Source organism: Chlorocebus sabaeus, chromosome 21 (assembly GCF_047675955.1).
Source record: "Chlorocebus sabaeus isolate Y175 chromosome 21, mChlSab1.0.hap1, whole genome shotgun sequence".
Lineage (NCBI taxonomy): Eukaryota > Metazoa > Chordata > Mammalia > Primates > Cercopithecidae > Chlorocebus > Chlorocebus sabaeus.
This window is the reverse complement of record NC_132924.1, coordinates 36,903,280-37,135,010: the sequence shown is the minus strand read 5'-3', so window position 1 is coordinate 37,135,010 and position 231,731 is coordinate 36,903,280. Positions and strand designations below refer to the sequence as shown.

Sequence of the window (231,731 nt, the reverse complement as noted above, 5' to 3'; positions counted from 1 at the left end):
CTTCTTTTGCTAACTTTCTTACATTAAAAAGCAATTTAAAAAAATCACCACCACCCCAAACCAAGCAAATCCCAGTGTCAGTGTGGGCAGCCGACTAAGACATGGCTGTTTGATGATTCTGGAGTTGGTGCAAATGCTACATTTGAGTTCCATCTCTGCCTCCTACTTGCTGTCACCACTTTTCCAAGCCTCCATTTCCTTATCTGGAAAGTGGGAATAATCACGCCTAGCTCAGAGTTACTGTGATTAGGTATACCAGCAGACACTTGATAAATGGTAGGTATCACTATTAGTTTCTGACTCCCTGGAATTCCATTCCATTTTACACATATTGGTGAGTGCCTAGTGTGTACCTGAATACATCTGGATTCCTGCCTTTAAGAAGCTTACAACCACTAGAGGAGTGACGTGATGAAAAAGCTTTAAAAGGTCCCAGCAATTCTGACCTGGGAGAGGGAGTTTTGGGAAAACATACCATGGAAAGACCAGCCTTTGATTAGGGCCTTACAGAGAAGGCTGAGCAAGCATGCTTCAAAGTTCCCCAAATCCATTTCTCACCTCTCCTTCCTCGCCAAAAAACCTGGCCCTGGGTAACACTGGGCCTCCTCTCTAGGAATGATTAGCCTTACATCCCAGAATTAGAAATAGATTGGAGGTATAAATAGCCCCTAGAGGAGTCACAGTGCGATAAACAATACCATTAAGTTATAAATGTCGATGCGGATCCTTTCTTGTTGAAAATACACAAAAAGTTTACAAACATAAAATTAATATGAAATTATTCTACAGCTTTGCTATTTTTAGCTTAGTTAGAACAATGGGCACTGTTAAATTGTTTAGCCTAAAGCTCCCTCCTTAGTATTTCAAGTTCAGCCTAAAGGTTGCTCTGAGTATAGTGAATTGTAACCTCACTGGATGTGTTAGGTTACAATTCAGCCAATCACAGGGCCAACTGCTCAACCCAGTATTGAAGTAAGGTGGATGTGGAGCTGAGCCCAAACCAGCTGTTTCTGAACCTCACTCCCCTTTTCTGTACGTCACTTCTCTTTTTCTGTCCCTCAGTGTTATCCAGACATGTGGCAGCCCCAGAGTTGCTCCGAACCTGTTCTGGTTCTGGGAGCTGCCTGAGGCAAGAATCATTCTTTGCTCAATTAAACTCTGTTAAAGTTCATTTATCTAAAGTTTTTCTTTTAATAGCACCAAGTTAGATATCTATAATACACACATTTTTTGGATTGCTTATTTTTGTCCAGCATGATCCTTTATATATATCATTTCATTGGATCTTTGTACAACTCTATAAATTATTACTGTCCCTATTTTACAGATGGAAAAAAACTGAATCCTAGAGAGGCAGCCTATAAACCCGGCACAATATATATGAGGATTTGAACTCAGATCTGAGTTCCACACCCTAACTTTTGACTACTGCATAATGGGTAAATCTGGGGAAGATGTCAAACATTTAAACATAAACGTCAAAGTCCATATTTTTACCTTTAGGTAAATTAATATTCATTCACTGAAAACAGACTATTTCTTCTGTTCTTAAATGTTCTCTAGGTTAGTGACTCCTAAAACAACTGCTGTAGTTCAGTCTAGTGATTTCTATGACCATGATATTGAATTACATTGTGTGTGTGTGTGTGTGTTTGCATGTTTGCACAGTCAACCTATACTCATTCGTTTTGTTTTTAATAAAATCCAGATCCTGCACAACACTTTATTTATTTATTTATTTATTATACTTTAAGTTCTGGGGTACATGTGCAGATGTGCAGGTTACACAGCTATACATGTGTCATGGTGGTTTGCTGCACCCATCAACCCATCATCTACATTAGGTATTTCTCCCAATGCTGTCTCTCCCCTAGAACCCCAGACCCTGACAGGCCTCAGTGTGTGATGTTCCCCTCCCTGTGTCCATGTGTTCTCATTGTTCACCTCCCACCTCTGAGTGAGAACATGCAGTGTTTGGTTTTCTGTTCCTGTGTTAGTTTGCTGAGAATGATGGTTTCCAGCTTCATCCATGTACCTGCAAAGGACATGAACACATCCTTCTTTATGGCTGCATAGTATTCCATGGTGTATATGTGCCACATTTTCTTTATCCAGTCTATCATTGATGGGCATTTGGGTTGGTTCCAAGCCTTTGCTATTATGAACAGTGCCACAGTAAACACACGTGTGCATGTGTCTTTATAGTAGAATGATTTATAATCCTTTGGGTATACACCCAGTAATGGAATTGCTGGGTCAAATGGTATTTCTAGTTCTAGATCCTTGGGGAATTGCCACACTGTCTTCCACAATGGTTGAACTAATTTACACTCCCACCAACAGTGTAAAAGGGTTCCTGTTTTTCCACATCCTCTCCAGCATCTGTTGTTTCCTGACTTTTTAATGATCACCATTCAAACTGGTGTGAAATGTTATTTTTAACATTTAAAAAATTATTATGGGCCGGGCACAGTGGCTCACACCTGTAATCCCAGCACTTTGGGAGGCCAAGGCGGGTGGATCACCTGAGGTCAGGAGTTCAAGACCAGCCTGACCAATATCGTGAAACCACATCTCTACTAAAAATACAAAACTTAGCCAGGTGTGCTGGTGGACACCTGTAATCCTAGCTACTCAGGAGGCTGAGGCAGAAGAATCGCTTGAACCTAGGAGGCAGAGGTTTCAGTGAGCTGAGATTGCGCCACTGCACTCCAGCCTGGGTGACAAAGTTAGACCCCATCTAAAAAAAAAAAAAATTATGATGAAATATTTGTCTCATATAAAGGTATATAAGAATAACATAATGAACACATGTACCCACTACCCAGTTAAAAAATAAAACTATACAGAATATACAGAAGTGTCTGTATATTCATGTCCAGTCTCATTATCCTCCCTCTCCCTCCCCCATCACTGCAAGAGGAAACCTCTATCTAGAATGTTTACATTATTTTTATGAATTCTAGGGGTCTGTGTTTCTAAAAATGTGAGAAGAGTTGGGTAGCATGACTTTGGTTGGGTTTTCAAAGGAAAATGGAGTTGTAGAACTTTTTTTTTGTTTCTACTAAAGTTTTTGTCATTTCTTGCAAACTTGTTATAAACCACAGTTGTGGTAGGGCTAAGAAATCTGGGATAAAGTTAAATTAAAAATTTTGTATTATCCAAAATATCTGCAAAAAACATAAAGACATTTTCCTAGATCATAGTTTAGAGGCCAATTTCCCCCTTTTATATCTTCTCTAATAATTCTCCATTATTAGAAAGTGCAGAAAAAATGCTTTTGATGGCTCTCGGGCATATTTGTGTAATACTTTATTAAGTGCCATCTGCCTTTGCTTTATTAATGTTTTATTAAGAGTCATCTGGTTGTTGCTACTGATCATATAGACTCTGCAATGAATCAGTTCTCGCCCATTAATAAATTATCAAGTTTCATCATTAGCAAAAGAAATTAAACTGAGCAGAACAAAGAGCAGAGGGGCAGGACACCCATGTCCCAAGGCTGCCCCCATCTGGTTTTGTGGTCAGCACAGTTCCTCTACTTCTCTGATCCCCTGTGTTTCATCTGAAAACTAAAGATTAAACCCGGCCTCTGAGGTTACTCAAACTTTAAAATTTGGAGTAAAAAACTCAACTGCAGTGCTGTGGACCAAAAACTCTGGTGTGCAGGGGAGGGTGCCTGGAGCTAATAGAAGAATGGTAAGATTTAGCATAGAGGGAGAGGGAACAGCGTAAGGGGAGCCAGGTGAAACACCATGGAAGGTGTAGGGGAGGGAAGGGAACTGAGATTGTAAAGATCAGCTGAGACCAGACTGGGGAGGGCCCTGCATGTCAACAGGGAGGTGTCATTTAGAACTTTTTTTTTTTTTTTTTTTTTTTTTTTTTTTTTTTTTTTTTGAGACGGAGTCTCGCTTTGTCGCCCAGGCTGGAGTGCAGTGGCCCGATCTCAGCTCACTGCAAGCTCCGCCTCCCGGGTGCATGCCATTCTCCTGCCTCAGCCTCCCGAGTAGCTGGGACTACAGGCGCCCGCCACCACGCCCGGCTAGTTTTTTGTATTTTTTAGTAGAGACGGGGTTTCACCTTGTTAGCCAGGATGGTCTCGATCTCCTGACCTCGTGATCCGCCCGTCTCGGCCTCCCAAAGTGCTGGGATTACAGGCTTGAGCCACCGCGCCCGGCTAGAACTTTTATCTACACCATTTTCTCCCTTCTTGCCCTAAGCTCTCTTTAGTCGTTGGGACCCATTCAAATGGGCCTAGCCAAATGGATTGGTATCTTCCGTAAGTTAAGTGTTACCCTTAAAGCAGAGCTTCCCAAGTGGTACAGCATACAAGTGATAAGTGGAACTAGAGATTGAGGTGTCAACCCTTGAAACCTGAGCCTCTGGCTGGTTGCTGAATGAACGCTTTTATTTTCTATGTGTGCCATGCTATGACAAAGATTGGGAGCACCACCTTAAAGCAATCTGGTTCACCAAATTAATTTGCTTATGAAATGGCTTTCATCAGCACTTCCAGCAGAAACAGCATTTATATTACATTGTATTACACTGTTTTATTCTGTCATACTGTGGTATGTTAGTTAAGTGAATGAGTGAAGATAAAGAGAGAAAATTCACTCAACACATTCACTGAGCCCCTGGTATGTGCTTGGCACTGTCCTAGGCACTGGAGATACAGCCAGGAACAACAGACACAAACAGACTTAAGTGACTGCTGTTATAAAGCTCGTTCTCTAATGGGCAAAAAATATACTTCTTGTTCCTGGTACAACCTGAAAGGGACCTGGAAGTCGTCACTCAATCCTAACAAGTTAAAAAGCTGGACAGACTCAGTCAACAACTCTTCTTAGAATTGTCAGAGAAATGAGATCACAAGAAAAACCACTGTCTTGGAGACACAGACACAGATTCAGAGACTCACAACTTACCAAAGCAGAAACCACAGGAACCATTGCTTGAGTGGAAACCCTGAACTGTAACTGACGAACTGCTGGAAGCTCAGAGTGGACAAGTCTGAGAGTTAGAAACTCTCCACACTTCTGTGAGTTTTACCTCCAGGAGCTCTAACCAGGTTCTCACAGGGAATATCAGAAAAAAACTCCCTTCATTCTTGCAGCGGGAGGCGGGGAACGTAGCCATTTTGAAACATGCCAGAGCATTCTGTTCTTAATGAGGCCTGTCTTCAAGAGAAACTGCTTCACCAAAGCCTAAACTATCGGGGTTTTATCGGAGCCTAACTCAACTCCAGTCCCCTGTAGCCATTCTGCCCCACATAAGGGGTGGAGAGAACTGAGTTTCACAGCCCAGGACATAGGCTTACTAAAGACTGATTAACAGGACTACAGAACCCCTCCCTCAGCCCTATACCTCACCACCACATCACTAAAAGCTTATTTTCCACAGTTCCTCTTTCTCAGTACATCATGTTCAGCTTTCAACAAAAAAATTACCAGGCGTGCTGAAAAGGAAAAAACAAAACAAAACAAAAACACACACACACAATTTGAAAAGACAAAGCAAGCATCAGCACCAGACACAGATATGGCAGGGATGTTGAAATTATCAGCCCAGGAATTTAAAATTCACTATAATTAATACGGGAAAAGTAGACAACATGCAAGAACAGATGGGTAATTTTGGCATAATAAAATAGATTTGGTCTACGTCCCTAGTTCCTGGCACAGAACTCCTAAAACTCTTGGAACTCCTGCATGATAAGTTTGTTTTTGGTGTTTAATGACATGGCTCTTGGCTAAGGGTCCATAGATGACTTCAGAATGGGACTTGTCCCAGAAAGACCAAACCATGTGATTAGAGGGTTGGAACTTTCAGCCCTACACCCAAGCCCCAGGGAGGGAGAAGGGGCTGGAGACTGAATTCAATCATCAATGGCTGATGACTTAATCAACCATGCCTACATCATTGAACCTTCAGAAACACTCCTAAATGATGAGGTTCACAGAGCTTCCACATCGGTGAACACATTGAGATACTGGGTGTGCCTGGAGAGGGCAGGGAAGCTTCATCTTCCTCCCTCCACCCATATCTTGCCCTATGCATCTCTTTGGACTGTTCCTGAGTTGTATCCTTTAAGGTAAACTGGTAATAGTAAGTACAGCCCTTTCCTGAGTTCTGTGCGTCATTCTAGAGAATTATTGAACTTGAGGAGAAAGTCTTAAGAATCCCCACATTTGCAGCCCAGTTACACAATCGTGTGGGTTCCTTGGAAACCTGATACTTGCAACTTGTAAAACTCAGCTCTTCACCTGTGGAGTCTATGCTAACTCTGGGAGTTGATGTCAGAATGGGATTGAATTGTTGGACGCCCAGCTGGTGTCAGAGAACTGCAGAATCAGAGAACTGGTTGGTGCCAGAAAACACCCCAGAAGGAACCTGAGAGTAATATAAGCAGAGAGATGAGAATTCTATGAAAGAACCAAAAAATGCTAGAGATCAAAAATACTGTAACAGAAATAAAGAATGACTTTGATGGGCTCATTTGTAGACTGGACACTGCTGAGAAAAGAAGAAATCCTCTGAGCTTCAGTATATATCAATAGAAACTTCAAAACCAAAAAGCAGAAAGAAAAAAGGCTGAAAAAAAAAAAAAAGAACTCAATATTCCCAAACTGGGACAACTGCAAAAGGTGTAACATTAGTGTAATGGAAATATAAGAAGAAAGAGAACCAGGAGCAATATTTGGAGCAATATTTAGAGCAACAATGACAGAATTTCCCCAAATTAACATCGGACAGCAAACCACAGACCCAGGAATCTCAGAGAACACCAAGAAGGATAAATGATAAAAAACTAAAGCTAGGCATATCGTACTGAAACTTCAGAAAGCCAAAGATAAAACCTCTTGAAAAAATCAAATATAAGGCATGTCAGGTAACTGTAAATGCTAAAAGGAACAAAATAAAGAAAAGGCCAAAGAGTTACAGGGGGCAACTTTTGGAATTTTTGATACAGTGGCCAAGGAAAGAGTCCCTAGAAAGGAAACCTTTCAGTTAGATTATTATGAGCTCTTGAATTTGTGGTGGACACATTAATGTTTTTGTTTGTTTTTCTTTTTTTGAGACGGAGTCTGGCTCTGTTGCCCAGGCTGGAGTACAGTGGCTCGATCTCGGTTCACTGCAAGCTCCACCTCCCGGGTTCATGCTGTTCTCCTGCCTCAGCCTCCCCAGCAGCCCAGACTACAGGTGCCCACCACCACGCCCGGTTAGTTTTTTTTTTTTTTTTGTATTGTTAGTAGAGACGGGGTTTCACTGTGTTAGCCAGCACGGTCTCGATCTCCTGACCTCGTGATCCGCCCGCCTCGGCCTCCCAAAGTACTGGGATTACAGGCATGAGCCACTGCGCCCAGCCATGTTTTTGTGTATTTAGAGTCTGAAATAGGTCCTTTGGTTCAGTAGGAGTGTAACCGGGCTTGCATCCTGGCTCTGCCACTTACTGGCTGTGTGACCTTGAGCAAGTTGCCTGAGTTTTGGGGCCTCTATTCTACTTCTACAGATTGTACCCCTAGTTGGTATTTACAGGTTACAAAAGGGTACCCAGAGAGCTTGGAAAAGAGTGTCGAGACTGTACCGCGAGGGCTTACTTGGATGTTCCACACTCACTTGATGTGCAAAGGTCCCAGATGGCTGCAAAACCGCTCCAGTGCCTGCCTGGCTGCAGGAACATTGCTAAAGAAAGGAAAGGCCAAGAGGAAGGGAGGCAAGGGACTCCTAAGAAGAATCTCTGAGTCCTGTCCCAGTCAATCCTGTTCCAGCTCCACTGGACAACCTGAGAGCATCCCTGACGCGAATGGAGGTAGTGGCCTGGCTATTGTCATCCCATTTGAAAAACTTCACCTCATGCAGTCCCCTTGTCTTCAGTTCACACGCAACAGTCCCTTGTTCATGAGGGCTGCCGGCAGACATAGAATGAGCTGGTGACACGAGCTTTGGGTATCCCATGCCTGGAATGGGAATTCTCCCATTGCTCCTAAATACAGAATCCCAAGTCCTTGCATCCTCTGGCCTCTGTCCACCTCTCCCTTTACTCTGTGAGAAAGGTGCCTCGCTGGCCCACCCTCCGTTCCTCAGAAGTGCTGAGTGCCTTCCATAGGGGCTGAATCCGCAGGGACCATTTCTGTTCCCAGCTCTTCATGTGGCTGCCTCTTGCTTATCTTCGCATCTCGGCTTAAACTTCTCTTTCTCTAGCCAGCATTCTTTGACCCACAGGTTTAAGGTCTCATTTACGTATTCTCATAGCTTTCCTCATAGTAATTTTCTTAATTGTAATTAATGAACTAGTTGTGTGTTTGTTTACTGTCTGTTTTATGTAGGCTCCATAAAGGGTAGAGTGATGCCTGTCTTTGCTCACTGCTGTGTCCTCAGTGTCTCACACAATGTCTAGTACAGAGCCGGCACTCCACAGATATCTGCTGAATGCATCAAGAATGAACAATCAACTGTGGCTGTGGGTTAGAGATAACTCTTGGTTCAGTCATTGGCATGGTACCTGGTATGTATTTGGTGCCTAATAAATGATAGCTGTTGATTTCATGGGCATATTTCTTGTCAGATTCTAGTAGTTTCCATCACTAACTTGGTTTTATATCTTTGCAAAGACTGTTGGGATTATAGGAACGGATTTTCATATAGTTCAGTAATATTTCGGAAATCTAGTTGTAGAACTTAGAAAGGTGTTTCTTTCTGACTGGTTCCCTCTTCCTCTGTGTGCTAATACATCTTTTATTTATAAAAGAGGCTGTTCAATGAGATTTGATCTTAACAGACTTTAATTGCTATGGACTTGGCAATTACAGCCAACGAGACACCCAATAGCATTCAAGGACCTATGGGGTTGGGGTGAGGTAGATGTAGTAGTTACTGATTATAGACAACGGGAATTGCATTGTTGTAGAATACCATGCTCTTAACCCAAGGTGGGCGATGCAAGCCAAAACTCAACAACAGGTAAACTTGTTCTTCTCACCTCCATCCCTGAAAAGTCTGTCTTTAGTCTCCTGGAAACTTGTCAGTGACAATAAAAAAATTTTTTTTTCCATCTTCTTTTCTTTACAAACTCAATTCCATTAGGCACTTTAAGCCCTTGTATGTAGACCAATTCAGTATTTACTCTTACATGGCTGTTTAAATCATTTGGGCTCTAATTCCGTTTTACGATTTAGACATTTCACGTTATATACATCATCATCTGAAACACATTGAGAAACATTACTTCATAGCTTAGGATAAAGTGCTATTATTAATCTTTTACATTTTAGTGCAAATCATAAATCCAAATATTTGTAGCCTTCATTTTAATATGGTTTATGACTAGTTCATTTTAATTGTATTCCTATTTGATGGCAATTCATATTCTTTCATCTACCAATTTGTTATCGGTTCTTATTTTTGTATGTTTTATGGAGACTCAGCTTCAGATACATTATGCAGATCTAACGAATTTTTAAGACTAACAGTTACAGTCATGTTGTAACTTGTCAGTATAGCTCCCCCTCTCCCCCACCTTTCTAAGAACCTGTGTCTTCTAAAATAGTGATGCTATGGCCTCTTAGGTTTTGTCAAGTGAGGGAGCTTAAATATATCTATGAACACATCCCCTGAAAGAATTCTCTCTAGAATCTGGTGCTCTCCTTCTTAGTGTAACTCTACTCGTCTGCTATGGAAAGCTCTTGACCCCTCCTTCCTGAGGTTACCAGAAAGCTCAAATGCTGCAACCACATCTTTCCTAGTTCCCAGCACAACCACATCCTTGCTTTTCCACCTTGTGTTTACATAGAGGTGTGTCTCTTAGACGCACAAATGTCTTTTGAAGGTATGTGAAATCTAGACTGTAAAAAAAATTATCCTGCTTCCTTTAGGAGGAAAAAATGCTGTCTTTCTGAGAGACTCCTGTATCAGTACAGTCTGAGCGATGAGGGACTCCCAGGCCCTGCTCATCCTCCAAATCCTTTCTAACTCCATCATGGCTGCTCCAAAGAAGTCATCTCTTTCCAAGTCATTTCCTGTTGGTGTCACTCATTTGCCCCTTAACATAAACAGTATCATAATTACTTTATTGGTCTGTCTTCCCTCTCTCCCTCCCTCCCTTCTTCCCTTCCTTCCTTTCTCCCTCCTTTCCTTCCTTCCTGTCCATCTTTTACCTACCTTAAGCCCTCAAAGAAGGCTCATGACCTCCCAAAAGACATCATGCTTTTCCCACGACTTCAATTTTGTGCCCATTTCTGGCTTTAAGATCCTGGGTCTGCAAACTTACTCATGCTTACCAACTCCTTCCTTTTTTAAAAAAAATTTTTAAAAATTATTTATTTATTTATTTGAGATGGAATCTCAATCTGTCACCCATGCTGGAGTGCAGTGGCACGATATCTGTTCACTGCAACCTCCGCCTCCCGGGTTTAAGCAATTCTCCTCCCTCAGCTTCCTGAGTAGCTGGGATTACAGGCGCGTGCCACCATACCTGGCTAATTTTTGTATTTTTAGTAGAGACGAGGGTTCACCGTGTTGGTCAGGCTGGTCTTGAACTCCTGACCTTGTGATTCACCTACCTCGGCCTTCCAAAGTGTTGGGATTACAGGAGTGAGCCACTACACCCGGCCATAACACATTCCTTTCTTTAGAGTTGATCCAGATGTGAAACCCAGCCCCTGTCTTTCATTTACACAAATACTACCCACACAAAGCACTTGTATATGGAGGATGTTTCTGAATGCTGGGGGAAATGGAGTTTGCAAGGAAGCAAAACAAGCAACTAAATAATGCATAGTAGGTGGCCGTGGGATTTTGCCATCTCTGTGGTTTCTTTGTCTTCTGGTGATCCATACCTTTGGGGTGTCGTATTTCACCCTCAGTGTTTCATCAAATTAAATTTCCCAACAAAAACAGTTCCTTTCCCGAGAGGAAGTCCAATACCAAGTCTCATGGTATATTTTTCTCATGCTGTTACAAAATATTATATGGACACGTTATCTTCTGAACTCTACTGTAAGTCTAGGAAAGCAAAGACCTTCTTTCCGATTTCTTAGTAACTCAGGAAACAGGAAGGTGATGAATGTTGATCATTTGCTATGTCTAACACACTGCTAGATAATTTTTCAATATATGCTATTTTATTAATTTCTGTATTATAAAATCAGTGTGTGATATCCACTTAACTAATTAGGAAGCTAAAGCTCAGAGATGTTAACTCTAAAATTTGCCTAAAAATCATATTGTTTGGAATGCAAAATCAACACAAACGTGTGAAGTGACAGGATTTGATGATACTTCAAGCTTGCAAGGAGCTGCTGGGGATGCCTTGAGGTTGCTGTCCTCCTTCCCTTTTTTTCTGAGAGACCTGCCCTAAGCAGCCTCTCAGAATCTCTGCTAAGGGCCAGCGCAGTGGCTCATGCCTGTAATCACAGCACTTTGGGAGGTGGGAGGCCGGGGCTGGGCGGATTGCTTGAGGTCAGAAGTTCGAGACCAGCCTGGCTAACATGGTAAAACCCCATCTCTACTAAAAATACAAAAATTCGCTGGGCATGGTGGCAGGCACCTGTAATCCCAGTTACTTGGGAGGCTGAGGTGGGAGAATCACTTGAACCCAGAAGGTGCAAGTTGCAGTGAGCCAAGATCATGCCACTGCACTCCAGCCTGGGCGACAGAGCGAGACTCTATCTCAAAAAAAAAAAAAAAAAAAAAAAAAACGGCCAGGCACGGTGGCTTACGCCCGTAATCCCAACACTTTGGGAGGCTGAGGCAGGCTGATTGCCTGAGGTCGGGAGTTTCAGACCAGCCTGACCAACATGGTGAAACCTCGTCTCTACTAAAAATATAAAAATTGCCGGGTGTGGTGGCGGGCGCCTGTAATCCCAGCTGCTCAGAAGGCTGAGGCAGGATAATTGCTTGAACCCAGGAGGTGGAGGTTGCAGTGAGCTGAGACCAGGCCAGTGAGCTAGCCTAGGCAACAAAAGTGAAACTCCATCTCAAAAAAAAAAAAAAAAAAAAAAGAATCTCTGCTAAGAAGGAGTTGTGATATAGAAGAGCTCCTGGGGTCCAGGCCACAGTGGACATGGTGGCATACTTCTAAGAAAAGAGAAGTCTTCAAAATGAGAAGATGCAGGGACCTGAGTCAGATTGTGTCTGTCACCAGGCCAGTTCTGGGTTTAACTGTCACTTGTTTTAACTTTTTATTTTGTAAAATCATCAAACCTATACAAAAAGATAGACCAGTATAATAAACTCCCCTGTGTCCACCATCCTGCTCGATAATTATCAACATATGAGCAATTTTGTTTCATCTGTACCCAGCTCCCCATTCCCAACTATTTTATTTTGAAGCAAATCCTAGGTTTTGTCTTATAACCAGGTCTTCAATATGTGATCAGAGTTTGTTTTTATGTCATTTAAAAATTCAATTAAAATTAAATCCTTAATGGATTGCCTTAATTAAAACTTCCTGCAGCAGACAGAAGTTCTATTAAGCAAATGAGCCTGGTAATATGAAGATCAAAAGGGCACTCTGTCAGCCTCCTTCTCTTCTTTCTTAGGTCACTATTCCCACTTCCTGCTCTTAAGGTGATTTACTTTCTGAAGCAATTGGATGCAAATTATGTCCTTTCATTTCTTAAAAGACTGGAAATTCATTTATATGTATGTGTACAGATAGTCGTAGAAATGGTGCCAACAAGTAAAAAACCGTGCACCAAAATATTAACAGTGTTTTCTTGGGGTGGTGTGAACCCAGGAAATTTTCATTTTATTCTTTCCTTTGAGCTTATAATTATTAAAAATGTTTCTAGTTCTATAAATAATATGTCATATTCACTGTTTGCTATTTTAATAATTGTTTATATTTTCTCTATTCATAAAAGTAATGAATTACTTTTATGATTAAGAAAATGAACAAAAATGCCCACCATTAAAAATATATGAATTCGAAAGAAGGTTGTAGAGAAAATAACACCTTGGCTTCCTTTACACGGGTTGAACTCTTCAGTAAAAATCTAAAATGAGAGAAGTATTTTAATCAACACAATTTGGACACCCTGAAATTGTCCACATAGGCCATTCTCTAGTGTGCTTATGGATCAATCAAAATCTGGCCCTGTATATTATCCGAACCAGAGACCACACCCATGGGCTGACCAAGGCTTTTAGGGATGCTTTGGGATGCAAGAAGAGGTGTAGGAAATGAAGTTTTGGAATCGAACCACTGGAAGTTTGGGGTTTGATAGATGGCTCTTAGGGGCAGAAAGGGTATTTGAAAGTAGAGCTCTTCTAGAAAAATGCAGACATACAGAAAGTCACTGGCTCTTTTCGGAGCCAACCCTGCAGGTGATGTCATTGAACAGCAAGCCCACACCTAAGTAAGACTGAGCCTGAATTCCTCTGCCTCCAAGAAGCACCCCTCACCTAACCTCAGATCATTAGCTCAGCTCAAGTGTTCTTCCAGGCTCTGATGTGAGAGTAGTGTCTCATGGTGTGACAAAAGGAGATTAAATCCTAATGTCCTGTAGTTCCAATTTATTTTGCTTTTTAAAAAAAGTTTATGAAAGCCAGGCACAGTGGCACGCACCTATAGTCCCAGTCCCAGCTACTCAGGAGTCAGAGGCAGGAGGATCGCTTGAGCCCCGGAGTTTGAGGCCAGCCTGAGCAACAGAGAGAGATCCCATCTCCAAAACAAAAGCAAAAACAAAGTTTATGAAAACATACTTCTTCTTCCAGTTTTTCTGCTAAGAACGTGTATTGTGTGATTTAAAAAAGAAAAACAAATATATTGTACCCTTGAATCCACTCCAGCTTCCCATCTGTTTCCCATAAAGCCTCCCTCTAAAAGGCTGGGAATAGGAACAGAGAGAGAGAGACAGAGAGAGAGAGAGAGAGAGAGAAAATGGTGGGGCAGAGAGAGAGAGAGAGAGACTGTATGTGCATATGTGTCTGTAGTGGCGTTAGAATGGATTATCAAAAGGTTTCAAAAAGTCCCTTCTCGCTCAGAAAGGGAATGAGAGATCCAAGCAGAAGGACCAGGTTAGAGCTAGCAATCAGGTCTCAGCCTTCCCGGGCCTTTGTAACAAAAGGCTGGAACCCAGACATGGAGAGACCAGACACGGGGGCCTAGAAGCCTCGTCAGGGAGCTTCAGACCTCAGCATCAGACCTGAGGCTGAGCAATAACAAAAAAGTAGTCATCAAAGATCTTTAGAACAAATGTATTTTTATTAAGAGACAGGCTAGTGTGAAGTAAACAAAGAAATCACAAATGGAAGACTGTTGCTTTATTTTGTTTTGTTGCACTCTTGTCCCAGTGTGTCCGAGGCTGAGGAGGTCCCTGGTTCACAGGACTTCCAATGGTAGAATCGGGAAAGTCCGGGACAAATTGGTTGCTCCAGGTGGTTTCAGGGCCCATTGACCTTGCTGGCTGGCGGACGTGCAGGTTCCATCTTGGGGCATGAGACAGCTGCTCCAGCTTCCATCCTTATGCCCATGGGCCAGCCAGCAGGAAAGGGGGGGTGAGCACGGAGGGGTGGCCTCTTTCATTTTAAAGGGCCGACACAGAAGCTGCACATACCACTGCTGCTCCTGACTTTCTAGTCAGAATCAAGTTACGTGGCCACTCCTAGCAGGAATCTGGGAAATGCTGTCGTTAGTTGGATAACCATGTAGCCAGTCAAAGCTTCTCTATCTATTGTTTTGGATTAAGAAGAAAATAAATTTGGAGGGCAGCTAGCAAGCTGCCATAGTGCTGAACAGATAAACTTCACAACACCTGCCATACCCCACAACTCCCTCCTAAGTGGTCTCCCTGGGTAATTGTCATGCTGGTCCCATGTCACCTCCACCTAAGCCTCAGCTGAGTGGACTGGAGCTCATCCCATGACCCAAGTGCAGCCAGCTTCCAGCAGCTGATGAGACAGCCTGATGCAACAGCCTTAACACACGAGGATGTGACTCTTTCCCAAAACAACTGAAAGGCAGATACGGGACACTGGTTAGTCAGCTGCAGACGCTGAAAGATATCCAGAAAGAAATTAGGCAGCAGAAGCTGTGAGCAAGTAGAAGCCATGAGGTAGAGCAAAGACATTCAGGTAAGAAAGTGGTTAGTAATTGCAGAATGGCAAAGGCAGAGGCAGCCAGGCCCTGTGGAGAGGATTAACTTGTCCCTGAGAAGGATAAGATAATCTTATTGATAGAAGTGGGTGGGTTCCTGAATAATCCTCTGGCTTCATAAATGTATTAGAGTCTCTGGAGGCCCAGGAGTATGGCTATTCCTACATTCCTACACCTTAATCTCAGTTCCCAGGGTGGGGAAGTGATACATGGTGTGTGTGTGTCTGTGTGTCTGTGTGTCTGTGTGTTGTGCCGTCAATGGGCTTTCAGCAGGAAAAAAACCAGAAAACCCCACTAAAAATGGCCTAACCAGAAAAGACATACATCTGTCATTTCACGTATCAAGACGTGCAGAGGAAGAGCAGTTCTGGGGTGAATGGATTCGGAGGCTTGGCGACATTGCCAGTGGCCTGGGCTCTTTCCACCATCTCTCACTGCCATCCTCAGTGCCCTGAGGCTCGCCCCTTCTTGGCCTCAGGATGACTGCAGAAACAGTCCACACAAACAGCATCCCAAGGCTGGAAAGGAGATGCTTCTCTCTTCGGCCCCTTTCTCAGATTGTGGAAAATATTTCCAAAGCTGCCAGCACATTTCACCCTCATCTCGTTGGCCAGAACTGTATCCCGTGCCCATTCCGAAGGCAGCTGCTGGCAGGAGCAGGAATGCTGTCTAGGCTCAGCCTGATCAGGGTGTTGGGGCTGGGAAGGGGCTCTGCCCTGCTTCAAGCACAAGGCTGCCCACATCCAAAGAGAATTAAAGTTCTGCTAATAAGTAAGAAGGAGGATGAATAAATGGCTGAGGTTGTCTCCAGGATCCCCGGCAGGACGTCTGAGAAGTTGGCTGGCCCCTCTGGCAGGCCCCATGCAAAGGCTCCCGCCTTATGAAATCACAGCCAGGGCCTAGAGTTACATATTAGAAACTTAATTTTGCCATCTGATACACTGATTAAGTTCTGGGGTATTGATACACCCTAGCCAAAGGTCAGCTTATAAACCAGGATATCAGTTTATTGATTTGTAACATAGGATGTGCAAATCTCTCTCCAATGACTAGAAAACTCATGTTTATCATCTGGTACACAGCAGCTGAAAAACCAAATTAATATTCAGGAAGTTTCTTAGATGAGCATAACCAAGAAACATAACATCCAAGCAAAGGATTTCAGCTGTTTTCTGCCCTTCTCTGTTGGTGCCACACATTTTCACACTCCTACCCCTTTGTACATACGCTTCTTGCCTAGATACCTTTGTGGCCCTGCTCTGCCTGAAAAACGCCCATTCAGACCAACTCGAATGTCATGTCTTCTGTGAAACCCTCCCTGAAATGGAACTAACTCCTCCCTTTGTTAAGTTTCCATGCGTTGTAAATATTCACGGGTGGTTACACCCTCTCCCAAACCGGTATAATTCTCCCAGAGAGCATGAACTCCGCAAGGCGCAGAGTAGGGTCTTAGTGACACCCAGTGGATGGCATGCTGCCTCTTCTGGAGCCTAGTAGGATCTAGAAGATTGGTTCTGAGTTTGGTGTATGTAAGAATCACCCAATTGCCTCAAGAATTTGGTTTAAAAAATCCTATTTCCAGCCCCTACCCTCAGAAGGCCTAACTCACCCAGGACTCTGCATTTTAACATGCATCCAAGTGACCTTGACTCAGGGACTTAGGCCCCATTTTGGGAAACACTGGCCTGGTCCATGATGTTTCTTCAGCTCTTGCACACATTGGTCTAGTGACGGGGAAATTGTTATGTACCATGAAAAGGGCATCTTTCTCAGATGCACTGAATGGGTAGTGACAAAATCTTCCTCTCTGGTCCCTTTCCAAGGACATCAACATGACCTCCTGCCCAAGTCAGCGTGACTACAGACAGGCAGGAGAGGTGTACAGCCTAACTCCAGACAGGCATCTAGAAGGTGTGGGTGCTGGAGCTGAGTCTTAAGGGGAAGCAGATGTGGGAGGAGATACTTCTCAAAGAGGAACAGCGTGCACAAAGGCATGGAGATCTGGGCTGAGAGTAGTTCAGTCTAACACAGAAGAGAAGTGCACGTGGGGAAGCCGTGAGACATGCAGCTTACAATACTCACAGCCAGTGAATTTATATTCATGACACAGCACCTCATAAAAGAGTAAAAACCACCTCATTCTCCACTAGGAGCATGATAAGCATTTTACGTATATTATGTACAGCTGAGGACTATACATTTCATATAGTATGTATAGGTTAGGTCTGTGTTTCTCAAACTACTTGATCTTAAGGCACCCTTATGCTTTCAAAAACTATTAAGAATCCCAAAGAGCGTTGTTTATGTGGGTTAAATCTATTGATATTTATCATTTTAGAAAAATCAAACAGAAATTTAAAAATATTAATTCATGTAAAATATAAATAATAACATATTACATGTTAATGAAAAAACTCTTTTGGGGGGTAGGGGGTGGGGACAAGGTTTCACTCTGTTGTCCAGGCTGGAGTTCAGTGGCTTGATCATACATAGCTCACTATGGTCTTGAATCCCGGGCTCAAGCAATCCAACCACCTCAGCCTAGCAAGTAGTTGGAACTACAGGTGTGTGCCACCACACCTAATTATTTTTTGTTTTCTGTAGAAATGACATCTTGCCGTGTTGCCCAGGCTGGTCTGAAACTCCTGGCCTCAAGCAATCCTCCCACTTTAGCCATCCAAATGGCTGGGGTTACAGAAATGAGTCACTGCACCCAGTCCAAAAACATACTTTTAATGAAATATAGCTAGAGTCACCAAAACAAACAAAAAAAAAAAATAGAGGGAAGAATAGCTTTGCTTTATATTTTCGCAAATCTAATTGATGTGTAGCTTAAAAGAAGACAGTGGGATTCTCATACTTGCTTCTGCATTAACCTGTTGTGCTCTCACATGTCATGTAGCTTCTGGAAAACTCCACTGTATACCCATGGAGAATGAAAGAGGAAAAGGCAAACAGTGTCTTAATATTTTTTATGAAAACACTTGAGGCTTTGCATACCTCATGCATGGGTCTTGAGATTTCCAAGACCACACTCTCTGAGAACTGCTGGCTTAGAGGCTCAGAGCATTCATATCCTGGCTTTATCAAGTACAAGATTGTAGCTGTAAGCAAGTTACCTAACCCAGGGCTCAATTTCTTCCAGTATAAAATGGGGACAGTAAGGGAGCCTTAGAACAGTGTCTCACACATTTATGGAGTGAATGCTCCAGAAATGGCAGCAACCAGCGATGCCCACAACTACCCTTGGGGATTTGCCCCAGTTTAGAACTGAGGACATGGAGGCTCAGAACAGCTGAGCTGAGATTCCAATGCAATTTCTCTCATTCAAAGGCCAAGCTTGTGACTGCAGTATTATACACACATCACGCTGAAGTGTTTAGAGCAGAGAAGGATTATAAGCAGATTAATGATAAGACCTGATTTTAGAAAAATGACTCCGGTGGCAGCTAAGAGTATGAACGGGTGGGAGTTGAGACTGCAGACGGGGGCTCCATTCTAAAAGTTTGACCTGAGGAAGGGGTTCTGGGGCTGAGGAAGAGGAACTTCATAGGTAGGGTGGGCAGGACTTAGTCCCCATGAACTTGGGGATGAGGGAGGGGAGGAGTCTAGAATTACTCCCAGGCTCCTTGTGTGAGCTTATGGGTGGTGGTGACATTTGCGGAGACAGAGAAGAGAGGAATGGGTTGGGCATGGGGAAGATGATTTCATTCTTGGATGTGTTGAGTGTGAGATGCCCCAGGGGATTTCCACAGGCAATGGGAATGTGGATGGTGAGGTCAGGAGAGGTCAGGCGTGGAGAGGCTGCAGCAGACACTGGCGTGCATTCTCTGTGGAGGAAAAGCCACGATTTTGGATAAGCCTGGCCAAGGTGTTTGCTTTTCCGGTGCTCTCATTGCCAAGATTCTATGAGCCTAAGATCCAAAGAGTAGTTTGCCTTTCTTTACTTTGGTTAAATTTCAGGTGTGTGTTTCTTGGAAATGTGACTTTCTTCTATGATGGCTTGAGAGAGGACTTATCCATGGGCGCTGTATTAGTCAGGGTTCTCCGGAGGGACAGAGCTAATAGGATATATGTTATCAGAACGAATAGGCTATATATAAAAGGGAGTTTGTTAAGGAGAATTGACTCATGTGATCACAAGGTGAAGTCCCACGATAGGCCACCTACAAGCTGAGGAGCAAGGAAGCCAGCAGTTGCTCAGTCAGAGTCCCAAAGCCTCAAAAGTAGGGAAGCCAACAGTGCAGCCTTCAGTATGCGGCTGAAGATCTGAGATTCCCTGGCAAACCACTGGTCTAAGTCCAAGAGTCCAAAGGCTGCAGAACCTGGAATCTGAGGTTCAAGAGAAGGAAGCATTCAAGCATACAGCACGAGAGAAAGATGAAAGTGGAAAGACTTAGCAAGCCAGTTGTTCCCACCCTCCTCCCCCTGCTTTTTCTTTTTCTTTCTTTTTTTTTTTTTTTTTTTTTGAGACAGAGTCTCAAGCGATTCTCTTGCCTCAGCCTCTCGAGTAGCTGGGACTACAGGTGCCTGCCACCACTCCCAGCTAATTTTTGTATTTTTAGTAGAGATGGCATTTCACCATGTTGGCCAGGCTGGTCTTGAACTCCTGACCTAAAGTGATCCACCTGCCTTGGCCTCCAAAAGTGCTGGGCTTACAGGTGTGAGCCACTGCGCCCAGACTGCCTTTTTCTAGCCTCGCTGGCAGCCGATTGGATGGTGCCCACCCACACTGAGGGTGAGTCTTCCTCTCTCAGTCCACTGACTCAAATGTTAATCTCCTCTGGCAACATCCTCACAGACACACGCAGGGACAATACTTTGCACCTTTCCATCCAATCAAGTTGACACTATTAACCATCACAGGCACCTATAGATGGTGCTTTGGGTGGAGTAGGTGTCAGCAAACTGTAGTCTGCAGTTTGAGTCTCGCTTGACGCCTGCGTTTTAAAAATAAACTTTTGTTGGAACACAGTTATGCCCATTCATGTACTTATTGCCTCTGGCTGCTTTGGGCTACAACAACAGAGTTCAGTGTGACAGAGACCATGTGGTCTGCAGAGCCTAAGATATGTACTACCTGACTTAAAAAAATTTGCAGATCCTTGGGATACAGCACTGTACCTTGAGTTGCAATTTCACTATTTATTTCATAATGTGCTAATAGCATAGTTCCTGACCAGAAAATACTAAAGAGATATCAACTAAATAATTATCACAATCTCTCTTTCAACATAAAGGGGTTTCAATATTTATTTAATCCATAATTCACTTGTTTTTTTTTTTTGTTTTTTTTTTTTTTGTTTTTTTTTTTGAGACAGAGTCTTGTTCTGTCACCAGGCTGGAGTGCAGTGGCACAATCTTGGCTCACTGCAACCTCCACCTCATGGGTTCAAGTGATTAACCTGCCTCAGCCTCCCGAGTAGCTGGGACTATAGGCGTGTGCCACCATAGCCAGTTAATTTTTTTGTATTTTAGCGGAGACAGGGTTTCACTACGTTGGCCAGGATGGTCTCAATCTCCTGACCTCATGATCCGCCTGCCTCGGCCTCCCAAAGTGCTGGGATTACAGGCGTGAGCCACCATGTCCGGCCAATTCACTTGTTTTAAACATGTCAAGCACCCTGTTTTTAGGCTGCCACTTCCTATCTTTCCAGTTCCTTCCTTCTAGGCCTCTGTCTCCAGCAATTCTTCAGTCCCAGGACTATCTGCAATCTATTGATTCTGCCATCTCACAATCCCTCAATATACATATACAATATAATTCTTCCAGATGGCCAAATAATTTCCCTTTTAGGATTAAAAAGAAAAGAATAATTGAGGGTAGATCTTGCAATCTATAGGTAAGCTCCATGAGGGCAGGGCAGTGTCTGGCACATGTCTGGTGGTCACGAATAGTTGTTGATTGACTGCAGAACATTTCTACCTATTCTCAGTCATAGAGTGGCAGTCTAGAGCTTTAATGATAATCTGTCCATCTGCTGTTGGGGTACATGAGATTTGCAGAGCTAAATGGCCTACCCACAGTCTCCCCACTAACTAGAGATAGGTTCCCCAAGTCCTATCCCGGGGTTCTTTTCTGTGCACTGGGTTGCCTGTGTCTACTTCAAAGACCCAAGGAAAACTTTGGAATTAAGATTAAAGAACAAACATTTAAACTTGGAAGGGAAAGGGGTATGGGAATCATGCTGCTTATATCTTGTGTTGCAGCACAAGGAGGTGCCCTTGGAAACACGCAGACACATTCACAGCCTTCACCACCAGCAATGAGTTGTGAGAGTTTGGTCAGGTTACTTAACTTCCAGTCCTTGCTGAATGCTTCTGACAAACGGGGATTGTCTAAACGGGGTTGTTGTGAGGCTTTTGGAGTGGGGTTGCAAAACTCACACTACAACACAGAATTGAGAAAAATATTCTGTCATCTTGTCAGTGACCAACCTGGTCCTCACGAGCCCTTCACATATTGGTGAGCAAGAAAAAGTGAACTGAAGTTCGAACTTTGTTTAACATTTAGTCTAAATGGGTACAGAGTTTCAGTTTGGGATGGTGAAAAAGTTTTGGAGGTGGACAGTGGTGATGGCTGCACGGCAATGTGAATGTGTTTAATGTTGCTGAACCATGTATGTATGTATTTTCATTGTGATGAAATATACATAAATTTACCATTTTAACCATTTTTACCACACTTAAAAATGGTTAAAATGGTAAATTTATGTATATTTCATCACAGTAAAAAAGCAGCCTAATCTGATCATGTAGACAGTCGGCTGTGGTCATGCACAGTCGCTTCTGGAGAGATGACCTCTCTCTTAATTTCCTGGGTTCTGGCCTCATTGTTCCTCCCTAAGATTGTATTTGGATGTGGTGGGGGCACTGGAGGTGGTGGCTTATGTGATCTGTGGCACAGGGAAGAGCTGAGGGCCTTGGGCATGATTTCCTTGGCCTCCTCTGGTTCCCTTAACCAGCCAAGTACTGCTGGCATCTACTCTCCGACCTTTGTCTCATGCCTCTGGGCTGAGGAAACAACAGATATTGTGACACATCAAAAATTCCATTGTGACCTAAGTTGGGCAGCAGCGTTGTGGCTTATTTAGCATGGAGAGGAACCATGAGTCACACATGCCTCTTGTGTGTATCCACCAGGCATCACAGGGGAAGGAGGGAACATGGCCCCTACCCACATATTTCAAAGACAGTACAAAAGCAATAAATGCAACTCAATGAAAAGCAGCACATCGTTGTAAACTACATGCCATTTTTGAGGTCCTGGAACAATCATGAGATTAGAAGGTGGTGTCCCAGCTATGTGCTGATCAAATGCTGATCCACAAACCGTATGGTGCTATCTGGGTCTGAACTACCTGGTGGGACTTGGTGGTACTGGTGGTGGCAGTGGTGTGTGTGTGTAAATTACCACCAGAACATTAGCCAAATCTGAGAATCACTGCTTATATCGATATACCTTTCCTAGTCTAATATTTGTTTAAATTACGGCAGTTAATAAAGAAGACAGCATGCTCTTGGCTCATTAAAGCCATTACAACAGTAATAGTGTCATGGAGAACCAGAGAGGTTTTTTTTTTGTTTTTTTTTTTGTGGGTTTATTTTTATTTATTTATTTTTTTTGAGACAGAGTCTCGCTCTGTCACCCAGGCTGGGGTGCAGTGGCACAATCTCGGCTCACTGCAACCTCTGCCTCCTGGGTTCAAGCAATTCTCCTGCCTCAGCCTCCTGAGTAACTGGGATTACAGGCACGTGCTACCATGCCTGGCTAATTTTCGTATTTTTAGTAGAGATGGAGTTTCACCATGTTAGCCAGGCTGGTCTCGAACTCCTGACCTCGTGATCTGCCCACCTCGGCCTCCCAAACTGCTGGGATTACAGGCGTGAGCCACCGTGCCCCACCCAAAGAGTTTTCTAAAAGCACAGTTGATCATAATTCGCCTTTGGTAAAATAAATGGGAGCCGAAAGCACTGAACAAATTCTATCCTCTCCAAGGCTCTTATGCGTATCTACTTATTGAAAATGCCTCCAAACGCTCAGACATGAACTATTCTGGTGAATATAAAGAGCTTATTTTTCTATTTGCCCTGGCTCTTCCCCTGCCCCAGGGACTGAGCCCTAAGAATTGCATCCTGGGGCTCTGGAGCTCTCTCGGGTTCAGCCACTAGGGGGCACTGCAATAAGAGTGGTGCCCTGAGGAGACAGGGCCTGGGATAGTTCTTCCTCACTCTGGGCTGAATTTTTCTGGCAGACTCCACATGTCTCTCTACAGCTGCAGCTCCCGATGGCTGTCCCCTCCTCAGGAGCCCCAGCTACTGCTGGGCAGTACCCACTTCCCACTGTTGCTAATCTCTCAGTGACTTCAGCCTGCTCACAGCCTTATAAGTAGTCCCTTCATTTAAGTCTCTCAAACCGTCTGAGTTGGATTCTGTTTCCTGCAGGGGCACCAACTAATAAGCCCATAAAAAGAAATCCTTTACTGCTATCATGTAAGGGGACAGTGATGTCCTGATGTGCTAATCACTGATGGACATTAACTGTGATAATGCTGGTATTTCACTGGTATGACTCAATTTCTAAACTAATGGTTTGGAACTTATACCTTCAAATTGTATTGCCTTCTCAAAGCTGACACCTTAGGATGTTTCAATACCATCATGTTAAAATATTCTGAGGCTGCCTTTAAAGACATTCTTTAGTGCCCATAACACATTATTTTGAATAATGGTGAAAAACAGTCCTCCTTTAATGGCAGATTTGATTCAGTTCAACAGAAAATATCACAATATGTATAGGAAAATTGGCAATAATTTCATTATGTTCATATGCAAATTCCACTGTTATCCAAATGTCTTTTATAGCTTGTTTTTCCTTTCCTTTTAAGCCAGGATCAAGGTTCATGAATTGCTTTTGGATGTCTCTTTTAAGTGTTTTCAGGGATGCAGAGATGTGACTTTATGTCAGTAACTCTGGGGTATAGTGCATTGTGTAACACCATTAATATATCAATGGAAGCAAATGGAACTAAGGGTGTTTCTGGTATTGCAAAAGACACAACTCAGGTATGGGAGATGAGTTAATTATAAGGGCGATTATATTGGTTTGAGTAGTAAGCATTTTCCTCTTTCACATTAGGACACACACACACACACACACACACACACACACACACACACACCTGTGAATGCAGCAGGACGAGCCGCAGACAAAACCCCTCAGACATCGAGTTGAGGAAGGAAGGGCTTTATTCAGCCGGGGGCATCGCCAGACTTATGTCTCACAAACCAAGCTCCCTGAGTGAGCAATTCCTGTCACTTTTAAGAGCTTACACCGGGGTTCGCGTGAGAGGATCGAGATCAATTGAGCAAGTAGTGGGTACGTGACTGGGGGCTGCATGCAGCAGTAATCAGAACGGAACAGAAGAGGACAGGGATGTTCACAGTGCTTTCCCATACAGTGTCTGGAATCTATAGAAAACACAAGCAGTGAGGTCAGGGGTCGATCTTTAACTACCAGGCCCAGGGTGCGCTCCGGGCTGTCTGCCTGTGGACTCCATTTCTGCCTTTTAGTTGTTGCTTCTTCTTTATTTGGAGGCAGAAATTGGGCATAAGACAATATGAGGGGTGGTCTCCTCCATTATTTTCCCCATTGAGAACTTCACTCGTTAGTGGGAGTTTTCACTTTCATCCTCACTACCCATGTCTTCTTATAGGACAGATCAATAGTGATTCATATAGTCCACTTGTGCTGAAGCATTCTGGTGAACTATGGTAGCGATGAAGCTTTTTATCATTTGAAGGAGTACAGGGAGCAAACAAGGGAGTAGTAAGCAGGTTCTCCTAGTGCTGAGAACCATTTTCCAAATATGGTCCCAGAATCAAATCCATGCCACACTTGCACAGGCACATATGCCAGTTTTGTCATATCTCTAACGATGTCTTCAACTACTTGCCCTTGATCATCTACGTGTAGACAGCAATTAGTAAGGTTAAATTTCCCACAGACCCCCTCCCCCAGCTGCTAGCAAGCAGTCGAGAGCCAATCTATTTTGATAGATAGCATTTCTCATCTGAGTTTCCTGCTGGGCCAGAATAGTCAAGGCTCTGCCAGTTTTATTAGTGATTATTTCTAAGACAGCTTGTAACCGTATGATTCAGGTGAGCATGTAAATGGGGGTCCCATATCCCCACAAGCCATCTTGTGCCCAAGTAGCAGGTTCACAGCACTGTATGATTCTCTCAGGGGGCCATTCATCATCTTTCCAATTTCCTATAGCTTTGCTTCTCTTTTTGCGGGAAGCATAGACAGGAAAGCCCAGGAGTTCACCTGTTTTTATGGGCAGTAGGAAGAAGGACTATTTAATAGTGCCAGTAACACAACTACCTGCCCACTGGTTGGGTAATCTGGTGTAAGCTCTATGCCCGCATATCCAGTATAATCCAGTGGGAGCTGTCCAGTCCGGGTGGAACTCCGGGTGGGTCCACATGGTTTGCAACTTTGGGAATTTACTAAATGGATTCTTTTTAGTATGGTTTAAACCCCACCAGGTGACTGTTCTTAATTTTATTTTAAAAACTGTAATCACAGGGGGCTCAGCTCAGATGGGTTATAACACACATCAGGCTGGTGCCTTCCTGGGATACATACCTTGTACTGGGTGGCATTATGCAAACCTGTCCCTTTTAGAGTTCCAGCACACTTATAATAACTATAGAACAAAAAGACAGTTTTAACTTTTTGCCCTACCTTAGTGACCTGATGTATACAATGAGAACAGTCGTTAGTTTGAGGAAGGTCAGTTGAAGTCCCTACTGTACAAGTCCAAAATTTAAGGAAAATAAGTCCCATGGTGAGTTTTTTCATGCTTCAGCCATACATGGACCAGTCAGCTTCCGGGTGTGACTGGACCAGGGCTTGTCGTCTTCTTCAGAGTCACTTTGCAGGGATTGTCCGGGCTTGGTCTCACCTCCCAGGTCTCAGGTGCTGCAGGTTTCACGCAGCGAGGGTGGATCCAGGCTGGGATTTCTTCTACTTTCATGGCTGTGGGAGTGGTCAAGACGACAGTCTGGGGTCCTTTTCACCATGGCCACAAGAGGGCTATGTTCTAATCCTTGATCTACACCTGATCACCCTTGCTGTCTTCTGTACCAAGGCAGCCACAAACGCCAGCCCATTGTCCAAGCCGATTCACAAGGGCAGTCCAAACCTAGGGATGAGATCTCCACATTTGGGCATCTTGGTGAAGTCTGCTTGAAGATCTTCAAAGGGGGCTGCTCCATAAGCCTGTAGGGCAGGACAGTTAGACCTTGCCTAGTATTGTGCTGCCAGGTGGTGACACACTGCTGTGCCACTGTTTTGGCAAGGGCTGACAGATGCGAGATGTAGAAATACTGGCCTAACAACTTTTCAAGTGACTCTTGGCCTAGGTGAGTGGTCTCATGTACAGCCAGTATGACTGCAGCTCCTAGCAGGTGTGGCATAGCTACTCTTCTATCTTCTATCTGATAACCGGATCCATCCCTCTTCTATCACCTACCCCCCCTCTGGTTGATAAAATGCCAGGGTGAAAGGGATGGTCAATTGGACTAAAGCACACGTTCCACTCCAGTTATTTGGCAGAATGTCCAGTAAAGGTCCATCACAATACCATCACACATCTGCTTGGGGATGAACAAGGGCTGACTTACTGGTAAGCTCTTAAAAATTCTTAAGCTCACTGCATCCCTTCAGGTCTCCAAGGAACGCTAAGTTTCCCCCCTGTTGTGAGAGACACGAAGTGAACTTAGTGTTGGAAGATGGAAGCTGGATGGGCCTCAGGGGCTGACCCGCAGGGTGCCTGACTTTGGGATATAGCAGAGAGAGTTTGACACAACCTATTACTCTAGGCTATTGAATCCTGGAAAAGAGCTACCATGAAGTCCACGCCTGGTCGACTGAAGGACCACCTTAGTGGAAAGGGGACAATCTGGGCCTCTGGCCTGCCATGTGCACAAGCATAACAATTGCTTTTGTTTAACAGGCCAATGGTATATTTGATTCATTCCAACCAGGCATTTGCATCTTGGTATCCTGTCTTAATTGTCAACGTTTGTTTTAAGTCTTTAACTTCTATGATCCTCTAATAAAATGAATGTATGATTTTAGGAAATTACAAAAACTGGTTGGGGCGGTCCATCCTTGCTCTTTAGTGGCCCACAGAATGTTGGACCAACTATGGCATAAAAGCTCTACACTGGGGAGTGAGACTCCTGGTTGGCACTGGGGTCTTTGTTGAAATCTCCTCAGATAAAATGGTCCTAATTTACTAATGCCTAGTCTGAGGAGAGTCAGGAGGAACAGAGGTACTTTTCTGAAGTGGAGGGCTGTCTTTGACTTGGCAAGTACCCACAAGGTGTAACAAGGCAAGCATTAAATGCGATAGTTTGAGGCGAAATTGACTTGGTTATGTTAATAACTAGATGGTCAGCAACAGAGCGAGGAAAGAAGATGAGTAATAGAATAGATGAAAGAGTTAAATTTTTCTTAGCTTTAGTTTGGTAGGGTTTTCCCCAGGACTATGGCCCATGACTCTTGAGCGGTGGCGCTTTCTTGACTCGGGTGTGATGAGTCCATCCCTTTTTTGCTGTACAAACAGCAGTCTCGGTGGTTAGCAGCACAAGGTAGGGTCCTTCCCAGGCTGGCTCAAGTTTTTCTTTTTTCCACCCTTCGATGAGAACGTAATTTTCAGGCTGGTGCTGGTTTAACAGAAATTCTAGGGGTGGTACATGTGCTAAAAGACTTTTAGTTTTGAGGGAAAGGAAAGTGCAAGATAAACCAAGTATATAATTTCTAAGAAATTGACCTTTGGTTTTAAATGTGGGGACATCAGCAGCGGACTTTATAGTACCTTGGTGTCATCTTACTGAGAAATTTCCTTTAGCAACTATTTTTATTAGTTTTTAGACCAAAGAAAGCCAAACACCATTTTATATTTGACAATGCTTTCTGTATGACTTTTATACCAGATAAGCTAAATTTCACCTTTATATTAGTGTGTTATTAATGTTAAACTTAGTTTTAATAAAACTTTGTAGATATATTTAATTTTTAATGTCTGAGCATAAGGTAAGATTTTTATAGACTCTTTTTAACCTTTTATAATTTTTGTAAAAGAGCAGGTTAGTGCTTTAAAAAAAACCCGTTGTGTTTTAACTTTAATGTCCAGTTCACTGAGAAACTGGATGATACCGCTTTAACTTTAGCTCATGTTTACACACAGAATTTTCTTTATAGTTAACGTTTTAAAACTTGCTTAAACCTTCAAAAATTTTTTAACCTTTTAATGTAGGTAAAAATTCACATTTTTATGCCTCTTTATAATCCTTTTACTAAAAGTATATTTTACTTTACTTATATATCTTGCATATAAACTGTTTCTTCAATAGTTTTACATTCAGGAGGCCTAATTACTTTTAAATTATACAACATTTCTTGCATAAATTCCTTTTTTATAACATACATTTTTTTTTCTTGTTTCACTACTTTCACAGACAATTCTTCGACACGTCTCAACTTTCTGACTTATTGCAAACATCCCTTTCTTTAAACAACCAGTTAATTTATTTTAGGACAAGAATTTACTACATAATGTTCTTTTTACATAAATTCTACCCCCCTTTTCTCTCTCTCTCTTTTTAACTTAGGATAGTTCTGAATTGGTGAGGTGTGCTCACAATGAGGTTTCCTTTAAAAGTTATTTTTCTACTTTTTTCTGTTAGCAAAGCTGTTGCCGCTACAGATTGAGTGTATTTGGGCCATCCCGGGTTACTGGGTTAAGGAATTTTGATAGGAAGGCTATGGGTTGTCAGTGGCCTCAGTGCTATTGGGCTACGCCCTTGTTTACACTGACAACAAAGTGGTACTGGGGTGTTATATGGTCATGAAGACCTGTAATTATCAATTATAGGTTCTAAATTTACCTTGGCTTTTAAAGAAATAGCATACACTGTTTTTTTCTTAACTACTTGTATATCTCTCTTTCTCTTTCTTCTGTGTCTGTCTCTTCCTCTCTGACTCCCTCTTTGTCTCTTCCTCTCTCTTTTTTTCTCTTTGCCTGTTTTCCTCTCTCTCTTTCCCCCTTTGTCTCTTTTCCTCTCTCTTTTCTCTCTTTGCTGGTCTTTCCTTGCCTCTGTCAGCCGCTTCTGCTGCTGTTCTCCTCTCTCCTTCCTCTTCCCCTAAGGGAGGGACCGGCGGGAGTGGAGCTACTCTTTCTTCCTTGGCTGTCTGTCCCTTTGCCGCTAGTACTACTGCTGCCTGTCCTCTTAACCACTGTGGGGGGTCTAAAACTAGCTGCAACCAAATATCTGTGTATGGAAACTGATCTGGGTGTCCTGATTTACCAGTTACTTTGTGCCATACCTTTGAAACTAGGGACCTGTCTAGGCTTCCTTCTGATGGCCATCCCACCTCTAATGCCGGCCAATCTATCTCATACAAAGCCTTAAGCTTTCCAGGTGTCATAGCGATTCCATAGTTCCCACTGAATCCTTTCTTGAAATTCTTTAACATAGCTCCTAATGGGGTAGACTTACCTTGTGTTTTACTCATTTTCCTCTCTCAGGAGACAAAACAACACTCTTACCACAAAGAGGGAAGGGAAAAGGGGGCAGTCACTCACTCCCCAAGCAATTCACACTAAAACCAAAGTCTGGATAAGGAGTTACTCATTCATCAAGCAATTTGAGCCAAGTCAGAACCAAAATCAAAGCCAAACAGTTCAAATCCAAAAGTCAATGCCGAAATCTAAACCAAAACAGTGCAAATCTAGTCAAAATCAAAACCAAAACCAAGGCACCGATAAAGGCATGCCATGGGTGATCAGGCCAGGCTTCCCCTCAGATGGAGTGGGCAAGTTCCAAGACCGGTCTTACCTGTTGCAGATGTCTGGACTCCAAGCGCCAATTCCTTTCTGGTGTTCAGCTGCTGTGTTAATCCTCCATGGGGGCCTACCATGAGCTGCTGTGGCGAGGTGTTCCACCAGGGCAATTGTCCACCCAGGAGTGCTCTCAGGATTTGCGTCACTAAAGCCGGCTGGAGTCCCCTGCAGGGATGCTCCACAGCATAGGCCTAAGCCACCTAAAGGGCTGCCTCCACCTCCTGCTAATCACCTCACTTGCCCATCAGGGAACTGAGAAATGTAGCAGGACAAGCCGCAGACAAAACCCCTCAGACACCGAGTTGAGGAAAGAAGGGGCTTTATTTGGCCAGGAGCATGAGCAGACTTACAAAACTGAGCTCCCCGAGTGAGCAATTCCTGTCCCTTTTAAGGGCTTACAACTCTAAGGGGGTCCGCGTGAGAGGATCGAGATCAATTGAGTAAGTAGCGGGTACGTGACTGGGGGCTGCATGCAGCAATAATCAGAACGGAACAGAAGAGGACAGGGATGTTCACAGTGCTTTCCCATACAGTGTCTGGAATCCATAGAAAACACAAGCAGTGAGGTCAGGGGTCAATCTTTAACTACCAGGCCCAGGGCGCACGCCAGGCTGTCTGCCTGTGGATTTCTGCCTTTTAGTTTTTGCTGCTTCTTTCTTTGGAGGCAGAAATTGGGCATAAGACAATATGAGGGGTGGTCTCCTCCCTTATGAACAACACAGGTTTGAGCTGTGTGGGTTCAATTATACTCAGATTTTCTCCTGCCTGTGCCACCCCTGACACAGTAAGAGCAACCCCTCCTCTTCCTTCTCCTCAGCCTACTCAACGTGAAGCCGATGAAGACAAAGACCTTTATTGTGACCTTTATTCCACTTACTAACAGTATATTTATTTTCCCTCTAATGATTTTCTTCATAACATTTTCTTTTCTCTAGGTTAATTTATTATAAGAATACAGTCTATATTAAATATATCGTACAATAGATCTGTTAATTATCTGTGTTGTTGGGAAGGCTTCTGGTCAACAGTAGGCTATTAGTAGGTAAGATCTGGGGGAGTCAAGTTATATGTGGATTTTAACTGCATGGGGTATTGGCACCCCAGCCCTGTGTTGTTCAAGAATCAACTGTAATATTTTCATAGCACTCTGGAATTGACAGAGGGGCTCCTGGGGTTGGAGGTGTCCTGTCTGGGGCTCCAGTTGCCTCAGTTCTCTCTTCCATGGGCTGAGGGGGATCTACAATTGTGGCATGCCTTGGGAATGTTAGGGGAAAGGTATGGTGACTCTATGGGTTCCAAGTGTTTTGTGTCCCAGGATATTCTTATCTCTAACCCCCATCACTTCCAGTAACCTGACGTGTTCCTCCTCGAAAGAATTCAGGCAAGGGTCCTGTTCTGTTCCCTTTTAGCAGCCAAATAACCTTCCCATTAACCTGGAAAAACAAAGACAAAAGTGGCCTCTTTTCCATGTTATTTATTCACATTCAACTAGCTACATGAGGGGGATAAGCAAATTAACAGGAGCTTTTTGGGGAGGCACAGAGGTACGGATGGAAGGGTGGGATTAAAACAAAATAATTTTCAGTGGTTAAGTGGAAGATTTACAAATATCTATTAAAAAAGTATCCTCTGGATAAAATCATCAGAAATAAAATAAATTAGCCACTTCTGATCACTGCATTTCCCCAAAGTCTCTGAAAATGGTTTGCACTTTAGACCGTCATGATTTGCAGATATTTACATGACACAGGTTTCCAACATAGAAAAATGAAGACTGAGTAACAGATTAGTACGATGCAGAGGAAAATCGAGCAAATAAAAATAGCTATCATCTGGTAACAAAAATAGATTTATGCCGGTGTTAATATCAAAATCAAAGACATTCAAACCAATTATGCCAATACATTGGAATCATTATTCCTAAGACTATGAGGACAACTTCTTATTGCTTCTACTCATAACCAAAAGGTCTGCAGAGATTCTGTGGTAGCCAGAAGGCGTAACTTGTAGTGTATGTAGTGAGGGCTATATCAACGTTCAACAGCCAAATAAAAACTTTATTATTTTTATTTTAGGCTTGACATCTTTAACAGTAGAACAAGACCACTCATGATAAATCTGGAAGATGCAGATGGAGGACAGTGCTTGCAGCCCAAGCAAATGATATACTGCAAGTAATTAAAAGCAGAATATGAGAAAAGCAGCAGTGTAAATGAAGTAAACATTTTTTTAAAAATTAGTTTGTATATTTCCCCCAAAAGTCTCATAGGAAGCACAGGACACCTGTGCGGCTGTTTGGGCATCCTGGGTACCTCTTGCCCTCAAGCGAACTCTCATCTCTTTAGTTAGGACCAGAATCCACCTGGCTTCTAGGAGAAGAACTACATGGAGAAGCTGCATTGAGGCTTTTATTATTAATACCTTTGACTCAAGGGAATACCAGCCTTGGGGTGCTTTAGGGCCTGGGGAGGGAACTGATTGGCTCTCCTGCTACACTGGAGACTGTCAGCTCATTTCTGAATGGATTTCCTGCAGCATGGGGTAGTCAACAGCTTTGACAGGAACATCACCTGAAGTGCAGGGTGGTTACCTGCACAAAGTCCCATTTCCAAGAATTTCTGTGTAATTCACCAGAACTTTTGGATGGAATAATTAGGGGGGAAAAAAAGAGGTTAAAACATGTAACTCAAATGGTACAGTGATTAGCATTATTTAACCAGGAGACTAAAGTCCAGAAAATTAAATTCTACCTTAGGTCTTCCCAAATGATGCCATGTTTCTGTTTTCTTCCTCTTAAAACTATAAAATGTCCTAGAGACATAACATTTGGGGGAAAGATGCTTTTGAGAAAATGGACAGAAGGAAAAAAGAAGTCATTTTCCCCTCAAGATAGTTTTAAGCTTATAGTATCAGGATCATCACCAAGCTGTTTAAATTTCAGAAAAGCCCTTTATAGATGCTAGTCCTGACTAGATTTTAAAATCTGCATATAATTCTGTATCATATTTTAATTCATTCCCACCCCCATCTCAAACAAGATGACTACAGAGGTGATGTTTCTTCCAGTTGTCCTTGGGACTCTAAAATAAAGCATGAGGGCAAGTGAAACAACAACATTAGGATAATTAAAGAATTTCCAAATGCTGCATGACAGTGCTACATCCCTTCAGCCTGTACATTTTGTTTTCGTTGCTTCTTTCTTTTTTGAGCCAGTCTCTGGAGCAGGCCAGTGTAACAGCCAATATTACTAAGATTCTACATTTACCCTCACACTGTGGAAACTACATTTGTTTTCCCCTTGAGTGCCCTTAAATCTACAGCCTGCTTCCTCATGCCTGTGAGCAGAATTTGGATAAATGCTTGAAATGGAAAGAACAAAGCACACACCAAAGAATCTGACTGTGTCGTTCAACTGCTTAGAAATGGAAATGATATTCACATTGTGTTCATCTTGGCATCTCGATAAAATGAATCCCATATTTAATGAGTTGTTTTAAAATGCCAGTCACGTGCAGATTCCAGAAGGCTACAGATCCACTTTAAATAACTCTCCATTTTGAAAATGCAATATTGTCCAACTGGTTATTTGGTATGACAATGAAAAATCACACATTCTTTTCCTGTAATTATTTTACTCTTCATTCATAACATTCGATATGCTCTGAATTTAAGTATCTAAAAGTGTTTTCTGGAGAAATCTTTTTACTACATCATTATACTTGATATTCCATAGGATTGCTATGGACTTTAGAATAAAAGGCTTAACAATCAGGCTTTGGTTTTAATGTCATCTGGGCAGAAGTTGGAATTGCTTTGATAACACAATTCAACTACTACACATATTATTGTAATGTGAAATAACACATTTAAAAAGACAAAGGTTCCCCTTTCAGTAGTTATAATCTGTATTATTCAAGACTGCTGCAAAACTCACAAAAGAATGATACGGATAACAAGGAAGTATAGGAAAGGGGTAAGACACTTACTTAAAGCTTTACCAGAACACAACACAAAGCAAGAACATCAATTCTCTACATTTGTCTATAAGGCAGATGGCAAACTTTTTATACAAGATCTAAAATATGGTGCTTATTAAGAGGTAGAAAATACTAAAACAGCATTTAAGAAAAACATGTTGAGTTATCCAAAACAATCAGTTACTTTACTAAACTTTTACAAAGTCAAACTGCTGTGTGGAATAAACCATACGTTTTATATTAAACTGGGACATTCCATACTCATAAGGGAGGTGATCAAACGGAGGGTCAAAAAACTAGGAGTAGGGTGGGAAGCAGGAAACAGTCTCTTAACTTCTCAAGGACTCAGCTCTCACTAAGGAGAAATTTCCTACTGTCTCTCTGGGATGCTACTGTGATATTTAATTAATTGGAATTTTTTCTCTTATTAATGATAATTTCTCTGAGCAAGAGGGTATAATTTTGCACACAAGGCAATAGAACTATAGGGAGAAACAAGTTCAAATGTTTCCTTTTCAAGAAGGTGCCATATTCATCTTATATAAAAATATACATTCCATTAATCTTATATCCTCTCCCTAACCACTAAAATGCAAATGAAGATATTCTTCAGACTCCAGCACCAGCAGAATTGTTCTGTATGAGCAATTCAAGAGCTGTCTGAAGCAAAAAGATATCTCAGCTACCAAATTAAACTTGGGTAGCTTACGCGTGGGTGAGTAACCCTGGGTATTCTCACTTCTTAATGCACCTGGGAGAGGTTGATTTTTTTTTTCTACAACATAATTTTATAAGGCATAAATTTAATTGGAATCTTCCCTAAACTTTGGAAAATTAGTGCTAAAGCTTCTTTTTGTAACCCACACATGAACATTCAATCTTTCATTTTTATTAAATAGTTTATATATAAAAAGAAATGTCAAGGTGTTCTACATTCATATAAACAATCAGGGTAACATTTGAAATTGTAAAGAAACGCACTGAGGAAAATATAGAATTAATGAGTTACAATGCTAAGCTAAGCACAAGTGATCATCCTAGAGTACTGTTTAAATATATAAACACAGGTTTGTGCCGCTTCAGAAAGCGAGCACGGGAGAAATACACTAACGTTATCTTTCTTCTTTACTTTTTCACCATAAGACAGGATGGTCCAGTTTGGAAAAACCAAGATCTTTTCTAAGTTCCAAATAGGTACCGTTGCTCAACCACGAGTCATCATCGGATTTCCTGTGAAAGAAGAAACAATTTCTTGCAGACTCTTGAAACCAGCGTCATGTTCTCAAGTCTTTTTCCTTCCTAACCTCCCTGCTTTCCCCATCCTCATTCGCACACACATTCAGCGTCCCAGAGTGTTGGGACTGGGAAATCTGGGAATTAGAAGTCCAGAAATAATTTTGTTACCTTTTTTTTTTTTTTTTTTTTTTTTTGAGATGGAGTCTCTCTCTGTCATCCAGGCTGGAGTGTAGTGGCATGATCTCGGCTCACTGCAACCTCTGCTTCCTAGGTTCAATCGATTCTCCTGCCTCAGCCTCCAGAGTAGCTGGGACTGCAGCCATGTGCAACCACGCTCGACTAACTTTTGTATTTTTAGTAGAGACATGGTTTCACTATGTTTGCCAGGCTGGTCTCGAACTCCTGACCTCAGGTGATCCACCCGCCTCGGACTCCCAAAGTGCTGGGATTACAGGCATGAGCCACCACGCCAGCCCATTTTGTTACTCTTGACTTTAACTTCTCAAACTTAGAGGCTATGAAAAGTGGTGCTTCTGACAGAAGGAGGGTGCAGGGAGAGGCTGTCATATACAAAACATGACTTGTATGACTGTCAGCACCTTGGGAATGACTGCACAAAAGCTACACATCAACCAGGTTGTGCATAGGAAGTGGTTAACATTTATTTATTTATTTTTAAAGGAGGCTGGGTGTGGTGGCTCACGCCTGTAATCTCAGTACTTTGGGAGGCCGAAGCGGGCACATCACAAGGTCAGGAGTTCGAGACCAGCTTGACCAACATGGTGAAACCCCGTCCCTATTAAAAATACAAAAATTAGCTGGGCATGGTGGCGGACACCTGTAATCCCAGCTACTCGAGAGGTTGAGGCAGGAGAATCACTTGAAACCAGAAGGCGGAGGTTGCAGTGAGCTGAGATCACAGCACTGCACTCCAGCCTGGGCAACAAGAGCGAGACTCCGTCTCAAAAAAAAAAAAAAAAAAGTAATTGGAAGCCATAAGAAAGTCTGGAAAGATTAGTCCTGATTTTTTATTCTTTGAATAGAGAATATATGACACAGAACAAAATTCAAAGGGCACAAAAGGGTATACAGCTTCAAGTTTTTATCTTCCCCCTCTCTGCCAGCCTCCTGATTCTTCTCCTCAGAGGTAGTGATGTTATCAGCTTCATTCTTTCAGAGAAATTCCGTGTGTGTGTGTGTGTGTGTGTGTGTGTGTGAACACGCACTCTATCCCCTCTCATTCTGACATAATGTTGCACCAGACACTGTTCTACTCTTTCAGCTTTGACATAATGAAATATATTGGAGATCATTTCCAATTAGTACAATAAGGCAAGGGTCAGCAAACTATGGCCCAAGGGTCGAATCCAGCCTTCTGCATAGCTCTGAAATCTGTTTTATTGGAACATGGCCATGTCCATTTGTTTAAATACTGTTTATGGCTGCTTTCAATGCTGAACAGCGGGGCTGCATAACTGCTACTAAATGAATTGAACCTGATGGCCCGTAAAACCAACAATATTTATCATTTGCTCTTTATAGGAAAAGTTTGGTGACTCCAGCAATAAAGGATTCCTCATTTTCTTTTTATACAGTTGTATGATTTTCCATTGTATGGATGGACCACAATTTACCTAACAGGTACCCGACTGATGGGTACTTAGGTTATTTCCAAACTCTAGCTCAGCACATGTTATTTTGTATGTGTGTGCATATAGTTACATTAACAATTCCTGTAATTAGCATGGCTGGGTCAAAGAGTATGTGCATTTGTGATTCTGACTGATATTACCATATGGTTTAGAAGCAAAGTGGAGCGTGCCTGTTTTCCCACACTCTCAGGAATGTAGATTTTTATCACACTTGTTTTCCTATTCCAGTAACACTATGTGTTTAAAAATGAGTCAATCTGTGTATCAGACAGTTCACTATTTTAAAACAAAGAGGCTCAGTTTGGTCTGAGCTACAGTTTCCACTTAGAATTTTCAGTGATTTTGTTGTTGTTCCTCAGTAAGTGTTAATGACAACATCCAAGTCCCCATATTCCTCTCCAAAATCTCTTTGCCAGGTTTCTAATTTGAACAGTCCCATGGAGGACTGCTACTGCTGAACAACTCTCACTCCTTCTCCAATTTAAAAATATTTCCCCATCTAATACTATGATAATTTTATAGACAGTCAAAAAGAGAGCGACGGCTGCCCAGCTGAAGCGGCTGCCCTTTTTCATTCCAGACATAATTCCTTCCTGATGGCAATGACAGCATAATCACATTCTGTATCTTGCATTTACATGGTAATGTGTTTCCAGCAGAGCTCCGCAGGCTTCCTAAGGTCATCCTTAATGTCTCATGTTGGATTGAGTTGATGAATCTCCTTAACTAGTCCTTCAGACAGTTTGGTTACCTACCATTTTTAATGATCCTAAAAAGCACTGTAATGAACATCTTTATAATTGTAGTTTTTTTAAACGAAAACAGACAATGTATGAAAGAAAAAGAACCAACCTATTTAAGGGTGTAATGTGTTTATCTATTAACTGATCAGTAAATCAACTGATCAGTCTGTTAATCTATCCATTTTTCTATTTCTTGTCTTTTTCAAAAAAGAATGTAACATTTCCATCTTATTCTTTAAATGTTGAAATGAAGCCTGAATATTTCAGGATGAAATTTTGGCCAGTTGATTTTCAATCACTGATATCGTGAATTTGTGGAAATGATCAGAAGGGATCTAGTAGAATCTACATCAACCTTAGGGAAAAGAGCATCATATTCTTCGAGACAAAACCTTATTTGTTACTATTTTGATGTTTTGGAATACATATTTTATTACTGCTGCTGTTATTAATAACTAAATCCTCATAATAGTACTTCTGTTGTCCACTAAAAACAAACAAAAACACAAAAAACATCCTTAAACAATGAAAAGACACTGGTGGCCCTGGAAGGACTTGGGCAGATGGAGCAGAGCAGGAACTTGCTGCTTTTTCACATATGCCTATTTAACTTTTTTAAAAAAAAAGAATAAACAGAAAAACTAAAATGATATAGGCCCTGGCCTTGTAGTGAGGAGAGTCAGGCCCCATTCCAGGGTATTATACCAAGTCCTTCACAAGATCCCCTCCCTGCCTTAGGCTTTCTCTTCTACTCAGTTATAGGAGGAGATGGGGAGGTGAAGGGTTGAAGATCTCTCATACCTCCTTTAAAAATTTAAATCTATTGGCCGGGCGCGGTGGCTCACACCTATAATCCCAGCACTTCGGGAGGCCGAGATGGGTGGATCACAAGGTCAGCAGATTGAGACCATCTTGGCCAACATGGTGAAACCCGTCTCTACTAAAAATACAAAAATTAGCCGGGCATGGTGGCGTGCACCTGTAGTCCCAGCTACTTGGGAGGTTGAGGCAGGAGAATGACTTGTACCCAGGAGGTGGAGGCTGCAGTGAGCCAAGATGGCACCACTGCACTCCAGCCTGGGCAACAGGGCAAGATTCTGTATTCAAAAAAAAAAAAAAAAAAAATTAAATCTATTTTAACAAGACCTTCTTGGCAAGTTATTTTAAAGATAACAGTAAATGCAAGCCCAAGTGTCTTGGAACTTCTACAATGCAAGAAACAGACTGCTTGGAATTTCCATACTGCTTACCTGTGGAGTGATCGTGAATGATCTCTGTCATAGTGTAAAATGTGCCTATGGGGGTGACCAACCTTAGCTGTGAATTTAATAAGCTGGCCTGGCACTGGCACCCAGCTCTGGCAGGCTCCCTGACTGAGGGCCTCCTCTGCAAACTCACTGGTTGAGGCACTGGGAAAGCTCAAGGAATGCAAAAACACAGGCCCTCGTCCTGCCTGACGTCAGAAAGAGGGAGGCCCTGAAGGCAAGTGCCAGGGAAGGGCCTGGCACAGAGGAGCAGTTCCCCCAGGCGGAAGTAGGAAAAGCCTGGAGAATGCTCTCATCTGGGGACAGCGCTGTTTACTTGCTGTGAACCAGAAGCATAACGTGCTGGCACCACCTATCAACCAAAAACCTACTCAATCCAGGCACGAACCTGAAAAACCGAGGCTGGTGCTCCACGTGATTTTCTTCTAAGACCCGCCGCCTTTCTCTCTGTAGTTGTTCAATCCTCTGCTTTTGTATTTCAGCTTCTTCTAAGTTCCCTTCTTCTAGAAACCTGAGGCATTGAGGAAAAAAAAAAAGGAAAGGATATGAATTCAAGAAAACAAAACAATCATTACTACGCAACTTGTATGTGTCTACCACTGGATATTCAAAATCCGTTCCTATACGTAAGACCCTGCCCCCAACCCTTTAATTAGTATCTTGAAGTAGTCAGAGAAGACATTTTTTGAATTGGTGATATTTACATAATTCAAAAATTATATCTACAAAAAAGAATTTGGGGCAAAGTCTTCCTTTCTTCCTGGTCTCTAATTCCAGCCACCTTTACCCTCCCACCCTAGAAAACCCACTTTATTATTTTCCTCTGCATCTTTCTAGAGATTCTTCATGTGTATATAAACAAATATTAATACATATTCTTACCCTTCCCTCCATTTAAAAAATATAAATGGTAGCATGCTATGTATCTCTTGATTTTTTGTTTTGGTTTACTTTTTATTTAACAACATATCTTAGAGATCTTTCCATGGACATACACAGACATCTTCATTTTTTAATAGCCACATAATATCCAGTTGTGTGGATGTATCTCAATTTAGACAATTTCCTATGGATAGACATTTGAATTGTTCCCAATTTTTTAATGTGACAATGCCGCAATAAATGTCCTTGAATAGCCACCATTTTACATGAGTAAGTAGGAAAAATCTGCAGGAGAAACTTCTAGAAGTGAAACTGCTGGGTGAAAGTGTGAGTGTGTAATTTATATATTACTGAACGGCCCTTTGTGGGGATTACAGCAATTTATATTCCCATCAGCAATGCTGAGAGTGCCCTTTTCTCCCATCACCTCAGAATGTATAAAACTTCTGAATTTTTGTCAATCTGATAGGTTAAAAAATGAGATGTCGACATGATTTTTAAATTTGCATTTTTCTTATTATGACTAAGGCTGAGAATCTTTTCAGATGTTTAAGGGATAGCTGCATTTCCTATTTTGTGGACTGTTCATTTTCCTACGTCCGTTTTTTCTTTTTTTTTTTGTTAACACAAGCTTAAGATAAATTTAATTGAAAATGTTCATTATAGACATTAACAATGCTTACCATTCTTTAAACACCATATACGTTATTAATATATAGTGTATATTGCAAATTAACTCCATTCTTAGGTTTAAGAAACACAATTGTAACAGATTTTATACAAAAAAATACTTCCCTAAAAAAGTAGACAAACTGCATGAAACAGTACAAGCATAATGTGCACAGCAAGATAGCTTGAAGCATTCTGTGTGTGGCATTCTTTAAAATAAATTACAGGAATGGGCCCATTTGGGACCTACTGTTACAGCTGACATATGTAAATGGTTTCACATCTTTTTTAGGCGCTTGCTAACGACGGTGTTCAATCCCTGCAAAATGAATTTACCTCCGATCTATTACTAGATTTCTAGAGGCAATTCATGATATGAGTTGCAGATATGGACTTCTCTGTTTATCATTTATCTTTTGACCTTATATAGTTTTATTTATTTTGCCATAAAGAAGGGCTTATGTTTGTTTTTTTGGGGGGGGGGCGGGGTCTCACTGAGATACCCAGGCGTGGTCTTGGCTCACTGCAACTTCCTCCTCTTGAATTCAAGCAATTCTCGTGCCTCAGCTTCCCAAGTAGTTGGGACTCCAAGCACGTGCCACCATGCCTGGCTAATTTTTGTATTTTTAGTAGAGACGGAGTTTCATCATATTGGCCAGGCTGGTCTCAAACTCCTGACTTCTAGTGATCCACCCGCTTCGGCATACCAAAGTGTTGTTTGTTTTTAATAAAGCCAAATGTAACAATCTTTTCTTTCCTTGGGCTTCTAGATTTTCAGTCTTAATTAGAAAGACCTTAGGGGAGATATTATTATTTCCATTTTACAGAGTAGGAAACTGAGGCTGGGAAAGATGAAAAGACTTACCATATATCACACACCCTGTAAGCAGCAACCTAGAAATCAGTAGTTAGATCTCAGTGCACCAAAATCATTTAAATCTGAGGGCTTGGGGAGCTGGATGTTGTTCACCCTTTGAAATACACACTAAGTTCTTTATGATTGCATGCAGTAAAACTCTTCAAAATAAACACTTTTTTTTGGCATTTCAATGGAAATGGGGCTTTACGGATAACAAAGGTCATGCCACACATGGATTCAAGTTGGGCCCCAGCTCCTCCGTGACACAATTGTTTAAAGCGTCCCCACCTCTCAACTCCTGATGACATTTTCCACCTTTCTCAGGTACCTCTGGTGGCCCGAGGATTGCTAATAAGACTTTTTGTAAAGGGTTTTACATCTCTGGAGAGAAAAATCTTTAAAAAAAATCCTTACCTCTGGTCTGGCCTAAATCGAGTGTCAGTAGGTGGTAATAAAGACTTTGATGACGGATCCATTTCATTTAATTCCAACGCAAACTGTGTGAAGCCATAGTATTGCTCATAGCCTTTCGGCATGGGATCTAAGAAGAAAATAAATCATTCACCCCTAACTTGCATGTCGCTTATGTTACATTTTAATTCCTTCACCTTTTTCATCTCAGCCTCGCTACAATTTTTCTCTCTCAGCTCCCTTTCATTTCTGTTAAAATATTCTGACTAATGAACAGGCGCCGAACATTTCTCTATATATTTTCTTTTCTATAATTTTTCTTCTGTCTACAGGGATGTAGCCTCCTAAGTGTATTCAGAAGGCAAATTTATACAATGCTGTGAAGTTTCTGTAGTGCTTAAGCTATGAAAATAATTTGATTTTAAAATAAACATGCTAGGCTGGGTGCGGTGGCTCACGCCTGTAATTACAGCAGTTTGGGAGGCCAAGGCAGGCCAATCACCTGAGGTCAGGAGTTTGAGACCAGCCTAGCCAACATGGCAAAACACTGTCTCTACTAAAAATACAAAACTCAGCCAGGCATGGTGGCGGGTGCCTGTAATTCCAGCTACTTGGGAGGCTGAGGCAGGAGAATCACTTGAACCTGGGAGGCAGAGGTTGCAGTGAGCCAAGATTGCACCACTGCATTCCAGCCTGGGCGACAAGAGAGAAACTCTGTCTCAAAAATAATATAAAAATAATAAATAAACATACTAATATAAGCTCTGGGTCCATTTTTCCTGATTCTCACTCTAGAGAATCTGTTTTTAAGTGATGTCAAATTCTCCTGAAACTCTGTTTAGTACCTAGAACAGTGCTGAACACACAGCAAGTGGTTCATAAGTGTTATTCTTTTCTTCCATTCCTGCCCTTTTTACCAATTCTTGCCTCCCCCTAATCTTACATCTTTAAACCATTAGGTGCATTGCCCTAACTGGAATTCCAGCTTTTCAAGCTAAACATACCCAAATTTATATATTGAATAAATCCAATGTAGACTACTAAGATCTACTTATAGTCTAAGCTCTTCACACATAACAAGAGAAATGTTTTCCAAGAACTCTTCTGCAGACCTTTTCTTTTAAATTAAAGGGTCTCAGTCCACCCAGGTTGGAGTACAGCGACAGGATCTCAGCTCACTGCAACCTCTACTTCCAGGGTTTCAGTGATTCTCATGCCTCACCTTCCTGAGTAGCTGGGACTACAGTAGATGCACACCACCATGCCTGGCTAATCTTTGTATTTTTAGTAGAGATGAGATTTCACCATGTTGTCCAGAGCAGTCTCAAACTCCTGGCCTTAAGCAATCTGCCGCCTTGGCTTCCCACAGTGCTGGGATTACAGGCGTGAGCCACCATGCCCAACCGGGACCAATTTTTTGAATCTTCAGAAGTCCTCCTTGTAACTAGTCTAATTCTCTGTGTATCCTAAGCATAAAAATAGTAGCAAAGTTTCCTGTGGTGTCTTGGTCAGCAACCCAGTAACCAGGGAGTAAAGATAGTGCTTTTTCTTAAAGATGGGCCAGAGATGCTCATTGCCATCAGAGAGACATAAAGTCAAGGAATAATGACTAACAAAAATTTAAACAGTGTCGCTTTATCAAGGTGGTACTTTAACATTGAGACAGGATGGTAGTTCTCATCTGTGATGCATACTTTAAGCAAAGGAGACAGATTGTGCCATTTGCAAAATCTCATGTGTGCCTCTGAAGCTAGGAAGGATTCCACTGGTGCCAGTTCATTCTAACTTCATGGCAACCTCTGCAATGGTGGGAAATGTGGCAGCTACCCATCGAAAGAGCCACTGCTGGCTGCCGACTTGACCATCATTTCTCTTTCTTGCTTGCTAACAGAATACTGATTCTGTTCAAATGGCATTGTTCCTTACTGGGGATTACTCCAAGACATCTAAATCTCTCTTGCCCACCCTGTTGCCCATGACTGGTTCATGGATGGGTCTGAACCCACTGCAGGCTGACATGATGTCAAGTCCTATTTGCTGGGGGATCCTAGGAAATGTTCCTGAGAAAAGAGAGGCACAAGAGAGAAAAGCTCTTTTGTCCTCTCAATACGTGCTTGGTACGCTGTCATGCAGGGGTATGACACTGAATGGTAACAACCATTTTGCATCCATTATGGAAAACAGCATGGCACACTGTGAGTGGCAGAATGTATCTGCACTGATCCGTGTGCCTTGACACAGGTAAGTTGCCTGTGTAACAACCCTGGGGCCACCCACCACCTTACTTACTGTTACGTAATAGCGCATAGCCTAACAGTTGAAGCCACCAGTCAAATGGTTTTCTGTTTGGTTTTTCACCAACCTAAAGCATCCTAACAAACAATGGTTTACCATATGGCTGTGACTTGGAAACAACATAATTTTTGGACCTAGAAGATGGAATAAGATGTTAAAGTGTGGTGAGGACATACTGATGCAAGCTGGGGTTTCCTAGCTCTTCTGCCCGTATCTGCTCCAAGAGCTCAGCACCCTCTGGAATCACAGGAGTGATGAGGATGGCTTCTGGGGTTAGGTCAGCCTGGGGATAGCTAACTTTTGTAGGTCTCCTGGGTCACTGCTTTTCCAGGAACACTTTCCTCTTTGTCCTTGCTGTAGAATGACTTCTTGCATCTCACTGATATTCTTTTATAGTACCCAGTATAGTTACGCATGCGGACTGCAAGATTCCCTCGGAGAATGCCCATGGATTAGCAATGCTTGTTCTGGGGTTAAGAACCTGGGACCCAGCAGCCCAACAGAGGTGTTGCTATAAGTAAGCATGACAAGTAGGTGAAGACTGGATGAAGGAAGAGGGCCAACACCTCTAACCGAGTTCAAAGCAGAAGAGGCTGGAGATGCTGAACAGACACCACTCCTGTCCTCTGTGGCTTCTTTTGCCATGCCCACTCACCCACCCACTCGCAGCCAGGGGTCCACAAACCCAGACACTCACTTGCTCTCCATACACAAGGAGAAGAGGAGGAGCCACCGCAGTAGATGCTTTCATGCCATTTCCCAAACAGCCGATGAACTGCGTTTCCACTCCTGTCAAACACTGTGCCTTCAATCTCATGGGCATTAGTGCTCCAGTATTTTGCCTAGGATTCAAATGAGAGTTGTCGGCTTAGTCCTTTAGCATCAGCTTATTACAGATATTAAGGAAAGAAAAAGGGAAAAGCTAGAGAAAGAACTGTAAGAGTGGTTCCATACCACACATTAGTTTGCTAGCTCTGGGTTCTGTTTTACTAACCGACAAATTAAAAATTTATATATTTATCACATACAACATAGTGTCTTGAAACATGTATACCTTGTGGAATGGCTAAATCAGCTGATTAACATATGTATTACCTTACATACTTACTTATGATAACACTTAACTCTCTCAGTGGCCGCGTATGGTGGCTCACGCCTGTAATCCCAGCACTTTAGAGGCCGAGGTGGGTGGATCACCTGAGGTCGGGAGTTCGAGACCAGTCTGACCAACATGCAGAAATTCATCTCTACTAAAAATACAAAATTAGCTGGGTGTGGTAGCACATGCCTGTAATCCCAGCTACTCAGGAGGCTGAGGCAGGAGAATCGTTTAAACCCAGGAGGTGGAGGCTGTGGTGAGCCGAGATCGCATCATTGCACTCCAGCCTGGGCAACAAGAGTGAAGCTCCGTCTCAAAAAAAAACAAAACAAAACGAAAACAAAAACAAAAACTCTCTCAGCAATTTTCAAGTATACAACACATTGTTATTAACTATAGTCATCATGTTGTACAACAGATTTCTTGAACTAATTCTTCCCGTCTGAAATTTTGGATCCTTTGGCCAATATTTCTCAATCCTCCCCTCTGCCCCTGGCAAACCCATGTCAACCATCATTCTACCCTCTGCTTCTATGAGACTGACTCTTTTAGATTCCAAATATAAGTAAGATTATGTGGCATCTGTCTGTGTCTGGCTTATTTCACTTATCCTCCAGGTTCATCTATGTTGTCACAAATGACAGGGTTTCCTTCTTTTTAAAGGCTGAACAGTATTCCACTGTTATATGTTATATGTACCATATTTTCTTTCTCCATTCATCCATTGTTGGACACTTAGGCTGTTTCTCTATCTTGGTCATTATGAATATTGCTGCAATGAACATGGAAATGCAGATATCTCTTTCACATGCTGATTTCATTTCCTATGGATATACACCAAGTAGTGGGATTGCTAGATCATATGGTAATTCCATTTCTAATTTTTTTTAGGAACTTCCATTCTGTTTTCCATAATAACTGTGCTAATTTACATTTCCATGAATGGTGTGGGTTTCCTCTTCTCCATATCCTCCTGAACATGTTATTTTTCATCTTTTTGATAATAGCCATTCTAACAGATATGAGGTGATATCTCACTGTGGTTTTAATTTGCATTTCCCTGATGATTACTGATGTTCATCATTTTTTCCTCATATATCTATTGGCCACTTATATGTCTTCTTTTGAGAAACGTCTCTTCAGGTCCTTTGTCCATTTTTAAATCAGATTGTTTTCTTGCTGTTGAGCTCTCTATACATTTTTTATATCAACCTCTTAGGGGAGGTATAGTTTACAAATATTTTCTCCTGTTCTATAGGTTGTTTCTTTACTGTATTGATTGTTTCCTTTGCTGTTTAGTTTGATATAATCCCATTTGTCTATGTTTGCTTCTGTTGTGCTTTTGGGGTCATATCCAAAAATAATAACTGCCCTGACCAACGTCATGAAGCTTTTCTCCTTTTGTTTTTGTTTTAGTAGTTCTACAGTTTCAGGTCTTGCTGCAAGTCTTTAGTCTTTTTCAGTTGATTTTTGTATACAGTATAAAGTTCTAATTTCATTCTCTAGCATGTGGATATTCAGGTTTTCCAGCACCATTTATTGAAGAGACTGTCCTTTCCCCATTGTGAGTTCCTGGCACCTTTGTCAAAAACCAATTAATTATAAATGTATGGATTTATTTCTGAGTTCTCTGTTTGTTCCATTGGTCTATGTATTTGTTTTTATGCTTGGACTTAGGCTTTAAAAAACTCGTACCTTTAGTTATTTATTAAAAATGAATGGTTAACTATCTGCAGTTTGTAACTCAACTCGTATTTGTGTAAGATACATTTGTATTACTACCTTTGCTACATACAATGTAAAAGAAGGCTCAGTTCTCGGCCGGGTCCAGTGCCTCATGCCTGTAATCCCAGCAGTTTGGGAGGCCGAAGTGGGTGGATCACTTGAGGTCAGGAGTTTGAGACCAGCCTATCCAACATTGTGAAACCCCATCTCTACTAAAAATACAAAAATAAGCCGGCTGTGATAGTGGGTGCCTGTAATCTCAGCTACTTGGGAGGCTGAGGCATGAGAATCACTTGATCCCGGGAGGTGGAGGTTGCTGTGAGCTCAGACTGCACCACTGCACTTCAGACTGGGTGAGAGTGAGACTCCATATCAAAACAAAACAAAAAAAGAACAAAAACAAGAAAAGAAAAGGTTCAGTTTCTATACATCAAGCGAGTAGCGTGGGTATTCTCACTATGTATTGGTCCTGGTCTGTGAGGCAACCTTGCACTCTATTCTGCTCAGTTCAGCTCAGCTCAGGCCAGCCCAGTCCAGAGGATTTTATACAGTTCCACACTGCAGCCAGCAGAGGGAGCTCTAGCGCCCTAGAGTTGATTTTTTTTTTTTTCCAAATTACCTGGCTGCCCTAAAAGTTTCTATGAAAGAACGGCAAAGGCATTTCTCCATAAATCAAAAAACCCTAGTACTATTTTCAGCTTAAACAGAATCCATATTTGGAAACCAATAATGTTGAATGGCATTTTCAGGTCAGATTCTGGTCATTCAGCTTCTGCATTTCAAGGCTGTGGTAAAAATGGTGGGGCACGGAAGTGTCTCAGAGCTGAATTAAAAATTTAAAGTTAAGTTCTCCAGCCATGTAATAATGAGGGAAGAGCAAAAAGATCTTAAGTTTGTTTATTTATTTTTTGATGATACAGGGTCTTACTATGTTCCCCAGGGTAGAGTGCAGTGATGAAATCATAGCTCACTGCAGTCTCAAATTTCTGAGCTCAAGTGCTCCTTCTGCCTCAGCCTCTCCAGCAGCTGGGACTACAGGTGCATGCCACCATGTCTGGTTAATTTTTAAATTTCTTTAGAGGGATAGGGTCTTGTCATGTTGCCCAGGCTGGTCTCAAATTTCAGGCCTCAAGTGAGCCTCCTGCTTCAGCCTCCCAAAGTGCTGGGATTACAGGTGTGAGCCATGGCACCCGGGCTCTTAATTTTATTCTGAATCAGGTGTCAGATTTTCCCTTAGAGATATATGCCAACAAATCCAGTGCTGAGAATTTGCTGGAAGCCACCAAGGGACACTATCACCTTCCACAGGCGAGTGTGGCATCCACTTGCAGCATCTCTTTCAACACCAGACATGCCCAGTGTTCATCTCTCATGACTATACAACCCATTTTCTGCATGTAAGTGGATGAGAACCAGGTAGGTGGTAGATACGGGAGTGGAGCATGTGTCCTTGGAGAAAACGTTGAGAGCAATGTGGCTTTCACCGGGGACACAGGTAATATATCCCTGCTTCAGGCTGCCTTTTGTTTCTGTTTGCAGAGAGCTCAGACAAAGCTTTCAAGGTAGGGTCATTTTTATTTTGTCCCACAGGTAAGGTCATTATGGGCTTTATGTCGGTCTATAAACCAGTTTGAGGTTATAATAAAGACCCCAATCCACCTCTTCCTAAGTATTCCCTATAGGTTACAGGTGGTGCAGAGAGGCATTGCATGAAGTTCCACAATAAAACCTCAATTCTCTGCTTATTATTTCCATCTTTGTTAAATGCAAATATTCCTTGAGGAGGATCATGTTTTAAAGCTATTTTAACTACATACAATTTTTAAGAGCATGAAGGAATCTAGGAGAGAGAGAAAGCAGGGAGGGCTGCCCAGCAAGGCTGTTAAAATGATAAAGAGACTATTCCAAACTTTTTGCCTCTGGCCAATCTTTCCATTTCTTCTCTGAATGTTTATGAGTCTCTCATGTGTGCCAGATGCCATTTCAGGTATCAGGGCTACAGAAGTGAGCAAGATAGACTAGGTTTTGCTCTTCTGGAGTCAAGGATGAGGAGGAGGGTATGGAGAGCAGAAAATAAACACACACAGCAACGATGAGCAGGCTGACTTCAGATGGTGATAAGCACTCTGAAGAAAATGGGACAGGATAGGGAGAGTATGACAGGATGGGGCTAGTGATGGAAAGATCTGGGGACAGCTCCCCAAGCAGAAGGAAATGAAGAAAGAGAAAGAAGGCCGGTGTGGCCAGAGGACAGTGGGGTAAAAGAGGGAGGAAAAAGAGAAGTTCAGGTTGGAGGGGAACGAGGTGGTGTGTATCTGCAAGTGTGCAAGTATGTGTGTGAAACGGTGGGGATGGGGCGTGTAGCCTGTGCAGGGCCTGGAGGGTCACCATAAGGATGCAGGTTTCAACTCTGAGAAAGATGGAAGCTGTTGGGGGATTTTGCTCAAAGGAATGATACAGCATGAGATTTTTTTTTTTTTTTAAAGTCTGTGGTAAACCATACCTAATGTAACATTGACCATTTTAACCATTTCTAAGGGTACAATTCAGTGGCATTAAATACATTCACAATGCTGTGCAACTATCACCACTATTTCTAGAACTTTTTCATCTTCCCAAACTGAAGTTCTATACCCATTCAACACTAATTCCCCCTTCCTCCCTCCTGCAGCCCTGGGTGACCACCATTCTGCTTTCTTTCTCTGTGAACTGGATTCCTCTAGGGATCTTGCAGAAGTGGAATCATGTAATATTCGTCCTTTTGGGGCTTCAAGGTGCATCCACACTGCAGCATGGTGATTTATGTTTTAAAAGGGTCTCTCTGGCTGCTGTACTGAGGACAGACCCTAGTGGCCCCCAGCAGGGGCCACTGCCCTGGTCTAGGTGACAGAGGTGCAGCTGGGACCAAGGAGTTCCAGCATTGCTTGCCTGCTGGCATAAAGGTGAAGGTGAAAAATCTCTCAAATGCCCTGTGCTCTGGGGCCCTGGCTCTGCCACAGCCTTTCCAGGGACAGAGCTCAGAGAGTCACTGGAGTTACCTTTATAAAATTCACTTTGCAGTAGCAGGAATCATCATTCAGATTCTTGATGACAATCTCTCCATAGTGCTCAATCCACCTCTGCCCGCTTAAGATGTTATGGATGCAAGAGGTCACTTTGTTCCACTCAAAATGATCCCCGAAACTAAAAAGGAGGAAAAAGTAGAAGTACCAATTTCCAGAAGAGCCAGCAGCAAATGCAAACAAACTCTGCTCTTTTATAAAATAAGTCATGTCGTGCATTACTCATCCCTTTATTCACAGAAGCAACACTGGCTGAGTGTCCACGCCACGCTGGATGTTCTAGGAGCCTCCACTCTCCAAGGAGGCGTGCATGCCACAGAGAATGACAGCATTCAGATTCTGCACTCTGGAAACTACCAGAGGCTTCCCTAGAAGCTGGTGGTCTCTGGGAACAGCCCACCCCCTGCTTTGACAGAGGGGGCAGTTCAGAGCCAGAGGGGCTTGTCTAATGTTGCTGAACTAGGAAAGGGAAGCTTGAGGAAGGGATGAAGATTTTATACAATTTGCTGAACATATATTGCCTGCATCCTTTATGATGAGAAAGTATTCAGATATTACTTATGGAATTCAATAATTATGAGGAAAATGGTATTAATAATATGACCAGATACTTACAAAACATATGCAGTGTGCTAAGTACTATTTTAGGTGTTTTATGTATATTATCAGTTTAATCTTCACAACAGCCCTAGGAAGTAGGTGGTTTATTATTCTCTCTTTCTAGACGGGGGAACTGGTGATGAGAAAGGTGAAGTAAACTGTCCAGCGATTTGCTGTCAGTAAGTGCCAGAGTGAGCAGGTGAATCTCGGCAGTCCAGTTCCAGAGTCCCTGCTCACAAGCATCTTGCTTAATAAATAAGTATCAATCACCCCTATCAGATCAAGGCCATACCTTTCTTCAAAGGGATTTTGACAGCAAAGCAGCACAATAAAGGAAAAACACTTTTTTTTTTTTTTAAATTTGAGACAGGGTGTCACCCTGGCTGGAGTGCAGTGGCATGATCACAGCTCACTGTAGCCTCAACCTCCTCAGGCTCAAGGGATCCTCCCACCTCAGCTTCCTGAGTAGATGGGACTACAGGTGCGTGCCAACACTATGCCTGGCTAATTTTTGTATTTTTTCTAGAGACAGGGTCTTGTCACGTTACCCATACTGGTCTCAAACTCCTGGACTTAAGCAATCCGCCCACCTTGGCCTCCCAAAGTGCGGGGATTACAGATGTGAGCCACTGTGCCCAGCCAAAACCACCATTCTTAATCTTGTTAGGAAGTGGAAATGAGTTTTTAATAAGCATCTATTCGGGGAACTTTGGTCTCCAGGAGGCATTTCCATTTGAGGGAGAAACATTTTTTAAAAGTGAGCTTGCCAAAAGGAGGAACATTTAAACCTACTGTCAGATAGATTACAAGAAAAGACACACACTCAATGCAGCTGGCGGGGGGTTGGGCATCCGGTTCCCAAAGCAAAATCTCGGCCCTAAATTCCATAAAGCTCCTTAACCACAGAAGAAGAACTTACACTGGCAGAGTCACGTGGGTTGTGCCAATTGGAACAATTTCCATGGATTTGCCCCAGAATTTGTTTTTCCATCTCACATCTGAAATGAAATACCAAATATTACATTTTTAGCAGGAGAGTTAGGTAGATGAAATAGTTCCTAGGCTAGATAAATGATCAATCACTATATAGTACAACCTCTTCACAATCAAGTCAATTATTATATAGGATAACTTTTCATAAAATATAAGTACCAACCCCATGGGCCCCTGGCGCAGAATCAGGGAAACTGAAATGATAAGATAACGTCCTTTCCATGAATGCGTTAACAGCATGACAGGCAGACAGAAGTGAAAACAAGTAGTTAGCACACAGAGAGGCCCAGGTTATAACTAAGTGTGTTATAAGGTAAAATGAAACCTGAGAAGAAGGAGTGACGAACATGCTTGGAGAAAGCATCAGAAGAGGCTTGTCAGAAAGGGCCACCTAAATGGGGCTTTGAGGAAAAAGCAGGAGTTCACTAGGCAGACAAAAAGCAATTTAAGGCTAAATAGCTTGTCCAAGGGGACAGAAGTATAGGAAAACATAGTCACATAGTATGGTTCTATCCTACAGGTCGCAGACTGTCTTATCTAGAGAAGAGTAGAAAGGTTGAGAACAAAACCAGGTGCAGTGGCTCATGCCTGTAATCCCAGCACTTTGGGAGGCAGAGGTGGGTGGATCACTTGAGGTCAGGAGTTCGAGACCAGCAAGGCCAACATGGTGAAACCCCTTCTCTACTAAAAATACAAAAATTAGTTGGGCATTGTGGTGGGTGCCTACAGTCCCAGCTGCCCGGGAGGCTGAGGCAGGAACCCAGGGTGGAGGTTGCAGTGAGCCAAGACTGTGCCACTGCACTCCAGCCTGGGTGACGGAGTGAGATTCTGTCTCAAAAACAAACAAACAAACAAACAAAGAAAAAAAAACTGAAAACGAAAAACAATGGGCTCTCCAAGCCTGGCTAAGAGTCTGGTTTGTGTGCAATGAGTGGAAACAATCAGGCCACTGATGGGATTAGACATGGACCTTGCAAAGGCAATTGGAAGCCATACAGAGAATGGAACAGGAGTAGGAGAGAGGAGAAGCAAGGCGACAAGTTAAGAGGCTACTGCAGTTGCCCAGGGGATAACAAATGGGGATGAAGGGAACCAAGACAACAGACATGGGGAAGCGAGTGAGCCCAGAAATGCTAAAGAAGAAGAAATGGGCACAACTAGGTGACAAATTAGACACAGACTGAAAAAGAATTTATGAACAATGTCAGATTTCTCTAACTTGTGTGAATGATGGTAACAACAGAGAAGCCAGGGAATAGAAAAAGAACAGCAAGAGGATCCCATCTGGCTGCTGCACTGAGGACAGACAGACTACAGGGTGGGAGCAGAGGGGACAGTGGGGAGCCCTGGCTGGGGTCCAGGTGAGAGAGGTGGAGGTGGGGCTGGGACCAGCGAGCACAGTGGGCCTCATATTATAAAATCGTATTTATATAAAATGCCCCAAACAGGCACATTTATAGGCTGGGGAATGTTGAGAGAAAAGGGGCAGGGTAATATTTGCTAAAGAGGATTCTTTCTGGAGTGATGAGAATGTTCTAAAATTAACTGTGCTGATAACTGCACAGTTTACAAAATTCACAATTCTGTGAATAAAAACCATTGAATTGTACACTTTACACGGGTGAATGATATGGTCTACAAGTTGTATGTTCATAAAATTGTTACCAAGAGAAAAAAAAAAGATAGCTGACTGTTTAAAGCAAAAGTAGTAACAATGTACTACATGATTTATGGTATGCAGAAGTAAGACGTACGTCAAAAATGGTAGAGAGGCTGGGAGGGGAAAATGGAAGTATACTTCTGTAAATCTCACTATATGTGAAACTGGCATAATATTATTTGATGATATTAAAAATATATAACATAAATCCTAAAGTAACAACTTTAACAAGAAACAAAACGGGTAAGTATAGCTAATAAGCTAATAGGGGAGATGAAAGAGAATGATAGAAATTATTCAATCCAAAAGGCAGAGAAAGAGGAAAAGGAGAACAAAGAACAGATGTGACAAACAGAAAAGAAACATCATGAGGGCAGATTTAAGCCCAGCTACATCTACAATCACAACAAACGGAAACGGTTTACACAGCCTACATAAAAGGCAGAGAAATGTCAGGCTGGGTTACAAACCAAGATTTGGGAATCCTAGGCCCATGGAAATAGGTGGATTGCTCAGGAAAAGGCTGATGGGGAAGGATGGCCTAGGAGAAGAACGCTCAGGAAAGGGAAGGATGTAATGTAGGAAGCACAGAGAACTACTTTGAGAAGACCCCTCTCATTGAAAAAAAAAAAAAAATCCAACTTTTGGCTGGGCGAGGTGGCTCACGCCTATAATCTCAGCACTTTGGGAGGCCGAGGCAGACAGATCACAAGGTCAAGAGATCAAGACCATCCTGGCCAACATGGTGAAACCCCATCTCTACTAAAAATACAAAAATTAGCTGGGCATGGTGGCTCATGCCTGTAGTACCAGCTACTCGGGAGGCTGAGGCAGGAGAATTATTGAACATGGGAGACAGAGGTTGCAGTGAGCCGAGATCGCACCACTGCACTCCAGCCTGGCAACAGACCGAGATTCTATCGCCAAAAAAAAAAAAAAAAAAAAAAAAAAAAAATCCAACTTTTGAAACAACAAAGAAGAGGTGCTTATAGCATGAGTGAGATTTATCAATTAGGAGGTTAGGAACCTTATGAGAATATTTCCAGAGGGTTTTGGTGAGAGAGCAGTTTCAATTTTAAACTTTAAAGAAAACCATGGTACTTGTCACTTTAAGCTGGAAATACTGATTGCCTCCAGGGAGAGAAACTGAGTGGCTGGGGAAGGGGGTTACAGTGTACTGTTTTGTACTTTTAAACTTTAATAGACTGCGCGTGCGCACGTGTGTGTGTGTGTGTGTGTGTGTGTGTGTGTGTGTGTAAAGGCAACATGTGATATCAGTGGTAGCAGAGAAAAGTATTTTTAAAATGTATATGTGCTTACTGTCTAAAAACTTAGGATGCTTATATTTTCCTTCTACAGTACACTTTTTTTAAATAAATTGAGAGGTTAACAAAATCCATCTAGGAAATAGCTATAGCCTTATTTATTCTTTAGAAGATTTACCCACCCGCCCCCAACTCAAAATATAAACTGAACAAAATTTTAGGAACAATCATCTCAAAACTGAAAAGAAGTAAGCAATGTAAAACACGACTTCGGAAATAAAATTTAAGTCTGGCAAAAGCAGAAAACCCTTCTGCTGTTTACACTCTGATAAACGACTGTAAATATTTAGTGTCTCTTGAAATATGTGAGGCATTTCAAATGATTTTTAAATACGATAAAGTTACAGAAATAAATGGAGGAGGCTCAGATAAACTAAGTGAGAGATGAGCGGCAAGAACAGGTGACGCAGATCCTTCCAACCAGGCCCAAACCCAGGGACCACTTTTGATCTCAGTAAGAACTGATAGCAATTCTTGGATAAAGTAAATAGATAACATATTACACAATATGATGGAAGTAAAATGTATTAGCACATTACCTTGCCAGAAAACAAAATTTCTAGACTCAGCATGGCATGCAGAGATAGGCGGATGGTGGCTGACCTGATGGAAACAAAGGACAGAAAAACAAAAAATGAACTTTCGCGTCTCATGAAATCCATTCTTTCTCCCCTGCACTGAGATGTAACACAGTGTGCAGTGCTGAACTGAAGGAAAAACTTCTTTAGTTTCCCTCAACAAGTCTGTCCTCAAGAGGGCGCTCCTGATACAGTCAGCTCCCACTTGCTCAGGTTGGTCAAGGGTGAGGGGAAGGCCCTTGAATGGAAGCCTCCAGAAGCCTCTGTGGGAGGGCGGCCAGGTGGTGAGTGATGAGGATAGAGGCGCATTTTGAAAGACATAAAAATAAAAACAGGGACATGTGAGGATTGCTCATCCATAACATATAATCTGACATTGGCTACCAATGTGTCAACATCTCTGTCAGCTGTTCTGAAAGTAGCTGCAGATGTTTTAATTAAGATATCAAGTAACAAGTATTCTAACATGCAACCCAAATGCTCTTCCTCAGGCTCAGCCAATTTAACTCTTGAAAACTCTGCATAATAAAGGCCAGCCTCTTTTCAAATCACCTACAAGAAGACCGATGCAAGGTAATTTTTTTTTAAAGAATGTTTCTATTAAAAAAAAAGGGGGGGGGGGACACAATTGTTGAGGAAACGTTAGTCAACTGTTAAGAACATTTTATTTATTTTTTTGTCAAGATAAAAACTATCTTGAGCAAATAGGTAACCTCATTCCAGAAAAGAGAATTCCCTGGAGCAGAGACTGCTTTTTGGCAAGGAGTCATTACTCATTTTATTCAGTAATGAAGAGGCTGAAGAGAAAATGGCTCCTCCCTCTATTTCCTCATTATCTCAGTTGCACTCAGGGAACGCTGAGAGGTGTACATGCTGTTATTCTAATTCAGTACTGGTGAAACCACAGTAATGCTTTCAGGGTTGTTTCCAGAAAGTTCTCTGATGTAGCTGATTCCTAGCAGAGGTGTCTTACATTGAGAGTATCTAGCTCAAAGCCTGCACTTTATAAACAAAGAGACTGAAACCAGAAAGATTAAGTAACATTTCCCAAGCCACACCGATAGTCAGGGAAGAGACAGAGGAAAGACCCAGCAGTGTTGGTTTAACTCACTGGTTTTCAAACTTTGCAAAAAAAGGAAAAAAAATGTTTTGAGCAGCTGCACGGTTTTCAAACCCATCTTATCAAGAACCCAGAATACTGAGCCCTTGCTTGAGAAAACAGGTGGGGAGGGAGGGAGGGCAGTGGGTAACAAATCCACAGCTGTTCACCTTCCTGGGACCCTCGGCTGAGGAACATGGTTTGAAAACTACTTCTGTGTGCCAGGCCTCCAGCTGGAGGACAGCAGGGCTGGGAGGATGCGGTCACACGCACCACACCCACATGTGACTCATGGGATTACAGCCGTGTGGGCCAAAGAAAGGTAGAGACAAAGATGTAAATCATGTAGGTATCTTTCAGATTCCTCAATGAACATAAACGCCAGTTGCAATATAAAGCAGGAGACTCAAATTTGCTGCTCTTTGGTTTGTCTTAGTTCCCATGTGCCTCCTAAGAACGTGAGCCCTTCTGTGCCTGTGGGATTTTCAAGGGCAATTTTCACTTCAAGCACTGACTTAGAAACCTAATCCCATAATGTAACTCTCTGATATTTCCTTTGATGTTCTTTTTTCTTGAGACAGGGTCTCACTCTGCCACCCAGGCTGGAGTGCAGTGGCACAATCAGCCCACTACAGCCTCGCCCTCCAGGGCTCAAGTGATCCTCCTGTCTCAGCCTCTCAAGTTGCTGGCACTAAAGGTGTGTGCCACCATGCCTGGCTAATTTTTTCACTTTTTGTAGGGATGAGGTCATGCTATGTTGCCCAGATGGGTCTGAAACTCCTGGCCTCAAGTGATCTTCCCACCTCAGCCTCCTAAAGTGCTGGGATTACAGGTGTGAGCCACCATATCCAGTTGTCTTTTTTAAAAAAATCCTACCACTTGGGGACACTTTATATCAAAAAATGCTACATTCTTCTCTTTTTCTTCACTAGCTGTTTCTCAATGAAAACAGTGGAGCTAGCTTTGAAACCATGGAATCATATAAAACAAAATCAGGGTGCAGTGGCACAGCCCTGTAAGCTACTTGGGAGGCTGAGGCAGAAGGATCCCTTGAGCTCAGGGTCCAGGAATTCAAGACCAGCCTGGGCAACACAGTGAGACCCTATCTATAATAATAATAATAATTAAAAACAACCATAAATCAGCTCAAGACAATCCCCACTCCCCACTTCTCCACCCCACCTGGCATGACCCACTACGGAGTGGAAGGACAGCTACGAAATGTTCCTCTCCCCCATAATGGAGACATATTTTAAAGTGGATTATTATGAAGTAGATTATATTCATCCCACAAAAACAATGTAGCAATGTGGGAGAGGAGCACTACAGCTTTGATGAAGAATTTGGCATCTTTACAGGTATGGCCGAATGTAAACATCAAAGCCAAACACAGTATATAAAAACCATACACCTCTTTTGTAATAATTTTAAACACCATAAAACAGGGACAAATATACTATCCATATGAACTATAAAAGAACCTCTACTGTATACACACATCTCATAAAAACGCAAACTTGATTTTTTAAACTATTGTGTTAGATAATGAATGAATGTTTAGCAGATTAAGTTTAGATGGGTTCAACACATTTTCTGAATTAAGTCTCAACCTTCAAATATCAGTAACTTTGCTTATTTCTTTATGGCTTACACAGGCTTTTGGGAATGGTTTATTTGGCGCACATTGCTTTTAAGAGTTTTACAAAGCTTTCTGGGGAGATTTACATTGATAGTTTCTTATTCTTATTATTTTGTATATTTCCTCCTATTTCTGGAGCATCTGCCATGTGCTGCACTAGTGTCCGGGAATGAGGGAAAGGTTTTTGTTGTTCCACGGACCTGAGCCCTGACTGCAACATCATCTGCTGGCTGTATGACCTTCACAGCTTTCCAATCCCCTCAGCCTCTGTCACCTCATCTGTGAAATAAGGCTGATTCCACTGACTTGGCCAACTAAAAGAGAACACATACAAACTGTCCAGGATCGTACGCTGATGTGGATTAGGCAGAGACTATACTTTCATTTTTTTTTAATGAGTGTATTTTCACTTGGTTCTTACTATCTTTGTTAGCCTGATTTTATAAATTAGGAAATAGGGGTTCTGTCCAGCAAAGAGCTTCCCCAATGCCACACCATTAATGAGTGATAAAGGTAGCACTCCAAACCTACGTCATCCTCTTCCAGATCCAGGGCTCGTGTCCCTCCCCAAAGCCAGGACACATCATTAAGGTTCCTTCTCATGGACATTTAGAGAAAAAACCTTTTGAATTTGACCTTTCCAACCTGAGTCTCACATATTTCTTTGTAAAATGAGGTGTGAGGATCCCTCTTGGCTTCAAAATGCTCTGATTCTAACATCTGATGTTAATGTCTTCTTCAAATCTTAGCATCAAAGGTGGCAGCGGATGCTGGCCAACTTGAAAATATTATACAAAGGCTTTGATTAACTTCAATGCCCATGGAAAAAGGTAATTCACACTTAATCACTAATCTTTGTTGATGGCAATCCTTCTAAAATCTATTAGAGTAGAGAATAATGAGCAGAATCTAACCTGTCTATGTTATTGTAGGATTTTGGTTGAGTCTGTATTCTCCTTACATTTTGACTCAGGCAAAAAAAAGGCAGTAGATGCATTTGTCTGAACTGACCCAGCCCTGGAAGAGATGCTCTCTGTTAGCCTGTTGAATAAACCCAATTTAGACCTTTTTTTTTAAGCATTCTTCCCTATCACTTCCTCTCCAATCAAAGAAGAGCAATTCTTGATTGGTAAGGATGCCCAAGCATTCAAGGAATTACTACACATGGTTTTTATTATGCAAGTATTCATATGATAACAAATGTATCTATCTTTCTTTCTACAAGCCCCAATACAGTTCCCCTGGCAGTTAAATTCTGGTAATTTATAATTTATTTATATATCTGAGGACTTTCTTTACCTTGACCTAATCATTTTTAATTTATGCTTTGAATGCACTTTATATAAGAGGTCAAGGGAGACGCAGATAGGGAAAGGATGTATTTTCAGTATTTTTGTACTTTGTAAGCTTTTATTTTTCAGATTTAGAAAAGTAGCCCTTCAATACCATCAGTTCTCCCCTGCAACTGCTCCAAGGCATAACTATCCAGTACTCCCAGGTCCTGACTTCCCTGAGGCAATACAGGGCAATAATGAAAAAGAGGGCAAGTGCCAGGTGAAGAAGTCATCCGGAGAGGGGGACCAAGTGGCCATTCTTTCCAGGTCACTCATCAAGCACTTACTGATTGCCTCCGATGTGTCAGGCACTGTCCTAGTCACCAAGGGTAAAATGATAAGCTAAAGAAACAAAAATTCTTACCCTGATGGAAGTTGTATTTTAGTATGGAAGTGGGTAAGACAAACGACACATAAGAAGCACATAATTTGTCAGTAGTAATGTGTGTTGAGGAAAATAAAACAGGGCATGGGGATGTGGGGACAGTGAGTAGGAGGGCTGGTTAGACACGGTGGCGGGGCAGGACTCTAATAATGGAAACCTGTGGGGCTGAGAGAAGTTCGGAAGTTAACCACGCAGACATCTGAGAGAAGCACGTCCCAGGTAGAGGACACAGCCAAGGCCAATGGCTGGAAAATGCTTGGTACGAAGCAGAAGAAGCAAAGCTAGTGTGGCAGAGCTAAATGACCAGGCGGGGAAAGTAGGAGAAGTGTCTGAGGGTGAGATTTTCGAGGGCGTTGTGGATCATGGCCAGGACTTTGGATTTTATTCCAAGTGACTTGGGAAGTTGGTGGAGGGTTTAGAGCAGCTGCTGCTTCTGTTTTAAGCAGTCACTCTGGCTGCTGGATAAGGAGTTAACTGGCTCTGGAAACAGGAGACCAGTAGTGAGTCCAACTGCAATAATCCCAGTCACTGAATTTAGTGGCCTGAGCTAGGTGACCAGCACCAAATGGGAGAGAGAGTGAAAATGGCTGGCTGTAGAAGGCAGGCTTCTGAAGGAAGACCCCAGGATTTGCTGATGAGAGGATGTGAGTTATTAGAGAAACAGCTATTAAGGATGATGCCAAGAATTCTGACCTGATTCTGGGGAGAATGCAGATGTCAATTATTTTCCCTTCTCCCATGTTCAGAGTGAATCACTTATCTCATAAACACATGGCTTCTAGCAAAAAATTAAAAAACAAAAACACATTAAGTGCTGACTTGACCTAGAAATGTAGAAAACCACAAAGCAATGGTTTAGTTGTCTCATCTTTGATTTATTGCTGGTTTTATTTGAATGAATTTACCCTTTGACAGTGTCTTTAAGATGGTATTTACTTATTTAATAGGTAATAAATAACTGCTTACTAGTAGATACAAGGACTATTCAGAGAGGTTACATGAGTGTGCAAGGAGGAAGTGATGGGTGTGGCAAGTATAAGTCTGTCCAAGAATGTATGGACTCAGAGCCTTCCAATAAATAACAGAAAAGGAAGAAAAGCTGAGCCTGTAGAGCAAAGGAAAATATCTTCATTTCAATCTCTTATATTTTAGTAACTTTTAATAACTGCACTCAGCTTTTCTGACACTCTCAAGGGTATGCAGGTGGGTGGGTAAATGGTTAAAATGAACAATGATCTGGACATGTTTCATGTAATTAGGAAAAGCTACTTTTAGACTATAGCTTAATTGCATATCCTTTCAACACCAAACCTTTCCCAAAGGTATGAAAAAAGGAATGTAGTCAACTGAAATAAGTTTTCTGACCCATCTATTCCCTTGATGCAGCTCAAAAACAGTGTGTTAGCTCTGCCAGGCAGCAGGAGGACACAGCAAGCAGGGGATCACCTGCCAGAAGATACTCAGTCCCTGACCAATAAGGAAAGAAGGGAAGTCCTTCCTCTCTGAATTCCTCCTTTTGTGGGTTTGTGTAGAAAGCCAAGGTTGAATTGGATTTTTTGGCACAAAGGAAACCTCTGAGAAGGTGGAAGAGCCAGAGGGTCAGAACCCAGAACAGGAATGTCTATGACTCACTCCTGATCGTTCCTCTTTCACAAAGGCCACACCCCAGTCTACCACGGGAGCTGAAAACAAAGTCCTATGTGAGTCTGGAGAGACTCTTCATGGCAAGAATGAACAGCATACACAAAGGGCTGCTTTCACATCCACCGCAGACTCCAGTAGCTCTGAGCAGAGTCACTGAGTCCACACGAGAGACCCCACAAAGGGTGAGGGGAAAAGGACGCAGGGATGAAAACAGAGGGGCTGGGTGAGATCTAGCATTTGCTGAGGGGCACTGGGAAGCTCAAATCCTCTAGGCCTTGGTTTCCTCGCCTGTAACTGATCCCTGCCTCACCTTCCACAGAGCGCCATTTTGGAGATCAAGTAAGATCATGAATGCACGGAGCACTCTACACATCTAATACTTGTTATAAGAAAAGTTTTTAACAAGAAATGCTTTCTCTGGTTTCTGACCACATGAGTCATTTTGATATTGTGGTTTTGGGTCTTTTAGATGAGAAACAATAGAGAAGCAAGTTTCAACGGAGTCAAACTCTCAAGCAGCAATGACTTCCACTTGCCTGGCTGCTCTCCACCTGGAACATCCACATACCCAGCAAATCCACAGGATAACAAAATCGAGGGGCTTTGAGGGAGAGACCGCCATCGCTTTCCAAATCAGACTGTTGTCTAGGAAACTCAGAAGAAAAGCCAAGTTGTTTCTTGCCAGGTCCTTAAGCTTGGAGATATAATTTCCATCAACATCCTCTTTAGAAAAAAATTCCACCCAAAATATTAATTCAGGGGGCTTGCCCAGTTTATTATATTAGTCATCCAGAAACCTGTACTCACTGTCGAGAGGCGCAAGAAAACAAACCTCTAAGCCATGAGAGCTTAAGTATATCAATGACACATAATGGGCAAGGGCAGAGTCATGCTGCCTCCATCAAGGTAGACTGTCTTCTGGGCTGGAGGCAGAAACAGCCATACCAGGTACCAGTGGGAAACAGAATAAATGCTCTGGCACTCTCTTCAGACGTGTTAAATTAGAATAGACAAGGTCAGGAGAGGGAAAGAGGGGCACTGAGTTGATAGGTTCCTGTTGGCCAGGAAAAGGGAGGCTCCGACCCTATACCCTTCCCACTCCTAAGGCAGAGGGCTGCCTGGCGTACTGAATCACACAGGTGCATCTTCACACTGTATACTTACTTAGGATTCTTGGTGGTTTCCCAAGTAATCTGCCTATGGGAAAATCATACCTAGTCACACTGGACAATGCTTTCTGATCCCCAGAGCAGGTCTATTTTTCACAGTAAATGCATATAGTAGCATTCTAGTTTATACATCAGTCTCTTGTAAGCTTAGTGTGAATTTATCCCTGAGATACTCATCCATTCTTAGGTATATTAAAATAACCAACTATCTGCGGCCATCAGGCTAAATTCCAGACAGATGAAGCAGCTCCATGATGATCAGGACTGGTGGTATGACCATGGTGAAGCCAGCTGTGAGCACTCCTGGCTGCCTGATAGCCATCTTCTGTCAGAGACTTCCAGCGACATTGAGGCCCCTTCAAACCACTTGTACTAGAAGTGGAGATATAGCATATCTTATTTGAACATAAGAAAGTATGTATTATAGATACACGCCCTTCTAGTTTTCTTTCATCAAGTCATTCCTCAGGCTCCTCTCTGCCTTGTCAACACTCCTCTTACTATTCTTTTCCCTTTTTTGTGAAACGGAGTCTTGCTCTGTTGCCCAGGCTGGAGTGCAGTGGTGCAATCTTGGCTCACTGTATCCTCTGCCTCCCAGGTTCAAGTGATTCTCCTGCCTCAGTCTCCTGAGTAACTGGGATTATAGGCATGTGATACCATACCTGGCTAATTTTTTGGATTCTTAGTAGAGATGGGGTTTCACCATGTTAGCCAGGCTTGTCTGGAATTCCTGACCTCAAGTGATTCACCTACCTCAGCCTCCCAAACTCTTACTACTATTTGTTTTTGTTTTTTTTTTTTTAAGACGGAGTCTCGCTCTGTCGCCCACGCTGGAGTGTAATGGCGTGATCTCAGCTCACTGCAAGCTCTGCCTCCCAGGTTTGCACTATTCTCCTGCCTCAGCCTCCTGAGCAGCTGGGACTACAGGCGCCCACCACCACGCCCAGCTAATTTTTTGTATTTTTAGTAAAGACAGGGTTTCACTGTGTTAGCCAGTATGGACCTTGATCTCCTGACCTCGTGATCCGCCCGCCTCAGCCTCCCAAAGTGCTGGGATTACAAGCGTGAGCCGCTGCGCCCGGTCATTCTTACTATTAACACTTTATATTAAAAGGCATTGTAGGCCAGGCGTGGTGGCTCAAGACTGTAATCCCAGCACTTTGGTAGGCCAAGGCAGGCGGATCCCATGAAGTGAGTTTATGACCAGCCTGACCAATACGGTGAAACACCATCTCTATTAAAAATATGAAACTTAGCTGGGCATGGTGGCACAAGCCTGTAGTCCCAGCTACTTGGGAGGCTGAGGTGCAAGGATCACTTGAACTGGGAGGCAGAGGTTGCAGTAAACTGAGATTGTGCCATTGTACTCCTGCCTGGGCAACAAAGTGAGACTCTGCCTCAAAAAAAAAAAAAAAAAAAAAAAAAAAAAAAAAAAGGCATTGCAGAAGTTCCCAGTAAATATAAGAGCAACAGCCATTTACTGAATATTTCCATCAGTGTATTATTTTGTTTAAGCCTTACTACAACCTATTAGTCAAACATTATCATTCCTAATTTATAGATTAAAAAAAAAAAGGGAGGCTCAGAAAGTTGAAGGAACTTACATAAGGTCACGCTTGGAACAAACTGTGGAGTTAAGATTGGAAGCGGGCAGGTCTGCACATCCTACACCCAGCACATCCTAAACTACTAACAATAACCACTTCTCTTTCTTGCTTATTTCATGGAACTAAACGCTAAGTTATGTAACCCTCTTTCTGTCTTTGTCCACAGGTGCCCAGGAGCTCTGATTTCTCCCCACTGTGCCAGCATAGGAAACACACAAACAGATCTTGTTTTGGGCCCTGTCCCACCAGGGCTCAGAGGACTGAAGCTCAACTTTACACAGCTCACGTTACTATTCTTTTCTTATAGCTATTCATCCTGTCCTGATTGTCCGCTGTAGTTTGAGGCTATTTTTGGCCTTTATTTTTTCACAAGAGTGCATATGATACCATGGAAACCAAATTATATTTTCATTTATTCTCATTCTATTTTAGGTTCAGTATTTAAATAACCCAGATGAATTTTGAATCACACAGATTATCTTATCCCCTTTAACTACTGATTTAGCTCCCTACTTCCCCAGTATCAGTCCATGTTTAATTTCTTGTTTTAGCTTCTAACTGGCAAGCTACTGACAGTGTGCTTTGGGTTACTGTATATTCATTTTCCTTCAAGTTCCAGAGAACACTCCTTATCATTTACAGTTAAGATAAGCACTATGATCATAAGTCTCTCAGCCAACCCACGCTTCCCTTCCTCTCCCTGTAGTGCAAATCCATTGATAAAGAGAGCAGCAAGATAAAAGAATATTTTAGCAATCCACCCCCCTTTCTCCTTAGTTCTCTAAGAACTGGGGGCTGAGAAATGTACAGAAACAATGATGTTTAATGTTCTTAGGGATTTAGGGATATACAGAGAGTGAACGTTTTTGATTGCTACCTTAACAAGGTGGGAGAGGGTATATTTTATTTTTTAAATTTGTTATAATTTTAAAAATATTTCTGCGTATCTTAGTAAGAGAAGGTTTTTTAAAATTTTCAATATGTATACACTCTATTTTAGGTAAATAATTCCCTGTTGACAAGTATTTTAGATGTTCCCACCCCAAATTATTGATGCATGCCAGCAATGACAGCAAACACTCATATAACATGTATCTTCATGTCTCAGACACTGCTCCAAGCGCTTTGCAGACAGTGTCTCGCTGAATCATCACAAAACCATGTGAGGTACATACAACTGTCATCATCTCCACTCTCAAGAGCAAACTAAAGCACAGAGAAGCTATGTAACTTGCCCTGGGTTATAATGCTAGTAAGAGGTAGAAATGAGATAGGATGGATCCTAGGCTGTCTGATGTCTGAGTATTACTCTATGCTACTTCTATGGCAAGAGTGTGATGGAACCTTAGGCTGCATGAGTACAAGGTTGTGCATCCATCAGATGAGGGCAAGGACTCCTATCCGGATCCCTCACCCCCACCCCACTGCGATATCCTAGCACCTGGAACAGTGGCAGGCACATGGTATACGTTCTAGAAATAATTTATTGATATGAATGAATAAACACATCAATGAATGATTCCTCTCAAATCAAAATTGAGAATAACACATTTATCTGGCGCTACCCATTCTGCTGGGGGCATTCATGCTCTGGAATAACGATGTCAGTGTGTTAGGGAGCAATGTTAAACCTCTAAATTGAAGGTTGGGCCAACGTTCATCCTTTCAAAATTCCTTGTGCTAACGATTTTAAAGAGAAAGGACACCGGCAATGCATGTAGCCAAGCAAGTGTGCAGAATTACTGGTGGTACCTTTATGCCCCTGGGTGGTGGCTTGGCTTCAGTGGAAGGGAAATCGATCCCTCCCTTTATGTTGAAAAGCACTGTAATTATCTCGGCTGCTTTGAAGCCAGTGAAAGGTGGGAAATAAATATTTCAGAAGCACATTGAATGGGAGACATAAGCAACCCCTCCCAACAAGCAAAAAAGGGTGTATATACCTGTTCTGAAAAAAACTGGAAGCCCTTGTCCTCCCGAATACATTCATATGTTTCTCCAAGAACTGGATTAAATGGCTTGCTCCCAGCTCGGTAGTAGCTAGATGCATACGCTGATATGGCAAAGGCTGCCACATACACCTAAGGACAAGAGAAAAGAACGTTGTCACTTCTGTGTCACCAAGAGCTTTATTGTTCACAACTTAACAAAATAAAACCTCTATGATTTTCTTTCAGAAAGCCAAAGATTTGTCTTTCGTTGTTTAAAAACAACCAAACCAACATAGGTTTAAAATTGTAGGTTTAAATAATGTTTATTTGGGCCCCCAAACAAATTAATCCAATGTTTTCAAGCTGTCCGTTTAGCTTGATGCCTAAAAGTTGGGAGATGCTATCAAGACGATGACATTTCTAAACTGGACTACTACACTGTTTCTGGAAACTGTTAAGCTGAGTCCAGTACTTTTAAGCCTGACAGTATCTGAGGATCTTGATAAGGTGCTAAGGCTTTAGGGGTGGAGTGGGGAAAGAGTATTAAAAAAGGAGTGTTAAAACATCCCTCCAAAACTCAGGAATCAGCATCATAAATTTAACCATTCAAAATGTGATATTATAGAAACCAAAACATTCATTTTGACCAAAGAAAATCTGAGTCATTTCCTAAGCCTGGGAAACAAGCCACAGGATATAGTGACTTTAAAGTTCTGCTTTTTTGGGAGGAAAAGTGAAACATTAAAAAAAAAAAAAAAAAAAATTAAAATAAAGAGCGGAAGGAAGAAAAACTTTACGTGAACACGAAGTGAACAAAGTCTCTGGGCGGCCCTCACTGTGAGGTCTTGGCATCTTCAGCGGTTCCCCGTCAGGGCACCAGGGAGGCACATTACCTTCTTTGTCTTTTTTTCCATGTGTGTGAAAACAGTTAAGCCTAAGCAGTGATGGCAAATTTTCCTTTCTAATGTCGGCTAGTAACAATCTCAAGATTTCTTCTTCCCAGCACATTTCATGCAGTTTCTTATACTGAAGAAGAGCTGAGTGCCTTTCATAAATGCTCACTAGTCACATAACCTTCCTTTATAACCTTCTGCTAAATTTTTGGTGCTGCCTATAATAGGGGCCACCTCACCACCTCATGCTATAGAATTCTCTAGAGCAGCTGGATGGCTTATAAAAATCGCTGTACTTGGCTGGGTGCAGTGACTCATGCCTGTAATCCCAGCACTTTGGGAGACCAAGGCAGGCAGATCCGCTTGAGTCCAGGAGCTCAAGACCAGCCTGGACAACATGGCGAAACCTCTTCTCTACAGAAAAGATACAAGAGACGTAGCTGGGTGTGGTGGCACATGCTTGTGGTCCCAGCTACTTGGTAGGCAGAAGTGGGAGGATTGATTGAGCCCAGGAGGTCGAGGCTACAGTGAGCCGTGACTGCACCACTGCACTCACTCCAGCCTGGGTAACAGAGCAAGACCCTGTCTCAAAAAAAAACAAAAAAACAAAAAAGGGCCGGGAACGGTGGCTCACACCTGTAATCCCAGCACTTTGGGAGGCCAAGGTGGGTGGATCATGAGGTCAGGAGTTCGAGACCAGCCTAACCAACATGGTGAAACCCATCACTACTGGCCAGGCGCGGTGGCTCAAGCCTGTAATCCCAGCACTTTGGGAGGCCAAGACGGGCGGATCACTAGGTCAGGAGATTGAGACCATCCTGGCTAACACAGTGAAACCCCGTCTCTACTAAAAAATACAAAAAACTAGCCGGGCGAGGTGCCGGGCGCCTGTGGTCCCAGCTACTCCGGAGGCTGAGGCAGGAGAATGGTGTAAACCCGGGAGGCGGAGCTTGCAGTGAGCTGAGATCCAGCCACTGCGCTCCAGCCTGGGTGACAGAGCCAGACTCAGTCTCAAAAAAAAACAAAAACAAACCCATCACTACTAAAGATACAAAAACAAGCCAGATGTGGTGGCATGCACCTGTAATCCCAGCTACTCAGGAGGCTTAGGTAGGAGAATTACTTGAATCTAGGAGGTAGAGGCTCCAGTGAGCTGAGATTGTGCCACTGCACTCCAGCCTGGTGACAGAGAGAGACTCTGTCTCAAAAAAAAAAGAAGAAAAAATCAACTACACTCAAGTCAGTCCTACTTGTGACTGCCTGTGTTCTTGAAACCTGGGTGTGTGTTCCTCTCCCTGCTTCTCCACATTGGTAACCTGTGAAACAGTACAGCCACACCGTGTATGGATTGCTGAATCAACCCTTAGTCACCTTCACCATGTAAAATAGAACACAACCGATGAAAGAACCTAGTGCCATGCATGATGCTGTGGGGAAGAGAGACCGAAGGGGAGGCAGAAGGAAGCACTCTCCCTATGGGTTGGCAGCATGAGGAAGAGTCCAGGCAGGGGCATAAGCAGACCTGCAGGTTAGTAAACAAAACCCATGCGATAAGACTCCTGCTTAGTGGTTCTGCTGGGGATGAGAAGCCTCTCCTCAAACCTCTGCTCAAGGGCAATTACACCAATCAATCACCTGAATATCCTAAGGGTCTCTAAATTGCCACAGGATGAAACATCTTTAAGAAACTTTCACCCACAAAGCCAATCATTTCCTTTAAAGAAAAGAGCTGCCCACAAATGCTGACTTTTAACACTTGCCTTAGAAGCTATTTCTAGAAGCTTTGCCTTCCTTTTATTCAGCAAAAATTATCTGGGGACAAGTAACCAGGAAGAGTTTAAAAAATACAGCTTGTTTGTGTCTCCTACCCTGATTATCAGTGACAAGAAAGAAAGTCTTTTGGGCCGGGTACAGTGACTCATGCCTGTAATCCCGGCACTTTGGGTGCCAGGGCAGGAGGGTTGCTTGGGCCTAGGAGTTCCAGGTTGCAGTGAGGTAGGACTGCACCACTGTAATCCAGCCCAGGTGACAAAGACCCTGACTCAAAAAAAGGAAGTCTCTTTGATAGGGGAGGCCCTGGAGACTGGGCAGAATGACGATGGGATATCTCTCTCAGACAGCAGGTAAGATTTCCCCTTAATCTTCAAATCATAGAAGTAATAATGTTTTAATAAGCGCTAAGGCTGCAGAATGCTTAGAATGTAGAAAAGAATAGCATCCTCCATCAATGGGGGGTGCCGGCAAGGCTAGGTCTGTGAAGCCGAGGGGGCACTCCAATTCCAATGTAGCCAACTGGCAAACGCCCAGGAGAGAAACTCTGCATTTGGGGGACACTGATGTCCCAGCATCCCATAGAAACAATGACCTTACTGCTCTAAGGGCACTGAATATGAAGAAGCAAAAAGAGGTACAGACACCCACGTTCAAGAACAAAGGCAGTCACAGTCATAGAGAGGGCTGATCTGCCCGAGTCTTGTCCTTTGAGTACTCCATTCCCAATCTCCCTACCCATGAGATGGGGGAAAGATGAGAAATACTTGGAAGCCCTTTTAAAAGCCAGCATGCTGTGACTGGAGCTGATGCCAAGTAGAGAAGATGGGCTTTTCTAAGACTTTTTTTTAAGTACTCTATAAAATAAGAGGGAGAGAGAAAAAAAGAATATTTCTGATGTGAAAACCTCCTCTAGTGAACTTTATTTTCCAAAAACCTAGGAGCCAATGGGACAATTCCAGAAATAAACACAAACATTCTCAGGGGAAACTTACACTGGATGAGAAAAACAGCTCGAGAAATTAAATTCTGTCCACCCAGGGAAGTAAAAATAAACATGCAGACAGCCCTAAAGACATGTTTTCCAGCCGGGCACACTGGAACAATCAGCTAGAAGGCTTCTGGAGAAAGAGGAAGCACGAACCCACAGAACAGAACTACCCCAGGCACCGAGTGCCACAGAGAAGCACCCCAACCCTGCCTCCAAATCCTGACAAGGTGACTGGAAACAGCCAGGCGGAGGAAGCCAGACAGCTCTGAGTAATGAACCTGTCTATAGAACAATCAAAATGAAACCGGAGGGAAGAGGGGCTGTCTTTCTGATGGGCCCCGTGAATGGCCTCGTGGCTCGGGGATTGAGGCTGGACAGTGACAAGGGAAGGCTGACTCCTCACCATCCTTTCCAGGGGGCTGGGAATCTGCGCGGCCTTGTCCAGGAGCTCGCTGTACTCCAGCTCCTCGCAGAGCCTCTGCAGTGTGTTCAGGGGCTCGTTCAGTTCCACCGGCATGGCCACCTTGGACAGGTCCTTCCCGATGTTGTTCCTCAGGATGTTCCACAGGCTGATGTTACTGCTGCTCGGGCAGGGTGCCGGCAGGCACGTTCTTCTCCGGGACTTCGCTTCCCCACCACTTTCAAGAACAGGCCCTGAAAGGGAAAGAGGCCTGGTTGTCTCTACAAAGCTTTTCATTTTATTCTGTTATTTTTAATCCACGAATAAAACCTTACCTAGCAAGTACTCAATGTTACTATTAAACTCAGTTGTCCAGAGTATGACTGGAAGTCAGAAAATCAGCAAAAGAATTCTGAGCAATTAAATACCCAAATTGACACACACTAAAACCCATTGACTTTATTCACAGGGAAGACCTTGAATTGCTCCTCAAAATCTAGTTCCTCATAGCTCATACACACTTAGAATAAAACTGGAAATTGGATTTCTATGCCTATAGCTGCTTACTGTTTATAAAAACTTGTAAAGTTTAAAAAAAAATCATTTAAATTCTGGTAAAACAATTGTGTTTATTACAGGAAAATAATAAAGGAAATAATGGTCATTTCATTGCTCCACCATTCCAAAATAGCAGCCGTTTATATATTGGAGTATCTTCATTTCATGTTTTCTCCATCTGTGTTGTTCATACTGTAAGCATATTTTATATTCTGCTTGTTCAGCTAACAGAGTATTTTTCCATATTATTTAAAATTTTTCTAAAACATCAGTTTTTGCTCAATATCACTAATCATTAGGGAAATGCAAATCAAAACCACAATGAGATATCATCTCATATCAGTCAGAATGGCAATTATTAAAAAGTCAAAAAATAACATGCTGGTGAGGCTGCAGAGAAAAGGGAACACTTAAACGCTACTGGTGGGAATGTAAGTTAGCTCAGTCATTGTGGAAAGCAGTTTGGCGATTTCTCAAAGAACTTAAAATAGAACTGCCATTCAACTCAGCAATCCCATTACTGACTATATACCCAAAGGAACATATATTGTTCTACCATAAAGACACATGCATGTGTATGTTCATCACAGCACTATTCCCAACAGCAAAGACATGGAATCAGTTTCAATGTCCATCAACAGTAGACTAGGTAAAGAAAATGTGGTACATATACACCATGGAATACTGTGCAGCCATAAAAAAGAATGGGATCATATTCTTTGCAGCAACATAGATGGAGCTGGAGGCCATTATCCTAAGCAAAAAACACAGGAAGAGAAAACCAAATGCATGTTCTCCCTTGTTAAGGGGTGTTAAACGTTGGTTCACATGAATAAAGAAGGGAACCATAGACACCAGGGCCTGCTGGAATGTGGAGGGTGGGTGGAGGGTGGATAGAGGGTGAGGATCAAAAACCTACCTATTTGGGTGCTATGCTTATGACCTTGGTGATGACATAATCTGTAGAGTAAACCACCGTGATATGCAGTTTACCTGCATAACAAACCTGCACATGTACCCCGGAACCTAAGAGTTTTCTTTTAACGTCATTTTTAATGACGGTAAAAATATTTTTTGCCTGTATCTTTGATTATTTTCTTAGGATACAAAGAAGTGGGATTACTCTGTCAATAACTCTGAATGTTGTTAAGACTTTTGATTCACGTAATCAGACTGCTTTTCAAAAAGGCTGCCCCCAACTTCCCCATTTATCGGCAGCAGATGTGAGCATCCATCTCCTGAGGACTCTTGAGGCTTGTCATTTTCATTTTTAATTTCTGTTAGATGGTCAGGTGGATGGTGTAACCTCCTTGTTTTAGCTTACATTTAAAAGATTTCCTGTGTGGTTTGGAGTGCTTTCACGAGCACTTTTGCTTTGCTGAATTGCCTGCCTTCCTATTTATGTATTAAGACCATACTCTTTTGTTTTTATATTTGTTTTACAATTTAATCCCCACTTGGCATTTACCTTTAAATTTGCTCCATGGAGTATTTTGATGAATGACACCCATTTTAGGTATGTCAATCTATCAATCTTTTCCTTCGTTTCATGCACTGAATTTCCTATCCTCCATTGTACCTATTTTCAAATGAAATCTCTTGCATTTTTTAATTTATATATCAATAAACATACTTTATTGATATGTATTTTATTAAACATACATATTTAACATTTACTAATTATAAAGCCAATCACTGAATAAAGGGGCTGCTCTGATGAACAGAAACACATGAAAACAGGGCCACACTGTGCGTCTCATGTTAATCTAATCATCCAATTAGCTTTTGAATTTGTTTTGCTTTTTTAAAATTAAATTAAATGTTTTTTGAGACAGGGTTTTGGTCTGTTGCCCAGGCTGGAGTACAGTGGCATAATCTCAACTCACTGCAACCTCTGCCTCACCAGCTCAAGCAATCTTCCTGCCTCAGCCTCCCAAGGAGCTGGGACCACAGACGCATGCCAACATGCCTGGCTAATTTTTTGTATTTTTGTAGATATGAGATTTTACTATGTTGCCAAGGCTGATCTCAAGTGATCCACCCACCTCAGCCTCCAAAGTCCTGGGATTACAGGCGTGAGCCACCATGCCCAGCCTGTTTTAGTTGCTTAATATGGGTAAATACAACATAGGTAAATAGCTGCAAATGGCAGTTTTAAAATTAATTAATTAATTATTGAGATAGGGTCCTTCTCAACAGGCTCACTCAGGCCGAAGTGCAGCGGTGTGATCATAGCTCACTGTAACCTTGACCTCCTGGGCCTAAACAATCGTGCCACCTCAGTCTCCTGAGTAGCTTAGACTACAGACATGCTACATCACTCCTGGCTAGTTTTTGTATCTTTTTTTAGAGATAGGATCTTGCTATGTTGCGTAGGCTGGTCTCAAACTCCTGGTCTAAAGCAATCCTCCTGCCTCAGCCTCCCAAAGTGTTGGGATTATAGGTGTGAGCCACTGTGCCTTGCCTACAGTCATTTTTGAAAACGGTTTTTCATGTAGTCTCAAAAAATTTTCTTTGATTACACTAATCTAAATTTTGAAAGAGTGTTATTCCACCACCATCATAACCACCAATACTACTAACAGCTAACACGTATCTGGCATTTTATTCTGTGACAGGCAGTCTTCTAAGCATTTTACATGCATTATTCCCACTTATCCTTTGTAACTACCACTTGTGGTAAACAGTATTATTATCCCCATTTCACAGATGAAGAAAATAAGGCATAGAGGAAGTAAGTATCTGGTCCCAGAACACACAACCACTGAGTGGCAGAGCTGGGGCTAACCAAGGAAGTCTGGTCCCTTAATCCACATTCTTAACCACTTAACTTCCCCAAAGTACCCAGCATAGAGACAGATCCTAATATGTGCCCAGCAGCATTGTGGGGAAGAAATTTATAGGAAATAGTCTAAAAATCTCATGTTTACTACAAACTCAAACAATAATAGTGTATTCAAGACCTTGGTCCTAACGTAGGCAAAATGATGCTATGAAATGTAAAGGTTATTTCTGTATCCAATCTTTTCAGTAGAGTATTGATGCTTAGAAATATAATCTCCCCCAAACCCTGGGAATGTCTGTAAAGAACTGGGAGACACACATTTCTAGTATTCAAACACTGACAAAGAAGAAAGCTGGGTTTTGCCCAGTGCTTGTTCAAGAAAGGCAATGTAGGCCAGGCATGGTGGCTCACACCTGTAATCCCAGCAATTTCAGAGGCTGAGGCGGGTGGATTACTTGAGGCCAGGAGTTCAAGACCAGCCTGGCCAACATGGTGAAACCCTATTTCTATTAAAATACAAAAGAATTAACTGGGCATGATGGTGTGTGCCTGTAATCCTAGCTACTCGGGATGCTGAGGCACGAGAATTGCTTGAACCCGGGAGACAGAGGTTGCAGTAAACCGAGATTGCACCACTGCACTCCAGCCTGGGTGACAGAGTGAGAATCTGTCTTCACACACACAAAAAGGCAATATTAGTTAGCATTCTAGCAACATGGCTGTAGAGTACGATAGAACCAGCTCTAACCTCTAAGCTTTTCCTGGCTGGTGTCAACACAGCATAGCTGTGGTCTTAGGTTCTGAACCATGTCCTCTCTTTATCTTTGACCTCTGAACACTCCATTAACTCTGTACTCCCTATGGCTCCCTCTCTATAAGACTCAAAGAAATGGAGGACTTCCACATTTGTCAATCCTCCTCATCTACAGTGGGAGCACCACTTTAGTGTGTGTGCTGTTTACCAAGGGAGTGATGTTTCTTCATTTCTCTTTCAACTTGCCTCCTTGTTTTTCTAGAAAAATAAGTAGCACACAAATTTGCTCTGGTGTTTTTGGCCTTCTTCTTCCAACCCACTGGTTCTTAGACTTTTCCACTAAGGGGTTCATCTCCCAAGAAACATTTCAAACAAAACACCAACCATGAAGAGCATCTCACTTCTAGCAGGTGTGATACTGAAAGGATACTCTTCCAAAGCATGGTAAAACTACCTGCTTTCTTCCCCTATACTGCGGTCCCCCAAAAGGTGGCTCTTAAGCATTCAGATAACAATTCATCAGTTCACACATACACAATGAATTGAAGAACACTGAAATATCAAAAAGGTGCCTGGCATGGTCCCTCTCCTCCATGTAGATATGAAAATAGGTGGTGCTTTGAGTATCCAATGCATAGTGCAGACAAACCTAGAGACTCCAAGGCAAACTGAGTACCAACACTGGTAAGTGTTTGATGCTACAAGGACCCACTCAGAGAACTGTCCAGGTAGGCAGATTCTTTTTAAGGGCACCTTCCTAAACAGGCCAGTCTGCTTACTGAAGTCCTAAATCAGAGCTGTTTAGGGGGCTAGCCAGACACTCCAGATATTCCACAGTTTGAACCAGCATTATGAAATATCTTTCCTGCCCATCATTTCCCTTCTTGGGATCAAGCAGTAATAAAGGGTCATCTTAGGATACCCTGAGGGGTCCATCCAAGAGGTAGCCATTTGTTACTTTCAAATGTGTTGTTTTGAAGAATCTGAAGCTAAATGACGACTTGGATAATATCTTTTATTATACAAGTCCTATCACATTCCTAAATTATAAAACTTCCCTGATATCTAAGGGCAAAAAACCATATTCTAACATGTCCACAGAGAGAACATTAGACTGCAAAAGGGATATCTGGGCCAGGCACGGTGGCTCACACCTGTAATCCCAGCAGTCTGGGAGGCCGAGGAAGGCAGATCACTTGAGGTCAGCAGTTTGAGACCAGCCTGGGTAACATGGTAAAACCTCATCTCCACCAAAAAATACAAAAATTAGCTAGGTATGGTGGTGCGTGCCTGTATTCTGCAGTTACTCCGGAGGCTGAGGCAGGAGAATCGCTTTAACCCGGGAGGCAGAGGTTGCAGTGAGCCAAGATCGTGCCATTGTACTCTCCAGCCTGGGTGACAGAGTGAGACTCCGTCTCAAAAAAAAAAAAAGTATCTCTTACGTTTTTTATATTCATATAATTGGCATACACTCACTTTATAAAAATAAAAATTTGTACAAGCAGACAAATTTATTTGAATTAATACATCTTTCACATGTGGGCGCTGTCTCCTCTCCTAGATTATAAAATCCTAGGGGGTGGGGTCCATGTCTTAGTTTTCTTACATAGTACTTGCTAGAGCTCTTTGCTTGTAGCAGGTCCTCTACACCGTTCACCCTTGAACAACACAGATTTGAACTGCATCAGTCCACTTGTATACAGGTGTTCTTCTGCCTCTGCCACCCCTGAGAAGGCAAGACCAACCCCTTCTCTTCTTCCTCCTCCTCAGCCTACTCAACATGAAGATGACCAGGATGATGACCTTTATGATGATCCCCTTAATGAATTGTAAATATCTTTTCTGTTCCTAATGACTTTCTAAATAACATTTTTTTCCTCTAGCTTACTTTATTGTAAGAGTACAGTCTCAAATACACATAACACACAAAATATGTGTTAATTGAGTGTTAGTAGTTAAATCTTTGGGGAGTCAAAAGTTATACATGGATTTTCATCTGTGTGGGGTATCAGCATATACCCCTGAACCCCCATATTGTTCAAGAGTTAACTATACAACATATTAGTATTCTAGAAAATCCAAACTTTTCAGAGATTAAATAATGTAAATCTTACCCAAGGTCTGTCTCTCATTATCTAAATCATTACTGAGATTATCTAAGGAAAGATTATCACTTATGTCACTGACGTATGAGTCATCATCAGAAATCTATGGGAAAGAAGAAATAACATTCATTAGAGTTAGAATAAACAAGAGCCAGATTTTCATAAAACCCTTACTCCAAATGATCAAACATGATGAGTCCCACACTATAAATACTCTTGGGTACTGTTTTCATAAAGGTCCATATACCAATCTGCCAAGGAGGTGTTCACAACAAATACCTGTTCTTAAAATTCTTATACATTCTGAATTAGTTCTCACAAGAAAAACAGCAAGCAAGCTCAAGACTGTTATTATAAAGATTCTTATTAATTCTGACTGTACTTTTAGAATTTATTAGTGTTTGAGTAGAAGGAGTTACAATTTGTCTTTGAGCTATTTGTGTAAAAAGTATCTTCTATGGGAATTAATACATAAACAAGATGACTATGTCTATATTTAAGGGGTAACATTACTAGTACACACTGACACAAAGCAATGTTAACTATAATACTATAATAACTGCTATTCAGGAAAGTATAATTGTTATGCATCAATTTAAAACAAATAATGCTATAAACCAATATTATAATAACCACATTATGAAAAAAATATAATTATATTATAAATCAATGTAGGTTAAATTTCATGATTAAGAAACATATAGGATGCTAATTTCCTTCTCTGCAATAGACATATTACATTATTAAATAGGTAGAAGTCAAAATTATTAACCTGTACTTGAAAAGAAATATAGCACTTCGAGAGGCTGAGGCGGGTGGATCACTTAAGGCTAGGAGTTCGGGGCCAGCCTGGACAATATGAGGAAGCCCGTCTCTACTAAAAATACAAAAATTGGCTGGACATGGGGCGCACGTCTGTATCCCCAGCTACTTGGGCGGCTGAAGTGCGAGAATTGCTTGAACCTGGGAAGCAGAGGTTGCAGTGAGCAGAGATCACACCACTGCACTCCAGCCTGGCTAACAGAGTGAGACTGTGTCTCAAAAAAAAAAAAAAGAGGCCAAGCACAGTGGTTCACACCTGTAATCCCAGCACTTTGGGAGGCTGAGGCAGGCGGATCACCTGAGGTTAGGAGTATGAGTTTGAGACCAGCCTGGCCAACATAGTGAAACCCCAGTCTCTACTAAAAATACAAAAATTAGCCAGACGCAGTGGTGCATGCCTGTAGTCCCAGCTACTTGGGAGGCTGAGGCTGGAGAATCACTTGAACCCGGGAGGCAGAGGTTGCAGTGAGCTGAGATTGCGTCACTGCACTTCAGCCTGGGCAACAGAACAAGGCTCCGTTTAAAAAAAAAAAAAAGTATAACAAATTTAACACATCAAGTTACAGAAATGAGAAAATATCCAATGCTCTCTACTTTTTCTTCTCACATACAGTATCATTTTTGGGTATGAGTTATGATAGAACTCTCAGAATACAATGACTAAAAAGGGCCACTGAGTTTAGTATTTCTGATTATGGACTGTTTACTGAATAGATTAACCAGCAAAGCAACAAGAGAGATTTTTGAGGCACCTAACTGTAAACATTGCTCAAACCTCATTTTCTGAAGAGCTTGGAGATAACAGAACTTCCTGAGCATCAAAAAACTCGGAAAGGGAGTCAGTGATGGAGAGTCTACTTTCATTAGAAAGCTGATGAACTAGAGCTCGGTTTTCATCTCGGGAGTTTTCCTATTTGAAAAACAAAACCAAAAATGTATACATTTAGAAACATTCTCAAGAGAAAGAAAATAAGTGATTTAGCTGCACAATACACAAGGTCACAGGCCCATGCAAATAAGCAACTCAAAGCAGAGGTCAGCTCCAACACTGAAAAGTGAGCCTCATGCCAAACACAAAGTTCTCCCCCAATATGGGCACCTCACAGGCACTATCACTTCTCACACACATGCAACAAATCACAAGGCAAAAAACAACTGTCCAGGTCACTCTTTGTTCCATTTAAAAAGGGAAAAATTCCAATGCTCTCTGAATCATATCCTCTTATTCGCTACAACTGCTGGATGTTTCTTTTTATACTAAAATTTCCTCTGCATTGCACTGAATGCATGTCCTTGCATGGCTGGTTCACAGCAACATTGCTTTCTTCTGCCTCTATGCTCTCTGAAGGAACAATATGCTGCTTTGGCTTTTGTCAAGGTGTCCCTTGACAAATACACAGTGTGTTTTGGTCCAGAAGCACCCTGGTGGCAGATAATTTATTATTCATGGATGAATGATATAAGTTCTCTTTGTCTGTCTCTTTCCACCCACAATGACTCTGCAAGGAAAGGAAGTCCCCAGTCCTCTTTATAAGCCTCTGTACAAATAACACAACAGAATATCATTGTTTTCTCATCTCACATGACCCTCTATTCTCCACTCCCCTGGGTCTGGACTTTCCCTCTGGGGAGGACTAAAGTCCTGAGCTGGCCATGGCAGGATATAACAATGAACCAGACAACGTTTGTGGACTGAATGAGTGGTGAGAAAATGCATCCAACACATATCAGACTAAGCCTGTGGAATAGACAAAGTGCTGGCAAAGTGGAGAGATTGATTCTGATTAGGGAGATTTTGTTTGGGGAGGGCTTCACGGAGGTGGCACTTGAGGAAAAAGAACAGATTCAGGACAGGATGATTTGATTTCCTTCAATCAGAGTAGACAGGTAGTAGTAAAACCACTCACACGTTTTATTGGGATAACAAAGGAGTTGCTTCCCTATCATCCAGAATAATCTGGGGAAAAGGCAGATTATATCTTGCCCAGAAATTGTCTGAATTCAGGACACACCCCTCAGTCTCATAGGGAGGGGATGCTATGACAGGAGGGCCATAGCAGATTTTCGTAATAAAAGGCAAGCGGTCCCTTTGCAAATTGGTTGCTTCCGTTTGTAAATATGTATCTACAAACTGTTGAAATATAGATCCCGTTCCTAAATAAGGGATCTGCCCAAAGTATTAATGATCCTACCCATTTTAATACCCATGTAGCCTTCAGAAAACCTAGCCTCTTCTCTACCCTAACAAAGAGATCACTTTAGAATCTGTAAGTATCATAGCTGTTAACTTCAAGGAAAAGGTCTCTCTCCTCAAAAGAGCCAGGCATAAAGCTATCGAGTTTGAAAACATCATAAGGAACAACAGCTTCTGTAACACTCACTCAAACAACAGAATTGTCCTGTGTCTTCTGTGTGCTCCTGTCACAAGAGATGCTCATAATTTATTTACTTGTTCTACTCATTAATTTATTACTAGTCACTCCTGCTCTCTCTGTATCTTCCTCCTCCTAGACTGATGGGTCCGAAGGATTTCCTGGCTGACCAACACTGAAAATAATACTCCTAGCCCCTAGCCCTTTCTGGTGTCTTCCTGTATGTACTAAAAACTCATCAGCAGTGCTGCAGCTCCAAGTCTCCAGCATGGTGTCTTAAACAACTCAGGACCTCATTTGTTAAAATATTAACCCAGTCAGTTCAATTCAATAATTTCCTTTCACATATGTAATGCATGACTGGTTGCTTATCTATTGCTTACATTACAAAAAGTTAAACCAAGGATGTCCAACCTACAGCCCGGGGGCCACATACGGCCCAGGACGGCTTTGAATGTGGCCCAACACAAATTTGTAACCTTTGTTAAAACATTATGAGATTTTTTTGTGATTTTTTTCCTGGCTCATCAGCTATTGTTAGTGTTAGTGTATCTTATGTGTAGCCCACGACAATTCTTCTTCTTCCAATCTGGCCTAGAGAAGCCAAAAGATTGAACATCCCTAAGTTAAACAGAGAGAAGGGAGGGAAAGGAACATTCACAGTTCACACTATAACAACCACTACAAGCATTTTGACACATTTTTCTTGTGAAATAATCATGCTATTTTCATATCTCTATATATGTAATTTTATAAAGTTCGCTCAAACAACATTGCAAGATAGATTTTTTCAAAATTAAAATGCATTCTGAAAACAAAAATATGTATTCAAAACAGAAAATTTAAAAATGCAAATAAATATCACTTCAAGTCCCACTGTATGAATGTGAGAGTGGATGTGGCCCCTATTAACTTGCTGGTATTTTCATATTAAAATATTTGTGTACAAATTTTATTTTGAAAAACTGGGATAGACAGTCTACATATTGTTTGCTTCATTCACTAACCATTATATTGTGAACGTTTCCCAGACCATTCAAAATTCTTTGAGACAATGAACTTTAATTGATAAATATTTTATTATATATTTGTGTCACAGAGTAATAAAATCAGGGATGTTTACAGATTTGCAAAAATGGTTTAGTACGTTTGTAAATATATCTTTGCTTGTATCATGTTATTTCTTAGAATCAAGTTTTGGAAGTAGAATTATTAATAACTTTTAAGGCAAAATATATATTACCTAATCACATCAACAAGTAAGGAAACCTCTGTTTTTTCTATATTAAAGGCACTACATACCATAATTTAGAAAACTTTTGAGCTAATCTGTTTTAATTTTCATTAAGCTGAATAGTTACTCCTTTTTAAAAAACAAGCTTGTAGAGATGTTAATGTAGGGAGAGGCTGGATGAAGGGTTCATGGGACCGCCCTCTGCATTTCTTCGTACTTCCCTGTGAATTTACAAATATTGCAAAATAAGTAAAAAAAAAAAAAAAAAAAAAAAGAAAAAGAAAAAGAAAAAAAAGAAAACCCATACCTATCTCCCTCTCTCTTTCTCTCTCTCTCTCTCCCCCTGTGTGCGTGTATGTGTGTGTGTGTGAGAGACAGCGAGAGAGACAGAGAATTATGGCCTTTTTCCATTTACTTATTAAAGTTTTAAGTTACTTGATATTATTTGTCCATTGGTTACATATGAAAAACATTATCACTGATTTAACATTATCTCAGTCTGTCAATTTCACTGAAAATATTTTTCCCAGTCTATTATTTGTCTTTTTTTTGACACATTACTTTTTCCTAAAAGACAGTCAGATCTAATCAACATTTCTGTTGCAATTTTTTTCTACTGTACCCCAATTTAGAAAATCTCTATCCTAGCAGTTTGATATTTACATTAATATTTTTCAGTTTGAATTTTTATATTTAACTTGAATTTGCTTTTGATTCATTTTAGCATGCAATGAAGATTTAAACTTCTTTTTAAATTGCTTTGAGCAGGGCATGGTGGGTGGTGAGTGCCTATAATCCCAGCTACTTGGGAGGCCAAGGCAGGAGGATTGCTTGAGTCCAAGAGTTCAAGGTCAGGCTGGGCAACTCCAAAATAATGGTAATTAATAATAATAATGTAATAAACTTCTTTGAGCTGTGCCAACCTAATTTATTAAATAATCCATCTCTTTGCCATTGGTTTTTGATGCCTTTTTGAACCATAATCTTTATTTCTTTTATATACAAAATAATGTTTATGCCTAAGAGTTACTCTGTCCCATTCTTACCCATCATCACCTTATTTTAACTGCTGGAGCTTCAATGAGTATTTTATTTTCTGGCTTGGCATACTGTTCTTCATTATCTAGCAGTGTATACTATTGAGAAAGGAATTGCTTTGGCCTCATTAGATGTGAATTTAAATACCAGTTCTGTCTGTTACAAGCTGTGTGTCTGGAGGAAGTTATTTAACCTCTCTGAGTTTTAGTTCTGTCATTTCTCAAATGAAACCACCACCACCCACCTCACAGAGTCACGGTTAGGATTCTGTGAGGTAATGCATTCAAGTGCATACTGATATAGCAAGCAGACAATTAAAAGAATTCAGTTCCCTTCTCTTCCAGACTTCTCTTTAAAAGTTTTGGCCTTTTTTAGTCTCTTAAATGGACATTGGATATAGTATGGTGTTACCTCCCAAAGTCACTTGCCCTTTCATTTGGAATCTAAAATAATCTGAGAACTGATAACTTAATAATATTAAATCTTCACATTCAGGAATATAAAACAGGAGAAATTTGGAGGTTGTGGAGTAATTTGATTTTTAAAAAGGTGGGCATTTTAGAATTCAATTAGCCAGGCCCAACACCAAGGATGGGTAATAGATGAGGCTAAAGAAAGGGTAACAAAGTGAGCAAAGAAAGTGAGAGTTCTAAAAAGAGAGCACCTTGGGCTGACCCCATTGTTGGAGTTACTGAAAAAAAGTTAACTGGAGTCAAGTTTTCAGTCTGGGAGGCCATTTTCACTTACTTTCCTACTTATGTCCTGAAGGCAACAATAACTTTACCTTTGCTGGGAAAGTTAGCCTGAGTCACTCCATGATAAAAGGGATAAAAATAAGGGAAACAGAAAATTTCTGAAAGAGGAAATAGATACAGATGACAACTGCATCTAGACTCAAGAAGGCTGTTTTGGAAGGTGTACGTTTGAAGAATGTTATTGTTACCTCTCAAAGACAGTGTACAGCATTTCAGCTTTCAGGTATGTTACTTTTAAGATCAGTTTTAAAATATGCATTTTAAATATATAGTTTCAAAACATGTATTTTAAAAGACTTGTGATTTTGGTTTCCTTTCCAAAACACAAATAGTTCCAAGTAGACATGCCAAGCATAAATTCATAAAAGAATAAATGAAGGTTGTGTATTTAATTACCTGTTCAATAAGTAAATTGTGATAATACTATTAAAAAGGTAAATAACTGTCTGAAAACATGCACAAACTCCAGAGAATACCATAGTAAGTGGCAGCTGGTCAGTGATGGCTGATCCTGGCCATGACTGGGTCCTGCTTTTAGAAAATGTGCAGATTCAAAAGAGGGCCTGCCCAGGCCTAAAGTCAACGCGCCGTAAGTAATGTTTAGGTGCTCAATGCTGCAGGTGACAGTTTAGGTCTGGGCTAAAATATCTGAAAAGTGACCTCTTGGGGGTAGCATTTCTATAAAGGAATGTCATACTTAACCCCTAGCATGTGCCTCGGAAGTAGTAGAGACCCATGAGCTTCTGTCAGACAGACGGTGAGGCTCATGAGAGCGGATGGGCCTGTTCACACATGGCACCATATGGTCTCCAAATGGGTTCGGTGCCCGGGGCCCTACAGTCCATGTACTGACTGACTTCAGCCTCAACTCGCCTCACCACCAAGCACAATGGCTTCCCAAGGAGTGAAGGTGTGTGAGGGTTTTTTTTTTTTTTTCTGAGGACAGGAAAAGAAGGATGAAGGATTATGATTAAACATTACAAACTTCTTTTAAAAACTTATATAAACACACACCTCTTGTCTATTACCTGCCCTGTATTTTTTATTTTAAGTGTACTCAGTCTAATTCATTTCTTAATAAAAATTTAGCATATCTGAAGCAGGCATATAATATAAAAAATAGCTTAAAAACAGTTTTTATTTTCACTACTCTTTCCTATTTATTTTTTGGGTAACCTACTTGTACTTTTCTGAAATTTCTCATTTTAAACATGCAAAGGGATGTTTATTTTGGATAAACATCCCTAGTCTTGAGGAAAGAACTTTTTAACATACTTTTAACTGACCAAGAGACACTTTAATTGTAATGAAGTATTTTTTTTCCCTCAGAGTGTACAGCCGCATTCTATAAAAGAAAAATAAAATCGCAGAAAAGGGAGAAGGGAACAGCCACAGAGAAAGGGCTAGAGGGGGAGGAGGCTGGCAGGGAACCAAGATACTGCAGGTCAGAGTAATGTAGGTTTCTTCAGTAGTAACAAGAGAAAATGTTTCTCTCTCTATAGTTCCCACTCCAGTACCACTTAGTGAAAGGAGTGACATTTAGGAGCGAAACAGGGTGAAGAAATACAAAAGAAAGAAGAGTTCAGGGGTAGGGAGCAGTTTAAAAATGCAATTAGCAGCATACGCTCAAGAAAGCGTTTGAGCCCGAGACCCCAGTCCATGAGCCAGCTGCGGCCAGCACCCAGAGGAGGAGGGCAGAGAGGTGAACAGCACCCACGAGGGGAAGCAGGGAGGCCGTGCAACTGGACAGATGGTATCACAGGAGCGGATGGCAGCTGAGGAGACATTACCAGATGAGAAACCTACCCACCTCTGCCAGATTGTCACCCGACTTGGCAACAGCGGGGGAGTCGAGGAGCAGAGACTCGGCATGGATTCTGCGTAAGCGTTCTTTAAGATCTGTGTTTTGTGCTAGGGCCTGGAACATGTTAAAATAGTGGGGCTCTGTTAATAAATGGGGATGTTTCAGAAAAGCACAGCAGTGGGCCCTGCAGGAGCAATCTCTAAGAGTTTGATGAAATTCCAGGTGACGTGGTCTGAGAGTACACTTTCTGGACTTTTTCCTTGAATGCTCTCCAAGACGATACTGGTTCTGAGATGCCTGGGAGATGACAAACTGGAGGTTCTGGAAATGATGCTCCTTCTCTCATTCCAGACATGGAAGGAGGGTTGGTAAGCATGACAGAGAGGGAAGTCACAGACACTGTCAGCTTCTGTTAAGACCGGTGGTCTGGAGTCTCTTTGGTCAAATCCCTTCCTAAGGAATCCAGGCTTCTATCAGCTTTGAAGAATACGCTGTCCCCACCCCTTATGATTGGACATATTTCAATGTTACTTAATTATCATACCCATTGAATCAGATATTAGAAAGTGTGCTGGAGGCCGGGCATGGTGGCTCACACTTGTAATCCCAGCACTTTGGGAGGTGGAGGCAGGCAGATTACTTGAGGTCGGGAGTTCGAGAACGGCCTGGCCAACATGGTGAAACCCCATCTCTACCAAAACAAACAAAAATTAGCTGGGCATGGTGGCGCATGCCTGCAGTCCCAGCTACTGGGGAGGCTGAGGTGGGAGAATTGCTTGAACCTGGGAGGCTGACAGATGTTGCAGTGAGCTGAGATCGCGGCCTGGGTGACAGAGTGAGACACTGTCTCAAAAAAAAAAAAAAAAGAAAAAGAAAAAAGAAAAAAAGAAAGAAAGTGTGCTGTGTGCTGTGAAGTAGGACTTTGTGAAAGATTTTTATTCTTTTCCAATATGAGTATTGATTGTTCTATTCATTCTTCAGGACCAAGGCAATTTATTTCAAAAAAGAAATGAGTAAACCTCACTTACCTGCACAAGGGCTTAAGGACCATGGCTCTGGGAATGGGTAAAGGTGAGATGAAAAGCGCATCTGAGACTACCCCAGGTCTCCTTTGTATTTCCCCGGGCAGGCCCCATTCCTTATCTCAACCTCTCAACTAGGAGGAAAGTGACTGAAAGGTAAAGGAAGCTGTTTCTTTCACGTTGATACTCCTGTGCACTTCATGACCAACTGTTCTCCAAAGGTCTGTCTGTGGAAGGGGATAAGTTCTCCTGACTGTCTTCCCAGACACTCACAGGATCAGCTCCATGGGTGCTTGCACGCAGATTCAGCCTATATGTCTGTGTTCCTGACTCTTTTCCAAGAAGCTCTGAGCCTTTTCCATCCACCAGGGCCTGCAGGACTGACCTGCTGAAAGCACAGAAGGATGTGGCACTGCCTAATCCTCTGCCTGGATCTCCAGCAGGGATGCTGGCTTTATTTTTCAGTCCCCGCAGAACATATGGGCTATTTGAAAATCCTTGAGGACCACTTAAGAAGCACTGTACAAGAGCTAAGATCACACAACCACATGTAACAATCTCTCTGGAGCACTCACTTTATTCTGGCCAATATGTCAGTGGTACGGAGGCTAGAATCTTAGTACAGCCTGAAAATTGTGCTATTTTATTAGTTTTTCTTTCCTTTGTAAGCCACAGGCAGAAGAAGAAAACATAGCAACACTGTACATACAACACCGACATACCCATTCTGATAGCTCTTACGTGGTTCTAAAAGTTTTATTTTCAAAAAATAAGTCTTAAACTCAATTGTGAATCCAAGCCAAAAAGGAAAGAAAGGATCATTCAGTTTTATCCGAAGTTTCCAAAATCACGAATATGGGTGAGAATGAATTCCTTAGTGAAGGTGAGAACAGCCTTGGCCTAGGACACCACAGCCAAATAGGTCTCAGTGGCCAGACAGGCAGATTGACAAGATGAGGCTTCTGTGGGAGGAAGCAGGGAGAGGAAGACCATGGGGAAAGCAGCCTTGGAAGCCCATCAGAGGTACCTTTTGTAAATACACTAAAAGCTAGCTTAATGGGAACAATAAGAAACTCACGGAAAAAAACCAAAAACACTTTGCTTCTGCTTCTGTCAAACCAAAATGGCACCCAGTGTATGGCTGTCTGCTACAATAAAAAGGGGGCGATTCTATCTGTGACCTTAAGACAACATTAAGACTCTTTTTATATATGGAGCAAGCCAATGTCATTTTTAATTTCTTTTGAAGATAATATACTTGGAATGGTCCATGAGTGAATACTCCTTACATATTCTACGACAACTATACGTGCTACTGGCAAAGGATTTATCACTAACATTATATCAAGAGCATCACTTTTCTTAGCAATACGATGAACAGAAAATATGAATCAACTTTTTCTAGTTCTCTCAATGCCTGTGTTGGCTTCTGGTTACAAGATCCTAAAATTCACCTCCCCTACCTGACCTGAAATAGAAAATTCAGTATTGCTTCAGATGGTGATTTCATATATGTACACATTCTTTCTTTTTCTAAAGTAGGAATTCCAAAGTACAGGAAAAGAGTAAAACCAAATCAGTATGATATTTCAAAAGTTCTCTAGCCTCCTAATAGATGTAGGGTAAAAAAAAAAAAAATCCAGATAACTTTATTCAAATCGAGGTAGGACATGGCACTTTAATGGAGCCTAACTATTCTGAAGAATTAATTGAAACTGATGAAAAAAAAAAGAGAGAATGAGTGACAGAATGGCTGAGAATCATTTGGGACCATGTCAGTGATTTTCCTGTTACTATGAAGGTATAGTGATTGCCTGACAGGCACTTTCACGTGACTCATCACTTTGTAGCCACAGCAGGTGGGGCAGGGTGGGGAAGCTAAATGTCTTGTACTATCCAATCAAACAAAATAGCTCTCATGTCTTTCAAAGAGTGGTAAACAGGATCAGTGCTTTGCAATCGAGAAGGTAAGAGCATGAACTGGAAATTTCACTCTGCCACCTGTCATTTGGAAAGTAAGGCTAAACTTGTGGTGTCTCATGCCAATAAAATTTCCTCCAAATTGTCAGATTTTGTAAGCATTAACAGAAAAATGTCTGTAAGACATGCACACATACACACAAAAACGTACAATAAAAATGTTAGAGAAACAAAAAAATTTAGATCAGTCAGAGGAAACCAAACTTAAAGAAGTTATCACTTAATAAAATACTAGCTATTAAGATTTGGATAGGTAAGTTTTGGTGTATAAACAGATTTGATGAAAGATTAGAATATAATTTGGATAATTTGGTTTTCTCCTGAATTTTCAACACAACCATGGAAATAGAAATTACAAAACATTCATGAGCCTGGACACATCTCAGGCAGTCCTGGATGCAGACATGTAACTTACAGATGACAGGGCATTCTTCAGACCAATGACCTGAGCAGATGGGGAGGAGGAGGCATCCTGCTCCATCAGCTGCTTCAGTTTCTCTCTCTCCGCTGACATGATATTAAAAGCTGACCTTAAAGTGAAGTAAACTATAGAGATATAATCATTATAAAAAGGAATAAGGAGGCATAATTAAAAACAAAATACCGTAAAAAAACTATCTCTTATAAAAGAAATAAGCAAAGTAACAGCCCTGAATATTTTGAGTGTAGCAAATGCACACTCTACCTTGACTTTTAAAAAACACATTTGCCATGTAAAACACTCTAATGTAAACTAAGGCCTCTGGATGATGATGTGTCCACGTAGGTTCATTGACTGTAAGAGATGCAGTACTCTGGTGTGGGATGCTGATGGCAGGGGCACTGTGCCTACATGGGAGCAGGGGGCTTATAAAGGCTATGCACTTTTGGTTCAATTTTGCTGTGGACCTAAAATTGCTCGAAAAAAATTAAGTCTATTAAAACTAACTCCCATTCACACACATCTGGCAATTCTAAGGCCCCTATCCACTATAACGTCTCATGACTTTATGACTTATCATCAGGATATTTTGACATTTGGACTTTGCTTCTGGATCCTCAATGATCTGTGTTTTGTTTTGTTTGTATCCCCAAAGACTGGAAAGGGTTAAAAACAAAGCTTATTGGTTTTTCAGGGGAAATGTTAACACTGCAGCAGAAAAATTAGCACCTTAATCAGGTGATTAAAATTAACTATCGGCAAGACTCAGGTGGACCATGTGTCTCCAGGTAAAGTACGCTGAAAAAGATACATCATCTCCTTTGGTGCATACCAGCCAGGGCTATGTAATCTGAATTTGATCATGAGGAAACATCAGACAACCCCAGAACGAGAAGTGTTTTATTTTTAAAAGTTGGCCTATACTATTCAGAAGTGTCAATTTTATGAAACAGAAAGAAAGGCTGAGGAACTGTTCCCAATTAAAGGAGGCAAAAGAGGAATGACAATGAAATTGACTCAAGGGGCAACATGATACTAAAGGCATTATTGGGAAAACTGACAGCATTTGAATATGGAAGGTAGAATAGATAAAACTGTTTCAATGCTGTATTTCCTGAATTTGATTACTATACTGTGGTTATATAACAGAGTATTCCTATTTTATATACTACAGTATAAAGCCATGAAGAACAACGTGGTGTATGAATCCTACTCTCAAATGATTCCGAAAAGTGAAAGTGATGTATGTAGAGACAGTGATAAAATAAATGTGGCAAATATTTAAAATGAAGTATTTGGGTAAAGGGTATACAGAAGTTCTCTGTATAATTCTTGCAACTTTTCTATAAGTCTGTCATTGTTTCGAAACAAGGTCTTATTGTCTACCTTCTTGCTTGTTAGCCCTTCCAGCTGCAGGATCCAGAACACCCCAGCTCTAACCCTGGCATTCAGCTACTCTGTTCCTGAGTGAGCACTCAGGTACAATGAGGGCTTAGCCACTATGGCCTCCAATGCCTGAACTGAAGTTTTAAAAAACATTAACACATACAGCAAAAAAAAAAAAAAAAAAAAAAACATTATTCATTAGGTTTTGATCACATCATGTACAAATTACTTCCTAGGGATGAGGAAGCTGTTATCTAAATTACTGATCGTGGCTATCACATTTCAATATTATCTTTCCAACCTCCTTGATTATATTTTGTTTTAGAAGAGCAGGAAGACGGAAGAGACTCAGACACAAGTCTTCTCAAATGACCTAGCACATTACTGAATTCCACAGGGCTGCATTTTTAGAGGTATTGTTATTCAAGAGTGGCCTATTTAGTAACACAGAAACTAAATAGGCATTATTGACTTACTTCATTTAATAGCAAAGAGGACAACTAAACCTCTCTATATGTTGTTGCTGAACTTGCCTGAGGTTGTGGCATTTAGTGATGGACATGAAACATCTTAACAAAGTCACAATTTGTGTACACACACACACACACACACACAATGGTTCTGCTTCTGCCAAGAGAAGATGGGGGTCAAATGGAACTAAAATTTTCTAACAATGCCTATGAAACACACTTAGCTCTTTGCTTTAAACAATTTAATTGAGCAAAATAATAGGCAGGACAACAGAGTGACCAACAGCTGGGGCTCCACCATCAGCCCTGGATTCTTCCCTACTCCATCATCTATCCACTCCATGACCTTGGATGAGTAAATGATGTGCCTGAACTCCAGTTTCCACATTTGTAAATGGGGATAATAATAACTTTTACTTTAAATGGTTGTCATGAGGATTGAATGAGAGAGAGAATGCAGGTAAAGCACATAACACAATGCATGGTCTGTAATAAATAACAAGTGTTACTGCAATAATCATAGTGATACCAATGAAGGAGACACATGAGGATGAAAGTGATGGTGACTGCAGTCTCTTGAAATGTTGGCAGCAGCTCTAGAGGACGCTTTCATCTTTTGCCAGGACAAAGCTTGTAAATAACTGCACACAGGGTAGAAATTCTAGGAATGAGGGGTTGGCCAGAATCCATGGAGTCGTAGGAGAACAGCCACAGGAGGAGAGCAGAAGCCACACAGTTACGGACTACATCCTATGTCCTATTAGATAGGCACTATGCCCCTCCCCTGCCTGCCACACACACAGGATGCCCATGGCCATCTCAGCGGATCCCCCAGGGAGCTACCTCTCCACTGTCCGGTTTATTGCTCCAAATAAAATAAATGTGGCACTCAGCTGGCTGCCACTTTTCCAAATCAATTCCTCTGGCTTCCAGGTGACCCACAGAAAAGCAAGGCTTTCCACCAAATGAGAAGAGTCCTATATAAATTTTAAAAACTGGCAGAATATACAACATTTGGTTCAAAAGGTACAGCTGACAAGATTGCGGCAGGTGTAAGATAAGCAGAAAGAAACTCATACAGTCATTATATTTTATTGTGAGGTATAAAACGCTTCCTAAATCATCTGAAAAAAGGGTTTGGAAGACTAGATCCCCGTGTACTAAATTTCTTAAATGACTATTAAGGCCCACTCAGGATGTTAAAATAGTCATTCACAGCCACCTAACGATCTGCCACACACAGGGCAACGATCAGAGGTTGCTCGTGAGAGACCCCACATTTACATTAATTAAGACACAGGATCCCAAAAGTCAGGAACACTCTCTGTGACAGGAGTGTTTTCTTACTTATTTCTAACACGAATCTAAGCTTACTAAAGACAAATAAACAGCTTTAAAAAATAGAAGATTCAAATGAGTGCATCACATCTATGGTTACCTGACAATAAATAAAGCCACACAGAAAATCTGAGCTGCTCGGAGGTATGAAGGACCTCACAGATTATCAAAGCCACCTACCCACAACACGACCAACTCTTCACATCTCCAGCTTCCCTGCCAAATGGTCTGTTGGCCCATGCTTGTCAGAGCACTTGCTATCTCCTAAAACGGTACACTGTGCTCTGGGACTTAGAAAGTCCTTCCTGCTGCTAAGACATTTGCCTCAGTGTCTCTTCACTGTCAAACAGGCGGTATTTCCTCTTTCATTGGGTGTTCAAATGTCGGAAGGCAACTGTGGCATCTATGCTTATTTATCTCTTTCCCAAATTGTCATTAGCCACTTCTCAGATACCCTTTCCTGGACTACGAGAGGCAGGCACAGGTTGAGTCTTTGATTATAAGAAGTCTTGAGTTGCATCTACAGAATGGAACATCATAAGCATCGTACAAGTGACTCTTGGTGGTCACTACCCTTCTGTTTCTAAGGCTTCCAAGCTGTTCTTTTATTGAGTTAGTATGGTGAGACTGTAATAGATGGAATGTTTGGATAGTGAGAGTCAATACTGAAGGACAGTTGGACTCAATTTATCTGAGCTCTACTTCTTAATATGCTCCTTCTTTAGCAGTTTCTCAGCATTAGGAAAGAATAAGATCTTAGAGAAAGCAGTTATGAATGTCATGGGCACCGCTCTAGAAAGCAGTGTGGTACAGGAGAAAGAAATTCTCTAATAAGGCCAGCCAGGAGTTAAATCCTACCTCTAACACTTAGTTGCAGCTGCAATTTATATTTTGGACAAATCCTTGGTTTCTACATCTGTACATGTAGATAATGGGCACATCTGAGGAGTGCTTTAAGCAAGGAGAAAACCTACTATCACAGAGCACCTAACAAACAGTGAGACTCATTTTCCCCCCTTTTTAATTGGAAACCAAATTTTAGGTGAATTTTCTTTAAAATGTTAACATTCCTAATATATCTGGGAAACTCTGATCTTCTGTAATCTGCAGAAGTTTCAAACCTCACAGGATGCCCATGATTTTACAATACTTTTTAACCCATATTCCATCCGAATTGATTTAGATACATTAGGTAACTTTACTAAATGGTCCTACTTATGAATCTAATTGCTCAGCACATTTATGCTGAATTCTAATTTATGCACAATAAATTATTTGGCTTTTTTTTGTTGAGTCATATATCTCCTTTAGCTTTTTAATCTATGAAAGAGGTATCATTGTAACACAATTGGCTTTTTATTCAATGCTTCCATAAGCTGAAAATGGTTCATAAAATGACCACTCAATAATTACTACTCAAACACAGAGAAAGAATCCAGGAAGAAAAGAATAGGTAAATACAGTTGTGATTTTGTTCTATTTAGCTTTCACATTTGTGAATAATGATTTCCTTCACTTGCAGGAAAAGTGTCCCTAAAACATCATTTGCTTCCCTTCCAAGTCAGAGAACACAGATATCGGCTTCCATTTGGAACACCTGACCCTAGTCCTGTCTTGTTCCTTGCTTTGCCATCCTAAATCTACTCACCAAGTTTGGTCATTTCTGTTTCTGCTCAGAGCACTCTCTCAGAAAACCTTCTTGTAACAATAAGCAATAGTATGGACTCTATTCAGTGTAAAATAATCAAAGAAAATAACTACAGAATTTGAGAATCAAGAGAGTCAGGACAACTACTATATGACATTTAACAGGTTATCAAGGGCCAGAGAGGTTAATAAATGAAGTCAAAGTTCCACAGCTAGTCAGCAACAGAGGTAGCCTACTTAGCCAGTATAGAGGGAGCTCCAAAAAAGGCTTATTATTTACATTGTTTCTTAAAGTTAGTTTCTCAGAAACTTAAATTCCAGGATGTTAATAGTTGTTGGGAATAGGGGGGAAGATGCCCAAATAACATTGAAAGACACTGAGTTAAACAAAGCCAACAGATTTTGTTGTTGTTGTTGTTGTTTGCTGCAGGACTTCTCAGGGCCTTTATTATTTACTGTTCTTATGTAAATCCAAAAGGAGACCATAGTCAGCAGTGCTTTCCAAACATTTTTAATCATGAAGTTTTTGTTTCATTTTTAGAAGTACTGTATGCGCAAAGCGATCCATAAAATGTATTTTGGGAAATGTAAAAACTAATATATGCAACAAAAATTACTTAAGACTTTTAGGTTTCAATACATTTCATTCTCTGCTTCTATGTGTGTGAACATCCACACAAAGATAGAAACATAAGCCAACAACTGGTTCAACAATATGCCATAAAAATCAAACTCACAGTCTATAATACAGAATAAGGACTTCAAAACTAGGATGAGTGTATATTGGTTCCCTACCATTTGATCTACAAAACCAGGAGAATTCAGATGCATTTAACAAGTCGAAGGTCACAGAGACTATGTTACATCACTGGGATTCTTGCCTTTAGTTCAGCTGCTTTGGAGTTGTAGTCAACAGAATAGTGATGCAGTTGAGAAAGTACAACAGATACTGTCAGTAACAAAACGAGGTTTACACAAGAAGAAAGGTCAAGATGCTTCGAGTCTGAATGTATGGAAGTGAGAAGCCATGCAAGGTCACAGGACTTAGCACAAACCTGAGAGCAGTCTTTATTCTCTGAGGTCCCCAAATTACCATCTGTGTAAGAGACTCCCTGAACCAGGAAAAGGAAGATCTTTCCATCTCTGCAAGTATACTGTAAAACCACAGGAATGAAACAGCTTGTTAGGCTCCCTGCTGAATTTGCTGTCTGTAAGCCCACAGGGCCCAGACGACTGTTGAACAACTGCGTTGGACCTTTCTCCAGGACAAACCTTGGCCCAGGCTAGGTATGTGGCAGCTCTGCAGCCAGCAGGTTTTCACAAAGTGGGAAAGACAGAACTGCTGGCTGGGGCCCATTACAGACTTGCAACAAGGTGGAGGCCTCTGCAGGAGGACTGGATCAATGGATCCACTCAATATGGCGGCCTTTGTCCCACTGAGGAGGCAGCTTCTTCAATGTAGGTGAAACTCAGGACATTTCCTCTGTGTAGGGAGGCATTATCTTCTCATGTTTCTTAAAGTTCACATTACTAAAAAGTAACAATGTTTTATAGGAATTTCCTCCCACAAAACTTAAGATGCCCTAATTGCAGCTATCATTTTAATTCTTCAAATTCTTTGAAGAGCCTTTAAGGGTGGGCCAGGTAACTCTTGCCATTTCACAGATGGACTGTACAATAGCACAGCAAAATACTGGCAACATTCTAACGGTAATTAGGACAAGCGTTCAAGGTAGCAATCTGTATAAAGGATGAAATGGTTTCCTTATAACCCACCTCATATCCAACATGTAAGGGAAGAGACAGCTGAAATAATCAGTAATGTACGAAAGAAAAATATGAAGTAGGAAAGGAAGGCAATAGAGGGAATATCTTTTCTCTTCCCACATTACATACTGCCCTCCTACTGAAACATTTTAAATCCATTTTCTCTTTAAGAAATAATAGATGAAAATTGAAAACAAAGTTAAGCAGAAAGATAAATAAGAACTTACAACTCCAGCCTCCATCACTAAAATGTTGGTATATATCCTTCCAGACTTTTTAGTATACCTATATGTGCCTGAAATAGAATCATATCTATATATTGCTTTGTAATCTTACATTTTTACTTTACATTTTATGCTGAGGACATCTTTCTATGTCTATAAAAAATAATCCTGGCCACTCCATCTGTAAGAGCAGAGAAGTACCAGGGGTACTTCTCTGGGGTCAAACAGGTGAGAATTCAAGTCTCATGCTGGTTGCTTTATAACTATGTGACCCTCAGAAAGCTGTTATTTTGTCTAAGTCTCAAGTTTCTTACTTATGCAATAGAGATCACAATGATACCTACTTCACAGGCTACAGCTAGAATTAAAATAATGCATGTAAAGTAATTAGCAAATACCTGACATGACAGTTATGTGCTCGATGTTAAGTAGCTATCATTATTAGCAGTAGTGAATATTCTATTATATTACATTTTTGAAAAAACTCAATCTTCTATTGTTTGGCATTTAGATTATTTCTATTTTTTTAACCTTTTATTTTGAAATCATTATTGACTTACAGGTACTTGCAAAAACAGTAAAGTCCCACATACCCTATACCCAGTTTTTCCCAGTAGTTACGTCTTACATATCTATGATACAATATAAAAATGTGGGAGTTGACATTAGTATAATCTACAGATTTTATTCAGATTTCACCAGATTTACATGCACTGATCCATTTATATGTGTGTGGGTATAAGTAAATGCAATTTTATCACATGTCCACATTCCTGTAACCAGTACCACAATCAGGGTATGGAACTTTTCATCACCACAAGATCCCCTGTGCTACCCCTTTACAATCACACTCCCCTTTACTTCCTCCATCTCCATAATTATATCATTTCAAAATGTTTATGTAAGTGGAACCCTATGGATATGGTTTGGCTGTGTCCCCCCCGCGAATCTTATCTTGAATTGTAGCTCCCATAATTCCCATGTGTTATGGGAGGGACTCAGTGAAAGATAATTGAATCATGGGGGCGGTTTTCCCCATACTGTTCTTGTGGTAGTAAATACGTCTCATGAGATCTGACGGTTTTATAAGGGGTTTCCCTTTTCACTGAGCTTTAATTCTCTCTTGACTGCCACCATGTAAGACAAGCTTTTTGTCATCTGCCATGATTGTGAGGCCTCCCCAGTCACATGGAACTGTGAGTCCATTAAACCTCTTTTTCTTCATAAATTACCCAGTCTCGGGTATGTCTTTATCAGCAGCATGAACATGGAGTAATACACCTATACTTTGTAATGTTTTGAGATTGGCTATTTTCTCTCAGCATAATGTCCTTGAGATCCATCCAAGTTGCTATGTATATCAATAGTTTGCTCCTTGGTATTGCTGAGTAGCATTCAATTGTATGGATGTACCACAGTTTGTTTAACCATTCATCTGTTGAAAACCACTTGAGTTTGTTTCCAGTCTTTGGTCAATACAAATAAACTTGCTCTGAACATGGGTACAGATTTGTGTGTGGACTTAAATTTTCATTTATCTGGAACAAATGCTCAGAAATGAGTGTTGGGTTGCATGGTAAATGCATGTTTAGTTTTATACAACACTGCCAAACTGTTTTCCAGAGTGGCTACACCATTTTACATAGCTACAAGAAATGTATGATAGATTAAATTCATATGCATTTTCACTGGCATTTGATACTATATTTTCTTTTAACTTTGGCTCTTCTAATAGGTGTGTAGTGATATCTCATCATGGCTTTAATTTGCATTTTCCTAATGGCTAATGATGTTGAATACCTATTTCTAATTTTTGATGTGACAATGCAAAATGGATACTTTGTTTGGATAAATCCTAAGTTAATTCCTACAATGAATTCTTCAAAGTGGAATTACTAGATAGGTAGATTTTTTAAATAGTGGGAAAATATCATATTGCCCTCCAGAAAATTACCAATTTACACTCCCATCAGCATCATATGAAATGCTCAGCTTTGAAAGTACTAACTCTCTCTTATTGTCTCCCCTACAAGGTTAAAAAGACAGTTCTTGCCAATACATTCTCCACTACCAGGGAAATAAAATAAAAATTAGGTTTCCCTAAATCTTAATAGAGCAGAAAACGAATCAACTAAGATACCCTCTCTAAGGACATCTCACATTCAGACATGCATTTAACATTTTCATCAAACACATTAGGAAGAAAGAAAACTCATTTACCTTTATGGGCAATATGACACAGATCTTCTTGCATTTTAGAAAACTCTGATGAGGTTTCAGAGCCATCAGAATAATTTTTCTCTTCTCCAAAATCTAGTGTTGACAAATTAGGATTGGAGGAGTGTAGTCTTACTGGGCCAGAAAAAGGTTTGGGGACCTGAAGTAACACCAAAGGGAGATATTTCTTTTCAGATGCAGATTGCTTAGAATATTTACTTGATTCTAAGATTGAAATACAGTAATATAAAACATTTTATAGGTAGGTCTTTCTACTGAGTGATAACTTATTTTTAAAAATGAGAACTCAAGACAACACTTTCCACAGCAACTTGCTTCTTGTGAGCTAAAAATGGGTGAGAAATCACATATTCTTTTGGAAATGATAGAAGCATTAAAGCTTTAGGTTGAAAATGACAGCTAAAGCTGCCAGGCTTTCTCATTTATACTCAATTCCTTCCTCCTGGCAATAATCATCCATGTATCCAGGCAGTTAGTAATGGATAGGTTTAAAATGCTTTCCTTTGCACCTAGGGCTTCTACAAAACAAATGACCTTCATTTGTACATGGAACATTCTTTACTTCCAAAGTGCTTATCTTCGGTCCATAAACTACTTTGAACCAAAAAGTATACAAGAGTGTATCAGGTGACCTAACGAGAAGCTTGAGATTTATGTTGATTCTAAAAATGTTCCAATTTAATATGCAACAGTTAAGCTGCAAATCTTGGCCTGTGGCTTAGCTGTGCACTGGGAAAGCTCCTTGCATGCATGACACAGTGAATCCTGGATGAGGCATTGGGAGTTTGGAGATAAGAGGCCAAGGAGAATCTACACCATGTCCTGTGCCCAGAGAATCATGCCTGTGGGCTTAGAGGGATGACAAATCCATGGAGCATGAGCAGAAGACATAGGTCAGAGCACACAGTAACTGCAGCCACAAAACAAGGCACAAACACAAGCAGGGAAGAGCACAGGCAGGCTCAACAGTGAAGATGGGGAAACCAAAAGCCCTAGAAATGGCAGCAGTCCCTGCAACCTCACACCCTTTTTCCCTTAGAAAATATTCTCTCCCTTGCCCACGATCCATTATGTGCATATCCTAGCACCCAAACAGTCTAAGCGATTCAATTCATCTCTCTGCAGAGGACACTGGAAAGAACAACTACAGAATATTCACTCATCTATTCTCCTAGCTGAGTCAAGGCAGCTCCCGGCACATGGCATGCAGAGCAGGGCCAATGAAGAAACCAGTCTGTCGGGGGAAGCAATGGTTACCTGCAGCGTTCCTTTAGCATCTTTGCCAATAGCTCTGGACCGCCACCTCCTTTGTGATCTTTTTTCCTTTTTGGGACTTTCAAAAGCTCCACCCTTTGTTTCAAAACAGGAAAGAGAGCACAGACAGTAAAGTCCACCAAACCAATAAGGATAAATGCTTAGCAAGGTGACTACCTCCATCCCCTTGACTTTGGCTGAAGCAACTGACCACAGCATCCCACTATTAGTGAAAGGCTGGGAGGAGAAAGGAAAGCAGAAGAGGGCCAGAGTGTCAACAGAAGAGGAGTCGGGCTCACCTGGATGGCGTTGATAGCTGGTGCCGAGTATGTCCGATGCAGGACATCCATGCTTTGCAGGAGCTGGCTCATTTCTACCAGGTAGGCATGACAGTGTGCCAGGTCTGTGGGGGAAGAGAGGACAGTGCTCACAATGCTCCACCAGCAAGAGGGATCACTGTGCTGTCCCCATGCCAGCTACTTTTCCTTATTTATCTGTAGTTGATTTTTTTTTTTTTATCTGTAAGGATCAGAAATTTTACTTCCCTTTTTACAGAAAAGGCTGTAGACTCTAGTGGTTAAGGGCACAAATCTTGAGAACCAGGCTGCCTCAGTTTGAATCCACTTAATGAACTGTAACTATTGAGAAAATTGCAAAACTGCATGCCTCAGCTTCCTCATCACAAAGATAGGGATAATTATACACGTAGATCACAAGACAGTTGTGAGAATTAAATGAGTTGATGTTGCAGAGTTCTTAGAAGAGTGTTTGGCACAGAGTAAAAACTAAATAAATCAGCCAACATCATCATCATCATTAAGTTTAATCCTGTAGTAATATGCTGACGCTATCCACTTGTCAGGACCTAATGCACATTAATAAAACTAAAATGAAAGTTGTACCAGTCTCTAAGGAAAACTTTGTCAACCATGGACCTGCCTGAGGATCATAATGAGCCTCTGCAGATGGACCTGAGAGGACATAAGAGGACTCTCCAACCAGATCCCAGTTGCTAACTCAAAAGACAGTCCATAATTTGCCATTCGCTGGATGCTGATGGATGTTTCTGCTAAAGAATACAGGCCCAAATGCCTTAAGCTAGAGGCTCTCACACTTTGATATCATCGGGATCACCCGGAGACCCTGTTAAACCATAGCTCACTGGGCTCCACCCCTAGTTTCTGATTCAGTACATCCGGGTTGAGCCTGAAAATGTGCATTTCTGATAAGTTCCCGGGTGGATGCTGCTGCTCCAGAGACAAGGCTCCAGGGACTGCTTTGACAAGCTGTCACTCAGTAAAGCTCAAGAGTGATGTTTATTGGAGGGGCAAAGCCTACATGGTCCCAAGGGTGATACTACCTACATTCAACAGAGATAATGCAATTTTCAAGGCTGTCACCTGGTATCTTTCTCTAACAGTGGCTCTCAATCATGGCTACACTTTTAAATCAATTGGAGAAATCTTCTAAATTATATATGCCTAAATCTCACCCCCAGACAATTTAATCAGAGCACTCCCAATCCCACTGTGGATCTTTTCGGTTTTTAGTTCCCTAAGTCAGTTTTAGCTAATTAAGGTTGAGAATGCTGAGCTTCCTTATGGCAGGCGCCTTATCAAAATCACTTGGGGAACTTTGGAAAATTAGTGATACCCGGGCCCTACCTCAGACCAATTTAAAGAGATGATTTGAGACAGAGGACTGGGAATGGGTATTACTGCATTTTAAAAGCCCTCTGGGTGATTTTAATGTGCAGTTAGGGTAGAGAACACCTAAGTCGTGAAGATCTCCATCTGATCACCCCCTCACCTCTAGCACAATGATTCTCAATCTTGGATGTGTGTCAAACTCTGCCCTTGGAGACTGACTTAGAGGCCCATGTGGAAATCAGGCATCAGTATCAGGCATCAATACTGAAGGAACAGAAGAAGAAACCTGTCTGCATGTACAGCCAAGTGAAGATGCAAAGATCTGCAAGGAGAGTGTCTCTTGTTGATGATGGGTGCAACTTTTACAAGCAAAATATGGAAGGGAATGTGGACAAGCAAAGGGGAAGGACACAAATGCACCTGAAGTGTAAACATCAAACCAGTATCATCTAACAGCCACGACAGAAAGCAGAGGTTTCAAGTCACTCTACCTTTGGAGCATTTTTCCATGTCCTCTGAAGACTGTAACCATAATGGAACTCGTGTCTCTCCACCGCAAGAAAATGATACATTGCTTCCAGTTTGAAATAAATTCTGCTTTGATATACTGCTACGCTGTTCCACAGATGACAAAAGCACATTGTAAATGGAAACAGAGACCAGCAGGGACATGTTAAGGTAAAGGATAACAGAGTGGGTTAGTCACTAATGGACACCATTTGCCTATAATGAGGAAGAAGCTTCTAGCTAAGTACTAAGACCTCTGACTATCACCCTGGCTTGGCCATACCATGCTATGATATGGCATGCTTGAATGGTGGACCTTATTTTCTTCTTTTATCACATATTAATAATAACACCAAAATAATAAATGTTTGGAACTATTTTGCAATCCTGCATAGCTATATGCATACCTACTGTAGTTTACAACCAGAAAAGGAAACCAAACTCAAACCAGTCAGAGCAAAGCTAGTTCATTCAGAGATGCTAAATTCCTCCTCATTCTTCAGTCACTGTCCCCCCCAAATAATAGATGCTCGTCTGGTCTTGCTTCTGACTCAGTGGGCAAACAGACTAATTAAATACCACCCCAAGCCTACCTGCTTGTCCCTGAAAACCTCTCCTTCTTCGGACTCAGCTCCCAAGATAGGACTCCATGAAAAAAAGCCACCCTGTTCTCAGATTCATTATTGGCAAAACACTCATTACCTTCCTACTTGAAATGGAGTCAAACACCCCAGATGTAGAGTCTGTGACGGTGGATCCTGAGAAAAAGTGATTAACTTCATGTGGAAACATGGCAATTTCATTCTGACGATACATTCTGTGATGGCGAAGTTTCGACACCCACTCATCAAAGACGTCTTCTGATTTGACCTATGATGTATTCAATTGAAAAAAGGAAAGAAGAGAATCACTCACGGGAAGGAACAATTACTCATCAAATTGAGGCCACTCCCGAAATCCGCTTTTTCAGTTGGCACATAATTTCAACAGCCAGGCGCAGCGGCTGATGCCTGTAATCCCAGCAATTTGGAAGGCCGAGGAGGTAGGACCACTTGAGCCCAGGAGTTTGACACCACTCTGGGCAACATGGTGAAACCCTGTGTCTACAAAAAATACCAAAAAAATTAGCCAGACATGGTGGCACAAGCCTGTGATCTGAGCTACTCGGGAGGCTGAGGTGGGAGGATCACTTGGGCCTGGGAGGTTGAGGCTGCAGTGAACTGAGATTGAGCCACTGCACTCCAGCCTGGGTGGCAGAGGGCGACTCTGCCTCAAAAAAAATACATAAATAAGAAAGAAAAGGAATGGAGAAGTAGCCTCTCATTGACTGTTTACATTGATGTGGTCTACAGGAACAAGTTTGAGAAAGAAATGCAAAGTAAAAATGATCTTTACAAAGTATGTATTTTGGCTTTCCATGAGTGAATCCAACTGTTATTTATTTATTTATTTATTTATTTATTTGAGATGGAGTCTTGCCCTGTCGCCCAAGGCTGGAGTGCAATGGCCCGATCTTGGCTCACTGCAACCTCCACCTCCCAGGTTCAAGCAATTCTCCCACCTCAACCTCCTGAGTAGCTGGGATTACAGGCAAGCAGCATCACGCCCAGCCAATTTTTTGTATCTTTAGTAAAGACAGGGTTTCATCATGTTGGCCAGGCTGATCTCGAACTCTTGACCTTGTGATCTGCCTGCCTCAGCCTCCCAAAGTGCTGGGATTACACGCGTGAGCCACCGCCTGTAATGCTATTTTTAAGAAACCAGAACACTGCCAATCATATTAAGCAACAAATAAATTGATATTTATATTTATCTGCCTCTTAAAGCATTTCTAAGTTCTCTAATCCCAGCTTCTCTATCCCTACTGAAAATATGAGCACCATTTTTCTTTTTAAACTCTTTTCTAATTCAGACTTTTCAGATCAATCTTTTCTGAACTGGAATGAATTAGTAAATTCTTCCTAAAATATTTAACCTTGTTCATCTCTCCAACAAAGAATACATTGCTGAGGAGTATATGTGATATGGTTTGGCTGTGTTCCGTGTCCCCACCCAAATCTCATCTTGAATTCCCACATTTTGTGGGAGGGACCTGGTCAGTGAGAGAGAACTCGATCATGGGGGCAGGTCTTTCCCATAGTGTTCTCGTGGTGGTGAGTAGGTCTCACAAGATCTGGGGGTATTATAAAGCGGGGTTTCCCTGCACAAACTCTTTCTTTTTGCCTGCCACCATCCACAGAAGATGTGACTTGCTCCTCCTTGCCTTCCGCCATGATTGTGAGACCTCCCCAGCCATGTGGAACTGTAAGTCTATTCACCTCTTTCTTTTGTAAATTGCCCAGTCTTGGGTATGTCTTTATCAGCAGTGTGAAAATGAACCAATACAATATGTTAATGAACGTGAAGGTTATTTAAAAGAACATTTCTCCCACTCTCAGAAATAAAGCACTGTACAGCAATATTATTTTTCCAACTTTTTTTACTCTCATACTCACAAACCTTTAGCCATTCTCTCCATAAATGAGCAATTATCAATTTCTAATTTCCATGAAGAATACTGTTTGTAACTAGTAGTTTTTATTTAAAGATATTTCAAACGTTTATAAAAATATATGTGATATATATAAAAAGAATATAACAAGCACCTATATACCACAGATATTTCTTAAAAGCCAATTTTGGCCAGGCACTGTGGCTCACGCCTGTAATCCCAGCACTTTAGGAGGCTAAGGAGGGTGGATCACGAGGTCAGGAGATCGGGACCATCCTGGCCAACATGGTGAAACCCCATCTCTACTAAAAATACAAAAATTAGCTGGGTGTGGTGGTATGCGCCTGTAGTCCCAGCTACTCAGGAGTCTGAGGCAGGAGAATCGCCTGAACCTGGGCGGGAGAGGTTGCAATAAGACGAGATCGCGCCACTATAATCCAGCCTGGGTGACACAGCGAGACTTGGTCTTAAAAAAAAAAAAAAAAAAAAAGTCTGTGTGTGTGTGTGTGTGTCAATGTATTGATATTTTCAAAGTAAAAAAATGATAGATACCCATATATTAGAACACTGAGACTTATGAAGCTGTAATTTAAGATAATCCAAAAGGATGCACAGTAGGATAACTTCCAACATGCAAAGTTCAGGTCAAACTGAAAATCTTTACTAATGCCAGAGATGAGAGCTAGGATATGCAAATAAATGCCAGCAATATCACTCACTGAGGAACTGTTAGGTTGGCTCTAGTGTTGATTGTTAGAAGTACCTATAAGACTGGAAGCACCTGCAGGGGCTTTTTAATGTGTCATTTACAGGAAGAAGCAATACAAACAGACTCACACCTATTTGTCTCCCCTAAATTACGTTCTTGAAATGTATTTCATTTCCCAGATGTGGTTAAAAGGAATTTTACAGGAATCTTGTGTCATCCTTTGCTTTGATCTATTCTCAGAGGCCCTTATAAGTCAGTGCCCAAGCACTCATCTGGACTCACTTTTTTATCAGTTAAACAAGGTAGAAGAATAAGAGCACTTTATTAAATAACTGTCCAGGGTCCTGTTCCAGGCTCTCAAGTAGTTCTAGGGTCGTGGGTGAACAGCTGCTTAATCTCTCTGCTATCCAGGATCCCTTATCTATAAAATAAATGGGATCAAACAGCCCACAATTTAAAACTGCCTGACTGAGTCTATTAACTAGAACCCTCAAATAACTACACTTGCCTACGCTAAGAATCAGAGCTGATGTTCAAAAGAACGAACAAGAAACCAAACAGAACTTAAAGCAAATCACAGAGAAATATTAAACTGCGTTTATCATAATATTAGGATTCAATATATTTCAAGGTATTCTAACCCTTTAAAAATTATTAATTCATAATTACTTTTATTTTGTTAACCAGAATAGTGGGCAAATAAGAACCTATTAATTCCTGACCATGTCAAAATGCAGAGCTAAGATTCATTGGAAGTACCTGAAGAAATAACCTAAACTATTCTAGTGGAGACCGATCACAGAAACAGAATAAAGGATAGTATTCTTTCTTAAATTTCTTTTTTCTCTTAAGATATAGGCTTTTCCCTCCCATATTTCACACCAGTCATTTTCAGCCAGGGGTGGTTTTATCCTCTAAGGAACACCTGGCAATGTCTGGAGATATTTTTGGTTGTCATAACTGGAGAAGGATGCTACTGGCATCTAGAGAGAGGGCAGGGGGCAGGGACACTGCTCAACATCCTGCTATACAAAGTCAGCCTCCCACAACAAAGCATTATCCAGCTCACAATGTCAATGGTGCTGAGGCTGAAAAACCTTGCTTTACACAATCAGCTACACCTAGAGATACAGTCAGGCTAGGAAATAGTGAAGATTTGACTGTCTTGCCCATTCAACCAACCACAGGTATGTGGTCCACATGGCTCAATCACCACACACATGCCATAGAGAGGACAGGGACACACTGAGACAAGGAGCTCATGATCTCATGCTTTCATTTTCCTAATCCTCGGGCCCCATTCCCAATATCTCAAGTAATTTTCCCAAGTAAGAAAACAGTCTTAGTATTTTCTCAATTAATTTCTAACATTCGGGTACCATCCAACAAGCACATACAATAACTACACTTCCTGAGTTTACACTGGGCCAGGCACTAGGCCAAGTTTTCTACATGCAGGCTGACAAGGTGAGTGCTATAGTAATTTTCATTTTGTTTTAGGTGAAAAAACTGAGACTTTCAGAGATAAGTAATTTGCCAAAGTTCAATGGCTAGTGAGTAGCCACATCAAGATCTGAACCAGATCTAGATCTCACGCTTCATGCGTTGACTATCTCTACCACCTGCAGGAGAGACAGCACAAGAGGGTAAGCAGCTTTGAAGTACTATTTGGGAATCCACGCTTTAGGGGAAAAATTCCTGACATTTCACTACAATATTAGAATTTTAGTGGGATTCCTATAAAATTAGCCAAAGTGATAAAACAGGGCTCCATGGCCTAAATGTTATATGTATTTCAGGAACACATTTTAACCTATAGTAAATGGTTCTTCACTAAAGATGTTACTGCCTGAGTGGAGATGGTTTGGAAACAACATTTTTCATTGTTGACTGTTGTCACAATCACTGGGGGCAGGCTGTGGTATCTAGGGGATGAGGTGACCAGGAGGCTAAACCTTCAAGCAGTGCTGACAGTCCTGCACAATGACATCCCATTCAAACACCAACACTGTCCATGAGAAACACTTTGGTAATGAAGGTCTTCTACATGTTGGCTGAATACCCAAAAGGCATCACCAACAGTATAATAACTGACAATCCTTCCCCAACATAAGTCAACTCTGCACAGTGGGAAGCAGCCTCACCTTCAGATGGTAGATGTGCTCCTCGGTGTCAAGGTCTATGCATTTTGATGACTTCTTTACAGACATCACTGAGAGCCCCACGTCAATGCAGCCATGCAGCTTCTCTCTCTCTATCTGCAGAAGCACCAAGAGGGTCACTTGGGAACCATGGTGTTAAAAGCAGTAGTCACAACCCTGACACACCCTTCCACACCCACTGACAGTAAAATCACGACCACTGCGACTCCTCAAGCACTTAGCATGAGCCAGTGCTGAGTTACGTGCTGGACATGCACTGTCTTCCTGAATCTCTGAGGCAGGAAGTACTCTCCCCATTTTACAGATGAAGAAACTGGGGTACAGAGGGGTTAAGTAACAAGCAGTTTACACAGTCAGGATGTGAGGAAGCAAAAGAGTAAACACTGTGGGTTGACTCCCATAGCAGTGAATTCACCTGTCAACTGCACTGCCTCCCGCTGAATCAGTTTCTGGTGTCTACATTCATTTAGAAGTGATGTATTAATAAAAGAAGTGAGAGCAGGAAGCTGAGAGGACAGGAGAGGAAGAAGGGAGAAGAGCAGGACTCCTTCAAGGGGCAGAACAAATGGTCATTCAGAGCCCTCACACACCAACTGCCTGGGATTAATTTGAAAAGGAACTTCTTCACCCAGGGCCTTCTCCCCGAACCCCTTGGTCACAGTACAAGAGAGAGGGACGCCCTATGTTTTGTTCCTGTTATCTAGCTGAGAGGATGTATTCTCCCACCCGGGGAACTCCTTAGCACAACCTTAAGACCAGAACAGACCTTTGCATGCCCTGAGAGTGTTGGGGGAGCCCCTGCACCTGGACCTGGTGGAGGAACTGAGCCTGCCTGGAACCCAGAGCTCAGACAGAAGTGATTCCCCTCTATGATTTCCAGTTCTGAGAAGAGCTATCCTCAACTATACGCACTCTCATCTCTGAGCTGATGGTTACCCCTTTAGGATTCTCCAATACCACACTGGGCCCACGAAAAGACTTACATCGGTTTGGCTCTTGGCATATTTCAAGATTCCTTTGTCCAGATAGAAGAATCTCTGTGGGGAAGAAAGTATTATTAATTAAGACATTCAATTTAGGTGCCCTTTTCTTGGTCTCAAATTACAACTAGAAATTAAATATGAGTGCCTAAGAACCAGGTGCTGAGTGGGGCAGTGTGAATGCAAATAAAGGGGAGGCCAACAACAACCTTACCTTGTGCCAGCCTTTTAAGGGCCATTTCCTCTTTTTTAGCAAAAATCCTTTCTGAACTGGTGGCTCCTGGGTGTAATTCATCTCCCCTCTCAGGCCTTCCACCACTTCCCAGCTGTCCTGTTCCAACAAAAGAGTTGATGTTAAATGTCTATCTTTTTGAAAAATAATAATGGTAAAAAGCACTGCATCCTATCAGTAAATTTATTCAAGATGGGGAGGCTGGCTGGGTTTGTTGGGGAGAAGAAATCCAAATTTAATTTCCATACAGTCCCTGGGCTTCATAGATTTAATTCTATAATTTAGTGGCATCGAATTTCAGTTTTTTTAAAGCTCTTTTTTGAGAAGAGACTGTTTCTTTCGGTGTTTGAACCTTAATAGGCACAGCTAAATGTAAAGATTTTCCTGTAAGTTCTATTTTTGTTCACTTTGACATTACCATGCAATTACTGTTTGCTCAGCACTAGACTTCGGTCTGAATTTTAACCAAAAGAGAGTGTGTGTGTGTGTGTGGTGTGTTGTTGGGGGAAGAAAGTTGGCTTAAGAATTGGCTGAAAAGTATGAGACAATGCAAATCAGTAAATATGACAACTTGGTTGAAATAATTATTTTGTTGAAAATCAGCATCCGCAAATTCTAGGTATTTAAATGCACTGGAAATCTGGATGCATTAAAAGTATATTTTTGCAACAAGAACTTTCACTCTTTTTTCCCAGAAATTTGTTTTTTCCATCTTTTTTTTGTTTCAAAAACTTCTCTTTCTTTGGCCAATTATTACCAACAGTTTTTACAACTAATCTTCCACTATTGGCTATTTAGGTTATTTCAACTAATTGAAAAAGACTTTTAAAAGAAATAAAAAAGAAAAACACTAAAAGTTCTGAAAATTTACTTTTAAATACTTAAAAATGAATACATACATCATTGCTAATCACCTGAAGATAAACCAAAAGTGGCAATAGCTCAGTGACCGGGAGAGTTTATTTTTATTATTATTTAAAAATTTTTTACTGGGATATAATTTACATGATGTGCATGAATTAAATAGTATGCCTTGACAAATTTATACATTTATACATATACTTAGTAACTGCCAGCCAGATCCAACAGAAAATATTTCCAACACAGAGTAATTAAGTTTTGACAAGCATGACACTTCAGCCAAGATTTCACCTGGACTAACTTGCTCTGAGTCAAATCTCCAGCCCACAAGCAGGTGCTACAGACAGAAGCCAAGGGCACTGGGAGATGGACAGTGAGTCTGAACCAGCACCAGGAGGCAGTTAGATTCAAGTACTGGGACATAAGTGGTCTAATAGGAAGGGCACAGAAACCACACAGGGTCCTGAGTGGCTCAGGCTCAGTTTCTGTGTTGTCCTCAAGTTCAATACATGGGACCCACCTGGTAATGAGAACCCTTTCCTACGTTAGCAACGGAACTCTTTACATCATGATCGTGACGGGTCTGTCTTCTATCTGATGGCACTTTACTGTGAATCCAATTAAAGGTACATTTCAGAGTTTTAAAATATCACAGTGGTATTCCCAAGATCTGGAGTTGTGAAAGAGACTTCTTCAATGGAAAAAAGCAAAGCTTCGAAAAAAGATCCAGCTTTTAAATTAGATGATTTTTTTTTTAAGGAAGGTAGCAATGTTGAATGAGATTTCTTCATAGCAATTATTACCAATTATTCCAAGTCACTTAATTACACTCAGACAATAAATGCATACAAATAAGTGATGGGAAGTCAGATTTCCTATTACTTAAAAGCACCAAAAAAATATCTTACTTGAATTTATTTTAGCTCAGAAAGCCATTCCTCAAAATTTAACACACTTTACCCGTCTAAATGTTAATGAACCTTTAAGGTTGTCAAGTTAAAACTTCCACCTCAAATTTCACCCCCTCCAGTGGAAAATACCATTTAATCCCTAGAGACTCCATAAGGACTCCATCTTACTTTTCCGGAGGTTCACCACTTACTTATGATAATATGTACATGAGGTTTTATCATCCCTGCTGGACAGTAGGCTCCTTGAGGACATAAAGGGTCCAGAGTATTTCTGATTTCCCTACAATGCCTAACCTGCTGTCCTGTGAATAGTACGCATCTGATTGGCAAATGAATAAACTTAGTCTTGGAATAAGTCTGCAAACAGATTTATCTTCTTGGAATGTCATAAATTAGTATGCGTTTGAAGTATGCCCAGTATCTTTGAGCCAAATGACTATTTACAAATGAGATACAATGCATCCACATTTGTTAAAGAAGGGGGTGTGGGGGTTGTTGTCATTGTTAAATAAAAATCCAAGACTTAAAATCCTCTGGAAGTACTCTAAGTGGATCAAGTCCTTTTGATTTGTTTATTTTAAGACTCCCAGGCAGAAGCAACCTGCAGAGCACTAATACTGAACAATCATGCACATCTGCTCAAAACATTCGATTGTGCACAATGCAAATACCAAGAGGAATCGGACGATATTGCATCCTTTACAAAACTGAAAAAAAAAAAGGAGATAAGATCATACCTGTAAGTTTAAAGGGAAACAAGAATTAAATCTGAGAACTATTTCAAAAATTCCTGTTAGAACTGGATTGTTCCTCCTCCTAAGACAGAGTGCATTCCTATCAGTGAGCCACCAAGGAGGGCAGGGAATTAAAGCACATCTGTTGGCCCTGAACATAAATAAACAAACAAAAATAGGAGTTGATTTTTTTTCCCTACAAAATATTGTGTTTTCTTCATTTTATCTTCCACCTAGGGTCAGAACTTGAAACTGTTACCCAGTTGGAAAAGCCAGATTTGAAATATTTAAGAAAGTGAAGACTCTCCTTGGCTAAAAAAGCAATGCAACCAACTCCTTTTCTGGAGTCGACATCCAAATCTGCCCCACCCCCACCCCACCGCCAACTCCCCTGTCACCGTCCATGAGTCATGAGGCCAACATCTAGCCTAGTGATCCTCAGTGAGGTTGCGAGTGCTCCCTCAGGACCACTGTGGAATCCTGGAACCACTTTTGGTTGTGACAATGATAAGGAGATGCCTCTGGCATGGAATGGCTGGGAGCCAGGAATGTTAGATGTCCCACAATGCCTTGGTCTTGCACAATGAAAACACTGTCCCACACCCCAAAGACTTCCCAAAGTGCCATTAGTCATTTCTGTAGGTGAAATGACTTAAAATCACTTGAGCATGGGGCCGAACTCTGTTTCACACATACATCAAAGTATTTTTGCATGGTTTTTATGCACTCTTGGGATGTAAGTGCTGAGTAACTGAGGGAAGACTGTATTTTGTTCTTGTTGGAACTTTACCAAGTGTCTCCCACTATTTTAGAGAATGACGTTGCTGAAGGCCATGCTATTTGAGTTATTAATACAGCATACCTGTGTCCTCTCCATTTGCAGTGCTCCCTTTCTATGTATAGGTATATCTGATCACTTCATTATGTCTTCTGGTGTGGTCATGCCTGGGTTTTTACATATTGAAATGTATGTTTTAACATTAACCACATTCGTTGAATTTTCCTTTATATTACAGTAAAGCATGATGCTGACATTTTCAAAATTATGTATTCGAGTAGGTTACATTAATAATGAATTTCAGCTGGACATAGTGGCTCATGCCTGTAATCCCAGGACTTTGGGAGGCTGAAGCAGGACGAACGCTTGAGCCCAGAGTGTAAGGCTACAGAGAGCTATGAGCACACTACTGCACTCCAGCCCGGGTGAAAGAGTGAGACCCTGTCTCTTAAAAAAAGTGTATATATATATATGTAATTTTTAATATACAAAAATTATATACATTATATATATTTACATATATAAATTATATATATACACACACACAAATTTATAGGAGAGTAAAGCAATCATTAAAATACTGGTCATAATAAGAGGACATTGGTTACGTGGATGACAGGGTAAGAACCACTAATGAACTTGGTGCAAATTCTGTGTGCCGCTGTAAGAAAGAATACTAGGCCAGGACACAGCATATGTGAAATCACTTTGAAAATTGTAAAGGCTTTAACATTTTCTTGTAAGTAAGTCCTGTTGGTTCCATCTTCAAAATGAGTATTTTCTACTTTCTTCCTCTCGATTCCCCAGCCACCATCCTAACCTCGGCTCTCATCCATTCCATTAATTCCTCACTTGTACTAAAGTCAACAACCACTTCTGAGGCCTCGTTGTGTCCTGTCCTTCATGCAGTATAAAAATGAGTATGACAAAATGGTTGTCTTTATTTCCACTTTGGTGATTTACTTATATTTTGGCCTCCCAGAATCTTCTCTTGATCTTTACCAACCAAACGAACTCTTCAGGATTTTAGTTTGGTTTCTATCTCCTTCCATGAAATTCCTAAATTATCCAAACCACATCAGTCACATATTCCTGTAAATCACATTATTATTACTGCCCATTACCAAATAATTTAGCAATTAATTAACTTGTAAGGTTTTTTTTTTCTTCCCTTCCATTTATATCTCCAGTGCTTTCGTCTTTTCTTCCCACACTATCGCAGTGACCATCTTTTCAACCTGCTTAGAATCCTAGTAAAGTACTAAGTATATATTTAGTAGGAACTAAAATATTTCTCCAGGTTTATTCATTGTTGGGGTCTCAAACTGAGAAAGTAAGTTCTCAAACCAAGTAAATGGCACTGAGTAGCTGGCTTACAAAGAAATATTAAGCTGTATCCACAATTCTGCACAGCATGCCATTTAAATACACAGTGGGGTCGGCTGAAATAATACATAAACATAACAATATAAGCAATAATAATATAAAATAATTGGAGAACACTTTCTAGCTCCACGAAAGTAGGAACCTTTTCTGTCTTGTTCACTACTTAAAATAGTGCATAGTAGATATTAATAAATAAGTTGAAAGAATAGAGCAATTACAATAGCTAACACTTATTAAGCATCTTCTATATTTCAGATAATGTGCTAAACACCATACTTACATGATCATGTTTAATTCTTGCACAACCTTTGAGATTAGATTTATTATTATTTTTTTGCATGTGGAAACTGAGGGAGAGAGAATTAGATAACTTCCCTGATGTTATAACCAAGTGATGAAGCCACCTGACTGCAGAACTTACATTTTTAATCATTCTGTCACGTATTATAGCATACTGCATTTTTACTGTAGTTTAAGTATGAAAATTCTGATGAAGAAAAAGGAGTAAATCCCATTGGGCAGAAGAACAGTGGAGGGTCGAGACCTTGAGACAATTGGAAGGAGTTAAGAAACAGTGCAGTATGGATGGAGGCAAGTTAGGTCTTCAACCCTGCTCAGAGCTACGATTTTCCCTATTCTGTAGTCCCACCAAACAGGGAAGGGAAATTAGCCTGTGCATTTTAAGGCTGCCGAGTCTTTGCCATTCATTTTTTTCATATCTGGAAAGCCTGCCCCATCTACCTCTTAGCCTGGTAAATTCTCATTTAGGCCCAAACCTCCTCCCTGGATGACAGTCACCTTGCACTATCAGCCTCCCTAGCTAGAACATGGGTTCAGTGAGGACAGGGACTGTGTCTTATTTATTACAATACTACTACCTGGGAAATAGGGGCCGAAATAAATATTTACTGAATGAGTCTGCAAAGCAAGGGGGGTATCAAAAGAATCCCCGAGAACCTTCAGGACATGGGACTTTAATAATGTGTGCTGGATTAGAGTGAGTTGGCACTCAGGACAGAAAACAAGAGGGATGTTGATTTCTTTTGGCTAAAGGAACCAGGAATTAGGAGTGTCTCCTGGTGACCCAAGAGTAGGGCACACATCTTGAGCTGCATATCCTGAGACACAGCACAGGGTAGACTTGGGCCCTTGGGGAAATCAAGGCCCTGCTGACTTAGCCCAACACGGCTGCACTGATGTCTCGTCCTGTGGGGTGTCAAGCTTAAAGGTCACCATGAAGACCAGATGGAGAGAGAAACATGGGAGGGGTTGGGGGATGTGGCCTCTTAAGGTTTTTGCTTGAGTTTCACTGAAGACAGTCTGGCGCTGTCATCTGGCACTAAATTTAGTCTGTTTTACTGAATGTCTGAAAAGTGCCAAAGATAGAAAGCTGCTTTGTGATTGCAAAGGCAGCTAAGCGTTTATTCATGCTCATGTGCTGGCCAAGTTAATTTCCATATTGCTGAGTGCACGAATTGAAAGCACTTCCCTCCAGCACAGCTGTTTCCACAGGCACCTTTCAAATGCTGAATCCTCAGTCACTACCCTTGCAGTGATGTCAGAAATAGAAAACAATTTAAACTTTTATTCTTCTTGCAGCTGAAGAGTGTTGGGGAAGAAAGTTTTGTGGTTGCCTCTCTCAGGCATGGTTGGAAAATGGGTGTCCTGATTACTTGTTTAATCTGTTTATCAGTTTTTTAAAAATCACAAGGTAATACCCAGCCTTAAATCATATAATTTAATCTGTCTTTAATGATTTTAAAGGCATTCAGGATCTTCTACAGCCTGTTAAGAAAGGCTAACGATCATCAGTATTACCTTTTATGATTGTTTTATGAACACTGACAATACTTGTCAATAGATTTTCAATTAATAGAATGACAGCTTTAACTGATGCTAGACCAAAACTGTACTCACATTTCAATCACTGAGAGCTGGAGTTGTTGTTTCTTGTTAGATGTTTCTCAGCTATGGTTGTTTGTTTATTTGTTTAGCACCAGCAGGTCTGATAGCAATGGCAATTTTTAAGAAAAGAAAAAATTAGTTGGGAGAAAGGTAGTGTATGAGCTCTCACTCAGTGCTTCTCAAACTGTAATCTGCATGTCAATCACTCGGAGATCTTGTTTAAAATGCAGATTTAAATTCAGTAGGTCTGGGGGAGGCCTGAGATTCTGCACTTGCACAGTTGAGGCTATCACTGCTGCTGGACCATAAGCCCAACTTGAGTAGCCACATTCCAGGACACCAGGCTGTCTTGAAAAATTGGGATTTGACTTGATAAGACTCTGAGGGCAAAACCAGGACTAATGGGTGGGAACTACAAAGCCCTGGATTCCAGCTCTGCCTAAAAGGATGGGTTGTCTTACTATCTAATGAGTGCTATGAAAAATAACAAAAACGCTATGGCTGCTCTATGAAAGTCTCTGGAGTGTTCCGTCAGAGGCTGTGGCCACCTGGCAGAGGCACCACAGAGAAGATTCCAAGACTGGCAGGGAGTTTAGAACAAGTGAGCTATGAGATCCTTTCTAAATCTTCTATCATAAACTCATGTCGGACTAAACAGCAGCATTTGCGTTAGCCCTATAATCTCGGGTACAATTCCTGACTTTGGGATCTAAGTGAGAAGATTAAAGAAAGCAGGAGACTGAGCAATGAAGCTCCCACTTGGGTTCTGATGGCTACATGGGAGTAGCAGTCACTACCCGCCACTGTCACCGTCCCTTCTTTCCCTTCACACAGAGATGTAGCTCTCCAATCTCATGCCAGGGCTAGGGAAATGAATATCCAGATGATTCAGGCCCCAGAATGTTTCGAGTCTTATAACCTGGCTAGCCACAGACCAAAAACACTGGTGCCTTCATTACTTGGATAATGGGAGAATATTCACACAGTCTTTGTGGTGAACCCTTGAGAAAGCGAAGGAAAAGCAGTCCTTGCCAGCAGCTGGTACTGACAACAGGGAGACAAAACCCTGTGGGCTGCCAGTTCTGTCGGTGGCTCCACCTGAGGTCATTCCCATCCTGAGTTTCCAAAGAGAAAAACGCGTTCCAACTGTATTGACCACAGATGGATTTATAGTTAAAACAGCATTAATAAAAACACTTCAGTGCATGTATGACTTTTTCCACGCTGATCACTCACTCAGCATTTATGGCTACAATTACTTTGGCATGTTTTTAGGCCCCTCAGATATATTTGGAAATCATTAATATTTGTTAAATATTCCCCTAATTGTATGAAGCCCCTTAAAGCTACAAACAGCATCTTCTATGCATTTTTCTCTCCTCCTAATGCTCTGTTCGGTAAGCAGGGTCTCTTGCACTATTAAAGATGAAAACACCCAGCCCATAAATGTCATTCCTCTCTGGCCATGCAGCCCACTGGGGTGGTGATGGGGTTTTTATAGTTGCTATTGTGGTAGTGATTATAGTTATAAAAGTGACAACTACTATTTTCTTAATATGATGTACCTTGTGGTGATTCTATAATGAAACTATTATTATCCTCGTTTCACAGATGAGAAAATTGAAACTCCAAATTAGTTTGTGCAAGATCACAAACTATTAAGAGGCAGAACCCATTTGCAGACTGAGTCTGGAGATCCCACGCGGAACCTCGCAGCTGAGTGTCCACTTTGGACAAGATCACCTAGAAGCACACTAGCACTCAGCTGAGTCCATCCAGGGCCACCTACTGACCCTCCCCTACCAGTCCTGCCTCTCACCCCCACTACTCTCTCCCCTTGCGGAACGAGTCTATCTTTTGTTCCAGGGGCATGTTTCTGCCCTCCATATGCTTGCGGCTTAGTCAATAAAGACAAGATAGCTCTGTCCACCCAAGTGACTCAAGGGTCTCTTCTGGGCTTTTCTCTTCCCTTCAAAGTATACCATAATGATTGGCTTTCCTGTACCATCATGGAATATTTAAGTCTCAGCATGTGACAAAGAATGAGGAAGTCATTTACCCAGCTCTTTCATTTAGAGATGAGAAATCTACGCTGAGTGATTTGTTTGGGGCCACAAAAATGAGTGAGGGGCTTCTGAGGACCAGGACCCAGGTCTTTTGACTCCAACTCATGAGCACATACCATGTGTGGAGGGGAGAAAAACTCCAAAACAGGCTCCTATGTGAATGGGACTGGGGCCAGAGGCGAGACATTTTTCCTTTTTATATCACCCAGGACTGTTTTAATATTTTACCTTTATTATCTTTTAATTAAAAAAAACTTTCAGTGACATGTCACAGAGCCCTGCCCTTTGGTGTTCGAGCACAGAAGAGAATCACAGACTCTACACTCAGATATAATACTTTTGTATGCCAACTTACAGGGCATTCATGACTCTTCAAGGAGACCCACTGCTTTGCTGGACAGCACCAGCTGAGAACAGTGTTCTCTCTTACAGAGTGCTCAAAACTATTTTTTCAGAGCTAACTGAAATTTGCAATCAAAGTAGTGATACATTCTGACTAATCAACACACACATGACTTAGAATCACAGGAGTAAGTGGCAGAAGTTTAGCACAATAAACTGTTCTTTATCTTGATCCTAATCAGAAGTGTATTATTTTCACAGTGCTACACAACAACTGGTTCTCATAATGAGAACCTAGAGACAATGCTAAGATCTCAGAGAACTTTACAAATCAAAGAAGGAATGACTTTAGTGCTAAGTATGTTATAGTCCAGTTTGTAATGGAGCTTCTCTTTAATAGGGTGGTCCCTGCTCAAAGGTCCAAAGCTCATTATCAGGAACTAGAGATACAAAGATGTAAAATCAAGTGCTGGCTCTCAAGAATCTAACTTACATTACAAATGTTAATAAAAGGGATACCACAATGTTGAAAATTTGTCAATGTCAAATGGGAGATTCACACAAACCTGCTGCAGGAGCTCAGACAGACATAATCTCCAAGGCCTAGATCTACTTGAGCTGGGACTCCCAGAAAAATTGACACACAGTAAGCAGCAGGGTGTCTTAGATTCTTGAGGCCAACTTGATGAGCAGTCACAAACTTTGGTGGCTTAAATAAACAGGTATTTATTTTCTAGCAGTTCTGGAGGCCAGAGGTCCAAAATCAAAGTGTTGGCAGGTCCATGCTCCCTCTGGAGGATCTCAGGGGGATTCATTCATTCCTTGCCTCTCCCAGTTTCTGGGGGCTGCCAGCATTCCGTGGCATACCTTGGCTTGTAGCTGCATCACTCCAATCTCTGCCTCCACCATCAAATCACCTTTTCCTCTATGTCTGTCTTCTCCCCAACGTGTTTCTTATAAGGACATCTGTCAGTGAATTTAGGGCCCACCTGGATAATCTGAGATGCCCTCCTCATCTCAAATCTTTAAATTAATTACATCTGTAAAGATCCTTTTTCCAAATGTGGTAACATTCATAGGTTCCAGCATTAGGATGTGGACACATCTTGTTCTTTTAAAACAATGTACATATCTATAGGGTACATGTGCAATTTTCTTACATACACAGTTTGCATAGGGGTCAAGACAGGGTTTTTAGGGTATCCATCACCATGTACATTGTATTCATTACCTAATTTCTCATCCTCCTCCTCCCTCCCCCACCCTCACCCTCTGGGTCTCCGTTGTCTAGATCATTCCACTCTCTATGTCTGCCCAAACACATTGTTTAGCATGCACTTATGAGAACATGTCATATTTGTCTTTCTGTACCTGGCTTACTTCACTTAAGATAATGACCTGGTCCAGTTCCATCCGTGTTGCTGCAAAATACATGATTTCACTCTTTTTGATGGCTCAACAGTATTCCACTGTGTGTACATATCATATTTTCCTTATCCATTTATCCATTCAATCGTTGATGGAAACAGGTTAATTTTATATCTCTGATATTGTAAATACTGCTGCAATAAAAACATGAGTGCAGGTAACTTTTAGATATATTTATTTCTTTTCCTTTGGTTAGATACCCAGTAGATCATATGGTAGTTCTTCTTTCAGTTCTTTGAGAAATTTCCATACTGTCTTCCGATGAGGCTGTACTAATTTACATTCCCATTGACAATGTGAAAGAATTCCCTTTCTTCTGCATCTTCACCACCATGTTGTTCTTTGTCTTTGTATTAATAGTCATTTGACTGATACAAGATGGTATCTCATTGTGGTTTTGATTTGCATTTCCCTGATGATTAATTATGTTGAACATTTTTTCATATACCTTTTGGCCACTTGTATGTCTTCTTTTGAAAAATGTCTACTCATGTCCTTTGCTTGTTTTTTAATGAGATTATTTGTTTTTTGTTGTTTTGGTTGAGCTGTTTGAGTTTCCTGTATATTTTGGATATTAGTTTCCTGTTGGATGCATAGTTTGCAAATATTTTCTCCCATTTTGCAGGTTGTCTGTTCACTGTTTATTATTTCTTTTGCTGTGCAGTAACTTTTTAGTTTAATTAAGTAGGAAGTGAACATGTTTTTTGATGATTCAACTCACTACACAGGGCACCAGGGACCACTGGGCCAAGATGTGCCAGGAATGTGATTCATCTGAAGTAGGAACAGAGAGGAGGTGATTTAGATGGTGATGTGGGCTTGTGTACAGATGCGGTGGAAAACACAGCTGAACTCGATGGTAGGGCCAGGGTGTAGGTTTTAGAGCAATGTCAGATGACACTAGGGAAGTATTCTGTTGTGCCTCTGTCCTACTTCTCACATTGTCACTTCTGGACCTTTAGTTTTTTCATATTATCAAATTACTGAAGTAGACTTTCCTCTCCCCAGGAAAGAGCTGTTGAATCGGTCAGTTTAGTTTACATTTGCATCAACAGCTTCTTGAGAACATTCCATTACCTTGCACAGCTGCTATGCTGTGCTCTCAACCGGAGCATGTGGGCCAGGGTTCTGCCTTCCTGCATCTTAAATGGGCCCACTCCCAACCATGAATAAATATATTTATTTTCTTAAGGCATTCCATGTAGTTTTCATCAAAGTAATATTTCTAAATCTCATCCAAATATATTTGCTGTGATTATTCCAGAATTGCAGAATACAGACAGTTCAGCAACTTTCCAGAAGTGTTTTAAGAGTTCAGTTTCTCGTGATCTCCAGAGTGTGGAATGCAGCTGACAGTCTGTCATCTGTGGGTGTGGAGAGGAACAAAGAAGTCCTGACAACTCAAACATGTCATTTGAGCCGATACTTTAACCTCTTCTGATATCAAATGTTTGTTTGTGTCTTATAAGACTTACTCAGAGTGGGAATATATTGAGAACTCAGTCTTATTTCTTCAGCCTTCCTACCTTTGAGGTATGTCATAACCATAGGGGTGGCTAAAAGGTCAGCAGTAAGGAGGAGAAGTAAAAGGCCCAGAAAATGAGAATCTAGAAAACTATAAGAAATATACAGTTAATTATTTTTTTCAGTGGGGTCCACTAGAAAAAGAAAAAGAAAAAAAAAAAAAAAACCAGCTCCAGGCAAACGGCGATCCTAAGGCTACTTCAATCATCCACGTTCCTCTTGGCCTTGCATTCATAAAGATGTGAGCTGATGGAGGCTTGTTTAAATAACAACCATTTGTACATAAGGCATGGCACTTGAATAAACTTCTGAAGAAGCCTTCTAGCATCTAAAGAAACCCAGTGCTCTCCAAATAGTTGGTTGCCTGGTCCCCTACCATTTATTAGCCATGGGACTCCGAACAAATCAGTTAATATCTCTGGGCTGTATTTCCTTTCCACAGTGGGGGAAACATTACAGACCTCACTGAGTTGTGCTGAGACTCCAAAGGGTAGCATGAAAGGATATTATGAGCTGTGAAGATGCCATCGGAGAGTTTTCACTTCGAGTGTCCCATGCTGAGTCTTCCTCGGAGAGCAGCCTAGACACAAGCCAAGCTGCCTGCCCCTGTACTGTGCCACCCGCCTCCCAGCTGGAAAGAAGCAGGGAAGCAGCTGTGACACTGCCTAAGGGCTTCCAGGACTCCACTGCTCACAAAAGGCTATGTTTATTTGTCAAACACTTACATAGCACTTCCTACTACATGCTCTCCTCAAACTAAGCAATTTACACCTAATAAGAAAACAAGGCACAGAGAGGGTATTAACTTTGAGATCAAACAGCTTATAAACAGCTGGAGATTCAAACACTGGCCATCTGGCTCCAGAGTTCATGCTCACTGCCTCTCCTCTTCTATGATCTTCACAGAACAATGTGAGACAACCACGATGCTTCCAAGGTCCCTCCTCCTTGACTGGACTGTCTTGTGGTGTTTATTCAGCCTGTACTGAATACTGAAATAAATTTAGAGATACTAAATCTTAGTATCTCTAAAGACATTATGAAATTAAAAGAAATAAATGGGGCCGGGCGCGGTAGCTCACACTTGTAATCCTAGCACTTTGGGAGGCCAAAGAGGGTGGATCACCTGAAGGCATGGTGGCACTACAGGAGCACACCTGTAGTCCCAGTTACTCAGAAGGCTGAGGCAGGAGAATCGCCTGAACCCAGGAGGCAGAGGTTGCAGTGAGCCGAGATTGCGGCACTGTATTCCACCATAGGCAACAGAGTGAGACTCCGTCTCAAAAAAAGAGAAAGAAATGGGACTAAGCATTTTCAATACCCAGACAGCTGAAATAACACCTGGACATTAAAGTGTTAATTCTCTTTTCCCTCCTTGGCAAATTCTTCCCTATTCCACTCACCTGTTTTATGAGTTCCGGCCCTGAGCCCAGCCAGGCTGGGCTCCCTGGAGTGCAGCATAATCTAATACCCTGCATAAATAAGCTCTTATCGGGTGACCCTAGGAGAGTTCAAGTCACTGTAGATTAGGAGGGTGACACGAGTGAATTGCATAATTGTATGGAAACTTACCTAGCAATAGATCTCTCCATTTCAAAACCCCTGCAATCATGAGTGAAGCACTTGTCAATTATTTTGACAGGATTTGCTCTCTACTGCTAACTTCTATGCCAAATGCTAACAATACACTTTAAAAATGAATAGAGGCTGTGCCCTCTTTACAACCCATCGTCTTTCCAGTCAGAGTTGATTTCTTATTTATGATGAACTGTTCAGCTGTCCTGTCCTTCATAGCTTCATATATCCCTGCTCAGGGCCTTTTAGTAACAGGCTCTCAATAGATATTGGTTGAAGAAATAAAATTCAAGGCTATAGGACTCTTTTGATAAAGACAAAGCATATTCAGTCATCTTTATCAAGCTAATCTGGTCTCTGGAATGTGTTACTTTGAAAGTTCTAGAAAGGAAATATAAGGGGGCAGTGGGAAAAAGATAAGAGGAAATTGCAATTACTCATATTTTACACATTTTAAAATAGCAATTCTCCCTCCCACTTAGATATTCCTTAACCCACTTAATGTATCTACAAGACTTTGTGAATGGTAATCTTTCTACTGAGCAACTGCATGAATGAATGATTAATTCTAACCCTAACCTAATTCTACTGAGCAACTGCATGAATGAATGATTAAATTCATTCATTAATTTAATCTACATTTACTGAATGTTTCCCATGTGCTAGTCTAGATGCTTCTTATTTACTGTTTCATTTAGTTCTCAAAAGTAAGCAAAATTATCCAAACTTCACAGCTAAAAAGCTGAGACCCAGAATGTGTTAAAAAACATGGCAAGGTTATCCAGCAGGCAAAAAGCAAAGCCGGTGAGAACACGCATCAGTTTCTAGAGCCAGCATCTTTACTTTTGTTCCAGACGTTCAATAGAGTAGTTCCTTCACAGACCGCACGTATAGAACATTTATGGATGCTATCATTTGCCAGAATAAAATCAATGGGGAAGCCCTTCTTCATTTTATTATAGATCCTCACAACTGTCACTGGAGCAGGGAGCTTAAGAATCTGTGGGCTTTTTGCTCCCTCATGTTCTCCATGTATACCTGGCCATACATTCTCACCTGCCCCAACAGAAGGATATTTGTCGCTGGTTTTCAATAAATTCAGTCCGATGATTTGCATCTTCTATGTGCAAAGCCCTGTCCTAGGTGCTATGAGAAATAAAAGGCTGTATACACAGGACCCAGTACTTAAAGAACCATACACTTTTTTAACCAATGAAGCAACTGAAAGAGGAGAGACAATGGCAGTGTTAAGCATGGTATTAGCCAAGCTCAAGGTTCCAAACCAGAACATGTGTGAAGGCCTCTCTCAAATCCTGTCGAGGGGCCTGGTAGAACTGGGCTGTTCTACTCCTCTGTTCCTAGTCTCTCATGAATCAACACTAATCAGCCTTTCACCCCCAGGACTGCAAGGAAACCATCTGACAATGACACCAATGACCTCCACAAACCACAGTCATTTTCAGGCATTTTATGTGACCTATCAGCAGCGATTTAAAAATAAGTTAATTAAAGCATAGCAATTCACATTTACTTTGTAAATAATCTACAATGAGCAAATCTTATTTTTATAAAAATCATTTAAAAATCTTAAAGCAATAAATAAAAATTATTGCTAAGGAAATGACATAATTCAAAAGGGTAGTAAGGTTTCATATGATCATTCTAGCTAAAGGAATAGTGGAGCCAAAACCTGGGATGAGGAAGAACATTGAAGATCCACTTAGAACTCTACAAATAATAGGGTATGATTAAGAAAGTCAGGAGGGACCAACAACCTTTTTTTTTTTTTTTTTCCAAATAAGCAGGGTGCCTTTAGTTCCTACAAGAAAAGTAGATTCCTCTATAGTGAAGGCATGATATCTGAAAAGTGATCTACTTCAAAAAGAACCAATTCTGCAGAGTGTCAGGGTTCTTGAAACAAGGTCATGTAAGTTCTGCTTCCAGAACTGGCCAAAGTAAAGGCAGCTTATCTGTAATTATACCAGTTTCTTGAATTTACAGAGGACTTTTCTCCAAAGACTTTCAATGTCTTTTAGCCACTGAAAACACTCAATGTTCTCTTACTGCATTCCAGGGGAAAAGGCGGGAGGAGAGTTTTTCCTCCATTTTATGAATGGAGAACTGAGACAACCTACGGTTACCTGAAGTTCATCCAATAACACATTATAAAGATTGCAACAGAGAGCTCTTGATTTCAACTCTTCTCTGTCACTAAGGGGTAACAAACACAGGGCCCATGCTGTGCTCTCCCTGCCTTATGCCCAGAAGTCACAGCTAAAAATATGGTAATCTTTCCCCTGAATGCAGAATCAGCTGCAAAGTCCTTCTTAACACAATGCTCTGTGCAGCTACTACCAAGAGACAGACACTGGCATAGGGGGCGAGAGGGGAAAATCACTTACCACCCAAGCAAGGGCACGGCTTAGTAGAATGGGGTAAGAATTCATCAACTGTTTTCACTTGTTTTAGGTATAGGTTATGCCTAAAGATGTCAAATGTAGCCCAATTATTAAACATTCTATTGTATTCTTCACAAAAGCATTTTGTTAATGTGTGGAGTAAGGCACTTTTCATTTTAAAAGTATATATTCACATGTACAGTGTATATTTTAGTGGGCTTTCGTACAACACTAAAAAGGTATGAGTGGATACATGTATGATCCTGTAAAAGTTCCTGGGAGAAAAAAAGCTAGAACTATTCACTATGAGCATTTAGGACTTTCACAAATAAGAATGAAGGTCAAATTAATGCTAACTATAATGATAAAAACATACGTTTACATTTACTTAGCACCTATCCTGAGTCTGACCCTGGAATAAGTACTTATTTTTCATCCTTACCACAATGCTATGAGAAAAGAACTATTATTATTCCAATTTTATTGATGAAAAAACTGAGGCTTGGAGAGTTTAAGGTCATAGAACCAATTAATGGGTGGACCCAAGATTGGAGAGTTAATGTTCTAATCACTATGCATACCTTTCTCCTCAAATTATCTTGAAGAGATTTTATTGACAGGTTGTTTTCGTACTGGCAAAGTGAGGCTTACTATTTTTAAAATCTCAGGAGCCCCAACATTTAAGTTAAAAGATGATAGAACCCTCCTCCTAGGGTTTTTATGGCCCTAAGTTGTACATTTTGTCTTAGGTCAGATGTAAAAATGAAAACACCTAGGTCTCAATCATTTTCTTCTTCAAGGAAGCAAGCTCTTTCAACATAGATATATAGGTAGGAGAGTATCAATACATAAACACATAGCTCCATGAGATTTTATATGAATAGGTCTAAGATAGGAAGACCAGGTTCAAGTTTAAGTTCAGTTCAAGAAACAAGGACAAGAGAAAATTCAGCTCCAGAAAGAGAAAGAAAGCTAGTGTGGCTGGAGTACAGAGACTCTCAAGGTCACCTGGCAATACTGGATGAGAATTTAAGTAAAAATGACTTTAAAAAACCATGTCTTCCAGCTAAGATGGTGTTTTAAGTTCATGCATTTAGTGCCCCTTCCCTATTGCCACTCTCCAAATACGGCAAAAACATACAAAATGCCACCCTCACTCCAAATATGGCAAAAATATACAAAATGCCACCCTTACTCCAAATATGGCAAAAATATACAAAGTTATAAACACGTAGGGCTCTTTTTTGTCTGTGCGATAAAAAACAAGATTAAATATTTCCAAAGAAAATGTGGTACATATGCAGTAGACTACTATTCAGCCTTAAAAAAGAAAGAAATCTTGTCATTTGCAATCACATGGATGAACCCGGAGGACATTATGCTAAGTGAAATAAACCAAGCACAGAAAGAAAAATACTGCATGATTTCACTTACATGTGGAATCTAAAAAAGTCAAACTTATAGAAACAGATGATAGAATGGTAAGTTCTGGGGATCTAATGTAACACCATGGTGACTATAGTTAATAATACTGCACTATTTACTTGAAATTGGCTACAAGAGTAGATCTTAAATGTTCTTACCACACATACACACAAAAATAACTATGGGGGGTGATGGGTATGTTAATTAGCTTGATAATGGGTAATCACTTCCGAATGCGTACATGTATCAAAACATCACATTATACACCACAAATATATACAACTTTCATTTGTCATTTATTACCTCAACAAACCTGAAAAAAAAGAATAATGTGGCAAAAAAGATTAAGTATCTATATGGATCAGAACCAAACAGAAATGTAAAGTATACTGTAGACAGAGGTGTCCATTAGCCTGTTTCTGTGGGCTAATGGGGTGAAAAATGTCATCAGGAAAAGGCTGGGACTTGAGCCAGGCTCGCTGCTGGAAATCTGAAACTGTGGAGGGGGAAGCCCCCACACCACAATGAAAGAGAGCTTTAAAAATCTGCTTGCCCAGGGAGAGGTGAGGAGGGAGACATAGCCTCACAACCAGGCACTGGGCTATGCTGTCTGGGGCTTGGTGCTGGGTCCCAGGTATTCCATCATCATCATGGAACAGCAGGCCCTTGCTGCAAATATTAGACTTGACTCTGCACTGGGGTCCTGAGAGGTAGGAAGTTGGCAACAGCAAATCCCTAGATGGGTCAGGGTGAGCGCAGAGAAAGAATACATGGGAAGCAATCTCTAGATGAAGCTCTAAGCTGCAATTCCAAAGGACATGAGAAAAACTAGCACTAAGAAAAATGACCAATAAAATCAACATCAGATGTATCCCCTTAAGATGAAAGGAAGAGAGCAATTTGAAAATGACTTTAAACTGGTGTTTGAAATACAAGTAGGTATTTGCACAGATTATCTTTAGTTATATTTCATATTCCTCTAATTAAATTTCTTACTACATAAATCTTGAAGTTTTAAGTGTTTAACTGGTACTCTTCAGTGACGTGACTGGAAACACAGTGTCATCCTTATATTTAGCAACCGACAGACCATCGGAGATGGCTGTGTGCCCTAAGGGAGGAGAGCTTCAAAGGTTCCTGCACCTCTGCAGCACCTTTAAAGACTGAAGCACAATCTTGGGCCAGTTTGCGAAGGCAGAATGGGTATGGGGGGCCAAGGTGGACCACACGGATGGAAACAGTAAGCATACCCTGGGACAGAACACCTTTCTTCGACAGAAGGATGAGAAAGCAGATGGACTAAGAAAATGACCTCTGGAAATCAAACATGGGCTTTATAACTATAGGCTGAAGTTGAAATAAACTTACTAAATTCTCCATCTTCTCTGCCACAGAGGAAATAGAAGTGTCTCCATTTATAAAGCCACATTATATGCATATTAAAGCAGGAGACCCTAACTATAAAAGATGACCGTTTGATGAATGACTGACTGACCAAGCATTCCAAGTCAGAAAAAAGTTGAGGCATCAAGCACATTCCTCTTACCCTTTATGATTAACTTCCAAAAAAGCTTTGTGAAAACCCAGTCAATTCCAAATAACACACTGAAAAAAGTTTCCGTAGTATTTGATCTGAAAATTTCATTGTACTGTTCCAATTCCTATGGTGTAATCACCACCTGCTACTTAAAGGAATCATGTTCTCCCCCTTTATCAAAGAAGGACATAACAATCCCTGGGTGTAAGGAAGATGGCGCAGGTAGGGGATATACCACATGCTGTTTTAACCCCAACCAGAGTTTTGGTTTAGGGAGAAAAATACTCCTGTGGAAAGCTGACAAAGAGGACAAGCACAGTGACCCTCATGAAAACAGAACTCCAGGGAGCCATGATGCATTAGTCAATGACTAATTTTAGTCTTTTCTTTTTTTTTTTTTTTAAATCCCAGAAGGAACCGATGACAGTGCTGACAAAATTCTCCTTCTTAACCCCTCAGGGGAGATCCTGGAGGGCTTCCCAAATGTCAGACCTGTGGCAAAATCTAATTTTCCTGGAATCACAGATTCATGGGTGGCAAAGCTCCTTATCCCAGGCAACGCTCAGTCTGAGAGACCCCTGATGATGTGTCATAAATGTGTAGATGTGACTGAGGTGGGAGTTATTTAATTGCTGCTTCCAATTCTGGAACCAAAGACTCTGGGTGATTTCTCAGGCCAGCACTTCCCATGAGGAAAAGGAAATGCCAACAGAGCCAGCAGGTGCTGAAAAGGCTCACAGACCACTTTGGTCGTAAATTCAGCTTTCTGACAGCTCATTCTCTCTCCACCTAACTGCTGGGGGAAGAATTATAATGATTAATGTGCATTTACTGCCACTGATCTAAAACCAGCAAATTCTGCCAACAAAGATTCATTAGAAAGGAAACCAAGAAACAATATATAATTACCCGACAGTTATTTAGGAGTTAATTATTCAGTCCTTTGTTTCAATTCTTTCTTCCTCCTACTTAATTCCTTTGGACAATTTTTCTGTAGATTAGGTTCCCTCATCCATTACAGATATTAAAGCAGGTGAGACTCGAAGCTACTAACAGGGCAATCTGTGGTTACAAGCTGCCACAAGAGGTGTGATGAAGGGAAGAAAGTTAGGGTGGATATTATAATTACTGGAAAAATGACGGATTGTTTTTTGTTTTGCTTAGCAGGATATAAAGCAAAGTGTGGGCTCTGAAGCCAAACAGACTGAGCTTTGGTTCTTTCTTTGCTCCTTACTAGCTGTGTGTCCTTGGGCAAGTAACCTGGTCAGTCTGAGTCAGCTTCCTCATGGGGAAAAGGGAGATGTTAATATCTATACTGGAGGACAGTTGCAAGAATTAAACAAAGTTATATGAAGAACCAAATGCAGTTCTTCCCACCTGGTAGGCACACATTATTAAAATTACACAGAATTTACTCTCCTTACACAGTCAAGAAATAACCAAAAGTAAATGCTCTTAAACTGAGAAGTAGGATTTCCCAAGTACATGTGCGCATTTTAACCAGCAAATTTGATGGCTTATATTTGCATATTAAATTTTGCATGAGTTAAACTTTACCTGTCGACTTCCTTGCTTTGAAGAGCAGCTACTTGTGCTCCTTGAAGGTGACACCAATTTTTGGGACACACCAAGGTTCTTCTCATCACTCATCATGGAGAGCAAGTCACTTGGCCTCAAGACAGTCAAAATGCCATCAGATGACAAGGGAGCCGAGAGTATGGAAGTCCCCAGTGGCAGGTGGTTTAGCTCTCAACCAAAGTGTTTAAAAAACATTTTGGGCAACCCAAAGGAAACCCTAAAACCTAAAAAACAGAAATTAGAAAGAAGGTCAGAGGCATCAGATACCATCTCTAATTTGCCACAAATTGTCTGTAAGTGGCTTAAACATACTACAGATTACAGAATCATGATGTTTAGCTGTAGCAGGGGCCAAGAAGGAAAAGAAGCTTTACACCATTCTTTCGTTGGGAATTTTGTATAGGTGGTTTTTCATGTAGCTTTGCAATACGGCAGGCTTAAGAACATCAACATAGAAATTTGAGTCCAGACACATATAAAATCAGTACTATTAAAAAATCTTAAAACACAGTAAGACACCAGTTCACATCCACTGTGATAGCTATAATAATAATTTTTTTAATGGGAAATAACTAGTGTTGGAAAGAGTGTGGAGAAATTGGAACCCTCAGACATTGCTGGTGGAAATGTAAAATGGCATAGCCATGGTGGAAAACAGTTTGGTAGCTGTTCTATTTCTCAAAAATTTAAACACAGAATTATCACATGATCCAGTAATTCCAATCCTAGGTATAGATCCAAAAGAAGTGAAAACAGGTGCTCAAAAAGTTGTAGACCCATGTTCATAGCAATGTTATTCATGATAGCAAAGGTGGAAAGAACCCAAATGTCCATCAACTGATGAATGGATAAACAAAATCTGGTATATACATACAATGGAATATTATTCAGATATTAAAAGGAATGAAGTACTGATACATGCTATAACAACAATGAACCTTGACAACATTAGGCTAAGTCAAATAACCCAGACACAAAAAAACAAGCATTGTATGTTTCCATATGAAATATCTAAAGTTGGCAAATCCGTAGAGACAGAAGGCCAATAATTAGTGGTTACTGGGGGGAGAGCAGGGCGATTGCTTAAGGGCTACAGAGTTTATTTTTGGTGTGATAAGAATGTTCTGGAACTAGGTCGGGCTCAGGGGGTCATGCCTGTAATCCCAATGCTTTGGGAGGCTGAGGTGGGCGGATTACCTGAGGTCAGGATTTCGAAATCAGCCTGGCCAACATGGCGAAACTCTGTCTCTACTAAAAATACAAAAATTAGCCAGGCATGGTAGTGGGTGCCTGTAATCCCAGCTACTCAGGAAGCTGAGGCAGGAGAATCGCTTGAACCTGGGTGGGTGGAGGCTGCAGTGAGCGAAAATCATGCCACTCCACTCCAGCCTGGGTGACAGAGCAACTCTTGACTCAAAAAAAAAAAAAAGGAAGAAGAAGAAAGTTCTGGAACCAGCTAGCAGTGATGGGTGTACAACACTGTGAATGTACTAAATGTCACTAAATTGTACATTTGAAGATGGTTAAAAATGTGAACTTTATGTATATTTTATTACAACTTTTTAAAAGTTCTTCCTGGTTTTTTGGGAGTGGGGTAGAGGATTTGTTCTCCCAAAGGTTTTTGGAAAAATCTTTAAAAACTACAACATGATATGACAAATAACCATGGGGGGTAAAGTAGAATTTTCCATATCATCTATGAGCATATTTAAAGAAAAGGGATGATCATTCATTGAGTATATACAAATTACTGCCCAGCACTATAGTAAGGATTCCCACAAGCATTGTCTCATTTAATCAACAGCATGACGGAAATGGAGTATCATCACTATTTTATGGAGAAGAAAACTGAGTCTCTAAGAGGTTAGGGAACTTGCCCAATCACATAGTTGCCAAGAGGCTTAATTAGTTTTTCCCAGCCCCTTAACTACGTTGCTGGAAATGAGCACATCCCTCCCTGGTGACCAGGTCTGATGATAACAGCTGTTGCTCCATCTCTGAGACCTAAGAGACCTGGGGAGCTGGACTAAAAAGAAACAGGAGGGAGGTATCAAGCTCTGAAGAGGCAAAATCTCATTCCCTCCTATAGCACAGTATCCATTTCCAAGATGGCACAGTGTCTGTGATGGGCAAGGAGACTGAGAAGGGTGGCAGGGGGCGGGGTGGGGGGGCGCCCTCTACAAGCACTCAGCTGGACTGCCACTTGCAGCTCTTTGGGAGTCTTGCCCTGATGGAGGGGTTTCTAGTTCTCAAAGAGGAGAAATGTGGGCCTAGAATCACTGGCTTCTCCCACAGCCTTGGGTTAAGAGTAACTAACATGTTTGGTTTTGGCTTCAGAAAACCAGGACTTTATTTAACACACTCAGTTCAAGTAAATTCTACAGCTTTCCTAAGCATGTTAACATAAAAAAAAAAATCCAACCCATTCCGTTATTAATGTTCACATGGTCTAATCATAAAAAGAAGAGTGTCATATATTTGTCTAGGAACCAGCTAGTTAACTATGATATCAAACTTGGCTAATTATCATATACTCTTTCCTATGCCTTCATTAACTTAGTTCTTTAAAAATAAAAAAGAGTATGTTAAAGCAATAAGCTAAAATCAAAACAATGAAAAGAAATACAAAATCTCAGAAAATGAAATTAAGGTGCCCAGAGCCATAGAGCTCAATTCCCGTGTTACTTTTAGATAACTCCCCAAATCTCTTTGTTCATTTAGTATTGGATCCAATAATAAGTAAGACTAAAAGCAAACCAGCACCAGCCTCTTCATAAAATTAGCCTTATTTATGGGGGCATGACTAGGTGTACCTGAAGTTAGAAGCAAATGCAGTCTAAAAAGTACCAAGAGAGTACTGTAAAGATATATTAATAGTTTGTGGAAAAGCAGTATTGGCTGTTGCTGTTTGAGAAAGAGAAAAAAAATAAAAAACGTAATGGAAGCCCCATGATGAAGTGTGTGTCTGTGCTTGGGGAGGGGAGGGGGCAGCCGATCCCTGCTGCTATGGCAACAGATTCCACAGTAGATTAGGAATACTAGCAGAGGGTTTGTGTGTGTGTGTACAAGCTTTGTTTTTGTTTTTTCTTTAAGGCTGAGGTTCTGTTAAACGAGAGTCTGGGATGAGAGGGATGTGTGTGCAATGAAAAGGGAGAGAAACGTGGGCAATAAATGAAAGTCACAGGAATTCTACAACGGCCAAAGCAGAAACACCACAACCCTGTCCTACAGGCAGCTGATACGGAGTCACCTTTATCTCTTTGTCCTGCAGAATTTTACCTGGGAGGCAACAGCCAGGGCTTAGTAGGCCAAATCCAATAGCTATCAAAGTTGGCACTTAGAGCTAAGGGCTCTGCCAGCATGACCCCCTGGTGATCCTTATCCCTGTCTCCTTTCCCCTTCTGGGAAAGGAAGAGAGGGGACCCGCAGCCCCTCCCATGCCCCGCCCCAGGGTGGAGTCTGGGATTGTTGTCCAGGGAAATAGATCTATTTCATCCCCCAGAACCTTCCTGCCTAGCCTCATCAGGAATTTGGTTAAAGCCACCAAAAACGGCCTAAAAAGTAAAATAAGTCAAATTCCAAGAGAAGGATATATAGTCGCATGCCACATCACGGGGTTTCAGTCAGTGACAGCCCACATATACGCTGGTGGTCCCATAAGACTACAATTCTGTATTTTCACTGTACTTTCTCTATGTTTATTACACAAGTCCTTACATTGTATTACTGCTGCCTGTAGTATTCAGGACAGCATCACGCTGCACAGGTTTGTAGCCTGGAAGCAGTAAGCCGTACCACATAGCCCAGGTGTGTAGCAGGCTCTGCTATCCAGGTTTGCTAGGTATACTCTATGATGTTCCCACAACAAAGATGAAATTGCCTGTCACATTTCTCACAGTGTTTCCTATCATAAGCGATGCATGACTCTACTTAAAACAGGGAAGAAGAAAGAAAGAAGGCAGCAGTAGCCCAAGACTAAAGTATCCCAGGTGCCAAGATGGTCACTTAGACGGAGGCAACTACTGTGTCCACTCTAGGGACACCACAGGGATGGGCTGGGGTCACCAGAGAGGAGGCCTCGGCAGGACGGTGCATATGAAAGACCCCTGAGTGCTTTCACTCCCCCCAGGAGACCCTTCCATGGAAAACCTCTAATTCAAAGGGTTTATGGGTTTGAACAATATATGATAATTTCCCTGCTCACAGACTGTGAATAATTTAAGGGCAAACATTTATTTCCACTTTATTTTGTACTGAGAAATAACAGATATACTAAAGGGCACAAATCTTAAGTGCACATACAGAATGTTATGCTTGCAAATACTCAAATAATCATCAGCTGGATTAAAAAAATAGAACATTTACAGCCTGCCAAGAAGGCTTCTTGGTCCCCTGGAACTGATCTTTTTGCAGACTGCTGTCCCTGAGTAAATCTCTCCTGCAAGTACTTGTCAACGTACCTTAAGGATGGAGAGCTAGGACTTCCTCAGCTTACAGGAACAGGTTTTATGGCTACTTTGGTGCATTCTGCCTAACGTCAGTATTTGATGTGTGACAGAATTCAGTCTGGGATCTGCTTTTGTTTCAACAAACTACCTGGTGGTGAGGTTGAGGAGGAGAGAACTTATGGCCCTCCCCTTCATCTAAATCACAGAGGCCACCAAATCCAACAGGTGTCAAACACCAGATGCACTTGGGTCAGTTCAAAAATGCCGTTTGTGCCTCTGAGATGAGCTTCATTGTCTCTCACCACTGCCACCCACCTTTGAGAAGTCGATGGGTCAGGACTGTGTGAAACACTAGTGTTTTGGTGAAAAGTCAAATGGACATATGACATGCAAACATAAGCTGTCCTGGGGCTTCCATTAGGAAAAGAGAACTCTGATTTCTACCCAGAATCGGGAAGAATAAATGACCAAGGTACTGTCAAGTATTTTGGCAACAAAGGCTGATTTTAAGATTCATGTTAGTAGGTTTGACTTAGAAAAGATGACACAATTTGGGAAAAGATGTAAAGGTGACATTACATACAATATACGTGCGCTGGAAGGAGTCAGACCTAGGTTTGAATTAGTTTTCCTTATTACAAACTCTGTGCACCTTGACAAATGTATTAAGCTCTCTGATTTCTATTTTTTCCTGAATAAAATGAGGAATAATAATAGCTACGTCAGAAAATTAGAAGGATTTGGCCACATGCAGTGGCTCACGCCTATAATTACAGCAATTTAGAAGGTGGACGCGACTGGATTACTTGAGGTCAGGAGTTCAAGACCAGCCTGGCCAACATGGTAAAACCCCATCTCTACTAAAAATACCAAAATTAGCAGAGCATGGTGGTGCATGCCTGTAGTCTCAGCTACTCAGGAGGCTGAGGCAGGAGAACTGCTTGAACCTGGGAGGCAGAGGTTGCAGTGAACTGAGATTGCACCACTGCACTCCAGCCTGAGAGGGAGGGAGGGAAAGGAGGGAAGGGCGGAAGGGAGGGAGGAAGGGAGGAAGGGAGGAAGGGAGGGAGGGAGGGAGGGAGGGAGGGAGGGAAGGAGAGAAGGAAGGAAAATTAGAAGGATTAAATAAGAAAACGAGGATACAATGTCTGGCTTTAGAATAGAATAGACACTCAACAGATGTAAAGGCTCATTGCCTCCTCTCTCCTGGCTTCCTGAAAGTGGCAGGTGCAGCACAAGATAAGAAGCTCTACCCCTCCTTCAACTACAAACAAATAAAGATGACAGAATCTTAAAACGTGTGTCCTTCAACATATTAGCATCTCCCAAAATCCATAACGCGAGTGTGAACAGACTAGTGTTAAATCATTAAAGCAGTGTGCTTACTTTGGAACAAGACATAAATGCAGAAAGATAAAAGCCACAGAATTCATCACCACTAGCTCTCCAAAAAAGCAATATTATCTGGTAGATTGCAAAGAGTGGCATATAACACAGCTACTTATTAATCCATTAGGCCTGGGGGTCTGCACTCAGACACTTGGCCATGTTTTGCTTGAGAAACAGATTTTGCTTCCATAGTTGGAAACGACTTTCATGAAGGCCAGATGGCATGTAATTCCAAATAGTTTGCAATTTCCCAGTAAAATATATAAAGAAATTATGTCCTGAATTAATAATATAAATTTTTAAAGTGAGATATCTATTACTGGTCTTCAGTAAAATAAAATTATTCAAATCCTAGATATGCATCTTTTTACAAATGGTACCCTCCGAAACATCCTGATTTCAAAAATGTTACATGGTCAAAAGCAGGGCTTTGGTTACTTGGCTTTAAGCACAACAGACCAGAGATTCAGCATCAGAAGTTTCTGGAAGCAGGTTCTAATCACAACAACTTCAGATACCAATTGGTGATCCTGGACCTCTAAAGTGCTGTCCATGTGTCTGAACTATCTGAACCGCTGGTCTGATCCAAGGGCACCAATACCTGACTGTTTCTGGGAGATGAGTACTAAGGTTCAGTGTCCACACAAGCCACTTCCTTAAAGTCAAACATTCCTCCACAAACCTTTTTTTTTTTTTTTTTTTTTTTTTTGTATCTGTATCTTATTCTGACTTTTGGCAAGACAGGAGTCAAGAGGCCTAAAGGCTCAAATGCTTACTCTGGCACATTCAAACAGAGCATCCATTTCTATTCCCTGCTCTATCCATGGCCTTCACAATCCACTTCTTCAGGGGAGATCAGATTGCTTAGAGTCCAATCCAGCAAATGAAATGCACCTGGATGCATATTTGAAGTGTGCAGCTTCCATGAGACAAAAAGCTGGACAATGGTATCTGGCTGTCAGTTTACGCTGGAAACATTTATTTGTCATCACTGAGTAAACAAAACAACAAGCGCTATAACATCAGTCATTAGACAGAATTATGGAGCCTAACAATGAATTCTAGCCCAACCTCTGGCTTAAACAAAGCAAGAACCCCTTCTATAACACAGCGAGATCATCACTGCTTGACCACTTTCTGTGACAGAAACAAGGCATTCCATTTCACTTTTTTTTTTTTTTTTTTTTACCTATTCTAGATAGTTTGTCATTATTTAGAGCTGAAATAATGACTCACTATAATTTCACACACTGCTCCTAGATTTGCCCTTGGTAACTACATAGAACAAGACAGAACATTTTTTTAACCATAACCTACCATCCCCATGTCCCACCCAGCAAATCTTTTCTTCTCTTGACTAAACAGCCTCATTGTCATCATCATCCATTTCTAATGGGACAAGGATCAAGAGCCCTTGGGATCCCAGATGTTCAACTCTGATCACCCTTCAATTTGTGCTTCTCTAACAATGATGCCCAGATTTAAAGACAAGCTCCAGGTGTGGTCTGGACAGAGCAGAAGAGAAGGCAATGACGCCGGGCGCGGTAGCTCAAGCCTGTAATCCCAGCACTTTGGGAAGCCGAGACGAGCGGATCACAAGGTCAGCAGATCGAGACCATCCTGGCTAACATGGTGAAACCCCATCTCTACTAAAAAATACAAAAAACTAGCCAGGCGAGGTGGTGGGCATCTGTAGTCCCAGCTACTCGGGAGGCTGAGGCAGGAGAATGGCGTAAACCCGGGAGGCGGAGCTTGCAGTGAGCTGAGATCCGGCCACTGCACTCCAGCCCGGGCGACAGAGCGAGACTCCGTCTCAAAAAAAAAAAAAAAAGAGAGAAGGCAATGACAACTTTCCTGGCCTCAACCACACTGCAACTGTTGATACTGCTGGATTTACCTTAGCTTTAGGGGAATCTGCATCTCTTTCCAGCTCTCAGTGTTCTTACTGGGACTGTTAGGTCATAGGGATTTCTGAGAAGTTGGGCTTCCTTCTTTCTGAAGTGGACTCCTCTACTTCCTTTAACTAAAATTCAGGACTTGACTGTTCTATTATTATTACCAACATTATAATCATTACTAAATTATCTCATGTTAATTTTGACCCATGTCAAGATATTTCTGGAGACCAATGGTCATTGGCTGACTTCTTTGTCATGGCATACATAGATTGCACAGGCATATGAATTCTATACTCACCCAAGTAAATTATACTTGGAGATTTACTAACAAGAAGAGCACCAAGGACATGGAGGTCTCTGCAGCCTGACATTAATTTGTTAATTAGCATTTCTGCATACAAATTTGCCAACCCACTGTAAATACCCATAACTGTACAATCACCTACAATTTCTCAAAGTGTCCAGATCCACCTTTTTCAAAGTCTTCTGGATCTTACTTACAATGCAGATTTTGCTCCATTTTAGATGAGTTGAATCAGAATTTCTATCTAGGGACAGGCCTGATAATCTCCATGTTTAACACATACCCTGGGTGTTTTTGCTTACATTAAAGTTTGAGAACATAACTGACTTAGCCTGTAGCTTTCCACCCATCTTATTTGACTCCGAGCCAATCCTTCTATTCGTGTACATGTGATGTGGCAGAAGGTAGGAAGCTAAAACCCTCTTTTATTATCATCATCGTAGTCCTGTGGTTTTTAAAGAGTGGTCCTCAGACTTGCAGCATCAGTATCACCTGGGACCTTGTTAGGAATGCAAAATCTCCGACCCTACCACAGACCTACAAAATCAGGAACTGAGAGTGGGACCCAGGGATATGTTTTTCACAAGTTCTCTAGGTGACCTGAATGCACAAGTCCAAGAACCACTGCCACAGGCTAATATTACATCCACGGCATAGAATGTTTAGGCCTCTGGTATACAGAAGGTCCTCGAGTAATGTTGTTTTATTTAACTTTGTTATTTAGAAGTTTGGTGATGTTTTTTGTGACCAGAAATATGCCACAGGAAATATGCCACTGTTTTTATCAATTAGCCTATGGTAAAATTAGCTTCATATATATTGTTTCCCTTGAAGTCACAGTTTCCAAGAACTTATCAATGAAGATACATGAGGACTTTATGTAAATCTGTCAGTGATTGGAGTACACGCTGAGTTCTTTTCTGACAAAAATTTTGTCCGACTGCTTAGCTACTCCTTAATCAAGGGATAGCAAGTACCAGATACATGTGCTTCCAGTCTCCACTGCCACACTTCGTCATCATGGCAAAATTCCTCAAACAGCTCTCCAGAAAACTAAAAGACAGAGTTGGCCGGCCGGGCATGGTGGCTCATGCCTGTAATCCCAGTACCTTGGGAGGCCAAGGTAGGTATGTCGCTTGAGCTCACGAGTTCAATACCAGCCTGGGCAACATGGTGAAACCCCCGTCTTTACAAAAAATAGTAGGTTGGTGTGAAAGTAAGCGTGGATTTTGCCATTGGCACCAACCTAATACAAAAATTAGCTGGGCATGCTTGTACACATCTGTAGTACCAGCTACTGGGGAGGCTGAAGTGGGAGGATGACTTGAGTCTGGGAAGCGGAGGTTGCAGTGAGCCGAGATTTTGCCACTGCACTGCATTCCAGCCTGGGCGACAGAGTCAGATCTTGTCTCAAAAAAAAAAAAAAAAAAGAGAGAGAGAGATGGCCAGGTGCAGTGGCTCATGCCTGTAATCCCAACGCTTTGGGAGGCTAATGTGGGCGGATCACGAGGTTAGGAGTTCAAGGCAGCCTGGCTAACATGGAGAAACCCGTCTCTACTAAAAATACAAAAATTAGCTGGGCGTGGTGGCAGGCTCCTATAATCCCAGCTACTTGGGAGGCTGAGGCAGGAGAACTGCTTGAACCCAGGAGGTGGAGGTTGCAGTGAGCCATGATGGCGCCACTGTACTCCAGCCTGCATGACAGAGCAAGACTACATCTACGAAAAAAAAAGAAAAAAAAAAAAGAGAGAGAGAGAGACCAAGTTGGTAAGACAGATCTATCCTGCTAAGATGCGTTGCCTTATCCTGATTAAGAGCCATGATTTCACAGGACATTAGCTGCAATCTGGTCATCAAGACCAACACATATGAACCTGTCCTTGATCCTCAACACAAAATACCCATGCACCAGGCTCTTGCCAAACATTATAACTTTGAACTATGTACTGTCCAGACTATCATTCAGTGGATCACACTCGGAGCTGCATACTAAAATTATGTGAGAAACTTTTAAAAATGCTAATAAACAGACCCTATCCTAGGTCTATTACGTTGAAATTTCTGATGGGGCCAGGCTTTGGCATTCCTAAACCTCCACAGGTATTTCTGGTGTAGGACCAGGGTTGACAAGGTGCTTCTGGGCTGTGAGCCACCATTAAGTGATCCAAAAAGACAAGACAATGTGTGCACCAAGCTCAAGCCATATCATCTGATAATGGAACTACCCTATTCTGATCTCTAAGAACTGCTTTCCCTGCACTGGCTTCTAGGAGTATGCCTGTACAATGAGATGATTGCTGCCAATAAATAAATAACCAACCCACTGTACGATACTGGAAAATTTTGTAGAGCAGTATAATAAAGACTAAAAGCTGTGGACTCTAACTGCCCAGGTTCAAGGCCAGCCTTACTAAGTTGCTTTAGGTTAAGCTTTTAGTATCTCTAGATCTCAATTTTTTCATTTGTAAAATGGGAATAATTAAAGGATCTCCCTGAAAGGGGTTGTTGAGGTGATTAGATGAGCTAATCCATATAAGACCATTTAGCAGAAGGCAATCACGTTGCTGTAAGTTAGGTAGTGTAGGATGTACTGGTCACTATCCTGCACAACATCACAATGGGTATTTTACTCTTTTAATCAGAAAAACGCAAAGGATATATACAAATATCCATATTACTATCATCCAAAATTAATAGGTCTCCACACATACATACTCACCATTTTTCTGGGTTTTCTTAAACTTAACTTCTTTCTGTAGCTGGCTTATTTTCACTGAAAATTATTGCACACACAAAAACACACGTTCTATTCCACTCCTGCAACATAACTATGCCTTGAACTTACTCGTTCAGATGTTTTTGACTCTCTCCTATTAAAAACGGTGATGCAATGAACAACTTGTATCTGCTCCCCGTGAGGCTGTGATGGTAATTTTCTAAAGCAAGTGGAACTGCTGCATCTTAAGGTAGGACTAGTTTTAGTTTTACTGGATATTCCAAATTGCTATTCAAAACGGTCACACCAACTAACATTGTACAGAGGCTTCTTTTTTTAAAAGTCTCTTCTATGGTCATTTACAAGAGAAAAGAAAAAATAATAATAATAAAGAAAGGACTCTCGAATTCCACGCCTGAACGACTAGCTTATTCTTGGCTTTCAGAGACTGTGAACGGAGCACGTCCCTCTTTGTCTGAGGCACTAGGATGGACAGAGGGTCAAATTGATGGCTCACCACTGATAATCCTCAGTAGCAAGAGATGAGTATTTCTCTGTGCTTGGCTTCCCTCTATCATCCCTGTGCTCCAATTCTCTCAACTACGGACGGTTTCCATGTGCAGTGTATTATTGGAGGCCACTTCAAAAACTCTGTGGAATATGACAATGTGTAAATAAATTACCTTTTTTTCTTAAGTTAGAAAGTAAGATAAGGTGCTGCTGGGCTGTTGGCAAGATATTCTGGTACTGGTGGTTTTCTCATTGGCAAAAACCGCAATGACTTGTGTACCAACCTAATACTTGGCTTCCAACACTAAGATGCCTTCCATTTCATCTTCTGGGTGAGCCCTATGGCTCCCAGCCTCAACTTGACAGTTCCTATGGCCACAAATGTCCTTAGAACAAGTGAAAAATGAGGAAAGAGTAGACACAAATAATAGCCTCTAGCTCACAGAATCAGAAAGCCACATATCAAAGATACTTGCCAGTGAAGAAAGGAAGAGATCAAGAGAGACCCAAGTGGCCATTGTTGCTTACTACTAGCCTTTTGAAGTTCATCGATGGACAATTCAAAGCTGGCAGGATTCTTGGGAGAGGGCACTTGCAGGCAGATTGGGAGAAGGAGGGAAAGATAATTTCCAAATGATTTTTATGCAAATGTAATACTATCGATGTAATACCAGAAGAAATGCTATTGACTCAGATCTTGGTTTTCTACCTTGTTCACAAGAGCATCACCAAACAGATATGTTTATGAGTATCTCACGTGGACTTTTCAGAAGTCTGACATCCTCCTTAAAAAAAGACAGATGTTTGCTACACATCCACCCCTGTGTCTGCCAACACATCCACCCCTGTTTCTGCCAACACTCAATACCTGAATGCCCAGGGCTTTGCTCCAATGCTGAGTCCCTCCTCCTGTTCACATGGGCCTCACTACTGGCACATATCCCCTGACCCCTGACCACAGATGTCACTCGGGACAGTGGGTTTTGCTGTAGGGTTGACTTCATCAGGCTTTGTCCTCCCCACTGGCTACCATGTTCTCACCAATTTTTTTTTTTTTTTGAGACAGAGTCTCACTCTGTCACCCAGGCTGGAGTGCAGTGGTGAGATCTCAGCTCACTGCAACCTCTGCCTCCTAGGTTCAAGCAATTCTCATGTCTCAGCCTCCCGAGTAGCTGGGATTGCAGGTAGGTGTCACCACAGCTGGCTGATTTTTGTATTTTTAGTAGAGATGGGGTTTCACCATGTTGGCCAGGCTAGTCTCAAACTCCTGACCTCAAGTGATCCATCCACCTCAGTCTCCCAGAGTGCTGGGATTATAGGTGTGAGTCACTGCACCTGGCCACTGGATGTTTTCTTAACAGCATGACAAGGAAGACTTACTCCCTCTTCCTATCAAAGAGAATAATTTTGGAGGAGAGAAGTGGGACAGAAAAAGTACAGTTGAAATGTTAAAATATAACTGTCAACTCTTTTAGTTGTGGTATATGCAGTCAGCCCTTAGTATCTGCAGGTTTCACATCTGTGGCTTTAGCCAACCACAGAGCAACAGTATTCCAGCAATAACAATACAACAATGAAAATATACAGATTTTAAAACAATACAGTATAGCAACTATTTACATAGCATTTACACTGTGTTAGGTATTGTAAGTAAACTAGAAATGATTTAAATATACAGGAGGATGTGCACAGGTTATGTGCAAATACTTTGCCATTTTATATCAGGAACTTGAACATCCATGAATTTTGGTATTTGCGGCGATCACAGAACCAGTACACCACAGATACCAGGGGACAGCTATATATACAACAGAATATTATTCAGCCATAAAAAAATAAAGAAATCTTACAATGGGCAATAACACAGATGACTCTGGAAGACATTACACTCGGTGAAATAAGCCAGTCACAGAAGAACAAATACTGCATGATTCCACTTATATGAGATATTTAAAACAATCAAATTCATAGAAACAGAAAGGAGAATGGTGGCTGTCAGGGGCTGGGGGGAAGGGAGAACGCCAGTTATTGTTTAATGGATACAGAGTTTCAGTTAAGTGTTCTGATCATAATAAACGTGTGTGTGTGTGTGTGTGTGTGTGTGTGTGTGTGGGTGTGTGTGTGTAAAGTTAAGAGGAACTAGAACAGTGTACTGCCAGGCTCATAATCAAGAGTGTTGCACAACCATGCTGGAATAATGCCTGCAGGACTGGTATCAGGAGCAAGCCAAGGCTTGCAAACAGCAGTGGTGAAAACTAAAGGGCTTTGTGGACACATAGCCAGAGCCAGATGCACAAATAGAAGATAAGCTTCTGGGTGTGGAAACTCTCTTCACAAAGCATCCGAGGCCAAGAGGATTGCTCCAATCCCACTTGTTTTCCATCTTTTTTCTTAAAGGAGAAGTACTAACGGGAAAGAATAGAATAACCACAGAGAAGACAAACTTGAAACCCACGACAGAGAAGAGATAGGAAATGTGCACTCTGCTAAATGGGTTCTGGATACCAGTTTGGCCCAAACAGATGAAGGAACTGAATGACTTCAGTCTTCATGGGACTTGACAGTAAGCTATGCCGGATGAGGGAGAGCGAGATAGGTATCGGAAAATGAAAATTGGGTAGATCCTGTGAAGATTATTAGAAACAGAAAGGAAATTTCAGAAAAGTCTAGACCAATTGTTATCAACCCTGGCTGCAAACTAGTGAAGAGCTTTTACAAAATACTGCTGCCCAGGCCCCAGCCCAGAGTCCGTGATTGAAGTGGAATAAGCTCCTTAGGACATTCTCACAGGCGTCCAGGGCTAAGAGTCATGACTCCACACTGATGAGTATGGGCTCCAAAACTATTCTCTTTGATAGGAAGAAGGCATAAGTCTTCCTTGCCATGCTGTTAAGAAAACATCCAGTGGCCAGGTGCGGTGGCTCATGCCTGTAATCTCAGCACTTTGAGAGGCCGAGGTGAGTGGATCACTTGAGGTCAGGAGTTCAAGACCAGCCTGGCCAACATGGTTGAAACCCTGTCTCTACTAAAAATACAAAAGTTAGCCAAGCATGGTGGCAGGGACCTGTAATCCCAGCTATTGGGAGGCTGAGGCAGGAGAACTGCTTGAACCTGGGAGACGGATATTGCCGTGAGCCAAGACTGTGCCACTGTACTCTAGCCTGGGTCAGAGTCCATCTCAAAAAAAAAAAGAGAAATCATCCAGAGTCACAGCACCATGATCTCCTGGTGAAGCAGAAGAAGTAACAAGAAACTGATATAAAGAGGCCTCCCTGCTGTTCTCATCTGCATAGTGAGTCATTCTGGGCTCAGCAGGCATCATCATGGAGCAGATGGGAGGTTCCATCACTGGGGGCCTAGGCATCATTGGCATATGACCTCCCATGGCAGCCTCATTCCAGGAGCAGGTCCCACTGGCATCATCCCAGGAGGAGGAGAACCCATCACTGACATCACGAGAGGGCCCCTTATAGGAGGTGCTGGCATCACACCAGGGCAAAGAGGAGCAGGGAGACTTGGGGGAAGGTGGGATCATTGCCCCTGCTGGAGAGGGGCAGAGAATGGAGTAGCAGGAAACTTTCCTTGTTGAAGTGCAACCATGTTTCATCCATCAGGCTCTGAGCCTGCTCTTCCACCCTATTCTGACAGCAGTCTTTCATATTCTCTTTGTGGATACCACTGTAGAGTATCTTTTTCATAGATGAAGAGTCATGAGTGAGGTATTTATTGCAGTAGTCACAAGCATACATGGGCATGTTGCTCTCCAGGCCACTGACCACTCTGTTCCTACCACGGTGTCTTCACACATTCATCTGTTGATGGGCATTTAGGATGTTTCCACATCTTGGCTATCATCAACAGTGCTTCTGTGAACATAGGAGTGCTGATACTTCTTATCTTTAAAGTGTTGCTTACTGGCTCCTCTTTTCCTCTCCCAGTTCCATGGGCACTCACCAAAGTTTGGTCCCTCATCCACTTCTCTCTATGCACTTGAGCTCTTGATCACCTTACAGGCCCCCAACTTTAGTAAAGTCTCTACACGGCTCCCTACCCCCACTCCAGTCCCCAGCCTGGTGTTGGCCCTGGATTCATCACTGGAACAGCAAGCTTATGCTCATTACTCCCTCATGCTGATATTAACACCTGCCACTGGCTTTCCTGACTCGGATTAAGACACCCACCCTCTACTAACCCAACCAAACTCCCTCTCCCAGAGCACCCAGTAGTGTAGATTCTATCTCTCCCTGACACTGACCTCATCACCCCCCAATGTGTTTTATATTCTTCTATTCTCAAAACAACTGATCCATTTTAGACCACCATTAGGCCCCGCAGTTGACTCCACATTTTCTCTCCCAGCACTTCAATCCCTATATTCACTCCCTAGTTCAATTTATCTCCAGGCTCTCCCCTGCTCCAAATTCCCAATGCCTACAGGCTTAAGTAAAATAGCAAGGCCTGGCAGGCAAAACCCTCCACTATACAGTTGCATTTTACTGGCTTTGGATTCTGGCTCTACCTCTCATTCACTCTGTGGCTAAATGTCTGAGTTGCTTCGTCATGCAAAAGCAGGCATGAATAACTGTACTAACCTCACAGGGTTTTGTGAAGACTGACTAAAATAATGCATGTAAAACACTCAGTACAGTCCTTGCCAGACATCACTCAGTTACACTTTGGCTGTTATTACTCAAACTTCATCTCTAACAACTCACATATACAAACCCTGCATTCTGTACTCTCTCTTCATCCTAGTGAGTCCTTCTTCACGGAGCACCCGCCTAACCCACTTTCTCTCTTCTGTCTGTGGCAAAGTCCTCCATCTTCTGAAGATCGCTTTCAGCACTGTCTTCTCCATGAAGCCTTTTCTCAACCTCTCTTCCACTCCAAATGGGTTTGTTTCCTCTTGGACTCTGCTTTACTTTTGTGCTACCTGAAAGTGTTAGTCACGTTTCCTGTACCCTGACTCACTCTTCATATCCTGACTGCTAGATGTTGGGTCTACATCTCACTCGAGGACTGCATTTTATTCACATTTCTACAGTCTGTGGAAAAGTAACTTACAAAGACTGGCAGCAATCTTTGTTGAGCCAGGGAAAGAGTTCTCTGTGTGAGCACATTTATTTATTCCCATAGGAGCCTTCTGTCTTTACTGTTCACTGGAATCACTTGGGATTACTTATGTATCTCAGAATATTTTAGCTATTCCTTCCTTGTGAGATCTCCTTGCCAGTTTAAGTCTTTGGCCACAAGAGACATCATTTCTCTCTTTTCTCTGACTTGTTTCAGATATTTCTAGTATCATAGAGATGTTATGCCCAAAGCATCCTTCTTTGGTGATTTCAATTCCTGATTCCTGCCACTTTCCATCATTGGCTAATGCCTCTTTGTTGGCTCAGAAAGAAACCCAGAGCTATCAATCTCTGCATTATCTTTTCAGTCTTCTTAAAAATTAAATAATCGGAAAAACAAGTCAAGAGTTTATCAGAAGTTAGCAGAATGAAACATCCAGTGGGTGATTATCTGATTGAATCTCCTTTTTATCAGCACATGTGGTATTCATTCTAAAGTTTCAGTTTCTGAGAAGAGAATGCCCTCCATAGACTCCATCTGGCCATCCATAATACTGATCCTATTACAATCTTTCTTCCCTACCATGCCCCCTTACCCAGGGATTCATCATTAAGGTCTAGATTTCCCGAAAACTGCTTCTTTACAGTAAAACATCCCCTTCTAAAATCATATTCTAGTCATGAGAACCATGCTAACCATGGTGAGACAGATCCAGTGATGCTATCTATATTCAAGTTTTAATGTTTCAAGTTTATTTTGCTTCATTATCATAGGCTGCACAATGGCAAAGAGCTGCAGGTATTATAACCAACCAGCTGCCCAGGCTTTTTAAAAAAGAAATTACTGACGTTCTCCTCCTGTTATTGGTCTTCTTATCTTTGCTCTGCCTATTGTTCTCCAAGCCAATCAAGTTTTTTGTTTTTTGTTTTTTGAGACACAGTGTCGCTGTCACCCACGCTGGAGTGCAGTGGCACGATCTTGGCTCACTGCAAGCTCCGCCTCCCAGGTTAACGCCATTCTCCTGCCCCAGCCTCCCAAGTAGCTGGGTCTACAGGCGCCCGCCACTACGCCCGGCTAATTTTTTGTATTTTTAGTAGAGACGGGGTTTCACTGTGTTAGCCAGGATGGTCTCAATCTCCTGACCTTGAGATCCGCTCGCCTCAGCCTCCCAAAGTGCTGGGATTACAGGCGTGAGCCACCGCACCTGGCCAGCCAATCACGTTTTGACGTTTTTCCTTCCCATCAAATTTCAGTTCAACTCTCTTAAATGGGTTAGCAAATCTCTTGCCAAACACACTTGTCCTCAAAAGATGGCAAGAGCCTGCTCCACAAACCAAACTCTGCTTGTCAACACTATCTGTGCTTCAACACTATCTGTGCTGTAGTTACGTGTATACTTTCCACGTCCTCTTCAAGCTCATGGTCTACCTTTCCCCGAAAGGTAGAGACATCACACATCCCCCTCAAGTTCTTTACTTTCCTACCATGACTTCATAGAACTCATAATACATTTGAGGTTTCTTGACATTTAGTGTATTTTTACCCAAACCAGTGAACAGGGGTGACAACTGATAAGATCTGATATTTTGGCAAGTTAGCATGCATGCTGTGGCTTGTTATCCAGCAATATCCACTCTCCCCTTTAATAGAACTCTCAAGTTTTAGTTTGGTTCATGGGCATCTAATAAGAGGCTTACACTTCTAGCATTCTTGGCAGCTTGGTGGGGGCTTGTGACTAAGGGCTGCCAATGAGATGTGAGCAGAGCTGTTTGTCTTCCAGGTCATGATCCTAAAAGAGATGCACAAGTTCCCTGCCCTTTCCCCATTCCTGAGGGCTGTGAGGTACTGATAGCTGGACCCAGAAATGAAAGCCACTAGTTGAAGACAGTAGTGTCACCATGCCAGCTAAGGAATAACAATATCTGAACAGTTACATGAGACAGAAATAAACTTTAATCTTGTTAAAGTCACTTAATTTTTGGATCTCTCAGTTACACAGGTATAGTACAAATAATGTTGACCCTAAGAAGCTGGCATGCCTTAAAATTAGGAACTTTAGGTCACCTCTGTACGTCTTCACAGAAAGCTGTCAATCACCTCTGTCCTGGCCAGCTTTCTGTGCCAGAAACAGGAACCTCTGGCAATAAGAATCCTTTTCATTGTTTGACAAAATAAGGAAAGCTACTACTTTCTTTTCCTTTTTCTTTTTCTTTTTTAAGACGGAGTCTCCCTTTGGTCACCCAGGCTGGAGCGCAGTGGTGCGATCTCAGCTCACTGCAACCTCCACCTCCCAGGTTCAAGCAATTCTTCTGCCTCAGCCTCCTGAGTAGCTGGGATTACAGGCACACGCCACCATGCCTGGCTAACTTTTGTACTTTTTAGTAGAGACAGGGTTTCGCCATGTCAGTCAGGCTGGTCTCAAACTCTTGACTTCAGGTGACCCACCTGCCTCGGCCTCCCAAAGTGCTGAGACTACAGGTGTGCGCCACCACACTCAGCCAAAAGCTACTATTTTCAATTTGAAGGTGTATATTATCCTGGCCTGAAATAATCCCAAATTCTCAAAATAGAATAGACAATAGAGATCCAATCCTCAAATAATTTTCACCTTCTCCAACAAGTCAGCCCCTTTCATGTTGCATTTGTCACCCATGTGTTCCCAAGAGTCACTACAGATCAGGATGAATCAATGTTCTGAATGGAGAGAGGTAAGTCCATAGGTCCTATGACAACTCCTCCAATCCTGAATGCAGAAGTCAGAAATGGGCTGAGTTTTCCTCCTCCTTCTGCAGTTTAGTTACTCTTACATGTCCTTCCACACCTTACAAGGAAGAAATACTTATGAGTAAATGTGGGCTAATAAAGGAAGCTACAGTGGAAAAACAGGTGGCCAAAAGAAGACAGGCACACTGATGAAAACTCAATTCAGTATACATCCTATAAAGTAACTACTATGTGTCCACTGCTGTGCTAACCCTTCAATGATGGAAACTAAGTGAGAGAAGCTTAATCCAAGGAGGAATCCACTGTGATCAGAGCGAGAAGATGTCACAAATGAAATAAGCCAGAATACACCCCAGGGTGGGCCATCTGGTAGGTGCTATGGGCAGTCACAAGGGAAGAGCTCAGTGGGGCTGTAGTTGTGAGAAAAAGCTTGGGAAGAGGTGGCCTGCAGGGAGCCATGAAGATGTGGCTAGGGCTTGACTAGGTAGAGAGAAGCATGGAGGACAAAGCTGTGAGCTGGGCAGGGAGGGGTACCTCCTACAACATTTCTCAACCCCAACCCTGGCTGCAGGACAGGATCACCCTGGGAAGCTTCTACAAAATCCCAAAGCCTGGTGCCATTTCATACCAACTGGTCCAGATACTAGGGATGAGGCCAGGGCAAGGGCATCCTGAGATGCTCCCAGGTGATTTGGATAAACAGCAAGAGTTGAGCTACTGCTCTAACATAATCTTGCATCCAGAAATGACAGATTAACTCCACGGAACTGCCTTCTTTAATTTTGGTATTTAATTTTGTTTGAGCATCTTATGCCAGGCCTATGTCTGCTGCATCCAATTTATACCAAATTGAAATGCAAAGCAGGATGTGACTTAGCAGTTTAAAGGGTAAGAAAAGATAGCACCACCCAAGAACTTAAAATAACATCTGGTGGTTTGAATTTTATCAGTGGGTGTTGTTACGCTCCCTTAACTGACAACCGCTTGCGGAAGCTTGGTAGAGTTTTAACAATTGGCAACCACAGACAGCATTTCATTACTTATCTAAAAAGACTATCAATTGAGTTACTATGAAATGTGAATGTGAAGTTTTAAAACTTCCCTATTTCCTATAAAAATCTACTTATCATCTTTTCAGAAATGTAAACAGCCAGCTAACAATGGGTAATGCTCTATAAGTGCTAACTGAACACTCTCAAATAACGAGAAACAAAATACCCTAGTGGGTCACGTATCAGATGTACACACTTCAAGTTTGTTTGTCCACTTAACTAAAAATAACCCTGGGACTGAGAATTTAAGCTTAAACCAAATTCTATAAATCTAAGTCCCCAAGATATATTTTGGAGGTATCCTTCCAAAACTGCAGGGGCAATAATAAGCAATTCCTTGTTAAGAGAATCACTAATTTAGGGAACGTAGGTGGGGAGAAAAAGGGATACAGGAAGTTTTACTCACTTCTAGGGGAAAGAAAGATTACTGCAAAAAATTTAACCTGAGACACTTAAACTAGTACAAACTGGTAAAAAGACAGACATAAAAGGAAAAGGCAGAGAAAACAGGTTTTAAAAAGGTGGGGTGGTTACTGGTAGACTAGAGCTAAAAAGGCAAGAAAAATCTAAAAGCACCTCTGTTCCCAGTGCTAACAATGGCATGGCTATTTTATTCTCTTCAGTAGAGTGTATAGATCAAAAGCAATTTGAAGACTCTGTCCCATTCTTGTTTTTGTTTTTTCTTAATTGACACGGTAGGTGGCACGTTATTTGTTTATCAAATTGATAACCTGTGTTCCCTCCCCTTCACACTAGCTGCCAGAAGATTTTTACTAAACTTATTTTATCTCAGAAGTAAGAAAACATTCTCAAGTATCCATTTATCAAACTTTAAAAATTTGTGGAAAGATGGATCTTAATTATTTAGGAGTTTACATCCAGTGAGAATGTTACCAAAAAATAATAGTTCATAGGAATTACAAATAAGAAAATGTAAGTCAAAATGTGGGATATAAGTAATGTGTTAAAACTCTAAGCTGGCTTCCATCAAATTAATTTTAAAAATCAAATCCAGCAACCAGGGCCCTGATCTTCCTTGCATATTCCCCTATGTTGCAGATTCATTGCAGACATCCATTGATTTAAGGAGTTTAGCACATTAAGGGCATTCTAATAAACCATTCTGTGCTTACCATTTTTCATCAAAGAACTCCGAGTACTATGCAAAAGGCAACTCTCCCATCCTCACACCCAAAGACAGAACAGCCCCAGCACAGAACAATGACCATCATAGCTCCCGAAAATGAGAAGCACCCAGTCTCCAGACCCAAGGCAGACGTCAAGGCTTATTTATGGCTTACAGCAAGCTGATGCCAGTTCTGATTCATTACTGGGTGTGGAAGATGTATTTTTCAAAGATGACCACACCAATGTACATCCCATCCCACATGCTCCTCTAACAAAGTGACAGTGACACTTCTTCATCAACAGGTGGCTTCTATATTCCCATCCTTCCAATTTGAGTGGCTTCTAATTATGGCAGAAATGATGCTACGTGACTTCTGAGGTTGCATTAGAAATGGCAATGTAACTTACGCTTGTTCTGTTGTCTCAGGGTGTTGCCCTTCAACTCAGCCACCACGATGTGAGTAAGCTCAAGAGAGAAAGTAGAGGTAACAAGGGAAAAGAGACAAGAGCCCAACTCTTAAGGCTGGAATGAACCCCGCAGGATCATGGAAAGAAAAGATCAGCACGCAGACCAGAGCCAGCCATTGGACAGCACAGCCAGTATTGGACAGCATCAGGTTCTACCAGCCAGTAGCATCTACTAGCCGGTAGAACTTGATGCTGTCCAATATTGTAGCTTCCAGCCACTTGCCCCAGTGAGTGCATGAAATGTGGCCAGTGCAACTAAGAAACTAAATTTTAAATTTTATTTCATTTTAAATTATTGAAATTTGCATAGCCACAGATGACTGGCATCTACCATACTGGAAAGCCCAGTTTTAGGCCATACCATTCTAAACCACCTATCTTCTCCCCTTTTTCTGTAGCACAAAATGGGCAAATTTAGATACATTTCTGCCTCCTGAAATCTTCCAGGAGTGTCCTGCTCACCTTCTCTAAAAAAGTCAATGGCTGGTGTACATCTGAGTCACCACAAAGTATGATGGCCAAAACTTAAGTGTATGAAATCATATCTGGGCAATTTTCTTTCCCATTTCCTCTATTGTCTGGATAAAATGAAACAAAGGATGAAACAGGCTATTGGTTTTCTACGTGAGATCAGCAAGGTTTTTTAGTAAAAAGCCCAGTGTAAACTTACAGGTACTTCAAACTGTATCACTACAAGAGATGAGTTGCCCTACAGGACCAGACCCTCCAGCTTATACAGCTTCAAATGGAAATCGTTTAGCAATGGCTCATAAGGACTGCTCAGTATCAAGACGACAGGCTGTCAGGCAAGGCAAAAGACCATACTTCATAACCAAAAAAGTTATCAGTTAAAAAAAATCAGATGCCAATTTTTTTAGTAGATGAAATTATTTACCACTTTCTACTATCTTCAGATGGCAACCAAAATCTACCATCAGCCAGACAGGTGCCTTTCCACAGTGGGCAGGCAGACAGAATGAGAAATCTTTTAAGAGGGTTCCCACACAATTTACAAAGTCTGTAAACAGCTCCACAAAGCTGCCCAATAGCTCTCATTTGACCTGCTGGAAAGTTGTTAATCAGTCAAACAAAGGAGAAACTCACCAAGAAAATAGCTGATTCTCCAACATGTAAGTTTTTCCATAATCTGGCCACTGATTTACCAACTCAAACTTACTTCAGCCACTACCCGATTGAGTTCTATCATTTCAGGCAAAGTCTTTAAAGTTCCCCCATGGAAAGTAGGCATTCTCATAAATTGCTAGTAGACTAGAAATGTGAGCAACCTCTTTAGAAGACAATTTGGCAATAGAAAAGTTGTCTTTCAAAAATAAAGGCAACAGATGATTCCAAACATAATAATCCTCAAACATGAAATATTTCCAAACTCAAGGAATATGGCACCCAAAACCCCTTTCTAAAAGGAAAAAAAAAATCACCATGTTGCTCACCAAACACTAATTTTATTTATTTATTTAATTTTTTTGAAGGAGTCTCACTCCATTGCCCAGGCTGGAGTGCAGTGGTGCGATCTTGGCTTATTGCAGCCTCTGCCTCCTGGGTTCAAGTTATTCTCCTGCTTCAGCCTCCCAAGTAGCTAGGATTACAGGCGCCTGCCACCACACCCAGCTAATTTTTGTATTTTTAGTAGAGATGGGGTTTCACCATGATGTTGGCCGGACTGGTCTCAAACTCCTGACCTAGTGTTCCACCCACCTCGGCATCTCAAAGTGTTAGGATTACAGGCGTAAGCCACCATGCCCAGCCCATTAAATTTTTAAGAATGAAAAGCCATAGTAAAAAGACCAATGGTTAACAGCACATTGATTAGGAATAAATAGGTGGAGGGATACCCAGGGGAAATTAGAGCTACAGAGTGTTAAAAGTATAAAGCCTAACAAAACAAAAATAAAACAAGCAGCATACATCAGAAAGCCAGGCAGGGACTGAGGGAGAAAGCACTCGATGTTTATCATGTTTTCCTGTTATTCTCAATACATCCTGACTCCCAACCTCGTGACGGTTTTCATCTCTTTTCTGAACCTAAGAGAACAAATACTCTTATGCTACAGAATTACTTTTCAGAAAATGGACAATTTATTTCCCTTTTGTTAAATTCAAGTAACATCAAATTGAATGTTTTACTTTTAAAGCCATGTTTTGTTTGAACCCAGTCTTACACCATTATTTCTGCCCATCATTTATCCATCCTTCTGTTCCTCTCTCACTGTTTGTACAAAGGCATGGCTGAAATAAATGTTAACATTTGTTATCTTCTGCTTGAGCTTTTTTACTTTCTCCTTTGAACTTTTTTTTCTTTTGCCTAATTTTTTAAAATTAGGGAAACATCACTGAAGTAAAAATAAAACAGCAATTACCTTTCTAGCTTGCATGGTTCTTTTTCCATTTGTTCACCCGATCTGTGTTTCTCTCATTTCCCCCAACACTCCCCAACCTCAGATTCTGACTCATATACCTCCATCAGTCTTCTTCATTCCCTGACCCTCTTCTCTGGCTGTGTCTCAATTGTTGGAGATACATTATGTGCCATGCTCTCAGGTTAAAGAATCTGCCTAATATCACTCCTCCCAACACCATCATCTAGTAGGGAAGTGTAGAAACCCCCTGACAATGCAGATAAGAAAAACGTGGTGTTTGGGTATTTTCACTAGAGATGTCAATGGAAATTACCCATGCTGGGATTCCCAGCTGTGCTGCTGTTACACCACAATGGTGACACACACCAACACACACAAACCAGGTTTACTAGCAGCCACTAAGACATCTTCCATTTTCTCCCATTTCTCTCTCTCTTTTTAGAAAATTAAATAAATAACTCCTATTTGATGACTCAGAAGAAGGAAGGAAGGATGAGTGTGTGGGTAGGGAGAGGGAAGGAAAAAGAATTCCTAGGAATAGAGAGGGCTGCACCCACGTTTGTAACTATATACAATTTGCTCTACCACAGAACTCCAAGAATGCATTCCAGTGACAAGCTTATCTACTACCACAGCACCATGATAGTGGTCCATATTGTGTTTATTCTATAGCAGAAGTCAGTGGTCATGTTTTCCATAGTTTGTCCTCCTGCCTCTTCCTTGTTCTGCATCTTAAGGAGTGTGCATTAGAACAAAATCCACAGAAATCGAATTTTCAAGTTTGCTATATCAAGGATTATCAGGCACCACACAGACTGAGCAATACAAGTAACAGATTTTAAAAACCCAAATATTGACATCCTGGAGCATAGGATATTTTGTAATTTATATATATACACTTATACAGTTTCATCAATATTTTTGTAATTCCTAATTTAAGCTCATTTTTGTGACAGTTCTTAGTAAGAGAACAGACACAGTCAGCTTCTATGTTATGTATCAGCAGACATGACCGTTCTTAGAAACAGCAACCGAAAAAGACTAAAGAATAAGACTTCATGTCTGAGAAATAAAGGCATTACCCTGAACCATAACTATGCAAAATATGCCCTGACAAGTACCAGTCCCCGAAGGTTCTCTGTGGGAGCCTTTTAGTCATCTTTGGGAAGTCCTGCTCTTACATTCACTCTTAAAGACATCATGTAACATATGTTGGCACATTACAGGCTCTGAGAAATTCTGAAGTTAAACAACAACAACAACAAAACCCAAACCTGTTAACTTGGTTGAACTCATTCCAAACCTATTTGATAATGGAATCCATTCTCTGAGACAACACTTTCCCATTTACCAACATTCTTTCAGCCTGACGATCCTGTCTAGGCTGATCCTAGACAGGATCCTACAAGCCCACAAAATGACTTGCACTCTTACCTATAAAAGTTGGCTTATTCTCAATGCACATAATAACAAGACAGGTGCCATTTCTCAGTGTGTATCAGGCTCACAGCAGCCAGTAATGATACCTGGAAACTCTCTGTTTATAGTTTCATGTATAGACCTGAGAGGTCAACAGGGTCATGAGAAACTGACTGTCACATAAACAGCATGGCAATGGTCAGAAGCTGGCAGTGTGCTTTCCTACTTGACCCTATCCTCCCTAAGTTTCCCTCCTTGGTTCTCATGACCACATGTCTTTGCCATCCCCAATATCCCACTCCCCTCTCCACTTGCGGTTTAAACTTTACTACCCAGACTCAATCCTTCCTATTTTGGTCTGGAATTACCCCACAGAGAAAATATCTAGATGGGAACATGTGAGTATTTGGAAGAAAGAAGTGCCACTCAAGAAAGTTAAAATACTAGGTCAGCTGGATAAACTACTCATAAAAATCTTGTGGAAAATACCTCAGTAATTAAATATTCACACAACTGTTATGTGGGCTCACTTAGAAACATATATACAAGCAATTAACTTTATATTTATCCAAGCAAATAAGAAAATGGGATCAACATTTAGTACTCACTTAACAAATGTTCACTGATCACTTACTATTGGTCAGGCACAGTTTTAGACACTGGAGATAAAGCAGTGAACTTAGTCTGAAACATTATACAAATATTGCAGCACAGACTAGAAAATTTAGTAATTCCAATTCCTATGATGACCCTGGAGAAAACAGTTTCTAAATGGAAGAAGAATGATTTTAAGGAAGAATTTAGAATTGTATTACAAGGTACCAAGAAAGCTTCTGCATCCTTGAGAAGGGGATAGAAAAGGCAACAGACATAAATTTTGTACCTAATATTTCCCAGATACAATGCTAGATGCTCTTACGTATGTCACATATTTAATTCCCAGAATTACCCTTTGATTTGGTAGAGTTTCATTTTATAGTTACGAAACAGAGCCAGTGGCCAAATTTTTGGAATATGTCTGATTCCATCCAAATCCACACCTTTTATATAAATACCGAGGTTAGATCTGAAAATGAATTCATGGCCACTTCAAATAGCATTTCCAATATGACTTCATGATGACAAAGAAAAGATATCTCAAAATACGTGTGGGAGAAGGACACACATCAGCAACACATCAAAAAATAGTATTTTCAAAGTTGGAGGAGTCACACTGTGATTTGGAGTTACTACAAAGCTACAGGCACCAAGACAACGTGTCCTAGCATAAACACAGACATACAGATCAGTGGAATAAGATTGAGAATGTAGACATTAAACCCTCACATTTATGGTCAATTCATTTTTGACAAAAGGGCCTAGATAATCCAAAGGGGGAATAAAGGCCTTTAAAACAAATGGTGCTGGTGCTGGAACTTGATATCTACATGCAAAAGAATAAAGCTGAGCCCTCTACCTCACACTATGTACAAAAATTAACTCAAAATGAACCAAAGATATAAATGCAAGAGCTAAATCTATAAAACTCTAAGAAGAAAACACAGGGGTAACTCTTCCTGACCTCAGATTAGGTGATGGTTTCTGATATATGGCACTTGAAACACAAGCAACTAAGGGGGGAAAAAGTGATAAACTGGACTTTATCAAAATTAAAACATTTTGCACTTCAAAGGGCAACATTAAGAAAATAAAAAGACAATCCACAGAATGAGAGATAATATTTGCTGACCATCTGATACAGGTCTAATATGCAGAATAAAGAACTCTTAGAACTCAAAAATAAAAAAACAAATAACCCAATATTTTAAATGGGCAAATAACTACAATAAACATTTCTCCTCCAAAGAAGCCACAAAAAAATGGCCAATAAGTACATGAAAAGATGCTCAATGTCATTAACCATTAAGGAAATGCAAATCAAAACCAAAATGAGATACCACTAAAATGTTTATATAAAATTAATTAATTAACAGACAATAACAAGTGTTATCAAGGATGTGGAGAAACTGGGACCTTATACAGTTTGATGGGAACGTAAACTTTGGAAAACCTTCTGGCAGTTAAACATGGAGTTACCATGTGACCCAGCAATTCCACTGCCGGGTATAAACCCAGACATATAAAAATGTATGTCTACACGACATCTTACACAGGAATGTTCACAGTAGCATTATTTATAATAGTCAAAAAGTAGAAAAAGCTAAATGTCTATTAACTGAATGCATAAATAAAAAGTAGAATATCCACACAACGAAATATTATTTAATTCATAAAAAGAAATTAAATAGTGAGTCATGCTACAACATGTATGAACATGTAAAACATTACACTAAGTGAATGAGGACAGATTTTTTTTTAAAGGCCATATATTATATGATTCCACTTATATAAAATGTCCAGAATAAGCAAATCTAGAGAGACAGAAAATAGATTAATGTTTGCCAGGGACTGGCTAGAGGCTGAAGGAAACAAAGTAATATGGAGTTTCTTTTTGAGTGATAGAGATTCATTCCATAGTGGTGATGGTAACAAGACTTTGTAAATATACTAAAAAAATTACCGACATATATTCCAGAAGAGTAAATTATGTGGTATGTGAATTATATCTAAATGTAAAACTCCCTTGAAAACTCCAACAAGAACGTTATGAAAACCCCACCAAGACTGCTTTAAGATAGCAAGCTCAGTTGAAAACAAATGACCAAATAAAATCAACAAAATAAAATAAAATCAACCCTGTGATTTCGGATCAGTCTACATAAAGCCTATTAAATCTATACCATCTAGGAACTCATGGAAATGAAAGAATGAAATAGCAAAAGTCAGAGGTCAAATTCAACCTCTACACATTGAAACACCTGTACAAATTATGACAAGACTTGTCAATCCTGCTGCCACATTAGTCATCCTAGAACTCACCTGAGAAGCTGTTGACAACTATATCCAGTAATGAACCTGGGGTCTTCTAAGATCTCAAAGGCTTTCTTCTATCCCAGGAGGCAGCACCAGCTTAGATCTCTGAGCATCTATTTATGTGTAATCCAAGGTCTAATGAAAATCTTTACAGAGTGACTAAAAGTCTAATCTGGATGTGACATGAAAATGACTTTCAAACTCTGAAACAATTGGTTGATCTTTGCTCTACATGCTTGCTTTACATTTAGCAGTGACTCAAGCCCACATTTTTAAAAAAAAGTTACAACAACTCTAATTCTCAGAAATATCATGATGTAGACTAAAATAGATACACATATGTACACCCATATTCACACAAATCAACCCATCACGAATCCAAAGAATGACACAGGCTAATGAAAAGCCTGAATTGCACTGTCTGCAGTCAAATGAACAACATGAACAGGGCAAGCACAGACAATCCCAACTTTTGAGAGGTTGAGCTCCAAAAGGTAATTGTAAATCAGCTCTTTGACACTACTCAAAACACATTTTGTCACAGATGTTTGGTCATGTGCCTAGGCCAGCCAAGAGAGGCCTATGCAATGCACTTCAAGCTAATCACGCCTTCCAAGATCAACTCCAGAATGTGGCTCAGAAGTGGCAGCATCCTGGCTGCAGCAGCAGGAAATAGAAACAGTGTACCCTCTAGGGTACCTCTCAGGTACCCTAAACTGGGGAGCAAATACAGGGCATGGTCCATATTGAGAATTCCATCCTACTCCCACTGAGACATACAAATCCTTCACAAGGGATCTCTAAAGGCTGAGGGAAGGAAGGACCTGTGGCTTCCTTAAGCTGCTATCCCAGAGTTCTAACCTCAGTACAATTCTGCTAATTTGGAAATGAAAACAAACATGAGTTCACATTATGGAATTTTTAAGAGCTTGCCATTCTTACAGAAAGCCAAATTGCTGGATTTTTCAAAAATGTATTTTATAAGGAAGATACATGAAAAGTAGATTAGTAAAAGTAGATTCATGACTTTTGGCAGTTTCTTAACATCTATGATCAATACAGATTCAATTTTTCACCACCTCTATGTCTCGCACCCAGCTGAGAGGCTGGCACATAGCAGACACCTCAAAAATGCTTACGGAATCTCTACACTTTTTTTTTTTTTTTTTTTGAGATGAGTCTCACGTCTCCCAGGTTGGAGTACAGTGGTGTGATCGCCGCTCACTGCAAGCTCTGCCTCCCAGGTTCACGCCATTCTCCTGCCTCAGCCTCCCAAGTAGCTGGGACTACAGGAGCCCACCACCAATCCTGGCTAATTTTTTTTGTATTTTTAGTAGAGACGGGGTTTCACAGTGTTAAGCCAGGATGGTCTCGATCTCCTGACCTCATGATCCACCCACCTCGGCCTCCCAAAGTGCTGGGATTACAGGCGTGAGCCACCTAGTTGGCCAGAATCTCTATACTTCTAACATCACTAGTATTGTGAATGCTATTTACTTTTTAACTACTGCAAAGTAATTTACATACAGTGCAATGGGGATTAACAGGATTGGCTCGGCCTCAGAAAAGACATTATTTAGGTGAGAAATAGAAAATAGAAGGTTAAAAAATACAAACTATCTACAAACACTGTACTGTCTGGACTGTGTTACAAAAAGTCCTAGTAGGGCACAGTGAGGTAGACTGGGCAGAGCTCAAACTTTGGTGTTAGAAAAGTGGCTTGTCCTTGCCAGCAATGTGACCTTGAGCAAATCTGCTTCCTTGTGCCTTGATATTCTCAACCAGGGAACAATTCCCTCTCAAGGGAATTGTATGGCTGAGTGACCAGGGTGGGAGGGAAATTAAGTTTTCAGTGGATACTGCGGTGCTTTTAGAGTCTGGTTCTACAAACATGACTTTCTCATTAAACAATTAAATATATAAAATGCACTATGTGATTCATTGTTACAGTAAAACCCAAGGGAAGTGTGTAAAATGGCAGGCTAATCTCCCTGGCCCTTCCCCCATTTCCTTATGCCCTCTCCTGGTTCTCCTGTGACTTCCACAGAGCTGCCAGCTCTGCCCTGGTCCTCAGTCTGACCTCATTCTAGCCTGACCACCTGCTTCTGACTCACAGTCTTGCTATGAACTCTGTAATTCCCCAGTCCTGCTTCAGGTTTTCAGGTCAAGGATCTCTGTCCAACCCTATCCCCCCGACCCAACCTCTTGGTGAAAATGATGGGCCACCCTCTCAGGGAGAACCACAGGGCTAATTCTAATTCCAAAGTAAGCTTATTACCTTAGGGTCGATGCAGCAAACAAACCAAAAAGCAAGTTTGCTTACAGTTTTGGGAGTTGAAGAAAAAAAGGAAAAAAATAAGAAAAAGAAAAAAACATATAAACAAGACCATCAGAGATACTCTACACTATAACCACCACATACCTCCCCCACCCCAACACACACCCAGAATCAGAGGTGGAACCAATTAAGCAAATCTTCCTCAGTTCAGAACAGCAAATCTAATCCTAGAAGATAGTTTCCATCAATCAAGATAGATTATCTATCTAGAAAGGTCCATCACTAGGCCCACAGAGGAGCCCAAGCACGCCTGCTGACCTCTCTCTACAGAGTGGAGCTCCTCAGGACTGGGAAGTCAGGGCTAGAAGAGCATCTCCACTCCTCAGCAACCTGCTCCTAGAACCAGCCTCTTCCACTGTCAGGGTGAGTCAGTATCCGGGTCTGTGCCTCGTGTCTCCCTGGCCACTGGAGCGACCTTAACCAAGAGCAGCCACTGTGCTGACCTAGCTGAGCCAACCTGATTCCCTTCCTCAGAAAGTGGAAGAATGTGGAAGTTAGACACACAGTGACCTAGGCAGACTCTGAAGACCACTGAACTCAGTAGATGAGTAGGACTGCCAGGGCAGCTATTTTTAACCATGAGAGGAGCAAGCAGGGGTGATTATGGGACAGTGGGGCAGACAGAGGGAGGCAGAGACTAAAAGAGAAGAGAGGCTGACAGACAAGAGTCCCAGAGAAATGCAGAGTGTGAGGCACAGAGACAGGCAGACAGACAGCATGCGCATGCAACCACACAGGGGCAGGCAAATAGAAACCCAAAGGAGACCAGGAAGATGGCAGCTGGAATGGGGCGGGTGGCCAGTTGGGGACAAGGGAGATCCTCATGGGGCTCTGTCCACCAAGTGGGAGGCCCTCCCACGTCACAGCGGTGCTTCCTGCTGCCTGTCAGAGGCTCTGAGAGCTGCCCCCTTGCACCACTCCAATAAACCTTCTCTTACCTGATCCAGTCTATTTCTCACTTACGAAATCTAGAAAAACAATTTCAAATATCAACACCTAATGAGAAGCAGCATTGGCAATTTTGACACATGCTGTGGATAAATAAGTTAAAATATCTGGGAAACCTACTTAGCTATCACTAATAAAATTCTATAAAATATTCATACCTTTGGACTAAATATTTATAATAGAAAAAAGTGTATACAACCTCAATGCCCAAGAGTAGAAGAAAAGTTAAGCAAATTAAGACTAGAATACATTTATTTCATGCAGTGAATAATATCACCTTTAAAAATATTTATGGTTAAGAGAAAAATGTTGAATATAGAAGTACATAGAACTATGTAAAAATGTACATTGAAAATAAAGATCACAAGAAAATACCCAGGGAGATGACAGGAGGCTACATTTGGGTGGCAATGCTAAGAGATTTTTTGTTCCTCTATATGTTGTCTGTATTTTCAACATTTTTATAATGAGAATATATTCAAAATGATGTATTTAATTATGTAAAAAAATTAAAAAGGGGAAAAGTAGTAAGAGTCTAACACCGATACACTTTTGTACTTGTGACTTTTGTATTGCTACAATACCCAGTATGGATTCCTACACAGAACTGGCTCTAAGAATTGCCATCATCTGGCTAAGCTTCTTCCCAGTATCGTTATGGTAACCTTAACTTAGTAAACATTTCCTCAATGCCTTCCCACTTTGTACAAGGTTGAGTTTAACGGCTGCTGATACTCTGATGGGCAACTCACTACTCATTCTTTCTGAGACAGCCAATTCCATTTTTAAATGTTTGGGTGACATCGATTATCTCCAACTTAATCAGGTGCCCTGAGGCCTGTATAAGCAGCTCACCGATCTGACAGTAATCAGAAGGCTGTTAGATGACCAAAAAGTTCCCCTTATTCTTGAGATACTTGGACCTATAGAAGCTCACAGTTCTGCCTAGCAGTCAGATTTGTCCCGGCTCAGGTGGTCTGCCCATCTTCCCTTCTTTAGAGAGAATGAGAGTCAACAATATATAGCTGTTACTCTTTTTCATTTCTTTTTTGTGTATTTATACACAACGGAGACAACGGAGAAGGCATAGCAATTCATCATTTTTATATGTCTTTCTGCTCCTTTGTAAGAGCCCAGTGGAACTATACATACAATTAACATTCAAAAAATGTTACTAAAGATTTCTAAATGACATGACCACAGGATTAGGTGTTTTAAATACCATGTATATTAGCACAGAGTTGGATTTAAAAAGCCAATAGCTGAAACAGAAATTATCCTGGTAGACTGTTTACAGGCCTACAGCTGTGATAACAAACCTCCCTCAGCCCCTTCAACATCAACCCCAGAAGCACATGTAGAGGGTGGGTGGTTAGCCTTCCGGGCTGACACGGGCATGTACATCTGACTTTGTTATTGTCGTCTGAGTTTTTGGAACACTTGGGGGTGATGTCTGCCTATAATGTGGCCAGATGCCTTTTCAAGAAAAGAAGAAATATCCCAATTCCAGCCCAAATACTCAAAGACTCAAAACAGTTTCCCCATCTTTCCTTGCTAGTTCTTATTTCATAATAAAATTTGTCTTCCTTTTGAGCAGCCAGTGGACAGGCCTGCTTGAGGCAAGAGGCACTGAAATGTCTCAAAGGAATTCTACAAAGATGGCTTTCCTTTCAAGTTTAACTCCCAAGGAATAAATCCTTCTCTGCAAGAGCATTCTCTAGTTTCTCAGGGCTAAACATGCATTCAGCAGTTCCTATTTTGATTGGAACATTTCACTGCTTTTCTCTATCACTGTAGCAGACAGAATCACTGAATTGTATACAAGAGAAAAGCAGGAATAGGCATAGGTTTGACTGATGGTGTATTTAAAGCAAGCTTTCTCCTTTAAATCTCAATGTTGCTAGAGTGAAGAGAGTTGGCTGGCTAGCTATATTTATTTTACCCAGATTTGTGATATGGAAAAGGTTGAACAGAATATCAGTTTTAGTTTCCACGGATCACTATTAAGACAAGATGATATAACAGGAATTAGAAATCTAAAGTTTCATTAAAAGGATCCTTAAATAGCTAGAGATTGAAATTTTATGAGCCTTCAGTTTTGCAATGGTGTGATGAAGAGGCAGACACTACTATCAGGCAGTTCCCATAACAGGGCTTGGTATGCCATGGTAATTGGATCCTATTATTTCTTTGTGTCTAGAACAATTACCCCTTAGGTGTACTGAACTAGGGATGATAGTGACCTATTTGCACCTATAGAAGTAGTGTTTATAAGATGGACTCCGTTTCATACAAAGTTTTCTAGTTTTCAGCTTGAACATGTAGGGTCATGCCACACCCCTGATCAAGTTTCTTCAGTGGATATTCATTACCTACAACAAATAAGAGGTCATCTAGTTGCAAATCAGAATCACCCACGAGCAATGTAAAGAAAAATACATGCTCAGGACACGCTCTACCTGAAGATTCTAATTCAATGGTCCCAGGATCCAGGTATAAACATTTTTTTTTTTTAAAGTTTTCCACATGATTGAAATGTACAGGATTGAGGACTACTGGCTTGCAAGAGGAAGTCTCTGTGTTACATACAAGGTTCAATTCCCACCACTTTTCGGCTGATATTCCACCTTCCAGCCACACAAATCTACCTGCAGTTCTCTACAGACTATCTCTGAACCTTTGTAGCAGCCATGCTCACCTTACTGTGGGCACAGCAGAGTGGCCACTGTATAAGGTCGTAGCTCAAATGAGGTCTTCTTGTCCATTTCTGCCTAACATTCGCAGGCTGGCATGCACCAGGCTGCCCTTGCATATACCTTGTATATACAACACTATTACAATAAAGATATGTACATGCTTCTCTCCTACCTGAACTGTAAGCTCCTGGAGGATCTGGTCTCTGTGATTCTTATGTCCTGCTGCCTAGCAAAATACCTGTCACATGACAGGTACTCAAAAAATTTTCGATGAACTAATAATTACATCCATGCAAATAAAACCAATGTAGTAAATGTTGTAAGAAACAGACTGCTGGCATTATTTTGAATTGAACAGAAGAAAATTTGAATGGATATAATCACGAATTTTTATTCAAATAGATTTTTTTGTAGTGAGCTTTGGGTTCCAAGAGTTACTTAATCATCCTCAAGCATGCCACAAGAGAAAACGTTTGGGGATCTTTGACTCAGTTAGAACCAGTGCTGCTTCCATCATATGTCTGGAACTCATTTCAAGAAGATTTGTATGTCTTCAATTCTAGTCCTAGATATCTCTGAAAGAAAACCCAAAAGAAAGAAGCCAGCAGGGGAATTGACAAAAACGAAGATATATTTTATGTGCAGTCTAGAGTTTTCTGAATAGCATTTTTCTAAGCTACAAGCTTGCAGACCTTAAAATATGACTCAGAACACCAACTGTGATGCCAATGTTTTTATTTTTAGACTTTTTAGCAGAGAATATGGCAATAACTCCAAGCTACTCAGTCTACAAATCCTCTAAACTTCCTCCTAGAGAACAGAATAGCACTTGGCATTTCTTGGGGTATTATTTTACTTGCATATATAGTTATGCTAGTAAAATTTTGGTGACTAAAGAAGAATTAATAACTGAAGCTCTCAATGATTCCCATGATTACTGCTTAAGTTGGCAAAATATCCTTAGGCACAGAAGAAACTTGCTGATGAAAATGTGTATGGGTGGATTGTTCAGTTTTTTCACAGTGATACACTTGCTTCTAGTTATGTCTGCATTCTCAGACAAGTGGTAAGGGCATAATAACATAAGGTTTACCATTTTGAGAGAGAAAATAGGACCACAGAAAATTCATTGGCATGATAAAAATATTTTACACTTTATACCAACTGTGCTTTGCTGTTCAACACCTGAGCTTCTCACTACCTTATCTCTTTTTGTAAAGAAAAAAATGCTTCTTGAGGTATCATTTATGTGCACCTGATATGGTTTGGGTCTGTGTCCCTGCTCAAATATCATGCCAAATTGTAATCTCCAACATTGGAGGTGAGGCCTGGTGGGAGGTGATTGGCTCATGGAGACAAATTTCCCCTTTGGTGCTATTCTCATGATAGTGAGTATTGTGAGATCTTGTTGTTTAAAAGTGTGTAGCACCTCCTCCTCCCTCCCTTCCTCCTGCTCAGGCCATGTAAGACATGGCTGCTTCCCCTTTGTCTTCTGCCATGATTGTAAGTTTCCTGAGGCCTCCCCAACCATGCGTCCTGTACAGCCTGCAGAACCGTGAGCCAATTAAACCTCTTTTCTTTATAAACTACCCAGTCTCAGGGTATTTCTTTATAGCAGTAAGAGAACAGGATAATACAGCTCCCCTTTTAAGTGTACAGATTGACGAGTTTGGAGCAAATGTATATGCCTACGTAACCATCACTTCAATCAACACCTCAAAGAACATTTCTTCAACCAAAGAGCTCCCTCATGCCCTTTTGCAGTCAAGTCTGACCCTGATATCTCCGATTTCTATCACTACCATCTGGTTTTACCTGTTCAAGGACTTTGTATTAATGGAATCATACAGAATATGCTCTTTTCTTTTATGGCTTCCTTGCCTCAATATGATGTTTCTGAGTTTCAGCCATGTTGTTGCTAATATCAGTGGTCCCTTCTGTTTTGCTGCTGAGCAGCATTTTGTTGTATAAATATACCACAATTTATCTGTTCACCAGCTGATGAACATTTGAGTTGTTTCCAGTTTTTAGTTGTTACGATCAAGCTGCTATTAACGTTTGTGTTACAGGTCTTTCTCTTGGGTAAACATAAAAAGCAGTATGACGAGCCAGAGGGTAAGCATGTTTAGCTTTAGAAATTGCCAAACTGCTCTCCAAAGTGGCTGCACCTCTTTATACTCCCACCAGCCATGCCTGACAGCCCTGGTTGCTCTACATCCCAGCCAACATTTGCTATTGTCAGTCTTTTACATTTTAGTCATGCTGATGGGTGTGCAGGTGTGCCTCACTGTAGTTTAATTTAGAAAGTCTGAAATCTGTTTCATTCAGTGTTTAACTTTTTCCTCTTTCTAAGGAACACAGGCAATGTGGTATACTGAAAGGTCGCTGGATCAGGATCGTTGTCCTAAATTTTATCACCTACTTTGTCATTAAATAGTTGCATAACGCCATAAAGATCATCTATCCCACCTCATTTCTTCCCCTATTGATAAAATAGTCAATTGGGCCAAATGAGGCTTAAATTCTTGTACTAAGTAAAAATGAACATAAATAAGTTTTACCAAAAATATCACAGTACTTTCATAACAGTTAAGCACTTTTTTTTACAGACTGTCCCACAGTTTTCAAAGAGAATTTGTATATTAATATATTCTATTTCATGCTATAATTATCTCCCAAACACCACACTTTGTTTCAAGGAATTAAATCAACAAAGGAGTTCCATTCAATGGAAGGCTCCCTCCTTGCCTGCTGCTTCCAAGCTAATTTGCCAAATCATGAACTTTCATGTGAACATTAATGCATTCCTTTTCACAGTCATCTGAGCTTCATTCCAAATTGTACCTGTTTTTAAAAACGTTTCTGATTCAGAAAGCATAAGTAATCATCCTTGGTCATGTATGTTTTGCTCACTAAGCTTTAAATAGTGGAGTAAATCAACTGGCAAATCTTTGCACTTCATCTGATATTCTGCCGTATGCTTATACAATATCTCTTTACTATTGTTCAGCCTTGTATATCTAGCAATGTAAAAAAAGCCAACCAAATCCCTAAAGTTAGTCTTCACCTCTCTGGGTTCTCATAAAGCAAAGTCAGGGTAAAGTAAAGGTGAAGGCATTGTTAATGATCAAGGAAGGAAAACATCATACATTCTTTATGAGCAAACTTTAGCAGTTAGAAGAAAGGGTAACTAATGATCAAAGGTGAGGGAGAAATGCATGGCAAAACTGAAGGAAATTAGTTTTTTCAGTTCCAAGGAAATATGCACTAAAAGAAAAACATGTGCAAATAAAATATCTGGTGCTTGTTGGAATATGGGGGGAAAACTCAACACTTTTTATCATCAATTCCTGTCTAAACAAGTTACATATTACCTATCCAAGATTAAGATTACACTTAACAAAGGTGTCCCATCTCTTGTTCTAAAGATACCTCAAAAAATGCCAAAAAAAAAAAAAAAAAAAAAAAAAGAAAGTAAACTTTTTATTGCTGACAGCAAAAAAGACATGGGTTTCGGTGGGAGGCCTATTTCAATATGAACAGGGGATGCTGAGTTGCAGCTAACAAAAGATCACTTATTAAAAATACATATGCAGTATACTTCAAACGGCCTCTTACCTAAGGGGGAAATGAAGAATAAAGCCATCAATTAGTTGGTCATTAACCTTTCCAGGTTAACCTCTTAAAAAATTGAATGAAAGTTATGGTCCAGTCTTTCCAGAAAGGATTACATGGTTTTGCACAGTTCCAAAGGGTCTGGCTCTCTGAAAGCCTTCTGTGGAGTCTTTAAGGGTTTGAGAACCTAGGTTGAGATGAAGGACTTCTGATTAAATGAATTCATCAGTGAGATTTTGTCACTCAAACTTGACCTATATCCAAAAACAAGAAGGCAAACCTCTCTCCAATCCAAATGCCAAATACATACATGGTAGAATGTGAAGATGATCTTTTTAATGCCAAAAATTATTTAACATTCTCACAGGAAGTACATGTTCAGAGGCAAAAAGTGAGCTGTGGGAAGACAGATACTCCCCGACATCCATTTCCCAACCATTGCTTCCTGAACATCAAGGTAAGCCAACAAGTCTGAATGGTGATTTGAGGGGTGCTGTCAGTTCCTTCCATTTCTAGAACAGGTTTTTTCTAGAAGAAGGTATTCACTGTGGGGCACAGAGGGAGGAGGATGAATGGCTAGAAAAAAGTTTGTGAGCAGACTGATAAATGTTATTTAATTGGGAAAGAATTCAGAACTATAGGTGAAAAGAGATAATTTGGGAACTCTGGGATATAAGGCAGGTGTCTGTCTATGGTAGGCAGAATAATATAATGGTCCCCAAATACGTTCATGTTCTAATCCCCAGAAGCACTGAATGTATCTTATATGGCAAAAGGGACTTTGCAGATATGATGGGGAGATTATCCTGGATTGTCCTGAGAGGTCTGATCTAACCACAAGGGCCCTTATAAGAGGGTGTCAGGAGATGCAGAAAGCAATGTGATGATGGAAACAGAGGAAGAAAAGGAGATGTGATGTGAAGCCATGAGCCAAGGAACGCAAGCAGCCTCTAAAAGACAGAAAAAGCAAGGAAGTGAATTCTCCACAAAAGCCTCCCAAAGGAACAATGCCCGTTGACACCTGATTTTAGTTTTCTGACCTCCAGAACTGAAAGAAAACAAAATTGTGTTGGTGTAAGCCATAAACTTAAACAACTTAAGCTTAAAGCAACATAATTTGCTATAGCGGTAATAGGCAACCAATACAGTCTTTCCTAAAAGAAAAAAAAAAAAAGGAAGGGGATGTAAGGAAATAAAGAGAAGTGTGAAACAGCATATGAAAAAGCATTTTCTGATGAACAACAAACACTTCCATCAACAAGACTGATACTGTCTCAAATGTGGCCCTGAGCCAGCAATATATATGGGGAAGCTGGGGCTTAATGGAAAAACCTGGGCTCTCGTCCTCACTCTCCCACATACGGCTGTGTCACTGCGCAAGCACAACCCCTTCGCGTCTCAGTGACTAATCTATAAAACAAAACACGTAGACTAGATGAATGATAACCTCTCCTTAACAAAGGCCAGAGGGCTTTCCCTACAGACTAGTTCAAACCAGTGGTCAGTTTTCCCATAAACCAGTTCCCATAAACCATGTCTTATTTAATTAATAAGAATTGAATGGGCACATCTGTCCCAGTTGAAAGCTTCAGCAACTGAGGCTTAACAAGGTCAAATCTGTCCACCATCACTGGAATTTGAATGCAGGCATTTCGGACTGGAGGTCACCTTTTTATCCAGTGTACTTGCAGCATTCTCTGGTAAAGTTTCAAGCTGTGCGCCCAGGGGTCTGAGATAGGTTAGAATGCAAGGGCAAGAGAACACCACCAACACAAACCAGGATCATAAGCATCCTAGAGAAAATGAAAGGGAAAAGGGGGTGCTCTGGTGAGAATGTTTATATTCTCCTGAAATTCATACATTAAAACCTAGTCACCAATTTGATGGCATCGGGATGTGGGGTCTTTGGGAGGTGATTAGGTCATGAAGGCAGAGCCCTCATGAATGGGACTAGTGCCCTTTTAAAGAGGCCCCACAGAACTGCCTTGTCCCTTCCACCCTGTGAGGACACAGCAAAAAGGCACTGTCTACCAACCAAAACACGAGCCTCCCAAGACACAAAATCCAACAGTACTTCGATCTTGCATTTTCCAGCCTCCAGAACTATGAGAAGTAAATTTCTGATGTTTATAAGCCACTCGATTTATGCTATTTTCTTAGAGCAGCCCAAATGGACTAAGACAGGGGCAAAGACCAAACTGCCTTATATTCAAGCATTTTAAAAGTTGGGCATTCAGGAATGATCTTTCTAAGATCACTTTTTAAAACAAACGAAAACTTTCAAGACTTAAAGTGGTCCCCATGGGCAGACTCCCACTGTTCTGTAAGGCAGAATGCCATGTTACAAACCAGTGAACCGTTTTTCCTCCATATTCAAATTCTACACTGGACCTGATGCTGCTGCAGCAACTCCAGTCTTCACCGTTCACAGGAGGAGAATGGAAGGTCTGCTGCCCAAAATAGTTTAATAAGGCCAGCAGTGATTCAGAGAGTAAATAATAGGCCACGCACTCAGACGCCTGCAGAACTGGGACCCAGCTGAGAGGGGGGTTCATTGCTCAAGGTTAAATGGGGGATAAAGAGGACAGGGACATTCAATTACACGTGTTCAAGGGAGAAAAGATCATTAGTACCACCTGCAAACTCCCAAAAAGGCAGTCAAATACGAGGCATTTCAGCTTGACTATTTATTAACACTGCTCTAGAGTCAAAAAAAGAACCAACCCATGAAGGTAAAAAGCAACCTTGCCAACATAGACCCTTTAGAACATTTTCTCTCTCAATGGACTCTGATTTGTTACTGAATAATTTCACGTGCATAAAAATATCTTAAGTTTATGAATATTTAAAAAGATGCCCAACATCAGGAGAACAAAAAAAAATCCAGAAAAGCATCCAGAAAACTTTACTAATAGTCACAAGCTAGTCTAAAATCCAAACAAGATTCACCCTACCATGCAAAACACTCAAATCATTAATATTTCTGATTATGCTTCCATTCCTAAGAAAAACTAGGAACTGAGCAAACTTTAAGCTTGTGTAAAAAATAAATGTTGCATTTCTATTATTTATTTATCTTAAACTCCAGTTGAGGCAAATATTTGCCTATGCTCTCAGTTCTGATGAGAAGTTGATATTTAAATAATTAGTTGATATTTAAATAATTAGCTATGAGAAAAGCAAACCAATGGGTATTTCCCAAAGTTACTATCTGCTTTTGCTATCAAAATTTGGAATTTCAGTCAAATATACAGTGAAACATATATACACAAGAGCTATGCCACTTAGCATAAATAGAGTAAAACAACAAATACTAAGATTTGTTAGCATTAAATCAGTTTAGTCTATAAATACCTTTATAGATGACAAGAGAAAAGCAAAGCTTAAGAATGCAGATAGATCATGTGTTTAACTGCTCTAAAATGGGAATCTGAAAGTTAATTTTCTCAGCTGGAGCCAAGAGTTCAAGCTTGTAACTGATGGAAAATAAGGTCATATTGGAGCAGTCTTTTACGTGAAAAATTAAATCTCACCACTTCAATACAGGCCTCATTTTAAAAACACCAGTATTAATCATCTCAACAAATTTTTATTCAAATATTACACAGATATGGCATGTTCAACACTGATCTTATTGACAAGTGTAAGCCTGCTTTGCTGGATGTCTCAGAAGCAATAACCTTTTCATTATAATCCTTTTTTGTGTCTTAGTTTTAAGCTTTAATGACAGATAACCAAGCTCCTCAGATCAAAGACACAGTAAAAGCCAGGAATAGAACATAAGTGAATTGAACACTGTCAACAACACAAAATAAAGTACCTTCATTTACTGCTAGAGTAATAGAGTACCTGCTGTGCCCAAATGGAAAACCACCCTCATATAATGTATGTGTTATCAAAAACATATCTATCTTTTGGCCCCCAACCACTAGGGAGTAGCACAAAGTACATTAGGGTCTCAAGAAGTCTGTCATGCAAGCTGATCTTCTCAAAACCGGCTTAGAAATCAGGATGAAACTCAGCGTAACTACTTAGATGGCTTTATCCTTTAAATAAATACTGTAAAATAGAGTTTGCCATACAGCTTACTTTTGAATGGACCTTTTCTGGAAATATTTCACCCTTCAGAAGCAATGTAATGACACAGGTTTGAATTGGGCCAATTTTCAGTTATGTCTTCTATTCCTTGGCTTGGGATTCAACACTCTTGGACTTTTGGTAATAGGCAGATGGAAATGCCAGAAATTATAATTTTGATGAAATGCCTTCTTTCTGGAGGACTTAATTATTTCTACTGCATGGGTTTGTTTCATTTTACATAAGGCATTTTCTTAAAAATTGTATGCAGATACTGAAAATGATTCACAAGAGCCGGGCGCGGTGGCTCAAGCCTGTAAGCCCAGCACTTTGGGAGGCCGAGACGGGCGGATCACGAGGTCAGGAGATCGAGACCATCCTGGCTAACACGGTGAAACCCCGTCTCTACTAAAAAATACAAAAAACTAGCCGGGCGAGGTGGCGGGCGCCTGTAGTCCCAGCTACTCAGGAGGCTGAGGCGGGAGAATGGCGTGAACCCAGGAGGCGGAGCTTGTAGTGAGCTGAGATCTGGCCACTGCACTCCAGCCCTGGCGACAGAGCGAGACTCCGTCTCAAAAAAAAAAAAAGAAAAGAAAATGACTCACAAGAACCTTTAGTGGCTTTTCCTTTAAGCCCCCTTTCAAAAAATATGGACAGGGTTGCTCATCACAAGGTTGTTTGTACTAGTAAAAAAACCGCAAACATAATAATGCATAGAAAATTGGATAAATAATTTGTAGTACAACTACATAATAACCTGGAAGACATCCATTAAAATGATAAAACAGGCATGAGGGAGGCTTTTTAATAAAAGAAATAATTGTAGATTCACAAGAAGTTGCAAAAATACTGCAGAGCGGTCCAGTGTACCCTTCACTCGGCACCCACCAATGGTAACATCTTATATATAACTACAATCAAAAACAGGAAATTAATATTGGCACAATACAATTAGGCTACACAGTTTACTCAGATTATGGTAAGCTACAGAACTTACTCAGAAACTTACCAATTTTTACATGTACTCACTTTGTGTGCATGTGTATATATCTGTATTGTATATATTTCCATAAAATGTTATCTATATTTATGTAATCGCCACCACAAACAAGATACAGATTGTCCATCACCAGAGAGAAAACTACAAGGAAACTTTTTACAGTAATAGAAAGGGTCTATATCTTGACCTAGGTGGTGGTTAGGCCATATATTTCAGATTTATACAATTTAGATTATAAAGTATGCTTATATTTTAAAAGAATGATGAAAAGTTCTTTGATTGATGACACATTAGGTTTTTTTAAAAGTCACAAAACAATGTTTATATATGATTCAATTCTCACATAATGTGTCTCTATGTGCCTGGGGGTGGGATGGGGAAACACCAACATTTAATTTTCTTCTACAAATTCTATTTTATGTATTCTGGCATTTATTTTGCAGAGAGTATGAGTTGCTTTAATAAAGCAGAGAAAAAGACCCAAAAAAAAGGTATGTACTGTATATTCTTGAAGAAGGAATCTTTTTTTATCACCATTTAATTCATTCTTAAGATTTCTTCTGGTTGAAAACTACCATCCTTTGTACCACTCCCCTAAAACACAACCTCTATCAACTTCATAATGAAGGGGCCTTAAGTTACTGGTTCCAGTAAAAGATAAACTTGAAAAGTTCTTCCCCATGAAGCTCAGTGAGTATGTAAGAACATATGTGAAAATTTCAAAGGAAACTGAGACACTGAATACAGGCTGTTACTTAGAGCTAACTTTTCCTCTCACAATCCACAAACATGAATACATACTTTCAATATAACCTTTAATGACCACAGAATATGTACTAAAATTATGAAAAGGTTATCCAAGACCTCAACATGTACAAGACCTAAAGACTGTGCTCTTAACAAGGTCAAAACTGCAATGCAACACAATGGGCCAAGTTCTTACGCCACCAATGAGAATAAAGTGCTGGGAGTATATGGTGAAGTAAACGGCCAATTCTGTCTAGGAGCAGGAAAGCAGAATGACTGAGAAAGGAAGGACCCTAGCTGTGGGCCTTGAAACCTTCTACTTGGGCTTCTGCCAGGTGGCAAAGAGAAAATGAAAATAGGGGAAAGAGTCACTCTAGTCACAGAGACTGCCTGCAGGCACGAACATTTTGAGGGCCTGCTGTGGAACAGATATGTACAAGTTAGGGAAGATGTGAAGGGATATCATTCTGGAAATGATCGTGAATACTATGATAAAAGTATGCCTGCATTACCCTGTATGCAGCAGAACACTCAAAGGCTTTTAAACAGAGGACTAGACTGGTATCAGTATCAAAAGTGAGTTGGAATGAGAGAATGGAATAGGAAGAAAAATTATTGAACTCTTAAAACTATATACCAGGTGAAAAGCAATGAGGTCCTGACTAGGGCAGCAACAGCAGTTGTCATAGAAAAGGATACTGTATTAGTCCATTCTCATGCTGCTAATAAAGACATACCCAAGACCAGGTAATTTATAAAGGAAAGAGGTTTAACTGACTCACAGTTCAGCATGGCTGGGGAAGCCTCGGGAAACTTACAATCATGGCAGAAGGGGAAGCAAACATGTCCTTCTTCACATGGCAGCAGGAGAAATGCCAAGCAAAAGGGGGAAAAGGCCCTTAGATTATAAAACCATCAGATGTAGTGAGAACTAACTTACTATCATGAGAACAGGATGGGGGGAACCTCCCCCATAATTCAACTTTCTCCCACCAGGTCCCTCCCACAACACGTGGGGATTATGGGAACTACAATTCAAGTTTTGTAGCAGCTTTGCGTGGGGACACAGTCAAACCATATCAGTAAATTTTTATTTCAATTGCTTAACTATTATGAATGGCCTCATTCTGTATATAATTCCCAATTCGATATTTGGTTCAACATTATTCTTGAGATTTACCTACCCATAAGGATACATATAGTTTTAGTTCTTTCTGTTTTATAGAATTTAATTTACTGAATCCACTATATTCATCCATCTTACTCATGGACATTTAGGTTGCTTCCAATGTTTTGCTCTAACTAACAATATAGCAGTGAACAGAGCATACATAAGATATCCCAATACATGTGCCACACTTTTACATATCTGGAAAGATATGTAAAACTGGAGGTTTATGGTGCTATAAGGCATAAAACATAAAACACCTTAAACCTAACTAATTACTTATTACCAAAGCATTCTCCAAGCTGGTTGTTCCAAAAGATATTGTCATTAATAAAACATGAGTTTCCACCTTACATATCTTTGCCCATACTTGGTATAGCCAAACTATTTAATTTGAACAAATTTGTGAGTGTAGAAATGATATTCTTCTTCTGGTTTTATATTATGCTTCCAGAATCAAAAGATATTTCCAAAGTATAATCCATGAATTAGGATGAGGACAGTGAAGGACAGAGAAGAAAACTATGGAGTGTTCTGCTTGGGTAACAAAAGTAGAAATATCTGTTAGGAACTACATTTAACTGCAACCAACAAGATACTTCCTCCTTATCTCCAAATGGTGGCCTAAATAAACAAGGGCTTATTTGCTCTGGGCTGAATGTTTTTGTACTGACCAAACTGGTATGTTGAAACCTAATCACCAACGTGATGGTATTAGGAGGTGGAGTCTTTGGGGGGTGATTAGGTCATGAGGGCTCCCCGCTTGCATGGGATTAATGCCCTTATGAAAGAGAGCCCAGAGAGCCGTCTTGCCTTCCATCACATGAGGACACAAAGAAGGCATCATCTATGATGCAGGCAGCCCTCACCAGACACTGAATCTGCCAGCACCTTGATCGTGGACTTCACAGTCTCCAGAACTGTAAGCAATCCATTTCTATTGTTTATAAATTACCCAGTTTATAGTATTTGTTATAGCAGCCTGAACTAATACATTGCCACATAAAAATCCACAGGTAGGCATTCCAAAGCTGATATGGCAGCTTCATGGTTATAATGACCCAACATCCTTCTCTCCCAGCTTCAATTTTCAAGGTCTCCTTAGGGACCAAGATGGCTTCTGAAACTCTAGTCATCACTCAAATTTGAAGGCCAGAAGAAGGAAAAGTTGATGGGTAAAAGGGCATACCTCCCAGCTAAACAGTTTTGTTTTTGTTTTTTTAGGCTTCCTGGAAGTCCCATACAATACTCCTAAATAACATACACAGGCAAGACGGCCATACCTAGGTATACTCACACGGCCATACCTAGCTGCAAGGAAAACTGAATAATGAGGTTTTGTTTTGATGTGTGTGTGTGTTTTTGTTTTTGTTTTGAGAGCAAAACTAATGTGGCCAAAAAAGAAAAAAAAAAAAAAAAGATTCTGTTATTAAGGAAAAGTATATAATGGAAGGCAACATTATTTGACACAATAAATGTTGTGATTAATTAAGATGCAGAACACAAGAACAAATGAAAGGAAAAAGAGTACAAGGGATAGGAATTGGTGTAGAAATAAAGATTTAAGAATTTTTAGCATAGAGATATCAGATGAAATCATAGGAATAGTTAAGATAGCCCAAGGAATCAGCATTGAGCAAGAAGAGACAGTGAGGTAAGTATCCCAGGAAATGCAGTACTTAAGAGAAAGAAAGAGAAAAGATAAATGAAGAAAACTAAGACATCAAGAACATGCAGAGAAGGAAGAACAACACTGTCCATAGTCCAAAGGACCAAGGTCTTTGAGCATGGAGGAGGTATAAGCTACTGGTAATTGTCTGCCCAGCAGCCACTCTCCTGTGCTTCTTTGTGACTAATAAGAATTCCAACTTTGTTCAGCTATTAGGAAGCTAGGTGCTTGAGGAGACCTTGGGCTCCTCCCCAACCCCAGCTGTAAACCCTGACAATTCTAAACCTATCAGGTAATCCCATTTCCCCTTGCTATTGATTGGCTTAGGCAAGTGCATCTGAAACAATCCTGGCCAATGGAACCCTAAGGAAAGTATGGGAGACAAAAAGTTAACATGTTGCATATTTTAAAAAATTAAACACGCAGGAAGAAAAGACCAAAGAAACTGGGTCCTTGAGGACACGGTCAACCCACTGAATTAAGCAACTTTGGAACTGCCCTAATTTCAGGCTTTTTTAATGTAGTTTCTTCTATTTGGGTTTTCCATTACTTGCAGCCAAAATCATCCTAATAGTCAACAGTTTCAAACATTAACAGACAGGCCAAAATGTTATCAAGAGGCCTTGGGAGACAGTGAAGATTTAGAATGGAATGGCCCAGTTCAGTCACTGAGAAGGGGGAAAAAATCAGTAACAGGGGGCTATAACTAAAGTTAGGAGGGTGGGGGAAAAGGGGAGGGAGAGCATTAGGACAAACACATAGTGCATGCAGGGCTTAAAACCTAGATGACAGGTTGACAGGTGCGGCAAATCACCATGGCACATGTATACCTATGTAACAAACCTGCATGTTCTATACATGTATCCCAGAACTAAAAGAAAGAAAGAAAAATAAATAAATAAAAATAAAGTTGGGAGAATTTCTTCCTATTGACTTCTGTTTTTAGATGAAATGAAAACAAGGTCAAATGCTGAGAATGAGATTGTGAAAGAAAGTTGTATTCTTGAAGAAAATAATAAAGGTTTGGAATAGCTGCTACAAAAAAAAAAGGGGAAAGGGTGTGAACTTTGGATCTGAAAATATATATTCAGATCAAAATATCAAAAGGCTCTGTTAACATTAAAATCATAAATTTGTAAGAAAGCCAATAAGCAGAGTGGTAAACTGAGTACAAGGACAGAAGTAGACTGTTGTGTTGAATCAGAGTTGGAGAAAGAAATAAATCCTATAGATCAGGAGGTGTAGAAATTACTGGTACCAATGACAGATCATCAAAAGGGTTGACTATATAGTCCAGGTACACCGGGGAGAAGTAAAGGGTGTAGAATAGTAAAGACCAGACAAGCTGAACAAACAGGGTGCAGATCAGGGAATAAATTCACAATGAGTCTGAAGAAAAGGTTTAGTGACAGAAAGCAGACAGGAAAGACAGGGGCTGTGATGGAGGAAAGGGTATTTCAGAGATAACCATCTCAAAGTGAGAGCAGCAGGGTTTGGCCACTGGAGTGGGCTGCTGAGGTGGTGTGGGATGTCTCTAAAACCGAGAAGAGGAACAGTGAATGAAGATGTCAGGTAAGTCCTCAATATAAGCACAGCGGAGGATAACAACAAGACAGGAGCTCAAAGGCAAACAGGAGACAGCTACAAACCAAAGCTCACACTTCCCACATCACTCTTCTTAACATTTCTTTCTTCTTTTTTTTTATTTTTTATTTTTTGTGATGGAGTCTCGCTCTGTCGCCCAGGCTGGTGTGCGGTGGCGCGATCTCAGCTCTTTGTAACCTCTACCTCCTGGGTAAACGCCATTCTCCTGCCCCAGCCTCCCAAGTAGCTGGGACTACAGGCTCCTGCCACTACATCCAGCTTATTTTTTGTATTTTTAGTAGAGACGGGGTTTCACCATGTTAGCCAGGATGGTCTCAATCTCCTGACCTTGTGATCTGCCTGTCTTGGCCTCCCAAAGTGTTGGGATTACAGATGTGAACCACTGCTCCCGGCCAACATTTCTATCTTTTAAGGAGAAATCTATTTGCCTTAGCAATAGTTTCAGGTAGATGATCTTTCACATATGTATAAGAAATGTTGCCCTGAACCCTGGGAAAATCCTAAAGATTCCAGTCTATTATCAGATAACTCCTCCTAAATGGTTCTTTCTTCTTATCAATTTAGAAAAACCCTGGAGGAATAAAATGAGAAACGCGGAGATGAATCCGATGCATCTAGGATATTTCTTAAAGTCTCTACTCCCAACATTTCCCCTCTTTCTACTCCTGCTGCTACCTGCCAGGTTCAGGTAGCAATTATCATCTCTTGCCTACATGACTACAATAGCTCCTACGTAGCTTTCCAAGGTGTAGTGAGCTCTCCTCACTAAATGATGCCACATAGAGTTGCCAACCGAATTCTCCTAAAGCATCTCTTTGAATACTCCTCTCTATGCAAAGACCTGCAATGACTCCTCTTCACCCAGAACACTGGCTTTCAAGCTCTTACAGCACCTGCATCCCGTAAGACAGGTCACAGTATTCCCACCACAAAAATCAAGTAATGACAATCTGTTCTCCCACTTGACCATAATCACACCTAATAGAAGAGCTCTCTAATTTAGCATAAAGTAACACATTTAGTTATCTGAAGTGTAATACATCATTGCATGGAATTCTAAATGCAAAACTTGTGAACAAATGATGTATAAAATGAAGTCCAACTGTACAGTGGTGGTATTGAAGGCCTCCCAAGCGCCAACTCAACCTTCCTTTCCCCCTTTGTCGCTCACATTTTACTCCACGTATCCTAAATGCAAGGCAAGCCAGGCAAGCTGTATAGATATCAGTGTCCACACTTCAGTGTCATTCCAAGGACCCAGGGCTGTGTTTTGCTCACATCTCTCTTTGTAACACATAACACAACAGAAAAGAATAAGCTTTGTTCTGTAAGGCTTGTTGCCCATCTGCTCCAAGTACTTTGGGCACCACCAGAAATGTATGTTGTGTCCAACTGACTCAAGAAGCCTTCCCTTAACAATATCTCAAGATGCTTTTTTTTTTTTAACCTCAGAACTTTATAAGAAAACAAAGGGGCTATTTGAAAAGAATGAAATTCATACAATATGGAATGAACTAAACCAAATTTACTAAATAGTCAATCTAAACATAGGCATTCTTTTATACAACTAATATAATGAACCTGTAGTTCTAAATACAGCTAAGGGCCCCCACGCCTAACCACAGCACTGAGTGCACTTGTAGCCAGGAGTGCCTGAAGCCATGTCTGTCTGGTGCCTTTCCAGACACTGCTTCCGTTGTTTCCTGGATTTAGATCCTTCACAGGCCTCTTCTCTGTCCCATGGTAATCTATGCATTCCACGCTGATCACCAACAGAATCGGGAATCCTGCTATCAGGTCTCATCTACTCAACCATACAGAATTTAGAGTCCCTGAAATATTAGGACAAATGCAAAGTATGAAAGCTTCTGTGTTTCTATGGTGATGGCCATTTTTCTTCCTGTTAGGTACAAGTCTTCAGTTCCTTTTCTGAAACCTTCAAGGCTAGGAATATTCAAAATGGCTTTTTTAAGGTAACACAATACATCTGTCTTTTATTTTATAACACCTCCAGCAGGGCCTAGAGCAGCACCTCACAGTCAGAAACACTGATATTTTTGCATGTATGAACATCCCTATTAAGTGGGATAATGATCATGAATAGCCTCATGGCAGGGCAGGGCAGGGCAGACTATGCCATCAAATGAACTCCACAAAAAGCCCAAAACCTGTCACTATTCAGATCTCACAATTGTGATTAAGAAACTACATTACAAACAACTGTGTGACACTGGAACTTAAGGAGTTGAGCAGTGCTATTGCTTCTTCTGCAAAGGTAAGATGCTATGGCAATGCCTACCTGCAAAGGCCGTCCTCTCTCTGGCTCCAGACAGAACACCAACCCAGGGCTAGAAGAAATGCCCAGGTCAAACGGAACCTCAGAAAGGTTTCCCACGTTATGCTGTAGATCATTAAGTACTATAGTCTCTCCTGGCTATGGCAGCCCAGGGGTTCATGAATTCACTAATTTATGTCCCTTCTATGGTTGCCCTGGTGCAGTGCCATGCCCAGCACACTGGCTAGATTCATACTGATAAATCTGACCCTCTCACTCCCCAATAGTCTAGGTCACACCACAGCAAATCATGACACAGTGACTGAGACAAGGATACTCAAGCTATGAGGCAGTCTGTACATATGTGCTTGTACCTTAGAGGCTTAAAGGAAGGACAAAACACATTTCAGTCTGTTCATTTAGTTATTTCATTGCAATATGAAAAGCAATCAAGCACCATATTCATAAACTGAAGTTTATCACCTCAAATCTTACCTGCATAGTTTCTATATTTGCTTTGGTGGGATATTTTAATGACTGAAATAACAGCATACCTTTCTAAAAAGAGTTCCATTAAACTAGATAAGATCAGAGTTAATGCTATAACTCTGTTATCTCTACATATCTCCAAGGAAACCCATATACTATTAGAGTCACGCTAAGAAACAGATTCAATTTTGAAACAGATCAGCAAGTGGAATTTACTAAAATGGAAATGTGACTCTAAGAAAAGCTTTCACGTTCCCTGGTGCAGACTATATCTTCACTATGACAAGACTAAATTGGGATGGACTGCTGAAGATGTCATTATCCAGAGTAAATATCATAAACAGATGTGCCTTTGGTTGCTCCATTTTGAATCTTGTACTCCATTGTACTCCACCAGATAAGTCAATTTGTGAAATTTACTTATGTTTCATATTAAACACAAATTGGAAGAGACAATAATAGTTGAATTAAGAATCCTTTACTTAATCTGTCTTCCTAGCATGGACAGGAGACTATAAGTAGTCAATTATTTCCTTTCATAGGCATAGAAAAACCAAGGAATAAATTTAAAATTTTCCAGTCTAAAATAAAAGAAAAATATTTAAGGAAACATTTTTATTAGGGAGAAACCAAAGATTAAAAGTTATCTTGACTTGAAGAGATTACTGGATTCTTCGTACTCTAAAATAAGATGTCTGGTTACAATAGCGGCTGTAACACCTCCTAAAGTTATTGTGAGACTTTGAGCAAAGGCTTTTATTTTCTCATTTGCATTAAACTTACCTGATCATTACTGGGACTATGGTGGTAATGTTAATAAGAAGAAACTCCAAATGTTAAAAGTGCCACGGTGGCCGGGTGCAGTGGCTCACGCCTGTAATCCCAGCACTTTGGGAGGCCCAGACGGGCTGATCAGGAGGTCAGGAGTTCGAGACCAGCCCAACCAACATGGCGAAACCCCATCTCTACTAAAAATACAAAAAATATTAGCCAGCCATGGTGGCACGCACCTGTAATCCCAACTACTCAGGAGGCTGAGGCAGCAGAATCACCTGAACTCAGGAGGCGGAGGTTGCAGTAGGCTGAGATTGCGCCACTGCACTCCATCTTGGGTGACAGAGCGAGACTCCGAAAAAAAAAAAATGCCACGGTGATGTTTAAAAATATAAAATCTCAATAAACCCTATCATCCTCTCTCTTTCAAAAGAGAAGGAATGCCAAAGGCTCTCCTGTATGCGCTATTTTATCCAAAGGCTTGTACCACAATATGGTATTTGTATTTTTCTTATCTAGCAAAGTACATAACTCCTCTATAACGCCCTTCTCATTTGCTTTAATAGTGACGTTTTAAATGAATGAGCAATGACATTATTCTCAAAAAATACTTTAGAAACCAGAAAACAGGAAACAATCATTCTGGCCCAATGCAGTTAACATCTGACTTGCTTTTCCTGATGGATTCCATGACGAGATTTTTCCTCGTATTTGAGAAAGCAGCATTCTTAAACCAGAACTGTCACTGCCACGTCATTTGGTGGCAAACCCTATTCAAGATTTGATTACTTGAGTATCAAGTCTTGGGTGGAGTTTACCACCTATATTATTTTAAATAATAATATCACTTGATAACAAAGGAACAAATAAAAAAGAAAAACACTTTATTTCAAACCTAGTACCATTCCTCTTCCACATGATAATACTTCCCTCCTTCAATCAACCCTTCTTTTTTCTAGTCTAAACATCTCCATTTAATTCATTTATTCTCTCAGAAAACAGTTTCCAGTTCCTTCTCCATCCTATTCATTCTTCTAAGGACAGAATCCATCATGAGTATGTGCTTTGACAACCTAAAGCAGTGTCCTGTATATTTATTCATTCAGCAAAGACTTAGTGAAACGAAGTATTAATATTATTCTAGGAATTGGAAATATATCAGTGACAAAAATCACTGCTATCTTAAAGCTTAACATCTCATCTAGCACCTAGAACAAGGCCAGACACAAGGCAAGCACTCACTAAATACTTGTTGAAAACATCCTGCATGAAGGGCAGTATCTGAATTTGAACACAATGATTCCAAATGTGGTTCAACATGTTGAAAGTGGCACACTCTGATACGGTGAAATGATTACTGGCAGCAAGGAAAAGAAAAGCTACTACACGTAAGACTCTGAAAAGATGAGCAGTCTAGAGTCCCTTTGCAACTTATTTTATACCTTGAGGACATAACTACATTAATCACAATATAAGAGGTAAGATGCTCATTGTTCATAAGAGGTTCGAATTATGTCAAGGCTCTGTTCAAAGAAACAGTAGAGTGGAGAATACATTTTAGAGCAATGTATAAACAGTTGATTTTAAACATTTTTATTTCTTAGTATTTGTTCCAGTTAGTATTGTTAAGTAACAAAGTACCCCAAAACTTAGCAGCTTCAAACCACTATTTTATCTGGCTCATAATTTAAATGGTGAAGAGTTCGGGAAAGGCTGGGCTGGGCAGCTCTGGCTCAGGGTCTCTCACTTGATGGCAATCAGATGCCAGGTGGGGCTGGAGCTAGGTGGGCGAGAGTCATCTGAAGGCTCAGCTGGGTAGGTGTCTTAGGAGGCTCCCTCCCAAGGCTGGTAGTCAATGCTGGCTGTCAGCTGGGAGCTCAGCTGGGGTTGCTGGTTGGGTCACCTACACATGGTTTCCCCAGCATGGAATCTCAGAGTAGCCATACTTCGACTTGGCAGTTAGCATGGTCAGAACTAATGTCCCAAGAGAAGTAAGGAGAAATTGCACAGCCTTTTACAACCTAGACTACCAAGTTGTCATATAGTGTTATTTTTGCCGTACTTTTATTAGTTGGAGCAGACACAAACCAACTCGTATTTAAGAGAAGGGAACACAGACCTCACCTATCAATGAAAGAACTTCTGGTCAGTTTTTAAAACTTCCACAGTACTTTAAAGGGGTAAGTTTCCATTAGTTAATAAATGTGTTTAGGTAGAAGATTATATTTTAGATATGAGACATTAACAGGGAAATAACAGACATTATCTGTTATTTTCCTCAGTACAAGTATCTTGTTTTGTTGAATACGCTAAGCTTAACTGAATGATTAGACTAACAAGAGGGTTAGAGAGCTGCTTTTGGACTTTGGACTCTTAAGCAACAAAAGGCCACACAACCAGAGTCCTGCCATTAAGAAGGGCAGGCTCAGGTCCACCTTATCCACTCCATGTGGCAAACATTTCTCCCTCCTCGGCTCACATCATTTTTTATCATATGCTCTGGATTCATAAGCTGAAGTAGCAGGGATGTGTGTGAGAAAGAGAAAGAGGAGAGGGAGGAGAGAGAGAGAAATTGACTCCATCTATGTCATTTGCTTTGTGAGGATAACAACAGCCTTAACTCTTTTTCTAACACAACACCCAGCAGGCATCCAATAAAGGTTTGCTGTTGACTTGGGCTCAAAATGAAAAGGATAAGCATTATTGTTCATTATTCTCGCCCCTTTCATGTCTTTAAATTGTAAAACAAAGAAAACAATCTGTACCACAGGAGGCTGGACTGCTGAGTTCTAGCAAGGCGTGGAGCTGTCTAAAAACAAAGTCAGGGCCAGGCGCAGTGGCTCACGCCTGTAATCCCAGCACTTTGGGAAGCCAAGGTGGGCGGATCACGCGGTCAGGAGATCAAGACCATCCTGGCTAACATGGTGAAACCCCATCTCTACTAAAACTACAAAAAATTAGCCGGGCATGGTGGCGGGCGCCTGTAGTCCCAGCTGCTCCAGAGGCTGAGGCAGGAGAATGGCATGAACCCAGGAGGCGGAGCTTGCGGAGCTTGTGAGATTGCGCCACTGCACTCCAGCCTGGGTGACAGAGCAAGACTCTGTCTCAAAAAAAACAAAAAACAAAGTCAGGAGTGCCCCATCCTTGATGATGGTCAAGTCAAGGTGTTGTAGAGAGGAGTAAAACATCAGATGGAGGTCCTAAGTTTCCAAGGTTCCTTCTAAGAAAGACTTTACAATTCCATAACAAAGGATTTAGAAAATAAAAGCAAAACTGAGTTCCTATAAATGTGTGCGATGTCACTATTCACTATCCTCCTGCCAAAAATGTATTAACATAAAAAAAGACAACTAGGAAATTCTCTGAATAAAGCTCTTCCAGGTAGAGTTCAATGGCTACAGAAGGAATCAGCCCACAGCATGTATGCAGCCTGGCTTTACCCAGGCACCAGAAACCTCCAGAGCATCACTCCCAACTGCTGCTTCTGCTCCCCCGGTGACTACCCCTGAAAGCTGCATATCTTTATTTCACAGAAACTACCTTTCCTCAGTCCCTATCAAGAAATGAATTTCAAAGTAACATTTTTAGCATAATGTTTAATCCCTAATACTATACCAGCAACTTATCTATATGGGTAAGGAGGAAGCCAAATATTGCCAAAAATATCTAGGAATCACTACTTCTGAGTAGAGAGCACAGTATTTATTGAAATTTGAACATTAGAAATATGCGACAAACTAAACTATAATCTGAACACAAGTAATATATGCATGTGTATATATATGTATACATACATATCCAATTAAATCACACCCAACACACACACATACACATTCATTGCATACTACCCATGTGCCAGATTCTGTGATCAGTGTTGGTGGTTTGACACTATACAGGGGGACAATATAGTGTCCCCAGAGAGCTCCATCCCCAGAGAGCTCCATCCATGTGTCCCAAAGATGCAGAGATTATATCACAGATTAAGCTTAAAGAATGATTTTTTAAAAATCCAATGTTCATTTCTAAATCTTTTACAAGAAATAAAAAAATCAAACTAAGACAACCTATCATATGCCATACAGCAAGCTCACAGACCTATACAGAAATCCCTTGAGCTGGAGCTAACAAGGACAGATCACAGAGAAACAGTCTCCCTTGGCTACGGAAGACAAAGAGAGAAAGAAGATTCCCAAGTGGTTTCAAGTCTGGGAACGATAGCCTAAAAAGAAAGTCTTAGAAGACAGATAGGTATTTTCAAATATTTGAAGCACTGTTGTACAGAAGACATCAGACTTATTCTACTTCAGAGGAAATAGTTGAAGTACTTCCATACAGAAGACATTAGACTTTTCTATTAATACTTCAGAAGGTAGACCTATGGCTTACGGGTGGAAGTCAAAGCAAGCAGATTTACCTCATCTTAAAAAAAAAAAAGAAAAAAAAGACCCTTCTAACAATTTGATAGCTCACAGCTGGAATGGGTTTCATGCAATGATACTGAGTCAATGGAAAAGCTTTCAGAGGCTAAATGATGTCCATCAGCAAAGTTGCATAGATTACAGAATCAGATGGTGTATTGGAATGAGTGATATTACGATACCTTCCTCTAGCCCTATTCTATTAACCATTCTATGGAAGAGGAAGTCTCCATCTTTTCTTTGAGTAAATAATTCCCAAATCATCTTTTAAAGATCTCAGGATCCTCAATTTTACATCTTGATTTGGTACTTGTCTACCTAGGCTAATATTGAAGCCAGCTAATCTCACTAAGCCCTCTGTCATCAACAGTGAAGAAAGAGATCCGAAGTATCTTAACTGAGAGGGTAGATGGGGCTCTCTCAGGACAAGCTCTTCCGAGGGGTGGATACAAAGTATGTGGCTGAGTTATGAGTCATCACAGGAAATCAGTTGTTCCTAATGACAACACTGCTCCTAGTCAACAGAAACAGAAATTAATTAAACAATTTCCAAGAGGAGGTTTTAGATCTGGCTTTTATGATGTTAATGATTTACCAAAAGAGTCTGCATATCATGATTTCTCTGGACTTCTACATCTTTATTTTTTCTTTGTAAACTATGTCACACCATGCACATCTCACCATGAAAACATAGTGAGTAATCTCACCACACTGGGGAGAATTCATATTAGTAGTTGAGTGTAAATTTGCCTAGAATTTATCAATCTGCTTATTCACATTAACAGAACCACATTTTACACATTGTATAACCTGCCATTTTCATTTAACAATGTATTCCTGACATCTTCCCATAATATGACATAGAGACCTACAGCATAGCTTCACAGTACTCATCACATACAGTGTTCCACCAATTCTGGAACACACTCTTTCTCATATTTTAATATCTCTGATATTGGGTGTGTCTCACATTTAACAGCCATCATAGTTTACCTGGCAGCATAGTTTCTTTCCTCAGTGGGACATTTTCTTTCTTAGTGGTACATAAATTAATGGGGGATCTTACAATTGACACAGTCTTTGATTCAATGAAGTAGGTTAGCTGAACTGTATATAATCAATCCATTTTAGATGTTAGCAGCAGATACTCCTGATGTCCCCTTGTCGTATTCCCTCCGCCCACCTCTGATTTCAGCCATCGCCATGGTGGGGAGTTCAGAGTAGGGTGGCCTCAAGCTGACACCTCCCACTAAAGACAGCGAAAGTGTCTCTTTTGTCCCCAGAGCCTTCTTTGAAGCTGGGCAGCATCAACTCAGCCTGAAGGCAAGAGTGACCCAGAAAAACAGGAGTACAAATGGCCCAGTGCACAACCTCAAGCAGAGGGGTACAGGGATGGCTGTGTAAATGCTCTAACTATAACAAACTCTGTTATTATTGACTTCCTCCTTCCCTGCCTCTCTCCCTGCTCCCTCAGCGCTGCTTCCTAAGATCACCTCCCAAATAAATTATTTGCACCCAGCTCCTTGCTTCAGGTTCTGCTTTCATGGGAACCCAAACTAAGCCCAGACCTTATGGACCTACTTCAACAGTCTCCAATTTACCGATACTTCATGCTTCAAAAATATGTTTATATGTCAACTGCTTGGAATTTGCAATCCGTTTTTTTCCCCCACAAAAATGCTATTATAAATGATTAGATTCGCAAGCCAGGTCATAAAAAGTATTTGTAGCAGCATGGAGTGCCAGCACAAAAAGCTCCTAAGGAAACATGTCATTTTGCCATACTGCCTTTCTTTACCAGAAAAAAAAATTAGTAATGCAATTAAGGCTCCAGGAGCAAATATCCATCCACGTTGACATGTACATACAAAAATACAGACAGACAGACAGACACACACACACACACACATACACACACATTGGTGAAAGCAGATTTCTAGAGAATCGAAATGCCTGTATCAATATTCATTTATGTCCTTAAAACTAGGGCTTACAACTTGAAATCCAAGAAATATAGAAAAAGTTAAACTCATCAAAGCTCTCAAAAGGGAAACTATTTAGTTCAATACACAAAACGTGTAAAATTTCTTAGCCAAAGATGATAAGAGTAAAACGAAAGAAAGAGGGTCATTCAGAACAAATCAGTGCAGAATTAAAGTCGTTATGTAATTTGGAACTCAAGTCACCACAGAGGACTGTCTAAAGTCAATGCTCAACAGTTAGAAGTCTGTTACAAAATCAGAGGAGACTGAACTTGAGTTGAAAAAAAAATTAAGCTTCATATTTATATAAAGCTAAGCCTTAAATCTGAATTAATGGATTAAAGTTGCATTTATATGATATTGTATCAAAGCCCCATTAAATGATCATTTAATATTCAAAACTACAATCTCCTTCCCCACCACCAGCCCCAACAAAAAGAAAGAATCTCCTAAATCAAATTATTGATTATTGTAACATCAAGAGGATGGAAAGTAGGAGAAAAGAAATGAAGAAATTTGAGATTATGGAATTAGACTGAAATAAATCAATCAAAATCTTATCTGAAAATATTTGCTAGTGGCCTAATGTAAGTGGATCCTTAAGTGGGGTTTTTTCAAATTTCTTAAAAATAGAAATGCCTTTAAGTAAAAGCAACTCCTTGCTCAAGTAAAAAGTAAATCAAAATCACTTTTTCAATTATATAGAATTTATATGTAACTTCATATTTCTTCTGGTAAAAAGAAAGGGGAAAAATGAAAAACAAAGGTGAACCAAAAAATAAATCACTGTAAATATATACATCAAATCCATGACTACAGATGTGGGCACAAAAAATAAAAAAATTTTAGATCCAAGAAAGAAATCTGGTTTACAAAAGCCAGATGACTATTAGTATTTATGACTTAAACTTTATTATTGTGCATACACACAAATCTTTTCCCCCTACTCACACACACAGGATTTTTTTTTTTTCCCAAGTTCCCCAATTTAATGGTAAAGACATAAGCTTTGAGCTTAAAAGAAAAAATATTCTTTCATTTTGCTCTTCCATGTAAGGCCTGACAAACACACCACGGGGGAGAAACCTGTATTAATGATCCTCATAGCTTGCAAGAAAAACTATTAATTTCAGTCTAAACAAACACAAACAGGAACAAAACACTCTAGACATAAACCTGCTGCAGAAGCTCTCCAAAATCACAACACCCACGGTACATCTTTCAGCTCGAATGAATAAACACTTCCAGTGAGACCTCAAATGTTTTCATTTTTTAAAAACATAAAAAGGAATCATTTTATTCCAACATGAATGAGACTGTAGAGAGCTCTAGTACTGTTGATGGCAACACTTCTTGGGGTATTATTAACCGGATTATAACATCTAACAACTAAAAGGAAGGACAGGGATGAATGTAGAGGGGCCTCCCCACCAGCCATTCTTTCAAGCTTCAAAAAAGGAGCTCAGACTTTAAGTCTTAGTCTTTGAATGCAATAGGCAGGAGGCACTTGAACTACCCAGACACTGAAATGATGCACAAAATTCTGTTCAATAGGCTAATACTTCATGTGGGTTAGGATCTGTAATCTAAACAGAATTAAGAAAAAATTAAGAAGCTAAACAGAACATAAGTAGTCCAACTTTTTATTTTAAGGACAGAGAAACTGAGGCCCACAAGGCTCAAGTTTTGCCCAATGTCATGTAATCACTAATCATATACCTGGTTATCTAGGTCTCCTGACATTCAATACAACGCCCTGTAGCAAACTGAAACCTCAGAAACCTTAGAAGATATGATCTAATCTAACATGTCTGAAATATTATTTTTAATACCCTTAAGGAATATCCTGAAACTGGATGAAATTTTAGATGTCGCTCTATAAATATGGAAAGATCCTTATATGAGCCACCTTTGGAGACTAGGTACTCAAATTTTTCATGTATCTCAGTACAGGTCATGCCAGGCATATGTACATTCACAGGCAAAATCCTGCAACATTCTTAACTGTGCATTACATTAACTCTATAGAGATTATGGTAAGGTTATTTCCAGGATTCTAGGCCTGCTCTACCAATATGCAAACCATCTGCTGAATCTATAAACAAGAGTACCATCAAGGTTCCCAGATTTAAAATAGTTCCCTACCCAATTCCCTACCAACCCCGCTCCCCCTCCCCAGTCTCATTTAAAATTGGTCAATGTCTGTAATCTCAGCACTTTGTGGGGCAGAAGTGGTAAGATCCCTGGAGCCCAGGAGTTCAAGACCAGCCTGGGCAACACAGCAAGACACTGTCTCTACAAAATATCTAAAAATTAGCCAGGCATGGTGGTGCATGCTTGTAGTTCCACCTACTTGAGAGACTGGGGTAGGAGGGTCACTTGAGCCTAGGATTTCAAAGTTGCAGTGAGACATGATCACACCACTGTGTACCAGCCTGGACGACAGAGTGAGACCATGTCTCTAAAAAGTAAATAAATACATACTCTGGGCTTTTGCTAATAATACTATCTTAAAAGATTAAAGCCTTCACTTGAGTAATTTTGCTTCATCACTTTAATTATTCTGGCAACCCATCTATAGCTCAATTCTCAATATGCCATCATTTGTCAGCTCTGCCAAAGAGTAAGCCCAATCTTTCCCAACCAAGCAACTCTTCCCTGGAGTTTCTTTCAAAAAAATTTTACCAGCAGGTTCTAATTTCCTATCTCTGCCAGAAAGGCTGCTCAGAAGTTGAGTTTAAATGTGTCTTATAAAAGTACTGTGTTAAAAAAAAAAGGAAAGTATTACAAGTCTGCTGAATTGCAACCGAACTTGAATATTCATCTTAAAAAATGGTTTATTAATTGAGCATTCCTTATTACTCTCAGTATGAAAACTAAATAGATCATCAGAAAAAGAATTAGGCACATTAGGAAGCAGTCAGATTGTATCAGTGATCAAACAGTTCATAGCCAGGGAAGGAAGCTTACTCTAAACAGAAGTTGCAGATTTGTATCCACTACCTATTTCAGATCCTGGTACAGTAGGTGCCCAATAAATGCTGAACAAATGAATGAAAATAAAACTCCAAGTCACTTAGATCAAGGCACAACTGGAGCTCCATTTAATAATTGGTCAATGCCGTCTAACTCTCCATTAAATGTTCAACAGCATGAACTAGGAGGCAGCATGTATCCCAGGAATAGCTTTTGCTACAAAATGCAAGACAAAACAGCTCATGAAGAAAATAATCTTCATGGTAATCATCACAATGATGATCAGTAGTCTGGAACACTTCCTCAGTCACCAGATGACCCTTAGAACAAACTCAGAGAAAGGGGTCTAGGTACACTGGAAGTGGCAGCTCCAAACAGGCCCTGTGAAGCTCTTCTTCATCCAAGACTTTCCTTCCTCTTTCATGGTATTCCATTCTTCTACTTTCTCCCAAAACTACCGTTTTCATGTAGGCAAACAAAGTAGTGATAATGTCCAAACACAGAATCACTCAAGCCAAAATACTCTCCTGAGCACCAGGAATCATCTGGCTGCGCTGCAAAGCCTGTCCAAACACTTTGGATTAATTTTTTTTTGCACATTAAGATATTTTTAGACATGAAGTTATTTATTCTCTGCACCAAGAGAGACTTACTTTTTAATCCTTTCTCCATAAGGATGTCAAAATCTTTCAGTCCCAAGGTAAGGCATCAGACCAAAATAGCTTTAAAAGTTCTATATGATTATGAATATTTTTACAGCTACTCTCATGCCAAGAATCATCTACAATGCTTGAATTCATATAATCATATCCGCAAGAGACCCAGTTAACCTTGGCATTTCTGCTGCAAACAAAGTGTTTAGACAAATAGCACTCTCTCTATCCCACCCATGTTACTCAGTGCTGCCTGACCAATTCTCACACAAATCAGAAAAAAAAAAAGGTGTGGGGACAGAGGGGGCTAAGATGTAAAAAGGCAAGTCTGCAACTCTCCTGACCCCATGTCCTACAAATAAACTTAGGTTCTTCCAAGAGTACACTGAAAAGAATTAAAGATGTGGACCCTAAACAAACAAACAAAAAAAGTCATTTTGCATTGAACCTCTCTTTAATTTCAAACCTGGAAATTTTTAGCAGGAATATGATGACCAAACTACATTACCTAGAAATTATAAAGGTGGAAGACACTTTGAAAGGTTTTTTGGAAAGAGCATAAAAAGTATCCCATGGGGTCTGATAAGTGGTCCTTCTGGCCAAGGGTTCTTGCTAACAGTACTAAAGGAATGGATCTAAGGATGGAGTAGAGGGTGCGGCAACAGGGCAGGCAAGGGAAATGTGAACATGCCCTCCATAATCATGGCCTCAAAGATCCATAGTGTGCCTTGGTTACTTCTTGATTCTCAATATCTGACCATTTGTCAACTCTGCCAGGGAGTTAGCCTTATTTCAAGTTTCATGAAAGCAGGAATTTTATTTTGTTCACTACTATACATATTACCAACACTTGAACAGTGTCTGACACATAACAGAATTCCACAAAATTATTTTTGAATTAATAAACTGTTAGAGTTCAATCATTCATGAATTTGCTGAAAGCCAGTAGCAGGTTAATTTACCAGTTAATTCCCCACCAAAAAGGAAAAAAGCAAATTTTTCCCATAATGAGTTTGGGGGCTACCATGTCATTTAGCAATTAATCTATCCCAACAACAAAAATATACTGAGCACTTACAATGTGCTGGGAATTTTTCCAGTGCTGGGAACACAGCGGTAGACAAGACACATGTTGTTCCTGCCCTCATAGAGCTTCCATTCTAGTGACTCTCCCTGGCTGTTCTGTGGAGAAGAGACTACTGGGGTGGCCTCAAGGCGTTTGCACTTCCTGTTTTCTCTAAGTAGATGTTTGTGAAATCTGTGCTTCCCCTCTTTCTTTAGGTTTCTGCTCAAATGTCACCTTATCAGAGAGGCCTTTAGCCATTTCTATGTAAAATCAAATAGCAGCACCCCATCCCCTAAACACTCTAACCTACTTATCCCTGCTTTACTGTTCTCCACAGCACTTACTATCACCTGACATATATATTTATTTGCTTATGATGCAAACTCCATGAGGACAGAGACTTTGTTGTTGTATCCCCTGGACCCACAAGGGGGCCTGACACATTAGTAGGCATTCAATAAATATCTACAGAACGAATGTTTTTTAAAAACATACAATCATTGAGCTTCTTCAGCACAGCCACTGCTGTGCAGTTTAGTCACTCATCTTTCAGATCTTTTTCACTCAAACTAGTTCTTGGTCCTGCTGAGAAAACCCTGCATTTGTAGCTATGAGATTATGCAAACCCTAAGAGTATAATTTCCACTTTATATTCTATGTCACTAATGAAAATGCCCATTTCCATCAGGCCCTGGATCAGTCTCCAAGGAAAATACTCACTGACTTCTCCCAGGATGAAAGTGACCCACAGTCAACATCTGGATGTGAACTCAGTGCTGATTCCCATCATGCATGAACCCACTTAGCCATGAAGGCTTCAATAAAACTGCTCTGTGACTGAAATACTGAAAAGCCTGCCCCTGACTCAGCCTCAAAGGTGCCACCTGGCTCCCAGTTAACCAACTCTTCCCTGTTCTTCTGAGATATTTCCACACGTGCAAAGGATGCCAGTGGATAGAACTGTTTTATTCATTACGGAATGAGGGCACTCAGAATAGAATACACCTAATTTTTAAAAACCAATCCTGCATTAGTTTTCTCTACTCTGGCTTTATGTCCCACCTACCCATTCCATGTACTTGTTGTTATGAAGGACTGAGAAGTAAAACACGTAAAGCACTAGAATTACCATTTTCATATTTTCACTATCAAATGGCCATCTTCCTTTGTCTTATGCACATGAGGCATATATACATTTATCAGGGAAGGTTTTCTGTTTATAAAGTTAGTCTCATTGTTAGACCTAAAACTTTTTGATTTTTTGTATTCTTCCTTGTAAAACAGGCCTTTTTCTATAGTTTGTGGTTTTTCCCATCTGTCTTTTAGATACTTGTGTTATCTTAATAAAATTTTATTTTTCAATGGAGATATACTGTTTTGTTTCTTTATAAGAAAAATTTAAGTTTTATCCTTTTTTAATGCTTTTACCCTTCAACCATTATTACTTTCTTCTCATGGAGTTTTTTTAGTCCGTTGAAATTCCTTTTTAAAATGCTTTCTCTTTGTTTTACTGAATTCCTAGTTTTTTAATTCATTGTCTCTTTCATCAATTAAAGTGGTAAGATTCTGGGCACATCCCTTTACAACTATGAGTTCTGTCTGCTCATCAATATTACTAGAATAAGTCATGCTATCTGCCTTGCCTGGTGCTATGCAGGTGTAAGACTAAGTAGGTAGAACTGCTATTCAAGCCACTCTAGAAAGTTTCAGTCTCTGTAATTGAATAGGCCCATTGCTTCTAATAAGAGAGGAATTTAATACTCTAAAAGAATGGGGCTAATACTATTAAAGTCACATTAATCCACATTTTGCTGAGACATGGCAGAACAGACAAAAAAAAGACCAACAACAAAAAAAAAACTCACCATCAAATCCAATACCTGCCTTCCAGTCAATTAAAAAAGCAAAAAACAAAAAAACAGGATTACAGTTCCAAATGCCCCTAACAAACAAATCCTCAGGTTGCATTAAGCAAAAACTTACCAAGGCCTCAATTACTTCCTTCCTAAAGAATTCCAACGTTTCCACCTAGGGATAGAGAGTATGAAACCAAGCTTTAATCTAGGTTGAACAGCTGAAATTTGATCATGGTAATAGGGTACTCAGGTAAGGATCCAGATAAAATTACTAATAAACAGGTCTCAAATCACTAAGCTTCAACTGCTGTTATTCAGTACACATTCATTCTAAAAACACTCTAGTATTTTGTCTTTTTAGTAACAAAATATAGTAAATATAAGTGATTTCTTAAATAATATACTTAATGTTCTCTAATATCAACCACTGAATTATTTTGCTTAAATTCCTGAGTCTCAGCTTTCTCGTCTGTAAAACACAAATAAAAAGTGCTTCCTCACTTGGTTACTGTGAGAACAGTAACCAAAAAAGAGGGAGTGCACTTAGATGAATTTTATAAAACCTAAAAAAATATAACTGTTAGACTAGAATTCAAAGTCCTCATGATCTTGTTCTCTCAGGAAGCAATTAATATACTCAATTCCATACTTACTTTTTCACAAAAATGTTCATTTCCCCCCAATTTTTGCATAAATGCCATCATATACTGTTTTACACACTTTTTTCCATTTAACAATAAATTTTGGAGACTGTTCCATATCAATAAAGAGGAAGCTCCCCCATTCTCTATATAAGCCATTATTTACTTAACATTCTCCCACATTTAGGTCATTTCCAGTCTTTTACTGTCATAACCTTTTGCTCACATATAAGCATATTTGTAAGGTACACTTCTAAAAGGAGAATTGTTGGGTCAAAAAGTATACACGTTTTCAATTTTCAAAAAGACCGCCAGATTGTCCACCACAGAGGTTTAGAGCAATTTGCTCCCCTGCCAGCCATAAATGAAGACCATTTCTCCACATGCTGATCGATATAAATCTCTCATCAAACACTGTTGTTAAATCTCAGTCAATAGGATAGTAAAAAATGCTATCTCCATGTGTTTTAATTGCTTTTTCTAATGAGGTTTTTTTGGCTTTTTTTTTTTATTGACAGTCTCTCTTTGAATATTAAAAAAGTTTATTTCACGCCCTTTAACTTTCTCCCTTTGTATTACTCTGCACATTCTATGATCCAACTACTCTGAGCTATCTGCTATTCCCCAAATGGGCTACATTTTGGGAAATGCCCATTACTTCCAACTTCACCTACAAAACTGACAGTCAAGTTCAAAGGCATTTCAATGTTTATGAAGTGTTCCTGTATTCCTCTCATAGGACTTAATCACTCCTTCCTCAGAGTGCCCAGGGAGCATTTTTAACGCTTCATGATAGCATCACTTCACTCTGCCACGTACACGTATGAACTTCTTGAAGGTCCAGATTATATTCTTCATCTTAGCATTCCCTGTGATATTCAGCACATTCACTCAATTAATGTGGCATGGAAGACTGAATTAAAAAGACTGCATTTTAACTGCATATGTGGTTTTCAACTTCCAAACCAATGTTGTAAATCTAGTGATGGGGATAACAGAATAAAGTGAAGATCCGCAGACTTCTTCTTCGGCCTAGACATCCATATCACCACTTAAATGCTGATCATCTTTTCTCTAAGTTTTTTTTGTTTAATGTTTGTTTTAACACTGAAATTCTGGCTGTGACTTGAATGACTAAAGGACATAACTAAGATCAAAGTATTAAAGGGGATTACAGACTTCTATAATCCATGAATTTTAATTTTTAAACATTCACTAGAATGGCTAAAATAAAAAAGAAAAGAACAAGTACGGACGTAGAGCAACTAGAATATACAGCTGGAAGAAACGTAAATGGGAACAACCATTTTGGAAAACTGTTTGGGGAAATCAATTGAAGCTAAACATATATTAACTCTGTGACCCAGCAATTCTACTCCTTGGTATATACTCAATAAAAATGCACACATTTGTTCACCAAAAGTTATGTATGAGAATATTCCTAGCAGCATTAATCATAAAAACCCCAAACAGAAAAAAAAACAAATGTTTATCAATAACAGAACAGATAAATAAATTTTGGCATATTAACACAATGCGATTCTAACAGCAATGGGAATAAACAAACTAAAAACACATATCAAAATATGAGTGACTCTCACAGACCTAAAGCGTCCACATGAGCCCATTTACGTAAGTTACAAAAACAAGCAAAGCTAATCTTATGGTGTTACAAATCAGGATGGAAATTACCCATTGCGGGTAGGGATAGGGACTAGGGGCTATATTAAAGGGACTTCGGAAGAGCTGGTAATAATTTGTTTCTTGTTCTGGATGCTGCTTACACAGGTTATTTATCTTCTGAAAACTCATTAGATTATACGTTGATGCTTTGTATACTTTCCTGCAGGCATATTATACTTTAATAAAAATGTTCCTAAAATAAATCAATAGGTGAAACTTCCAAAAGAAAATATATTCCTTTTAAAATGCCTTTCATGAATAAATGTTTTTCTAAATGCTGACATGCTTATCAGCCACTTGTAAAACCCAACTGACTTGCACTGATTTGACCAAAGAGCCTATCACTGAAAAGAGAACTCAGACAAAAAATTTTTTTCTATTTCTGAAACAATGCATGAGTCACCAATGGTATTCCAATTTTTTGATTAAGAATAAAGTGAGGTGACCAACAGAGATCAGCTACTGAGAGTAGGCAAAGATTGCAGAGAAAGATAAAAGAAAAGAATTTCCTTAAATAGTACCAAAATAGCTATTACTCTTAAATGAACCTTCTGTTGAACTACTAAGACAAAAAACGATTACTTATTCCAATGCAGATATATGCCTCAGCACCCAGCTTCCCTCCCAATATTATTTTAAAACACTGCACAACAGACAAAGAGAGTGTGAGAGTACCACAGGAGGAGTAATTAATGGCAACTGCAGGTGTCTGAATAGAGGAAAACTAAGGGAAATGAAACACAGATCCTTCCATCTCATTAGTCTTCTAAAAATATTCTCATAACACAAGGGCATGCCCCGCTTGTGTGGTATATAAATGAATGAGAAACCTAATCAAAATGTTTTTTATGAATCTTGACCACAACCCACATACAAATACTTTAGAGATTAAAAACAGGAAAATAAATTGATGGTGCTAAGCTAGTCAAGTAGAGCAGAAATAAATGCAGAAGCTGGGCAACACAAAATCAAAATATAGTAAACTCAATTATCTGTGCTAATGGAGGCAGATTTTTAAAAATCTTTTCTATTGGGCTGTAAAACATAGAAGAGGCACTCCGAGACGGATGAACAGGTCCAAACACTTACCCTCTTCTGAACCTGGCATTAATTCATTTTTAATTTGATCCCAACAAAACTCTAAAGGAAAGAAAAGGAAAAAGATGTGAAGTCTAGGTGACCACCAGTACCAGGAGTGACTTCACAGCCAACTTTAAACTTCCTGTTGTAAAAGGAAACCCAAAAAGATAATTAACTGAATTTCACAGATAATCCATCACAGTTCATCTTGGTCAATGTACAAAACTGGTTTTGCACAGAAGTATCACCAAGTACACAGTCCCTCCAAAAAGAAATAAGAAAAAAGATAGGATGCTATCAAGGTTTTAATTACACCCCTCAATCTTACCTTGCCCACCTTTGGGAAGTGGTACTAATAAGCAGCAAAATTTGCAGAAGGCAGGTAGCAACAAGGAAAACCAGCAAGGGATCTGAATAATTAAACTTCAAAATAATTTTTTTAAACCTGGAACAATTCTTTGTTCATGTAATTTTTTTTTTTAATTCTTCTCCCCCTTACAAAAGGAAGGATTAGAATTAACCACTAATAATCTGAGCTAAGAATGGCACGTAGGGAAAAAGGAAAATACCTTCTTTCCCCCAAAGTAAAGCAGATTTATTAAGGACATCTATGTCTTTAATAAAGATGGCCTTTTGGCTACCCATTCAGCCAAAACCAATCATAAACTGTCTAACACTGACCTGGTTAGTACTAGAACAATATCTGACTAGGTTCAGGGAAGAGAGGCTCACCATGATCTAGCCAAGTCTACTTGAAATTAACAAGCAGCAGCATTTGCTGAGGTCCTGCTATGGTCTGAATGTTTATGTCCCCCACAAAAATAATATGCTGAGGTTCTCACCCCCAAGGTGATGGTATTCAGAGGTGTGGCCTTTGAGAGGTGATTTAAGAATGGAGTCCTCCTGTATGGCATTAACGTTCCCACAAAAAAGCTCCCAGAGAGCTGCCTTGCCCCATCCACCATTTAGAGGACACAACTAGAAGGTGCCATCTATGAGAACGCAGGCTCTCACCAAACACCAAATCTGCTGGTGCCTTGACACTGGACTTCCCAGCCTCCAGAACTGAATGAAACAAATTTCTATTGTTTATAAACTTCCCCGTTTCTGGCATTTTATTATAGCGGTCTGAACACACTAAGACAAGGCCCACCAAGGACTGGTAGTCAGCATAGTGCATTAAACAAGGAGATCTCTCTAAAAGGGCTCAAAAGTCCATACAATAAATGAGTATAACTTGGTAAAGGACTAAATAAACAAATGCATGGATAGCATCGAGCTGGCCATTTACTCATTCATCAAGCATTTATCCTCACTATTCACAACATCATAAAGGACAGACATACATTATTTTCGTCTGCCCAGCCAACTCCCCATTTTGGTACCAGCACATCAACCTTTCTATTGTTTAATAAAGAGACATTCGGTGGCTCACACCTGTAATCCCAGCACTTTGGGAGGCTGAGGCGGGTGGAATACTTGAGGTTAGGAGTTTGAGAACAGCCTGGCCAACATGGTGAAACACCATCTCTATTAACTATAAAAAATTAGCCAGGTGTGGTAGGGCATGCCTGTGATCCAGCTACTTGGGAGGCTGAGGCAGGAGAATCACTTGAATCTGGGAGGCGGAGGTTGCAGTGAGCCGAGATCATGCCATGTACTCCAGCCTGGGCGACAAGAGTGAAACTCTGTCAGAAATAAAGAGAGACAGAAAGACAAGAAAGATAAGACAAGAAAGACAGAAAAGAAAGAAAAAAAAAAGAAAAAGAAGAGAAGAGAAAACAAAACAAAACAAAATGCTTGGCCCATGCCTGGCCAGTAACAGCCCTGATAACTCTGGCCCCAGTAGCTGGTTCAGGATCAGACACATGACCCAGGTGGAAACAACCAGAGCCAAGAAGCATCTGTAGAATTAAGAGTTGCTGGGTATATAGGAAACAAGCCTGTAGCTGCTAAGAGACACACAGAGAAAGCCTGCTTGAGAATGAAGTCACGTGAAAACAGGCTAAGACATGGCAAGAAACAGGGATTTAATGGCATGACTTGAGCCCCTAGGTCCAGCTGTGCCTGAAGTTAGCACTACTCTTGGACGTTTCAGCAACATAAGCCAATAAATTTTCTTTTACATTGTCCTTATGCTGGATGAGTTTCTGTCACTTGCAAACAAATGCCCTAATACAGCACCATTGCTGAATTCTTTTAAAACCCTTAATAGGAATAATTCTTCAGCCAGAGTGCCCACCCTCAATTATAATAAAAAGTTTTTAAATATTTTTGAAATGTAACATTCTGAGAAATAATATGAACTAAGGTTGTCCTTTATTATTCCCTGCATCTTCAGAACTTTTTGATGACTGAATTATTTCCGCTCACAAAAGAAAATAAGCTTCTTGGCATAACTGATTTTTCACACCCGATCCTAATACCAGATTGTTTGGGCTTTTAGAACACCAAAAACCTGTCTGCTTAGTTCTATTTTTGTGGATGTCAGGAGTTCCTATCAAGTGAAACCTGAGGGGTTTGCTGCTTGAATTCACTTCTTTCTTGAATTCATCCTCCCTCCCCCATGGAAAGGAAGAGAACCCAAAGAAGTGGGTGTTGGATTCTAAAAGCCTCTCTTCTGCCAACTTCCCCAGAACACAGAGGCCAGTCATGTGGTCAAACCACAACTGCAAAATGCTGATGTCAGCAGTGCCACTCTGGGCGTCTGTAATTGTTTCACCATGACAAAACTCCATTCCAACCAGGCAACACAGACTCACCATGGCAACCTCCACCAAGAATCCGGCCAGCCCACTTTCTCCTTTTTGCTGATATCTGCCCAGGGCAGACAGCAGCACATCCGGCTGAGTGCACATCTGACTGCCTATGCAAAAGGACCTGGGTGAGATGGGAGTACACTGAACCAGACTGAACCAGAGTGGTGGAATCTGCCAGCATGGAGTGGTAAAAAAGGGTCAGGACTACAAGTTCAGAGGACCTTGTCCTCGTCTGGGATTTGCTACCAAAGAGGCGTAACCTTAGATAAACCATTTCACCTTCTGAGGTGTCTATTTTCTTATCTTTAACATGTGAGGAGTGGAAACAGATCAGTGTTTTTCACTGTGGGTAATAAACCATGTAGTGGGTGATGAAATCAATTTAGTGGATCAAGACCAACGTTACCCATACAAAAAAATGATTGTAGAGGAGGGATAAGGACTATACAAGATTAGCCTGAGTACCTTGTAGTGCCAAAAAGTAAGGACATGCTAAAAAAAATCCACAATGATGGACTTACGTCAAAGTGATACAGGAGCCAACTGAAAGTACTCCTAATAGCTAAAGCTGGATGACCTTGAGCAACATAATAAAGTACTACTAAATTATAATCCAAAGTATAGAATAAAGATCAATGGATCCACACTGATTTTAAAAACTGATTGAATAAACTAATGGAGAAGAAACAAATCCAACTCACAGAAGAATGCCAAATAATTTATGTAGCTACACTGCACTTAAGGAAGTGCAGCGTAACTCCCCACTCCTTAGGTATGAGCTGTGCATAACAACTTACTTCCAAAGAGTATAGTATGGAAAGGGGGAGAAAAAAATAACCATATGGTGGAGAAGCCTGACAGACACTACCTCAGCCAGATGAGCAAGGTCAACATGACCAAAACTATAAATCATTCTGAAAACATATACTCTTGATATGATGTGATGAGAATTGCATTTTACCTCTGTAATCTTCTTCCCCCAAACCCATAACCCCAGTCCAATACAAGAAAATCATCAGACCAATCCCAATGGAGATATACTCTACAGAGTACTTTACCATACTCCTCAAAGCTCTCGAGGTCATCAAACACAAGGAAAGCCTGAGAAACTATTACAGCCAAGAGGAGTCTAAGGAGACATGGCAACTAAGATAACGTAGAACCCCACATGGAGTCCTGGAATGGCAAAAGGACACAAAGGAAAAGCTAAGGAAATCTGAATAAAGTATAGACTTTAGTTATTAATACGGCAACAGTACTGGTCTATTGATTGTGACAAAAGTATCATACTAAGGTAAGATGTTGACAATGGGAAAACCACTGGGGGCATAGGGGAATTCTTTGTACTATCTTCCCATCTTTACCTCTAAAACTATTCTAAACTTAAAAGTTGTTTTGTGTTGGGGGCTGTGATTAAAACAAGTAAAGTTGGACAAACATTGAGCAATACCTGAGCAGATGATCTCTAAGCTTTTTACTAGCTTTAAAGGCAATGTTTTGGGAAGTATTTTTAATACGCATGTTGTATTAACTAATTTATTGTGTTTTTCTTATTACTTGTAATTGATACTACTGGGCCACTAAAGTGCATGAGTTCAGAAGCAGAGTTAGTGAGTTATGGAAACCATTCATTCATTTATTCAACAATAAGTATGTGCTCTGTATTATGTCTTCAAAAAATATTTACTGTGAATGCATGAGGGAAAGGATTCTACATCTCCCTAATTTTGTTTTGTCTAAAAATCATTTGAATAAAATGTAGTATTTTCCAAGGAAAAAAGACAATGTAGAAGGAGCAATAAATCTACAGTAAGAAAATATAGATACAAGTATGAGCTAAGCTTTTTTTGCCCCCAGGGTAAGTCAGTCATCTGTCTTCAATCTGATTTTCCTTAGTCATCCGACAAGGTTAATACCTGCCCTGCCTACCTCAAAAGGTTATTTTGCTGTGAGAAGCAACATATATTAAAGTGATTTACAATTGTGGAAGTGTTATATAAAATAAGGGGGTTATGACAATCTAATAACCAGAATTCTCTCATTCTTCTCGGAATCAGAATGGACTCCAGGCTGATTAAGACTTGGTCTGTCGCCTACTGAACCAATGCTTGGATTTGCTAAGGGGTCCGTGAACCAGAGTCAGTATCTCCTAATAACTTATTAGAATTGCAGAATCTCAGGTCCCACTAAATCAGAAACCCACTAAATCAGAAACTGTTGGGGGTGGGGACCAGCAATTTGTTTTATTAAATCATTAATTTGTTTGTTTGTTTTTGTAGAGACTGAGTATCATTATTCTGACCAGGCTGGTTTTGAACTTCTTTGAACCTCAAGCGATCCTCCCACCTCAGGCTCCCAAAGTATTGGGATTATAGGCAGGAGCCACTGCGACAGACTCACCTCAGTGTTTTACAGTCCCTCCAGGACACTCTGACACTGCTACGGTTCAGAACCACTGCCCTCAAGGGTGTGTCCCATTCATGTGGCCCCACCCCTCCAGCTGGCTCCCTGCCCAGCCAGAATGTTGCCTTGCCCTTGTTTCCTCCAAATCCCCTTCACATCCATTGACACCTAGCTAAGTCTCACACAAGTCCTCTGAGAAAGAGAAGGAGAAACAGTACTGTTCAAAAGGATGTGGGAGGTCCATGACTTGCTATAACCTCAGCCTGAGTTAACTAGCTACAGCAAGACCCACAGATCTCACTTCCTACAACATGGGTATTTTCCCCAGGCTGGGAAGTTCTTAACCACGAAGAGAAATCCAGCACCTGTAGAGACCACACACTGCACATATTACAAAAGAAACCAAACTCCCACATCCTGCCCTTCTGGCCCCTAGCATCCGTCAGACAAAGGCATCTTATCTGTGGGTCGGAAAAGGCAGTCATCTAATAGAAAGATCTATCTACACCTAACTAGACATACGCAGGAAAACAAGACCTCTGGATGCCACAAACAAGCGGGGCTTCCAGGCCCTTAATCAAGAAACAAATGATGCAGAACTGAAAGTAACAAACAAGCTGGAATGTTATTTTGCCCCACAGGATGAAAGACTAGAAAAACAGGAATTACAAGTCAGAAGTATGATGCATTGGCAGGTGTGCATGAAGGAGGCCAGGCAATCCTTTTTCTGAGCGATGTTTAGGCCAAAGACTTTCCTTTTTGACACCCTATTATTTGTATCATTCCTTAATGACACACATACAAAACAAACTTAAAGAAGACATTGGCCCAGAGAAAGACTAAGCTGAAAACCTAATTAGGGTGGAATTTTACACTATGTTTGTGTATATATATGTTTATAAGGTAAAAGAACTGCTAGTACAAACACAGTGCCTCTCTAAAGAGGCTGGGCTTGTGTGTGCCTCATGAGGCTGATCATTACTTCCCAGGCAAAACTCATATATAAATCACATACATACAAATGTATGTCAACAAATAATCATTTCTTTATTTACCGCCCCTTTGCTTATTCCCCATTCACAGTCTTCCGGAAAATATATGAAAAACATCCCCTAAGTGACTAATACATAAGATAAGCAATACACTGCCACACAGGCAAATTCAGTTTGAGAGACTGAATTTGCATGAACCATCACAATGCCTGTTCGCAGACAGTCTAAATCTGTATTCACAGGCCATCTACATTATCACAAATTTTTATGGTAATTTTTCCTGTTTCCTATCATCCCTCCTTCCCACAATGTACACACAGAAATCTTCCAATCATACAACACTTAACATTTGTATTTGACTACCAGTTGAACAGATTAACACATACTACCTTGCTCAAAACATTCTGTGGCTCTCCAATGACCAGAGGATGAAGTAGCCATGTACCACCCTTGGGTGCCCATGAATTCTTACCCTACAGCTGCAAGGGATAACCCTGTTTCCACCTTTGCTCATCACTCCCCTCTACCTGAAATGTCCTTCTCTCCCATTTCTCTACCTTTTGAAATTGTATCACACTTCAAGGTCCTGCTCTATTAACACCCTTCCCATGAGATGTCTCCTGGTTTATTCTTTGAAATTACCCTCCCCAACTCAACGGTTATCATGGAAAAAGTACCCACCCCAGAGAATGACTGTGAGAATTAAATCAGATGATGTTCTTTCAAAAAGTACAGAGAATAGTGTCTCACTTCCAGCAAATACTTCATTTAAGAAACTACCATTATTATTATTTTATGGTCCTCCAATCTTTGTGACTAGTTACCTTTTCCTTACCTATCTCTTGGCTTACCTTCCCCAAGGTACCACATGCTTCCCCCTTTCTCTCCTGGGACCTGCCTCAAAGGTTCTACAGGTAAGGGCTGCCTTAAGTGTCACAATTTTAACTAAACTGCTGACTCCTAGAACTGATCAACAGCTCTGCCCTCTCGAGCTATTGCTGGACATGTCTGTACTGATACCACCCATACACTTAAAGCTCAGCATATTCAAAACCAAAAGCATTCTCTTTCTCTAAGATCTACTCATCTTCCTATTTTCCCCAGCAGTAGTCAATGGCACCAGAAATAACACAGTCACATAGGCCTGAAACTCTGCAGTTACTTTTTGGTTTGCTTTATACATTTACTTCCAAATAAGTAACACATTTACATGGAACAATATTCAAAAGGTGTAAGTTCAACTTCATACCTATCCTGCCTTTCGTTACTCCTTCCTAGGAGAGTCTGATGTTATAGCAACCTCTTTTATAACCTTCACAAGATATTTTATATTTATATATATACAGTGAGTACAATTAAACATTTATCAACCAGCTCTCTGGAAACACAAAAACAAAAATGTTCTCATGTCTTACGTTTCCTGATTTCCATGGTGTAAATACCCAACTGTGGCTGGCTTCAAATTACCAACATGAAGTAATCAGCCAAGTGCTTGGGAAGTCATGTACAGTTGGTTCCCACATGCCGGTGTAAACTGGCTTCAGCACACCAGGTTTTTTGCTTTTTTTGAGTCAGAGTCTCCCTCTGTCACCCAGACTGGAGTGCAGTTGCATGATCGTGGTTCACTGCAGCCACTGCCTCCTGGGTTCCAGGGATTCTCCTGCCTCCACTTCTGGGGTAGCTGGGATTACAGGCACACACTAACACGCCCAGCTAATTTTTGTATCTTTAGTAGAGACAGCATTTCACCATGTTGGCCAGGCTGGTCTCGAACTCCTGACCTCAGCTGATTCGCCCACCCGGGCCTCCCAAAGTGCTAGGATTACAGGTGTGAGCCACAGCACCAGCCTCAGCCCACCAGTTTTAGCTATGTGTGCATATATGTATGAATATATGTCCATGTGTATATGTATATACACACATAAAATATATATATGGATATTCTATACTTTTACTTTCTTAACTTCACAATAAATCTCGCATATCATTCCACATCAGAAAATGTAGAGCTGCCTCATTTTTAACAGCTCCATTATTTTTTAATCAGTACTTATTGATGAAAATTAAGTTACTTGCAATCTGGTATTTAATCAAATACTGCAAGAAACAATTTTACATATATATCATTTTGTGAATTTTGCATATCTGTAGGATAAAGTTCTTAGGACTGTTACTGCTGATTCAAAGAGTGCATGCATTTGCAATTTTGACAGATACTGCCAATGGCTCACTAGTTTGGACCGATTTACATTTCCATCCACGATGTATACAGAATACCTGTTTCTTCAAACCTTTGCCAACACTATTATCACATTTTGTGATGTTTGCCAACCCAATAGGTGAAAAATAGCATCTCAATGAAGTTTTCATTTGCATTTTCTCTTTTTATGAGTGAGGTTAGAGTTTTCATATGTTTAAGAATCATCTGCATGCCATTTCGTGAACTATATGTTCAAACTCTTTGCCTTTACAGTAACTGGCCTTTCTCGTACAGATTTGTTGGAATTCTTTATATACTGATAAAAGTATATAAAAAGTCTTTGTGATATGAATTGCAATTATTTTCCTAAATGTGTTGATTGCCTTTTGACATCATTTTTAAAAATTGACCCCGCAAAAATGATATGTAATCAAATAAGTCAATCTTTTATTTTATAGCTTCTGGATTTTGTGTCCTATCTAGAAAGGATTTTTCATCTTATTATTAAAAGTGTATTGTATTTTTTTGTACTTCTAATTGTTTTAAAGTTTTGATCCATGTGGAATTTATTTTATTTTTTGCCTGATTGTACCAACACTACTTATTATCCCTTGTGGAATCATCTTTGCTTTCTCCCTCAACCCTACTCCCAACCCCTAGTTTCTAGGGGCTATCATTATAACTTTCCAGTATTTTGATATTATCTGTCTTTTTCCTCCTCTCACTGTGACCATCCCAGTTCAGGTCTCATCACTTTGTGCCTGTACTCCTAGCCTCTGCCCTTCTCTGTCACCACCAGAACACTTTCCACTAAGATAGCTCTTACCATGTCACCTCCTTGTTCGCTGTTTACAGAATAGTCTTTGGACTTACTATGGGATTTAGGACTTACACCACTTGGGCCCAATCTACCTCTCCATTCCTGTATGCTCTTACTTTTCCCATTACACAGTCCTTCTCTTCATCAAACTGGATAGTCCATCAACTCTTAAAATGTTATGCCTTGGCTCATCCTACCTACCACCTCTGCCTAGAACATCCTTCCTACCTTTCCCTTCATCCTTTTTTTTTTGAGATGGAGTCTCACTCTTGTCGTCCAGGGAGTGCAGTGGCACCATCTTGGCTGACTGCAACTTCCACCTCCCAGGTTCAAGTGATTCTCCTGCCTCAGCTTCCCGAGTAGCTGAGATTACAGGTGCCCACCATCATGCCCAGCTAATTTTTTTATTTTTAGTGGAGACCGGGTTGCACCATGTTGGCAAGCTGGTCTCAAACTCCCGACCTCAGGTGATCTGCCTGCCTCAGCCTCTCAAGGTACTGGGATTACAGGCATGAGCCATCGCACTCGGCCCCTTCATCCCTTTCTTTATCTCAATTCCATGTGCCCTTTGAGACGTGTCTCAAACACTCACTTCTCTGCAAAAGCATCTCCCTAACTCCTCCTGAGCTCCTATGGCACTTTAGTATCTTGTTTATATAAGTAGAGAAAAGATGGATCAATATATAGAGATACAGACAGATATATAAATATAAAAAACACAATTGTAGGGAGAAGGAGGAGTGCTATAAACGTATATACCCCGAACTGAAGTGAATATTCTTTGAGGTCAGGGACTGTTGGTTAATTAACATTTGCCTGCTCCCTGCTTCTAGGTAGCACCTTGTACATAACAAATTGTTTTTAATAAAACGAAAATGTCTGGGGCTTAAAACATTAGTGTGCATCATAATCACCTGAAGGGCTAAAACCAGTTTTCTGGACTCCACCCCCAGAGTTTCCAATTCTATGGGTTTGGGCCGCACCTAAGTTCTGCTAACAAGTTCCCAGGTGACACTGATACATCTCCTGGAGTCATACTTTGAAAACCACTGCCTCAGACCGTTCCTCAAACCTCAAAGTAAAAGCCTTTAGAAAACCGGGACAAAATGTGTCCAAAAGTCTCATGGACAGGAAAATCCTCTCAAACTGGGTGTCACTTAGATATGTATAGATTTCATCCCATCTACCCTGTCCAGCTCAAAGAGGCAGTGGCCCAAGGCCCCAGAGGCAGGTATCACAGGAACTACATCCATCCTCTGTTCCTCGGACTGCCAGTCCAATGCTGTTCAGCACACAGAGGAGGTCTCTGGTCGAGGGCTTGGCAATAGAGGCTGAATGACCTAACTGTACCCCAGTTCTGCTGCTTGCTCTCTGTGTGACCATAGGAAAACTACTTTACCCTCTTTAAGACTGGATAGCCAGGGTTCTTTGGGTGGAAGCAACAGAAAACAATTTGGTAAATGAAGCCAAAGAACATGCATTAGAAAAAAACCAGTTCAAGGAACAAAGAGGAGGCTGGAGAGGCAAGCCCGGGCACGGCTCTGTGGGATGGAAAGCTACACCACAACAAAGCCGTATGCACAGATGGTCTGGCCATGACACATCTCGCAGCAGACTCTCCATGACCCTCCCACACCCAGAGTCCAGAGAGAGGCATGTGACTGACCTGGCTCACAGGGCCACAGCTGAGGGGAATGGGGCCCCTCCTTCTGGTCCCAGCAGACTATATCCAGAGGCAAGAAGTCATTTATCAAATGGAAATCAGGAAGGGTAAAGGGATGCTGGAAAAACAAAAGAGCAAGTGACTGCTCCCCAGCCTCTGTTTTAACACTGGTAAATTGGAATGATAGTAACCACCTCCTAAGTTGTAAGATCTAAAGAGGTAGTGTAAGTAAAGCACTCAGCCTGGCACATGGGGAGCACCCAACAGCTACTGGCTGCCACTGTTATCACTGTTATTCATAATTACCTCCACCTTCAAAGGAAGGATGGTTTCCCCTTCCCCAATAACTCCAACAAGCTCTGAAGGAAACCTCAGTTAATTCTGTATACACCAGGAATTTGCACGAAGCAGCCCTACACCTGAGAAAAACCCAAGTGGGCTTCCCTGTATTCTTTTAGGCTTCACATACTGCTAACCCACTTTGCCTCAGATGCCAGACAACTGAGCTACACTAGAAACCAGCCAGCAAGTTATTTTAAGCTACATGCAGGGCTATGCTGGAGGGCAGGTTGTTAGGTATCATTCTGTTTCTGCTACAAAGGTGTTAAAAACTCAACTTTGGATTCCACTCCCATTAGCAAATAAACAAACCGGTGTGTCACATCAGAGAGAGAAATTCAAAACCTCAAAAGAGGAGTTAAGGCCTCCTCCCACTCAGTTCTACATGGCCTCTAGCAATGGCAGAAAGACACAAAAGGGCAGGACTCTGCTCCTCTCATCCTCCTTTGAGGATTCCCCAGCCACATTCTCTTTTCTCCTCCTTCAGCAGTCTGAATCACAACCTACAAAAATAATGAAACTTTTCTCTCCAGGGTCCCAGTTAAAAGCCAGACTCACTCTCTTTGAGCCACATCTCCCCACTGTAATTAATGAACTCTCTGCAACTCTTCAATGTCTACATCCCCTTCTAGTCTGTAAGCTCCTTGAAGGGAGGTTTCCACATCTGTTCAATTCATCACCACATCCCCTGCACCTAACCTGGTGTCTGGCACATGGCATGTGCTTAATAAATATTTGTGAAATGTATGAGCAAAAATCTTAGTGCATGCTTTAATTCTAGGGAGGCATCTGCTTCAAATTTAATAGGAGTTGCTGAGATTAAAAAATATATACATACATATCTACACACATATGTATACATATATGTAGATTAAAATATATATATTAGCTTTAGCTTCTAAACATTTCAGATGACTGTCCACCACAAGTTACTTGGGGAGGGAAAAATATTTTATAAGATGTAAACTATAATTTTAAAGTTCTTGTAACCATTACGATATTTGATATCAAGCCAGAAAACCTTTACAAGTGGAGGTGGAAATCTTTACAAGTACTACATTTTAATACATGTTTGGAGAAATGTTACATTGAGGAAAGTATCTGACCCACAGAATACTAAAAATAAAGATTTAGTATTTTAACTGTAGAGAGTAAACAAAATAGCAAACTTTATTTATAGTAACTATTCAGGGATCCTCTGCCAACCCCACACTGGATTGCTCATTGCAATTTGATTCTGTTCTGCTTTACATTTAAGCTATTTTTTAACTCAGATCTACTCTCACGCAATCTCAGAAATCACAGATGAGGATTCCGCTAAGATTGTTCATCCAGCCCACACTCGCTCAGAGAACTGGGTTGATTACCTCAGATATTTTTTCATAAGTAAACACAGACATATAGACAGCAACATAATTTTCATCTAAAGAAATTTTTATGAAAGAAATTTGCTTCTTGGCTTTAAAACCACACATTATTATTATTATTTCCTAAGAATCATATTCTACTCTTACTCAAGGGGTCTTGGAGCATCTAGAAACAACCACATTCTAGCTCTCAAACAACAGACTTAGGGAGAGGCGGTTATAAACCAAGTCCAGAGAAAATTCAATTTCAGGGGTACAAACAATGTGACTAAGAACAAGGAAATTACCACTGAGTCTTCTGTATTTTTCCAAGATAAAGGAAATATTTCATCAACTTCACAACAAAATCATTTAGATTAATAACTAAAGAAGCAATTCGTCACACTGCTATTCCATGTATTATTATAAAAGAATTTTTAAATGTTCACATAGCTTAAATAAGTCCAGGAATGATATTGGAAGGCTATAGCCTGCCTGCTATAAGTTTCTTCAAAGAAGCATCTTTGAAAAAAATCAGTATTTCCCAATCCTTTCATACCAGAGGAATCCTTTATAAAAATATGATACTCAAGACTTTTAAAAGATGCCTTTGATATTTCTAAACTGTTTATTATGAAAAATTTCAAATATATACAAAAGTATAGCATTGCACTGCCCCGCTGAAATGTAATGAGCCATAGATGTAATTTTAATTTCTTAAGTAGACAAAGACTAAAAGAAAACAAGTTAGTTTTAATTACACATTATTACAATATATTCAAAATATTATTTCAACATGTGATGTTTAAAAATTGAGGTATTTTTACATTATTTTTCATACTAAGTCTTTGAAACTTAGTGTGTGTGTTATACTTATAGCACTTCTCAGTAAGGACTAGCCACATTTTAAAGGCTGAATAGCCACATGCGACCAATGGCTGCCCAGCAGACACCACAGATAGAGAATTCATCACCCAGCCTCAACGATCATCAGCTCACGGACAGCCTTGTTTCCTCCATACTCCCCCTCCTCACCCCCAGATTATTTCACAGCAAATCCTGTAGCATTGCAGCCATGTTCAAAGTTCCCTGACTCTTTTTAACAGTTGGTTTGTTCAAATCAGTATCTAAAAAATCAACTATGAGGATCTCTTTTTAATGATGAGACGTTTTGCTGACTGCAACATAATAGGAGTTACACTTTTAGTAAAATGCTGCCTACAGTCATTTGAATGTTTATTACGCATCTATCTTGTGCCAGGTTCTGTTCTAGCTCCACGATAAAATAGCGAACAGGGCTCGAAGGAACTTCTGGACTACACATTAGGGTCGCATTAGAATCAGACTATTTTTTAGAAATGCCAGTCCCGTAATCCCAGCACTTTGGGAGGCCGAGATGGGCGGATCACGAGGTCAGCAGATCAAGACCATCCTGGCTAACACGGTGAAACCCCGTCTCTACTAAAAAATACAAAAAACTAGTTGGGCAAGGTGGCGGGCGCCTGTAGTCCCAGCTACTCGGGAGGCTGAGGCAGGAGAATGGCGTAAACCCGGGAGGCGGAGCTTGCAGTGAGCCGAGATCCGGCCACTGCACTCCAGCCTGGGCGACAGAGCGAGACTCCGTCTCAAAAAAAAAAAAAAAAAAAAAAAAAAAAAAGAAATGCCAGTCCCATCAGCTAGCAAATAGATAAATAAAACCATGGTATATACATATAATGGGGTATTACTAGGCAATCAAAAGGAATGAAGTACTGATACACACTACAACAGAAATTAACCTTGAAAACAACATACTAGGTGAAAGGAGCCAGACACAAAAGGCCATATACTGTATGACTCCCCTTATATGAAATGTCCAGAATAGGCAAATCCATACAGGCATAAAGTAGATTAGTGGGTGGGGACTGGGGGAATGGACGGGCAGTATGGGGAATGACTGGTAATGGGTGCAAATGTTTTTTAGCGGGTGATAAATGTTTTAAAATGATGATGGTTGCATGACTCTGAATATACTAAAATCCATTAAATGTTGTACCTTTAAACGGATGAACTGTATGTGACTTGTGTCTCAATAGTGAGCGGTGAGCTATGAGTCTAGACAGGGAAGCAGGAGCTGATTCAGAGAGGGCCTTGCAAATCTGCTTTAAAATGTGAAATATTCATTGATCCATAAAATATTCACAAAAATTCCATTTGAATTCCATAACAATTTTAGTACATTTTGTTAACAGCATTACCATAGATATGAAAAAATAGTACATAACATAGGCAAAATATTTATTCTACAGACAATGATTATTATACGTGTGAATTTGATATTTCCTTGCAATATCTCCTTGGTCCAAAGATGAGAGCAACCAGAACAGGTGCTTTTCATGGATTTAACTAGAAATTCTATTACTTCATCATAAAATGATGATGGCATATTCTATTGCTTCATCATAAAATGATGATGGCATAAAAATACTGTGGATCAAAACAAATTAGAAAACTAGAAAACAAAATGTCACATTCTAATTACCTTTTCACAGAATATTCTAACAAAATGCAAGCAAATATAATTAATATTTTTTTCAATTGAACAGTTACTATAGATAGGACACCATGTTTAGTGACATGAGGAATAGAAACCTAAGGAACACACATTCACCCTGCCTTCAAGGCATTTAACATCTAGTAAAGGAGGCAGTAAATTTGAATAAATTACTAGCACAGGAGGCAACAGGGTGAGAGGAATAGGGGAAGATAAAAGGTAAGAAGTGCTGAAGGAAGGAAGGAAGGACACCAGCAACATACTTTGTGATCAGAAACTGAACTGGGAAGTTTCTCATATTTTAACAAAACAAATGCTCTAGGAAATTGGGTTTACAGAGATTATGCTGACAAAAGCAGTTTATGAGTCCAGCTTTGAAAGACTTAGGTTTTCACACGGAGAGACCAGAGAGCTTTCTAGGCAACAGGAGTGCATGGACAAAGGAAAATCCTTTGTTGATTAATAAAACTCAGACTACCAGTTCACAGGGTTTAGGAATGATGGGATGAGGCCAAAGCTGAGCCCAGTCTGCTGGATCGTGACTTCAGGTTAAGGAATCTATGTGCAAGTAAGTAGAGAAAATAACTTGGGGATTGAGTCTGAGATCCACCATATGTTAGTTGCAAAGCAGTTGTGAATTTCACTTTTCCTAGCCTCATCTGGAGACTGGAGGTATAATAACAACGCCTGCTTTGATGCTCCCCTGAGTAATAAATGCAATAATGCACGTACAGGAACTTATGACAGCACCCAGCACATAAAAGTTCAGCAGCTGTTACTACTGTTATTAATGTTATTCACTATATAAGCCACCCAATAATTTTAACAACATAATTACAGTACTTATTTACCTGACCATGAAAACAGAGACAGGATGAAACCCCGTCTCTACTAAAAAAATACAAAAAATTAGCCAGGCGAGGTGGCAGGCGCCTGTAGTCCCAGCTACTCGGGAGGCTGAGGCAGGAGAATGGCGTAAACCCGGGAGGCGGAGCTTGCAGTGAGCTGAGATCCGGTCACTGCACTCCAGCCTGGGCGACAGAGCGAGACTCCGTCCCAAAAAAAAGAAAAAAGAAAAGAAAACAGAGACAGGAAAACAGAGGTAGGAAAACCCACCTGTAGACAATGTTAGGACAGAATGCACAAGTCCCTAAGATCCTGAACTAAGATGCTGCAAGGCCTCCAGGAAAGGACCAATGTGAGAGACACTGAGACAACAGTTAGGGTGAGCCTGAAGGTGATCTGAACCGCAGTAACTGGAAAAAAAAAAAAAAAAAAAATTTCCAGAAGGGGCCAGAAAGCTGATAAATATGTAAATTTAGACAGGAAAGGAATGTGGAGAGAACCATAAACAACTCTCAATTATGCATGGAAGACTTTTTCCACCTAACAGTTTCCATCTTCCCTAGTATCCTACACCTCAATCTCTTCCTCAGGCATTCTAGGTTGCAGGGTTCTCCAACCCTTCCTGGAGTAAATAGAATTAACAAATAGGAAAATACAGTACTGCTGAGAAGTACATTATAAATAAAACTGCATTATCTAGACCCTTATGCGGGGGAAATGTTACACCAGCACCCAAACTGGAATAAAGCAGAAGAAAGAAGGAATCACTAATTCCTTCCCCATTCCATTTTGCCATGAGCCCTTTAGGTGATACCCATGCCACTCCTCCCCAACTTTTCACCCTCAGTGTCAGTGCAAGAGTGGAGAGTTGAAATGTAGTTGTTTTACTGAAAGCCTACTGCAGAAGCTTTTGGAATTAGTAGCAGTTTCTAACTCTCCAATCTGCATTAGACAACAGAGGAACTAGCTGGTTTCCCAGCACTTTCTTTAAGAGGTATAAAGCATTACTTCAGAGTTCATTTACCACAGTGAGTAAAACCAATCAGATATCTCTTTAGATTTAGATGAAAGGAGGATTTCCTTTCCTTCTGGATTAAAAGTCCCCGATCTACCAAGCCCACAAACCATAAACGCAACCACAAAAATCAATGGCAGTAAGAGTCTCAAGGATTCTGAAAACAGTATAACTAGACACTTGATATCGGCACCAGAAAGTTTACAGCCCAATCTCAGATGGTTTTAATATTTGTATCATTGGACTCTATCATGAGTTAACATCTAATTAAATAATGAGGCAAGAATTGAAGTCAGACTATTAAAAAATCTAGCTCGGCAATTTATTGGTGACCTTAGGCAAGTTCCTAAACCTCGGTTTCCAATTCTTCACCTGAAAAATGGAGATAACCTCACAATACCGCCCAGCAAGATGGTGAAAATTACAGCTTACCGGCAGGGCACGGTAGCTCACACCCGTAATCCCAGCACTTTGGGAGGCCAAGGCGGACGGATCACGAGGTCAGGAGATGGAGACCATCCTGGCTAACACAGTGAAACCCCGTCTCTATTAAAAATACAAAAAACTAGCTGGGCGTGGTGGCGGGCGCCTGTAGTCCCAGCTACTTATGAGGCTAAGGCAAGAGAATGGCGTGAACCCGGGAGGCGGAGCTTGCAGTGAGTCGAGATCATGCTACTGTACTCCAGCCTGGGCGACAGAGCAAGACTCCGTCTTAAAAAAAAGAAAGAGAGAAAGAAAGAAAACTACAGCTTATGGCAGCAGCCTGGGAGTATGTGGCTTATGATGTAACTATTAGCGATTACTGAAAATATATCTCAATAAGAAAACACTAAATCTTTTGGCTAAGCCATAGCTTTTGATACAAATAAAGCTAAATGTCTATTAGCTGTAATGGTGGAAACCACATTTTAGTTTATTGGAAGAGGTCCAGCACAATACAGACAAAATGAGCTGGAATCCTAGTTCTGCCAGGATAACCTTGGCAACACTGGTTAACCTGCTGGACCCTCAATTTCCCATCTGGTTAAATATACCTAGCTAACAGACTTCTGTAAATTTAATGAGGTAATCTACAAAAGTTCCTAGTATTGCTATTTGTTAATTTTCCCAATAGTAAATTAAGGATAAAGATGAAAATCAAAATCAGCTATGAAATCCTCATTCCTCATATTTACAGAGAAGGTTTCATTTATTCATTCTATAAATGTTTATTGCAAACCTACTGTGTGTTCTTGACACAGGGGATCAAGTGATGAACAAGACAGACAAGATCTCTGCGTTCCTGGTACTTACATCCTAATGAGGGAAGACAGATAACCCAATAACCCAAGGAGACAATTTCAGGGAGAAATTTAAGTTCTATGAGCAACAGCAAACAGGTGACGTGGCTTGGCTAGACGGGATGGTCATTTAACTTGGATGCATACAAGCCCAGGCCTGCCTGACTGATCTCCTTTAGCCAGGAGGACCTCACCTTGTATGATACTTGCAGGGTACAGTGTAGATGATGAGAAATCAGGCCTTCGCTTTCACCTATCTGTGGAAGTATCTCTTTTGCAGCTGTAGTTTAAAACATTTCTAAATGCCCTCATCCCAATACTCAAACTCTGAGGGTCAGAGCAACCCCAAAGGGGTCTCAAGCACCTCTGCGCAGTACGCAGACACATGGAAACCGACAACTTCACAGTCCCTTCAGCTCCAAGAGTCCCGTCTGGTGGTTTGTGAGGTGGAGAAGGACAAGCACAAATGTGCAGGAGGCAGCAAGCAAGTTGCGTTGCCGAAGGAGGGGCGGCGCGCACTGGCTTAAGAAGTATCTGGACGACCTACGACAGTGCCCATCAGCGACTCCAGAGGTTAGGAATGCTCCCCGGGCAGCTGGGCAGTGCTAAGGGGCTGCCTGGGAGTATCTGGCTTATGATGACAGTACTTAAAGAATTTACCTGACCATGGAATAAACAGAGACAGAGGTAGGAAAACCCAACTACAGACAATATTTAGAAAGAGTACATACTAAGACCCTGAACTAAGATGCTGCAGGGCCTCCGGGAAAGGACCAATGTGAGAGAGAGACGCTGAGACAAGAATTAGGGTGAGCCTAAAGGTGATCTGACCAGTAGTAATTGGAAAGTCAAAAGAAAAAAATTTCCAGAAGGGGCCAGAAAGCTGATGAATACGTAAATTTAGACAGGAAAGGAACGTGCCCTGGGCCTCCAGCCCGGCACGGGGCATCTGGGCAAGCCGCGGTTGGGAAGGCGGGCGAGCGGAGCGCCTGCCCCGAGAGCGTTGTCTCAGTCTCACCGGCGCGCCCCATCCCGCGGATGTGGTAAAGCGTCGCGCTCCGCCCAATTAACCAGGCTTCCTGAGCCTCCAGCCCCGGCGCAGAGCCTCTCCGCTGCCCAGGACAGCTCCGCGCGCCGCGTCCTCCCGCACCTGCGCCCCAGCCCCTGCGCTCGACTCCTCCTGGCGGTCAATCCTCTGAGTCGTCCCTCGAGGGACGGAGCCCTAGGGTGGGTGAGACCCGGGTCCTCCCTCCCCGGGAGCTGCAGCCGGCACCGAGGGCGAGCTCCCCGGCTTGGGTCTGCCCCAGGGCCGGATCCTCCCCGGCCGACACGGGCAGACCCCGGTTCTGCAGAGACCCGCGGCGCCCCCCAAACCGCAGCCCTTCCGAGCCCGCGCCGCCGCCTGGCCCCCCGACACCTCGGCCCCAATTAGGCAGGCGCCCCGCCACTCACCTGAGCGCTGTGCAGCCGGAGACACTCCCTAGTTCCCCAGTGTCGGGCTCGGGGATTAGCGCACCGACCCGGGAGAAGGCAACCCGGCTTCTCCGGTCCCCCCGCAACGTGCAGCTGACAGCTCTCGCACCGGCCGCAGGAGTCGAGGGCGGGGATGGCCACTCGCGGACAGACCGGGCCGGAGCCGCGCTGCGCACCGGCCGCGTCGCGCTCTGGTCCCTTCTCCGGGGCCGGCTGGCGGGCGCCACCAGCACGCGGCCAGTTCTGAGTACTTTGCCCAGAACTTCTCGGCGCGCGCCGCCCGGCGATTAGCCAGAGGAGCGGCGCAGGGGCGGGAGCGCAGGGGAGGGGCCTGCGAGGCCCGGGGGCGGGGCCCCGAGGGGGCGGGAGGGCGATAGAGTGACGCACGCTCCCACCAATCATAAGTCGCCTTTGGGAAAGGAGGTGGGGCGATGCCCTCGGAAGAAGCCCGCGGATTCCATGACGCAGCCGGGGGACTAGGGATTCCGGATTTCGGACGGGTTGGGAGGGCGGAGGTAGGCGAGTGCTGCGGCTGGCACGGAGAGGGGCTCCCGGCGGTCCAGCTCGGTGCCTGCTAGCTGTAGGCGTTCGGTAAATGTTCCTCGAGTGGCTCTTCCTGGCCAGGGAAGGAGGAAGAAGTGAAGGCAGAGTGGGAGGGGCAGGTTTACGAAGAAGCCTCCAGGGGACCCTTGCGTTCGCACAGGCTAGGAGAACTCTACCTCCCGAGGAAGTCAGACTGAGGCAGAGGAGTCGAAAACGGAGGAAATATATGGGGAGGCAGCACTCTAGGCACGAGATGACAAAGGACAGTATCATTGTGAGACCCGGGGCTCGGAGACCGTGACCCTACCTCCAGAGGCAGCCGCCGTGCAGATACGTGCCGGAGTGATTTTGTTCTCTGCAGTTTATGTGCAAGGGGGTAGGGGGTCGGGAGGGCACCGTCGTTACTATTAAATCTCCCTGAAAGACGGGAAAGTCCACCCGACTTGACTTCCCACTAGCCCAATGGCCTTCTTTGATCCTAGCATGAATGCAAGCAGCTGATGATTTGGGGTCAGTTTGCAGACTGCAAATGTGTCGAGTGCCGCAGGTGGCGGGTGGGAAGGGCATGAGCATTTACTGAGCACCTATTATGTGCCAGGAGCAGTTGCGAGCTTGCAACTGTGAGAAAGGCGTACCAGGCTCCTGTACTCACGGGTCTTGCATTTTTGTGGAAAGGCAGACAATAAAGAAGAGAATATACATATCCATGCACAAAATAAAAGGCTGACGGACTGTTAGTACCGAGAGGAGAGCCAAGCCCAGCTTTCGAAAGTGGTTTAGTGAGTGATGGCACGCTCACCCTGAGGGGCCTCTAGGCGAGGGTGACTTTTACCCAGATTCCTGAGCATGGGAAAGGAGCTGCCACACCCAGTCTCGCAAAGACCGTTCCAGGCGAAGGGAATAGCAAAGACAAGGTATTTAGCCTCCCTGAAGACCCAACTGACCGACCTCACCCAGCTGGGCACCGCGCGTGGCTCGCTGGGCTCGGCGCCTGGCACAAAGGGCTCCACAGTGTTAAATCCCTCTGCCAACCACCACCTGAGGCGCTCGTCGCATTTCCAGTCTCCAAACTGACCCCAATTCAAGGTTTCTGAGACTCTTTCCGGAGCTATTCTGTTCACATTTCATTCACCACGTTCAGATCTCCGCTTTCTGGAACCATCCCCCTCGCGAAGTGTCTGGGACTGTCTGTTTCGGATCTGGCAGGCGGCGGGCGAGGGCGGGAGGTGCCAGAGATGCTGCCGAGCAAACCGACTGTCATGCCGCCTGCGTCGGCACACGGAAAAGCTTATTGGAGAAGATTTCAAATCGAATGACTCCGCGGTTCCTAAACAACCTCGCAAAGCCCGACCAGCGCCAGGTGGCTCGATGGGTAGTGAAAGGACGTGTCTGGCAGGCGCGCGGACAGTCTAAGGAGGCACCTTGCCCACGCCCAGCCCCGCCGCCGGAGCAGCTTAGACTGGGTTTTCGCAAACCTCATTCCATTTTTCTATAATTCCTCTCTGAGAGAGGCTTGCTCTGCCCTCCTCCTGCCAGTCCCCTTCCTCGTTCAAGCTATTTCTTTTTCTTTTGCTCTCCACCTTCAGCCTCTCCGCCTGTTTCTTTAGCATTGGTTTTTCTGTAGGAGACCAACCTTCAATCCGAAAGGAAGTTATTTGCATAGGTCTTTGTTGTTTACACTAGCATCCCGTTCTGGGCTTTTTCATTAATGCCTTCCAAATCAAATCATAATAGAGTGTACATTCTCTCTCTCTCTCTTTGTGTGTGTGTGTGTGTGTGTGTGTGTGTGTGTGTATATATAATTGAGGCGTTAATTGGACAGGATGAGAGAATTATTACATTGTGCGTTGTCCCCAAGTAAAGGAGGAATTGTACTGTGGCTTTTCATAGTTTCATTTCCTCTCTACTCCTAAATAAGCTTCCAGGCTCTCCAGCTCCTAAAATCTAAAGAAAAAAAAAAAAAAGTTGAAACCCACGCGGAGCTAATTATTCTTGAAAAATCTTGTTAATGTTCTAAAATTAGCTTTCTCCTCAGAGTCTTATTTTAAAATAACGATTTGAATGTCTAATAAAGATCAGTGGTTCCATATTAAGAGTTCCTAGAGACCCTCTTCTTTGAACTGTTGAACAAATACTTTTTCTCTTCGGAGACACGCCCATCACAGTGGGAATTTTTCACATTTGGCACAGTGGTCTTAGCTTCTGAAATCGGTAATAGGTAAGCGGGTGCTACCTGAGTTTGCATGTTTTGATAGTAAAGGAAACTGAGGACCTCTAGAATCAGACTACCTCAGTTCCTTTCTTGTGATGACCACCTCATTCTGTGATCACCTTTCCTTGTCTGTAAAATGGAGATAATTATGTACCTGCTGGACTACAGGAAGAGTTTGATCATCCATTTGCAAACAGTTCCTGCATACAGAGTTCTCAACCTCAGCACTATTAACATTTTAGGTAAAGATAATTCTTTCCTGCTGGAGGTAAGGGGTGGGGAGGGGTGCTGTCTTGTGCATTTAGCAGCATATCTGGCCTCCACCTACTAGATTCAAGGAACACCCTGTCCTCCCCAGTTGTAACAACAAAAAATCTCCAGACTTTTGCCAGAAGTCCTCTGGAGGGCAAAATCCCCCCAATGAGAACCACTGGCATAACACACAGTAAGTGCCTACAGGAGGCGATACAGGGAAATGCTTATGGATATGGGTTTCTAAGGTGTGAACCTCAGGCAAATTTTGTTTCCTTAAGCCTCATCTGTAAAATGGGAATGATAATAATGTTAACTTCTTAAAGCTGTCTAAGGATTAAATACAATTTTGAATGTAAAAGCAATTTGCACAGTGCCTGGCACATGGTAAACTCAAAATATGAGCTTCTGGTCTCATTTGTTTCCTGTGAAGAGACGGCATTGGGCTAAATTGGGGATGACACATCTTGACTTATTTGCTGCCACTTTCCTCCTGCCTTGTATCAGACATCATTATTAAGTCAAGGCTGCCTTTTCCGCTGAGTCCAAATAGAGCCTCAGAATCCTTCTCAACACTGCAAGAAGCTGCCACTGATAGGCCAAGATCAGTATCTAAGATAATGCTGAATTGCCGTTCTGGGGCTAGATGAACTTTAAGATCCCTAATAGCTTCAGTTTTCTGATACGATTACAAGTGAGGAACTATTGTTTATCACTTTATCAACTTCTTTTATGAAGGGGTGGTGGAGCAAGGCCCAGAAAGTTCCCGGTGTCTTGACCATAATCATACAGCCTATGAATGGTCAGAGGCTGAGTCTCCAACCCTCTTAAACGGCCGTCTTTTTGCCACATCTACTGCCTATGGAAAGTGGGAAAAACACTTGTCTAAATCTGAGTTGCCATCCTCTCCAACCTGTACAGCCCTACTCATCTTCTTCCTTCTTCACTTTCATCTGAAAAATGAATCAAAGTATTTAGTTGCATATGAACACCTTGTAAGCATTCTTTTACAACTGTTAGTATTAATTCTTGACAAGGATTGTTCAAAAATTCACCAATTCCTTTATTAGACTGCCTGCTTTGTATAAGGGATCATTCTTAGCAAGCACTTCAAAGTGAATAAAAATGAATCAGTGAGTGTCCCTTCAGTGCTTTTATAGTTTTCTATATTGGGCATATCAGATGTGGACATAAATAACTACAACACAAGCTAAAAAATGGAAAATGTCCTGAGAGGTACCAAAAATGTGTTCAGAGAAGAGAGAAATTATTTTGGGAATTAGGAGCTAGAGCCATTTCCTGCATGTCTTTGTTAACATTTTTAACTTTTGGGAAAAAAAATTCTTATTTATTACAGTAAAGTTATCCTTGTAGAGGAAGTTGCAACATTGTTAGTTTTCCTGGTTCAGATACATTTCCTGCTTAGTTTAAGTCAACATGATCAGTGCAACTAAAAGTCCAGATTATTCTAATTCTAAATTGGTTTTCATCAGCTGTTTACAATTTCTGGGATTTCTGGGCTATTCTAGAGGAGGCTTGCTCACCTTTAGTTTCCTTTCTGTTTTTTTTGTTTGTTTGTTTGTTTTTTTTGAGACAAGCTCTCACTGTTGCCCAGGCTGGAGTGTGGTGGTGGTGTTCCCAGGCCAAACTAAGTGTTGGGCTGCTGTTTCCTGTGGCCCAATAGTGAGATGCAGATGAACTCGGGGTGAAGAGAGTTTTTATTTTTGCAACTGGTTACAGGGAGAAGGCCTGGAAATCATCGCCAGACCAACTCCAAATTACAAAGTTTTCCAGAGCTTATATATTTTCTAAGTTATATGTCTACATGTAAGTGTACATTCATCTAAGACATAAGTAATTAACTTCTTTTAATCTATAACTAAAGTCTGAGTCCTGAAGACCTTCCTCTGGAGCCTAAGTAAATTTACTTAATCTGAATGGGTCCAGGTGCTGGAATGATTACCCTTATCTTGTCTCCTGCTAAATCATGGAGGTTTGGTGAGTTCCTTCCGACCCCCCAATAAGCTTGTTTGTGGAAGCCTGGGGGGTTTCTTCAGACCCACAATAAAACTTGTTTAATCCTAAATGAGTCCTGTTAAGAATTCCTTCATTATTTTGTCATGCTTTAAGACCAGGAAAGGCTTAAGCAAAACTCCTGGTGGGCTTTTCTTACACTGGCTTTTAATATTGAACTTATCCACTCAGTCGGTACTGACACAGTTGTTATGGAGGCCTGCATGAGTGAGACCTGGCCTGCTATAGTGTGATCTTGGTTTGCCGCAACCTCTGACTCCTGGGTTCAAGTGATTCTCACGCCTCAGCCTCCCTAGTAGCTGGCACTATGGGCACACACCACCACTAACTACACCTGGCTAACTTTTGTATTTTTTGTGGAGATGGGGTTTCACCATGTTGCCCAGGCTAGTCTCAAACTCCAGGGCTCAAGCAATCTGCCTGCCTTGGCCTCCCAAAGTGCTGGGATTACAGGCATGAGCCACTGCCCCCAGCCCTCCTTTAGTTTCAACAGACTAGCTTTCTCCCAAGCATTTGACAGAATCAGGTTTTTTAGCATGTTATACTGTGGCGTGTAGGCTACTTGTAAAAAGGAATATAACACAGGCTTAGGGACACCAATGTCATACACTTTATTAAACCATGAAACAATATTCCCTTCAGGACTGAACTACCTCAGAAGTTGGGGTGAGCATTTAATTATCCTTTAGTTTCTGTCTCTGTTGCACATAGACATCCTATATTATTATCTGCTGTATATCCTAAGTGTAATAATAGTAGCCCATGAGTTTTAAGCATTTATGTGCCAGGCACTGCCAAACTGGGCTGCCGATTGCCATAGCTCCTGTCACCATTAGGAGGCCGCCTATCAAATCAGAAAGATTTGGCAGAATTGCCAGAACCCTACTCCTTCTGTTACAAGCCACACCAGCAAAAAGTATGCCTTGAATCCTGCTTCTTCCCTTATTACCTCTTTCCCGAATTCATGTCTTACGTAAGTGCATTGGGTTGGTACCTTCTAAACCACATCTGCAAATCTAACTGCAGGGGATTTGCAATGCAATTTTCTCTCTCTGGCCTCTCCACTATAGAAAAGCACATTAGAAGGAAATTGGGTTAGAATTTGAGTGATCCAAGCCCCAGCATTCACCATATCTTTTCCTCCAAATCTCCAACAAATATGTTGGCAGAAAAAGTTGTTATATGTTATGCTTTGTGGTATGTTTCCTTTTTTATTGAGTAACCCAGAAAACTTTTGTGAATTCCTCCTCATTTCCCATCTCCATATCCACTAACATCACCACTGTAGTATAAATCACAATCATTTCTTGCCTGGAAAATTACAACAGACCAGGAGTCATCATTGCTCTTACTATAATCCCTTCTCTACTCTGAAGCCAGAGGTTTTTTTTGTTTTTTGTTTTTTGTTTTTTGTTTTTTTTTGAAGCTGGGTCTCACTCCACCCCCCAAGCTGGAGTGAAGTGGCAGGCAGAATCATGGCTCACTGCAGCCTCAAACTCCTAGGCTCAAGCAATACTCATGCCTCAGCCTCCCGAGTATCTGAGACTACAGGCACACACCACCATGCCCGGCTTATTTTTGCATTTTTTGCTAGAGATGGAGTTTCACCATGTTGCTTAGGCTGGTCTCAAACTCCAGGGCTCAAGCTGTCAGCTCACGTCAGCCTCCCAAGATGCTGGGATTACAGATAATAAGCCACCATACCTGGCCCAGAGTGATTTATTTTTAACCCAAATCTGATCATGAACATCCTCCACAGTTTTAGCATAAAGACTAAACTACTTACTCTTAGCATAAAGACTAAACTACTTACTCTTAGCATAAAGACTAAACTACTTACATGGTTTTCAACATTCCATGTGGTCTGACATCCAACCAGCTTCATCCTGTGTCAAGTTGCCCCTTCTTCCTTTCCCCTTCTCCACATTGATCTGCTTCCAGGACTTAGTTCCTTCCTGGCATGGGACACTTGGACAAACGTTTCCCACTCTCTGCTGGAATATGCTCTTTCTCTCTCTTCATTTAGTTAATGCAGACTTCCTTCAGAGCTCCTTCAGTCATCTGTTCCTCAGGGAAGTCCTCCTTGATGTTCACAATCAGGTCAACTCAGCCTATCATTGCTCTGGTTAAAACTAAGTTGTGTGTTTTTTTTGGAGTGGTGTGGAGGAGTTGTTTGTTTTGGTAGCACCTATCACCGTTGAAATTATGTTTATTTTTTGTGATTTTTCTGATTAATTTCTGTCTTCTAGCTGGATTGTAGGCTCCACAAGTCAAAGATCATGTATATGTTTAGTCTTCTGCCAACCTAAATAACAAACAGAGTGAGGCTCTCTAAAAGAAAATGATATTTATTCGTGGACAGGGCATTCCAGCGGGACTATGTGTGCCATAGTCACCTATGTGTGTATTCAGGGAGGTAAAGGCTTTTAAGGGAAAAGTGAAGAGAATTACATTAATTGTTTCTGAGATAATTATCCTTGGCTTCAAGGATCAATAACAAAGGTGGCGCCAGTTTGAGGTTGGACAGGCAGTTGCTGGGTAGACGCCCTTGCAGAGGTATTTTTTTGTGCAAGGTTGTGGTTTCCGCAGAGTCTTTGGGGATAGTTCTGGGTATCAAGCATACAAGCCTGGGAACTCTCCCTTCATGGCTTTCCCCACCTCTATTTGTCAGAGTTTTTAACACAAATTACTCCATTTTGATTCTGACAACTTTCACACTCTCAGTGCCTGTCTCAATACCTAGCACCTGGTAAGCATTCAAATATTCGTTGAATAAACAGAATCCCAAAGAGTAAACTTGAATGGTGGCTGGAGCTGGGGAGATGGGAGGGGGATGCCCACCCCAGGCCCAGTGAACAGAGATGTGATTGGAGATAACATGCTCGTGCTAAGGTCATAGAGATGATTTTGTAGCAACTTGACAACAGAAAGATGCTGCCTCCTTTAAAGTGGCTATTTTGCCAACGTCATAAGTTAACTGATTTTTATTTTATCCCTTTCCTCTTCAATATATTTCCCTATTCCTTAAAATGTCCACATGAACTCTGCCAAATGTATCAAAAGAAATGGCAGAAGTGGGCTTAGTTTGGCTGCCTCCATCCTGCCATAGCCGGGTTCACATAGACCTTTCCTTATTTACAGAAATGAAAACTAGAAATCCTCCATGTCTGTGTATAGTGTTACCTTTACTTGAAGTAAATTCTTCACCTTTGTGTTAGCCTCTTCTCAACTCCACAACACTGTGGAGTGTGATATTCCCGTTGCTGTGGAGCAGTAGGGAATCGTGTGTAAGTCATTTCACGATAACTCTTGAGAGTATTTCACGAAGGTGAAAATTGTGTTTTCACATTATGTTGTGGTATCTCATGTGACTTAAGATGCCTCATATTATATTTATTATATATTTATTTGGGTGCCCATTTTATATTTCTTTCTAAATTATAAGCTCTTTTTCTTATTCTTCTTGGGTGTCCTCTCTTCACATAGCACATAAAAGACATTCCATATATTGCTGGTTAAACAACACTGTGGAGATATGAAAAGGCTAGCACAAAGGTGAAAAACTTTTTTCAACCTGTGGTTTCATCAAAAGAAAGTGCCCTGTTCCCTGATGCTTATTTCTTACACGCAATTCCCTACTGATCCACAGCAGTTGGAATATCACACTCAGATGAAATTAGCACTTCAGGGAGGAAACTGTGACTATCTTGCTCTTACTCTTACAGACTGTTAAGATAATAAACTGAATTCCTGGAACCAAAAATAAACTTGTCTATGAAGAGTATATGCTTAGAATTAGACATATCAATACCTATATAATCCTTTTTTTTTTTCCTTCCTCAAAGTGAGTGCCACTTGCTGGGACTATGAGATGGGGAAGAAAGTCTGATGATTCCAAAAGAATGATCTTTCAGTGTTTACTTTACCCCAGTATTTCTTGCAAAAGCAACTGTACAAAATAACATCAAAAGAATAGCAAAAACAAAAAATAATAGAAGTTAGACAAGCGTGGTGGCACATACCTGTAGTCCCAACTACTTGGGAGTCTGAGGTAGGAGGAGCACTTGAGCCTAGAAGCTCAAGGCTATAATGGGCTATGATCATGCCTGTGAAAAGTCACTACACACAAGCCTGGGCATTATAAAAAGACCCTGTCTCTAAAATAATATTAATAGTAATAGTAATAGAAGTTAAAGAAAATGAATAAAATTGCCTATAATGCTACCTAAAAAAAAAAAGCTGTTTTTATTGTTCAATGTTTCCTTGTAATATTTTTTCATGTAGTTGTATTTTTAGGGTAAATACACACTTAAGTTATATTTTTGATTTAATATTATGTATGTTTTCCTAATTGTTATGTCATGATTATCAACAAAATATTATATATTCATTCAAATGATCATTATGAAGACTATAAAAAGCCCTGAAAAATATGTATAATATCAATTTAACTTGTACCATAACAGAAATAACTGGTCTGAATACAAAAAAACTAGATTTAAGTACTACTTTTTCAATTTAGTAGTTCTTTCATCTTGGGCAAGTAATTTAACCCTTCTCAATTTTTGCCTCTTCATTTTAAAAATGAAGTTCCTAATAGCTGCCTCGTAGTTGATTACAGGGATTGAAAGCAATAACGTAATCAGCTGAGATAGGTCCTTAAGGAAAGGAAGATATTTATAAAAATTTATTTTTTAGTAATTTCATTTTTAATAAACCTTCCTTTCACAAAGAAACCTAATTGATCTCTCTTTCAATCATGTCATAATGAAGTACCTATTTGCCCACTAGTTCCTTCTTAGGGAAATTTCTAGAGTGGATTTACTGGGTTAAAAGATGTGCCATGAATATGGCTCTGAAAATTGCTTTCCTCAAGCCTGTGCTAGCTGGTGTTGCTGTGGCGATGCTGGAGCCTGTCGCTCTCACCCCATCCTCTCCCACATTATAGAGCCACATTTCTAAGGGAAGTGGACAATAAGTATACATTGAACAAATAAGAGTCAGAAAGACTGCTTGTTTATCCAGTAAGCTGAACCATGTATCCCTTGAATAGGATGGTACCTGGGCAACCTCTTCCCAACTAAGAGAAATAGAAAATCCTAATAGCTCGATACGATGAAGGAGCCTGAGCTCTGGGAGGCTGAACATTCTTCGCTGGATTGACCATTTGTGTTTAGCTGAAGGCTAGCTAGTGTGTGCTTGAACCACAAACAACTGTCACTTTAAGGAGCTTGAAACCAGGGGAGTACCTCACGTGGGTACTCTTCTTACCGAAGGAAGCAGACCAAAAAGACCTCAACTTTACAAGTTCTGTCCTGATCACTCCCAGAGACTCAATCTGTCATGGTGGGAATTCACTTGTCAGTGACTGCTCTAAGCATGAATGGGCTTATGCCCCAATTCTGGACAACAAGACAGGAAGATAGCTCTGCTCAGGGCTTTGGAATAACTTGTGTCCTGAATAACATGAACTCAAAACAATGTTGGTATGAAACAACTTACATAACACCAGCATTATGTTGTAGTACCTCATGTGACTTAAGATGCCTCATATGATATTTATTATGTATTTATTTGGGTAAACAATTATATACTTATTTATATTAGGGAATATAAATGTGGGAATTGTAAGCTCTTTTTCTTATCCTTCTTGGATGTCCTCCATTCACATAGCACACAAAAGACACTCCATAAACTGTTGGTTAAACAAATACATAAATACGTTTTGTTCAAAAACTACAATCTAGGCCAGGTGCAGTGGAGTGGCTCACACCTGTAATCCTAGCACTTTGGAAGGCCAAAGCAGGAGGACTGCTTGAGTCCAGGAGTTTCAGATTAGCCTAGGCAACATAGCAAGAGCCTCTTCTCTATGAAACAATAACAACAACAAAACACTACAATCTAAATCTACTTAACAAGGTAGTGGAATTATATTTTAATTGTCTGCTAGGATACTTTAGCTCCAAATAAGAGAAATTCAATTAAAGATCACTTAAACAAGATGTATTATCACACAGCAAAAAGTCTGGAGATATGGTGACTTCGGCCTGGGTTCATTCAGTAGTTCAAACATGTCAGCAAAAGACTCAGGTTCTTTCTGTATCTCTGCTTTGCCGAGTTTACCATGAGGATTTCCTCCTCAGTCTGGATGTACATAGCAGTTATCAATATCATGTCCAGAAATACTCATGTCCAGAGGCAGAAAAGAATATACCTTCCTTGAGCACATTCTATAAGTATGAAAACCTCTCCCAGAAGCCCCAGCTGAGTTACCTTTGTGTATCATTGGTCAGAAATGGTGCCCATGCGCATCCATACTGAAAGCAGTCATTAGACAAGACAAAATTCCTGCCATGACTGATTTAGACCATAGGGTTCATACCTGAAAAACAAAACAAAAAACTAGAGTTCAATTAGTAAACGTAGAAGGAAGGCAGGTGTGCAGCATAAACCACACAGTTTGCACAGACGCTTCACGCCACTCTTATGAGTTAAGGAATTGTGGGAACCCTCCCTACATCTAGGTTCCCAGCAGCCAGTCAAGGGCCAGCCTTGCAAGCAGGCCTTTCTAAGGAAGCAGTCTTAGGCCTGCCATTCAGTTTTTTTGCACATTTCTACATTTGAAGTGTGGCTTGTCCACAAGCCAAGCCCCGTGAGCCCCATTGAAGAAGGAAAGAACGAAGTTCTCAAGAGCAGGCTGAGCAAGTGCATTTTCAAGTATTTCTTCACGGTCTTGGCTGTGTATTCTTGGCAAGACCCACATAGCTTCTTTTAGGAAATGAAATGACGTTTCATTAGGAAATGCAGGTTCGAATGAGGGAACTGGTGTGGAAACCTTTCTAGGGCTGCTCAAAGGGTGCTAAGCCGTGTCAGTGAGGCCTCAACCCATTGTGACTGATACAGCAAGGGGGAAATGGGAAATGGATATCTCACGAATGCAGCCAAGAGTGTTGCTCTATCTCCTTTTAATCTTAAATAGAAAGTAAAACGGGTAGGAAGACAGGTGTCAAAGCAGTCCTTCCTGCTTCCCTTTCCAACTCTCTAATTCCCATGTGTGACATTCCTGCCTTTCCCTCACATAAGCTTAGAACATTTGTTCTGAATCTTCCCTTCTCCTGCTGGTCTCTTCCCATTTTCTATCAATTTTTCATACAAGGTGGCTCTCAGGTACGTTGTTTCTTCTTCATATGCCCAGTCACCTCTCCAGGACAGTCCCCCAGCCTCTGTACAGATATCCATTCTGGTCCTCCTACTTCCACTCACATCTCACATCTGCTGGGCTCAGAAGTTCCAGGGTGCTCTTCTTTATTTATAATTTTCATCACAAAATTCTACCTTGAGATATGGCACTTAAAGGCCCTTAGAACATGAGCTAATCTTCATGCTACCTCTTCAAACTCATAACTTATTACTTTTAAAAAGGCATTTGGCTCTCTGTAAGGCCTTATTTATTTCAGAGAGGTTTTGATGGAAATCCATCAAGATGGTGTCATACTCATCCCTGCCTTTTTACCTCCTAAAAATGCTGACCATAGTTGAAATGTTAACCTTTCACGTATAATTCAGGGTCACTATTTCTTACATTAATTATTAAAGTAAGAGAATGATGACTTCAAGAATTGAGATATTTAAAGTCATTTGTCCTACCACAAACCAACTTCTGATACTTTTCGAGTGCTTATGTATTAAGAAAATAATAAAGATTTGCTGAGCCTTTCCCATGTTCTGGGCATGATTCTAAGTGCTTAAGCCTCATTTAATCCTAACAATTTCATGAGGTAATTACCATTATCAACTCAGTTTTAGAGATGAGAAAACTGAGGTGGAAAAGTTAGGAACACCACAAATGTGCATAACAGCATTGCTTGTAACAGCAAAAAAGTGGGAACACCTCAAATGTACATCAAGTGAAGAATGAATAAATACAATTTGGCATATCCATAAAATGGAACATTATACATAAATACTATTCCATAAAATATAGCCATAAAATGGAATGAAGTACTGATGCATGCTACAACATGGATGAACCTTAAAACTTTATGCTAAGTGAAAGAAGCCAGATACATAAGACCACATACTGTATGATTTCATTTATAGAAAATGTCCAGAATAAATAAATCCATAGGGATAAGTGGAGATTTGTGACTGTGTGGGGCTAAGAATGGGGGAAACTGCATAATGGGTTCAGGGTTTTACTTTGGAATGACAGCAATGTTTAAGAACTAGGTAGAGATGGTCACTGCACAACATTGAATGTTCTAAATGCCACCGAACTGTACACTTTAAAATGGTTAATTTATTTTTTTGTTGTGTTTTAGTTTTTTGTTTTTTTGAGATGGAGTCTCACTCTGTCACCTAGGCTGGAGTGCAGCGGCACTATCTTGACTCACCGCAACCTCCGCCTCCTGGGTTCAAGCGATGCTCCTGCCTCACCCTCCCGAGTAGCTGGGACTACAGGCATGTGCCACCACTCCCGGCTAATTTTTGTATTTTTAGTAGACACAAGATTTCACCTTGTTGGCCAGGCTGATCTCCAACTCCTGACCTCAGGCAATCCGCCTGCCTCGGCCTCCCAAAGTGCTGGGATTACAGGCATGAGCCACCGTGCCTGGCCTAATTTTTTAAATTTTACTTTAACTTATTATTCATTTTTCTTTTGAAAAATTGTAGATTTAGAAGGTACATGTGCAGGTTTATTACATGGATATATCACATGGAGATATGGTGAGGTCTGGGCTTCTAGCATACCCATCACCCAAACAGTGAACTTTGTACTCAACAGGTAATTTTTCAACCCTTGCCCCCTTGCCACCCTCTCGCCTTTTGGAATCCCCAGTGTCTATTATATCCACCTTTATGTCCATGTGTACCCATTGTTTAGCTCCCATGTGTAAGCGAGGCCATGCAGTATTTGATTTTCTGTTTTCTGAGTTTGTTCACTTAGGAAAATGGCCTCCAGCTTCATCCGTGTTGCTGCAAAATACATGATTTCATTCTTTTCTTATGGCAGGTTAGTATTCTGTGGTGTACATGTACCAGTACCACATTTTCTTTATCCAATTATTTAATTGATTAAAAGCCATAAGAAAAGGAGAAAGGATTCAACATTAAAAATGCTACCAAGAGAATCAATTCATAAGTGAAAGCACATTATTTTCTCAAGGAAGGCACTGATGTCCACTTACAGCAGTTTTAGTGGAGGCTGAAGTCAGATTTTTTTCCCCATAAAATAAGAATAAATGTACTCTAGGTGAGGACCAAAGCAGCAACGCTTTTGAGGAAATAATATGAACTTCTTGACATTCTTTCTGACTGTTAAGAAGTATTTTGTGTTTAATTTCTTCTTTTTTCCACACAAGATTTTAATTGTTGTCCTAAAAATACATGAAAACATTGAAAATAAGTAAAAGTTTACAACTAGCAGCTTTATTATGTACTCTTGCGCAATAAGGATTTCATAAAATTTCATTAGATTATGGCTGTCCTCTGGAAGTTGTGATTAAAAGAATGTCCAACATCATTTTTAAAATATAGCAAAATTCTGCATTGAACCATGTGTAAAAGCAAATTCTATCATCTAATAAAATATTAACACACATTTTCCCAAACAGGAAATTATGTTCCAGAATTATAAAAATGTGTGTTTTTAAAGAGCCAGAAATGACAGAAAATTAGAGTTAGGAAGCAAGGATACATAAGAAGCACCTATTATAAATATGTTCGATTTTCTTAATATGTTACAATAAATCATGAAAATTAGAAAAAATGGAAATAAAGTAAGCAAAAAGTTTTCAGTAAAGAAAAGAAATATTTGTGGATTGGATTTATTACAATTTTAAAATGGCATTCTTTGGAAAACAATGTTAATCAATTGACTTGGTGTTTGTAGTATTTTTTAATTTATAGTTTCACTTTTAAATATTGCAGAACATGTTAATGATTGGTTTTTAAAAATTTTTGTATTTGGTTTCTTAAATTGTAACATCTGTGTATTTTCATCTAGTTATTTTCTTATATATTTTGAGAAAACTTTATAAACTTGACCTTCACATTTTCATTTGACTTATTTTACTCTCAATCCTGTTTTCCCTATTAAGTACTTTAATGCTTTTTTTGTGTCATGTATTCATCTCATTTGTATCATTATACATTTTACCCGGCTACATTTTAGCTCAGTTGTTGATGCCTTCAAATTGTTTAACTTTCTCGAATTTATACTTTCTTACTTTGAACTGCTGAAGAGTTTTCAAATAATATATTCTGACACATTATTTGATTTAAGAATCAAATAGGCCGGGCGCGGTGGCTCAAGCCTGTAATCCCAGCACTTTGGGAGGCCGAGACGGGCGGATCACGAGGTCAGGAGATCCAGACCATCCTGGCGAACATGGTGAAACCCCGTCTCTACTAAAAAATACAAAAAAACTAGCCGGGCGAGGTGGCGGGCGCCTGTAGTCCCAGCTACTCGGGAGGCTGAGGCAGGAGAATGGCGTGAACCCGGGAGGCGGAGCTTGCAGTGAGCTGAGATCCGGCCACTGCACTCCAGCCTGGGCGACAGAGCGAGACTCCGTCTCAAAAAAAAAAAAAAAAAAAAAAAAAAAAAAAAAAAAAAATCAAATAATTTTATGAGGTGTTTTCCTACTCTCAGTCTTCAGAAAGATGTTTCTCTTTTTAGTTTTTTGCTTTTGTTTATATTTTCAATTTTCTGTTTTGTTTAATTAGTCCTTATATTGTTTGCTGTCTCATTTTTTTTTATAAGAAATCATGCTTACATATGAATTTCATGTTTTCATCTTACTTATATAAATTTCTCAGATACAGATGTAATTTTGTTACATAGATATATTGTGTAGCGGTAAAGTCAGGGCTTTTAGGGTATCTATTATCAGAACGAAGTACAATTGTACCGATTAATTTCTCAACCTCCACTTAAGTCCCACTCCTCACCTTTCTGAGTCTAGTGTCTATCATTCCACACTCTATGTTCTTGTGTACACATTATTTAGCTTCCACTTATAGGTGAGAACATGTGGTATTTGTTTTCTGTTTCTGAGTTGTTTCACTTAACATACTGGCCTCCAGTTTCATCTGAGCTGCCTTAAAAAGACATGATTTAATTCTCTGAGAAATGAATTATCAAATAAGAATTGAATTTCCTTTGGCTCTATTCTCTTTTTGATTGAGTTCTATGATGCACGTCAATAAAATAAAAACACAAGCTAACAGAAGAAGGGCAAGTCTAAAACCTAATTGCAAGTGCTTTTCTCAAATTTGACTGTGTAGGACCTAATGGGATCTCTCCTTATCTATTAAACCCCACCCAGCCCCGGAATGTCTGCTTGACAGTGTCTTCTCTGCTTATACAATGGTTAGATTCCAAAAGTGTTTATCAATCTAAAATTATACAATATCAGTAATTGCACATCTTCATGTAGAGTTGATACATTTAAGTCACTTGTATAGATTTCCTCTTATCTATACCATTTTATAAACTGAAAGTTCTTAAGTATATTTCATACCTTGAAAAACAGAGTAAAAGTAGAATTTTAATATACAAAATACAAGGTTTCCAAATAATACCTTGTTTTTTGTTGTTGTTGTCATTGTTGTTGTTTTTTATTATACTTTATGTTCTAGGGTACATGTGCACAATGTGCACGTTTCTTACATATGTGTACATGTGCCATGTTGGTTTCCTGCACCCATCAACTCGTCATTTGCATTAGGAATTTCTCCTAATGCTATGCTTCCCCCAGTCCCTCACCCCCGACAGGCCTCAGT

At 40.9% G+C, this 231,731-nt stretch overlaps 1 protein-coding gene across 5 annotated transcripts; it reads right to left on the bottom strand.

The window, feature by feature from the left end:
• Nucleotides 1-31,476: 31,476 nt before the first annotated feature.
• OSBPL3 (oxysterol binding protein like 3) lies at nt 31,477-215,174 on the bottom strand. Of its 5 annotated transcripts, XM_073009039.1 has the most exons (24): nt 214,886-215,131; nt 191,961-192,005; nt 127,041-127,285; nt 106,595-106,711; nt 106,384-106,437; nt 105,383-105,496; nt 100,741-100,908; nt 100,023-100,146; nt 98,182-98,285; nt 97,886-97,978; nt 96,611-96,767; nt 87,553-87,683; nt 84,142-84,249; nt 77,708-77,842; nt 76,120-76,213; nt 69,912-70,162; nt 65,867-66,004; nt 55,011-55,074; nt 51,413-51,491; nt 49,870-50,014; nt 44,705-44,849; nt 41,716-41,842; nt 39,280-39,402; nt 33,906-35,225 (listed from the first exon to the last, which is right to left on the bottom strand). In XM_073009039.1, exons 3-24 carry the CDS (start codon nt 127,134-127,136, stop codon nt 35,129-35,131), a joined length of 2,664 nt encoding a protein of 887 aa, XP_072865140.1. In that variant the 5' UTR covers nt 127,137-127,285; nt 191,961-192,005; nt 214,886-215,131; the 3' UTR covers nt 33,906-35,128. The 5 variants fall into 5 exon arrangements, with proteins under 5 accessions (XP_007980039.2, XP_072865142.1, XP_037860677.2 ...); XM_007981848.3 differs by lacking the exon at nt 191,961-192,005 and having other exon boundaries at nt 31,477-35,225; nt 214,886-215,174; XM_073009041.1 differs by lacking the exons at nt 97,886-97,978; nt 191,961-192,005 and having other exon boundaries at nt 31,477-35,225; nt 214,886-215,174.
• Nucleotides 215,175-231,731: the final 16,557 nt, after the last annotated feature.

Coding starts and splice junctions, on each gene's coding strand:
- OSBPL3 (XM_007981848.3), bottom strand. CDS start 127,136: ATGATGAGTGATGAGAAGAACCTTGGTGTGTCCCAAAAATTGGTGTCA. Junction 106,438..106,594: donor CCTTAAAAGGCTGGCACAAG/GTAAGGTTGTTG, acceptor TCTTCCCCACAG/AGATTCTTCTATCTGGACAA. Junction 98,286..100,022: donor CATGGAAAAATGCTCCAAAG/GTAGAGTGACTT, acceptor CTTCCCCCACAG/ACCTGGCACACTGTCATGCC.